Source organism: Nesoenas mayeri, assembly GCF_963082525.1.
Source record: "Nesoenas mayeri genome assembly, chromosome: 5".
NCBI lineage: Eukaryota > Metazoa > Chordata > Aves > Columbiformes > Columbidae > Nesoenas > Nesoenas mayeri.
Window position 1 is genome coordinate 48,362,299 of NC_137548.1, and position 270,885 is coordinate 48,633,183.

At 38.8% G+C, this 270,885-nt stretch overlaps 3 protein-coding genes across 17 annotated transcripts; 1 reads left to right on the top strand and 2 right to left on the bottom strand.

Moving 5' to 3' along the window:
- Window positions 1-1,717: 1,717 nt before the first annotated feature.
- On the bottom strand, window positions 1,718-80,463 carry CD44 (CD44 molecule (IN blood group)). 3 transcript variants are annotated; one of them, XM_080344971.1, is made up of 10 exons: window positions 80,398-80,463; window positions 68,506-68,593; window positions 39,371-39,536; window positions 36,232-36,368; window positions 34,765-34,836; window positions 33,839-34,078; window positions 32,257-32,352; window positions 10,344-10,466; window positions 8,515-8,593; window positions 1,718-3,503 (listed from the first exon to the last, which is right to left on the bottom strand). In XM_080344971.1, exons 2-10 carry the CDS (start codon window positions 68,534-68,536, stop codon window positions 3,287-3,289), a joined length of 1,161 nt encoding a protein of 386 aa, XP_080201097.1. In that variant the 5' UTR covers window positions 68,537-68,593; window positions 80,398-80,463; the 3' UTR covers window positions 1,718-3,286. The 3 variants fall into 3 exon arrangements, with proteins under 3 accessions (XP_080201097.1, XP_080201096.1, XP_080201098.1); XM_080344970.1 differs by lacking the exons at window positions 68,506-68,593; window positions 80,398-80,463 and adding an exon at window positions 61,006-61,145; XM_080344972.1 differs by lacking the exons at window positions 32,257-32,352; window positions 68,506-68,593; window positions 80,398-80,463 and adding an exon at window positions 61,006-61,145.
- Window positions 80,464-81,783: 1,320 nt separating this feature from the next.
- Window positions 81,784-186,054, bottom strand: PDHX (pyruvate dehydrogenase complex component X). 10 transcript variants are annotated; one of them, XR_013922137.1, is made up of 12 exons: window positions 185,773-186,054; window positions 174,412-174,495; window positions 164,409-164,509; window positions 143,747-143,952; window positions 142,036-142,134; window positions 136,982-137,165; window positions 135,322-135,469; window positions 128,235-128,293; window positions 123,712-123,870; window positions 120,762-120,825; window positions 120,082-120,146; window positions 114,185-114,248 (listed from the first exon to the last, which is right to left on the bottom strand). XR_013922137.1 is itself a non-coding variant. In XM_080344562.1 (11 exons), the coding sequence occupies exons 1-11, from the start codon at window positions 185,912-185,914 to the stop codon at window positions 81,896-81,898; spliced, it is 1,308 nt and encodes a 435-aa protein (XP_080200688.1). In that variant the 5' UTR covers window positions 185,915-186,054; the 3' UTR covers window positions 81,784-81,895. The 10 variants fall into 10 exon arrangements, 8 of the variants coding, with proteins under 8 accessions (XP_080200688.1, XP_080200690.1, XP_080200686.1 ...); XR_013922138.1 differs by having other exon boundaries at window positions 120,762-120,866; XM_080344562.1 differs by lacking the exons at window positions 114,185-114,248; window positions 120,762-120,825 and adding an exon at window positions 81,784-81,956.
- Window positions 186,055-186,168: 114 nt separating this feature from the next.
- Window positions 186,169-213,492, top strand: APIP (APAF1 interacting protein). 4 transcript variants are annotated; one of them, XM_080344569.1, is made up of 9 exons: window positions 196,696-196,716; window positions 198,285-198,377; window positions 199,437-199,537; window positions 202,419-202,467; window positions 203,727-203,844; window positions 206,179-206,314; window positions 210,081-210,248; window positions 210,799-210,921; window positions 212,143-213,492. In XM_080344569.1, the coding sequence occupies exons 1-8, from the start codon at window positions 196,711-196,713 to the stop codon at window positions 210,896-210,898; spliced, it is 771 nt and encodes a 256-aa protein (XP_080200695.1). In that variant the 5' UTR covers window positions 196,696-196,710; the 3' UTR covers window positions 210,899-210,921; window positions 212,143-213,492. The 4 variants fall into 4 exon arrangements, with proteins under 4 accessions (XP_080200694.1, XP_080200697.1, XP_080200696.1 ...); XM_080344570.1 differs by lacking the exons at window positions 196,696-196,716; window positions 198,285-198,377 and adding an exon at window positions 186,349-186,520; XM_080344568.1 differs by lacking the exons at window positions 196,696-196,716; window positions 198,285-198,377; window positions 199,437-199,537 and adding an exon at window positions 186,169-186,520.
- The last annotated feature ends 57,393 nt before the right edge of the window (window positions 213,493-270,885 follow it).

Consider the following 270,885-nt stretch of genomic DNA (forward strand, 5'->3'; position numbering starts at 1 on the left):
CCTCTATCATTCCTTCTAAGGTCTTCAAGGAAATTCATGTGAAACGATCACCTGGGACTGTTTAGTGGAAATATTACATTCTCATAAAACATACGATCCCATTCTTATATATGCTTACTACTTTAGACAGTATTTCCATGACAGAAGTGGTGTCAATGACATTTATTTAAAACTGTTCAAGACATAAGAATAACACAAGCTGATCATGGGGTCTGTTCTAGGTCCAGCCTGGTCTCCTCAGCATTTTTAGGAGAGATCCTCATTCTCCCCAAACACCAAGGGCAGACCAAGACCAACCTTGTCTGTCACCACCCTGAAGGAAGGGCTGGATTTTACTGGGCACTGCAGTCTCCAAATGCCATTGGTTCCGTTAGTCAGGAATAGTTGTCAAGATCTTACTGGGCTGATCTTAAATTGAAACATGTCTGGATTTAGGAGGGACCTGAGTTAATTGCTAAATCCCAGAGCATCCTGGGAGCCTGTGGGAGGATGGCAGAGCAGACGAAGTCACGCAGCATTGAGCTGAGCCTGGCTTGGAATTTGCATGCAGAAAAAAATGACCCCAGCTCACCAGTACTAATCACAACTATCCTGCTGAGTACTTCTCTCCCACTAATAATGCCAGTCTTGCTTTTTATCCTCAATGTGACATCAAATTTATTTTTTGAAGCCTATTTTACAGTTCGTGTTTTTAGCAATACTATTTCTAGTTAAAATTTAGAGATTTTATTTTCTTCCATTCCGATTAATCTGTTAAATAAATATGCAAATATATCAAGTGCTCTCTATAAAAAACACATGCATACGACACAGAACCCCTCAAATATGAACTATATAACACATATGAAATGGCCATCTAGTTTTGAAACTAGAATGAAAGTTAATTACACATGAATCACATGACAATCTAAGAAGAATCAGCATATATAAAATAAGGGCATTGCCTTTGTAAAGAGAACTTGAGCATTTAAAAATATATAAAGAAGACAATGAGTGTTGTCCTTGCATATATAGATACTGAACATTAGATAAATTAGGAAGGAATTTGTGATTTTCTCCATTAAACATCTGAATAGGGAGATGAATAACATGACACAGCCTTTTTTAAAGAAAAATCTAGCCTTCAAGACAATTAAATATCTCCTTTTGATTGAGACCAATATTCAATTAGGATTTAAAGAGAGGAATAATTCCTACTCTAAATCTCCACATTTACTAAAATCAGCACATAACACCAGTTTAAACATGGCCTTCAATAGATAATTTTGATTTATAATGACAAATAGAAAAACTTGCTTAAAAGCATTGCAGGAATTAAACAGAAATCAATGTAAGATTAAACAGACTTCCCATTACACAGTCTAGTATTAAAATACATGAAAGGACTGAGGAGTTTGATAGTGGACTGTGATAGTGCAAATCACCTTGACCCCATTAGCTTCAGCTTGTTTAGACACCTTTGGACCACGAGCTGTGTGACTGTTCATAGATGAAACATGTTGACCTACATAAAGTCAGAAAAAGTCCTATGTGTACTTTAAAATCACACCCTATCTTGTGACCTTTTGCCCAGGCATAAATTGCACCTGAGGATATATGCCTGCAAACATCAGCATGCTGAACAACTCAATGAAACACATGGGAAGCTGCTAGAGGTCTGTGACTGAGAAATATAATAAGAAGTCTTGTGTTTTATGTTACAATAAAGATCAGTGCTTGCTAATGTTAGTATTCAGCCAGCTGAATACTCATCCCTCAGATTGCTTCAGATGGAGAACATAAAATAACGTGCTTTAGCAGAACAGTTTCAAAGACAGGTGCTATGATCCACTTGAATAAACCTGCTGCAGGATGCTACCCATCCCACAACTGACACAGACCACTAGTTGCAATTACCTTAGATTGGTTTTACTTGCAATTTTTTAAGGCAGTCCAGTTAGCAGATGTCATTCTCCTTCCATTCCCATATGCTTTCTTAAAAATTACACAGATCACTGGTAGCAAATAATTTTCATTCTGACAGTTCACATCAATACAATGCACAGCACAATAGCTTAATAAAACACTTTACGTAACAGACACATAAGGACAAAACAAAAGCATAAAACAATGCATCTGCAGCTAGTTTACTATATTACATGGCTGGAAAAGTTTCCTTTAATTTTCTCTGATCTTTTCAGTAGAATTAGAACTTCTGGTACCAATAAGCAAGAAAAGTTTCTTTTGGTATTTTTAAAAAAGAGAGAAAAAAATGTGGATGAAATAGAATTCAGAGGAAGTGAGAGAGATCACAGAAAGGTGACTTTTAAGTATCATCAAACTGGTTTAACATAATAGTTATATGGGAAAACAGATTTACCAGGCTCAGCATCTCCTAAGTAAAATGGAGCAGAAGAAGACAGAGACCTATTCTTCTGAAATAAAAGTCATCTTCCCTCGTGACCTCCAATTTGTGCATGTGTGATAGAGCTGGGGTCATTCTGTTTTATTCATTATCCTAACTAACAGACTCATTAAAAACATGGACAAACTGTGACCAATGAAGGAGGGAGGGGGAAGAGCAATGAACACCTCAAATTCAAGAATAACTATACAGATTTTAGGATAATAAACTATATAAGTTTATTATGCATAGGCTCATATTTTCATCTCTTTATTCCCCCTCCCAGGAAGACTTGCCTATAGATATTTAAAAATAAAGGTAAATAATTTTTGCACTTCTGGGTTTCTCTCTTTGGAGACCAAGCCATAAATCATTACAAAATGTCACTTGTTTATACTGGCAGAGTTTGAGTGCACCTACTGCTCTTCCTGGCTGGAAGGCATTTTCTGGAGGATTCTGGTGTTTTAGACATTGTATAGAAGGCCTTTTTAGTTTAAATTTTATTTTTGCCCTTGACATTTGTGCCTTACTTACTTGTGTGCGATGGCAAGTTTGGTACCTTTAATGCCCGTAAGATGGAGTGGCTGGATACTTTTGTAGCTCTGGCTGGTGAAGACCCTCCCTCTGGGAACAATGACATAACCTTGTATCCCTCCTAACAATGAAGACACAGTGAGTGTCCTCTGTGTAGAAACTGAAAACATGCAACACTTGGGGCATATTTCTAAAAGCAAATGTTATTTTTTTAACTCAGACACCATTTTAAAGTTATTAAAAATGAATAAACCTTAAGTTTAATTATGTTCGAAAGACATCAGTAGCACAGTGCATTTGTGAATTGCTGTCCAAGTTCCATGAGATTTTGATTTCCCCAGTTCTAATCTACTTGGCAACTTCATACTATTACACTCCACTCTTCATGTCAAGCTCCTGATGATTTTGTGTTTCATCAGTGGTCAGGAATTCATCACATGCTCCTGTTCGGTCACTTGACTGTTCTCTATGAACCAAGTGCACCATTTCTTGTGATTTGCTGGCACCTCCGTTTAATCCACTTGTCTTCCTGTCTTCCACTGCCCCTTTGCCGTTGTTAATCACCAGCTTTTTCTTCTGCCCACATCTAGAAAAGAAAAAAAAACGAAATAAAAACTATAAATGGCAACTAAGAAGAAAAAAAATGAAAGTCAATATTTAGGAAAAGATGCTTGGAAATGAAACTTGTGTCTGCCAGTGCAGAGGAAATGAAAATCATGTTGGACAGACTTATACAATGCAAAGTGTAAAGTTTCTCCATATTGCATATTTTATTTTTGAAAGCATCCACCTTTATATGCAAAAAAATTTGGCAGGAGCTCACTAATTCAGTCTGTATCTATCACTACTACAGATAGAAATAACTTGCATTACTGAAAGCTAGAAAAGATGCATAAAGAGCTGTCTGGATGGCTGAGCTCAAAGTGTGGTGAATGGAGCCAAATCCAGTAAGTGGCAGTCACAAGTGGTGTTCCCCAGTGCTCAGTATTGGGGCCAGTTCTGTTTAATATCTTTATCAATTATCCAGATGAGGGGGTTGAGTGCATCCTTAGTAAGTTTGCAGATGACACTAAATGGGGTGGAAGTGGATCTGCTAGGGGGTAGGAACGCTATACAGAAAAATCTGCACTGACTGGATCGTTGGGCTGAAGCCAGTTGTATGAGGTTTAACATGGCCAAGTGCTAAGTCCTGCCTTTGGATCACAACAAGCCCATGGAATGCTACAGGACTGGGGAAGAGTGGCTGGAAAACTACCTAGCGGAAAAGGATCTGGGGGTATTGAACAGCCAGCTGAATATGAGTCAGCAGTGTGCCCAGGTGGCCAAAAACACCAACAGCATCCTGGCTTGTATCAGGAACATTGTGGCCAGCAGGACTAGAAAAGTCATTGTTCCACAGTACTCGGCACTGGTGAGGCCTCACCTTGAATAATGTGTCCAGTTTTGGGCCCCTCATTTTAAGAAAGACATCGAGATGCTAGAGAGAGTTCAGTAGAAGTCGACGAAGCTAGTGAGGGGCCTGGAGCACAAGTCTTATGAAGAGCAATTGAGGGAGCTGGGGCTGTTTAGCCTGGAGAAAAGGAGGCTGAGGGGAGAACTTACTGCTTTCTACAACCTGAAAGGAGGTTGTAGCACGGAGGGTGTTGGTCTCGTCTCCCAAGTAGCAAGCAATAGGATGAAAGAAAATGGCCTCAACTTGCGCCAGGGAAGACTCAGACTGGATATTAGGAAACATTTCTTTATGGAAAGGGTTGTGAAGCAGTGGTGGAACAGGCTGCCCAGGAAAGTAGTGGAGTCACCATCCCTAGATGCTAGAGTTAGGTTATTGTTGGACTTGATGAAGTTAAGGGTCTCTTCCAACTGAAATGGTTCTATGATTCTAAGATTTTCTAACACTTGGATATATCCATATTTATGAACTTTGTATATATCCCACTATAAGGATGGGAACATTATAAATACAGACATGGGAACATGCCTTTGAAAATGCTGAAATTCTTGTGACAATAGAAAATTTGGATGAAGCTCTCACCTCATTATACAAGATAATTTTTTTTCCCATTTGTATTAGCATGTCAGGGCTAGAATCACACCAACAGCAAGGAATTATGGAGAACTACTCTTGCTACTATCAACAGCATAACTCCTTATGGTATTAAGGTAGGAAATAGCTTTTAAAATTACACTCATTTCAGTGCTGCCCAGTAAAATCTATATGTAGCTCTTAATGAACACTCTTTTTCCTCTCGTCCTCTTTTGAAATTTGCCAGTCCAAAACTGATGTATGCTGGTCAATGTAGGCTAGGTATTCTTTAGGGTAGTTAAAAAGTACTAGTTACACAGCCTGTCAGATTTGCCCCAGACTGTTAAAATGGTTCTCTTCCTACACAGTGCTGAACAGCCTATTTGTCCTTGAACAACCATGTTTAAACTGAATATACAAAGGAGAGCTCTCTTAAGAGGGATAATGTCTCTGTGAAAGTGTACTTTAAAATGTTTTCTTCTTACATTAAGCATATTTTGCTTGAATGACTAATTTGGCAGCTCAGTTCTTTCTGAAATATTATTTTTCTCATGCTTACTGAAATGTATGAGTTATTTTAGATCAGAGTTATTTTACATGAGAGTTATTTTATCTGAAGTAGCTCAGTTCACTGTGCTAATGTTACACACACCTTTGGGAATGGCCAACAGAGGCCAGCGAGGAGCTGTGGAGCTCCAAAGTCTCTTGAAATAGCAGCTCATCATGTCATTCCTGACATGATGGTTAAGCTAGGCAGTATATTCTGTTGGACCCTGGAAGGAGATCTTAACACTTTTTACAACAGGTACCAGACAGAAACAATCTTCTTTGCAACAAGAGGAACTGAGACATTGAGGAGCTGGAGCAAGTTCAGAAAAGGGCAAAGCTGGTTCCTGGAGCACAAGTCTTATGAGAAGCAGCTGAGGAAACTGGGCTTGTTTATCCTGGAGAAAGGGAGGCTGAGGGTATTCCTTATTGCTCTCTACAGCTATTTGGAAGGAGGTTTTAGCATGGAGGGTGTTGGTCTCTTCTCCCAAGTACTATAGCAAGCAATAGAACATGAGGAAATGGCCTCAAGTTGTGCCAGGGGAGGTTTAGATGGGATATTAGGAATAATTTCTTCATGGAAAGAGTTGTCAGGCATTGGAACAGGAACAGGCTGCTCAGGGAAGTGGTTGCGTCACCATCCCAGAAGATGTTTAATAGACACGTACATGAGGTATTTAGGGATGCCGTTTAATGATAGTGTTAGGTCAACTGTTGGACTGTTGGACCTGATGATCTTAAAGGTCTTTTCCAACCAAAATGACTCTACGAATAACTAATTTACCAGGACCACATTGAGCCTTGGCCATTTTGCATTTTGGTTTTTGCTTAAGACAACTTACGACAATACTTTTTTTTTTCAATAATTTTTTTTTTTTTTTTTTTTCAAAAAATACTGCATCCAAGCAATTTGCTGTTTACTGAGAAGTCCCAAATACTTGTCTGAAATGTCTGAAATCTCTGCCATACTAATCTCCTAACTAGAAAGGCTAAATCTATTGATTTCTGAATCAGGAAATTAAGTACCTTGAAACTAATGCCCACATTCAATCAGGCTTTTTCAGACAATCTGAATGAGACTGATACTGGAGATGCTGCTGTTAGCATTCATTTTAAAATAGTGCAACTGACAACATTACACAAATAAAAACACAGATCATTCTCACTTCTAAAATAATTAAACGCCTAGCTACCACTGAAATGCTCAACTGTCCTTTCTCGGCTATCCAGTTTTCTCATAGCACTGCCGCAGTGTTAGTTTCAGATAAGCTGACATTCATGTGGAGCATGCTGACTGCAAGGCAACTACCTCTCTATGAATTTTCAGCCTTAGCACTTATCAGAATAGATGAAGAAAGGAGTCTTGACTTATTCGTGTTATCATTTATAATGTGCTAAAGTGAATGAAAAATTCCACTGATTTCAAGCATACCAGAGTATTCCTCTGCTTCAAAAAGTTTTCCTCACAGTGATTAACACATATTACTAGGGTTTAATCCATGCATTTGTACACATACATGCTCTCACATGCACCTTCTCTCTTTGCAACTCACTCCCAGCTGCATGGAAGCTGTAAGTGAAAAATAGGTTTTCCATTAACAGCTCTGAGATTGTTTTGTTTCATGTCAGATGCAACCTATAATTAGCCATACTGGCCCTGTTTATCTGTTCCTATGGTGACTCTGGGTTAAGAAGGAGTAAACAATGGCAGTCTCTACTTTTAAAGGCATAACACAGTAATATACAAATCAATAAGCCATGCTGTTCAGGTTGTATAACTTCATAAGTACTTCACAGAAAGAAAGTTGTAGAGTTTTCTGTCTTACCACATACTTGATAGGTTTCTTATTTCAGCAAGTTTTTAATAATACTGTCAAAGAAGCACTGGTATCATGGATACAGTCATATGGCAAACATACCGGGTGGTATCTCACTACTGACTTTAGCAAAAAATATATCAGTTTTCTCTGTCTGACAATTTGGCATTTAGTTTGCACTGGTTTGTCCCAAGCTTTCTGCACCATGGGCAGGGACTGCCGGGGTTGCTCCCTCACCATGGTGGCAGTGATTTATTCTACCATCCATGCCATGTTTTGGAGGGCCTTGACACTAGTTCACAGAAGCATTAACATGTGCTTTCCTGCAAGACCAGCAGACTAGGAATAAATTTGTTCACTGATTCCTGAACAAAAATCTCCACATATTATATGGTTACTCTTATTAAAAAAAGTTCAAATTCAACTTTCAGGCAGAAAATAGTTACTCTGTTAAAGGGTTCAACTTTAACATTTAAGTAGCAAAAAGCTGTTTAAGATCATTGAGAAGTAACCTCATAACAGCCCCCAGAGAAAATAAAATTAAGAACATTATAGCCTATCTTTCAGGCTAGATTTCTTTTTTTTTCAAATTTCCTGGCTAACTTTGCATAGATCACTGCAACTTTCTATCCCTCAGCTTCTTAATCTGTAAAGGGGAGTAAATAAAACCACTGAGTGTGCTGATAGCAGTGTTAGAATATATCCCTGTGGTTACCAGCTGTAATATTGCTTTTTGTTTAGAAGGAACAAATTAATCCTGTGACAGCAATTGTGTAATACCACCCTTTACACTATACACAGACAACACTATTAATGGTGAAGAATTATACTCAGTTTATCCTGTGGTTGCTACTATGTCCATCTCACATAGTTTTCACTTTAAGTGGACATTATAACATTCCTATTAATAAGTAATAGGCAGAGAATAATTAATTCTCTGTGATCTATATACAGTTAGTTTCCATCTACAAGTAAAGACTAAGTGGTTTATATAGCTACTGACTTCAGATCATTCCATGTAAGTGTGAAGGCCTGTAAGTGTGTGTGACCTGTGCAGGACACAGTGACCTGAGCCCTCAAACGTCAAGTCACAGACCTTTGCAGAGGAAGCTCTTTCCTGTGTTATGGTACTCTGCTCTTTCATGAAATTTTGACACCTCTTGATGAAAAAAATAGCAAGGCAGTGTGTTTTGAAAAAGGGGCTAACTTACCTTCTTCGACTGTTAACAGCAATGCACACTGCAAGAATCAATGCAAGTGCCACAAGAGCAGCAACTATGATCAGCCAATCTGTAGGGAGAGTTGAGAGAGGGGAGGAAAGCATGTTAACATATCTATGTAGTTTTGCCATTTTGCAGAACTGCAAGAACACAAATTATTTACATTCTTTAAACTGTCACACTTTTTTCCTAGTTTGCATGAATGTTTGTTTGTTTTACAAAGTGCTTCTTTGCAAATCAAATACATTTTCATCATTCAGCCATACACAGGCCAACTCAGATGAAATACCCCATCTCCGTTGGCACCTATAAGCACTGTACTTTGATGGAGTTGAATCACTGATTTACTCCAAGAGCAAAAGAAAAGGCTTAGCAATGATACACCTGCAATCCCAGGCACAAAAGCAGGATGACCTTCGGGTAGAGTGAAGTATTCATTTTTTCATTTAAAATCTTACTTTAAGGGGTATTTTTGTAGCAAACTAAAAAAAAAAAAAAAAGTAATTACAAAACTGGAAGGAACCCTAAGAGGTCACATCACCTACATTTCACTCTAGTTGAAAAGGATCCATAGGAAGATAGCTGAGGAATATTCCTTATTGCTCTCTACAACTATCTGGAAGGAGGTTCTAGCATGATATAACAAGAGGAAATGACCTCAGGTTGTACCAGGGGAGATTCAGATTGTATATTAGGAAGAAATTCCTTCACAGAAAGGGTTATTAAGCATTGGAACAGGCTGCCCAGGGAAGCAGTTGAGTCACCATCCCAGTAGGTGTTAAAAAGACGTGTAGATGAAGTTCTTCAGGACATGGTTTAGTGACAGTGTCAGGTTATTGGTTGCACTTGATGATCTTGGGGGTCTCTTCCAACTGAAATTATTCTATGATTTGCTCTTAACATTTTTAGGAAAGGTGATTTCACAACCTTCCCATTACCCTTATACTCTACTACCATTACAGACAGGTCCTCTCCTAAGAGCTAACTACTACATTTTGTTTGTTTGAAACAAGTCTCCTTGTTTAAAAAGTATCATACTTTTCATTTGAAACAAGTTACTTCTTCTAATTGGTTAATTATTATTATTCCATTGCAGAAAACTGATAAGCGTTCTTTTTGTAGTGTACTCTTCTCATATTTCTGTTTAATTTGAAAACTGTGAGTTCTTCAAAAGGTGCTTCAAAGGTTACCTTTCTAAAATTTTCCTTTTGCTCTTCTCTTTTTTTTTATTCAATGTGATTAATGTAATGCCTTGCACTGAACACAGAGCTTCAGCTCTGGAGTTGCTAGGCCTAAGTAGAGTGGGAGAATTACTTTCTCTGTTTTAAAAAATACTTTACTGCTAATATGTTCCAGCATATGTTTGCATTCTTTCACAATTGTATCATGGTGTTGGCTTCTTTCTATTCTATTCTATTCTATTCTATTCTATTCTATTCTATTCTATTCTATTCTATTCTATTCTGCAACACTCATCTATTATTTTCACTGAACATTCTCATGGATATGATACTTTGCGTATTTCTTTATTGAATATTGTCTCATTTCATATCAATTTATAAAGCTTATTTGGATCTTAATCTCATTCTCAAATGCATGATTTCTCTCATCTTGATATTGCTGGAGAATTATATGAGTTATAATATGCGCAATTTTTCAGATTTTCAGACTAGCAAAAATGCTGAATATTATCCGATTCAGAACAAAGCCTGAACAACTGTCCTTGACCTACATTTTCATCTCTTATTTAAGTCCATATTAATACAATTCTGTTAAATTATTAATACAATTTGTTAAAACAAATTACTTCAAAAACTTACCTGGTACCTGGGCTGACCTTAATTGTGGAACTATTTTTGTTGTGGTGGTCTCTCCAGGAAAAGCAGTGGATTCATAAAGTCCCTTGTGTGGTCCTTGATTACCATATATACTGGAGGTAGATCCTAAAGAACAAAATTGACCATTAGGCCAAATGGCCAAATATGCTTACTAAATATGTAAAAGCAAGGTACGAAGACTATGATCTTCACAATTTAAAAAATCATATTCTAGAAAGTTCATACTCAGGTCATTGAAAAGTATTTATACTGAAAACTATTACATAGCCTATAAACATCATACTCATCTGAACTATGGTTAGTTTTAGCATTTTGAATAACAAACCTCGTGGTTTTCCTCTCTTGTCTCTCTCATATGTTTCAGTTTTAATTACACTATACTTTCATGGAACAAAATGGAATTATAATTGCCTAAAAATTTTCTGGAGAATTCATGGAGACATGAATGTTAGCAACTTTCTGAAAGAGGTTTTTGTCATACAAGCCAAACATCTTGTCTATTCCATGGGGAAAAGAGAGGGAGGAAATAGGAAAAAAACCAAACCAAACCAAAACACAAACTTTATTTTTTACTTAAACATAAAAGGGCCCTTCAGAGGGACCTAGACAAATTGGAGAACTGTACAGTCACCAACCAGATGAAGTTTAACAAAAGCAAGTGCTGGATTTTGCACCTGGGACACGGCAACCCTGGCTGCACATACAGACTGGGGAACAAGAGGCTGGAGCAGCTCTGTGAGAGGGATCTGGGGGTTCTGGTTGACAACAAGTCAAACATGAGCCAACAGTGTATCCTGGCAGTGAAGAGGGCCAACTGTGCCCTAGGGTGCAGCCAGCACAGCATTGCCAGCCAGTCGAGGGAGGTGATTGTCCTGCTCTGCACTGGTGTGGCCTCACCTGGAGTACTGTATGCAGTTCTGAGCACTACAGTATAAAAAGGCTATAAAGGTACTGGAGAGTGTCCAGAAGAGGACTACAAAGTTGGTGAAGGGTTTGGAGGGGAAGCTGGATGAGGAGCAACTAAAGTCACTTGGTTTGTTCAGTCTGGAAAAGAGGAGACTGACGGGAGACCTCATCGTTGTCCACAGCTTCCTCACAAGGGGAGGAGGAAGGGTAGGTGCTGATCTCTTCTCTCTGGTGACCAATGACAGAATCTGAGGGAATGGCAGGAAGATACACCAGAGAGATTTAGGTTGGATGTTAGGGAAAGGATCTTCACCCAGAGGGTAGTGGAGGAGTGGAACAGGTTTCCCGGGGAGGTCGTCATAGCCCCAAGGCTGACAGTGTTCAAGAAGAGACTGGACAGATACATGGGGTGAACTACAGAGTTGTCATATGCAGAGACAGGAGTTGGACTTGATGATCCTTGTGGATGCCTTTCAACTCAGAACATTCTATGTAATTCTATGTAACATGTAAAATTACCATGGGGAAATTTTGAAACTTTTAATTTTATTCCTACACAGGGTATTACTGAATTTCTAAAACTCTAATGTATTAATAAAATAGAAAGATAGATCCCTGAATGGATTTAAATATGACAGCTATACATAGAGTGGGACTTAAAATATTTAAAATATATTTTTATAATAGAAAAAATGCTTTCTGTAAACTTACAGGTAGAACCCTTCATCCTTTTTAATAAGTCATGTAATTTGGTTCTAAGATGGTGTTAAATCTTAAATCAAAATCAATACTTCCAGTCTCAAGTATTTGCTATGCTGACCATACCTCTTGAACTTTTATGCAACTACATTTCTGGCCCATGTTGTTGCCACGTGAGTATGCCAAGTCTAAAATTATCAGCAGACCACAGACATAGTGATTTCATCTGGGACTGTTATTTCATTATGACTACAGGAAAGATATTACAAATCTCCACCTCTCTGAATTCTTCCAAAATGTAGTCGAGCAAATTAAGTACTTACTCTAACCAGATGTAAAGTTATTTTTCATTTACTTTAACACATATTGCAACTAATTTCTAGCCAGCGTTTCTGATCTCATTTCCTAAGAGCAGCTGCCAAATACAAAACTAAGAGCATATTTTTTTCCTTCTGTTAAGTTTAGCCAGCAAGTAGTTCACGAATCTTACAGATGTTTTCATTTTTTTTATTAACAAAAAACTTATTGGCTGGTGAATTGTATTGTGTGATCTCACCACAAAGGATAGAGCATTAATTCAGCAACTAAAGGCCCTGATCTAGCCTCCAAGAAAGCTGACCAAGAGGAACATACTGAGTTGTCTACACCACATGTCAGCAGATTATTTTAAGCTGCCTTATATCGTCCTTGAGAAATGACTGAGCTTTTCCAGCATACAGCCCCTTAAAAATGCACACAGACAATTATCAAAATTTGTGTGCTTGGAGGACTGCTACATTCACCGTTTCCCTCCCTTGAGCACTGAGAAGAAGCAGCAGGATTCAGTCATGTCCCCTCCAGTTTTAGCTCTGGGAGGGTGCTTGCCAGTGGCAGGGAGGGATCCTCAAAAGCTCTCAACATTTCATTTTGATTACATACTAGATTTTTTTCCTTTTGACAGTTATTTTTGGGGGTTCCTTCAGTTGCCTGGTTTGCTATTCCATGGACAACAGATCAATCATTAATGTGATGTCAGACCACAACTTAAACAGTGCTGTAGAGAAAAAACAAGTGAAAGAAAGCAGTATAATATACCATACTAAGCCATTCATTTATTCAGTGAAAGCCTTTAACTATAGTCTGCCAATGCATCAATGAATTTTTCCATTCCATTACAGCTATATAGGACAATGTTACAAGTGCACGAACCCTTCAATAAATAAATTCTTTCATGATTATGGTAGTGTAAGTCCCTTGTATAATGTTTTTAAAAAGTATCAAGAGAAGATAAATTAAGAAAGGAAGATATTTTTTAATATGGCTTTATGAACCTTTGCCAGGACACTGACAATGTAGATTCAATTGAGATATTAACCTTGAAAAAGATCTTCAAATCAGTTCTTACAGGTTTTTTGTGCTCAAAACAGGAATGCAGGAAGTATTTTTTATAGTTCGTAATGTCTGCACATAGCATTAAGGAGGCAGCTTGGAATAAATAAGTGAATAGGGTAGCAAAAGTGAAGAAATTAATTTGTCGTAATAGCAAAGCATTATTAAAAATAAATCTATCTGTCCAATAAAATTATATTAAATACATATTTTGCATTTATATTTCTATGTCTATGTCAAAATACTATAACTCAGGCAATTTTGATAGGGTTGTTTTTACTGATTTTTATTTAAAAAATTGAAAAAACAAAATAAGTAGGCCAAATTCTACCTGACAATCTATGAATCAACAATAATTAATTAATTAATAGCAGAATGATCTTTAAACTGTTTGCTGTATAATGCCATAAAAATATAGATACATAATCTTGCTTATGTACAAAGAATGTCCACAGAGCATTGACCAAATTCTACCCTAGGATGGTTTCACTAAATTCCAAGGAAGCACAAGAAAATAGTATTTGGATTAATGTGCACGAGAAGTAGCATTTGGAAAAAAACTCTACTGTTAGGCTGATTATTTGTATGGAAACTGCATTTGGGATTAAGGAAAAGTCCCTTCATTTCCTGTACTATTAATATTAGCATGTGACCACAAACACACACACACACAAAAGAAAGGCTGTATTTACTGTAATAAGTAAATCCTGTTACTGTTAACTGCACTAACTCTATCAGAAGAATTACCCTTTAAAAAAAAAAAAAAAAAGATGTTCACAAATAAAATGTCTATTACAGCTCCAGTAATATAGTTATAATTAACCACTGTTAAGATGCCAATAGCAAATACACCTAGGAAAAAAAAAAAGTTTCACAGAGAATTACCTTTTTTTGATACATATTCAACTAATGTAGAGGGAAGACAGATGGGGGGAAAGTGACAGACAGGTAAGTGTTACATAGCTATCACTTGTGCCCAGCAAAAAAGAAAGAAAATGCTCTCACATATGTATGAGCATAAGGAGAAAGTTTACACTTGTTTGCTCTAATAGCTGTGTTACCACATACAGACAACTAATATGATAAAAAGTTGTTTACAAAACATTGTTTTCAGCCTTTTAGCAAATGTCCTCTGCCCTGTACAGGAAGATATGGCCTTTAAGAACATCTCTTAGGCAGGTTATAGACAATAATAAAAACTAAAAGGGAAATAATAATATGAAAATAATTTACAGTTATGGTTAGAACACATTTTTAATCGATTGCCATTGTCCAAAAGGATAACTGCATGATGGAAAAATTAAAATGCTTGCAATTTGTAGTTCTTACTAGTAGGAAGAGGGGTCTGCAATTGGTCAAGATAATCTTCAATGTCTGGAAAAACTCCAGGTATCCAGTTGACATGGGAACCATCTGTGGTGTTTGCTTGTTCACTTTCACTTCCAGGTGGAGTGTCAGGTGCTAGTGGCTCCTTAGTTGCTTTCTCTCCATTAACATCATCCACAGACTCTGTGACTACCATGACGATGGCATAATCAGCTTTTAAAGTGAGTGCTCACAAAACCACCACCCACATTACTTCCCTTTTTCTTGTACCTCAGCAAGCCAGAAAGTACATCCATATCCCTCGTTCAAAACACAAAAGGAGAGAAGACATGAAGGCTTCCCCTTCCTCTTCCACACTGTCACTGGCTTCTGAAAGACCCTTAAGCACCACATCCATGTTCACCATGTCAGAGGAAGATATTGACTATATAGATATATAGATATATATAGAGAGAGATAGAGAGATATATAGATACCAGTGACAGATGGACAGGGAAGACCTTTAGAAGAGACCACAGCAGCAACAACCTGACCCTGTAATTCAGGAGAGAGTGGCCATACTGCAGCCAGACATGTCTCTCTTGCCTGTCAATGCACTCATGAGGAGGAGTAAGGAATTGAAGGCAGAACTTATGGTATGTGATTCTTCTGTGATTGCCCTGCCCGCACCACCAGAACAGCATACCCTGGTCATGGTGCTGCTACTGAGCCACAGGAGCAAGTCATCCGATTAACCCACCAGAGTACCTCCACCACACCAATCATGGTTCCAAAGCATATCAAGCCTGATCCTGTTGATGCACAAGAAAGGAAGATGTGGCTGGGGATTCAGAATCACCAAAGTGTATGTCTTGCAGACCAGTTAGAAGGCCACCCAGAAACATGCTTCAGCAGAGGACAGAAACTGCCAAGTTGGTACCAGCAAGGAGTCTCTTATGCCTTGTCCAGAAGGTAATTCTATCAACAGCACAGATCCCACCACAGGTTTTGGAACTGCAAGTCCACACCAGGAATGTAGAGCCCCAGAATGAGAAAGATTCAGAAAGGAGCCCATTTCAGAAGAAGTGTCTTGTTTCTCACCAGGCACAAGAAATTAGTATGATCCATTATTCTTACTAGTACCCATCAGAGGAGAGCCATCACCAGCTTTGTTCATACTAGCTGTGGTCCCATGGAGGACCTCAGCCCCAAAGGCATCTGTGGGATGAGCGATGAATTCAGTGACCTGTCCTCGTTCATTATCTAAAAGTAGAGGTGGCTGAGTTGGGTCTTTGTAGTGGGCACCATCAGGAGAGGCAACAGCTGTTACCACAACAATTTAATTAGCTGTGAATTCCATGTGTATGCTGCTGTGCCCCTCCCATTCACACCAAATTTAAGACTCCTGTTCACTTGAAACAACTGCTACCCTTTTCTTACCACAAAAGGGGAAGAGAAGGGAGACCTACTGTCCTTACATACATCATCACTGCTCTCTCAATGCATTGATCACACATTTTAATCCACTTTTTTACTTAATTCAAAAGATTCCCAAGTACAGTGGACAGAGGGAAAGGACACAGAGGTCATGGTCAGGAGAATTCCCTGACTTGCATCCCATGCTGACCACAGATCATCAGCTTCAGGGACACTGTCAGGTGCTGCTACAGTGTGTTTTACACTACTGATTTCCGTACTTACAGTAGAAACTCATTGATTCTCCTCTGCTGCTCAAGCCTCTGTGAGTGGTGACAAGTTACAGAAAATTATAATTCTTTGTTCTGTTCAAGGTAGACGTAAGACCAGATTTCCTCTCAGAATCAGCTTCAAGTTTTGGCTTTACTGAAGGATTTTATCTATTAAAATGAGTTCGTGGTGTGGTGTTTACTGAACCCACCACCCACACTGTTGTTCTCTTCCTTATATGCAGACTAGACTTTTGGTGGCGGTTTTTGTTTGGTTTGTTTTCCTAATGGGATCATAAAGAAGAAAACAAACAGCTTTCCAGCTTCATAACATAAGATGTCCTGCTTTTTCAGAATAGCTGGCTCATGTTGTGTAATGGCAGAAGCAATGAGACAGAAGAGATCTCATCAACCATAAAAGAAATGTAACTAGTTGTCACAAAATCAAAAATAGGTCTTGAGAATTGTCTGTTTAAGAAACAATTAAAGGTTAACTTCCCTCTTATTTCAGGAATAAGTCATATGCTTTTCATATTATGATTGTAGAACATTATTTTGTTGTTAGAAATGGTATGTGTTATACAAGGCTACATCATGGTTGCTGTGTGATGCCAGTTTTGTAAATTCCTTTCAACATTCTATGAACTAAAGGGAAAAACACTTTGATAAAACCTATGAAAAAAGCTCTCTTCCCCCAGATGAACATTCACAAATTAAAAACATGAACCTGTTGATAGACAAATATACATAAATATGAATTCAACTTTATGGTAAAGAGAGTTCGGTAAATTTTATAAGCTATGTAATGAACTGGATGCAACACTATAGATGTGCTTCTCTAAAGAACATAAAACACTAAAAGTGGTGTTGGTAAATAACAAATATTTTATACAGAGCTAAATTTGAGAACTTCTACTACCATCCAGACAGAGCACAGAGAAAATTAATCACTGTATAATTTATGTCATTGTCTTAAAGAGATCAGTAGGTTACTCCTTTCTACAAGTTCACGCAATATCTTTCCAAGACAGGCCATCTGAGAGACAGAGGTGATGAGATATACATAACTGACATTATTACTAGTACCTGTAGTGAAAGACACTTTCATGATTATTCTCTCTGGAAGGAATAGTAATTCTATTTATTATAGCAGGTTGTGTGGCATAATCATATCCCTTGTCCCAACCTGGATACACCAAGGGGTCTTGTGCTGAGTTGTTCTCTTTGGCCCGATGGTTGGAGGCCATAGCTATTATAATGATGGTGCAGCAATTATTAACTCAGTATATAAAGTTCTGTTTCTCATGTTATTCTCCTCTTCGATTCTTGTCTCTATGACAGGCCTTACATGTCTACTACATTTAATGGCAAAGTAAAGCAGATTTGCTTCTTATTCTGCTTTTTGTTTAGAAAAGCTGCCTACTGTCACTAATAGGACTGACTCCTTCCTCAGACTGAGCATACACTTCTCAGAATCAAGATAGCTCATTGTTTTTCAAAAGTATTTGACGCTGTTGACTTGGTATTGGTTGAATATCAAACTAAATCAACTCATGCAGAATTAAGAACAGCAAAGGCAGAAATAACTGCAAGAATATGGCCCATCAGTAAGATTTTAATCACAGAATTTCCGTGTATTGACTTTGGTGTGAAATGAAAGATGAAAGAAAACAAAAGTCCTCTGGAAACCCTTTCACATGAAATCATCACCAGGATTGGAAGAAGATTTACATGTGCTTTAAAGTATCCCAATGAACAATGACAGAAAAAAAGCTGTAGGAGAATGTCCTGGTTTTGTTAAAAAAAAGTTTCTCTTTTAGTGAATTTTCCTGTCAGCTAAAGCTTTCGTATTAGCTGCATTTTCCTGGAGAACCAGATACATGTTTTGGCAAACATAGCAATGGAATGCAAAATTATTGATAAGCATGGATGGACATCTCGCGAGAGGGACGATGAGAAACAAGTGACCAAGAAACTGACCAACCGTGTATAACATTCCACTCACGTGAATACTTCACATAAAAGTGGGAGATCACGAGGATCTTGTCCCTTTTTGCCTTTTTCGTCCCTTCTGCTTACGACCAACATTAGGAGAAGATCTTGCTAGTCGTCCCTGTGAACTGAGGCCTAGTGAGAGAGTGAATCCAGCTCTGGTTGGCTGCAGAGTCTAATCCAGGACTTTGGGTGCTGGCACTGCAGTTGCTGAGACTTTCAAGATTGGTTTTGTATATTTTGTATTATTTTCTCTATTCTTACTAGTAGCATTAGTAGTTTAATTAGTTTAATTTTTCCAACTCTCTTCTCTCTGTCCTTCTTTTCTTCCCGATTGCCTGTCCTTAGTGGGAAGGGGGGAGAAGGAGGGGCAAAAGGGGGAAGTGGGGGAGGAGAGTAGGTTAACAATACATCTGCCAGGGTTTTATTGTCACCCTGCAATCTAAACCCTCGACAGAGAAGTAGTGGAAGAACAGATAGAAACAACAGTTCACATCCCTGGTTCACATTTATTAATACTAACTTAAGTGTTGAGTCTGTATATTCAGGGTTTTTAAAAGTGAAAAAGATTATGAACTTTCTGTTTTGAGTTAATATCTCAATTACACAAGTATAAGGCTGGTTCCAAGGAAACAGTCATTTCTTCTGGGACTGGATGAATGAAATAAGTCACATTAATATATTTGAAGTTGAAAAGCATACTAAGCATACTGGTTTTGAACTCAATAATAATTAAAGTTCTCACTGATAAATGTATTGCTCACTCTTTAATTTGCTGTTGTTCACATAGCAGAAAATGCAGTCAGAAATCACCTGAAGTACCCACCACCATAAAAGATTTTCTAATGAACATTAAAAGGCTTAGAAAAAATATAGACAAAGAAAAAAAAGAGTAACTATAACACTAAGATGAGGATTAGAACTCAGTTTGAAATGTATTTGCCTTAGGTATCAGACATGTACATTAAAGGTAAAGCAAAGGTCCTTAATCAGAGCATGCAAAGAATGAGCTGCACCTGTTACATATACTATAAGTCACCAGCTAGAGAAAGCTACACTACTTCCCAAAAAGAGCAAAACTGGCAGAATATTTATCTTTACATTGAAGCAATGAAATTTCACAAAAAAGGCACTCAGGCAAATGTAGTTCATTATTTTTGTAATTAAAACCAATATATATATTTTCTTTTAAAAATAAAGAAGTTAAAATTAACTAATGTAGGAACACAACTGACCTAACAATACTTCAGAACGTAAGAAAAAAAAAAAAAAAAATCACAAAAATTATTTCTGGGTGATTATAGCACCTGTTCTGGTGCCAGTTGTATAAACTTTTACTGTTCAAAACAATCTTGGACCTAAAAAGACAGGTATCTAGCTATTGGAGGCAGATTGGATAAATCCAAAGAACTCCTACAGGTTGTAAAAACCTTTCCTACAGAGGGATAAGAAGGCTTCCCACAAGACCCAATGGCATGTATTTCTTTACAGTACAATTTAATTTCATGCAATTACCAGGCTGGCCCCTGATCCAACTATAAATAACTGTGCCTCCAGATATTCAGTTTTTCATCTGTTCTTAACAGGTTAAAGCTGTACATCACAGCCAAAACATCCTAAAAATGAAGCTCATATCCAGCTATACTAAAAACAAAACAAACCAAAAAACAAACAAACAAACAAAACCACAAAAAAAACCCCAACAAACAACAAACAAAACAACCTGGAAACTACTCAGCTACACAGCAAAATAGCTAGATAATGTAATCTGTAAGCCTTTGCTTTGAGAAGTTTTTAGGGTTGAAGAACATGAGCACACTTCCAGTATCTCAGTTGGCTACTGGCACTAACACTGGTAGCAAAAAGTTCACATTCACCTGGAGGTAGTATATTATCCTCTGTAGCATATTTTCATGTATATAAATCACTAGTTCCCTTTTTTGTCTTTTGTCTTCAGATTTCACAATTGAAATTTTAAAGTGTAAAAAAGGTGCAGCTTTTTGTCACCAAGGTGGGTCCCCAAGTGTAACAATTCACTCAGTTTTATTAGACTACTGGCAGTGCAAGTTTTAAAATCCCAGAGACATAAGGGAAAGTGGCAAGTAATGAAGATGCAAAATATAAACTTGGAATGACAGATGAATTATATAGATGCCACTTTTGAGGGCTCTAGTACAAATAATATAAAGGTATTATACTGAATTGAGGCTAATGGTACGGGAATTACAACTAGCTGGTCCATAACCGTGTTATACTTCACTGAATTATGTCACAAATCTGAATATTACCTGAAATGCTTTACCCCTGCCAGCAGAGCTAGGATACTGCTCCTCTTCATCTGCATATATGAGGTTTCAATGATCTTGTGTGGAGATTTCCAGAAGTGTTTTGTGTTGCAAGTTCATCGCTGTTAGGACAATGGAGGATTCAATGCTGACCATGCTCTACATCTACCACTATTACTCTACTGGTAGCGTACGCCATAATGGTGATAGAAAATGGAAATTCATGCATAGCTTAACTATAGTCTCTACTTTTCTTATAAAATCTTTTTACATCAAACCTTTCATTCTTCTCTTTGCATTGGACACATGCAAAGTTTCCCAAGAAAAAAAATGCAGAAAACAGGCAATAGAAGAATAATGTACAGCAGAAGTAGCGCAAAACCATTACAGCAGTTACAGACATGTAAACTCATGTTTGAAGAATAATGATGGACCTAAAAAATATGACAGATGTCTAAACATGTGTAAAGAATGCTTGCTAAATACTCAAGAGGTACTCAGATTTATGTTAGAATATCCACCAGTACACTCAAAAGCTATGGTCAACAAAAAAAAAAAAACCACAACAGCAGCTTAACAGCCACCAGGATGCCAATATTAGTCAAGAAAGTTATAATACAATTGAACAGATAAAATAAAACTTCCACAAGAGTCTATGATCAGAGATTGTATTAAATTTCACCCATGGAGTGTGCAGACACCACTGTAACATAGTAGGTAGCTGGAATGCAATATGCTATGTGGAATAAGTCACCAATGCAGTTTAAAAAATAAACAAACACTAGAAAAATCCAAAGCTTAGGGAAAAGAATAAAAAGTCCTGAAGCAAGATTACTTGCTCATTTTGTATATTCTTCTAAAAACGAAGACCACTGCTGAAAAAAACCCAAGTACTCCACTATCTTCAGAAAAAAAAAACCTTATAAACAGCAATTTATAAACACTACTGTGTAAGTACACAGACAAAAGACATGTTAAGATTTCACTTAAATTAAATTACAGAAAATAATCAGATTATTGTTGCACAAAAAAAGAGTTAGAATATAGTCATTAATGGCAACATTTATACGGAAAACAAACAAATAAACAAAGAGGTTTGAGGCCATTCCATGATCATAAGGCCAAGTAGCAGACTCTGTGTTTCAATGACACACAGCATTTGGCTGTGATACTCATATGAGATGGTTTTCTGATTTTGAGACAAAATTATTTCAGGTATGGTTGGGGTGTTTTTTAGTTAAAAAAGAGCTATCAGATTATCAATGTGGGGTTAATTAATATCAGAAAAATAAGGCCATGTATTAAAATATCTGAGTTGTGGTAATGGAGCATGCATAAACATCTGATGTCACAAAACAAATAAGACGATACAAGAAGAGTGCATGGGAAGAGTGTGGGAGGTAGCTAATATGAGATTGGTTTGCTGACACTTCCCAATGAAAAAGGCACTTGGGGTCTGGCTTCCCCAAATTGTGCCTGAACATCTTCCACTGAGAGGAAATCTACTATTGTATGGATGTAGATTATAAAAACCATGAACAGGAATATTTTTAACAGTTTTCCCAAAAAAAATAGCAAAGAAAGATAAGCTTTTTTTCTTGGAATATCAGGACGAATGTACACATTCAAATAGGCAGGACACTAAGAAGTTAATTTTAAGTAGTGGTAGAAGAGATATTCATTTCACCAATATGGACCTCATATGATTTTTCCAATTATAAAAGAGATTTTTCTGAAGGAACAGTTGATGAGAACAGCATCCAATTATCACAAAATATATATGTGGCAAAATAGGAGGAACATTGGAACAGGAAAAAGAAGAAGAAACCACCAAGTTCCTTACTAGTACTTAGATCATACTCATCCTTGGTCACACTCTTGTCCCAGCCTGGAAACACTGTTGGTTAAATCATTTCCTCTGAAGAGTCTTCATCATCTGAACCATTGCCACTTGAGGTCACATCTTCTGCGATAATGTCAAATCTGCCATGAAGCCCTCAACACAAGAAGTCTACTGCTGTCAGCAGTTATTCTTTCCTGTCTCCCCTATATGCAGCTTTACAATCACACAGGACAGTGTACAGCACCATGCTTTCCATGGTCCGTATCTACTGGTTCTTCCACCCAAAAGAGATTCATTACTCTGCCATAGCCCTGCTGAAACTGCCCCAGTGTGGCTCTCAGCCACATTTCAGTGCCCTGTGCACGCCTGCAGACCTAATATACTCTGTCCTCTTCTGGCAGAGAAAGTATAGTGTACTGGCTTGAAAACATTTTCTGCCTTTCTAACACAAGTCCTTCTCATTGGAATAGTCTACTTCTAAATTGCCTCCAAATAGGAAAAAAGAAAAACCCAGTTACATCTATGTGGGAAACTGCAGCGGGTCTGTGGAATCCTTGACAGAAAATATGAGAGTAGAGATCAGCCTTGAGATATTAAGATTTACCCTTGAGGAGGATGGGAGTAAAGGAGTATCCGGAGAGAGATGTACCCGTGAGAGAGAAGGGGATAGAAGAATAACATGGATGATAGCAAGTTTAACCAATGAGATGTTAGTGCTGTAACTTGTAACCAATAATGAAAAGACACATGAACTGGCAGAATTGTATAAAAATGCACTTGTAGCAATAAATGGCATCTATTACTTTCATCTTGAAAGAATTTGGTCCATGTCGCTTGTCCGTCTCAACCGCGACATGTGGTGACCCCGACGTGATCCTACCTGAAGAGGATCTCGCCTAACAAGGTGACAGCGAAAAGCTGTGAACAGCCGAAGAGCTGTGGAGACGGAGCCCGGTACAGCTGATAAGAACAGCCCTGGAGAGCTGCCGAAGATCCGGATCGATTGAAAAGACACCTCGCGAAGGAGGAGGTGAGCTACCGGGAACATGGGGGGAAACTTATCTAAAGAAGAGGGTTCTATATTATCTACATGGAAGCTGCTTCTGAAGAAGCAGGGTGTTAGCCTTCCGGAACTGACTTTAAGAAAAATGTTACTATGGGGCAAAGCACAAGGTTTAGAGGTTAATCCTGTGACAGCATTTAGTGTGTCACAATGGATGGACTTGGGAGATAAATTGTTTGATAGTGCTACCCAAGGGTCCAAGGAAGCAACTGAACTGTTAACGACGTGGTGCTTATTATTAGATACTCTGAAAGAGTTAAAACAGCAACAGGCAGAGGCGGCTGAGGGGGATGGTCTTCTTGGCTCTTCTGGGCCAGATTCAGAGAAAAAAGCAAGATTAAGTACTACTCTGACACCCCCTGTTACTAAAGATTCGTCAAAACCGCCCAAATCCATATTATCTGACACGGACAAGGATCCGCGGCACTTTCTTGGAAAGTTAAAAGGAATAAAGGAGGAGCGCACGTATATGTGGCCCTGAGATCAGAAAAAAACTATGAAAGAGTCGTATACATATGTGTGGCCCCGAGATCGGTTAAAAGCTATGAAAGACTCACATGAAAAAACAGCGTTATGGTCTCGGGAGAGGCCCTCAGAGCACCAGTCGGAGCACCAGTCGAAGTGGTGCGTTCGGCCGACCGCTCCACTCATCAATTACGGCTCAAACCTCTCCTTTATCATCAGCAACCGCGGTTCCGCCGTCTGCATCACTGCCATTAATCACAGTTCAACCCTCTGCCCCGCTGCTATCAGTCGCGGAAGAAGAAAATGGACATTTTTTTTTTTCCTATCCCCCCTTGCCTGGAGATTTAGGTGGGGAGGACCCCCCCGTGGTGAGCCAGACCGAGCCAAATAACGTAATTCCTACAGATTTGGGGCCCTCCAACCTGCCCCCGCCTCCCTCCCACACTGAATTCCTGAGGGTGAGGGTAGAGTTTCAGAGCGTAAACCGAACTTACCAAAAAGCTGGGATTTACCCCCAGTTTCGATTACAGTTAAACCACGGGACCCTGTGCGTTTCTGGAAGAGACACTATACAGGCACGATAACTTTCTGAAATCCTGAAGCAGTCAACAGACCTCACATATCAAGCTGTGATGGGGGTGCCTGGGATCAGCAGTGCAGCCAAATCATTTACAACTGTTAATCGGGGTCCCAGTGAGAATTACATGCAATTTATTGACCATCTTCAAGAGGCTATCAGTAAGCAGGTTGAAAACTTATGAGCTAAGGAAGCATTGGTGTTGAAATTAGCAGTAGAGAATGCTCATGTTTGCTATCTGCGAGTTTTACAGTACATATTATGCGTTTCTGTGTATTGCCTCTCTGAAAATCAAGCACCTTGTCAGGAATGTGAGTTAAGTGCGCCGCAAAACTCTCTCCCTACTTTTCCCAGTCATGCTGCAAGCAGCACCCCTCCCTCCCTCCCCCTTCTCAAGGTTTTTACTTGTAAGATGGGGTCAGGGATAATTGTTTTCAGTTGTGTTCCTAAAAATCAGTATTGGGAGGTGTTTTAAAACTTAGGAAAGCACTCAGAATTATAAGGAAGGAATATCTTGTTAAATATTGAAATCAGTGTTCGCTGCTGTTTACGTTAAATGATTGGTAAAAGTGTCTGGAGAATAGAATTTTGTTACAATTAATGTTGGTTTTAAGGTGAGAAGAGCAGGACAAAATAAATCTCTCCAAGAGATCATTAGATCATTACAGACAGTTTTACAGCTGGAAGGATTTGAACGTCAACAAGCTGAGAGAGAGTTAACTGATAACACACAGGTCACAGTAAACTTGCTAAAGTCTGCAAGATGCTTTCCTCATTAACCTGTTTTCTTTGTGGGTATTGGTTTACGCATGTTGTCATTTTGGTAGGTCTTTGTTATATGGTACGATAAGTTCACAGTCTGTTAAATCATGAGAATTCCTTTACTCAAAATGTGCGTTCTGTGATAATACAGAAGATCATGAGTAATTTAGTTCTTTACTGCGTGAATGTGATGGTAAATTTTGTGTGTAGTAGCTGTTATTTTTTTTTTCTCTAGCATGCTAGCTTTATTCCAGCATTCAGACTTGCGCAACTCTGACAGGCTGTGTCTCATCTCGGTGTGCTGGATTTGGTTTTTCCGTATGCACATCATGTAAAGAATCCTGGTTTTGGAATAACAGCTGTAGCGCACCAGATGAGACACTAAACAATAACAAAACAAAACAAAAGAAGGCCTTGCTCAGTCTGGGTCGGCGGGTGCAGATGGGTTTCAGCGCGCAACTGACCTTTTTTGTCAGGGAGACCCAGAGGTACCTCCACCTGGCTGAGCAGTGAGCGGCCCAAAGGTGCAATATAAAAAATTGAGATATTGTCTTAAATTGGTGTAACTGTGATCCATCTACATATTTGAACTTGGTATATGGTTTTCATATCTGAGCTCAGTATTTTAGTTTGCATATTCATATTTGGTACCAAAAGAATCTTGTTTGGGGAGATAATTAAAAAATGGGAACCGGTTCCACTGCTAAAATTCCACCTTGCTCCCCCTTAGGATGCATCCTTACACATTAGAGTAATTGCTTATATTGTTAGAAAAGTATTTAAATTGTTAAAATGCTATGATAGCTGTGAATTTGGAAGAGGTTGTATTTAAAAGTTGCTAGAATATTAACTGATTTAGATGTAGGAAAATAGAATAATGGATTTATGTTTATTATACTGGTTTATACTGTTTTTTGACATCTCTAAATTGTAACAGGTAAATGGAGCTAAGGAATGTAACTATTGCTGAGCTACTTGAAATTGCATATAAAGTGTATTATGGTTGGAATGAAATGGGAAAACAAAACAGCAAAATATTCCAGGCCTATGTGCAGCTCATTGTAACTGAGGAGTTTATCAGAGCCTCCCACCTCGTACCAGCTGCGTGACCTTGGCTATATCTGAACTGCAGGAAGAAGAGAACGAAAAAAAAAAATGGAGAAACCTGTTTTCCCACTGCTAAGCGGAGAAAGGGGGGCTTTACTCCCCCTGCTCTGTCCTTTTTTTTCCCTGAAGTATTGTCACCCATTTTTGTTGTGGCACTGTGTTGCTTTCCGGCTTTGAATCAGGCGTTGTTGGTGTTGTTTATTTTTGCTTCTGTCTTGTTTCCTAGGTTTTGGCACATTTGGGAAAAGAGCTCATAATTTTACCTCCTTGCTGAAGCCAGTCTTTTTCACACTGGTCAGCTTTGGGGGGTCACAGTGTTCAGTGCTTCTCTGGGTCAGACTGGCACTGGTTTGAGTGTGGAGTGGAGCCAGATTGGTTTGATGTGGAGTTCAACCTGATGTGTTTTCATATTGGGCTGTACGTCTTGCCATCTCGGATGGGGGTGAGAGGGAAGTTTTATTCCCCCTCGCACCCCTCCCCCAAGCAATGTTACTGCTAGAGAGCTGTAATACTGCATGAAGGAGTCTGAGGGTGAAATTTAAAGACATCACCAGTGGATCCATAGTTCTAATGAAACTGGAAAATTAAACCAAAAATTTTTTAATAGACTTATTCTGTGGTAATTAGTTGTAAGTGACTTCTTAGTAAATTCACCATGCTAGTTTTTGAGGTCATGAGAGAGAACAAAAGAAAGGCCATTTTTTGAGACCAATGGAATGCCAAATTTGGAACAAAGTTTAAATACATGAATTCTTATAGTTGTTAGAAACTCCTATACCTCTCTTAGGTTAAGATTTGTTAAGTAAATTGTAAGCTCAAATAACGTTTTCTGAGACTTCTGTTTAGTTGCATGGCCTACAAGAAGCTGCTGGGATGCTGCAGATCTGCTTGCTGCAAGTGAGAAATCTCCAAGGAAATTTCAAATGCTGTATTTCCACTAGTATTAACAGCCAATGTTTTGATAAAGCAAATACTACACTGATTGATCTGAAACAGGACTTCGATCTGGTAAGGGAAAACAATATCCAATAAATATGACAGCCAAAATGGAGTTGGAAACTTTAAGGAATAAATTTATGACAACGTTACAGGCTGACTGCGTTCGATTGGACTTGCAGATTTGTCTATTTATGGCTACAACATAGAAACAACCTGTGGCTATTGTGGGACAGTATGATGAGATTGCTAGCAAACTGATATACTGATTGTTATATACCAATTATCACTTTACTCAAGAAAATGCAGGGAATTAATTTAAGTTTCAATAGGCCATGATCCTTTTGTCATATATGTACCATTTGTGAAATTTAATTTTGATTTTTTTTATTTGTAATCTATGTCTCTATAAATTGCACTAGCTGGTTTTCTTAACATCACAGCTTTTGGCATGCATAAATGTAAAATGTAAATTACTGCAGAACCTGCAAGTCTTTAACATCAGGTCATAGGCCATACTTGTATTTGGTCTGATCCTACATACTTGCAAAGTTTTTGTCGATGGTTTTGGGAAGTCTCATAAAGCTGTAGTGGTTTAGTGTGAAGATAACAATTGGCATCATTCTGAAAAAATTTTTGAAGGTTCAACCCAATTAGCAGAACTTGGCACAGCTTTAAATTACTTAGAGCTTTTTAAGAAGGAACCTCTAAATTTGATTTGTGATTCTGAGTACGTAGTCAAGGTCCAACGCACGTATCTGCTTCTGAACTGTGTTTTTTTGTTTTGGTTTTGTTCTTTTTTAAAACAAAAAGGGGGGAGAAGTAGGGAAAACACCACAAAACCAATTGTCAAAAGCATTGTATGTGATTAAATACTTTGCAAGTATGACCCAAAATCATGCTAAATCAGAAAGAACCTACATTACTTATGGTCAAATCACTAGTCAATGGAAAAGGCCACATCAATTGATAACCTGGGGGAGAGGCTCTGCTTGTGTCTTTACAGATCAAGGGCCGCAATGGTTGCTGGCACGAAACGTGAAACCTGTGCTATCTTCCTGACAATGATTGCTGCAGCTGCTGTGTTTTGGATGCCCGCACAGACAAAGACTAACATGTGGAGTACTTTAGCCAATATGACTGACCAGGATTCCATATGCCTAGCTATGGCATCTCCAGAAAACCCATTCCACACATGCTTGGTTGGCATCCTCCTTGATGACTATAGCAGCATCACACAATTGTTTCAAAATAATGGTCGATGCAGAGGCATTGCAACAAACTGTAATAATACTAACATGGCACTTTGGATTAACTGTCTCCCGGAAATAGACATTGAACCACAGGAACTGGAATTGCTGGGATCTGTGCCCATGGATGCTTGTATCCAGCTGGTTTGTGAAAAGTGCCAGGACAATATGCTAAAGCATGAATGGATAAGACTGCAAAATGTTAATGCTACCATTGGTGACTATAGAAATGAAACTCGATGGTGTAATGCCTCGCAGAAGAATCCAAGGGTTGTCATTGATAATGTGGAACAGCGACCCCAAAACCTCCTGTATGGTGTATTCTTGATCTGTGGAGATAGAGCCTGACCAGGAATTCCTTCTAATGCTGTTGGAGGACTGTGTATTTTGGGACTATTAACTCTCTTAACGCCCAATATATCTATGATAATAGATCACAGAAGAGTAAGATGAGAAAAACAGCTTTTGCGTGTATAAGAGTCAAAATGTGATGATAATGTAGATTTTTGGGGATCAAGGTTAAGGGTTTTAGAATCTCTTGTATCTGGTGTTGGCACAGCTAAAAGCTTTAAATATTTTAGAAAATTAGGATGCTGGCTAGTTAAGCAAACTAACAGAACTTAAAAGGCTTTAAGTGGACTTTTGTTAGATGTAGATTCTGTAAGACACGCCACACGGCAGAGTAGGGCCACGATAGATTTTTGTTATTAGCTCAAGGACATGGGTGTGAAGATTTTGATGGGATTTGTTAAATAAATTGCTTAGTGGTTGAGAATTTTTAGGATGGTTGTTATCAGTAGTGAAAACAGGACTGATCATTTTGATGATTGTTGTGGTTGTGTTACTAATGTTGCCATGCATGATTTCTCTGCTGCAAAGGGCCCTGCAGTGGACAACGAGGGCAGCATTTTTAGCACAAATAAAAAAAGGGGGAATTGTGGGAAACTGCAGTGGGTCTGTGGAATCCTTGACAGAAAATATGAGAGTAGAGATCAGCCTTGAGATATTAAGATTTACCCTTGAGGAGGATGGGAGTAAAGGAGTATCCGGAGAGAGATGTACCCGTGAGAGAGAAGGGGATAGAAGAATAACATGGATGATAGCAAGTTTAACCAATGAGATGTTAGTGCTGTAACTTGTAACCAATAGTGAAAAGACACATGAACTGGCAGAATTGTATAAAAATGCACTTGTAGCAATAAATGGCATCTATTACTTTCATCTTGAAAGAATTTGGTCCATGTCGCTTGTCCGTCTCAACCGCGACACATCCATTATAAAATGACTTACATACTCATCCCTTTTGGACAGGCGAAATACCTTTGCAGTACATGAACAATGTGAAGAACTGTTCTATTTCTATCAAATGTACAACCAGTGAGAGATAAGGGGCATGTAACAGAGAGCATCTGCCATGGTTTATTATTGCCCTGCAGTAAATGGTGACATTATTATTTCTTGACAAGCACTTTTCCTCCAGCAAAGTCAAGTCCAGTAGTACTGGCACCCTGAGCGTGCTCATGCCACTGAAATGGATGCAAGTGCAAGGCAAATGTATGAACCTATGGTATCATTACATTCCTCCAACAGCAAAAATAACCAACACTTTTAGTGTAAGCAAAGTTTGAAACATTCTACTGAAGTATGAGATTGTGTTTCTACCTCTGAAACTCCAGTAAATTAAACAAATTTTACATAGCACTTTTAGGGGTGACAAATCAAAATTTGTACTGCATGTGAAATATATCCAAATATTTTGGCAAAAAGCTTTCAAAGCTAGTAGAAGCATGCACGCCTTTCCCTCTGCTAAGAAAGCTACTCATCAATAAACTGAGAAGCAGAGTTTGCAATAAGAGCTGCACTTCAAGTCATACAGATACTCACCAAAAGAAAGCAAAATCTGCTTCAAATGTTTTCTCTGGAAATACATTTATTTTCATTATTCTTCACAAGCAATATTTTTATCATCATTTAGACCATCTTATTTCTATATATTGAAGATGAAAAAAAGATATGTGCTCTTTTTCAATCAGAAGAAAACCTTTACATAATTAATTTAGAAAAATATATTGAAGGCTAGCATCAAAGACACTAGTTTTGATTTATTTCTGTGCAATATATGACAGCATTCTGGTGATCAAATAGGATAAACCAATGTTCTTCAGTTCATGGACTTACAATCAGAACTGCATTTTTTGAAGATGTAGCTATCTTGGTAGCAAAACCTAACAGATTTTGCCTTTCTGAAAAGTTGTACTTTACTGCATAAATATTGTCTCTTCTCATAGTCACTAACAGTTCCCTAAACTTCGCACTACTACTCTGAAACTGGTGTCAGAACATGGGAAACCTGGGCATTCAAAATCTGATCTGAGTGAGAGACCATCAAAACCTAGGTGGTTTCAGATATGGAGCGTTGGGATGTAAACAAAATGATAATGTCAAAAAATTGTTAAGAAGAAAATAACTGAATAATTGCCACCTGACTTGCTGTAACCACGGCAAAATTCTCACTTCAGCTTTCCACAACAAGCCTTAAAAGCTTATTTTCTTAAGGGATAAATAGGTATTCATTACTTACTTCCACATACAAAATACCAATGCAGATAGTTTCCTGTCAGATTAGCAGAAGTAGGGATATAAGGCTTTTTTAATTGCTTAGATTTTTTTTTCAGGGAATGCTCTAAACCAGATAGAAGGAAAATCCATCAGAGCATAAAAGTACCTATTATATAACCAGTCACAGTTAATGTTTGAGCAAGTAAGTCTGATAACTTAGGGAAGAATCTCATCCATCAGCAACAGAATTTTATGGCATCTGATCCATTGTACATCTACAGATGAATCATAACTTGTTGATAACAAGAAAACCTTGTTTCATCTAGGAGAGAAAGTCAATGGCAAAGTGCTAGCAGTGTATCAATTTGGACTATGGGCTTGATGGAGAACATCACCTTAATGTCCACAGCCAGGGCAATAATGAAAGGGAATGATCTGAAGAACAAGGAGCTGTGGCAAATGCTTACTTTGGACTCATACCAAAGATGTGTTTTGATCAAGCTGAACACCTTTTCACCAAACTTTAACTTTACAAATAGCGTGTAGTAAGGACGGAGAGACACCGATTTTGTTTTTCACTTTCACACAATATAGAATTACATAGATGTATTTTAGCCATCTATCTGAAGATATATGTTAAATAGTTTTCTTTGCTTATTTCTTAGTTTTCCAATTTCCTGTCTGTTGGATTTTTCTTTGGGAAATTAAATTGTGGCTGGGATATTCCAACGAGACTGTACTGTTGCACAATATAAGCAGCAGAGACTAGGGCAGGGCTTTATCTTCCTTTTTTGTTTTTTCTCCATGTAACTTTCTCCCACTACTGAATATTTCATTACTTCTCATTGAGATGCACAAAACAACAATCTTTCTGAACTCATGTGTAAACACTGAGGTAAACAGTTTCTCTCCTTGTCTCAGAGTGTCAAGTTTATTTCTGACTTAACCAGTCTGTAAAGTACTGTCTTTCAACGGCTTTCCAAAAATGGAGATGATGTATACTTCACCACTTAACAGAATGTCGTGCTGGAAGAAGAAAGCAGTTTTAATGCAATCTATGTTTGATGTAGTAATTATAATACACAAATCTTACTAGTACTTGCAGGATACTGTCCATTGTCTTTTTCACGGGAATCATCAGCTGTCGTCACCAAGGAGATGTCAAGTGATATAGGGGAAATTTCATCATCTGTATGGTGATGGATGAATCATTACTATTTCATTAGCTGAGCTGCATCTCAATACTGACAACTATTTGTATTATTCTATACTGCAAGTTCCATTCCTTCATTTATTGGTCCAAGAGAGAATAAAGACAGACTTGGTTCTTGATATAATTCAACCCCTAATAGCCTTACTTTACTGACACAGTAAGGATATCACCAAAACAGATTATTTCAAGAGGAGTATGTATTACAGCAATAATGAATTTTCTGGCAATGATCTGTTCATGTGATTCAAGCTCTAATTGTACCTGTATACCATCTGAGCAGAGATTCTAGAGTAATGAGTGAAGTTATTTGTATTCCCCTCTTTACCAAGATCTATTCTGAGATTCAGCCCAAAACTCTAAACTCTGCATGTAAGCAGAGTTGATAAGGATTGTCATGTCAAGTGGTTGAAATACATGTCATACACCTTGGGGAATGGCTCTGGTCATAGTTCCTTAGAAAGAGAATGTGAAGATTTACCTTTTGTGATGCTAACTACATGAACAAACAAGTACAATAGTGAAAAATCATTTTATAATCCTAATGTTCAGTATTTTTTTAATTTCCATATTTATTGAGGATAATAATGTAAACTAGTGGTATCCTTCACTGGTAAGTTATTGGTGACTTGATAAAAAGTAAACTTGACTGTACCTAGAGGAAGAAATATATTTATATCTCCTTGGTTAAATAAGAGTGAGTATTTCAGACCTCTGATAATTTCAGCCGCATGAACAACATAAAAGATGAAATAAAATATGTGCCATTTTGCAAGAAAGCAATATACAGGTCAGGTACTCTATTTCACTAATTTGCAGAATGTCCTAGAAGAGACTATGCCATTTGCATCTCGTACAGCTTCATGAAAACAGAATTTGGCTTTACAGCCTAAATGAAAAAGAAAACAGTTACATTTTAAGTTGACATTTTTATCTCTCTCTGCATTCTGTAATATGCTGTAGCAAGAAGATGTCCTAAAAAAACTCCTCGTATTTGTACAAAGACAAATCACTTCTACTGTAAACTCCTTGTTCTTATGTCAATGTCTAATGTCAATTCACCCTTTCAAAGAACAGCCAAGAATGTTATTGTATCCTTTATGTACCCATAGCCCCAGTCTAACTAACCTCTCTGTATTAAACACTAGATATGTCTTTGAGCTTTTAATGAAATCAACATTTTAATATGAACAAGATCAAATTCTTAGAACCATCTATTCTCAACATCCTGGAAAGGCTTATGTGGGAAACTATGCTGATGCATGGCCGCTTTGTGTTCCCGTGCAATCAAAAAAAATCCTCAGAAATTCAGAATGCTTCTGTTTTCTTTTAGAGACACACATTCCCCTTTTGCTTCCCCAGGATACAAATTAGAGATTGTGCTTCTTATTCCCTTATGATATCCTTTAACTAGCTATGTAATCCTTCACTCAGTTATTTTAAAGGGGCAACCTACTGTACTTACCAGAATCTTTTCGAGGAATTTCTTTTTCATCCCCTTCAGAAGAATGACCTGGCAGCTCTGAGACTGGAGTAGCACTTGCGTAATATGAGGGGCTGGATCTCCTGATAGAGGTATCCATGGGAGTTGCGTCATGTGTTGATCCACTACCTACATTTTCATCATCCGCTCCTGAGGTTGAGGACTCTCCGCTATGGCGTGTGCCATCTGCATCATAACGTGAGCCATCTGCATTGTCAATAACTGTTGGAAAGAAGAAATTAAACCACTAATAATAACAAGGAGATACATAACTGTATTTCAGTAATGTTAAACAGTTTAAGTCCTATAACAAAAAAATAAAGTGAAACACTTGTGGATAAATATCAGTTCATCCATTTTTGACATCTTATCTAATCTGTCTAGATCATACATCACTAAACTATGTCTAACGTATATATGCTAGTGTATATATTTGTCAAACTCTGCATCAAATATTTTGAAATTTTGATCAGGCAGTTTGACTTTGAGCATAAAATCTTGGCCTCTGTAAAGTCAATCAGAATTTTAGTATTAGGACAAAAAAATTATTATGAGACTTTTCTTCCACTTCCAGCCACTTTTCTAACCAGCACCTCAAATGAGATGTAGAAAGAGTGCTGTCTTATGTGAAGTCCTATATGTAAAAGAAACATCAACATCTCTGAGGTGTTAAAAAATGTCAAGTACTTATATAAAAAACATTTAGTAGCACCTTGAGACAAACGGAGCTACACAAGATTTAGGTGAAGACAAGTGACTAATTGCTTTAATTGCTGTTGAACATCTCTTGCCTTCTTTTTCTTATGTTTGGCTTGATTTTTAATATTAGCAATTGTTTATATAAAAAAAAGATAATCAGATCCTAAAAAAATGAAACAAGTGGTAAGTCTTTCTCATCAATATAGTACCTATTTCACCCTGATGATTGAGGAAAGAGGTATCTAGACTTTCAATTGGCTCACATGCTTTGTCCCTTGTTTCTGTAAAAGAAGGAAAATAGGAAATAATAATTTGAGAAAATTGATTAAAAAGTCACAAGTATACTCATATTAATTGTACATAACCACAAACCAACAGTTTCAGATGTGGGAAATAGTAAACAAATTTCCAAATCAAATGTTATTCACTATTCTACCTAAGTTCCCTTTTTGCTCCTTCCCAGGTGGGACACTTCGAGATTGTTCTGTCAGCTAATGACAAGATTCTTCATTTCCATAACCATTCCAGAAAAGGGTTGTAATCAATGTCAGCTAAAATAGCCTTATGACCCAGTTTCAATGCAGGCAGCCCCACTGTTGTGGCAGCAGTGGCAACGCTAATCCTTTCTAGCCAGAAGGACCCCATCCACTCCATGCAAGGCTCAGCACAGGCAGAGTATGCCCTGGTCTTGTGAGCGCTGCTTGCTCCAGTGGGCTGCAGGGGTATGCTCAGATCCAGAGTGTGAGTCACCTGCTCATAGTGCCAGAAGGAAAACACTCAGAAGCAGTTACAAAACTCTGGTGGGGCTGCACATCAGTGTAGTACAAGAAGAGTCTGTGGGTGACAGAGGATGGCAGCTCATTTGATACTATGACAACACAAAGATGATTTTTAGTTATATGACTACCAAGAACAAAATCAAAAACTGTCACTGTCATTCAAATGACTGAGTATTGCTTACAGCTTTCTGTAAGATCTGTCTGTTTCCACTGTGAATACAGTAATTTACTGAAATTCAAAACACTTGAAGTTAGCCCAGACTTTATCTTCAAATTCTGTGTTCAGCATCTGTCACAAGGTTATCTACATTTTCCTAATAATTTAGTAAAATATTTCCAACTATTAAAAAGTTTAAAACTTCAGAAGAAAGCAGTCTGTTTCTGACCCACATTGCTATTTAACTGCCTAATGTCTGAATGGAGACTTGTCCAAAAGCAAATACAGGAGGAACCTGCAAACAGGAGTGCAGCAGGCATACCCTTGGGCCTTGGAGCTGCTGTAGGTGTCAGCCACTCCCAGCATCCCTTAACACAAATAATTATTGTTTGCTATAGAAGCTCATGTGTGCATTAACAGAAGAACTGAGCATTATCACCTACAACAGTTATGTCTTTTAGATTCACTGCTGGGATGGTTCACTTACAAATTAACTATAAGCTACTAAGTTAGTTCCAAGGGCAGAAAATGGTTTATTTCAAAACACGCTACTGACAAAATGGCTCAAATTTATTGCTGGCATTAGAGATACACTTCTAGAGGCTGACAATGTATTTCTTCTCAGCTGAAAAACAGATGCTCTTTAGTATAGAAGCCCCCATTCCAGCACCTGAAACAGATTACATATGCTATTGTTAGTTAAGCTAGATCTAAAATATATCACAAAAGCACATACATACCTGTAGCATTGTAACAGTATGCATCGTACCGACCAGTTGTGTTTGCTGAAAGTTTATAAATGCCAGTATGATTTGCTGCACAAAGATGATAGGGATTGATTCGTGGAATAACAATATTCCCCACTACAAAACCATACCTGTGAAGAACAGAGGAAATACACAATACTACATATTATAGCAGATAACATAAATGTTCTAGGTATCTCAAACATGAAGAAGCTACAAAGAAGTAATTATTTTCATCTTATATTATTTTAAAAATAATACACTTTTTGTATATGAAGGGCTTTCCTTTCTCACATGTAGCTACATGTTCGAGTCTCCAGATACCCAACACCATTTTGCATGTAACTTCAGGAGCTAAACCCATTTTAATTAAGTGAACATCTTATTAGGTAGGATGACCAGTTCCAGAGCAAGGCTGTGAAAGCAGAGGGACTGGGATGCAAGTGCACTTTTCATTCAGGCTGAGGTTGTATTACCTGATACTAAAGACTGGCTTATTTTTTCATCAGAGTGACATATTCATTGCTTTGAGCATTACATACTACTCAGTAACATTTCACACAGGAATGTTTGGGGTTCAGTTTTGTACCTGAGCAAATTTAGAGAATGATTGTAAGACACATTACTTTCTGCAAAAGCCGATGGCTTGGTAAAATATTCAGATACAACACTCATCTATCCAGAAATTCTTACCGCATCTTTCAGTCAAACAATGTGACTATTTTGTACTCAGCTCACATATTTCAGTGAAGACTGTTGTCAACAGTGCTACATAGTGCATAATGCATTATTACCATTTTGCAACTCTGTAACACCTGATTAATTCCAATGTATTCAGCTGGGATCCATGACAGAATGGTAATGAGAACTGGGGTTTCGTTTGGGTGTTGTTTTACTTCTTGAGAGGTACAATCAGGGAGGAGTAAATTTCATAGCTTTACAGTTTTTTATCTATGAACCCCATTCCAGTTACCTGTCTAATGGGCAGATACTTGCAATTCTGAAACTCTCTTGTAGGTGGAATTATAAACTGCTTTACTCACACTTCAAACAGGGACTACAATGTTGACACTTAATAATCAATTAATCACCCTACTTGTGTTATGGTCTGTTGATTCATCTTATTCGTTCAACATTACACATGTATTTTGGTGATTGTACACAGTATAATTTTCTCTCCTATTCAAGTTTGATAAAAGCCTAGCCATACTGATAAGTTTAGAAAAGATTTTCCATTTTGCAGAATACTAATAATGGCTAGCACTAAAAATCTCCACCCCTAGGAGTTTAGTTAGGATTTTATCCTTATTCTGTATATATTGTGTAGTGCTGGACAATTTGGAATGCTAAGTATGTTCATATGTTAATGTCAGAAAAAGAACATGCCTACTGTGTTACGCAGGACTTTTCTCTCAAAGTGAAGAATTGCCTCTAGTCTTTATGCAGTACTATTTTAAAAGGTCACTCCCACTTCTCATGGAAGAATCTTCTAAGTTTTTTCTGTCCATTGTTCCCTGGCACTACTGCCCACCTCTTTCACCAGTGGGTAGGGCATAATGGTTCTGAAAATGAACGTTCCATATTCTGTCATCAATGGCAGTGCATGACATTTATATGTGTAAGAATGTTTTCAAGGCCCTGCAAGTATATCTTTCCATTATTACAAATTACTTTGTACAGATACTGCTAGGTTGAAAGGAGCTTTATTCAATTTTCATGGGCTTGCAAACCAGTGGGAAAGAACATTCATGCATTAGGTGTTAAAAAAGTAAAGCACCACTGACTAGACTGAAATTAATCACCTGACAGGAAATAATTGCAATAAGTACTGATGCTAGTATTATCCGTCTGTTAGGAAAGTCTTAAAATTTTGGACAAATATCCACTGAACTTTTCTACTTCATGTCAGAATATAAATTACATGTCTCCATATTTGCTGTTTATTTTAGATTGCAATAAGATGAAAATCTACTGAAATTTATTTCAACTCTGTAATGGTTTACCAGTATGAATCTATGTTATCTAATTAAAAAAAAAACAAAACAAAAAGCAACAAACCCAAACCAAAACAACAACAAAAACCCAACAAACAACAAAACACACACACACACATACACACATACACACACAAACCAACACAAAACACCCAAACTTCAAATTTACAGGTCCTGAGTTTGATCTCTTTTCTGCACAGGAATGCTTAGGATTACTTGCATAATAAGTGTATTATGTATTTTGTAATGCAAGATCACACGATCATTTAGTCTGATATATTTACACACCACATGATGGTCCCGACTTGATTACTGTTTGAACAGAGGGCATCCTTGAGGAAAATATTTCATCTTGATGAAAAGCTGGCGTGACAAAGAATCTACTATAACCCTTTACAAGTTGTTTCAGCCAATGATTATTATATTTTCATTTTTTGTTGTATAGTATGCAGTTTTTTAAATCCAAAATTTTCTATGAGAAATTTCCAATCTCTTGGTGTAGTTATTTTTTGTAAACTGAAGAGTCTGTATTATCTGTATTTGTTGTTCTATACTCAATAATTACAGACGGTAAATAAGTCACTTGGGAATGTGGTTTGGGGTTTTTTAATAATTTTTATGGCTGTCTTCTGAAACTTCTCTATTTATGGACTGTAAAAATGCGCTAATACTATGGTCATTTTTTCACTAAGATGTCAGGAGTTCAGCCCTCACAGTACCACTTGCTGCTTTTTATTGTTGCTTGGCAAGACAGAGTTTCCTATGCTCTATCCACCATCTTCAGACCTTACATTGGGTCGTTAAAAATAGTAAATAATTTTCACATAGTTATCTTGCCAATTAGTCAGCAATACCATATGAACTTCTTCCTAATTAGTTTATTATCCTGTAAATCTTTTGTTATCTTCATATTTTATCTGTAAGAAGCTATGATTTTTAAAAGACAGTTGGTAAAAAGTATATGCCGTCAAGGACTTATTTATTACTGGACCCAGAGCAAGCATACACATGCCAAAAATATAACTTACCTAAGGACTGATATCTAATTAACAGCTATGCGAAGTCAACTGTAATTATTACACTGTAGCATAGATTGACGGACTTGTAATGATATATTATTTTTTCAATAATTTCTTTACCTGCAAGTTTCAAATCCAAGTTCATGAGCTTTCTTCAACTGTTCTAGTGTTGACAAAGTACTATTGAGAGCTCTGCAGAGTTCAACTGCTTCAGATCGTGTGAGACTGTAGCGACCATTTTTCTCAACATGAAAAACTCCTCCATATCTGCAACTTACATTGAATTCTGTTATTGAAAGAAAAGAAAAAAAAAAGGAATTTCAAATTGTAAACTTAACACTTCACTGAATACCTGGAAATTATTTATTTTCAATTATAGTGCTTTCAATGCAAACCAACAACAAGTAGCAGCTACAGATTTGTTCAGAATGAGAGCTAGCACTTTCAGTTACCTTCTTCATACTTCCCTTCTGTGAGCTGAGACACATGCCAAATCTTCAGCCTTTCCAAAAATAGCAATAAACATGGTTTTGTAAGGTATCTAGCACTTTTAAAATACCATTAACAGTAACATGCAAAAGATGTAAATACATTGTGTAAGCCTTGGAAGCTACATTACTGCAAAACTAACTGAAGGTATTTGAAAACAAAGTATTTAATTAATGACAGATTTTTTTAAAGATAATTGTAAGGTTCCCTAATTGTTTCACTGTAATGCCTTCACAGTGAATCCTTTTAAAATGAATGTATACATCAATACCCAGTTTCAGAACTAGTTCAGGCAAAACGCTCCTATTATTAGCTAGACAAAAGCCAAAAGCTTGCACTGGTTTGATGTTGCATGATCTGTATGAGACAAAACCTAAATTATCTTCACATATATTCTGAATAAGGACAACATTGTACTGTTAAATAGTCCCTGAAAGATCGTCTTTAAGCTCTTCTTTTTCAGCCTGCTAGGGAAGAAAGAGAAGCATCAACTACACGTTATGTAAGAGTCCACATGAATTAACTTCTTGCCCTCTGTTCATTCATCTTGACAATACTTCCCTCCATTTCAAAAGGCTTCCCCTTGCTGAGCTCACTCTTAGACATAAAAGTTTTACTGCCAACGTATGTCAGAGTTTCAATTTGTACTGCAGTAAGCCTATTTAATATTAAAGGGTGTCTTAGATGGATTTTAATTTAAAAATACTGTAAAGTTTGCACATTGAAGTAACTTTCAATGGCAAGCATTAAGAGGATAAAAATAATGAATAAAATAATAAAAAGTAGATGCCACAGTTGTGTTGCCCAATTTGTTTCCTGGCCTACAGGAAGGGAGCACCTCATAAAATTCACTACAAACACTGAACAAAAGGCATAAGTGCTGGAGACTCTGAGGACATCACACCCCATTCATCTTTATGTTGGAATGATACTGCCTACGTAATGAAAAAGGTACAATGGGAAAACAGTATGATCCAAGAAAAGTCTGTAACTGAATAAACTGAGATAAAATAAACATTATTTGAACATCTTTTTTCAACAAGAACAGCTAAGAAAGATGGAAGGGGAGGACAGGGAATAATCATGTGCATAGAGAAAATGAGGAAAGATCAGGATGCTTCAAAGCAATATTAATTAACTTTTCTCCTGCCCCACCTTTTCCCTAAGAGAAAAAAGTGGTTGCAACTCCAGACTGGAATGACAACTGCAAAGCACACTTAGTTGGAGTAGCCTGTTATTACTGGTGAAGAGAGGAGCATGACTCATTTTTACCTCAATTTTAACAGGACTTCCACATGCAAGAAAGGGAAAATAGACCAGCCTTCTCCAAATAATAAAAAGGGGTGTCTGTATCATCTATTTGAAATAAAAGTTGCAATATAATTATTTTCCTAGAAGACCCAAAATGCAATTCATGTACATTTGCATTGATACTTTCTATGTGAATAACAAGCAACTTTACTAAGGTCATTTTTGCCTGACAGCCTATTTTCTCCTATAGCATACATGTGGAAGCAAATTATATCAATCAAGATGTGCACTCTTCCTTCAGTTGCTTTCATTCATTGGTAAACTGAGCTCATTCTATCTACAGTGTATCTACTCAGTGTAAATTGCAAAGAGTGTTCCTCTTCACAGGGTACAGGAAACAAGGATTAAAAATACCAGACTAGATCCAGACTGTATGGTGTGTGAGAAGACTACCATTATTTGCAGCCAAAGTAGGAATTCAAGAGTATTGATGACTGCTTGTCCAAGGGATACTTTCACACAGGCAACAGAATTAAAATTCTTCCCACAAAAAGAATGTAAAAAATATCTCTTCTCCTACCTGCCCCCACTTATTTTGGCTACACTGAATTTTTTTTCCAGCCTAAATTGATATACGTTACATAGCTCTTTAACAGTCTTGGTGATTACCGTTCTTATTATCTTTATTTTCTTATGTTATAAAAAAATACCAAGAGGACATAATTTTTTAGTTTTGCAAAATTTATGGGAGACTATCATGTTTTCTCAAACTGCCTTTATTGTGACACAGTTGTTTTCTTCCAGGGAAAACCAGTTCTATTAAAATTTCTCTGATGACAGCCACGTCATGAGAGGTTTTGAAGGCAAGAATGAGGAAACTGTGTGGAATGGAACACTAACAAACACATTTTTCTTTCCAGGAGGACTTATTCCCTCACTGGAGGGCTGAGTTTCGTAGTCAGAGGAGAAACTAGGGGATTAATATAAAATGACAGTCCCAGCAAGTTCCCACACGTGATTCTGAACTAGTCACAATGTTTCCACAAGTGTCAGACACAGACATGCCCAGGACTGGTGTTGGGGACCAGAGGGACTAGGGACATGCAGTCACACCCCATGCTGAACAGTACCACATGCTCAAAGTAATTGCCATGGGTGCCTAGAAGTCACCAACGTACTCATCAGATGTTCAGCTTGCAGATCCAAATAGTTGTTGTCTTATGACAACACAATGAATAGATACCCTGCACAGAAGGATATGGCCCAAGACTACTGCTACGGGATGGAGCTGCTCTAACAGCTGCCATGTGAGCAACTTTTACTTTGGCTTGGAATGCTTCATATTCAAAGCCTGACATTATTTTGGAAGTTGTCCAGTCTGTAACTGTATTAAACATAAATGACCTAGACAGGAAAAGGGCTTCTCTTTAGTTTTCCCTTCTTGACTCTCTTTTCCCTTTAGAAAAGGTGGGCCTAAATTTGTTAATAATGAAACATACTCTGTGAAGCCCAAGACTTAATATTAAATTTGGGGATCAGATCACAAATTTCTGTTTGATTACTTACAAGTATCAAGCTCTGTGATTTTGGAACTAGATTTGTTTGGAACATCAATATATCTTCCAGTAACTTGAGGCTAATTTCTGAAGAACCTTTCCTGCTTATTTTGGGTTGCCTTTGAATCTTGCAGCTCATCCCAGATTTACTGAAATATTAAGTGAAGTTCACTTTTGTTTAGAGTGAATTTGATTCAGCTGTCATCAAACCTCACTCCATTCATGGCTTTAAAAAACTGTATTATATGCTTCATTACCCAGAGATCCCATTGTAGTCAGTTGATTAAAGTAAATTCCTTAAACTCCAAGTGTTGAAAATAAATAGGCTTATTGGAATAGGCTTAATGGAACTAATTGTAGGCTACAGCTACACACATGTACTTTTTTCCACGGAAATGCTCAGCCTGGCTCTACAACGTAATACTGTAGACCAGCACACCTCTGGGAAGTATCAGGCTTATTGAACGTGTGCTAACCAACTGCACTGCACACAGAAGAGATAAAGTTCTCAGGAAGCCTTGCTCCTGCAGTGTGGGAGATCATGCATGTGCCCAGGAGGCCCCGAGCAAAAATTGTGGCAATTTAACTATCAAAACTGGTTTTGAGGCCATCCAATTAGTTGACACTTTGCCCTAAAGTCATGTTGAGACAGCATGCTTTGTTTTTATTTTTATGGTATCTTCTACAACTACTATTAATGTTCATAACATTGTTGTCATATAGACACTCTGTTCATGAAACAGTCAATGTGGAAAAAAAGACCACAGCACCACCTAAAACTCACATGACTTTTCACAGTCTAAGCAAATTGCATAAACCCAGCATCTCCTCTGTGAAGACAGTAACTACCACATTTTAAAAATGGCAAAATACAGATACAGAGAATTCTGCCCAGAGCTGTCAAGGAATGCAGAGTTTTTTCTTTATGGTCCCATATTTTAACATCCAGACAATGGGTACCCATAATTGAATTAATGAAAATATTTCTAGTCTTATCAACAGAAAACTTATCAAAAATAAAAGTTGGGTTAAATTAAAAACTTAAATTATTTTTTCCATGCTGAGCCTTATAGACTAATTTTGAGTGAAGGAAGAACCATGGTTACCCAATCCACATTTTCCCTTAGTACAGGAAGGTCAAATCCAATAATTTGATGTTGATGTCACTTAGCTGGCTTTAACATATTTTTTCTCTGTTGCAAGCAACAAGGCAGGGCAAAACTCATACTGTGTGCCAAACTATTACTGATCCCTTCAACCCTTTTGAAGTTTCAGAAGAGCTTATTCAGAGTGAATCACAAACAGCACTCAAATCTTCCCTTCTGTTCTCTCTGATAGCTGGCAGGCTTTATGGCCTGACAGGTCATGATCTTTTCCTGACATCCATATGATGTGCTACAGCCAAAAGACGAAGTTGTTTAATAATAGCTCTTAAAAAAGGCAAAAGTTACTAGACATGTCTGAATTGTCATCCTCATTAGTCTCATCCAGACCATGAGACTCGTGTGACTCAACCCAAAGCCATGGAATACCCCTAAGCATGCAATGAATTTTATGAGCATGGAGTACATAAACTTCCACACAGGCTCTTTCTCCCTGTCTTTCCTGGCACTTCTGCTCCTTTGTCTCAAGCAGCTGTATGCAAGCCATTCTCTGCTATTGCCATTAGTGTATCTAAACCAGGCTCAATTAATAATTTTCAGCCAAAATCACTAACTCCAGTTCCACAATTTGTCAGCTAGAGTCCACTAGTCTGATAGAATTTACTGAGACAGACTAAAGAGCACTGTCCTTTCATGAAAGTGTAAGTTACACCCAAATTATTAATACTAGGAGCTCATTAGAATTTGTCACAGGAAGAAGCCAGGTGCAATCTCCATCTCCACCCTGGTTCTGCAACCTTTACACATAATGAGTAATACTGACTCATGCAAAGTCTTCTGATTGGAGTTAATTTTCCATATTTTTGATCCACTGTATGGATGCTTCATGCACTGCTCCATGCTTTCAATTGTTTTCAAGACAATACCTAGCGGTTTCATCCTCAAAGTGGATGCTTATATTTAAAAAAAAAAAAAAAAAAAGTTATTTTAACAACTGCAGAAACTGCAGAGATACATAAAAGCAAATGAAGTGGAAGATTTGAAAAAACCCTGCCCCCCTTAAACAAAAACCTGTAGAAGAATATTTAGACACAATGTTGTTAGCAGACTTCTTGGTAAAACCGCAGTCTGCATTGCATGGCAACCAGGAAATGTTAGTGTGCTGTTCTCATGGAGATTTTCCTTTTTGGTTTGTAGTTCAAGATGACTGATAGGTCACCAGGATGTGACAATTTGGGGCTGAAAACAGGGAAAGAACTAGAGGTTTGACAATGCAGATAGCTTTCATTCTCTGTTTTAAAATAACATCGTTTTTACATTTATTGTAAGAACTTTCTTCTAAATGTATTAAACAGATTTCAAGCTCTAGGCAGATATACATGGGTAAACATTTCCTTATAATCACAGATCATTTAATCTTGTACCCACACTTCTGAACAGGAACAACCATTAGCTTAGCAGTGATATCTACATTTTGAATATTAGCACCTGCTTTAATGCATGCTAGTAATGAAGTAAAGTGGCTTATTTGAAACGGAAGAGCCTCCTAGTAAGTACGGCTCCCCTCCAGGCAAATCTAGAAATTGGGCCATATGAGTCCTAAGATCTAGGGAGGTCTCTCTCAGTTCAGACCTATCTCTAGTTGATGTTTGAGGTTTTTTAATGTTTCTCAGGAAAACTATTTCATAGCTAAATAAGAATGCATATTTGACTCTTGACTAGAGGAAGTGCCCTCTGTATACAAAATTTAATATGGTACGGTTTCATGAAACATCTCAGGATCCAAGACATTTTTTCAACAGATACACTAAGACAGCCCAGTTACCATCATTTTCACATCTGAGGAAACTTAAATGTACAAAAGTATCATTCGGTGATTACATAATACACTACAATATACGTGGGCCAGAGTGGCAATATTATTTGCTGAGTATTCCACCATTTATTTAGAGTTTATTAGTAAAACCATTCACTAAAGCAATTTGCAGCCTAGACAATTTTAATAGGATACAGAGGATTCTACCTTTATGTCAGAAGCTGGACTAAAGTCCAGGTCAGCATTGATGAGAACCACTGGATAGCTGTTTGCTAGTTATGTAAAATGATTCCTTAATTTCAGGCCAAATCACTAATAGACATGTGTCAGCATCATTAAAACACACCTACAACTGAATCCCTCAGGGCCTGATAGAGAAAGGAAAATTGTGCTGGGAAAATCAGTCTCTAAACTGGAATGACTATACAATGATCAAAATTTAGAAGTCAAATTCTGCAGGATCCATGTGAATAAAACAAGTTTGTGTCTATGAGGCTTCAGTCCTTTACCATTACAACAAAAAAGCACCAAAGATGAAGCAACATGTACAGTCATTTAGTCTGCCTGGTTTATGTTTTACTGTTTTCCCAGTTATATTCTTGCTCCACTAGCCACCATTCTCTACAGAAAGCAAAGAAGCAAACCTGGAAATAAGCCACCTACACCATAAGTGAGGCTTCTCCAAACAGTGACAGTGAAAGTAAGTCTTTACAGATTCTAGGGAGTTGTCAGATGAAATACTTGCCTTGGGGTTTTGCCAAGTTGTGAAACCTAAAAAAATGTACAGGAAGATTTAGTGGGAATAAACCTTCTTTTCTGTTTTGGAAGTATCACTTGTGTATTCTTAAAGCAAAACAAGGGTTTTCCTTTTCAGGTTGAAATGGCCTTTCATTTTGAAACTTAATTAGTTTGCACAAAATAAAATTATTTAAGAAAGTTTAAATGTATATATGGTTGCAATACAAGTAGAGTGTTTAAGGAACCAGTCCAATATTTCCCTGTAGCATTTTTAAAAGTTTCATGTTTTCATTTCAGTTTGGCATAGGAGAATGTTGTAAATCTTGACAATTTTCATGTGAGAGGAAAAAAATAGTTATACCCCTAAGAGATTCTCTGCACACCTATTTTTTCAAAGACAGTAAAGTCCAGGGAAGCACTTGTTGCAAGGAGTTCCTGCTATAGACAACATATTCTTAGAAGTTGGGTATGGTAACAAAGCAAAGATGCCTCCCCACAGATTAAAAAGAAACAAAACTAAATAAATAAATTGAAAAAAAAAAATTCTGACCTTTCCTTGAAATTGTGCTGAAACTGTTCCTACTACCAAGTTGAATTTTTCTACCTACTAATTTGGGCTGAAAGGCCAAATAGATAGCAGCTTCCTCAGTCAACTACACAAAATGTCATGACATAGCCTTGCTGACCCTGCTCCTTAGAATTAAACCTGGTGAGAGGGGTCAAGGACAACAGGAAGAGCTTTTTCAAATATGTGGCAGATAAAACTAGCAACAGAGGCAATGTAGGCCCACTGATGAATGAGGTGGCTGCCCTGGTCACAGAAGATACAGAGAAGGCAGAGTTACTGAATGCCTTCTTTGTCTCTGTCTACTCTGCCGGAGGCTGTCCTGAGGAGCACCATACCACTGAGGCCCCAGAGGAAGGCAGGACAACAGAGGAGTTTGCCTTGGTTGATGAGGACTGAGTTAGAGAGCAGTTAGGCAATCTGGACATCCATAAATCCATGGGTCCGGATGGGATGCACCCACGGCTGCTGAGGGAGCTGGCTGAGGTGATTGCTGGGCCGTTCTCCATCATTTTTGCCAAGTCTTGGGAAATAGGAGAGGTGTCTGAGGACTGGAGGAAAGCAAATGCCACTCCAGTCTTCAAAAAGGGCAAGAAGGAGGACTTGGGTAACTATAGACCGGTCAGCCTCACCTCCATCCCTGGGAAACTGATGGACCGACTTATCCTTGGTGCCATCTCAAGGCATATCAGGAATAAGAGGGTCATTAGGGGCAGTCAACATGGCTTCACCAAGGGGAAGTTGTGCTTGACCAACCTCATTGACTTTTATGAGGACATAACAAGGTGGATAGATGATGGCAGGGCAGTGGATGTGGTCTACCTTGACTTCAGTAAGGCATTTGACACAGTCTCCCACGGCATCTTTACAGCTAAACTGAGGGAGTGTGGTCTGGATGATTGGGTAGTAAGGTGGACTGCGAACTGGCTGAGGAAGCCAGAGAGTTGTGGTCAATGGGATGGAGTCTAGTTGGAGGCCTGTATCTTGTGGAGTGCCTCAAGGTTCAGTACTGGGGCCTATAGTATTCAATATATTCATCACTGATTTGGATGAGGGAATAGAGTGTACTGTCAGCAAGTTTGCTGATGACACCAAGCGGGGAGGAGTGGCTGACACACGAGAAGGCTGTGCTGCCATCCAGCAAGACCTGGACAGGCTGGAGAGTTGGGCGGGGAAAAATTCAATGAAATATAACAAGGGAAAGTGTAGAGTCTTGCATCTGAGTAGGAACAACCCCAGGTTCCAGTATAAGTTGAGGAAAGACCTATTAGGGAGCAGTGTAGGGGAAAGGGACCTGGGAGTCCTGGTGGACAGCAGGATGACCATGAGTCAGCACTGTGTCCTTGTGGCCAGGAAGGCCAATGGCATCCTGGGGTGTATTAGAAGGGGGGTGGTTAGTAGGTTGAGAGAGATTCTCCTTCCCCTCTACTCTGCCCTGGTGAGACCATACCTGGAATATTGTGTCCAGTTCTGGGCCCCTCAGTTCAAGAAGGACAGGGAACTGCTGGAGAGAGTTCAGTGCAGGGCAACAAAGATGATTTAAGGGAGTGGAGCATCGTCCTTATGAGGAAAGGCTGAGGGAGCTGGGTCTCTTTAGCTTGGAGGAGACCTTATTAATGTTTACAAATATACAGGGTGAATGTCTCAAGGATGGAGCCAGTCTCTTCTCGGGGACAACCAATGGTAGGACAAGGGGTAATGGGTTCAAACTGGAACACAAAAGGTTCCACTTAAATTTGAGAATAAACTTCTTCTCAGTAAGGGTGACGGAACACTGGAACAGGCTGCCTAGGGAGGTTGTGGAGTCTCCTACTCTGGAGACATTCAAAACCCACCTGGACACATTCCTGTGTAACCTCATCTAGGTGTTCCTGCTCCGGCAGGGGGATTGAACTAGATGATCTTTCAAGGGCCCTTACAATTCCTAACATTCTGTGATTCTGTGTGAAGTGGATCTCTGAAAAGGAGAGATGTGGCTGGGGATACAGAGAGTAGCCAGAGAGGGATACGCTGCAGTAGGAGGATTTCCTTTCTCCAACATATGTTAATGAATATTCCTTACTTTTCTCTTACTTCAGTAAGTGTACACCGGAAATGGGATGTGAGACAAAACGCGAGCTGTTGACTTCCTTCTAAAACGTCCTTTGTAACGAATCTGCCTACTGGTCACCAAGTCATTGTCTCTTTAAGGGATTGAAGACTTTTGCCCATTGGTAAACAGATAATCTGATAGCTTTCCTGGCTACTAAATTTTAAAAGTGGATGTGGGAGTGGCACATTAATGAATCAAGAATTCATAGCGTCATTCAAAATGCAAGTAACTACAAGAAATATGCTTCATTCCTCAGCAGTTGCTGCAGGAAGAAAAGCCTGTTAATGCATCTTCCAAACATACTTCATCTGCTTGGCAACTATAGCTCTGGTAAACACCCTGAGTGAGCGTATACAGTGTCATCTCTTACAATAAACTTCCTTGCTGCTGACACTAGTATTATTCTTTTTGCAATAGTTTCACCCAATAATGAATTGAAAGTTTTCAGACTCCACTAGAACATGGTACAGCTGTGCAGCACCTCAGTGGAAATATTGCAGGCAGTGAAATCATAGTCCTGGAATTAGACAGTCATCAGGTATGTCCCCCTCAAGGCGATGAAAACATAATCACTGTTGATACTAGGAAAGCTTCAGGCTGTACAATGAGTAGACTAACCCCTACCACTAAGTAACAGGGACTTTGGAGCAAATCAGTTAGGATCAGTTCCACACAATCCAGATGAAGAAACATATATGAAATAAAGCTGGTGAATAATAGTCAGAGTCTGATTTTCATTGTTTGACTGAAAGCAAATTGTTCAGGCATTTTGGGTACAAGCAGGTGAGACACAGTGTTGCTCAGCAGACAGACACCCAGTCTGGAGCTCAAAGGGCCTTATGCTTATTCCGTCCTCTGTCACATACTAGCAGATAAGCCAATTCATCTCTTTACCTCAGTTTACAACTAACCTTAATAATGAAATTTTAGATTTACAGAAATAGAATGCTGCACTGGCAAAGAACTATTACCTTGTTATTTTATTGTGTTCTTACAGTTTTTACATTCAGCCTCCGTCTGAGCTTTGACAAGTCACAGGAAGTATGATTTAAGTTCTGTGGTTATTTGGGTAAAAAATTAGTACAAAAATCAGTCCTGTGATTAATGAGTCCAATTAAATGACAGATTTTGAATTCTAATTATTTGTAGTATGCTACTTAATAATAATACCAGGTATGATTTGAAACTATTTGTCACATAATATTGATTATTTTTTGTGGTGGTGGTTTTTTTCCTAAACCATTTCTGAACTAAACCCTGTGCATTTTATATTTCCTCTGGTCTTCTGAGTTATAAGGGAAAACCTTCAATAGGTATTCTCAACATTTTTAACTCATTTGTACAATAGGTTCATTATGGGAAAGTAAGAATTGATTAAAACCGAAAAAGAGAAAAAAAGACACTGAGTAAGAAGCAGAACATCTATTGAATTTAACAAGGCCATTTCAAATGAAAACAGAAAAAGGAACCCCAAGAATATTTTTAAAAGCTATGAAAGCCAGCCAGTTAAAATAAAGATAACATTGGTCTGGCAGGCAGGCTAAAAAGAAGGCAGCTGCTCAGAATGTGCCTCACAATATAAGACATGTCAAAGGACAAATCCTAGTAACAAAAAACAGCGGAAAAGGACTGCCCAAACAGTACTTATTTCAAACTCAGCTTCCCCACAATGCAGATGAACTAACTCCCAGTTTATTTTACAAATGTATTCAATTTTTTATTTTTTTCAAATCCATGGGAAAATGAAAATGAAATCCAGCCTTTTTGTAGAAGTTGTACAAATTTATAAGGTGGTACCTTATATAACAGTACAAAGTAGGACAATAGTAAACACTTAATTCAGGGATCACAGTTGTTAATTGCATATTGATTAAATTATTGTCTGATAATCAATTGAATTTGGCCTGCTAGAAATCAAACTGGAGAACAGAAACCTCCAATGTGATGCATGATTCAATGAGTCATACTAAATTCAGATTTCTCAGATTAAGAATACAGCTATAACCCTTGTATGTAACTTCGCAGTTTTAAACACAGATAAAACACTACTTTTGAATATTTGTGATTTTCACAAAAAACCCCAAAAAAACCAAAAAAAAACCAAAAAAAACCCAAAACACAAACAAGCACACAACAACCAAAAAACAGAACAAGGTATAGTATCATCTATATTCTGAAGGTGTCCAGAATATGGAAGATTTCTGAGTCCTAAAAAATTTCTGGATGAATGATAATCAAGTCAAAACCAAAAACTGAAGAAAGTTACTAGAGTCAACTGTTAGCAAAAAGCAGTTGACTTACTTTGTAAAGTTACAATGAAAAACTGCTTTCTTTCCACAGTGGGAATTTGAATATCTTCTGCTAGCAGTGCTATCTGGTCATTATTATCCACAAAACTTTACAAATGGTGTGATTTGAAGAGATCAGAAATGCTGGATATGAAAAAGAAAGTAAAGAAACAATCTTGGAAGAATGTGTTCTCTTAAGAACAGATCATGGAAGAAGTCTGAAGAGCTTAATTCAGAGGCAACAATCAAAGGTGAAAATTGCATATCCAGGTGTACAAGCCACTGTAGTTTCAGAGATGGAGAGTGGGTTCATTTCAATATGTTCCTGTCCACAAAAACCCAAAAAGTACACCACCAAAGGTACATTTTCAGTAGAGGAATGGCAACCATTGTGCTTTTAAGAGCACTGGGAAGCAAACTACACACTACTGAAAAAAATAAAAACACACATTTCATTTTCACTTGCTGAAGACCTTGAAATTTTACTGTGGAAATATTAGGGCAGACTAATAGTGAAAAAAACACTAAACTTAAGATTTTTGTTGGCAGAAAGACTTGGCTTGGATCTGAAGTAAGTGTGATTCAAACAGAAAGCTGCCCCTGGAAATTATCACTTTGTAAAAAGCATGCTACCAATTAACACAATTCACTTAATCAAATCTCGCCTAGAATCTATAGAGATCAGTGGGAAAGGCCTTATGCTACCCTAAATCACTGCAACCTTCTGACAATGGAAGAGAACACTGTCATTTCTACTACTCCCTCTGTTTTTTCCCCAATACCAGAATGGCAGGGATCCCATAGCCTATAACCAGAATGCCTGGGTCAGCAAGCAACTTCTACTGGAATTTCTGGTGGCAAAATATTTACATTTTCTGGACTCTATATCACTCTATCCACCCACATACTACAGTTTCAAGAATCTTGAGATTCATACTGAAAATACTGATGAGCAAGAAACTTTCCCAAGATGCATGCAGGTTATTCATAACCCAAACCAAACGTTCAGCTAAATATCTTTGATAATTCTCAGTCTTAGATTTGACTCTTTTACAATTGACTTAATTAAAAAGTCTGTTAAATAACTATAGTTTACAATTAACATTGGTATGTGTACAATGCTGTTGCTATTAGAAATGAGGTGAGAATAATAACATGATTAACATATTTTTTCCTAGTAAAAAAAAAAAGTTTATTTAAACACCCAAAGGTGCTAGAATCATCATGAAGGCAGTGATTTTGCTGTGATGCTCACTGTTTCTAGTAATCTTCTATTTTAATGAGATATAGCTGGATTTTATTAAAATATACAGAGTCTTTGAATGGCAAATGGTACACTGACAGGCCTCAATTCGGGTACTGTGAGTTTCATGACATTGGAAAGCATCATGAAGTCAGATTCACTCTGAGCAAGAGTCAGTTCAAGAAGAAAATCAGGAATAAGCCATCTTAGTAAATACATAATCCTAGATAGGTAGAAGAAGTCATTAGGAAATATGAAAGAAGAAGAAAAAAAATCTCCATCTCCAGAAAGAAACATGAACTACTTGTTATACGAATTACCTGTATAAAAACATACTCTTTGCAAAGCATTAACAGAAACCAAATTTGGATTCAGTCATTTGTCTTAATAATCTCCAAGCCACAGGATATGCCTCCTCCTAGAAAACCGGAGGACTGAGCATTTCTCTAACCCCCAGAGACAGAAAATGCTGTCTAGCATTTGTGCCTAGTGATGTTATGAAAAAAAATTAATAACTGTACTCGTCTTACCCCATGATGCTCGAAGATTGCCTCTGCTTCACTCTTTAAAAGGCCAGTTAATTGTGTGCTCTTTTCAGAACGAACACAAACTATATCATTACTGGATAATGTGTGAGAGTCAGCAGGTCAAGGAGATATTGACAAAATATAGCAAAACTACTGTGATCTTTTTCCCCACTCAGTGAGCAGCCATGAAATACAGCCATTAGAAAAATAATTAAATAGGACTGATCTAATAGAAATGTCAGGAGATATGAAAACCATCATAAACACTGAGAACAGCTCTGCAATGTTTTACAGCACAACAGTGAGCAAATGGATTCATGGTTTTCTAAGGCAAGCCACAAAAGCAGGAAAGAAACTTCTCTCTAGGCAGTCATCACGGGAAGGTGTCTCACATGCTCAGAATGCCTGCCTGTTACTGATTCCAGTACAAGAATTGTGAATTGGATAGCTGCCTGTCTAAAACCTTAACTGTGCCCATTCAGTGATGGACTGGAACTACCAAATGTCTATTCTCAGTAAGCTATAAAATTATTTTGTTACATTCTAGAAAAGAGGAGTTTAGAGCTTAATTTGAGATATTAATAAATGTATTTTTCTTTTCTCTGCTAGAAGAGTTTTTGCTTGATGTTGAACACAATGCCAGCAAGTCACACTTGGCAGCACAGTAGGCCAAAATCAAAAGAAAATCAGAAAAAATAAAAATAAGAGAGTTTTCCTGCCATTAACATTTTCTCTGAGGCCTGTCTCTTGGAAGAAGAACTTAGTCTATGCATTTCATTTTTTCCTGAGAATGACTAAGCTGCTATGTGGAAGTTTTACTAGATCAAAGGATATAACCTTCTATCACAGACACAGGTTGACAAGAGTCTATCAGATTTATTGGACTGCTTCAGCCATATGTCCCAGAGAAATGAAGATGGATTAGATAATAGGTGCAAAAAACAAAAGAGTTTTTGAAAAGACGACATGGACATTAAAAAAACATACATGTGTACTACCTGGATACACATAGTTGCTATACAGTGACACTCAAACATCTCTGGACTAGTAATCTTCTGGCTGCATGGCCTTCTGGCATTGTGGCCAGGTGGCCCACATTTGGGTTAGAGACAGTGGGTCTATTCTTGGCTGCTTCTTTGGTTTGCTGGGTCATTTAATGTCTCCTGGCACTGAGTTTTCCTGGAGTATCAAGTTTTCATGTAGAAATACCTCCAAGATCTCAAAAAGCTGGTATTTATCACTAGGAAGTACTGTTCCAAACAGGAGAGAAACTTGACTAAGTTTAAGATATCATTCTTCAGTCAATTATAAGATCAATTCTAAAGTTCTTTAACCCATTAAAGTGTTACATTTGACAGTAAGACAAAAGATTTAAGTCAATTCTCATTTGCCAAACAACTTAAAAATCCCTAATTATAAAAATATATGTCTTTAATAGAACTTTAAAAGAAATGTACATTTTGCATTTGCTGTTGTGTAACAGGAACCAAGTGCTTTTGAACTGGAAATATCTGCCAGTCTTGTATATAATAGCAAACACACAAGGAAACAGGATAAAGTTGTCAGAGTGAAAAAGGAAAGTTTTATCTGATTTTTATAGCACTGCTACTGGATAAACTGATTCGAACAGAATGAATATTATTTCACTTCCACATTCTAAATGTTTACATATGTTGAATTTATGCATAAGCAATATGTAGGAGCTGAGAACAAAAATATTATAAATATGAAAACTCATTAGCAAGAGAGGCTTTTTTTTCTCTACACTTACACATCTGAGTGAATGATGGAAAAGGGAAATGGCACATAAATTTATGGAGGACACCTAATCAAGCAGGAGGAGGAAGAACAGGGAAGTGACTGAAAGCAAAACATTAAAAATAGTTCAGGCCTCACCCTGTGTAACTTCATTATTAATGAATCATGTTTCTTCATAACTGGCAAATACTACTTTTCCTTGAACCTGCGCAGTTAACTACTCCATATTCCTTGTGCAGAAGCTTAACCCAGAGCACCATGAAGGAGCTGGGAAGACCTTGCTGCCTTAGAAGTGATGTACTGTATCACTGCCTTAGCCTTCTTATTCCATGATAGGGATACTCCATCTTTTCTATAAGATGTACATTGGCCAATGGCAAAGAGTAGGTAAACGACTAATCACTAACATCACAAATCAACCCTATGGCACTGTTGAACTATGGCATTTACATGCTGTAGAAAGCAGCTTCCAGCTTGCTTAGTCTGAGTTGGAATGTGTGCTTTGCCTTCTCCCTGAAAACAGCTGCAGTCATACTGCTCTGGCAAGCATAACACCAACACCTTGCTGATAAGCCTCCCTGGTGGCAAGATATGTTCTCTCAGAGAGGTTGCCAACTTAAGGTTGGTGCTTGAATTTTAGACCCTGATTTGGATAGCAGCTTGCCTGCTGCTTGGACAGAGCTCATTCACCTCTGCCCACAGGGTCCTGGGTGGCCACACACACCATGTGCTGAGCTCCAATTAACCTTTTACTTCTGTATGGGAATGCTGCAAGAAACTATTCATTACACCTACCTACACATACAACACCCTTCTTCTCTACAGACACCCATTAACAAAAATAACAATTAAAAAGCCCCCTGAGAACCTGTTTTGCTAACCGTGAGACATATATAATTAACAAGAGCTATGTCACAGCAGATATTTGTTTTAAATTATACATTCTGTCAAGGGAAGTTTCTTATTTAAAAAAAGCAAATATTTAGTAAAACAGACATAAACTGTGTAGTTGATGATTGCTGGCTAATGCCCTTTACCTAGGCAGCTGTGAGTCTGTACCCTGGCAAACAGTTTTATAACCATCTCACATCACTTTTGGAACAGTATCATTAGCAGAAACAGAGTTGGAAGTTTTACCACAGCTGCTGCACACTTGACTTTTTTTTTTTCTTTCTGCAAAGACACAACACAGTCTCTTAGAGTTTCCACCTACTGAGCTTAAGTCAGGAATCAATAGAAAGAAAGCGAAACAACATATTTTTCAAACTGCAAATGCAAGTAAAATTCAGTTCTCTGTGATTTTTACTTTGAATCAGCATGGTTGCTTGAGCTTCCATGTTAGTAATTGCTAAAATTGTAATTATTCAACACCTTATTTTTTCTGTTTCACAGTGTGAGAGTTGAAGGTTATTGTACTGAAATAAGATTACTGTGTCATAAAATGCAGCCAGAGTTGTCATGTAGAGGAACTGGAGAGTCCCAAAACCAGTGCATAGAAAAGGGAGTTCATTTATGTTCTTGATTGTGCACACAGACTCAAAGAGTGACTGCAGGTTTTATTAGGCAGGAAACAGTTAGAGAGATTTGAACTTCAAATCACAACTAACTGAACTTTCAGTCTGACTGAAAAGATTCTCCAAGGAAAACACATCTTTCTCAGTTGCCATTTCATATTACTGTCTGCAAATTCACTCATATGACAAACTGCTCTGTTGTCCCTTGGGTGGGGTCAGCTCTGGCAGAAGCAGCAAGGGAGGAAAATCACAGCCAGCTGCTACTGATATTACTGTTGATGCCACTGTAGGGAGGCCTGTGATTTGACAGGGAAGAAACTGATCAACATTCAGGCCTGACACAATCTTCTCTGCCACCACTATTAGCAGCAGCAAAAGAGGTCACTAATAATTACAGCATCTGATGGCTTTGAAATGATTATTACCTCCCTGAGAGTGAGAGATAACTGTGTCTTAACAGCTGATGATCTTCACACCTGCAGCTGTCAATTACTCACAGAAAATGGTCCAAACCACTAGATATATAATAAAGAAAACCTGACAGGTAAAGGCAAATAAGATAGACTGTGGATGTGGGTTTTACTTGGTAGCAACCATGATGTATGTATCTGAGACGTGTTGATGACAAACTCAACCTTTCTTGCTCTTCTCACTTTGCTGGCCTTCAATTAGAAGTTCAAAGTTCTCTAGTCTAAGAATTCAATTTAGTGCTGAAAAATGAAATTTAATAAAGCACGTTCTCAGTTACCAGCTCATGCTAAAATATCACATGTTTGGAACACAGTGAAATGTTCCAGTACAGTGTTGTATTGTTTTCAAAGTAGGCAAGATTACTGTAGTGGGTCATGTTTGTTTCATGATTATCTTTTCTGTGAAGTTACGGTTCATGGTAACTATGTACATTTATCATTGATCCTGGACAAAGGGATTTTAGAGAGGGTTTGGTAGAACACCTTCTCTCATTCTTTCATACTAGGTCCTCTTTTAAAAAAAAAAAAAAAAAATTTGTAAAAAACTGAATATATGCCACTTGAAGTTGAGAATTATTATCTTCTATCTTGACTGCATTTTCAGACACCTATCCATTAGTGCAGGAACAGAAACACAAGGCAAGAAGACCAGAAAGTAAATGGAGAAGCCTTTGTACAGCATCTCTGGAATTAAAAAAAACTTTTAAGTTCTTGAGCTGACTTATCCTCTCTTTATATCAGAAGCTTTACATAATTTTTTCCTTGTTGCTCTGCAATGTATTCCACTACCAGTCAACTAAGTTCATAACTAAAATTATCCTTTTATCAAAGAAGAAACAAAGTTACCAGAGGTCTTCTACTCCATCTTCTTACTCAGCAGCACAATCACCAATACCCAAAACGTCTAGTCTGTCCTTATCTAATCTGTCCTTAAAAACAACGTGTCTTAGCAACCTGTTTTCAGACCTCATTACTGCTGCTGTCTAGCCACTCCCTCTGAATACCACCTCTTCTCTGGCAAGAACATTGCCATCTTGCATTGTTTGCCCTTTGATTTTTAATTAACCCATATCCCACAGAGCTCACCAGAACTTTTTCCTCTGCCATGTCATCAATGCAGTTTTTACTTTTTGTAACTTTTCACATATCTATAGGCTCCACTCCTATTATACATTATTTTTTATTCGTAATTTATTTTCCCCTGTTCCTCACAGTTGCTATCCAAATTGGCAGAAGTGTCTGCAGAAGTTTACACTAGGTTCTTGGATAAGTTTCAGATTCCTTCTCTAATGTAACTTCTTCAAGACTTCATGCTTTCTATATAACTAATTTTAGTTGCTTACTGCAATCTACCTTGCTCTCTGTCATACAAACATCTCTTTGAGACCTACATTTTTCCTCAGTATGATTTCCTGCTGTCTTCTATAACTTCTTTGATTTGAAATGGCAGTTCTCCTTCAATTAAAGCATTTTTTTTACCCCTTCAGGAAATTCTTGAGAACCCATCTTTTCTACAAGTATTTTAGCAGTAATGAGCTCATGATTTGCTGTGCTGTTCATACCTGTCTATCAGTATCTCAGGACATCTCATTGTGACAGCACATTTCTGCTACAGCAGAACCTCATGCATGTTTAGGTGCTAGATAAATAACTGCAATAATAATACTGTGTTCAAGTCCTAGCCTCTAAAAGTAATGGGAACTGTTCTGGAACGAAAGACACACCAGGTATGGGGGGCAACATTTCATTTACCTTTGGCTAGACCTACAAGTGGTTTTAAAAGCATTTAGTTTAAAAAGTTCTTCCTCGAGTGTATGATGCTAAGCTTTTCTCTGACTTCCTGTTGTACATGGTTCTACATTGTTATGAACACCAATAACTAAAGAATCAACAAACATTTCTCCAAAGACTGAAAGATGATCATCTGTCATGGTTTGTTGGCTCTGTGTGCAAGTATTCCAAGGGAAGATACAAAGTTTTCATTAAAGGATGATGGAACTTCAAGTGAACTTTATTGAAGTCTAGTTACTTTGGACCTAGGAGAATAGCCAAGATACACACTGTAAGCACAAAGTGAAAATAAATTAGTACAAAGAGCTTCTTCAAACTGTTTTATTTACCAATTTACATGATGGATATATAAGCCAAGTGACAGGCAGGTCCCTTCCTTTGTGACTGACTGATAGTTATAGTAGTCCTTTCTCAGACCCTTGCCTCATGCTGACTCACAACCTATCCAACGCTATCAGCTAAGCTTCTCTCTCGCAGTGGTGAACTCATTCTCCCTCTTTTCACTCCCTTTTTTTCTCCCTTTTTTACTACTACTTCTATTCCAGCTTCTTCCAGTTTGGGGGTCAAAATTCTAGGATTTGCTTAGTGTTAACTAAGAAAACTGCAATAAATATTTTTACAAATACATGATGCTCATAGGGGAAAATCTCCCCCAGAATAATCATTAACCAAGACGTCAGCATTTATATCCTCCTGGATCCAGACTCCTTATACAATGAAATTCACATCAATATAATGAATACGCCTTGCACATATGTTAATGACAGTATGGGCATAACAGCATAGAACCCAGGATGAGTAACTTTTTCAGCTGCTCTCTATATCTCATCTTTCCTTTAGTAGTCATGTTAACAGAAATCCCAGGCCCCTTCTAATTTTGCCAAATTCTGCACTAAAAGAATCAAAATTCCAACTAAGGAGCACATCTGAATTCTGTCTTCAAGCCAGGTGTTTCCCAACAGCAGTGGCCAGTACTCTGTGATAAACAGCAAAGTCAGTGGTTTAAAAAAGAAAATAAAACCCCCATTAACTGCTGTTTTGAAATCCTTACTGACTACAAAGTCATGCTGGAATGTACCACATGCCAGCTAAAATATATTGTAGATATAGTCTAATATCTTGGTAAGCCATTAAAGAAACTTCCCTGTGGGGCATATGCGAAGTTTGACATACTTTTTGTAACTCTGCTGAAGTCTACATGATAGGGTTTTCTGCTATGTTTCACTGTAAGAATGCATTACTTCCAGAGTCACTGCAGACCCTGCTTCTTTAGGATTCTCCTGGCAGTCATAGAAGAAGAAGTCAGTTGAGTAGATGATAACCAAATAATTACAATACTTAATACAGCATACAGAATTGGACCAAGCCAAGTTTTAAACATATCTCAGACATACTTATTATTCCTACAGTACCCCTGCACTTTGTTTAAGGGCTTTATCCATATACTTTCTTTTAGCGAGAGCATTTGGTACAATAGACATACAATTTTATAAAGAAAAACAATGAGGGTGCTGCAGCTATCACAGATATGCTGGGAACTGTTCACTCTGCACACCATTCACAGCCCAGCAGGGCTGCAACCATTACAGAAGTATCCACTGCTGCTCAAATGAATGAGATATATATTTACTATACACATGCACAAAGTCCTTCGGTGACAATGGTCATATATTTTGTTAGACTCATGGAACCGAAGATTAGAAAAATAATGTAGAAAAGTAATTGTTAACCCTTACCACAAAATGCCTTGAGGCAGTTGTTGTCACAGTGAGAGTCTATTAAAAGCATGGCCATTTCCCTCAAACATGCACCATGTGAAATTTCAAAAGCATTTTGTCATTTTGGACACACAATGTTTATTTATTTTCTCTGTATTGATGTTTCATTTTTAAAGACAAATATTTGAAGTGGGTAATGAAGCTACAGAAAGTTAATTGATGAACTTTGTGATCACTTCTAACCCGCTTTGTTCCAAAATCTCATCAGTCAACCACAAAGAAAGCTGAGGGAGTCAGAAACAATATGCTTGGCATAAAAGCTCTTCAAATTTCAATCACAGATCACTGCAGTTTTGCTTCTGTTCAGCAAATACAGTATGTATTAGGTGTTAGTTCAGCCCATGTAAACTCAAGAATACAGTTGTTGTACACTGGGGGATCCATCCCCATCTGCCCAGCCCTCCTCTTTACTCTCTGAAATGGAGCTGGAAGAGCAAACTATGTAACAGCAGTAACATTGTCAAACTGAGCTTTACTAGAGCTATTTTAAATTCCCTGATGTACTTCTACTCTTAGTTTAAACTTAACTTTAATGATCTACAATTCACTTTTTATAGATCTGGAATTGCCCTTTACAAGTAATATGAAGCTTTCCATGACTGTACAGACCAGCACAGCTGAGGTTACAGTTATAAAGCATCTCTGATAATTCTTACAAATAATAAAACTTTATATAATAAAGATAGATGCAAGAAAACTGTTAGCTATCTAGCTCTTGCTTTCTGAAGCATAAATTTATTAGCAACTGTACGTGTTTTCATTCATAAAAAACTTACGTGTTTCTGTTAGACAAAGCTTCAGCAAACATAATCCAAAAGTTGCCGATAAGAAGAAATTGGCCATTATTTTCTCAGAACGGGTTTGCAAAAACAGATATCCTTGCAAGTCTCAGAAGGAAGAAAAGTCTCGACGCTTGTTAAGCCTGCAGTCAATGAGTCTGAAGTTGGCTGCACTTTTTATTCTGATTCAAAGGAACAGAAGTAATGACATAACTGGGAGGGGGAGTTCCATCAAACCATCAAAAGTCACACCCATATTGCAACAAAAGTTACCCAGCAGTGGAAGGGCGGGACGGAGGGGAAGGCGGGGCGAGGGGGGGGAGAGAAGCGGGCAGAGAGCGGGGGCGGGCGGGGGAGGAGAGCTAGTACCGACTAAGCAGCCACACTCAAGTTTTAAAGAGGCACTAAACCTCCTCTTCTTACACAAGTACAGTCAAAAGTTACGCTTGCCGGAAAATTTGTGTAATCTCTCTTGAGTTAGCTCTGTTTGTTACAAGCTTCCTCTTCTGCATTTTCAAATTGCAATCCAGGTGAACATAAAGCACTAGAGTTTCTGAACCTCAGCAGAGCATCCACAACTGCCTTGACAGTTCCCAAAAAAATTTTGCTTATTTTGTCCCATCTCACAATTTTCTCTTTTTGCCACTAAATTTAGAGCAAGCAAAATGCCTACACTGCAAAGAACCTTTCTAAAATGTTTCTATTCATCCCTGGAGAATAACCTCATGCAGAAGATAAGTTGAGGCAATTCAGTCTCCCACAGCCCACTCCACCCTTGGCTTCTCTGCACAGGTTGCTCCAACAAAAGTGGTAACTAACGGCAGTGCCAGCAGTCATACTAAGGACTAAGGTGGATATGTTATTGTATATATGGCATGAGGTAGAAGAAATTATTCCTCCTTTTCCAAATTTACAAAGCAGAGAAATGAATGAGAATGTATGACGGTCTTTGGCATTCAGACAAGGTTTCATTTCCCTAGGGATATAAGTTCATTGCAGTGTGGTGTTTTGTGTGACTCTAGATGCAATATGAAATCCTCGTTGAAGACCTCAAAGCCTCTGTATATAAGCAAAAGGCATGTCTGTTGTGTGCCTTAGTGATTTCTCATGGTTTCTCCATACATTGGTTTATCTTCAGAGCTGCAGAATCGCACAGTGATCTATGTGCAGTAGAACTGAGGGGTTGGTCAGGGATCACCAAAGCCAGTACATCTCACCTTTAACAATAAATTTGTGGCAATGACTGACATTCAGTAATGCCCTGATGTCAGTTTCATTTGGCAAATTTGAAATGAATAGTTCTATATCAGATTACCATTTTGTCTATCCTCCCACTTGAAACAATTTTCTTATTTTTTTTTAATCTCTGTTAACACAAACAATGGAAAAATACAGACAAGTCTTTCCAGCCACAAGCACACATGAACATTACACAAAGAGGTTTTCATTGCCTTGTCTTCGACTTTTTACTTAGAGATGGTTGGCTATCCTTTCCTCGGTCAGCCAAACTTTTAGCAACAGGTTCCAGCAAGCTTTTCCTATGGGTCTAGAATATCTGATGGAACAATATTAAAGTGAAAATCTTTTTTTTAAAACACATGGGAGCTTTTTATTAAGAAGCTAGCAACTTTGAAGTTACAGATAAAACACATTTAATTTAGTGAATATTGCTACTTTTTATATTTAAACAAATGGCTTTAAAAGCAAGGAAAAAAATATACACCTTACTGTTTATAGCAGCAGAAAAGAAATAGTTCTGTGAACTATAGTTATGGATACTTTGGCATTGAAATATATGAATGAGGTTTAGAGGGATTTAAAATGCTGGTGCACAGGAAATACATGTTGTAAGTTTAACTAAGCAAATATTTTTCTTCAATTGCTAAATGACTTTTAAAATTCACTCTATGGATGAAACCAAATAATGGATTATTTAATTAAAATTTATGTATCTTTTTTGATGAGTGTAAAACACCACTCTGTTAATGTCCTGTATTCACAATTATATGGAATGAAAAAATGAGAATAAGTATTCTTTGGCACAGAGAAATGAAGAAAAATGTTCATTTCAGGGATGTGGACAAGTGTTACACAGGCAAAGTCTTATTTTACTAGGAGTAGAAATTCCTAGTCTGACTTTCTATATCTGAATTTTCTAATTCTAGCCCTTCTGCCATCAGATTATGAACAGGTTGTTTTCTCAATCATTTGATATGCATCTTCTTAGTACTCTTCGTGTGTTTGGCAGGGGTGGGTGGTATTCTGCTTTGGAAAGTCTCTCTCTTGCTCATTCCCCTATAAAACTGGGCTAAGATTAGACATTTACACCAGATACATGGATGTGTTAGTACCTAATGCAAAAGAAAAAGCCAGATGTATACAAGAAAAATAATTCATCACAGTACGTCATTTCATGTGATAACCACAGAAATAATTAATAAACTGTATGCATATAACATGAAAATTTGCCCATTTCACATGCCATCTCTTTGCTTACACACAAGCCTAGGGCACACACTTGCATTCCAATGTACTGAGCACTTCAAAGAGCTGGTATTAACAAATAAGTAAAAAAGCTGACAGAAAAATATTTCATTCTTTCCCACCCAAACATGGAATTCCTTCCCTGAAATATGTTGGTCTGAGATAGACAGCAGTCCAAAGGTAGCCTGGGTGCAGGGCTTGATGCTACCCAGAAAATTAGTCAAAGGACACATACAGCTCTGAGGAAATTATTTTTTTGTTTTGGGGGTTTCTTTGTGAGAAACGCATAGCTTTTCATTTAGCTTGGGAAAATCTTAGTATATAGGAACAGAAAAATCCTAAAGCAAATATTCAGCAACACAGCATCACTTTAAGTTGAACCTATCAGTTTATTATTATTTGTTTTCATGACCTTATTGTTAACAATGCAAATCCCATAGTTAAGTGTTCAAGCTTTTGGAATTTGCTTACTCCCTTGGCAACAAGCAGGTAAATTACTGGCACTAAAAAATTGTAGAATAACAAGTTGTACCAAATGAATTAATTTTTCAAAAGAAAATGAAACAATATAACTAAAAAGGATTAAAATTCACCATTTAAAAATGTGATTTTCTTTGAAGCCTTTGACACAGCAGATACTGAATCTATGATGGTGCAATATAGTAGAGGAACACCAAAAGAATGCATCTGTCATTTTATCACATACATTAACTGCAGCCATCACCAATTAATTTTGATTAAAGGTCCTACTAGTGAGTACATGTATTGGAGCCCTACAACATGGGTTACAGTAATATAAAGAGATGTTTTTGTGGGAATCCCCATAGAGAATGAAATTCTGGCCTAGCTGAAGTCAAAGGCCAAAATTCCACTGTGGGGCAGTCTCTCCCTATATTGTGTATTTATTTGGATTTTATTACATGGACAGATTAGAAAGTAGATGTAACTGAACTTGCAATGAAAAAAATTACACGATGGAGGTCAGTTTCACTATCAAATGGGAAAAATTGAAAGATGGGAAGAAAGGAATTCTGTTTATGTCAAAATAGTTGACATTTCCATTGTAAAAAAAAGAAACTTTGAAAAAGAAAGCTCCTAATGTAAATATACATGTATATATGATCAGCAGAAAAAAAAAATCACTTAAAAATCCTTTTCTGAATGTATTTTGGTGGAAATTTCAAGCTTGTTTTGGGGAGTTGAAGAACATAGTCTTGGTGAATATATAAAAACAGAACTCATCAGGTAATTCTGGTCATGGCAGTGCACATTCTGGATAGACTACAGCTGGTCTATGAGACTGGCTGTAAATCAGTTTGGGGGGAGGAGAGAGGATTTTATACCCATTTAACTGTAATCTCAACAAGATACGGTATTTTAAATAAGATTTCCTCCCATGACCCTAGACTACAATAATTTCCTGCATTCCAGACTGGATTTAATTTCCATTATCAACCCTGAAATCAGGTTTTGCAATGGAAATGGATGTAAATGCCTCAATGTAGCAAAACCTGTACTGCACACTTTCCTTTGGCTCTGAGTGCTGATGGAAAGGCACAAGAAGAGCCCATGCTTGTTTAAGCCAGAAAAGCTACTCTTTTGACTGGAGGGCAAAGTACTCCCTTGGGAAGTTGGGCACCTGGTTCTACTCCCATCAACTTTTTGTTCCTATGTAATTTACAGCCTGTGTCCTGCAGAGAGTTAGGAAGATGAACAATGGCTCCTAGCTGTTTACTTCTGAAAAAGGCAGCAATCCAGATTTGGCACCTACCCTGTGGATTCATCAGCCTGTTTTACTGGTTTGCCCCAGATACCTAAACAATTCACTAATCCAATACAAGCAAAAATCTTAACAACAAGATTCACTCAAGTAGGCCAGAAGAAACCATTTGCAACAAGCTTTCTCCTGCAGCAGACCATGTGGCCCCATCAGTTTTCTTGTTCCTAGCACCATCCCAAAGCATACAGTCCCTGGCTGACTTAACATGGCTCCCAGCAGAGCACAGGAGATGACAGTACCAGTCTCCATTCACAAGTTTGCATAATACTGTACCCAGTTACTATGTCACTGTTGGAGATCGGGCAGGAAACCTGCACACAGCAACTGCCACCAGATATCCAAGCATGCAGCACAGACATGCTGACTAACTGAGCCAAAAGCAGCTGTGTAGAGGGCTGGGGGGGGGAGGGGCGGGGGGGGGCATTACAGGAGGACCTGAAGTGACATGGAAAGAAAAATACATTTTCTCTTTATGTAGTTTCAGTCTGCTTCTGCCCTCTCTCTCCCTTGACTGCTGTCCCAGCACAGAGCATGCAACAAGAACCTGCAAAATCATGTATCAGAGCATGAACTGCCATCTCTGTGTCAAGCATTATGTATTCCCCTTCCTTGCCCTTCCCTTCCTTCGCCTCCCCTTCCTCCTTTTTTTTTTGTTTTCAACAATAACTAAATCAAGCTTTTACTGGGCCATCTCCAGGATATGCTCTTTCTCATCTCCCTCACTCTCTTCTCCATTGTCTTTCCATTCTCTTCCTTTTGATTTTGCTTCTACCTTGACTCCTCTCTCTTATCTGCACTTATTTCTCCTTTTTCTTAGCCCCCATCCTTTCTCATCCACTCTCCTTTCTGTGCAGCATGTTAGAATAATTAAATCAAATATTTAAAGGTCCAGAAGAGCAGGTGAGCTTTAGAAAATACAAACATTCACATGACTTGGGAAATACTCAATATTTGCGTAAGCAAGCTGTTAACTCTACCTACAGATAAATTCTTAGGGGTACTTATGGCTAATATGGACCTGACCAGAATTCTTCAAAGTCAAGAGAAGTTTTCTAGTGATTCTGAGGAATATGGAGCCAAGCCAGCTGTGAACAGTGTTTGTTTTAGTCCCGTATCTATACTGTGATAACTCTGTGTACCATGTTAATTTTTTTCAATGTGTATATATAATCTGAAAGGACAGAGGGATTACATTAGATTCATAGCCACTGATAAAATAAAGAAAGTAAAAACCAAATTTTTGTCGGATTCATTCATAGAACAATTTCTGTCCACACCAGGTCTGTTTATGCCAGTCCTGCCATAGCCACATATAACATAGCGACATTTAGGCTGTGCCCTAAACTTAGTGTGGGAATGAATAATTAAGCCTGTCTTTTCTAGTTATGAAAAACACTAAAACCAGACCTCATCTGTATATATACAGAAACTTACTGAATTTCAGCAGTCTACCTGTTAGTCAGCTATGACCCTGTGAAAGGTGAAAGGGAAGGAAAAATATCCTAATTTTAGACCATAATATTCATGTTTGTTTTCAGAGAGAGAGATAATAGCTGGTTCCAGTCTGGCTTTAGAAGGGAGGGTGTAGGTGTGTGCACAGCATATGATGAACGGGGTGAGGAGGCTGACAGGCATAGCAACGCTAGCTTTTGGACTGCTGAACTTGCTGTGTGAAATACACATCAAGCAGTCTGCTCCTCTTATATGGCTTTAGATTAATGCATTGCTACAGCAGTACTGTCTTCTCCAACAAACAGGCAGTCCTTTTACCTTGTTGAATGTGCAAGCATTTGCCCTTTTCATTTCCCACCCAAAAAATATTTTCAAACCATGTTAGTTCTGCCAATTAAACATAACCAGGAATCAATGAACTTGGCTCCTCCTGGAGCAACAGCAGTAGCTAGTTTATTAAGATTGGATCCTTTCTACCCAGGCATACCCAAAGCCAGGACAGCTCTCTCCCTGGTCCCAACTGGAAAACAGGGAGCCTAAGGAGGTGCCTCAGGTCCAAACAGCACTAAGTGCCTCTTCCTCCCCAGTTTAGGAAGGATCAGGAATTACTGGAGGGAGTCCAGTGGAGAGTTACAAAGATGGTTAGGGGTCAAGAGCATCTTTCTTATGAAGAGAGACTGAGAGAGCTGGGTCTGTTCAGCCTGGAGAAAGGAAGGCTGAGAAGAGATCTCATCAATGTTAAGAAATATCTCAAGGATGGGTGTCAAGAGGATGGGACCAGAATCCTTTCAGTGGTGCCCATTGATAGGACAAGGGGCAACAGGCACCACCTGAAACATAGGAGGTTCCATCTGAAAATGAGGAAAAACTTCTTTGCTTTGAGGGTGCCAGAGCACTGGAACAGGCTGCCCAGAGAGTTTGTGGAGTCTTGTTCTCTGGAGACATTCAATATGCACCTGGACACATTCCTGTACAGTCTACTCTAGGTGTACCAGGTGGGCTTTAGTAGGTGGGTTGGACTAGATGATCTCCAGAGGTCCATTCCAACCCTAACCAATCTGTGATTCAGTGATTCATGGATGGAGAATATACAAGGCAGGACACACCCCCCCCGCCTCCCACAGCTCCCAGTTTGCCCCTTGGAGCTCACTCAGATTGTGTAGAGGTGGCAGTAAGGAAAGCATTTTTTATTTCTGAGCTGTACATAATTTATGTGGGAATTGTCAATGAAAATAAACAACAACTTCTGAAGAAAATTGCTTTTTCTATATAAATAAGCAAAAGAAGGTAATTATGGGTAACTCTGCAGGAAGGAGTTTTGTGTGAGGCTGGGACAGAGACAAAGAAAATAGATTTCATAAAATTCATGAGACAGAAACTCTATTTTTGCACATTTCCATGTTCCTGCACTTCTAGTAAAGAAACAGACAAGGAAGGAGCTGAATGCTATTACAACACGGTGTGTTTATCTTAGAACTGGGAATTGTCGCACTAGACCACACATCCACTGCCTACTTAACAGCTTGGCTTAAGTAAAAATGAAAGCAAATATTTTAGAAATAAAAAGTAAACACTCATTTGGGATATTATCACATAATTGGTAAGAGTTCAATTAAGTATTTAAGTTTATTTCTTTCATTACATACCTAGAATAACACAGCTGTGTTTGAGAATCTATGTTTCTTGTTGACCAAAAGCTGGTATTACTTGTGGTTTATTTGATTTGTCTTTTGTAATAGTGAGTGACAATATCTTACTGAAGTTAAGAAAAAAAATATTACCTTGAATATGATTTTGAAAATGTGTTTGCATTCAATTGCAGTCCTTTTGGGTTGTCTTTTGAGGGATATTTGAAGTGACAGGATCTGCCTACAAGAGATATTAGACAGACAGAAATTCTATATAGGAAAAAAAAAAAAAAAAATTAGATGTTTTATGGGATTCTAAATTTAAAACAAAAAAATGCCCTGTGCTGGTGATTTATATAAATACATTAGTCATCAAATGACACAGTATCACATGATCATCATTGTTAACCAGCCCGTAACATTTTTTGATTCCTGCATACTACTTTTTCAATAATTTGTGGTTCATTTGTAACGAAAACATTTGTTCAGGAATTCTCCAGGTTCTTCTGAATAATGCTTGTCTAAAATATTTGCAATATATTCACAAAATTTTAATTTGCAGAAATGTACAACTGGCAATGAAGTATTATGAGTTATTGGTTCACCTCTAAATGCTACTTATATATCCTAAGCATTTTATTGAAGGGTTGGTAGGATTAAGAAGGTCATGTCTGAACAGCATTTTGAACAAGTCAGATCTGGAAAGCAATTATATTAAGACTTCTTAAAATGTTAAAATTTCAGCCAACTTACAATGAATGTATAAGAAATGATCTCTGAATCATCTGAGATTTCAAAGATATGATTGAGAGCACGTTCCGTGATATATAAATGCATATGAGAACTAGCAAGAGAGTCTGCAACTTATCTGCTGCCCATTGTACCTGGAAGTCTCATCAGTAAAGCTCTTCTTCCTATCTGTTGCAATATACATTAAGATAAATATGTTTATAAACATAAAGATTTAGTTGGGATTTATACTCCATCCGGTTTGTTTTCTATAACCAACCCTCTTAAATTGTTATAAGAATTTAATGAAAATTTTCTGTAGGGGAATGGGTAAGAGAGGCAGAGGTAACAGAAGGCAGGAAAAAAATGTCCTGTCAGTCTGATAGGTCTGGTACCACAACAAACTCTGCACAGCACTATCTAGCAAGCAGGAACTGCTAGCCAGTGCCATAAAAAGAGCATCACTGAACAGTTTTTTGAGAGTCTTGAGACAAAATGGAGTGTGTTGAGTGCAATCCTGCAAAGCTCCTTTCCCTTATACAGGAGGAAAGTAACTGTTTGGTATTAGCTAGTCCAGGAAGGATAGATCTACATCAACATTAACTCTTAAAAATTTATTATCCCTTAAGTGAAGAAGTATATGAGGCATATCTCAGGGGGCACAGATGTGAGATAGGCATGCTATGAATGTTCAACAGTCTAGTTCAAATAAAGATTTAAGGATAATAAAGCTTACCTCAACTATTTAAGGATTCCTTTTAACTTCTCCCTCCCATATTCAAATTCAGTTCCTCAGTCCTAGCCTAGCTAGTTTCTCCTCTCTTCTTAATGACACATTTTTCTACATACAGATATCTGAAACCCAGTCCACATGGCCCAGTCTTTGCTGAACTTAGCAATTCCAGAGTGCTTGCGTTTTTTCTAGCTTAGGTCATTACAGAACTAATTGAAGAGAAATAAAAGGTAAAATACACCATATGCTGTTAGTCACAGGCAGCCAGAAACTCTTACTGAATGTCTGAGATGGTTCAGAGTGCATCTCTTAAGAGTTTACTCATTGCCTTCCAAAATATGGGTGCATCGTGTAGAGGGCACAGCAGATCCTTTGCACAATATTGTTAAGCATGAGAATTTCAGAGAATAGAAATATAGTTTTTCTCTAACTGAAAATATAGGTTACAGTCTTGATTAAGATTGTGATTATCTGGATTAGAATGCAGCCAAGACTCTAAGACTAAATACACACATATGAGTGAGTAAGACGAGAGTATTGATTGTACTATTTTTTTGCCTGGGATGCAGCAGTCACAAATTTAAGTCCTTTATCAGCTGTTTCAACCACATGTGCTCTCCCAAAACTGTACACTAACCTAGAGGACAGTTTGGTCCCCTTGAGCTGGCTGTCTCTCAAGCATTTTTGTTAAGTTGCTCCATTTTGCTTAGGCCAGAAGGCAAAACTGAACCTATGGCTGCATGGCTTTGTTTGTGTCCTCTTATTTCCTCAAGGATCAGGCAGTTTAGCATATATACGCACATCTGCATAGCAAAGACAGCTCTAGTCTGCTGTCAGTTGAGCCTGCTTTGGAGCTGGAAACATCATAGACACAGTTGTAAGACATTGCTTGTGATCTAATTAGCCTTGTAGATTAACCTAACTAGACAGGACCAGCTGCATTCTGGTAGTGATCTACATCTTTCAGGAACTCATGCCTCTACATAGCTTGACATTACACCATGTTGAAGTACTAGTTGGGGACATCTCTTCACCCTCTTCTAGTGTATGCTGAAGTCCTGTCCTTAGTCTCTTGAGGTGAGCTTATCTAAAGAACACAGCACGTTGCAAGATTTAGCAATAAGTCACCAGTAACAGTGCATGTGACCTCCTTTCCCCACCTTATCGCCTTTTTTTTTTTTTTTTTTTTTTTCTTTTTCAAGGCTCTCCAAGATTTCAGTCTTTGCTGGTATGGATATAAGCTGAAGCAACAGCCTATTCAGTAGCAGATTTTGGCCTTGACAAGTAAGAAGTTCTTTAGCAATAAGGAAGCCTGGCCAAGTAAGACTAGGAAAAATTCCTCCTGAGATTCAACTGGAATAAGTGATAAAATTCAGACAGGAAAAAAAATAAGCTGAATACTAGGAAGGTTCTGCTACAATACTGGCTATATAGTGGAATAGCTTCTCAGAACATGCTCCTCCATGAAGTTGGTTAAAGGTTTGGAGGGAAAACCATATGAGGAGCAACTAAAGTCACTTGGTTTGTTCAACCTGGAAAAGAGGAGATGGAGGGGAGACCTCATCGTGGTCTACAGCTTCCTCACAAGGTGGGGAGGAGGGCCAGGCACTGATCTCTTGTCTCTAGTGACCAATGGTAGGACCCAAGGGAATGGCAGGAAGATGTGCCAGGGGAGATTTACATTGGACATTAGGGAAAGATTCTTCACCCAGAGGGTGGTGAAGCACTGGAATGCACTCCCCAGGGAGGTAGTCATCATGCCAAGCCTTACTATATTCAAGAAGTATTTGGACAGTGCCCTCAGACACATGGTGTGAATATGGAGCTTGTCCTATGCAGGGACAGGAGTTGGACTTGATGATCCTTGTGGGTCCCTTCCAACACAGGACATTCTGTGATTCTGTGATTCTATGATCTTTGCTGAATGACTAGGTAATTTTAACTATGAGTCTGTGATTCACTTCAGAGGATCCCACATCTCAAGTGCTATACTTGAAACATCTGAACAGTCACTGAAACCTACACTAGGAATTAATCATATCCTGGTTGGATTTGCCACTCCTCAGAGACTTTACTGCAGACAAGGGGGTGCTTTCAGTCACACTACTTGCAGGCTGAAGCTCATCCAGTAGTTTCCTCTGGTTCTTGGGACACATATTAATTACTCTATGTGAAAGAACTTTCGTATTTTAAACTGTCTCATCTCTATTCATGTTACTGATCATATCACAGACATCCTGGATTTTACATTCCTCATTAGTCCATTTTATCATTCCTGATTATCAGCAGACAGATGATTACCAGAAAAAAGATGAGGAATGGTCTGAGTATGAATGAAGCTCATTCTTTATAGTCTCTTACTTTGTGCTCAAAAAGAAACAGCAACTTACCTACACTTTCCTCCACTCAGTACTTTTGTCATGACACCATGTTCTGGGCTGTGCAATGCAATCTGAGCCTCACAGGATCAAGATCTTAGAACAATTTCTACTGCCTCACAGATTCAGTAACGGCTTTTAACATAAACAAGAGAAAAAATAAGGTTTGATGCCTAACTAAACTGAGAATTCAAGTCACAGGCATTGTAAAGAAAAAATCTATATAAAAAAGAGTTATCCCAAAGTGACATGTAGTGATCTTCCAGGTTAAGTATACTCTCATTGCCATGCTATTACACATTTTACAGTGCTTCCCATGCTGAGCTATTACTCTGAAAATAATGATCACTTTTTAGAATGGTAGCTGGTGCTAGGGAATATTGGAAATAATAACCATGCAGCTCTGACTTGTTTTGTAAATTCTTACGAGTGGAGTGGTACAGACGGAAATAAATTGTAGAGAAAAGGGACACACTATTTGAAACATGGGTATCAGGACTGGGCTAAACATGTTATTTTCTGGTTTGCATTATTTTAATGTGGTCTATGAATCATTTCTGATGTGCAACTCAGAAACATGAAATACATAATGCCCTCTTATAAATATAGTAGTAGAGTAAGAAACAAGCATATGATCTGTCAGGAGATAATTTCTTTGTCACTGAAAACAACAGCTCTAGAGAGACAGAGATGTCAACCAAAAGGTACTTATATATTGTTCTTCTGATGACACTACAATGCTCATTCTTGTACATGGTTTTAGCCATGCAACACTGATAATACAAGCAAGACTGAAGTACCATCCTTAATCTGAGAGCCACAAGACAAGTTGTCTTGTGGGGGAGAAGAGGAGAGTTCCAGGAGAGGTTCACGTGATGATGTCTCCTTTTCCGTATTGGGGCAGAAATTAGATGAACATACAGGGACACCCAGCAACACTGGCCTCAGACATTCTTTCCTACAGGCAGAGACTCAAATTCACCAGAGGTTTTGGTCCCAGCTGAGCTTTCCCCATTGCTAAGTATTCCCAGAATGAGGCTAGGCAAGGATCACAAGCTACGGTTTGACCCTCTCTATATTTAGATTTTGGCCTCTTGTCCTGAATGTAAAAACTGTAAAATTGAGTTATCCTCCTAGAGGTAGAAAAGTAATTTCTTGACCTAAGTGGAGATTCTTTTTACATATCAGTGTAAAAATACCTTTTCCCGAGAAAAACAGAATTTTTTGACAGCTAGAACTCTTTCAGCATTTCGAGATCTGAGTACTACCTATCAATCAGTCTGCAAGATTGTGTGGAAAGCAATCTGACTTCAGATGTTCAGCCTGTCTTCAGAAGAAGTATGATCAATGTACAACCCAAAAGGCACTCAGATGTGTCTCTCAATGACCTCAAATTTAACAGTATGACAAAAAGGGAATAGTGTCTTAGACATTGGGTCTGTTCCAAGTATTAAAATCAAGGAGCTTGATTTCCCCATTTCAGTTGTAAAGTTGAGCTTTGGTTAGCAAGCAAAACCTGTCCTTAAGGCTGAACACTTACAAATGTAGGACCAATATGCCTCACTAGGCCAAATACTATGTTGACTTTTCTCCCTATATATACCATAAAACCCAACAGATCAGAGGAGTAAGGAAACTGGTCCAAAGTCTCAAGAATTTCTATAAAACTCTCTGTTACATCAAAGGCACACCAGAATTTGCTTCTCTGATGATTGCTGTGAGGTGGAAAGAGGTGAAAACAGCACAGAAAAGTTGAGCCTGGGGAGAATTCAGAAACCTGCTTTAAGCCATCATCTCAAATCAGATACAAGCTTGCAGAAGGACACATAAACCGTGATGATACAGACAGAGAACTCATTTCCACTCAACAATTAAGACTGCTTTTTCTCAGTCAGTAATTATCTACATGCAGTGACCATCTACTCATACTCATTCTGGATAAACAGAAATCACTCCTTAAATTTATTTTTAATTCAGCATCAAACACATTATTTTCAAAAGCTTTTTGAAATTGGATCAGAAGCTACCTGTGGGGTTTATAAATAAACTCCAGTTTCTAAATGCACAAACACATTTTTCTCAACATCCACCGTAGTCCAATCATTTATCTCCTTTGCATGTGGCTACCTATGAGTGAAGGAAAGGCAGGAATAGCCAGGACAAGTATTTGGCAACAAAGTCTCTCTATTATAGCCAAGAAATTGCACAACAGTTGAGAAGCTCCACACAGTTACACAGTTTGTTACACGGTTGTGTTCTGGTTTTTTGGGAGGTTATTTTTGTTTATTGGTTTGTGGTTTTTTTATTATTTTTTATTTTTTTTATTTTGTTTTGTTTTGTTTGTTTGTTTGTTTGGGGGTGTTTGTTTGGGGGGTATAGTTACATTTTATTCTAAACTTGCAGAAATCCTCAACATCATCTTAATGGAAATAAAGGTCTCATCTATGCAAATAAATTATAGAAACTACCAAACTGGCATTCAAGGATTAATTGGTTTAATTATTCCTCTGTATTTCTGCAGAGTTGCTCTGCTATTTGGATTTCTATGCAAATATTAACAGTATTAGCTTTTGTGGAGACAATTTTCTTTTTTTTTTTTAAATGAGAGGAGTTGTAGCAGGAATATAATTTCTGGTTTGGCTGTAAATCACATTAGGTTCTCTTCAGAATACTTTTAAAAAGAAAGGAAAAAAAATATAGTTGTGATATCAGGCTTCTTTGCATCTATTTTCCTTTCATCATGCAAATGAAGGCTGAAAGCTCCACGATAGCATGTAGTCATCGAAAGACACTTGTGTATTTATACATATATATTTATAATATTATACATATGCGTGTGTGTGAAACAATAAACTTTCTGAATGACCCATCACATATTTAACAAACAAAACTACAAGAATACATGAAAAAGGGATTCCTCAGTAGAATTCAGCCATGATATCAACACAAATCAAAGAACCACTTCTCGGTATCTCTCTGTGATAACTTGGTTCCGACTTCTGTGATTTTCTTGAGATTCTTAATCGTGATCAGCTTTAAATAAGGTTGGTACTAAAACAGATCAGTTCTTTATAGACAAGGGGAAAATCCAATCCAAAGTCACTACTGCTACTACTGATCATATTTTAAAAGAGAAACCCAGTTTTCTCTGTGGAGAAGTAGGACTTCATTCTTTCAGATACTGCTTCATAAATACTTTTGATGCTAGATACCAACATTCAAGGAGTTGTTTAGAGGTATGATGCTGTGTGAATGGAAATATTTTCTTAGAAAACTGAGAAATCGACCTAAACCTCAGAGGAATGTGAGATTTTAGAAATAGCCCTCTTCCTCTAAACATTTCCTGCCACAGCTATAGGAAATCGCCCTTATAGATCTCATTTAGAGATATTTGACTTGGCTTGTCCACTCTATAGGGAACTCTGGGTGAGGTTCTGGGTGCTATTTGGGGAGCAATAGGGCTGACACACATAATAGGTATTCAAGTTCTCTTGGCCCCCCCTCTGCCTTCTACAGCCTTAACCCAGAGGATTCCTCCAAGCAGGATCTTGAAGAGGCTAAAGTTAGCTCTCCTGAAGTCCATGGTTGTAATCCTACTTATTGCCCTGTTTCCTTCATGCAGGATCCTGAACTCTACCATCTAATGGTCACTGCAGCTGAGGGTGCCCCTAACCTTCATATCTCCAAACAGTCCTTCTTGGTTTGTTAGGACAAGGTCCAGCAACACAATTCTCCTCATTGGCTCCTTCACTACCTGTGTCAAAAAGTTATCATCAATGATCTGCAGGAACCTCCTGGATTCTGTGTGCTGAGCTGTATTGTACTTCCAGCAGATATCAGGGTGGTTGAAGTCCCCCATGAGAACCAGTGCCTCTGATAATGAGGCTACTTTCAGCTGTCTGTAGAAAGCCTCATCAACTTCCTGATCAGCTGGTCTGTAGTAAACACCCACAATTGTGTCATCCATATTAGACTGCCTCTTAATTCTTGTCCAAGAGAGAGCTTGTGTAGCTAACTGATCACTTATACCACTGAGATATTATTATACACCATTTTCTATTTCTCTTACTTATAACTGGGCAAAATAAATTCAAACTACTGCCATTGTGTATGCTTACCACTATATACTGCTTTAAATCCACCAAGTTTGCTACTGAGGATGTGAGCCAATGGCAAAACAAGTTTTCTGAGTTTTTTCCTGAACTGTGTAAGCTAAATTCTGCCCAGGCACATCACACTGTGAAGTAATCAAATATGCAAAACTGATATGTAATATGGGAAATTATTAATTAAAACAAAATTTTTTTGATGTTTTGATACTTTTCTTGGAAAGGCAAGAATGTTTATTACAGGGAACACCAAGCAAAGCAACATCAATCCTACATATTTAAGGCATGAAAAATGGAAAGCTTTAATCATATTTAATGTGTTTTGCTTTTTATAATCCTAAATTATCCTTAGGGGACCTGAAGTATGTTTTGAAATGTAGAGTTATTTGACCAAATCATATCAGATATTCTTTGATTTCTAACATCTCATAAATTGAATATGAAATTCATGCTTTCAGCTTATTTCAGATCTGCATAGCTCAAAAGTGTAGTCAAGTAATTATAACAATAAAGTCTTTATTTCTGCCAGTGACTCAGAAAACAGTAAAATAAGTTTTCCTCTATAATGCCACTTTATTGTGTTTTCCTGAAGTCAGAAACTGAGTGCTCAGCACTGTGGAAGGCATGGAAAACACTCTGTTTTGCTTAGGAAACATCAGAGTGTGGCAACGAAGAGATTGGGAGCTGAGCTAGGAGGGAGTAAAGTAAACCAACAATTAAAGGAAACAGGAAAAAAGATTGTAAATAAGGAAAGCCAACTTAAAATGTGATTTCAGGTGAACATTTCAAAACATAGATTTACTTGCCACCCTACCAGGAGGTAAGGGAGTTGAATTTGTGAAAGGCATTCAGGCATCTCAATGTCTTGTCTCTGTCTCACTAGAATCTATAATTCCATAGTACCGATATTAACTATGACAGAAGCACATGGGTTTGGGTTTTTTTTCCTCCTTTTGTGCAAGACCTAAAACGTGCATCCTCATACAGTGTCTCCTCTTAACAACTCACTGAAGAAATTTTGACATCTCATCATTTTCATATTTTAACTTCCCCTTTTTACAGTCTCCAAAAGGCCCCGTTTTCTCCCTGCTACAGGTAATCTTGCCTCTTCCATCACAATAAGTACTCAACATTCTTACCTAAATTTAAGAAGCAGATGTTTCACATTTTTTCATTTTAAGTTTTACAAAACTGTCGTTTAACCCATTTTTCTCTGGCAGGATGTTAGGTAAAAAATTAGTCCATGTAAGTTCTCTCAGAAATATTCTTTAAAAGTTTAAATAGAATATGTGTTTGACAGTGAACTGTCCATATTCTCTCGTGTTTTCACACAGTGAACAGCCTAGCTTCAGCATGTGGTAATTCTCAGGATATCTGTAATGACTGATAGCACATTGTTGAAGGTACTGGATACAGAGACATGTTCTATCATATTCCCTCTTGAATACCAGTTTCTGTGTCACCATACAGTTATCAATGGCTTGTGATACTGGCTCATCAAATGCCTATTTCACACTCCAGGTAGCTTCAATTATTCCTAGCTGCTGCTCAGGAACTACTGATGACTGCACATTTTGTTCAAATAAAAGTGCTCAGGATGAAAAGAAATTCCCAAAGAGAAAGGAAATTGTTTACCTGCTGAAGAATCTCTGAAACACAACTCTTTACTATCTTTCATAATATCACCTAGTAGAATAAATGTTCACCTGTACTTCCAGTCATTCAACAAAGGAACAATTTATTTTTATTCTGTTTTACCCATTTGACTAATGAGAATTATGCTAAAAGAGAACAAAAAAGAGGTTGATTTAACACATTAGTTCAGAGAAACTTTCTGCCCGGACTGTTGCCCTTTTATCTTCTTGATTAAATAAAAATTATAACAAAAATGTTCTTACCTGCACTCACTTGAGGGCATGTAAGAATATATCTTTATGACTTCTGACTCCTGTAAATATTATTGCATAGTATGAGATGAGATTGGATGCCTATTTTGTCACCATGTTCAAAATAATTTGTTAGAAAGACAATTTTTTCCCCACTATACATTCTCACTGCATTTCAGAGCATACAGATTTACTATATTTGTGTAGAATATATGGGCAGAGAGTTAGTGATGCTGGTGGCATCTTTTCCCCCATGTGCCTAGCAGACTGTAAGACATGTGCTCCTGAAGCAGCAATGACTGTCAGTTTTTCCACCACCAAGAAGATCACAACTAGAAGGAAACAATTTCCTCTTCATATGATTTTTTTTTCCTTTCTTTTCATTTGATTCTTCTCTAATCCTCTGCCCTAAAATACAAAACCTGAGCGTCTATTTCCCTCAACACCTTAGGCAAAGTGGTTATCATCTCTCCCAGCTCTCAGGTTAGAACTCTGTATTTTTGAAGAACTTTGTAATTCTGTCTTAGGAATTGAGTTGATTGCATATTTATAAGAATATGCATTTACATTTATGTCCTCATTTATGTATATTATTAGATTAAGCAATAAAATGAAGAAGTGCTAATCAGTGTAGAAATATTTATGTTCAGCCTAACACTTTCTCCTTCAATGGGTCAGATTGGATATTCATTTATGCATTGCAAACAAAACAATTCCTCCAAAATAGATTTTTTCATTTGAAGAGATGAAGTTAAATGTTCATTCATTAATTCTCTCTTATTATGTTGCCCAGAGACAGTAATTTATATTTTACTGCAATTAGAACTTGGTAGGTCAGTGTTGCAAAAATCCTTCACAGTTCTCTCTTACAAGAGCAAATAAATTATTTTGTGGTAAATACTGATGTATGTGATCCCATTGGCTTGAGAAGGAGTGCATATAGTGATCAGAATTTTACAGCATGTGAGAAAAAATTTCTAACAATGAGGCTTATTTTCCTATAAAATCAGTCCCAAAGAGAAAGACAAAAAAATAATAGAACCCAGCAAAGCAGGGGGCAACACAGAATGTTGAAAATAATTGTCTTTGACAGGACCAACAGACTAATTTTTTTGTGTTTAAGCCACATTGGTTTGGATACATGAAGATGTGTACGATTAAAAAATGAGCTTAAATAGATACACTACTTTGCTGAGAGGATTTGAAGATGCACTGGAGTGTTTGTAGGAATTTTGTGTGGTCTGTGCATAATTAGCTCCATGGAAATAAAGCAAAATATTTGTACAGGGACAGAGAAGATCAGGGGTTTATAAACAGACAATACTATCTACATAAATACTAATGCAGGACCACTTCGACAAGCTTCATGCTCTTTTCCTGCCAGACTACATTAAGTAAAGCCCTAAATTATTTCAGTGACCAAGAATGCAATCATTATTTAGAAAAAAGTCTCAGGAACAAACCTGGTACTTCCAGAGTAAGAAGTACTTGGAGCTAGATAGTATTTTTTCAAAAAAAACAAGAGTTATGGCCTTGATAACCTTTCTTATATTAATTTCATGAAGAACAACTAACAACTTCACAAAAACTTGTTTAAGTCTAGAATAAGCAGGTTTCACAGGGAAATCTGACGCTTTCACCAAAATCATCACAATTTTGTGATCTCAGAAGTACTGTGGTGGCCATATAGAGCAGCTCCTTTGTAATATATACATCCATCTTGCCTTTTGAATCTCAATATCAAAGTTTCATATGGTTTTAATCACAAGATACTGAAGTCACCCATAAGGGCAGAAGCAGCAGAATTACTGCCTCAAAGTAGATCTTACAGTCTGCATGGTTATCTTTCTGTTTTTCTATTACCTTTGTTTAGCAATCTTGTATTTGGCTAAATACTACTTGTGAATGATAACGACACATTCATTAAAAAAAAAAAAAAGTTACAACTTTGATCAATTGCAGTATCATCTTTTCTTTCAGTAAGGTGAACTGAAGTAATTTTAAAGAACATATGAACAATAATAAACCAAGAGATCATGTGTAAGATTTTCTTTAGTCATTCTAGCAGCAGATCTCAGAGTATTAGGATCTTGCTATTTGAACTTAAAAATAATATGTATGGAAATAATCTCTACTTACATGTTTGGTTACAGTGTTTATTTCTTCTTCAGACTAATTTATGCTACCTTATTTATTTTCACATCACTTACTGCAAACTGGATGCATTATGTATTGCTTCTCAGTCTTGATGTATAGATGCTGATGTTCTGTCCACCATTAATTATATCTGTTGTTCTGGGAAAACATATCAGATTAGCATACAAAATTTGTTCACCTTTAATTGCCACTGAATTAAATATTGGAGCAAGGGAATATTTTTTCATAAAACCAAGACCATTAACAGCAGCTGCTTTAAATCGTCTTTTCACATGACAAGAAAACTTTTTTGCAAAAGCAGTTAAGCACCCTCTTCTCATGTTCACAAAGAAAACGTTCAACTGACTGAAAATGAAATTGGCTTAAATACAGTAAATGCAATAATGAATCCAGGATATTTTCATTCTTCACTAAGTAAAATACAAAAAGCAAATAACAGAAGCAGCTGTGAAAAGCAAAGGTATGTACATGAGCTCCAGAGTTCAATAGTCATATGACTATTGAAATGGCTTGGCTATTGCAGTAGTGTCAGGAGGCTGGGTAAAGGTTCAGGTAAGTATTTTTAGTCATTTCTATCAATCTATACTGTCATGACTGAACTCCCATCAGTCCCCAAACTATTAATAAATCACAGAATCACAGACTGGCTGAGTTTGGAAGGGACTTTTGGAGGTATCTGATCCAACTCCCCTGCTCAAGCAGAGTTATCTGAAGCCAGTTGCACAGGATCATGTCCAGACAGCTTTTAAATATCTCTGAGGGTGGAGAGCCCATAACTTCACTGGGCAACCTGTGCCAGTCATCCAGCTTGCTCATCCTCACAGTACAAACATGTTTTCTTGACATTCAGAAGGAATTTCAGTTTGTTCCCGTTGCCTCTGGTCCTGTTATTGGGCACCACTTGAAGAGCCTGGCTCTGTCATTGTTACTCCCTCCCTTTGGGTATTTAAATAAACTTTTAAGTTCCCCTCTGAGACTTCTCTTCTCCAGGCTAAACAGTCTCAGGTGTGTCAGCCTTTCCTCATAGCAGAGATGCTCTGGGCCCTTCATCATCTTAGTGGCCCTTCACTGTATTGTCTCCAGTCTGTCCGTGTCTTTCATACTGGAGAACCCAGAACTGGACACAATACTCCAGTTGTGGCCTCACCAGTGCTGAGCAGAGGAGAAGGATCACCTCCCTTGACCTGCTGGAAATACTTTGCATGATGCAACCTAGGATATTATTAGCCTTCTTCGCAGCAAGGATCCATTTACTGACTCATGTTCAGCTTTGTGTCCACCAGGCCTCCCAGGTCCTTTTCTACCAAGATGTTTCCTAGCTGGGTGGCCCCCAGCATATAAATGTTTTACATCTAATTTGGGAGCATCTACATGGCTTTTTTAGCCATTATTTTTATAATAACATAAAAACAGGCTTTTCCATCACATTGAATATTTACTGAACAAGCTTTGGAAGAAAACACCTGCTAACTTTGCAGCAATGAAGAGATGTAGACTCCTTGCACTGGAGATTCAGAATGTCTAACTCACTGTCTGATGTACTCAGCTAGATCAGTTTTCCTGCTCCGACAGGGGGATTGGACTAGATGATCTTTTGAGGCCTTTCCAATCCCTAAATAGGGAAAAAAAAAACAAAAAATCACTACCACAGTTATATTATAAACTCCAGAAACTGGTGAATGTAAGCTTGACAAATGCGATGGGAAAATATTACGTGGTATAAAGGTCAGCTTAATCCCACCTGGACTGCCAAACAGTGCATCAAGCATCTACAACAACTAGTACTGCAAGGTCTTTAAAGAGCTACCAAGGTTTTGGCGTTGCTTCTATGCCAGCCATCGGGAAAAATAATTTTAATCGTTCAGCCCTAATAATGAAAAGTTATGGACTCATTTCCAACAAAGTTCTGAATGTGCCTTGAAAGCAAATATAATACTTAATTGAGCAAGACACTGAGCAAAATGAAACAGCTGAATCAGTCTGGAACAATGTACCTGTTGGGAAAGGATGGGGGGAAAAAAAAGAAAATAATTACATTTGGAAGGAAGAGACAAGACAAATGTCATTGTGTAAATTTTTGGTTTAGAAGATCCTATTATCAAATCAACATGCTGCTTATTTCAAGCCTCCTCACAACCCTCTAGATTGTTTTCCTTCAATTTTATTTTCCTGCATTGGAGGGATTAGATAGTACCATGCATGCCTACCACTTTCTCACTTTATCTCATAGAGAATTCTCTCCCCTATTCAGCATCCTCCATAGCAAAAGTCAACTGTGGCTAATAATGCATGTCCCCTCACTGACAATGTATTGTGCTGATAAACTGAAATAATCTGCAAGTTTTTTTCTCAAGTGAAAGGTAGGGCAATAATGAACAGAAATTACTTTCTTGGAGTAATGGTGTATATCACAGAATGTTGAGGGTTGGAAGGGACCTCTGGAGATCATCTAGTCCAACCCACCTGTAAAGCAGGTTCACCTAGAGCAGATCACACAAAAATGTATCCAGACATGTTTTGAATGTCTCCGGAGAAGGAGACTCCACAACCTCTCTGGGCAGCCTGTTCCAGTGCTCTGGCACCCTCAAAGTAAAGAAGTTTATCCTCATGTTTAGATGGAACCTCCTATGTTTCAGTCTGTGCCCATTGCACCTCATCCTATGGTTGGGCACCACTGAAAAGAATCTGATCCCATCCTCTTGACATCCACCCTGGAGGTATTTATAAGCATAAATAAGATCCCCTCTCAGCCTTCTCCAGGCTGAATAGACCCAGCTCTCTCTGTCTCTCCTCATAAGAAAGATGCTCTAGGCTCCTAATCATCTTTGTAGCCCACTGTTAGACTCCCTCCAGTAATTTCTTGTCCTGGGGAGCCCAGAACTGGATGCGGTACTCCAGATGCAGCCTCACCAGGGGAGAGTAGCAGGGGAGGATAAACTCTCTTAACCTGCAGGTCACACTCTTCTTAATGCACCCCAGGATACCATTGGCCTTCTTGGCCACAAGGGCACATTGCTGGCTCATGGGCAACCTGTCGTCAACCAGGAGTCCCAGGTCCTTCTCTGAAAAGCTGCATTCCAGCAGGTGAACCCCTAAACTGTACCGGTGCATGGCGTTATTACTCCCCAGGTGTAGGACCCTACATTTGCCCTTGTTGAATTCCATCAGGTTTTTCTCTGCCCAGTCCTCCAGCCTCTCCAGGTCTTGCTGAATGGCAGCACAGTTTTCTGGTGTGTCAAGCCTTCCTCCCAGTTCTGTATCATCAGCAAGCTTACTGATGGAGCACTCAGTGTCTTCATGCAGGTCATTGATGAACAGGTTGAAAAGGACTGGACCCAATACTGACCCCTGAGGAACTCCACTAACTATAGGCCTCCAAACAGACTCTCCAACATTGATCACAACCCTCTGAGGTCTGCCATCCAGCCAGTTCACGATCCATCTCATTGTGTATTCGTCCAGCCCCCACTTCCTGGGCTTGCCTGTGAGGATGTTGTGAGAGCCAGTGTCAAAAGCCTTACTGAAGCTAAGGTAGACAACGTCCACTGCTCTTCCCTCATCTACTCAGCTAGTCATATCATCACAAAAGGCTATCAGGTTGGGTCAAACATTATTTCCCTTTGGTGAACCCATGCTGGCTACTCCTAATAACCTTCTTTTCCTCCACATGCTTGGAGATGACATCCAGAATAAGCTGTACCATCAACTTTCCAAGGATGGAGGTGAGGCTAACTGGTCTGTAGTTTCCTGGGTCATCCTTCTTGCCCTTTTTGAAGACTGGAATGATGCTGGCTTTCTATCAGTTCTCAGGCACCTCTCTTGTTCTCCAGGGACTTTCAGAGATGATGGAGAGTGGCTTAGCTGCTCTGAACCTTAGCTGAACCTTAGGTACTCTGCCAACTCTCTCAGCCCTTGTGGGTGCACCCCACTGGGGCCCATGGATTTGTGGATGTCCAGTTTGAGCAATCTCTAACCTGATGTTTCTCAACTAAGGGAAAGTCTGCCTTTTGCCAGACTTTCTCTTCTGTCTCTAGGGTCTGGGATTCCTGAGGGCTGGTTTTAGCAGTAAAGACAGAAGCAAAGGCAGCATTCAGTAACACTGTCTGCTTTGTATCATCCATCACTAGGGCACCCTCTTCATTCAGCAGCGGACCTACACTTTTCCTAGCCTTCCTTTTGCTGCTGCTGTACTTAAAGAAGCCCTTATTGTTGTCTTTGACATCTCTAGCCAGATTTGCATTCAAGTGGAGCCTGGCCTTCCTCACCACATCCCTGCATACTCTAACAGCCTCCTTATATTCCTCCCAGGTTGTCTGTCCCTTTTTCCACATTACATAAACATCCTTCTTCCACCTGAGTTTTGACTGGAGCTCCTTACTCATCCATGCCAGCCTCTTACTCCCTTTACTTGATTTCTTCCTCATAGGGTTGTACCAGTCTTGAGCTTGGAGGAATACTAGCCAGCTCTCTTGGACCCCACTACCTTCTAGAGCCCTATCCCATTGGATTCTTCCAATCAGGTCCTTGAAGAGGCCAAAGTTTGCCCTGCTGAAGTCCAAGGTTTTAGTTCTGCTTATTGTCCTGCTTTCTCCATGCAGGATCCTGAACTCCACCATCTCATGGTTGCTGCAGTTGAGGCTGCATATATATGTATATGTCCTAATATGTTATATTTCATGCATCTTTCTGTGTGCTGTTTATGCAACAAAATTCCAGGCAGACTTAGCCACTCCAGATAGGCCATTAATTCACATGTTAAGACTGGCAAACTGTTTCCAAGTGGTAATGTATAATATACTTACACTGGGCAAGATAAGTGCATCAAAGAAGTGACAGAGAATTTGGTCTGTGGAGGGAACTGTTTAGAGTAGAATTTCTGCATACTTTAGCCACTCAGAACAGCTACATTAGTGCAGAAAAGTCAGCCATTTCATTATCTGTGCAATTTATGCTTGAGTACCACATGGTGACTTCTTGTGCCACATAGTAACTTCTTGTTGTCAAGGTTTCAGGCAAGGAGGCAATAAACCATGGCAGATGCTCCCTGTTATCCCCTCACTTCCCATCACCCCTTTCCTTTAGATCAGAAAAATGATTAGAAAGATAAAGGGAAAGGAAGAGAGACTTAGACTTCAAGTTGGAAAGTTTTAAAGGGGTTTTACTAGTGCTACTAATAAATAGAGTATATATACAAAATATACAAAACCAATGCTTGATGTGGAGTTGGCGTCATTCCAGCAGTGGCAGAGCTGTGTGTGCAGAGCTGACGTGGCTTCGGCAGGTGCAGGTCAGGCCCCCGGAAGTCATGGGCGGGACTTCACAGCAAACCAGAACCTGGTTGCAGGGATGCAGGGCCTCAGGCCTGTAGATCACAGGCAGACAGACAGGGTCCTCTCTAGATGCTGGCCATGGTTGAAGAGACCTTGACCCTCGCGATCACCCTCTTATTAGGGGGTATGATGATTATGGGATGGAATACTTCCGTTGGTCAGTTCTAGTCACCTGTTCCATGCACCCCTCCTCAAACATGCCCCTCTCACAATGTAATGTGGGAAAACTTATCAGTCTTTCTTAGCTACCATAGTAATAAATCTAAATAGGAGCTTCTTCAGCATTCCGTTGGTCTCTTATCAGCACCGAGTACAGCATCCTAGAAAAAAATTTGCAGGCTAAAACTCAGAAAAGTACAGCCACCTAGAAGAATTGAAAGAAAAATCACTAAAAGAGAACTGGTCTTGTTTTTAACAAAACCAGGACACTTGTAGGAGTAAAACAATATACCACTTGGGAGATGGAAGGAGAAGGAAGCGAGCAACAGCAGAGTATGATAAAATTAAATACTTAATTAATGTCTGAGGATGGATATTTTTTGCTTGTAATTTAAATAAGGTCATCAGGATGACATTTTCATATCACATCCCGTTTCTCAAATTTCCACCTGTGCAGTTCCTCAGCAGGCCAGTGGTTCCCTGGGGAGCTGGTATTTTGGTGGTTTATACCATCTAAAATGATGACAGGCTATTTTAACCTGTTAATCTTCCCTTCCAAATAAAGTAAAATGAAAGGGTTTTTTACTTGCAGGCTCTTTCGTAAAAATGGTAGAGGTGAAAAAAAAAGAAGTTTTTTTTCTTCTTGGCTAGTACTGGAAATGACACTAAACCCACTCAACTTGTAACAGTTCACTGCTGTGTTCAGAAAGATGAACCTTGGAAAATGTGTACTAAGAAGTGTGTTTATATGGAAGATCTGAATAGTTCCTTCACTGTCGATTAAGGGAACTGAAGAGAGGAACCAGGGACTAACTTTTCACAAAGACTGAATACACATTTAGGCTGTAAGTTTGGAAAGATCTTCCAGGTTCACAGAAAGCTCAGAAAAGCACAGAAAGCCCTGCTCAGACACTGTGTGAGTCAACACAGGCAGGTTGCAAGAACAAGCATAGGCCACAAATGCAATTGCAAAGAGCAAATTTATTTTAGTTACCATGCTACCAGGGCACCTCCAAAAAAGCTCCTTGGCAGAGGTGACACAAGCAGAAAGGCAGACACTGTAGAATTCAGCCCTGGTAGAAGATCACTGGGCCTGCTGTGTTAGCCTGTATTTCAAGGCTTTAAGCAGACGCAGCCTTCCGCTGTGCTCTGATCTTTCTCATAACAAAGCGGGAATCTCAGGTATAATGATCAGGTGCCTTAGAGTTTCTCACAGGCCTATGTTATCTAACACAGAGGTTCTACTTGTCAAGTACACAGGGTCAGTAAAACAATTAGTGTGATGTATGTGTTTTTCCTACACCCCAGCTATAGGTGCTTGGGCATATTTACAATGATCCTCCTCATCATTCTTCCACTATTTCCATACAGCCACCTAGTCAAAAAAGTGAATTTTCCAATCCCCATCTTAAAAGTTCCATGAGTACTGTGGACTGTTTCTAATGGAGGGCTCCTCCAAAGCCTTCTTGCTTTCAATTTCAGACTCCATACAGTAACAGAACCTCTATTTCATCTTGTATTCTTTGGTTTAAAATGTTGTCTGTTGGTTGTGGTTATCCTCCTTGTTCATGTGCAATATCACCTATTCCACTTGCCTTTCTAAGTCAAAGAACTGAAATTTTTCATTAATGTCTCCATTGCCTTTATCATCCTACTTGCTTTTCTTTGGACCTTTTCTAGCTTCAATCACTTGTTCACAAACCTTCCACCTCTGCTAGAAATGCTTTGACTGATAGCTCTCAAGACATTTTTCTTTTCCCATGGATGAATATCTTGTTGACAACTGATAGTTGTCCATTATCTCACTCAAATTCACACCATTTCTGAGCTCCCTACTCCCATGGTAGTCACAATTCAGAATAGTTTTGTGATTAGTCGCTCCATTAGAAGTGTTTTTCCCTACTGTACTGCTGAGTTTTACCTCATTTGTATTACTCTAATCCTCAATGCACTCAAACCTTTCTGTATGATGATTCAGTTTTACCATATGATGACAACGGATCAGTCCAACCCTCTATTCCAAAGGTTCTTTTTCATCTCTCTTCTCCTTTACCATCTCCTTCTCCACTTCATGATTTTTGCATTAATTCCCTTCTTAATCAATAATTTCCAATGTGACCCTATATATGATGCATTCAATTCAAATAAATAAGATTTTCCTCCTCATCAAATAATTCCCTGATTATCTAGAGAAAGAGGTAAAAGTTTTGAGTAGCACAACCTTCTGTTTGCAAAATCATTGTTTGAATGCATCCTTGTTTCAACCTTTGAGTAATCCTGTCCTTCAAATTGGCTCTGAAGGCTTCCTTCTCTTTCAGGTTGAACCTACAGATATGTAGAAATATTCCTTCCTCCATAAGTGTTGATAAAACACTTGCTTTTCTTCAACGTTAATCTGAACATTGTATGATAAATAGATGCAACTTGGCCCCACTAATTTTTGCTTACTAGCTAAAACTTGGAAATCTGGGAAAGAAGACAACACTTATTTAGGTTTTGAATCATAATAGATAAATAGCTTTAATCTCAATGACATCCTCACTGCATTTATCCTTAGAAACTTCAGTTTATATGACTAAAGGACCTTTTGAAAACTGTTTTTATGTTCCTAACAAGGTCTGTCTGAGCTATATTTCTGTAGATTCTTACCATAGCCATATACTTCATATCCAAGACATGGGGTATTTTTGATAAGCAGACCATTTTTCCATTCATTCCCAACTTTTTACTTTTGATAATAACATTCTGGAGATACCTATTATCTATTTAGACACAGAACTCCATGAATAAGTTTACCTTTGCATGAATAGGAATTCCTGGTATTTCTTCAACATTCTAATTAAGTGTCAAAACTGTCTACATACAAGCTTTCCTGCTCAAGTAACTTGACTAACTAATCCCTGTCTTTTACACAAGAAAAATATTTTTCTCTCTTGAAACTGAATGCCTTAATCACAGCTCTGCTTCTGGTTATCATTCCCTGAATTTATAGTAAGCCAAGCCACCATCATTCAAGTCACAATTTTTTTCTGTGGCCAACTCTTCTACAGCATCTTTGTAGCATGTTTTATTGTGCACACAAACCAAGCTGAGTAACATCACACTTTTCTAATTCAGGGAACAAACCATGAAGAAATATGTTAACTATTAAGTTGGGGAATGTCTAAGGCTCGTCATTGTAAGTGGTGTTTCTTTTCTAACTCTTACAAAGAAAGCTAAAAATCTCACAGTTATGCAATTCCCAAAAGTGTTTCCTGACACCATTACAAATCTGAAAACATCTATACAGATTTCAGTATTGTACTATGATAACTTATTTTACAGTGTTTTTGTATATGGCATACCTCTCAGTATCTACAGTCCAGTCATGATTTTTATTCCACCATGTTCTTATCCACACACTGTCTAGTTTCATTTCCCCTACCATCTCAACTTCCTCCATTGTGTTACTAGGCTGCAGTACTACTACATAAATATTTGGTTTCTCACCACACCCAGTCTCCAAGATGAGGTGTAGTTCCTTCAGTACCTATGCTGTTCCCTGTTTTTGTCTAGATGATTCCATTTATTGTTTTTCTGTCAATTGAATAAGAGATGACAGTGAGCCCAAGTGGTCAAAAACACCAATAGCATCCTGGCTTGTATCAAGAAATAGTGTTGACAGCAGGATTACAGAATTGATGGTCCCCCTATACTCAGTGGTCATGAGGTTGCACCTCAAATACTGTGTTCAGTTTTATATCCCTCACTACAGGAAAAACATTGAGGTGCTGAAGCAAGTTCAAAGAAGAGCAATGAAGCTGGTGAAGGGTCTAGAGGAACGTCTGAATGAACTGCGGTTTTCCAGCCTGGAGAAAAAGAGCCTCCAGGGAGATCTTATCACTCTCTACCACTACCTGAAAGTTTGTAGTGAGGTGAGTGTTGGTCTCTTCTCCCAAGTAACAAACAACAGGACAAGAGTAAATAGCCTCACGTCACCCCACGTGAGGTTTAGATTGGATATTTAGGAAAGATTTCTTCACTGAAAGGGTTATCAATTATTGGAACAGGCTTCCCAGGGAATTGATTGAGTCACCATCCCTGAAGGTGTTTAAAACATATGTAGATGTGGTGCTTGGGGACATGGTTTAGTGGTGGACTTGGCAGTGTTAGGTTAACAGTTGGACTTGACCAATTATAGAATCACAGAACAGTCTGGGTTGGAAGGGATCTTCAAAGGTCACCTAGACCAACCCCGCCCCCCACCCTGCAGTGAGCAGGGACATCTTCAACTAGATCAGGTTGCTCAGGGCCCCATCCTATCTGACCTTGAATGTTTCCAGGGATGGTGCATCTACAGCCTCTCTGGGCAACCTGTTCCTGTGTTTTACCACCCTCATTGTAAAAAAATTTTTCCTTATGTCTAGCTTGAATCTTCCCTTGTTTATTTTAAAATTATTATCACTTGTCCTATCACAATAGGACCTGCTAAAAAGTCTGTCCCCATCTTTCTTACAAGCTCATTTTAAGTACTGAAATGCCTCAATAAGTTCTCCCTGCAGCCTTCTCCAGGCTGAACAACCCTAACTCGCTCAACCTGTCCTCACAGGAGAGGTGTTCCATCCGTCTGATCATTTTTGTGGCCCCCCTCTGGACCCTCTCCAACAGGTCCATGTCTTTACTGAGGGTTCCATAGCTGGATGCAGTTTTCCAGGTAGGGTCTTACCAGAGCAGAGGGGCAGAATCACCTCCCTCAACCTACTGGCCATGCTCTTTTTGATGCAGCCCAGGATATGATTTGCAGCTCATGTCCAATTTTTATGCACCAGTACACCCAAGCCCCTCTCAGCAGGGCTGCTCTCAATCCATTCATCCCCCAGCTGGTATTAATACCGAGGATTGCCCTGACCCAGGTGCAGGACCTGGCACTTGGCCATGTTGAACCTCATGAGGTTTGCATGGGTCCACTTCTTGAGCTTGTCCAGGTCCCTCTGGATGGCATCTTGTCCCTCAGGTGTGTCAACTGCACCACTCAGCTTGGTGTCATCAGCAAACTTACTGAGAATGCACTTGATCCCACTCTCTGTGTAAATGATGAAGATATTAAACAGAACTGATCTCAATACAGATGCCTGAGGGATATCACTTGTCACTGATGTCCATCCAGACATTGTGCCATTGACCACTACCATCTGGGTGTGTCCATCCAGCCAGTCCCTGATCCACCAAACAGTCCACCCATCAAATCCATATCTCTCCCATTTAGAGAGAAGGATATTATGAGGGACCATGTCAAAGGCTTTACAGAATTCCCGGTAGATGACATCTGTAGCCCACCCTTTGTCCACTGATGCAGTTACTTCATTGTAGAAGGCTGCTAGGTTGATCAGTATTTCATCTCCCCTGGTAGGGCTATCTAATAGCTAGATTAGGAAGTTACCATCAATGTACTCCAGGAGTCTCCTGGATTGCCTACAGCTTGCTGTGCTACTTTTCCAGCAGATGTCAGCGTGCCCCAGCAGGATGAGAGCCTGCAAGTCAATGCCTCCTGTAGCTAGAGTAAGAAAGCTTCATCAGTAGTTTCCCCCCTGACTCCAACAACAAGCTCTCCTTTGTTGCCTCAGCCTGACTGTGGTGATTCTTCAGAGACAGTTCTTCACCCTCTATCCACCTCTTGATGTGGAGGGCAACCCCTCCACCCTTCCTTTCTCTCTTGTCCCTTCTGAACAGCCTGTAGTCATTAATAACCACACTCCACTCATGGAATGTGTCCCACCAAGTTTCAGTAATGGCAACTAGGTTGTAGCTTTCTAGCAGTGTAGTGACTTCCAGCTCCTCCTGTTTGTTGCCCATGCAGTGTGCATTAATGTAGAGTCACTTCAGCTGGGCTGTTGGCTGATCACCTTCTTAGATGAACATCCCTTAATTCTTTTAAAGTATTTCACTGGTGATTTCCTGTTGGCTTCTATTACCTCAGGAACCCCTGGCTCAACTCTGTAAGATTTCAAGCCTGCTCATGTGGCCAACACATCTCAGGGCTACCAGCTGAAAATCCTTGCCATCATGCCGTCCCTCTAACCTTGGTGTCTCATCCCACAGCTTGTCATGGGCAAATCTGATATTGTCCCCCTCCCCCATCCTGTCTAGTTTAAAGCTCTGTGAATGAGCTCCACTAGCTTGTGAGGAAAGACCATCTTCTCCCTTTAAGAAAGGTGAATCCCACCCAACACCAGCAAACCTAGTGCTGTGTAGGCCATCCAGTTATCAAAAAACCCAGATTGAGGTAGTGACACCAGCCACAGAGACATGTACTAATAGACTGAGTCCATCTGTTTCTCCTAATGTTAATGCCTGCAACTGGAAGGAGAGAAGAGAAAATAATCTGTGATCCAGATTCCCTTATCAACCATTCTAAGGCCCTGAAGCCTCTTTTGATTGCCCTTGCACTACAGGTAACTGCATGATCATCACCCACATGGGAAGAGCAGTAATGGGTAACAGTCCAAGGGCTGCACAAGGCTGGGAAGTTTCCTGGTGATGTCCTTAACCCTGGCCCCAGGGAGGTAGCAGGCTTCCCTAAAAGGAGGGTCTGTTTGGTATATTGTATGCTCTGTTCCCTTCAGAAGGGAGTTGCCTACAACTATAACCTGTCTTTTCTTCCTCATGGGGGTGGTTGTAATAGATGGAGTAGACCTTTCTGACCTTGGCAATACCTCCAGTATAGATGGACCTTCATCCTCCTCATCCATTGACTGGCCTTTCACATCTAAAGCCTCATACTTGTTGTATAGAGGAACCTTGGAGGGCAAGGTGGTTGTAATAGATGGAGTAGACCTTTCTGACCTTGGCAATACCTCCAGTATAGATGGACCTTCATCCTCCTCATCCATTGACTGGCCTTTCACATCTAAAGCCTCATACTTGTTGTATAGAGGAACCTTGGAGGGCAAGGTGGGCAAGGGTAGGTTTCACCTGTCACCACCAGTGTAGACTTGCCTCCATACACTCCTTTCCCTTGAGTTACTGACTTCAGACTGAAGGGGGAGGATACAGGACCCCCTTGATCTTTGCTTTTTTGTGGTGGCCATATCTGTCCCTGTCTCAAGGAGGACAGAGCATGGTCTCACCAATTTCCTTCTCAAACATCTTTCTACTTCCTCCCTTAGCTGTGCCACCAGGCTGAGCTGATCATCCACCTGGTCACATCTCACACAGCTGTTGTTTCTACTGCCATCCAATACTAGTGAAAGGCTCTGCCACTCCATGTAGCCTGAGGTCTGGATGGCTGCATGTTTCCATGGCAGCTCCATCTGGGTTTCTATGTCCTTCCAGGCAAGTGCGTAAGACGCACCTTTGCACCTGGTGGATACCATAGCAAGACCCCTTCTGAGTGGGTGATAACCACCAATTGAGCTAATCTCTTGAGCTGGTAGAGCAACTAGGCCCTCTCTGCACATCCTGCCACGTGAACTGCTACAAGCAGTTCTGTTTACCTCCCCTGTTTACAGCGCTCCGGGTTACTAGCGCTAGCGCTCCCTGAGCTGCTTTTTATAGGCTTGAGGGGGTGGTCACCATTGCCCTGGCAATGCCCAGGTCTCATCAGCCTCTCCCACGAGAGAGCTGCTGGCTCCTGGCAGGTCTTTCCATGGCCTTGGCATTTTTCTGCCTCAGAAAAACCCTCACTGCAGCAATATCTACTGCTCCACTGCAGACCAGGTTGGCTTCAGAGCAATGTTCCTCAAAAACTGACAGCAGTCTTCTCCAAGCTGAACAGTTCTATGATTCCATTCTATGATTCTATGAAAGTTGAAGCTTAAATACGAGGTATCTGAAGGAATAGTCACCAGTGTTGTGAGAAAATTTCCTTCAGCAGTCAAACACATTTGACAAAGACCACTTGGTTTAGAAAAAGAGGGCCTATGGGTTTCCATTAACCTCCAATTGCAGTGTTGATTTACAGAGGAAACATTTCAAGTTTTTTAGTCTCAGAAACCAGACTACAGATTGCAATTAGTTTTCCTTTTCAGAGACATTGGAAGAGGGAGAGTATTAGTAAGAGTCTCTGTCCTTTTCTCATACAGCATTTGATGTTAAGAATTTCCTTGCAGTGTTATTACTGTACACACCGATCTGGAAAGGAAGATCCCAACATGTTCACCATGAAGTGTGTGGTCATTAGCTGTGAAAATACAAATATAGACCTGTTAAATTTTTTCTTCCAAATAAGACCAACTTTTCCTTCATGAACATGAAAATAGATTTAGCACATGCCTCTCTGTGAATGTGATAGAAGATAATATAAACCCTTCAAGAGCTTTACATGGAATCTTCACAGGGTGGAGAGTTAAGACTTCTTTTTTTTTCTTCTTCCTTTCTTCTTCTTCTTTTTTTTTCTTTTTTCTTCTCTCTCTTCTTTATCATTTCCTTTTTCTTCTTCATCTCTCTTTTTTCCTTCTTCCTTTTCTTTTTTTTTTTTTTTCTGTTTCTTTTCTCTTTTTAACAAGGAGGCAGTCCTTTGACTTGCAAGTAATAGCATAGAAACTTAGCAACCTAATCTATTGTTCAATGTGAGTAATAAAAATGAATTGTAGACATGAAGCAAAGAGCTGTGGAAGACAGATAAAATAGAAAAGGAGAAATGTCTGAGAAGAAGAGAAGGGAAAGAAAAATGAAGGTAGAAAGTGTAGAGTATAAAATCTTTCCAGTTAGTTCCAGTATTGGAATACGTGTGTGTACAAATAAAGTCACAACAGATACTATAGCACTAGTACTATGAGCCCTACTGTATAATTGACTTTTTTTTGGTTGTAAGATTGTGCAGATCCTCCCTAAAGCTACTTAAAGCAATACAAAGGAAACACTGGCTGCTCACAGAAATCCTAGGAAATCTGAAAAGGCTCCAATATTTTTGGTTTTGTCTTTGCCAGGCTTTTTGAAACAAAATCTATAAAAGGGGAGTAAAATCTGGCTCATTTTGTCCACTTGTATGTTCCAGAGCTCTGCAGGAATCTTTCCTTTTTCTTCCTCCATGCGAGGATCCACCTCAGTTTTTCATTACATGTTTTTAGGTCACAATTTTATGAAGAAAAATCCAAAGTGTTGTTAAAAGAGAATGGAATTTTTTTTTAAGAAAAGGTTTAGCTAATAGCTCAAATATACTCCCTACACCTCTTTCTTTTTGAAAGGATATGAGATGGGTCTCAGCTTCATTTCAATATTGTAGATCAAGAAAAACATTTTATTAAATGCAGGGAAAGGGGCAGAAAGGAGGGAGAGACTGGCTGTATAGGGAAATGCCTTCTAGTGAGGAAAGACAATCCTTAAATAAACAAGTTTTAAGACTCTGAGATTGGAAGTCCTATAATTTTATATTGCTGCTTGGGTTTCAAGTCAGTTTTATGTGAAGAGAAACATATTTCCATTTGCTAGTGGCTTAGTGGCTACTATTGGCTATTCTATCTATTAAAGCCATATAACAATATCTGTTTTTTAAAAATCATATTTAAATTTAGATTTTGCAAAATTTCAACCAGATTAGTTTGGTCTTTTGAAAACATAAAATAAAGAATACATTGTTTTATTCAGATATCTGTACTTCTCACACTTTTTTTTCCTTTCCATTCTTCTAACACCCACACATACTTTACAAGTTTACATGGGAGTGGGTATTGTGTTAGGAGCATGACGTAATCCAATCCTATGAGTCCTGCTAAAATTCTAAGAGTAATTGCATCTCGTATACACCAAGTGGCTCTTTGCAGCTATGATTATCAAATATTCCACCTCCACAGGGCATGCCCAAGAAAGAGGCTTAGGCACAACTACCTCTGAAACTGCCAAATTCCATGTATCTACACAAATCCCAGAGAGATAAAGAAGCTCTCAGGGTCCAGGAGACAACAAGAGTTGACCCGTATAGAAGCGGACTGCAAAAAGCAGCCTGTTGAAAGACCTGTCAGGGAGAGAAGTGGAACTGGGCTGACTCAGTAAGGAAACAGGACAAAAAAAGCAAGAGGGAAATTGTGTCATAGAACAGAAGCAATAGAAAAGCTCAGCTTTGTGTTAGAAAAAATAAAAATGGCAGCTATATCTAGACTCATACTATTTCTATCAAGACATATCCCTTTCTTCTGTGAGAAGCATTGTCCCTCTGGATGTAGAGTAAATTTATTCTAGAAATCCACTAGAGCCTCACTATCATCTACCACTCCCATCATTATTTCTCTAGTGATGGTCTAGTTGAAAATATCAGTTTACCACAGATAAACATCACTGTTAACTGATGCAAAGACTGCAATAACAACTCAAGACAGTTCTCTACAAGGCAGCACTTCTGGTTGTTTTGGGTTTGTTTGTTTGCTTTCATTTTGCTTTTTGCAAACAAAGCAGGTTGTATAGAACACTTTTTTTTTTTTTTTCCCAAGATTAAGGTTCCAAAATGAAGACATATCAGAATTCGTCAGTCTATAATCAGAATTCAGTCTTGTTGTATGCACAAGGAAGCCACCTTCACAATTCCACAGTCATATATTTTCCTCCTTCGCAACACCTTATTCAGCATGCATGCTACAAAACAGCCTGGGAAGGCAGAAAAGTGATTATTGTTGGTAGCACTCATAATCATCATAGAGACTGGGAGGTATATAGCCTTTAGACTAGGGGACTGCAGGAGAAAAAGATGTAGTCAGGGCTAAGGTTAAAAGCTAAACCAAATTCCTCTCTCTGCCAGGCATTTTCTGCCTGAAACTGGAGAAGTTACTTGAACTAATATTTTATTTTTTAAGAAATGAGTTCTGCTTGTTAACTTCTGAGTATCTGAACTGAAGCTTCAGGACCAGTGAAAGAAACTTCATTTCTTCACAGCTGTAAGTGAAGTTAAAGAGAGTTACACTTTGAAGGTATGAAGTTTGTTTTACTCCTACATATTCTAAAACATGATTTCCTGCATGTCTTTGTTCTGGCAGAACTGCACATGGTGTTAACATATAGAACTGTACTGTCTCAAATCAATGTAATTATTTATTTTAATCATAAAACTTACTGGATATTATAAGATTTGCTCATCTTGGGAGTCTTTTTAAAGACAAACTACTGCTTTTGGAGCATTGAGGCACTATAGAAAACCTTGAGTCATCTCAAAGCACATGGCTTCTTGGTCATCAGACACAGTCCCCAAATGTCAAACATAGAATAACGATGCATAAACAAAACACTGAAAATATGCTTATTAAGTGAACACTGTCTATGTCATGCACTAAGTGAGTCTGGAGTCCTGAGAGATTGAGGATGCATTGAAGAAAACATTGTAATCAGATATATAAAGAAGCCAAAATTCTGGAAACACAGACAAACCTGCTTCCACTATTTCATACTTTTTGAATGCTGGAGTTTGGGACTGTCATACTGTTCTCTTCAAACTGTGTGTCTGTGTAATTATCAGCTTATTCCCTTTCCTAATTAATTTCAAATGGTTTGGTCAAAATGTTTCTTATAATACTTAGTGGGGCACCTGGGGATATCTCTTGCCAGATTAAAGACAGTGGCTTTGTGGGGAAGCCAGCAAATAAGCAACAGGGAGAGAGTGAGCACTGAGTGTTAAGCTATTGGGAGGAGCATATTTTCAGATGACACACAGTAAGGAGAGAAAAAAAATGAAGCTTAATCTCAGGGATTCACAAGGGGACTAAAACAGCAGATCACTTGGGCTAAGTGAGAAAGAGACTGTAACTGTTAACAACACAACAATTTAATCTGAGTATAGATCTAGCCAATAGTTACTACACCACCAGATTTTAATCAGCATCCTCTTAAGGGAAATTACACCAAACTGGGAAAATCTTCACTTCTGAAGGAGTTTTAAATGTTTTTCCCCCTGATTAGCACCTACTAAATCATGTTACATATTGGTAACAACCCATCCAAAATATGAACTAGTAAAGACTCCTATGATTCAGACATGAGCTTTCAAATAAAATCTTGAAGGGGATATAAAAATAGGAAGTTTTCAAGGAATTAAGGAATTAGGCTAAAGGACCATCCAGTGTAATATCTTGTCCTGAGAGAGCAAGATGTGACACTGCAACAGGGAAGAGAGGAAAACCTGGCAACATGTACTCTTTCAAACACCAGAAGTCAAACTATTTATCTGGTCTACTTAAAGAACTCAAGACAACTCATCTAATGTAATTTATAAAGTACTTTTCAAGTGAGTGTGTTTTTTTTTTTTCCTGAATTAAAAAGGTCTTCATATTCCAAGCTTGCAATCCAACAGTTCAACAGAAACTTAATTGACATAGTAACCTCTAATAGTGAAGTTCAATTTTCTATTAGGTTTACTTTCCATTCCAGCAACATTTTATTTTTAATTTCCTGATTGCTATGTTCCCAGCACCTCCAGTTTTGCCTCTTTAAGAGACAGGAACTTTATTTTAGTACCCTTTCTATCTGATAGTTAATAATTCACAGTATTTTACTGTTATCTTTTGACTGGCATGAAACAAATAATCTTATGATGCTGTTTGGCTTCTGTATCAGATATAGTGCACAATTTACATCTCAGCTTTAAAACTACTAAGTAAAATATAAACCACATCAATTTCATTTTCTCCATCCACCAATTTTACACAGCAGTTATCTAGTTAAGGTTTATTATACGGGTATTTAAAATGGGCAGCAATTGCTGTTTACTTTGCAGTCCATCATCATCAATGGACTCTAACTGCAGGCTACATTTAAAGATAAATTTGTCTGTCACTGCAATTGATTGAAAGCATATTATTTTGACAATTGTTTATTTCAGATAAATATATATGAGAATGTAAGGAGGCAGAACGCAGTGACTTGGTATCTGACCAGAATTCTGGGTCCTCCTCTTAAATGCAAAGGAATGTTAATAGTCATGGTTACAGCAAGATAGTCATCAGCACTCCATATGCAGTTGATCTAATCCTGAATAAAGTCAAATGCACAGCCAAATGGGCAAAAAATACAGAGAGCTCTTCTCAGAATCATAGGCAGGATTCAGAGAATGAAACTATGTCACCTGCACCCCAAAACTTCACTATTAGTCACCAGTTCCTTATTCATGAGTGATGATTATTACATTTCTATGGCATAAACTTCCTCTTCTCAGTCACACTCTGAGCTCTTTCTCTCATCCAGGAGAATAAGCCACAAGCAGGCTGCTTTGCTGCTTTTCTGGTTCCAACTGTACCTTCTTTTTTAATGCATTTCTATGATTATTAGTTCTTTCTGGCTGTTCCTGTAATAATTTTCTGGCTAAAAAATTTTCCAAAACAATTCTAGAGTGTATTCAGGGTGGGAAAAAGTAGGCATGTAGGAAACAGGTGATAATTTCCTCAAGTGCTACAGATCCTAACAAGCCTTTTTGTGCTGCAGAATATTTTAAAATAAAGTTTGCTTTGCAGAAGTACAAAACCAGCCGACAGATACACGTATAGACGCTTTTGTACCTGCAGTCTCCATGCTATTTTTTCCAGGCTGTTTCTGTGTCCTCTTATAGGCTTGTACATAATTTTTTGGCTTGCATCAGCAGGGTTAAAGCACATGGTACCTTCCTTGGAACAAAACCCAGGGTGATGTAAGTCTTGCTTTGATTTTTCAATTTCTCTTTGTTCAAACAACAGACAAAAGTAATCAATCAGTGCCTAGAAAAAATAGAATCTTAGAGGATAACTTGCATGCAAACTTCTCTGAAGAGAGCAGGCATGATACATATTAAAACAAAGTGAATAAATCCAGAAAAAAAATTGCAGATGTGTCTTTCATACACAGCTGGATTACAGAGGAGGTAAGACTTGAGAAAGTTTGATCCAGTGAATTCATGTTTCAAAAGCTGCTCATTGCCAAAACAGTGTGCATGAGTTAATTAGGACCTCCATGTTAGTATTTTTTAATCTTGACATGCTTGTGGTGTAATGCCAGGTATATATCATATAACTGTGTGCTGTTGTGTTTTCTGTTCTAGTTTGCACGTGTTTGATTCATCTCATTTTGCCTAAAAGCAAACAGAGAACGGTGTTAATAAAAATATGAAAGTGTCCTAGAATACAGTAAGAGCTTTACAGACTGGAAGTCTGTATGTCAATGTCTCTTGAATCATTTCGTTACAGAATTTATGAGTACTTTATGATTAATATGGAGCCCAGAATATTCCTGTTGGCTGCAGCAAGAGTTGCCTTTGCAAGCAAGAAAGTAAAACTAAAGGCAACCCAGCAAGCTGAGGCTTGTTATTTCTTATGTGTTCGTTATGGTGATCTTGTAAGAGTAGAATAAATAACTGAGAAGTTATTAATTTAGCTGCCTCTGCATGCTGTGACACAGAGCACACCTCCTACTTCGTAACTCTGGACTCATGTCACAGGAATGCTTACAAGACTAGAAGCAGAGCAGACTGCACATTAAGACAACAGTGGTCTGCTAGCCTTCAAGCTTTCAAAACTCAGTTTTCCAGAGATGGGGGAAGCATTTTTTAGCAATTTAAATGAAGGAATTCAGTATTTCCAAGCTGACAAGCATGAAGCCTGGGAAATCCCTGCTGTTTGGTTTCCATCTAGCAACTCTCACAGGCTTCAAGACAATCAAGAGCCATTTCACAACTTCTTAGGCTGAGATTTACCTGAAATTGAGAGCTAGAACAAGCACTGCTTGTATTTCTCTTCAGCAATAATAACTATAATGACTATAGTATAATGACTATAGCAAACAGAGATTTTTTTTTTTTTTGGTAGAATAGTTATGTCAGTGAAACAGCAAAGCCACAATAGTATTTAAAAACTAATGCTTATGTTCTCCTTCTGGTCATTTTAAGAAAATTTGGGGTTTTTTTTTTATAAACCTATCTCTGCCTCACTGTAATTTTAATAATTTCAAGTGACAAGGATATATCACTATCCATTTACACACAAATCATATGGACAGTGTGCAGGCAGAATTATTTTCAACTTACCCAGTTGTTGGTGGTTTTTTTCTGCTGGTTTATACCAAATGACTACTGCAGACTTAATATTTCCAAGCCAATACATTCTGTCTCTTCTATCAAGGAGCACACACATAAATATGCTCTCTTATCCAGACACACCTTTCTATTATAAGCCTTTCCAGTAAATTTATACATAAATAGAAGGAGATACAATCTTGATTTCTTCTGATCACTTTAGGTAAAAATCTCTAGTTAAGAATTTCCAGAAATGCAGTGACAATACCTTGGACCATATAGTCTAAACAAAAATAATTTTGAAATAGACAATTTCATATTTTTATTATATCAACATTTAAAGTCCTCTACAATCTTAATACTTATGATTTATTAATTGTGACACAAAGTTGATTTTTCATAAAGTAGTTTGTATAACACAAATAAGTATTTGGGCTTTGTTTATGGAGTTATACTATACCAATTTAAGAATTATTTTTGCGAGACCAAACAATCTGTAAAGTCCTCATAGAAAGAGAAGTTACCTCTTCCTTAGTGTGCATTCTTCAATTTACTATCAGAAAAAGTGTTTGCTGGTTTGCTAAATTGTTGTCTTTCTTAGATAATATGTGTATGAACAATACTAGCATGACATACAAGCTATGTATTAATTTGGGGTAGTTTCTGTGTGTAGGCAGACACCACCAATATTCATTCAGCCTCACATTCTCTGAGCTTACTCAGAAGACAACCAGGAACATTTGGAAAAGAAAAAACAGTTAACTGACTCAGTGAAAATAATCAGACTTCCAAAAATGATCCCCCTGATGTAACAGAAATGTATTTAAAAGAACAAACGAGTCATGTTGCTACAGCAGGACAATGTTTGCATGCATTGTAGCTATGCAGTATAACCATGGAAAACTTTGTGACAAAGGGATAATCATGCTCGTGCAACCCATGCATACAGGCTTTGCTACTATCTCAGTCCAGCTCTACGCCGCTCACGACTTGGTTTCACTTGCTGTGAATTATCACACACAGTGTATGACAGATTCCTTCATTGGCACATATCATGCCTTTGGCCATGATTATTCCACTCAGAAAGATAGTGAAGCAACAGTCTACTGCAATTCCCTTGGTACTTTCAAATGTTAACTCCTCTGATGGTACACTTAAAAAGGGAACACCTGCAGAAGCACTTTCACCTTCTCTCACCAAAATTGTGCCTAAAAGGAAGAAAATAAGATATTTACACTCTTCATTTATAGGAGACATAACTTCCATCTGCAAATCATGCTGCAGGCAGGAGCATTATGTCTGCTTTCACTGATAGATGTTTGGCCCTTCCTTTCTCTGAGATTTGAAAAAGGAGAACACTGATTCATTGTGAGACAGCAAAACCAAGAAACGGATGCCTACAAAGAATCAGACTAAAACATAGACTCAAACATACCTCAATGACAAACCAGAAAGGACTGAGGAGGTCTCAGCTCAAGGGTGTGGTCATCAGCAGTCTTATCTCAACATTTTTATTCCATGTAGACCTATGGTTTATGTCAGTAAAATGATTTTTATTTCTGCTGCCGAATATGCTCAGAATGCCCACAGGCAAAATTCACTGAGATCACAAGCACTAAAAAGTGGAATCTGATTTCTTACAATTGATGGTAAATATTGTTTACTGTTCACCTAACACTGAACAGTAAGATAAACTTTATTTATGGGAAATAATAATGAATTAAGTATAGGTTTTACTCCTGAGAACCATGACTCCTGGACAGTTTTGCACATTAGCCTCTCTGGCTGACTCTCCTTGTTTTTGAATGTTATGCTCTTGGCTACATAGTGGTTCACTCTCATTATATAGGTAAAGAAAACCAGGTGCTAGGTTACCCTGTGTCTATCTGTGGCTTTTTTCCTGGAAGGGCGAACCCTTGTCAGAGGCAATCTATTTTATGAGCAAGTCTAAGTGTCAGACTTCCTTTCAGAGGAATTTGTGCTAAAACCACCACCCACCACTGAGCCAGCATCCTGACTGAACAGACAATTGGGCTTCTGAACTATTAGAAGGGGGTGTCTTTCATACACCTCAAATCATGACTAAAGAAGAATTCCAAGCCCAAGAAAAATGCCAGATTTAAGAAGTATTTCTCTACTGGCCTCCATGAGTCTGCCTTGAACAAGCAGGCTGGCTTTTAGCCTAATTCTCTGTGAACTGCAAGATGCTTAACTTTCACAGGTTCATTTTTTCATTTGAGACTTTTGTCATTAATTTCCAAGCTTTTCAGCAATTTAACAGCCTAAAAAACTCAGAAAACCCAGCACATGACTTATGTATATAAATGCCTGTACTGGGACAGCTGTGTGCAAAAGACGTGCAAGAGTCTCTCATAAAAACATGCACCGAAGTCTCTCAGTCTCTTCCTTCTGAAAGAAATAATGAACTAGGTTGCCCTGTTTAGAATCAGATATTCCCTCAAAATCTATAAGGCAGATTGTTGCAAGCTAACAGATGACTCATTTGCCTCTTTGTAATGTTCAGATTCCAAGAAAAAAATACTTCCAAATTCGAAGTTCACAGGGCAAGACCATTACAATCATAACCTGATGAAAACTTGTATTCTTCCACTTACTCCACAAGATTTCACTGGAATGAGAAACCTCCTTGCATGCACACAGTCTGGGAAACCTCACATCCTGTTGTCCTCACATCCTGTTCTACTCATGAGGGCTAGGTTCTTCCTCTTTAAGTCTTTGAGATGGAAAAAAAACAGTTTCTGAGCTTTGTCAGCTCCTATGCAATATTCTATTTCCCTCTTGGGTTCATATCCACATTTACCAGCAGCTTCAGGTGAGAAATGAGGTAACATTACTAGAGCATGATCTCTTGATTATGACCTGACAGATCTATTATGTCAGCAGAAAGCACAGACATGGGGACAGACATGAGAAAATACTGCATTACTGTCCACGGCTACATAGTAGGTGGACTAAGGCAGCATGTCTCATCCTGGAAATGGAAGAGTTCTGTTTGTTTAAATGCAGCTAATCCAGCATGACATTAAGCCAGTGGAAATATTAACTCATCTCTGGTTTTGTGCACATTTTAATATTGTGCTGCAGTCAGCATTTCAAGTAGTTACTTTCAAAGGAAACATGACATGCATAAAAAGGAACTACTAATGTTCTACTATCTTTGCTTATAGCAAAAGTTATCGGTTTCACTCAGCTTCCCTTCCTACCTAAATTTCATGTCATGCCAGGGTGAGGCCTTTGCTTTAAGAAAAAAAAAAATACATTAAACCTTTAGAAAAGTGTCCAGATGGTCAAATTAAACAGCAAAAAAGAAGGTTCTGAAAATTATTTTATTAGAGAGATCTGACACTGACTGATGTGTAGAGTTTGGTGTTGACAACTGATTACCTATTTATTATCCGTACAATTGAATAACTTATAGGCTAGATCCCTATACATGGATGCTACAATTTGCTGAACCATTGAAAATCAAAACCAAATTTAGATAACAATCCAAATAATTTCTGGACAAATAGAACAATCTTGTGTTCAAAAGAGTTTTCACCATTTAAACTATTGGTTGTGATAGTTCTGTCTTTTCTTATACACTGCCAGAGATTTACATAGATAAATTATGGAATGAGGTGTCACATCTGAATGGGTTTACTTGGAAAATGGTGTACTTTAAAGATACTGTGGCATAGGCTGAAGTGTGAGCTAGCAAATTGTACAAGGTATATATCGAACAGGAGAAACTCTTGTAGCAGATGCAACCTTCATACCATTACAGATTGAAAACTCAGTTGCTGAACATGGAGTATGATTCTCAGAGCCAGGTGCATATAGGGAAATATGATGTTATTCACCTTCAGAAGAAAATTTTACCAGAAACTCCCTGAAGTAGAAAGAAAGCCACACACCCCTCCAGAACTAAACAGGGGAGTTAGCTTGCAAACAAATTTCATTTGTTATCAGACTATCTTGGAAAATTAAGTCTCACAGGCCAGAGTAATCACTGGAAAATTCCCTCCTTCTCCCCTCCCCTGTGTATAACTTCTAGTAGATTCTTCATGTGTCTTATTACTTTAGCTTACCTGTCATGCAACACTACCGAAAAGAGCATGCAGAGGTGAACTCCCAGGTTAGAGTGTAAAGAAAAGACTGGACCTCTTGTCGCAGTGAAGTTGAGCTCTGTGTGCCCAAGTATTTTTGTACCTTAAGAAAATTCTGCAAACATAACTTAAATTTTATGATCAGAGGCTGGGAGTCATAGAAGAAACTAGACAATACGACTCATGGAGGTGATGGTCACCCAGTTTTTGATCAGTTTGCAGACCTGCCAGCAGACCAGCAGGCAGATCATTGCATAAGGGTTTATAACTGAGACCACAGTTGAGTTGTGACACAGCAGAAGGCTGCTAAACATTTCCTGTGGATCGGAATTAGGAAAGCAATGCTTTGAATGAGAACAGCTTTGTAGTTCTGGAAACAGATCAAGTTATCAGGAATCAAAGGCAGGTGTCAGAAAAGAACGTAGTTGAGAGAGCATAAAACAGTAACCACAGACTTGCATGACTGCTAGATAGTGAAACTGTGGAAGATGCTGCCGGATTAATGTGTCTAACTTCAAGGCAACTGCATGCACAGCAAGCTGAAAAAACTTGTTCATCTTGCACCTGCTAATGTGCTCAAGCGAAAGAGCATGTAGACCCAAGCTTTGGAACTTTTCCATTACACATTCGTATTTGAAAATACATAGTGAAAAAGAGGCCTTGAAACATTTGGTTTTATAAAAATATGCCTTAACAACAGAAAATCAATGAATGAAAAACCCTGCTCTGACTTGTAGTGTTGGATATAAATGTATTAAAAACAAACAAACAAACAAACAAAACCCCAAAACCCAAAAACCACATCCTACTCCAAACTAGCTAAATAAATAAGTTTAAAAAAACAACAACAACAAAACCTAAAAAAACCAATAAAGACTGTAAAGTCGATGCACTACTAGGAATAGTTTTTCCAAAACATTTGTGATATTAGATCACTACCAGCAGATTTCTGAAAAAAATGTCATCAGTCCTTACAAAGGAAGAAAAGAACAATATGAACAATTCTCAACTGTTCTTTAAGCAAAAAAAAAATCTTCTCTCAGCATAACACTTTTCAAAAGTGTTTTGGTTGGAACAGAAAACAAACAAAAAACAGGTTAGAAATTGTACAGCTTGATAGCTGAGAAATTCAGGGCAAAATACTATGCTGCCTTTATTTGCATCTGATTTGATGACTAATTTAATTTACTTTCTAAGTAAACGTACATGGCTAAAGTTAGTATCCTTGACATGATGGCCTTGTTTCTATGATTTCAATCAATATTACTCTACATTTCTGGCAAACCATATTGCTATAGTTGATTTATATTATAGTAACCATGTGCTTACGACTCTATACTAGCATCTATAGCACATCCTCAGGATTAAGAGACTAAGTGAGTTGTAGGAAAGTCTGTTCAGAGACTCATCATTCTTCATTAAACAGTTCATACTTAGAAGCTATACAGTGGAGTTCATAAAGGAATGTCCTGCCTGGGGAATCACAGTAATGGAAGCTGCCATTGAGTCACTGAGCAAAAGTGGTTAGAGAGAACCTCTTTTCCAATGTCTTGAACTGCAATGATTCAAAGACATAAAAAGTACATAACATGTTGCTTCCTTTCAAAAATTAATCACAAAGCCCAAAGAATATTATGAAAAGAAATAATGTAGCTAGAGACTGTATCTAGGGGTGACACACCAGACAGAGTTGTGATAACAAGCTGATGCATAAAAAATGCAAAATAGTTTAAAAGGTTTCCCTTTATATAATATTATTTTTGTATGTCATAATGAGCTAAAAGTCCTTTTTTACTTAGAGCTTTCTAGAAAACATGGTTTGGGCAAAACATCCATGAGCCTCCTAGCTGAAAAGAATGGTGCTTAAATTGGTTGCTCAACAGAGTCTTTTTACCACATATTGCTAAATATTTAATCAGAACAAAAATGCAGTCTGAGAGCTCCCAGATGAAGTCAATGGAGCTGTGCAGGCTGAGACTAGTGGAGAACCAACCCTTTGTCAGACTGTAAAAAAGAAATTAAACACAAGAGCTCAAGGAGTACCTCTTAGTGTAGACAAACTGTATTATTTACTTGAACAAGCCTAAAAAAAATAAAAATCATGACTGTAAAAAAGGAATTATAATATACTTCCTATATAATGAGATCAGAGTAGTGGCTAGATACTACGATCTGGTAGAGTAATGGATGTTTTCAAAATGCATAGTTTCTATGTTGCAGACATAGAAACTCGCTTTATTTATTTATTTTATTTATTATTACTTGCTTTACCAAGTAATCTCCAAAACTACATTTCTCATGCTAATAAATAGCACACAAGCAAATATCTGTTTGGTGGGGGGTGGGAGGAGGGGAATACATTGGTTTGGTTTTTTTTAAGTGCAGCAGCCTCCAAGATGGATCCCAGCAGCTGCTCAACAGCATGAAGTAACATGGCACAATAAGTTTGAAACAATCAAAATTTAAACTGTACAAGGAGATTTCTATGGAGGCTGGAGGCAATTAATCAACCAATAACATTTCTCAGAGTGCAGTTTGCTACACAGCCTCTCCCAGTCCTCTGCTTATTCTGCTACTCTGCTGTGACTAACTTGCTAACTTTCCAGCACAGTAGTGTTGTAGCACAGTCTTAAAAGACAATTGCTGTAGTATGTATGTATACAGGCTTGGAAATTATTCAATGTGACTATTTGCGCTGTGCACAGAGAGAAAACTTTGCCTCTCCTTTCGGATAGGATGGAGCCAAAATCTTGGTCAGATGTTCAGCTTTGAAGAGATTTAAAATTAACATTCAAGTATGAAAGACATAATAACCCATGGAAACAACTGGAGAAAAAAATACCATTATTAAAATGGCAGAAAAGCCAAGTATAACTATACCCACTGCTGACATGAGTGAAAAATAACTTGCTTCCATTCAAATTCACTCATATTTCATACAAAATAAAAATTTGAATGGAACATAGAGAGACACACAAAGCAGAATGATGGGAGAGTGAGTGTGAGTGTGCTAGAATACAAAATTGGAGAACAGAGAAAGAAAAAAAGAGAAAAAAATGAGACACAGTAAGGGGATGAGTGAAAGGAAAAACAATAATAAGAAAAGAGATGAAATGGAGGCCATGGAGAAAGGAAAGCACAAGATAAGGCATTGGGATTGAATAAGACAAAACAAATATCACCTTGAAGACCTTGGTCTTCCTAATGGGTCACGTGCAAGTGGCTTTACATGTTCTAGTAAAAGTGCAAAAACTTTTGCTAAACTTGCTACATATTTCTTTCCCAGCTTAATTAGTTAGCTGTCTGACTACCAAGGGAATCTGCCATTGTAAAACTGCTGTCACCATAAAACACATTAATATCTACAATAGTGAACCTGTGCAGTCTACCAAGTAAATCACTGTACATTGTTGACTGCAGAGTAAATGCTGTATACAGTGTATGAATACATATGGCTACATAGTGCACCCTCTCAAGAGTTATCCTCACTTCAGTACTGACTGTCATTCTAAATCTGTGCCTATTCAGTGATGGCTTTGTGAAATAAAAAGCTTTTCAAAATTAAGTTTCCAGAGGCTGCTCTAATCATGCCAAAACATACAAACACAATGAAGGTTTGTAGTATTTTATTTTGTCCCAAAGGTATTCCTTTGATGCAACCAATAAAACTTTCCAGGATATCTCACCATCCACCAGGCTAGTGAGTGCAAGGGTTACAAATTTTTGAGAGCACTTTTGTGTTTTCATTCATTATGTAGCTTCTAAAACGGTTTACAATGGCAACATTGAACACTGATACTCAGCAGTTATGGACACAACTTGAGGAAGATCTTGTTGCATCATGACTCATCCCACAGTTGTGTCCTTGTTCCTGAAAAAATAATAGCCGTCCAAGAAAATAATGAACTCCTGCTACAATGCCCTAAAAATGAATTTGGATTTATTTTCTGTTTTCCAGGTATAGTGCGCTTGGTGACTCAATATATTTCTTCTTCCTTAGGCCAGTTCTGTGTGGTCTAATATTTCCCAAATGAGCTTTTTGAACCTAAAACATAGCAAGGCAGAAAGTGTACAACATCCTGAGTTTGCTATACCTCTGGCTTTTAAAATAGAGCTCTGATGCTGAGATAAAATTAAGCTGGTTCTAGTACATTAAGTATATACAGGCAATTAGGGTAAAAATGAAAACTCATTTGGTACATTATAAGTGGAACTCCAAGATTACATTTCCCATCTATTAAAGCAGCTTATAAGAAATGAATGCAACAGTAATTTTGAAAGGCAAAAGAAGTCTCTGTAAAAGATGAGCTGGAAAGCTGACATTCTGCTAGGAAAATATATTTATGAAAATTCAAATATTATCTTTAATAGAAGTTGAGACAAACTTGAATAAAAAAAGATAAAAACTGAGATTAAGAGAAGACTGAAACTAAATGAAGCTGATCTGGAACTGAGAACACATTTTTACCTTGGTAAAGTTGCAGCAAGGGAGGTTGTACAAGGAAGCCATAGTGCATTGAGTTCTTCAGAATCTGCACTAAAAGTGACCCATTCTTGGAAGCAGCAAGGGCCAGAACAGTCCCACGGGGACTGAACATGGTGGGCAGAGTCAGATGCTGCTAATAAGGGTTTATCAACACTTTCAGGAAAGGTAAGTGATGAAGCAGGTCATAGTCTGCCCAGGGAGTCCACCAGAAACAAGGTTATAATGTGCATCCAAAGGGTCTGTTCCAGTAGACAAGCTGCCTACAGCCAAGCTCTGGTATCATCTGTACTTAACTTTTCTTAACAAATGGCTTTCTGCACTCTGAGAAACTTAATGAGAAATATGTTATATAATATGCATAATTCTGGAACTATTTCTCCAGGTAAGGACTTTGCTCCAAGTAATGTTCCCAGTAGGATTATTTCTGCATCTTCACTGCAGCTGTTCCAAGGAAATGTACACCCTGAGAAATCTCATTTAAATACTCTGAAAAGGGTGGTTTTCCTTAAGAGTTCTTTTCTGAACAGTTTTATAAGGATAATATCTTCTGATAGTGTCCACTAAGGTGGAGCCATTCTGCCTTCCGTCCCTAGTGCAGGCAAATTTAGACAGTTTTCCACACTCTTGCATTCTAGAAAACAGCCTGTCCAGGTTTTGCTGGATGGCAGCACAGCCTTCTGGCACGTCAGCCACTCCTCCCAGCTTGGTGTGATCAGCAAACTTGCTGACAGTGCACTCTATTCCCTCAACCAAATCATTGATGAATATTGTGAGGGCGAAAAATCATGGTCTCCACACAATCCAATATGAATTCAAGTGAAGCCATTTATTACAGAAACAAGCCTCCTTATATATGCAGTTATTTCCTGATCACGCGCCCACGCTCCAAGCATGCATTAACTGATTGGATATTGTCCATGTTCACGAGCTGTCCACCCACCCAAGTCTCATTGCTAATAGGTTTGTTGATTTACATCTTGTTGAGGCCATGAAGCCTGACTCCCACAGCAGGTTTTTTTTTTAGTCTTCGAGCTGGCCTTGAGATTCCTTTGGCTAGTTCAGAAATAAATATCCATCTAATAGAAACCCATCCACAAAACAACCTCAAGAAAATCGCTCAAATCTCCCACAGAATATATTGAATAATACTGGCCCCAGTACTGAACCTTGAGGCACTCCACTAGATACAGGCCTCCAACTAGACTCCGTCCCATTGACCATGACTCTCTGGCTTCTTCGGCCAGTTCACAGTCCACCTCACTACCCAATCGTCCAGATTCCACTCCCTCAGTTTAGCTGTAAAGATGCCATAGGAAACTGTAGGTCAAATGCCTTACTGACGTCAAGGTAGACCACATCCACTACCCTGCCATCATCTATCCACCTCGTTATGTCCTCATAAAAGTCAATGAGGTTGGTCAAGCACGACTTCCCCTTGGTGAAGCCATGTTGACTGCCCCTAATGACCCTCTTATTCCTGATATGCCTTGAGATGGCACCAAGGATAAGTTGTTCCATCAGTTTCCCAGGGATGGAGGTGAGGCTGACCGGTCTATAGTTACCCAGGTCCTCCTTCTTGCCCTTTTTGAAGACTGGAGTGACATTTGCTTTCCTCTAGTTCTCAGGCACCTCTTCTGTTTCCCAAGACTTTGCAAAGATGATGGAGAGTGGTCCAGTAATGACCTCAGCCAGCTCCCTCAGCAGCCGCGGGTGCATCCCATCCGGACCCATGGATTTATGGATGTCCAGATTGCCTAACTGCTCTCTAACCCAGTCCTCATCAACCGAGGCAAACTCCTCCATTGTCCTGCCTTCCTCTGGGGCCTCAGTGGTATGGTGCTCCTCAGGACAGCCTCCAGCAGAGTAGATAGAGACAAAGAAGGCATTCAGTAACTCTGCCTTCTCTTTATCTTCACCAGGGCAGCCACCTCATTCATCAGTGGGCCTACACTGCCTCTGTTGTTAGTTTTATCTGCCATGTATTTGAAAAAGGTCTTTCTGTTGTCCTTGACCCCTCACACCAGGTTTAACTCTAAGGAGGCCTTAGCTTTCCTAGTTGCCTCCATACATCCTCTTACAATGGCCTTATATTCTTCCCAAGTGGCCAGCCTCTCCTTCCGTGATTTGTAAACTCTCCTCTTCCACTTGAGTTTGCCCAGCATCTCCTGGCTCCCTTCCCTGACTTCCTATGTGTTGGGATCTTGTGCCTGGTAGAAACAGTCCCTGAACACTAACCAATTATCTTGGGCCCCTTTACCTTCAAGCAGCCTTACCCATGGGATTTCCCCTAGCAATTGCTTGAAAAGGCCAAAGTGTGCCCTGCCGAAGTCCAAAGTTGCAGTTCTGCTTGCTATCCTGTTCCTGCCACATGAGATCCTGAAGTCCACCATTTCATGGTTGCTGCAACCAAGGCAGCCCTCAGTCTTTACTGCTTCAACCAGACCCTCCTTGTTAGTAAGGATGAAGTCCAGCAGTGCACATCTCCTAGTCAGCTCCTCCACCATTTGCATCAGAAAGTTATCATCAATGCACTGGAGGAACCTCCTGGACTGTGGCTGGCTGGCTGAGTAGTCCTTCCAGCAAACATCAGGGAAGTTAAAATCCCCCACCACAAACAGGGCCTGTGACCGTGAAGCTGCTCTCAGCTGCCTGTAGAAGGCCTCATCAACTTCCTCACCCTGATCTGGTGGCCTGTAATAGACATCCACAAAGGAATCTCTCATAATGCTCTACAGTGCGACAACCGAAGGCTACAACCCTCACACAGTGACACCACTTTGTGGAGCAGAAAAGAGGTGCAGCATCAGACCTATTTTCTTTGGAAATGAAATGCTTTTGTTTTTATTAAGAATGTTTTAGTCAAGGAGGCTTAATTTTCTATTAATACAAAATGAAAAAGCACTTGGCTGGCATGCCAGGCACAAACTGTCCTCGCCAGTTACTTGAACTAGGCCAGACAAGCCGCTGAATAACTCCATCTCTATCCTGCTGATCACATATGCACTCAATAGACTCCACGTAAGAAATCTCAAAGACAAAGCATTATATACTCACAGTGGTTGGAATGAAGACAGCTGTACAAATGTTAACTTTTACTATGGATCAACACCTACGATGCAGAGAGGTATAAAAAGGAAGCTGTGGCTTTCGCCAGATTACTTAATATTTTGAGAAATGACTTTATCTATGGTCTTAGTCATTCTCAGAATTTCCTATAATTCCTTTTCCCTATTTATCTCCAGTCATCTTGCTTTCCTCAATGTACCTTTTAGTAAAGGACAAGGCAAAGAACTATCTGTTCTTTGTACATCTGTACAACTGTTCTTTTTACATCTGTAATGTAAATGAAATTACACCAAAACTTTTTTGGCTTGTCTTTGCTCTTATGTAGGAAATCACTGAAATGTCTGTCAAAATCTTATAAACATTATTTCAATCTAATTAAATGGCACAATATACCAGAAAAGTCTTATGAAAACTGAAAAACTTTGCACTGCAGCAATGTAACTTAGCTACTCTGTTATCTCAGTATTGACCAGCACTCATGTCAACACTTAACTAAATTATGGTTCTTGCTTTCCTCACTCTCCTCACTCTAAAAGCTAGATATTTAACCTTTAAAATAATGCATCCCATCACAGCACAGGAAAGACCCCAGCTGGAGTACTACATCTGCCTCTGGAGTCCTCAGCACAATAAAGACGTGGACCTGCTGGAGTGAGTCCAGAGGAGGGCCACAGAAATAATCAGAGGGATGAAACATCTCTGTTATGAGGGAAGGCTGAGAGAGTTGGGGTTGTTCAGCCTGGAGAAGACTCTGGAGGGACCTTATTGCAGCCTTCCAGTACTTACAGGTGGATTATAAAAAAAGATAGGAACAAATTTTTTGCAGGGCCTATTGTGATAGGACAAGGGATAATGGTTTTAAACTAAAGGAGGGTAGATTCTGACTAGATATAAAGCTGCCCAAGGAGGCAGCTGGACACAGCCCACCCGTCTGGACACATTCCTGTGCAAACTGCTCTAAGTGTACCTGCTTTAGCAGGTGGGTCGGACTAGATGATCTCCAGAGGTTCCTTCCAACCCTAACCATTCTGTGAAGAAATTTTTTTTATGATGAAGGTGGCAAAACACTGGAACAGGTTGCCCAAAGAGATGGCAGATGCCCCCACCCCTGGAAAGGTCAGATTGGATGGGGCTCTGAGTAATCTGATCCAGTTGAAGATGTCCCTGCTCATTGCAGGGGAGATTGGACTAGATGAGCTTTAAAGGCCCTTTCCAATCCAAATTATTCTACAATTCCCTTTGAAGTTTCTTAAAGTTTACTTGAATTTTCCATTACAGAGGAGACTGACTTTTCTAGGCAAATGTTACACACCATTAGCACTAAGCGTTTAAAGAAATGTAATATGTTAATTTTAAAGTCTTATCTTTACAGTATAAAACCTGGTCAATGCGAAAGACTAAAAGAAAGAAAATTAATACTTTTTCATATTAATTTAATAAATTACATATTTTAATTGTCCATCTGACAGTAACTATTTACTCCTCTATACAGAAAAACAATCCCAAGTACATAACAATTATCTATGTTGTCCAAACATGCAATCTTCACTGAGTTTAACACAAGGCAAGTCGTATTGGATTCTCTATGTTGGCTTTCAAGGTCTCCAGAAACTTTGAAGCCAATTCATCATCTACCACCCGACCATCACTAGAAAGAGTCACTGTCATCAGTTGATGCTGCTTAAGTTTCTCATTCCCTTCTTCATCTTCCACAATCTTGAGCTCTGTTCTTGCTCGGCCCACAGCCAGGATGCAGGCCTGTGGAGGGTTTATGACTGCCGTGAAATCGTTGATGCCAAACATGCCCAGATTTGAGATACTAAATGAAAGAGAAAAGTTATCAGTTATATCAGAAAATATATATTTCCTAGAATAAATAATCTACATTCAATGACTACTGTGGCCTAATTCTCTCTCAAGACTGAACTCAGTACCTTTAAAATAGATCTGAATTGGCTTTCACCTGGACACATTCAGACTCAGAAGGGTTTGGGATTTTTGCAATTACAACTAATGCACCTCTTAAAAAGTCCCATTTCTTTACATTAATATATCCTTGCATTGCATGTACTAAGGGCAGAAAGCAGGACACAGAAGTGATACCTTCAAATAAACTTTTCCTGTCTCTGTTCCAAGTTTAATATATTTTCGGCTGCACTTCACAACTTTAAGTTACAATGGCTGCTGACAACCACGTGATAAAATTTGGGCATCCAGGTATCACTCAGACACAGAGAAGACTCATTACACCTCTCTCCATTGAACATGTTAGTCTGTGTCAACAACTGGGAAGTGGTACATTAGGAAAGGCTTGGACTCTTTTGTGACAGATTGTCTATAGAGAAAACTGGCCCACCATCTCCTCTTTTTTTTATAGTTTCTATAAAAAGTAGAAAAAAAGATTAATCTGTACAGAATCATAGAATAATAAGGGTTAGAAGGGACCTTTAAAGCCCATCTAGTCCAACCTCCCCTGCAATGAGCAGGGACATCATCAACTAGATCAGTTTTCTCAGAGCCCTGACCCAGGTGCAGGTCTTGTTGAACCTCACGAGGTTCACATAGGCCCACTTCGCAAGCTTGTCCAGGTCCCTCTGGATGCCACCCCATCCCTCAGGTGTGTAAACTGCACCACTCAGCTTGGTGTCATTGGCAAACTTACTGAGGGTGTACTCAAGCCCACTGTCTATGTAAATTATGAAGTTATTAAAGAGTACTGGTCCCAATACCTCTGAGGGACACCGCTTGTCACTGGTGTCCATCCAGACATTGAGCTATTGATCATTACCCTCTGGGTATGATCATCTAGCCAATTCCTCATCCACCAAATAGTACATCCATTAAATCCATATCTCTCCCATTTAGAGAGAAGGACGTTGGGAGGCACCATATCAAAGGCTTTATAGAAGTCCAGACAGACACCATCCATAGGTCTTCCCTTGTCCACTGACGTAGTCACTCCATCATAGAAGGCTGCTAGGTTGGTCAGACAGGACTTGCCCTTGGTGAAGCTGTGCTGGCTCTCTCAAATCACTTCCCTTTCTTCCATGTGTCTTACCATAGCTTATAGGAGAATCTGTTCCACAGTCCCGTCAGGCAGAGAGGTGAAGTTGATAGGTCAGTAGTTCCTGGGACCCTCCTTTCTACCCCTTTTTAAAAATGGGTGAAACGTTTCCCTTTTTGCAGCCACTGGGGACTTCACCTGAGCGCCACGACTTTTCATGTATCATTGAGAGTGGCTTGGCAACTACATCAAGCCAATTCGCTCAGGATTCTTGGATATATCTTTTCAAGTCCCATAGACTTACATATGTTCAGGTTCCTCAGGTGATCGCAAACCGTATCTCTTACAGTGGGAGGGACTTTGCTCCCCCAGTCCCTGTCTTACAGTTTATCCACTCGAGAAGTGTGGTAAGAGAGGCTGCCAGTGAAGACTGAGGTGAAAAAGAGTTGTTGAGTACCTCAGCCTTCTCCTTGTCCATTGCTACCAGTTTGCCAGTCTTGCTCATCGGGAAGGTATGCTTCAACTCCCCTTTTGTGGAAGAAGCCTTTCTTGTTATTCTTGTATCCCATGCCAAGTTCAGCTCCAGCTGAGAGCAGTGTCCTTATACTCTTCCCAGTTTACCTGTCTCTGCTTCCACTGCCTGTGCAAGTCCTCTTTACCCTTTATTTTGACCAGCAGGTCTTGTCTGAGCCATGGCAATCTCTTGCCTTCCTTACCAGATTTCTCCCACCTGGGGATCAAGAGCTCTTGTGCTCTATGGAAAGTGTCCTTCAAGATCTGCCACCTCCATTCTGCTCCCTTGTCCCCAAGGGCAGTTTCCTAGGGGGTCCTATTGACTAACTCCTTAAAGACCTGGAAGTTTGCTTTCCTAAAATTTGGTATCCTGACTTTACTCAGGTCCAGTATCACAACCCCCCTGGTAGGGCTGTCTGTTGCCTGGCTTAGCAAGTTATCCTCAATGCTCTCCAGGAATCTCCTGGATTGCCTACAGCTTGTTGTGCTACTTTCTCACCAGATGTCAGGAAGGTTGAAGTGCCCCAGCAGGAGAAAAGCTTGCAAGTCAATGACCCCTGTAGCTGGAGTAGGAAGGCTTCATCAATACACTTCTTTTGATCAGGTGGCCTGCATTAGACACCAAGCGCAAAGTTCTCTTTGTTGCCTTGTGTCTAATTCTTACCCATGAGCTTTCCAACCTGCTTGTGGCTATTTTCAGAAACAGCTCTTGACATTCTTGATGTAGAGGGCAAGCCCTCCACCCTTCCTTTCTCACCTGTGCTGTCTGAGCAGCCTGTAGTCATTGATAGCCACGGTCCAGTCATGGGATTTCTCCCATCAAATTTCAGTAATGTCAACTAGGTCATAGCTTAGGTCTAGCAGCACAGTGGCTCCCTCCTGTTTGTTGCGCATGCACCATGCATCGGAGCACAGGCACTTCAGCAGGGCTGACAGTCATGTCCCAGCATGTTCCCACAGCATTCTCCTAGAGAATCCGTCAGTTCATGGCTTGGATGGTTTGCTGGGTAAAGACCTGGCTGGATGGCCAGTCCCAAAGACTTCTGGCGAACGGAGTGAAATCCAGTTGGTGGCCAGTCACAAGTGGTGTACCCCAGGGTTCAATATTGGAGCTAGTTCTGTTTAATATCTTTATCAATTATCTGGATGAGGGGGATTGAGTGCACCCTCAGTAAGTTTGCAGGTGACACCAGGCTGGGCAGGAGCGTTGATCTGCTTAAGTGTAGAAAGGCTCTACATTGGCATCTGGACAGGCTGTATCGATGGACTGAGGCCAATTGTATGAGGTTCAACGAGGCCAAGTGCTGGGTCCTGCACTTGGGCCACAACAACCTCATGCAACGTTACAGGCGTGGGGAAGAGTGGCTGAAAGCTACCTGGTGCAAAAGGATCCAGGGGTGTTGGTTGACAGCTGGCTGAATATGAGCCAGCAGTGTGTCCAGGTGGCCAAAAAGGCCAACAGCATCCTGGCTTGTGTCAGGAATAGTGTGGCCAGTACGACTAAGGAAGCAATTGTCCTCCTGTACTTGGCAACGTTGAGGCTGCACCTCAAATACCGTGTTTAGTTTTGGGTCGCTCACTACAAGAAAAACATTGAGGTACCGGAGAGAGTTCAGAGAAGGACAATGAAGGTGGTGAAGGGTCTAGAAAACAAATCTTATGAGGAGCAGCTGAGGGCACTGGGATTGTTTAGCCTGGAGAAAAGGAGACTCAGAGGAGATGATATCACTCTCTACAACTATCTGAAAGAAGGATGTAGCATGGAGGGTGCTGGTCTGTTCTCCCAAGTAGTAAGTGATAGGATGAGACAAAATGGCCTTGAGTTGTGCCAGGGCAGTTTAGACCATAAATTTCGAAAAATTTCTTCACGGAAAGGTCAAGCTGCCCACGGAAGGTTTGAGCGACCATCCCTGGAGGTGTTCAAAACATGTGTAAATGAGGTTCTTAGGGACATGGTTTAGTGCCATAGTTAGGTTAACGGTTTGAATCTATGATCTTGAGGGTCTCTTCCAACCAAAATGATTCTATGTCACCTTCTTACTGGTGTTTCCCTGTTTGCTTCTATTATCTCAGGAGATGCTGACTCATCTCTGTAAGACTTCAAGTGTGCTCCAATGTAACCAGCATGTTTGAGAGCAACAGGCTGAGAGCCCTCACAAGCATACTATCCCTCTAAGCTTGGTATGTCATGGGCAAGCCTGATACTATCCCCCTTCATGTCTAGTTTAAGCTCTGTCAATGAGCCCCACAAGCTTGTGAGCAAAGATCCTCTTTTCCCTTTGAGAAACGTGAATCTCAACCAACACCAGCAAGCCTGATACCATGTAACGCCATCCAATTATTGAAAACCCCAAAACTGAGGCAGTGATAAGAGCCACAAAATCATTTATTAATAGATCGGGTCTGTCTGTTTCTTCCAGTGTCACTGCCTGCAACTGGAAGGAGAGAGGAAAAAAATAACCCATGGTCCAGATTCCCTTACCCACCCATCCAAGGCCCTGAAGTTTATTTTGATTGCCCTTGGACTACAGGTCACTGCTTCATTGCCTCCCACATAAAAAAACAGGAATGGGTAACAGTCTGAGGGCCATACAAGGCTAGAAAGTTTCCTAATGATATCCTTAACCCTGTTCCCAGCTTATTGGACCCTCTGCTCTCCTCAAAAGGGAGTTGCCTACAACTGTAACCCATCTTTTCTTCCTCATAGAAGCAGTCAGTGATATGGGGGGTAGGCCTTTCTGACCTTGGCAACACCTCCCATGTACACGGACCTTCATTCTCCGCATCCATTGACTGGCCTTCCACATCCAGAGCCTCATACTTGTTGTACAGAGGCACCTGGGAAGGCAAGGAGGGAGTTCACTTGCCATCCTGAGCACCGACTTGCCTCCATTCACTCCTTTCCTTTAAGCTACTGTCTTCAGCCTAGTGAGGATAGAGGATCCCCCCCCCCCCCCGTTTTTTTTTTCTGATGGCAGTTTGTGTTTCTGTCTCAGAAACTGTTACAGTTCCATGATTTTGTCTGCTGAAAGGCTTAGAGATTTTTTTTTTTTGACCACTCCTCCGGCATGAGGGACACATATTCCAGAGAGTTGCAACCCACATGTTAATATACATTACAGCAATGTTTCTGCAGAAGTCTGTATTATTACTCTCATCACAAATTATCTATTCTAGAACATATGATTGAAATATGCATTCAGATTTAGCTTTTCAAAAACTGACAAAGAAGTGAGCTGAGCTAAATTTTATATAACAAAAAATGTTGCTTGATGATAACCATGTCACAAAATAGAATACATTAACAGTTTTAGAAACTTGGGAAGTACAAAAAATTGATTGAGAAATGAATTGTGCAACTGTGCCACTACATTTATGTTAGTTTTACACATGCCACTTATTTCTCATTGCTGAGTTCACTCACTCTTTTTGCAGAGTATGTTTTATAGAAAAAAATATTTACTAAATGTATGTTGCTATTTAAAATTGATCGAATCAGTTTTTAATGTTTCAGTTAAAAGTCACTGTAAGAGTTAACACCACACCTTTGCTGAAACTTTTTTTGCCCCTCTAGAGATATTCTACTCAAGAGTGAATTGAAGACAAACTGGACATCACTGTCTGCTATGATACTTCTGCCAAACAACTCCTTTTAATATATTTAAACTATTATCAGTGTCTTCTCCTAACTACAGAGTGCAATTTAAAAAACAAACAAAAAGCCAAACAAAACCCCCAAAATAAACAAAGAAACACTCCCCCCCCTGCCCCCCAACCAACGATAAGAACAACAATAAGAACAACAACAAAAACACACACACACAAAACCAACAACCCAACGACAAAATTCTTCTGCAATTGGGAAATATTAGGTGCAAAAATAAAAGTCATATCAGTCTCAGTATGAAAAAAACAGATTTCACACCAGGTTCAGATGAAATAAACCTATGTCAAGATAATTGTTTCATCCTGACACAGGACACAATGTAGGTACAGCCCTCAGATTCATCATACAGAGTTTCATTCTAAATAGAGCAAGATTTTTAAAGGCAATGTATTAACATACAGAGGAATAGTGGACAGTAAAACTGTTCCGAATGCACACTGCACATACTAAATGCTGTTAGAGTTTTACCTGAAAGATCCTCCCTGATACTCTTCCGGTAACAGTTTTCCATCTCTTGCTTTCTTTGCTAAAGCCTAAGGAAAATGAAAAAAGAAAAAGGACAGAGAAAATAAATTAAAGTGTTGTAATAGAATAGTTCTTTTCACTTCAATATGACATTATACTTACCATCTAGCCATTAAAAAGTCATCTGCTTATGGATTTAGAGAAGCACCTCAGCAACACTGTGCTTGTAGCTACAATGATTTGGCAAACATATGGAAATAAACCTTTATTTTTCCAACTATATTGACTGTTCAATAGAAGCTGTTCCCTCACCTTACAGACCTTGATCCAGTTTTCACAATGGAACCACCATTCTCCCTGATGTTTTTAGGTGACAAAAATACCTAGCATAACACTGATGAGACAAATTCACAGCATTATTCTTAAAATATTTGTTTAAAGAAACTGCCATGTATGACTTCAGAATTTTCTAGCAGATTTAGAGAATGTATTTTTTACAGCTACGTATTCAACTACCTTAGAGACAATGCTTTCTGTGACCTCCCATTTCATTCGTGAGACTTTTCTGCTTCTAAATATACACAGAAGAAACTGTCTACAAACTCTTTGTCAAAATATAGCCCAAGAAATTCATACTATGTTCTAAGATAAGATAATAGAGAAAAAGAACCTTTTATCCCCACCTAGGTTGTCTGTAGTTCAGAGGTCTCCTTAGATGGAAGCAGTGGGTATCATGATGAATATCTTCTATAGTAGTTGTCATGTAAGGAAGAAAGGACTGTGTGGACCTCAAGAGAAATGGCACTCATTGGTAGGTCAAGAGCCAGTTATTCAGCCACCAACCCATTCCTAACACCCTGTGAGTACCCAAAGGAAAAGGTGGTGACTGGAAACATGTCAGAGGACTCCTCCATTAGTAACAACCTTTTCAAAATGACAGCAGAGAATGAAGTGGGAATATATGCAGGACAGATGATTTCTCATATTCATACAGAATACATTTAGTGATTTTGGCTTGTATCATATTTTTTCTGAAGGTGGAAAAGCACATGGAAAATGTCATATTATGACAAGTGCAGCATTATGACATTTTAAGACAAAAAGGCACAGTCAGGGAAATAGATCTGCTTCTGGGAAGGCTGGTAAAATCATCACAGTCTGTTTTTCCTTCTGGTAAAAATAATAAAACTGATTATAGATTCCAATCATTTCATTATGTTAGGGAAATTATCGTGGAAGTGAATGAATAACCAAAAAATCTACATTAGCACAACATTTAAAAAGTGATATATCATATTTGTGAAACTTTATTGGAGCAGATTATTCCATGAATCCTCGTTGTTTTCTAGGAATTTTCCAATCCCATTTTAGGAATTCTGCTGCTGTTTTCTAGGATTTTTCCAGGTTCTAACAATTGACCTTTGCCCCCTCCCTCCCCCCCCCAATAATAATTATAATATTTATATATATATATATATATATATATATATATATATATATATTCTAGATCACTTTCCAGAAAATGCCTGTTCTGCTCTCCAGGGATTTTCTACATGTGTTCTATGAATATCCGGTCACTCAATTCAGTATATCATGAGGTAATTTCTATGAAATCTCACCCCTGCCTTCAAGGACCAGAGTAAATAAGTGGAAACTATGATTGAATTGACTTCTTTTTGTTTGCTTGTGTGTGGAGGTAAGTCATTGCAAGATAAACTCCAACACTGATAATGAGTTGATTAGTAGTTAGAGTTGTGACGTGGATTAATCCCTTTTCGTGTTGTAAATCTAACTTTGATGGTCATGGTGAACAACTGTCCTCCCTTCATACATTTCTAGACATTTTCAAGGCAATGGTTCTGAAATGCCACTGTAGTTTAAGAACTGCAATAACTTCATCTTAAAAATAAAAACCAAGAAGTTTAAGAGAGTCTCATTCTAATGAATCACCCACTAAATAATTCATGATTACACCAAGTTTTGCAAAACTTTGACACCCTTATTATGAATTTAAAAGTTAAAAGGATATACTAAATTTTATTTTAGGCTTTTATTCATATCTGAATAATTAGTTAACCATACACAACAGCCACGGGAACAGCATGCGTATGTGCAATTGAATGATGAAAATATGGTGCTAAGATGCTTATGACCTAGAAAGAAATTAAAATAAACATGCAGCAGAAAGGGACATATAACCTGTCTACACAAAGAACGCACCTGCCAAACTACAGGAAGAACAGTAGAGAAACAGCTGAAGTTTTAGTTTGTGCCTCCCACATGTGCATGTCAGGCACATATGTATTTCAATAATTCAATGAAGAAATTGAAAAATAAAATTATGTTGGTGTAGACACCTGCAATCTACCTGACCAAATGACTTTCATAGTGTGACCTATGTTACACACATTCAATGTGAAATGAAACAGGAATGCTTACTTATCATAGCCCTGGTAAACATAATGCAAGCATACATTCCCATCATGAGAACTGTAGAACACAGTAGTTTATGGTAAGAGAGGTTTGTAATACTGCATCACAGAATCAGATGTATAGAGATTATAATGAAAGCAGGACCTATACTTCACTTCTCATAATTCTTTTCTTCTTGTCCTTCTATTACTAATCACAGAATAATGTAACAACCTCAGCTGACCTTCCTCCTTGCCTGGCTCTTGTATCGGTGAAAGGACCTCCTCTCACAACAAATTAAACATTAAGTAAGCAATATGGACTGGAAATATCTTAAAAACACCCAATTATGAATGTTTTGTGGCATGACAATTAATGCCTTTTTCTGCTACAACTTTGTTGTTTGCTTGCCTCTTCCAACAGAGACTATAGGGTTTCTGTATTTTTTGGTAAAAGACTAAAATTTACAAAGTGCAGCTTCTGTCTGTTTTGGGGACAGTTTTATGCCCTAGCAGCTACTTCCATGCATTCCTCAGATACTCTAGGCCTTTGATTAGCACTCATTAAATTACAAAAAAAACGCTTGTGTTGGGGGATTTCATCTTTTATTGTATTTTTGCCTGCCACAAAATACTACTTCTATGGCTGGCAACAACTGCCACAGATTCAAGTCACTAACTTGCACCTGGTCTATGCAAAATAATGCTCATTAATCTGAGGAATTTAATGTTACCAGTCAGGTGACAGTCTCAACCACATTTAAAAAAACACGCAAACAGAAACAAGTGCCATAAAATAACTGTAAATAGAGTAACACAAGCAGCTACAAGCAAATTTCTGGGAAAGGAGGAAAAAACATCCCAAGCAAACAAAATCTCAAACCTAAAGACTGGAAATACTAAAGAAATTAACATTATCTACCTTTCTCATGAGGATTAAAGAAATACAATTATGTCAAATGGCAGAAGTCTGTACATGTTTATTTTTTCTAGCTAGTATTCAACTAAATAACATGATGACTAAGTTGTTGTTAATTAGAAATGAAAAAAGTAGCAAAATTAATAATAATTTTGAAGTCTAAGGAATGCTGAGACTGCTTTAGAACCATTTTGAAACTGTCTTTGTTATTACTGATGTGTATCTGGGTCATGCTATGTTTTCTGCTACACAAAAAATATACAGTTACTCTATTCTTCAGCCTACTGTACATTTAAGACCTACCTTTGCAGAGGCGGCAATTTCCTTTATTCCTTTGGCAGCAACATCTTTTATGATTGGTGTAATGAGACCTCGGTCTGTTGCCACAGCAATAGAAATGTCAATGGATTGCAGCTGCTTGCAGACTTCTCCATTGCAGATTACATTCACATCTGGCATTTGCTAGGAGACAGTAAAAAAACAGAGCTGTTAAAAGAATAATGGTGCAATCAATTATCAAGGAAAATCCTTTAAAACACATGGCTGCATACAGGCATTCACTAAATTAATTAGAGAATCACAGAGTTCTGTCTATAAAAGAAGGCAAAAGAAAAGGTCACATCTGTCATCAGAAATGCCATGAGCAAGAAAAAAAAACTCTAAGAATAGATGTACATTATTAACTTGCATTTATTTTATTTAAGTTCCTGGAAAAAAAAATTAACATAAGCCAACAAATTCCTTCAGGAGTCATTGATACCATTTTACAGATGCCCAGCATGCAAAGACACAAAGCAGTGCCACTCCTCCCCCAAAATAAAGCACAGGATACTGACTTAAGAAGCATGGAAATGGACATCCTACTACACGCATGTGTTATTTTCCATTTGTGTCAAGCCTGGCTCTCAACAAAGGAAGCTACAAATAGAGTATCCTGCAGGTACACTCATTGTTATTCAGATGAAGTTCTCCTAAAATGCATCAGTGGCTTTTTTTGTGTGTGGACTTAACTAAAATCGAGATAATGTTTACTTTTCAATGAGGCTTTTGATTTTACCATATTAAGCCCAAACACCCCACACATAAAAAAATAAACAAAAAACCCATCAAACCAACCAACCCACCCTCACCCCTCCAAAAAACTACAACATATAGATGAAGTCTCACATAACTGGTCATAGATACTGCCAAGGTACTATTTCCAATAAATCCAAGATCGGTATTTAGTGAACTTAAATGAAATTAAGAATTAGAAAATTGACTTCATATTGGAGAGTGTATTCCAGAAGAAACTATGAGAGGGAAACAATACCTCTACATAAACTAATTCCACTATCTATCTCTATCTAACTAACTACACTAACTATCTATCTCCACTCCTAGAAGAAGAGGTGTAACGATACTCTCAGTTCCTACTCTTCAATGCCAGAATGTATAGGGGGGAAAAAAAAAAGTAAAAAAAAAAAAAAGTACTATTCCTCTTTGCAAATTAAATAAACTTCAGGAAAGTCACACTGTACACACAGTTGTAATGTGCCTCCAAACGGGTATTGTGCAAGTATGACTCTATATAAGGTATCCAAAAGAGATGGTAGGGACAAGGAGTTTATCCTATCAAGCTCGACAGGATTAGAACAGTCTTAATTTTGATGCAAACCAGACAATACTATTTGATCCATTACTTCCACGATGAAAGACACTTTATTTTTAAAGGATGGCTGCTATAGCAGCTGTTGTTACTAAGCCAAATTAGTTGTGGATATCAGCCTGGAAAGCTTTAATTTCTTCCTCCAGCCTTACTCCTCCTTCCTTGTTTCAGAAAGCCACCAGAATTGTTCTAATGGGCTAGAATCTGGTGAGCCCACTGGCACATTCACAGACATCTGGCTGTTAAATTGCAAGACCAAGATGAAAACTAGAATTTATACTTGGAGTTGTGATCCTATGAAGGAGAAGTTTAGCATGTTAAAGAACTGATACAAGCACTATCTTAAGGTGTTTGCCAACCAATTACCAAGTGTCAAATTAGTCACTGTCTGTTCATTCAAGTTAGAAGAGTGTGTCTTGCATTGTTTAGGAAGAAAATATTAACGAAGTATGATTTGGAGAGTGCCCAGAAAAGAGCCAACAAAGCCACCTTGAATTTAAACTTGCAAATGTGTTCACACCACTGAATTTTGGGGTGGGGAGGAACAGGTAGAAGTATTTTCCTGAAACGCTGACAGAAAATAGTTGAGACGTGAGCTTGATCATGAACATATTGGTATACTGAGTTAAATCTTTCTTCTTTTTTAATGTATTATTTTAAAGTAAAACAAATGCTAGCATAGATTTGTAACAAAGCAATAAGACAGGACAGAATAGTTTAAAGACTACTTCCATTTAAGCACTATACTAACATCCCATTAAAAACAATCAAACAAAAACCCAGAAAACAAAGCACCTCAATTTCTTCAAACCCAGTGAACAAGAACTCCAGCTTCTCAGAATCAGACCTGCAACACCAACTCATCTATAATCAAAGATGCATTGATTTTACAAAGCTGTATGCATTACTGTTCACTCTGTTTATATCCTGAATTTCCTTTAAGCAAGCTAAAAATGACATGCTACTGATGACTTTGTTATGTTCACAACATAGATCTATCTAATCCTTAAGTTCAAGATTCAAATACTGTATTCTAAGTGTCGGCTAAAATTATGAGGAAAAAGAATACAAAAGTAATCACAGACTAAATATTATTATTTGTATATCAGAAAGATAAATCATATTTGCAGGATTCACTGGTTAAGTAATCTCGTGATGGCAGATAAGGCAGCAATTTAATAAAACCATAAATAGACACAAAAAACCTTTTACTACATAAGCAGAAGTAATAAGAAGTACACTGAAATGCTTGTATTCAAGTCATTCTTTCACATATAGACAAACTGTAAGCTAGAATTACATCCCATTATCTTTCTTGACTGATCTTTCTTTGTGTAGAAGAGAAAAACAGAAAACCTAATCTTTCATTCCTCTCTCTCTCTCTGTCTCTTGTTCCTCTCACCCACTCTCTGTTGCACAGATTTGTTATTCCATGCTCGCAGCTAGCAGTTCACAGTAATTTTAGGATGTCACCACTTCTTCATGTAAGGTTTCATTAGGCCACCAAAGGAAGTTTTTTGTTATGTTCACATGTAACAAACACATACCAATCATGTTTAGCTCCTCATTCTGTTTCTAGTATAGAATAACTTGGGAAGTTTTTCCCAATCTATTCAATGTCCAGAATTTTTTCCAGGCACTTGCTTATGAAACTGCTTAGAATCCTGTCTATTTTCTGTAAAAATCTATAGCTCTTGCAATTATACATAAATATTTAGATCATATTTGGCTAGAAATTTCTCAATAGTTCCATAACTTATATGTAACTTCCTGCTTCAGCTTTCAAATAAATTAAAATAATTAAAATCATCCTTGCAAATGAGAAAAATAGCTCTCACTCTCTTTCTGATGATTTTATATTATGAGGTAATGCCACAAGTCTGGATCTTTGTTCTGCTTTATCTTGTCAGTTTTTAGCTTTTAAAACCCACTGCTCAAGTGATGCAGTTATATCAGAAAAGTTTAGCTCTCCTAGGCATTTACCATCTAGCTAGGAGTGAATACTGTGCAACCAGGAAAGTACAGGTAACAAATCCACAGCAATACCAAACTGCTTCAAAATCTGAATTCATTCATTGTCACACATGAGTATATTTGCCCTGATGACGAGGGCAAACTCCATAGGATAGTCTGAGGATCAAGCGTCTGTCCCCCTTTATTACCTTTCTACATGAGTGAGATCTTTCCCAGGTGTTAGTGATCACTAAAAGACACTGTTTCTTCCTGAACCTTAAAAATACTGGCCTTCAGGCTGGTCAGAGCTCCCACCTATGCCTCATTTTAAAAAAAAAAGTGCAAACCAAATTTAAACCAAAAACGCTCCATATCTAAGTGAAAAACATAACAGTATTTTCACAAGTTTGGAAACAAAATTAATTTCACATTATGTTTTACAAATAACTATATTTGAGATAGTGTGAACTAATGCAAGACAGATGCAAAGTGCAGGAGTTCTCCTAAAGGAGGATTTCTGAAACCTTTCAGTTTCAAAAAATTAAGTGGCACGGGGAGTGCTTTCCAAGCAGAGAAATTGACACAAATCAGAAGACAATGTATACGGTTCTATCCAGAGAACAGGGAAATAGCTTATGGAGATGGTGAAGCCTCCGTAGTTTGGCACAGAACAAGTAGACCCTAATGAAATTTAAGATCTTAGCTTCAGGATGTATTGCAATCATTTAACTATTACATTGACAGGGGGAACAATGACAATTCTTAGCAATGAGTAAAGACTGGTTGCCTGAAGAATTTTTAATTCAAAGTAGAGGTCACTGAATAAGCCATCAAAATATACCTAAGGTAAAACACAAGACTGGTATAAGACTTAGACAAATATTTGTTTATAACTGTAAGAGAAACTAAGATGCACCAGCAAAGAAGAGAAGACTTATCTTGCCAATTGCTTTAGTCTGCTGACAAAGCATCTACCACTTTCAACAGATGGTAACTGTAGTAAGAGGATCTTTACTAAGAAGCTCTCATTTTTACAGTCTACAGCACAGACAGTATAGAAAATTTTTCCTGGAAAGCTTAAAAAACAGCTAACAATAAGTGATAAAGGATTACAAACTTTGCTATGATCACATTCATATCTCCATATAGGCTCACAAAATACTTCTCTTGTCTCCTTGGAAGTTTACTATAAAATGTATTTTTCTTAAGTCAATTATTCACTTACCTTCAGAGTAACAGCAGTTGCCTTGATAATAAAATCATTTACAGATACTTTAATGTCATCTGCAAAAAGAAAAAAGAAGACAACAATCACTGCTCATAAGATTTGTTTATCAGCACTTACATGATTATGAGATTCCAGTGATTCAGCAGATTTGCTTCTTTGAAACACTGCCAGAAAGTAACTCATCTTCAAACTACAATCATAAGAGCAAGAAAACTTTTCTCCCTCTTGGGACAAAAGGAGTATCATCAACGAAAAGCCTCCTGAGCAGAGATGTTCTTGCTAGCTGTTAATAGAAGGTTAAACTTTAGTATTCTACTCATTCTTATAAGTAGCAGCCCATATGTGTTTTATGCTTTACATATTTATTGTCTATGTAGAAATCTATTGCAAGACCTAAATATACAGAGACAATACTGGAGACTACTATTAGTTATGTAGTGTGATGAATTAACTGGAATAATTGCAGAGATCAACTTTTATTCAGCTATAAATCAGAAGTATGTTACTCTCCAGTGACCTTTGGGGCGTTATAATGTAAGAATCAGCAAGGTGAAGTCATCTGTCAATTCTTAAAATGGGTTAACAATATATTCCAAAGCAGGCTGCAAAATAATCTGGGAGTCAAATATTGTTAAAATAAAAGCAAAGTTACACACCACGAAAGACAGCATTAGCCAGAAGCACCTTGAGAGGACTGGACTTTTTTTTAATGTGAGGCTTAGAAATACTGCATAACACTTAGCATATTTGCTTCCTTTCCTCAAAAGCTTGGGAGAAAGGAGGTATAGAAACAAAGACCATGTATGCTCTGCGTTATTTTTTTCTAGGTTTTAGGAAACTGAGCTACTGGTAGCAGAAACAAAGACTATCAATACAATGCAAAATATGTCACAGTTGATAAATATTATCCTGAAGACACACATAATATTTACACAATATTAAATGCATCAATCTCACAGTAAAAAAAAAAAAAAAAAAAAAGTTACTCTGCTACCATCATCACCGCTGTCAACTGAACAGCAAAGAAGCAAAACTACTTCATTTTCAAGCCTAGTTTACAGCATGTAATACATGTAATACCTTTAGAAAAGCTTTTGTAAAGGGAAAGTTATTTATAGACAGTTACATTAAGTGAAGTATTCCTAAGTGATCAGAAATTTGGAGGAATGAGCCAAGTATCCACTTACCACATAATGGACCTGCAAGATTTGCCATGATTAGCAATCTACGTCTAAGATAGACAAAATTCTCATGTAATACAATGGGATCGGCAAGTACCATGTTGCATTGACAGAATTTCACAGACAAATTCATATCTTGATCATACAATACATTTGGCATTTTATATCTTGATTTATATCACTAATTCTTGGCAAAAATGTCACTTTCCACTAGGGGACAGGAATGCAGTGAAAATACAGGAGTATGGTTAAATGAAATAAGTCTGATAATATTTTATCCTCAATCACTGAAGTTTATAGTAGGGATAATTGCTATACATTACTCTCAAAACAAAGAATGCCACATAAAACTTCCACATTACATCTCATCATGCAGTATAAACCACCATTATTTCCATCAGAAAAAAATCTACCAGTACCGCCTCTGTAATTCAATTGTATGCTAAGACATATGCCTCTTTTCCACTCCTACATTTTAAAAAAAATATTAATTAAGAATCCATAGCAGGAAGAGAGATGTGAAAAAATTCAGGTGAGCATTCTTAAGACAATTTTTTACTTTGTGTCTTATAACCTGCTGCTATTTAAAGAAAATATCAACATCATAAATTGTCTTTGACATTAACTTGTGATAAGATACCATTTTAAAATAAAATCATGTAGAAAAACGACCTGGACACTCTTGCATTAAAAAGTAGTCATGCAAAACTCCAAGAAAAGGAGAAACAGCTCCTGTAGCATCATGTATAAAAACTGAATATGGCAGTCCAATTTAATGTAGAACCTCACAAATGGATAAACAAGTGTAGGCTAATCACCAGTACATACAGTAGCCCTCCAACATCAGCATTCTAGTTCTTACGAGTACAGCTCCGTGACACTAAGCTGAGAGAAAACTGACTCACAGGATAAAGCCTCAGTAACAGCAAGTGACAATGAAGTACTCTTAACACTCCTGGAGGGCATGTGCTATAATGCCACTTAAGGAGACATCACAGAATCAGAATGGTTGGGGTTGGGAGTGACCTCTGGAGATCATCTAGCCTAACCCACTTTCTACAGCAGGCTCACCTAAAGCAGGTAGCACAAAAACGCATCCAGGCAGGTTTTGAAGGTCTCCAGCAAAAAAGACTCTACAAACTCTCTGGGAAGCCTGTTCCAGTGCTCTGTCACTCAAAGTAAAGACCATTATCCTCATATTCAGGTGGAACCTCCTACATTTCAGTCTGTGCCCAACGCACCTCATCCTATTGTTGGGCACCACTGAAAAGAGTCTGGTCTCATCCTCTTGACAACCACCCTTCAGATATTTATCAGCATTGATAAGATCCCCTCTCAGCCTTCTCCAGGATGAATAGATCCAGCTCTCTCTGTCTATCCTCACAAGAAAGATGCTCCAGACCCCTAATCATCTTTGTAGATCTCTGCTGGACTCTCTCCAGTAGCTCGTTTTCTTTCTTGACCTGGGGAGCCCAGGACTGGATGCAGTACTCCAGATGTGGCATCACCAGGGCAGAGTAAGGGGGGAGGATAACCTTCCTTGACCTGCTGGTCACACTCTTCCTAATGCACTCCAGGATACCATTGGCCTGCTTGGCCACAAGGGCACATTGCTGGCTCATGGGCAACCTGTTGTCAGCCAGGACTCCCAGGTCCTTCTCTGAAAAGCTGCATTCCAGCAGGTGAACCCCTAAACTGTACTGGTGCCTGGGGTTATTTCCCCCCAGGTGCAGGACCCTACACTTGCCCTTGTTAAATTTCATCAGGTTTTTCTCTTCCCAGTCCTCCAGCATGTTCAGGTCTTGCTGAATGGCAGCACAGCCTTCTGGTGTGTCAGCCCTTCCACCCAGTTTGGTATCATCAGCAAACTTGCTGAGGGTGCACTCAGTCTCTTCATCCAGGTCATTAATGAACAGGTTGAACAGGACTGGACCCAATACTGACCCCTAGGCAACACCACCAGCTACAGGCCTCCAATTAGACTCTGCATCATTGATCACAACCCTCTGAGCTTTGCCATCCAGCCAGTTCTCAATCCATCTCACCATGCACTCATCCAACTCATACTTCGTAAGTTTACCTATGATGATTTTGTGAGAGAAAGTATCAAAAGCCTTACTGAAGTCAACATCCACTGCTCTCCCCTCATCTACTCATGCGAGGGTGAATTATCATGGACTCCACACAATCCAATATGAATTCAAGCAAAGCCAATTAATTACAGAAACAAGCCTCCTTATATATGCAGTTATTTCCTGATCATGTGTCCACACTGCAAGCATGCATTAACTGACTGGATATTGTCTATGTTCACGAGCTGTCCACACACTTGAGTCTCACTGCTAATAGGTCTGTTGATTTACATCGTGTTGCTGCCCTGCATCTGCCGAACTGCCCCACTCCCAGAGGAGATCCCATTTTCAGCTTGACGAGGTGGCCTTGAAATTCCTGTGGGCCTGGCTAGTTTGATAACAAATCTCCACCTAATAGAAACCTATCCACACATTAACTTCAAGAAAATCCCTCAAATTTCGCACATACCGAGACAGTAATGCCATCACAGAATGCTATCAGGTTAGTCAAATATGATTTCCCCTTGGTGAATCCATGTTGACTACTCCTGATAGCCTCCTTTTCCTCCACGTTTTGAGATGATATATACCATGAGTTGTTCCATCAGCTTTCCAGAGATGGAGATGAGGCTAACTGGCCTGTAGTTTCCTGGGTCATCCTTCTTGCCCTTTTTGAAAACTGGAGTGACGCTGGCCTTCTTCCAGTCCTCAAGCACCTCTCCTGTGCTCCATGACCTTTCAAAGACTATAGAAAGTGGCTTAGCAATAACATCTGCCAGCTCTCTCAGCACTCATGGGTGCATCCCATCCAGGCCCATGGATTTGTGAAATATATGTATTTTTCTGGATTTTGTGGAATATTGAGATACCCCCAGGAAAAACAAAACAGTCTAACTTTCTAGAAATACCTGTCTGCAAGCAGATAATTTGTTATATCAACAAAAGCAAGGGTGAAGGAGAGAATGAAGAGTAGTAACTCCTTTGTTAGACAGCCATATTACCACAGGAAAACTTATACTTTTCTAAAACCTAGCTGGTGCCTCTGTCTACAGAACCTTTCAAGGATAACTTCATCAGGTTATTCTTGAAAACCCCTTTTTTTACACATCCATACATGTAAAGAAATTTAACTTGTACCTTGAAAATGCTTTTTGATGCTGCACTGTGATAACAACAAAGTTGATTTTTAACCTTGCCTCAGAGGCATGGTTTTCAGTAAATCAAACTCCTTCTGTTGAGCACTAGCAGCTAGATGACCCAAGTGGGGGAACCCTCTTAAAGATTTAAGCTGGGAGAGATGCCACATATAAAAGCTATAATATCATTCTGGGGGGTGGGGCAACAAGAAAAAAACCACACCTATCTACAGCTATATCTGGAATCATACAGAGTGAATACTCTAATGCTAATAAGCCTGCCTCTCCTTGAAGATAGGAAAATTACTCATTTGAGGTATCATAGAATCATAGAATGGTACGAGTTGGAATGGACTTTAAAGATCATCTAGTTCCAAGCCCCCTTCCACTAGATCAGGTTGTTCAAAGCCCCAGCCAACCTTGCCTTGAATGCTTCCAAGGACATGGATGGCATCCACAGCTTTTCTGGGCAGACTGTCCCAGTGCCTCACCATGCTCACAATGAGTATTTCTTCCTTATATCTAATCTAAATCTACCCTCATTCACTTTAAAGCCATTACTCCTTGTTCTGTCACTACACACCTTTGTAAAAAGTCCCTCTCCAGCTTTCTTATAGGTCTCCTTTAGGTACTGGATGCTCCTCCAGGCTGGACAACTTCAACTCTCTCATCCTGTCTTCATAGAAAAGGCACTCTAGACCCCATATCATCTTTGTGGTCATGCTCTGGACTCACTCCAACAGGTCCATATCCCTCTTATGTTGGAGACCCAAGAGCTGAACACCAGTACTCTTGGTGGGGTCTCACAAGCATGGAGTAGAGTGGGAAAATCACCTCCCTCAACCTCAGCCTGGTGGCCAGGATACAGCTGATGCAGCCCAGGATAAAGTTGGCTTTCTGAGCTGCAGGTGCACATTGACAGGTCATGTTGAGCTTCTCATCAACCAACATCCCCAAGTTGTTCTCCTCAGGGCTGCTCTTAATCCATTTTCTGCCCAGCTGACATAACGCAGAGTTATGTTGGTCTCATGATACAAAACATTTACAGATAGGACCAAGAAAGCTTCTGGAGACCTAGGCACCCTGTCTAGGGCAACTACAATACTATTTTTTTGGAAAGCAAACAAACAACAAAACCCACTCCACAAAATCCATAAGGTCTAACTATATCTTTCAACACTTGTTCTACTGCTATTCTCCTTCATCATGCTAGAAAAACCTCACCAAACAAACAAGCAAAATAAAGACAGGTGAACAGCACAAAGAATGATTTGGTCAAATCACTTGAAAGATTTTGTCATTTGCTTGAAGAAGAACTAATTGTGGATCATCACCCAAAGCTACAGTAATAAAAATATTACTTTAAGATTACCAGATTACAATGTGTCAGAAGTACTTATGTGACTTTGGAGCCTATGTTTCATTGACTTAAAACTGACAGTTGTGTCCTAAGTGACAGAAAAACCATGCTTTCCTCTCTACCAAATAATTTATTACTAAGAAGTTATTTAATGCACATTGTGCAATGAACTACTTTGCATCTAAGAATAAACTGGCAAATGGAAGTGTACGTGTCACTGGGATACCAAGAAATGTCAACTCTTACCTCCCTGTGCATTTGTACAAGTGCCTTTTCAATGAATCTTTCCAATCCATTTTTCAAGGTTTGGTATTCAGTTCTTTTCTTTCAAGAACTGAAAAGGGATGTGACAATAGTACATCTATTCACAAAAACACAAACTGTTTTATTACTGCTTGTTGCTAGCTAGAAAAAAAAAAAAGGCCTTTCTTCTCTTATTTGACATCAGTCCAAACTGAATCTTCTACCTCTAGGATGCTCAAATACATTTCAAGTTGCAGATATGCCAAAAGACACCTGAAACACTACATGGACTCATTGCTTCTGCAAAACCATGTTTTCTTTCAGATTTGCTTTAATTAATTTCAATTACTAGTTAAGCTTGAAATGAAAAAAACAAGCTTTATTTTCACAAATTGTAACTGCAGACAATTGCAAGAACTAACTAATATAAAACAACGCTTTCCTAAAGAGTTTCCACAGTTTTTGGTTTAATACCTTCACAAACTATGGAACATGGGCCACTTTCTCTAGACAACATTAAAATCAGTATATTGACCAAATATTTCTAAATACAATAGAATGTATTTAAATTAAGAATATTATGCTGTTAAAGTCATAAAAATTGTCTTTCATTTTTTTTTACCCATTAAGTAGAATTCCTTAAAGAAGAAGAAACCAAGCAAAAACCACTTTGTGATACTTTGCATGAAAATGAAGTACCTGTCTGAAGAGTGTTCTATTGAAAAATTCTCCTGTTTTTTTAAATGTATGTGACATATACTTTGTTTGACTGAGATTTTGGAAAGAACACTCTAGTCTCCACAGTTAATTTTGAAACTATTAAAATTTCCTATTGCACAGTATACTCAGCTGATTTTTAGCAAAAACCGAAACAGTTTTAGCAAAACCAAAGCAATCTTTTATTAGGACCTTAAATCTCAAGAAATTTTTCTAAATAACTACAGCTTGAGTCCAACATACAGAATACTGAAAAAGATTATTTGTATACAGTGTTCTGCCTCTACAAAAATCTACAGCCCCTGGGTACAATTATGTAAACAAGACAAACTATGCATTAGTACCATGTTACGGTAAATCAGTTTCATCACTAACCTTTGGCCAATTGTTTTCTTAATTTCAAAATAGCATTGATGTCACAGTCAGCAGCAGCATATGCATGAGGTATAGTAGTTTTAGATTCTGTTAATCTCTTAGCAATAACTCTTCGGATGTTGCTAGCTGGGATTTCTGTGAATGTACCCTGAAAGAAATCATATGCTGCATATTAAATATCAAGAGTGCAAACATACTTCCCCTTTGATGAAACAGGACTCCAGCACTGATGTGTTATCCCTAACTCCTGCTCACTTCAAGTATCCCCTACATACCAAAACATGACATGTTCCAACTACTGAAATTAATGATTAAAACCATTGAGCGTTCCAGTCGATTCAACTTAACCTGGATCAACAGGTTTTACCGAATAGTTTCACTTTACAGTATAGAATTAATCCTACTGTCCTAACAGACTGCTTAAAAAATTCCAAATATTCAGGTACTAATTCCCAGCCAGAGTATATAAGCACTGTTCCATCTGCCAGACTTGGCATACTGCTCAGAATATGTTTTGTTCTATTTAAATTGTAATAAAATATTTCCTCAGTAAGCTACTGCTTTTTCAGTTCCCTTAGTGGTTCCTTAAGACAGGCTTTACTGCATTTCTTTTGTTACTCTCCTCTTTCCTTCCAGATATATTCAGTAAAGTTTCAATGCAGAAGTTTTCCCACCTTCTTCATAGAGGTAAGTCAACTCTCAAGCAATCACTTGAAATATCAGTGACTACAGAAAGCAAGAAAATAAGTGATTCAGTACAGTATTATTTTGTATACCTCATCTGTTACATGTATGCTACATATTGAGTAATAGTCAACACACAACAAATTGCAATATGTGTGTTCTGCTGCAATCATATAACATTTTTCCTGTAATGGAAAAATAACCAAGTTTGAGCTTTCTGTGCTTCATTTAGTTCTTTTCACAGGGTAAAGAAGAGCAGCATTTTCTGATTGTTATGAATTGTAGTTACACTGTAAACTTCAGCCTCTGAAGACTCAAATTTTGTTCTAAAGTCAGAAAGATTTTTCCCTGCATTTTTCAGAAAAGCTTTTCAATTTCTACTGATGTGCATTTCAGCATAGGTATTTCTAACATTTTTAACAGAAACTGTATTTAGGTGAGTTTGCAACATTACTCTTCAAAGCAACCACTAAGCCTCTCTTTCCTCGCTTCTTGACAACTTATCAAGGGATATTTACATATACTGCAGGAAAGTGAAGTACAGTACAATGAAGTACAGCAAAATTAAGTCAGGATACAAGTTTCTCCAAGTTTGGAAATACACAATGACATAATGATCCTGCAGGGATTGAGGTGTATTATTGATTTCTAAACTAGTGCCATCTTCATGTTTGGGGACTGAAATAAAACTGCTGCCTCTCTGACTTTCCCCTTCCGAGGCTCACATTGTAAATTGTCTCATGGCTTCAATTTGCAAGTTACACAAAGTAGTGTGCATAGTTCCAAGAGCTCTGCAGTTTGAATTACACTGCTCTAGAATCATTCAAACATACTGAAAAATGCATGTGCCTGGCCTTGGCATCTTGGTGGCCTTAGTTTCCTTCATCTCTCCAGTTCTGGAAATCTCATATAGCTACTTAAGTAGCCATGGCAATATTTAGCTGTAGCGATGTTGAGGACTTAACAGAAACATTACCAGTGCAGCAGGTTGTCCTGGTGTGGAAACTGGTGGAACTGCTGGCCTTGGATAAGCAGAAGCCATAGCTGTTGCTTGTGAAGAAAGCTTCACTGCAGTAGGCTGGGGAAGAGCTGGAGAAAACACAGGTTTCAATTCACTCGGTTTGCCCTTCTGCTTCGCTTGCAGAAGTTTGAGAGCATCCCTGGTGATTAAACACAGAAAACATTTGTGTTAGAGAAGCGTATTGTTCATCATCACTAACTGTGAGTGTACATGATAATTTCTGAATTGTGCTAACAATTCTTCTAAATAAGATACCAGAGTATACTTACTCAGGCTATAAAGTCTCAAAAACTGTTTCATCCATTATATTTGTAATCATTTAAATTTAATGTAATTAATTAGTGCTCACAAAAAAAAAAGAGTAGTAATTTATCACTCATTTCTCTGTATCTTTCTAACAGAAATGTTCACAAACAGGCATAGATGGTACGCAAGTCCATACTTCATAGGCAATTTGAAAGATAGCACCACACTAAAGAACCAAAACCAAAAACTGAGTAACATGTAACAGTCCCAGGTGTGGCTGAACCTCATCTGCTCTATAAGCATTCTCCCAGGGTCTTTACACAGGTATAGCTGCCACCACAAAAATTCCCTCTTATGGGTACAGTATGACAGACATAAGAAAACTTCTATCTTTAAGCTATAAGACCACATCTACCCTAGGTTCATTGTATTTATAAAGTAACATGCTAAAGATAGCACCTATGAGGGTAAACAGAAAAGACTATTTACACCACCACTGCCAATTGCAAGGGAAATGAGCTATAGTAAAATTTCTGGCTTGCAGGTATTACTGTTGTACTAGCAACTTATTAGAAGAGCTGTATCATTAATAGATCTCTCTTTATGCTCAAGATATGATAACAAAAATCTGTATCATATACTCTAGATAAACCTCTACCACTTCATGATGATACCACCACAGCACGTACACAAAAGTTTATGTACACAAAATTTTACTGCATAAACTGGCAGAGGAAATGAAAAATAAGTTAAAAATCAGACTACTTACAACTATATCATGTTTTCAAAACATAAGCCATAAATACTAAAAAACAAAGCTATGCAACTTCATTAGATTACTGCTTGAGTGTAAGTCTATTCTTGAGTGAGAGTCAATAGTTTGTATATCACTAAATTTCTGTAGAAAAGACAAAAATATCAAAAAATATGAGTTCTTAGTTCTTCCTAACAAAGCAGCACACCAGAACCATGAACTGAAAACCGTAAAGCTCTGTATGTTCTATACAATGTCTTTTACCGATTGATGACTTGCTTACATTTATTTTTAGCTTTAATACATACTTTAGGAAATTAATATTAACAATATATATATTTTTTTAAACTGAGCTCGGCATATAGGTTTTTCGTTATTAAAGCTGTTACTTGTTTTCCCAAATTAACATGTTAGCCAAAATTTGTTTTAAAAATAAGTGTTTAGTATTTAACATAAATATTGTATGAGGGGAAAAGTTAGATTTCACTGAACGAAAATCGTCCCCTACCATTATAATCTGAGACAAAACGAAGTAATTCCATGACATAATACAACTTCTCTAGTTAACATATTAGAAGCCACCAAAAAAAAAAAAATTACTTAAGGGTTTTAACTTGGCAGTCATAAGATAGACCATCTGCTCATTATATTACATAATACCTGAAATAAAGCTTTTATAGCTTCTTATAGATTTTAAAGCTAAAGAATGCTTTAGAATTACTTCCATATAACATGCAAATGACAAAAAAACTGATGGTCCTACCTATTGTAGCCAAGTCAAAATGCTTTTATAATTTTGGTGGCTGTTAGTGCGTTAGCTGCAAAGTATATTACCAAAATTTAGCTTATTTTTAGATTAGAAGATTCACTCAGGACTTTTTGAAACTCATGCATGAGTATGAGATATATCTATAAAATAGACATACATAAAATAATATTTCATATATATTTATATTTTGTATATTATATAAATATTTGTTATACATACATATAAAAATCATTTTCCCCCTACCAATTCCACATTATTTAAGTGAATAAAAAAAAAATAGGTACAGCAATGCTATGACTGTCATGTGTGCAAGATTGTGAGCCTGCATATACATAAATTTGGAAGAGGTACCAAAGCAAGTCAAATTAAACAGATTTCAGTACAAGTCAGGCAAACAGATATTTTATCACAACTGGGAGTTGGACACCTCCTTCTACTCTATAAACCTCTACCAATACAGGACAGTAATGGACAAAGTTGAGACAGAGGTAATAAACATAAAAGAGAGCAGTCTGCTCCATAGAAAAAATACCAGAGCTTCGTAAACATTTATTAAACAATGATGTACCCTACTGAACTGTTATTACTAGAAGTATACACATACTGGCAACTCTGTTACACTTCAGTTTACCATTACTAAAGAAGTGTGCAGTCTTTTCACTTTATGTTAGCCAAAATCCAAACAACGGTGAAAGGAAACCGAGTACTTTGTGCTCAAAATATACTTTGCTTGAAATGGACAAGTTAGAGTTTATACACACACCTAAAAAATCACTAAGGATCAGACGGTGCAAGAGGAGATGCACACATTAACACTAGCTTCCTCTAGTGGCAGTTACTGTTACTAAATTGTCCCAATGCTCTATCTCCTGAACATCCGATTATTCAATTAATAGATTTCCTGGAAGAAGGAAAAAGGTGAGCAGAGAACGTTACACATTAGAAACTTTTAGATATTTGACTTACAGCGCTATCAACATTGTAGGAGAAACTCGTTCCCTCCCTGGTGGCAGCTAAAAATTGCATGCAGCATAGATCCCACTAAAAATCTGTACTCATTAAATATGCATGACATGAGTCTCTGGAAAACCAGCAGTACATGTGTATGCTGTGCCTTATTTGCAAGCTGAAAATGCAAATGCTTGAGCAGCTCCAAGATCCCAAATCACAGTGACAGCTGGTAGTAAGGTACAGATGGGAGGAACATAGCGTCAGAAGAATATAGTTATTATTTCTAACTAGCCTCCTCACCTTTTTACGGTTTCATTTATAAATCCCTAGATCACTAGTGAAAATTATAAGAAAGGGCAGAAGCAACCTGAAAGAATCAGCAATTCTGACTCAGCTCTCCCAAACAGTGTCTGAGCTGATGACACTGGGCAACCTTTGATAGAAATTGTGAGTTACTTTGTACTAACACATCGATTTCCTAGTATATTTCTGAAGAAAGCAGAAGATATTGCTTAAAAGTAAAAAAGCTGACAATCTATAAAACAAAAACAGGCAGGAAGACAACAGTAATCCAGCCTTGCACAGATACATAAAAGAAATGAAGTACCATCCTACTAAGGGAGTAGATTATGACAGAGAAAGCTACTAAGTGAAAGTTCCTGTTACTGTTAAAAGTTTTACAGTGAATTGAATTTAAAGATAGAAATTTAGGAAGAAATAGTCTTGCTTGCTTACATAGCTCAGTATCTCCCTTTATTTCTTACAATCTGCTGAGTGTAGCCCTGTTCAACAAGGAAACTCAAGTGTTTAAAAGTGAAAAGTGAACTTGCAATACACCCTTGAAGAATCAACCACTCATTTACTTGGAAGAGAGAACATGAGTCACACAGCTATAAAGCATGGCACGCATTTTAACAGTAATCTCAAGTTAGCAAAATAAATATTTTCCTGAATATCTGTAGCAGCTCTTTACAAAAAATCTGCAAACATTTCATTTCAAACTGAACATAATAGCAGAGCCTGTAGGTATCTGAAAGATTATCACCATTTCATTAAAAAAAAGTTTGTTTCTTAAAATGACATTTCAAAGTCAAATATTTTGTATGGAAGAAAGTAGTTTTCAATAAAGAAGATTTTGTTAGATAACTCTTGTAGTTAAAGAAAACTCTCTGCTACATCTCCATGACAACTAGGGAATGTTAATTAGGCAGCTCAAAGTCCTAGAGGGTTTACACCTGCCCTAGCCCAGTAACACATCATAAATTAACACTACACTTAAGACAAAACATACCGATAGTTTGCTGTTACATAGGATATTATATCTATTCAAGACCTTTTATCTCAACTCAGCCAAAGACCATAGGAAAAAGAGTTCTAAAAAACCGGCAGACTTCCAATGTCTACTTCACTGGGTTCAATTCCAAGTCATCATCAGGGTAAGAACTGGTTGTTTTTGAATGGAACTAAAAGTACAGCAGCTAACAAGGTCTGTGTAGGCAAATTATGGCATTTTTCAAAAGGAGTAACTTGACTGAGAACAAAATTAAATATTTCTGCCAAAATCCTTATGTCCAATAATATACATGCTAATGTGAAAATAATGCACCATTTCAAGGCCAAGGACTTTGGATATACCACAACATGTTTTTATACACAAGTTCCTCATCCCAAGGCTTGAGTGACAATCATTACATCAGAACACTCAAAAAGTATAGGAAACTACTAGAAGCCTGATCACAACAAACCACAGGTTTGTAAACAAACATTCTTTAAATCAAAAATGATATCTTATGATTTACACTTCATTGCTCTCCTTAGCCTAATAAAGGGAACAAATTAAACCCGACAGATTTCAAAACTGAACTTCAGTGAAAGCAGCAAAATATCTGAACTCCCACAAGAAAAGGAGTTGAAGAAAACAGGTTATTGGTATTTTATTTTGGCTCTGAATACATCTCTGAGTAGCAAAATTCTTGAGATCAACAATGGTAGCTAACAGTGGTGCCCAGGAGTTGACAGCCACCACCTAAGCTGCAGGAAATGTGACAGCAGCTCAGATGGAATATAAAAAACAATTTTTTTTTTTTTAATTAAAGGCTTCTTACAACTTCTATTCTCCATATCTTCTCAACAGGTTTTTCAAATTCAAATAAGCCATTCCCACATAGAAAAAACTGGAACAAAAAGTTGCCTTTTAAATAAATGAACTATTTAAGTTCATGGAGATTGCTCTAGGTTCAAATAAATAATAGAATATGAGGTTGTAGCTTCACTGAAATATCTACATACTCTTTAGTGAAGATTCCTCGAGGCCCAGAAGGAGTAATATTGCTTTGATCTAGTCCATGTGTTTCCAGAATGTTGCGAGCTGCAGGACTTAAGCGAATCCTAAAGAAATCAGGAGAAAAAAAAAATATTTCAACAATAAGACTAACTTATTTATTTTAATGGATATCAAGAGAAACTACACCATATATATCCTATTTCAGAAGCAACAGCTAGGAAATAAAACTGTTCTGTACAAAGACTGCAACCCTAACACTGAAGCTGGACTGTGCCCCTTTCACCAAGCTTTAACATAACATTGAATTTAAAAAAAACCCACAAAAATTACTTTAAAGAGATCAAAATAAAGACTGTAAAACTCACGTCCAAACTTTCCTCTTACAGTAGTGTTGCAATATACTTGTGGATTCCTCTGGAAAAGGGTAATCAGTGAAGAACTAAACACATTTTTAAGACCAGCTTGTTATAGTAACATTAAAAATTAGTTTTAGGAGCTCAGACAAGAGGGTTGCTCATTTCTATTATTTGTTTGCCTAGCTGTAATTGCATCATTAATGCAGTTTAATTATAACATTAACTTTGCCCTAGCTTCAATTTTATTTTATAGGATTGATTTAATGAAATGGCTACTTTTTCAGAAAGCAAAAGCCATACAGATGTAGTTGCATAATTTGGTATCCACTTTAGAAGACTAAATATTAAGCCCTCCCACACTAAAACCTTTCAATCTGCATATAATTAAGATATATTATAATACTAATAAACCTGCCATCTTAACCTATCTGGGGTATGCTCAATAGTAACATTTCTGCCTGGAAACAGAAAGAGTTATCAACTACAAAGCACAGTACACAGCTACAGAGCATAGAGTGCCCCTTAGCATGATTTGCTTTCTGAAATGAGGAAAAACAACATGTAGAGATTTCAGAATTCTTAGATACAAAAGCAGCAAAGTTTTCAGAAAATAGTGAATACTCGGTTTCAAATCTTTCCACAAAATCTCCAATTCATTATTTTCTAAGAGAGACTATATTCCGAGTTTTAAGAACTGTCCATAAACCACTGGCAAAGAAAACCTATGTCATAAATGATCACTTGTTTTCAAAGATGTCAATACTTTTCTAATTAACAGCTGCAGTGAAACAGATGCAGTTCTGATGTTCTTTGGTACTAAAATGCAATACTTAATCCTTGAGTAAACAAACAAATGGTGAACTCCAAATCCCTTCCAAGCTCTTGCACTTTTGATAGCAGAAAAAATTTCTTCTTATTTTCATAACAGTGAAATATTAAAAACTCAAAAGTGTGGATTTACATGCTCTTGTTTTGATTTGTTAGGGTACTCTAAGCATTGCAAGCATCTTAGAGAGAGGAGTAAATTAACCTCAAAGTGTTAGTCAGGTAGCAATAATCTGTAAATCACTGGTTTGTGTTGGAGGATGTACCTTATTTGGAGGTATTGCCCCTTATTTGGAGTGAATTGTAATAACACCCATAGAAAGTGTTCTAATAAAACCATGTTGTTCAAATTTATTGAGCTTACAAGCAAAGAAATATTCTGGGTAGACAAGCTTTACTACCTCACACATACTGAAACACTCTTTTAAACTAACAGCTTAATACTAGGTAAAAAGGGACAAAAGATTCTTTTTGGTTTAGCTCTACTGATCTAACTAAACACGAGTTCCATTTCATAACAAACATAGAAACTTACTGCAATTTTCCAGGTTTCTGTTCCACTTTAAAAGGCACTGAAACAGAAGGACCTGCAGGAGTTGAGGTAAGAGCAGGTACTTGTGGAGCCAGAGAAGATGGATCACTACCTTCAGCTGGTATTTCAACTTGCTTCCAGTCCTGTCCTTCTTCTACCAGCAGACAGATTAGCGAGCCCAAGCGTACATTTTTGCTTCCTTCTTCCACCTTAATTTAAGATAATGAGAACATTAAGTTACACATTGCACTGTCTGGACTAACAGGACTAAAAATAGTAGATGCTGAATAAAATGATACATATTTTCTTGATGAAATGTCATTAATATACCTGACATTTCATCAAGAAAATATGTATCATTTTATTCCTACTATTAATAAGATGACTCATTACCAAGATTAATTACAGTTGCTATTATAAGGTGAGGAATACAAACTTATGCCTCCAAATCCTATACATCTAAAGTCAGCATTCAGAAATCAAACTAAGCAAGTTACAGACTACTGAGTACCTCCCGGAATAAACTCAAAATACATGTGGTTGTCTAATCTTTGTAAACAGAGTCTGAAAACTTTGCTGGACACATTGAGCAGATACACTTTAAGGCATCTACCCTGTATCTAGCACTGTTACATTTTAAAATACATGCTTGTAAATTTAGAAGCTGAGGAACAAAAAGACACCAAAACTCCACAACAACAGTGCCTCATTACTTCTTTTTGAAAAAGATAACACTTGCTTTCCACTAACTTCCACCTTTGTTTATTTCATCATAACTGGTACCAAATAACAAGTCTGTCCACCAAGAAAGTGATAGCACTTACGCAGTATGTAAATCCCCATTTCAAAGAACATCTGAACAGAAAATCACAGAAAGATAAATATAAGCTAATCCAATATAATCTAATTAGACTGGATAAGGCAAATCTATTCTAGATGTTCATTTTAAAACAAAACTATATCTGTATCACAGTCAACATATCACTTTGATGTTTTGGCAGATAAAGGCATGGCAGTTGTGCTAACAACTTAATGAAGGGCTCCTCCTACAGTCTCTGAAATGGTTGCAGAAGTACAATTCTTCAGGCTCTCAAAAACAACATTTCCAGGCCATCAGGCCAAATATAGAGATAGCCCTTTAGGACCACAAATACTCAAATACACTTTCAACTGTATCAGCCCAAATAGAGTTAATTTCCTAACAAAGAAAACAGACACTTCATTTCCACCATAAAGCCATAATGCACATACATTTTTCTCAAAAGGAGCTAGTATGTATCTGCAATTCTGACATTTTACCCAAGAAAATGCAAATCACTACCATATGAAAAGCCCAAAGACAGACACACAGAATAAAAATATAGAAAGTATCAAGTATCACACTGTTTCTACTGCCTTAATTTGGTTTTCTAGGCACTTAAACAGTAATAAATAAAACAGAATTCTGTAAAGACTGTACTATGCAGATGCAAATACTAGTAAGTTATAACTCAGATAAGATTGTTGTCTGCACACTGTTGACTCCACTGACAGAATGTATCAGATTTCACAGGATTACGTAGTTCTAGCTCCCTCACTAGGTACTAGACCTAAGAAGAAACAAAGGCAAATTTTTCCTCAGTATGTTCTGATAAAACATCTCACATTTACAGTTTTGTCACTTCACTTCTTTTTCCCCCCCATGAACAGTAGGTAAATTCCAGTGTAATACTACTTCTTTAAAAATATTTGTCAGATGAAAAAAAAAATTTAAGAGCTAGTTCAATGCTGCTTGTTCTGATCAAAATGCTGAAGTTATTAACTAACAACTTTACAGCATTATCATACTTAGCACTGAAAAAGGTATTTAGAAAAACAAAACTATCAGCACAATACTCAGATGTTTGAGCCATACCAATGATGATGAAAACCACATATATTCCCCAAGTTCAAAATACTCCCCCCACAGCATATAAATATGCAGCAGTTAATTGTTTTTCCCAAAATAAGAATAAAACAATTGTTTGTGTCTTCTCTTTGCTTTACAAAGGCTTGCACATACAAGAAAGAACACTTACTTTTAAAAGCAGTTTACATATCGTAACTGAATAGACCAAGAACTGCGACATGCTTGTGGTGTCAAGTCCTTACCACAGTTTTAGTGTCAGAGTGCTTTAGTAGTGCTATGATGATACATGAAGACATGCAGTTGAGCCTTCAGAAATATAACACAAAATTCGTACTAGTTAGGGTTTATAATCCAGTACTATAGAAGGATTCAAAGCCATCGATGTTCTCAACTCTCACTCTTCAGCGCAAGCCAGTGATGTTCTTTCTTATGTTCAGCACTCCAAGACAGTTATGTGAAAACTCCAGCATTCCTTATTTTTCAATACAAGTTTCCAGCCCAGATGACTGCAGAGATTACACTTTTTTAAAGTGTACACAAATATTTTCTTAAAAAACATGTTTTTAAACACGCAGCCTTTGCATCTGAAAACTAGGACAAAGAAAAATTGTTACTATTTTACTTAACTTTTCATCTTCTGGATTCTTGAGTCACTTCTACATTTTCATAATTCACAATACAAGAAAACCTCTCTGCATAAATCTCAATGAAGCCCAGAATTTCAGATGTAGAAAGAGCTGAAATAAGTAGCTTCACAATACTTCTATTACTGTGTACACACAGCCAAGATGAGTCAAAAAGATCCTAACTTTGCTGACAAACCAACAAAGCACAGATGACCCCTGACAGGGAGAAAAAAAATGGAAGAGATTAAGTGCAAAGAGGAATGAAGTTCCCTGTTGCCACTGCAGCTCAGTGCTTTAGTCACTAACATACATATACCAAAGTAGATGTTTAGTTCCTACACTGAGAAGAAAGATGGACAGAACCTATGCTGGCTCACTCTGCCTTGAAAGTTTTATATAAAGCAGTTCCAGTTCATATCAATTGTCATTTTGGTCATGAACGGCAGTGAATATTAAGTGCAGTTCTTAAACAATCATTCATCATCTGGTTTTGGTCAAAATTTAACTAATAAGTATTTTAGGCAAAAAAAAAAGTGTTAATGAGTGATCACCATACATCACCATATTGGCATCACACGAATGATACTTTCATTCAGTCATTTAATATTTTACTGCATTTTACACTGAATCAGATGTAATCATTAAAGACCTATCCAGAAAGGAATATATGCATCAGTATCTATTTTATGGTTAGCTTGCTCATTCTTAAATGATACGTACTTACATTACACACTCAGAAAAAACAAGCAGGGTTACAGAAGTTGAATTCATTTAATCTAATGAACCGTCTGCCTTTTACGGTTGAGATAAAAACCAAAGTGTTAGGTTGATAGTGTGTTTATTTGACTCAGTTTTCCACACTGAACTCAGTCAAGGTGGTGCAGAATTGTGGTTGGCACCAAAGAACATGAAATTGTTGGCTCATTTCTTTTAGGAAGTGAGTAAACTTCAGCTAAATGCTGTTAACTCAGATGCATCAAACATTCCTAATTTCCTATCAACTTCATCACATTCTGAAATTTTTGAGTGGCTTCTGGAAGAGGAGTTTTTCAATAAGAAATGATCTCTCCATCCACAAACCTAAGGCAACTTAACATTATAAACCTTATACAAATGTCTACTGAACACCCAATATAGTGCAGAAATATCCATAGGATACTGCAGAAAGACTACTAAGGATCATACTTAAGGTAGGAAAAAAAAAAAAAGAAATTTTCTAGTCTTATTGCTCCCCTATTATTTCAGTTTCCAAAACATCAGGTTTCCTCTGTAGTTATTAGGAGACTAGAATAAAAACCTATTTGTGCATCGATTTGGTACTCTAAAACTTAAGCCCCTTGTCTCTACATTCCAAAAATGGGCATTAAAAGAATCCATTGAAGACTTGGTTTCTGTAATAATCTGTTTGTGTTACTTCAATAAAGCTGACTCTTTTCCCTTAATCTGAAAGACAATATAGTTACATTCCATCTCCTGGCACCTTCTTCTCAGACTCAGCTCTCAGCATATGATTTTGATTGGATTATGTGGATATCTTGGCTAAAACTGTGTGTCACTGCTCCAGGATACTGCTATCACGTAGTTGCTAGATATTCTGGTTTTGATCTATCAAAAAACACTGCACAACAGAAATACAAATACATTTTGGAATTTGGAATGCATTTGGAATACAAGAAAGGAAACAAGAAAAACACAGCTTCTGAAATACTAATGCTACTTGCAGTCATTGTGAATTACTATTAAAGAAACTTGAAAAATCAATATTGAAGTCTGCTATTCTTTTCTTAATGTCTCTCTAGGAATCATTCTCTAATACTTTTGGCAGAGACAATCCCCATATTTCCTCTTCACATAATCTAAAAGATCAGTAGCTGTAAATGTAGAATAGGTACTTCATATTAAAAAAAAAAAAAAATTATGAAGAGTTTGCACAAGTTTTGTCAAAGCTATTAGATGCAAAATAATTTTCAGAAACATTCAAAACTGAAGAAGAGAGAATTAAAAACAGTGAAAGCATTACTCACCCAGTAATTATTAAAATAACTACACGGAGACTAAAAAAAAAAATTTAAATATACGTCTGATGTGAGATTGTGTCCTGGGATAGCAGAACAGATCCTCTGAAACTCATTGGATATGGTGCTCTACAGCTGAACACAAAAACTCAGACGTTTCAAGGTATTACAAAAAAACCCAGATCATCTTGTAATAGATATGGTCAAGGTTGTTGAACAAATCGAGTAGGGTTCAATCATATTATGCATATCGTTGTAAGAAGTAATTACGCTTGTGCAAGTTTCATTATATTTTGTAAAAAATAGTAGTTAGGCCAATGGCCGGATGCCGGGCCCCAACCAAGCCAACGGCCGGATGCCAGACCCCAACCAAGCCAATGGCCGGATGCCAGACCCCAATCAAGCCAATGGCCGGATGGTGCAACAGATAACAGAGTGCCCGAATGGTGTAACAGATAACAGAGCGCCCAGATGGTACAACAGATAACAGAACTCCAGAGGCACAAACACCAAGCGACACCCAGCAACATCTTTCACCGTCGACTAGCCAACCAGGAGCTAACTTGTCAGGGTGTCCCAGTGCGTGAACAAGTGTATAACATATATAAGCACATATGAAAAGTTGAGTTGTGTGCCGTGGCGGAACTGAGCTTCCCTCGGTCACCCAGCGCTGTTTTGCCTAATTACTGCTTGCTTTAAATTTGCTTAATCAATAAAATTAATTAATTGGCTCAAAGACTTGTCTTCATTTATAACAAATTTTGGTGCCGTGACTCGGATTAAGGATTTCTCGGAGGGACTTCTAAACTTCAGGGAGGCGCCCCGTCCCAGTTTCAGACGGCTCTGGAGTGGACGAAGGATCGCCCCGAAACCTTAACCTCCGAACCCTAAATTCAGGTAATTAGGCAAAAGAATTAAGCCCCGTAAAACTTTGTGCACGAAGAACCGGACGAAGACCCCAGGGAGGGTAAGTATAGAAAGCGATTCCGTTCGGTTGGGGTGGGTTTCCTGGAGTGTGCTTGAACGAGACGCCCTCCCGCCCCGTTTTGGGGAGGAAGCGAAGCGAGTGTGGACCCTGCCGTAAGGCAGGGCGGGACTCTCTAGTAGTGCGGTTCTCATTGTCCGCAAGGGCGTGAGCCACGAACGAGGGGTGCGTGTGTGTGAAAGAAGGCACTCCGGAAGATGGGACAGAGGAAGAGCAAGCCCTCTGATCTCATGGGGAAGGGACCCAAGGAGAGGTTACCAGATATTCCCCGAGATTCGCCATTGGGCCTTATGCTCAAGAATTGGGAAGGTGCGTCTTGCACACGAAACAAAAGTAAGGAGAAGATGGTTTATTATTGCATGCATGTCTGGGGAAACCAGCAGATTAGACCAGATCATTTATTTTGGCCAATTCTTGCGTCGTATGAGAATTGGATTTGTCAGGCCCTAAATCTTTATGTAAATGATAAGGAGCCCTTTAATCCTGAGGAGAGCGAGTATGCGCGTTGTTGGCTATCTTCTGCTACTCGTGCTGGAATTTTCGCCTTAGGTGAAAAGAAATCTGGCCGCAAAAAGAGGGCCCCTGAGGAACCTCCACCCCCTCCCCCTCCCTATGATCCCCCGCCAGTAGTAAATCCAAGACCCCCCTCTCCCCCTATGCCTTCGGCTCCTGAGGAGGATTCCGATTCTTCGGGGTCAGTTAGAGGGACCCGAAGACTCACGAGGAGTCAAGCTAGACAGCAAACAACATCAGGAACAGGACAACAAGCATCATCAGAAACAGGGCTATACCCATTACGAGAAATAGCGATGGGAGGTCCACAACCCGGGGTGGGATTTGTGTCAGTGCCTCTAAACTCGGGGGATGTAAGAGAATTTAAGAAGGAAATGGGGAGTTTGTTAGAGGATCCCTTAGGAGTTTCGGAAAGGATAGACCAGTTTCTAGGACCTAACCTATATACCTGGGATGAACTGCAAGCTATTTTAGGGAGAGGAGCGGGAGATGATTCGGAGGGCTGGGATGAGAGTCTGGGACCAACAACACGAACAAGGACCGGGTGCTGACATTAAGTGGCCCAGCAGCGCCCTAATTGGGATAATCAAAACCCGGAACACAGGGGCCATATGGGAGATCTCCACACTATAATCGTACAAGGGATTAAGGAATCGGTCCCTCGAGGGCAGAACATAAATAAAGCCTTTAATGAACAACAAAAGAAAGATGAGACTCCCACAGAATGGTTAGAAAGATTAAGAAAGAGCTTGCAGCTTTACTCCGGGATAGACTCTATGACACCGGTTGGGCAAGCTCTTTTAAAAACTCAGTTTGTGGCAAAGTCATGGCCGGATATTAGAAAGAAGTTAGAAAAATTGGAAGATTGGCAAGAGAAAGGGTTAGACGAGTTGCTAAGGGAAGCGCAGAAGGTTTATGTGAGAAGGGAAGAAGAGACCCAGAGGAGACAAGCTAAAATTTTGGTAGCGGCAGTTCGAGAAGGACAGAGGACAGCTCCACAGAAGGGAGGGCCACCGCGCATAGGTTGGAACGGGCCACCTCAGGGAAGTCAAGTCGGACCGCAGGATTTGAGAGAAATAGAATGTTTTTACTGCCAGAGGAAGGGACATATGCGTAGGAATTGTAGGAAACGTATACAGGATGAAAAGATGTATCACGCGGAGTAGGGGTGTCAGGGGCTCTATCTGCTGGGGACTTCTAAAACAACAGAGCCCTTGATAAAATTGAAGTTAGGTCCTCAGCGTCAGGAAATAGAATTCCTGGTGGATTCGGGGGCAGAAAGATCTACCATCCAAACTGTGCCCCGGGGATGTACCCCCTCCTCGGAGAAAATACAAGTAATAGGAGCAAAAGGAGAACCCTTTTTTGTACCCATAATTAAAGGAGTTGAAATAGAATCCCCATCCCGGATAGGGGTAGGGTCCTTTTTATTAGTACCTGAGGTCGAATATAACCTATTAGGAAGAGATTTAATTGTAAAATTGGGAATTAGTTTAGAAGTAAAAGATCAAGAATTGAAGGTGAAACTGTATGTTTTAACAGCCGAAGATGAAGATAAAATCAGTCCAGAAGTATGGTACACTCCTGAGTCGGTAGGGAAGTTAGAAATTCCACCGATTACAGTGACAATAATAGATCCGGGAGTACCGATACGTGTTAAACAATACCCTATATCACAGGATGGGAGACATGGGCTGCAACCTGTAATTGATCGATTATTACAACAGGGACTGCTAGAACCATGCATGTCACCCCATAATACCCCCATATTACCCGTGAAGAAATCAGATGGGTCCTATCGTTTAGTGCAAGACCTCCGTGAAGTAAATAAAAGAACGATAACTAGATTTCCGGTAGTGGCCAACCCTTATAACCTATTAAGCCAAGTGTCCCCAGAATTAACCTGGTATAGTGTAATAGACCTAAAGGATGCCTTCTGGGCTTGTCCCTTGAGGGAAGAGTGTCGTGATTATTTTGCCTTTGAGTGGGAGAACCCTGATACCCATCGGAAACAACAACTTAGATGGACGGTTCTTCCACAGGGATTTACTGAATCACCAAACCTTTTTGGACAGGCCCTGGAACAAGTCTTGGAAGACTTTGAACTGGAACCTGGGGTAGTTTTGGTACAATATGTAGATGATCTATTAATAGCTGGAAAAAGCCAAGATAGTGTGCGAAGCACCAGCATTAGGTTATTAAATTTCTTGAGCCTAAAGGGTTTAAAGGTATCAAAATCTAAACTGCAATTTACTGAGGAAGAAGTGAAATATCTAGGGCACTGGCTGAGTAAAGGGACTAAGAAGCTAGATCCAGAGCGAGTAAACGCTATTTTGTCCCTCCAGCCTCCCAAGAATAAAAGGCAAGTGCGACAACTTTTAGGTCTTTTTGGCTACTGTAGACAGTGGATTGAAAACTACAGCAACAAGGTTAAGTTCTTATATCAGAAGCTAGTGGGGGAAGGCCTGATGAAATGGAGTACAGAGGATGACGAGCAATTAGAAAACTTAAAAACTGATTCAGTAAATGCTCCAGTACTGAGTCTGGTGGATACCCGGAGGCCTTTCTATCTATTTGTTAACACAGAGGGTGGCACGGCCTTCGGGGTCCTAACGCAAGAATGGGCAAGTAAAAAGAAACCCGTAGGATATTATTCCAAATTATTAGATCCAGTTAGTCGCGGCTGGCCTACCTGTTTACAGGCCATAGTCGCTACTGCTCTCTTAGTCAAGGAAGTCGGGAAAATAACTATGGGAGGAGAATTAAAGGTATACACACCTCATAATATACGAGGGGTATTACAGCAGAAAGCTGACAAATGGATTACGGATGCTAGGTTACTGAAATATGAAGGAATTCTATTGCACTCTCCTAAGTTAGAGCTTGAAACCACTAATTTACAGAATCCAGCCCAATTTTTCTACGGGGAACCGAGTGAATCTCCTTCCCATGATTGTATCAGAGTAATAGAATATCAAACTAAGATAAGGGAGGATTTAGAGGAAGAGGAGTTGTTATGTGGAGAAAAATTGTTTGTAGATGGATCATCGCGGGTAGTGGACGGGAAAAGGAAGTCAGGATACGCTATAATAGACGGGAACAGTTGGACAATCAAAGAATCGGGTCCCCTTAACATAAGTTGGTCGGCACAAGCCTGCTAACTATTCGCAGTATTGAGGGCATTACAGTTGTTAAAAGATAAGAGAGGGACAATATTTACGGATTCTAAATATGCATTTGGGGTAGTTCACACATTCGGAAAAATTTGGGAAGGGAGGGGCCTAATGAATTCTCAAGGTAAAGGATTAACACATGAGACCTTAATAAAGCAAACTTTGGAGGCATTAAGAGGGCCCAAACAAATTGCGGTAGTTTATGTAAAGGGCCATCGAAAGGGAACCTCCACGCAAATAAGAGGGAACAATTTAGCAGACGAGGAAGCTAAGAAAGCTGCGTTACTAATAATAAAAGCAGTTGAACAGGATCCTGTACAAACTAAGTATGCTATGAGATTTACAAATCAGGAAAAGGAAAAATTGGAGCAAATGGGAGTAGTTGAACGAGAAGGAAAGTGGTGGCTACCTGATGAGAGGGAAATGCTCCCAAAAGGAGTAGCTTGGCGAGTCTTGAGAGAGTTTCATAGACAAACCCATTGGGGAGTACAGGCTCTGGTAGATCAATTCGCTAATAAATATATGGCCTTGGGAGTGTATGATCTAGCAAAAAGAATCGTTGGAGAATGTTTAACATGTCAAAAGATAAATAAACAGCGCCTTAGGGAAAGAGTCCCTGGGGGGAGGCAACTAGCCAAGAAGCCATTCGAAAGGATTCAGGTAGACTTTACGGAGTTACCGAAGGTAGGTAGATATAAGTATCTCCTAGTTTTGGTTGATCACCTAACTCACTTTGTCGAAGCCTTTCCGGTAGCTCGGGCCACTGCAAGGACGGTAGTAAAAATATTATTAGAGCATATCATACCTAGATATGGGATCATGTCGGTTATCGATTCGGACAGAGGGCCCCATTTTACTTCCAAAATAATTAGAGAAACGTTAGAAGCTCTGGGAACCAAATGGGAGTATCACACTCCTTGGCACCCCCAGAGTTCAGGGAAAGTTGAAAGAATGAACGGAGAAATTAAAAAGCACCTAACCAAATTAATGATAGAGACCAAAATGAGCTGGGTGAAGTGCCTCCTCTTAGCCCTCTTGAACATAAGGACACAACCGAGGGCTGATACAGGACTTTCCTCCTTTGAAATGTTATATGGAGTGCCCTATGATTTGGAGAAACCAATAGAACACCCTAAAGTGGAAGAAAAGATGTTACAAGAATACCTTATAGAGTTCATGAAAAGGAGGCAAGAACTGTTAAAGCGAGGCCTGGTGGTTCAAAGACCACCTTTAGATATAGCAATACATAGTATTAAACCAGGAGATCAAGTACTCATAAAAACATGAAAGGAATCATCGTTAACCCCTCGCTGGGAGGGACCTTTCCTTGTTTTACTCACCACAGATACCGCAGTTCGCACCGCGGAAAGAGGTTGGACACACGCTAGTCGAGTAAAGGGTCCTATTCTGCACACAGACTGGGAAGTGGCCGGGAAACCGGATGAGTTGAAGCTGACCTTCAAGAGGAAACAGACACATGACGCATAGCCCTGGATACCAGGCTTTTTATGGACAATTGTAAGGAATTATAGAAGTCGCACATCGCATGTCCTGTATGTAAGCAATGCAATCCGTGGGTATGTCGCGTGTGTAACGGGTGCGGGATACAGCAGTGGAAAAAGTTTCCTTATGTTGAACGATGGTGTAATGAGTGTTGGGAAAAAAAACCCTTAAATATCATTAGGATATTAATAATCACTGGACGAGAACATAGCACGGATCCTAGTTACAAATACTGTAGAAGAGATTGGTACAAAACTGTTGCACAATTAGAGGAAGAACTTATAGTTAGGGATATAGAGTGTAATAAAACTATTCAGGTACCCTCTGTTTGGACTCTAAGTCCAAACATTTGGGAAATAACCACGAGGAAGTGTAAGAAGCGTTTTGGTAAGAAAAGATACAGGAAGTGTTCAAAAACCTGTGAGGATTTGGGACAGTGGCCAAAACCTTGTATTCAAAAATAGCCCTATTGGGTTGAGTATTAGAAAGTGGGTTGTGGCAGAACAAGAAGAGAATTCAGGAGGCAGTTCCCTGAAGACTACAACTGCTGCCGAGAAGATAACTTACCCGGCTACTCTGAAGCAACAGAGTAGGCCCAGGGCAAGGCAGAGGGGTATCCTTGTGGGGATTGGCAAGTGCCTCCGAAAACTTCTAAAATAAAGCAGCTCCATTAAGCAGAACAACCCTCAACAAAATGAACCTCCACTGGCTGATTTTCAGCCAACTAAGGGCTGGGTCGCTCTCCCTAATCCTCCTTACCTTACCGGTAATAATAGCAATAAACCAAGGCAGTTCCCATCAACCTTTTAAATGGACCCTCTATCGATGGGAGGATCAAACGATAATACAACAACAAACCACATCAGGGTCACCCTCTTTTACTCCAACCTTATGCCAATTAGTTGAGGTTAGGCCATGCCTTAACGAAATGGGGTTTTATATGTGCCCTAGCACAGGGCCCTCATTTTGTAATACCCCAGGACACTATTATTGCGCTTACTGGGGGTGTGCAACAATTGCCTCAAATTGGCAGGTTCCTCAGGCCAATGTGGATAAGTTTTTAAAGGTTGAATGGGGACCTCCAGGATGCATTGCCCCTACGGGACTCGGGGGCGGGATGCAATTAGCTCGCCGTGGGAGACTAGAACCCGAGGGCAGCTGTAAATACATAGTCATGAACATAACAAATCCTGAACATAATGGATGGCTTGTTGGAAAAACCTGGGGAATGCGGTATTATCAGCCGGGAGATGACAGAGGAGGCACGTTTATCATAAAGAAGGAAGAAGTTAAACCGACCTTTCGAGCAATAGGTCCCAATCCAGTAGTAAAATCCACCCCCCTGCTAGGTAGGGAAACAAAGACAGTAGAAAAAGAGAATATAATAGTAAGAGAGGAAACTGTCACTGAAGCCTTGAAATCTCTGAATACTGAAGCCTCAGAATCTTTGAATCCTCTGTGGGAAATTATCCGGGCTACTTATCAAACCCTAAACTATACTCAACCCAACCTAACCAATGGTTGCTGGTTGTGTTATAATGTTAATCCACCTTTTTATGAAGCTATAGGGGATAATCGTCTGTATACCACAAGCAAGGAGTCTGCGTCTATTCAGTGTCTTTGGGAAAAGCAGAAAAGAGGGATAACTATGCAACATGTAACTGGGATAGGGACTTGTATAGGTAAAGTACCAAATTCCAAGAGGTCACTTTGTGGTAATATCATACCGAGACTTAAGGAAACCACAGGATATATTATTCCCCCGAATGGAACAAAATGGATATGTTCCAGGACGGGACTTACTCCATGTGTGTCTTTAAAAGTGTTTAACAGTTCACGAGAGTATTGCATGTCAGTTACCATTATTCCAAGGATATTATATCATCAAGAAGATGTGATGTATGATATTTGGGATACAGGGCTCCATCGTACCAAGCGAGAACCCATTACAGCTATTACTATAGCCACGTTGCTAGGGTTAGGGGTAGCCGGAGCAGGAACAGGGATAGCTTCACTTGTTCAACAAAATCAAGGATTCAGTTCCTTGAAGACTGTGATAGATGAGGACCTAGAGAGAATTGAAAACTCCATAACCGCCTTAGAGAGATCTCTAACCTCACTATCTGAAGTAGTGTTACAAAACAGGAGAGGGATGGATCTCCTTTTCTTACAGCAAGGGGGATTATGCGCAGCCTTGAAGGAAGAGTGTTGTTTTTATGCAGATCACACAGGGGTAGTCCGGGACTCAATGGCAAAATTAAGGGAGAGACTGGAACAGAGAAAAAGGGAAAGAGAAGCTGCAAAGCGGTGGTACGAGTCTTGGTTTACTCAGTCCCCGTGGCTAACTACATTGCTATCCACAATAGCTGGACCCTTGATAATATTATTACTTACCCTAACCTTTGGACCCTGTATCCTAAATCGACTTATTAGACTAGTTAAAAGCTGTGTAGAGCAGGTACACCTTATGCTGCTACAAAGATATGTTACTGATGAAGAAGCTGAAATGATCTTACTAGCCCAAGAAGCGGTAACTCGATTTGATCAACAAATAGATGCTCGAGAGGAAAGGGGGGAATTGTAATAGATATGGCCAAGGTTGTTGAACAAATCGAGTAGGGTTCAATCATATTATGCATATCGTTGTAAGAAGTAATTACGCTTGTGCAAGTTTCATTATATTTTGTAAAAAATAGTAGTTAGGCCAATGGCCGGATGCCGGGCCCCAACCAAGCCAATGGCCGGATTGTGCAACAGATAACAGAGTGCCCGAATGGTGTAACAGATAACAGAGCGCCCAGATGGTACAACAGATAACAGAACTCCAGAGGCACAAACACCAAGCGACACCCAGCAACATCTTTCACCGTCGACTAGCCAACCAGGAGCTAACTTGTCAGGGTGTCCCAGTGCGTGAACAAGTGTATAACATATATAAGCACATATGAAAAGTTGAGTTGTGTGCCGTGGCGGAACTGAGCTTCCCTCGGTCACCCAGCGCTGTTTTGCCTAATTACTGCTTGCTTTAAATTTGCTTAATCAATAAAATTAATTAATTGGCTCAAAGACTTGTCTTCATTTATAACAATCTGGGAAAACTTACTATTTAGCAACATAAATTAAAAGAAGGAAAATATTTACAAACCTCTTAGTTTTTATATAAACTAGTCTTTAAAATGCAAGTTATCCTGGAGAAAATAGACACTAATGATAATTTCTTGTAAGCCCTGATAGACTTCATTGCAGCTGAGTTCCATCTTACAACACCTCTCTTCTCCACCTAGTCCCCCCGACCTATTTCAATGATTTCATTTTTGCAAAGTATGTTAATTCCCTTCACATACACAAAAAGGACTAAACAGACCAAACAGACCATCACTTCTTAAATGCTGCCAGGCAGGGAACTACTTTTTTGGGTTTTTTTTTTGTTTGGGGTTTTTTTGTTTGTTTTTTTTGTGTGTGTGTGGTTTGTTTTTTTTTTTAAAGGATAACTATGCAGATTTATGCTGTTGTAAGAAAATACAACTGTAGTAGAGATAGGCAACCTAATATATCAACCCAAAGAGCTTTCATAATAGCAGCAGAAATGTGTGTCTCACTGTGTGTAAAGTAGAATATTCTCTTGCACACTGATGGCTCCAGGAACCAGTCTGTACCTATGCCCATTCTGTTGTTTCCTAAGTAGCTAGGCAGCAACTATTAGTAACACCAGTATGCCTGCATATAATTATGGAATCCACAACTCTGCTGTGGATATTCCCTACATGAGACCTCCCTCACTAAATTACATAGAATTTACTATAAAGGTTTGCCCTTAACAGCATTTTCTTTCAGAGTGAAAACTTGGTTCTTAGTGACTGTAGGACTGTTAGCAGAATAACACAGTTTTAGTTAAGTCGGAAAGGCTCCAAGATCACACAGGAAACTAGCTAACATGAGTCAATATAAACAGGCAAAAAAGCAGGGGTGAGAGAAGCATAGCCTATTTTATTTTGGAAATGTTCCATTAAAAGCTTGAGAAGCATTTCACTCTATAAAGCCCTGATGAGGCTTTAGATAGAATATTTAATTCAGTTTAGAGTACCATACTTCCAAGACAAATTGTTAAAGACAGTTTGAAGGATTATAAGAGAAAAAAAGAGAATTTTGAAAACAATCCTTTGGGGGTTGAAGAGCGCAAGCTTTTTCAAACTTGCAAAAGAGAATACCTTGGAGAGATATTTCAAGAGTCACTCAGTACATAAAGGATTGTGATAAATGGAATAGTTATGAGCTGCAATTTATGGCCACGGCATCAAGAGAATAAGACAGTTAACTTTTGTACAACTATTTACTTTTGATGATTGAGAATATTTTTTTTCTAAATACAAATATAGAACGGTGTCACAGCATGTAAAGAGTGTCTGACAGCAAATGGTCTATGCAAATTAGACCCGCTGTCAGTACAGGAGGCTGCAGTAATCAATGACTTGTCCTTTTCTAACCTACTTATTGATAGCTTCTTGCCTCTACATGATATATACTGCCAAATTTCACACCTTTGTATCCATTCTGATCACACTGATCTTCTGTATTCTCTTCCAGGTTTTTGCAGTCAACTAAGTCAATATCCACCCTTTTTAGAACTACAAATATAGCTAAGACCAAAAACTGCAATATCTTCTGGAGAAATTTTACTAGCAACACTTGTGGTCACAGCAACATTTAATAACTACAGCCTTCAGAAACAGTATAAGATTTCTGTGGAAGGCCAAGCCCCAATTTTTAGTTATTCTTCCCACTTTCTAGGTAAACTCAATTATGAAATGTTTGTATTAAACACAGTAAAACAATGGTTAGCAAACATCAAGGAAACAGACATTTAAATCTCATGCCTATTTCATTTTTCAGATGATTTTATCTTTTCACAAATCCTTTTCAGTTTTGACTGAATGCTATTAAGCTTTAAACGGTCTCATTATTACCAAGTGCCTGTATATAAAGCAACATTTGCAGGGCAGCATCTGACAGTGTTTGTTTAGTGTGGAACCACAAAAAACAGTCACGCCTTTTAGATGAAGTCCAACAGCTCCATGAAGTTGTTAAGAATTCTCAGAACCCATAAGCATTCATGCTCAGAAACGTGACTGAGATACTAGATATCATCTCCACGAAGGGATTTAGAGTACTGAGTACAGTTAGAAACGCTTCAAGCTACTTATATTTATTGATCAAAAAATATGACCACATGGAGCTAAAACGAATAAAGAACATATATATATATATATTTTTTTTATTTTTTTTTTTTTTCCCCCCACAAGAGGTATGGATTAGTTGAAATTTTATTTTAAGCTTCAGGAAATCATTGCTTTGTGCTTACACAACTTTGCATACTAAAACTAGAAATGCTTTAACCTTCATTTCACCCTAAACACAGTGGAATTCTTATTATTACTTCCTGCATTTCAGACACATCACAATCTACAAAATACTTCTAATGTGACATTTGACTTCTATGTGTTAGGAAGGTGAAAGATTATACAGCTTAAAAGGAATCTCACATTTAATTTTGGAATAATATTTTCCAATTATCAACAGGTTCTGAAAAATTGTTTTAAGAAAACACTATCAAAAATTGTATACAGATTATGAATTAATAACTATTTAAACAGATGATGCAAAACAAAAAGAACCTTTTTAAGAGCATTACCCTTAATATTACCAGTTTAAAATGGTAAAAATGTCTACCACAGAGCATAAAGGATCTCAGCGAAGAAAAGTCAATGAAGAATTGTCTCTCTAGTTCGTGTTATTGAGCATTCAGTTAATAAAAATCTACATAGTAAATTCAATTTTATTTATAGCTCTATACAAAATACAAATTACTTTTGTCAATTAATGTTTCAAACTAAAGGCTGGATCTCTTCATCAGGTCTTACTGTGCAATGCAAGAGAGGATTTTTTTGATGTTGTTTTGTGCGACTTGTTTTTATTTACTTATTTATTTATTTTTCCTTCCGCCTCTTCTTCCTATTACAAAAATGGTTTTGTTCAATACAGCTTTTCAGTGGGGTCTTAGATCTGTTCTCCTAGTGGAGAATTCTGTAACTGCATAATCTTCACTCAAAACCACCACTTCTGTTCAGCCAGGAATTTTCCCTTTCAAATTCATTTCACTTGTTACATTTCACTACTCAATCTCTACATTTTTTTCCTCTCCCTTCTCTCCTAACATACCAACTGGAAATAAAAATTTTGACAAAGGGTGTGGAATAATTACTGAGGGGGCAAATTATTGAAACTAATTAGTAAGAATAAACTTACTGAAAATAAAGCTATATCCCCATCTTCAGCATATAAGGCAGCTGAGTGGTGGGGGAAAAATCTATTCTGTCTGGTTTCAGCCCTCCTGCCCTCACCTGGCCCGCATTCTTTGATGGTAGTACCTGGGGGAGCTCAGTATAGTACCAATCAAGAAGATATGGGGGGCGGAGTGATACAAAGAAACCACGACCAGGCCCTGTATAACAGGGCAGGTACAAGAACCAGATGGTATAGCTGCTGCCAATTTTAAAGATAAGGTATAGCTGCTGTCAATTAAAAAGGATAAATGTTCAATTCCATCCAAAATGCTAGTTACTGAGCCAGAAATTTGTCCAATAGATGGACATCGTTCATTAGAATCTCATTATATCATCAAAACATACCTCCATGTCAAATGGTATACACCTCCAGCACACTTGTGAGCATGTGTAGTAAAGTTTTTACCTTAAAAATTGAAGAGATATTTTTACACCAACAAATAACAAAGTATGTATGACTAGGGTCACTCAAGCTCCACCTAAACATAAAAAAATAGCATAAAATATCCTAACAATTGAGAAAGGGTGAGAGAAGACACCATCACTGAGAAATCAAGGGAACAGCATAATAACACTTCCGGGAGCAGTTGACAGTCTGTACCTACCTTCCCTGCTGCAAAGGGACACTTCTGGGTGCAATTTGCACACTTAGTTATACCAAGTCTTTCCCTGGACACTTAGACTTCAAGCTTGTATTTGTAATCACATTAATAGCACTATATAGTCATCTTAGAGTTTATATATATATATGGTACCAATACTCATTTCTTGCAACTAACATTTGTTTTTACAACTAAAGTGTATTTTGCAACTTGTGTGTTTTTGCAGACAGTGTATTTATCAATGACATCTAAAAGAACTTGCATTTGTTGCTTTAATAACCTTCAATACTTCAGGATCAAGTAATGAGAATTTCTCGCTGAATGTGCTCAGATTTTCAGTATTATTAAACCATATGTGAATCTGTGCAAGTGTGTAAATTCAGTGGTTGCGATTGTCACAGAATCACAGAATGCTAGGGATTGGAAGGGACCTCAAGAGATCCCGCACTATCAGTGAATCCAATTGTGCAAATTAATGTGCTCAGACTTCTAGTATATATTATACTATTTGTGAATCTGTGCAAGTACGTTTGCACAATCGGACCTACAGTGCTGACTTGAGGTTATTTGATGTAATTGGATATCACTCAGGGGTTCAGCCCAGCCACATCATAAGGGGGCTTAACTTCTGCTAAATTAATCCTCAATGCAACAAAAGGGTTTCATAATCTACTACATATATGGCAAAACAATTTCTTGTTATTTTTTATTTATTTTATTCAAAGTTCTTCCAATTCACCCTATTGCTTAATTATTGTGGAGGGCATGAAGAAACAGCTGCAATACTCCAACAGAATGCAAATGAGACCGTTCTGAAAATTTCAAAGGGTTTGGGAGAGGGGGGGAAAAAAAAAAAAAAAAAAGAAAAGAAACAAAATTTTAGTCCTCCCAGAGAAACCACAAGGATGGAGTCTTGTGGGGGGAACAAAGACTATAATTCATATGTGTTGTTTTCTTTCAAATGAGGTATAGACTAGCACAGAAGTACCACGAAAATCTGGAAAACGTAGTTTGCAACAAAAAGTATAATATAGCTTTATAAAGGATTTATGCACACAGGAACAGCAAAAGACCATCACTGTATTGCCAGAAAGTCATGCAATCAGCACAATTTCTGCATATGTATCATTTAGTCTTTAATAACATGCTCACTTGTACTTCTTCCGTTTTCGAAGAAGCTATATCAAGACTGTACAAAGAGATGGAGTTTTGCCTCTAGGACATTCCTGCTTCTTAATTTTTTGAGGCCTTTCATTTTTGGTTGTTGTTTTTTGTTTGTTTTATATAAAGATATATAAACAATGAGGCAAAGAACTGAAAGGGAAGTATCACCAAAGACAACTGAATCATCATGGAGAACTGAAATTTAGTCCATTCTGTTACAGAGTTCCCACACAATACAAGGGCAAGTTATTTAAAACCAGACTTTTCACATGAGCATTAATATTCATTAATATTCATTTTAACATATCTATCACCAAAAATCTAAGAAGTTGCACAGTGATTCAAGTAGATTTCTTCCGTATCATTTCAACGTTACAAAGTGTTTCATAACTTTTCTTGGATACAGTAGATCCTAAGTAGGATGTTCAAATACGGTAAGCAGCTCTTTATGTGTCTGTATATGCATTAAACCTGAGAAATACTACCTTGTTTCCCCATTTAGCTGCCCACTTGACTGCCTAACTAGATATTGTACAATTGTAATTGAACAAGTTGCTTTATCTTAACCAAGCTGTAAATTCATTACAAAATCATAGTTAAGATTATCCATGTTTATCTACCCAATTTCTAAAAGAAAATATATCAGTGTTCTTGTTGCAAGTGCTAGAGGCTAGCTGACAGATTAAGCTTTCACAGGATAAGAGAACTCCACAGATTTGGGTACTGTTTGGGGAAATTTTGGAAAAAGGGGTAAATACTGGAAAGGAGGAAAAATATTTTCCATGTCTTTAAACAAAATTTATAACAATTTTCATTCCCCTCCCTAAAGATAAGAAACTCTAAAACACATTTCTCATTAAATATATTTAAGGAACAAGAAAAATAGTCTCCCTTAAATTTTAAGCATCAAATATGAGTTTTCAGAAAATGTAATATTTACATTTACACAGAAGCAGCAACAGAAGACCTCAGAATTAAAGCCTCACCCTTCTAAATTCTGACAAGAAATAATACTGGGTCATTTTAAAATAAGAAGCATTTTTCAAAAATCTTAGAAAAGAGAAGGAAGAGAAAGGAAAAGATTCAGAATTCGACTTGTATGTAAAGAATAGCACTGGACTTGCAAGTCAACCTTAAGCAATGCAGGATTAGAACAATGTCCTCTATCCTGATCTCTGTAGTCCAGTTGTTATTGCTTCCATCTTGGTACAGACCAGGATTTAAAGCTAAAAATAAACTAGGAACTCAAACAAACTGTGCACATATAAGAGGGAAGAATCTCATACATACAAATACTCCACAATGATGTTCAGAGAACTTCACATTCATTCCAGTTCTCATTCTTTTACATTAAGCCTAATCAATCAATTTAATTTTAAGCATACAGGAAATTAGTAATTCTAAGAATTGTCCTCAGGTAAGCCCATTTTGTATAATGTTCCATCTTCAATGGCCAGCACAAGATAATCTAGCACAGAGATCACGCATTCTGGGTACAGTACCATCCAAAATTCCATATTCTAACTAACTGATCGTAACTTTTCTATAACTCAGAGATGTCATAAATGGCAATATTTCATGGACATAATTCAGAAGGTACAAAACATACAAAGCAACATAATTCAATCAGGTTCACTGAAAATGCATTAAAAATATATAGGATCATGTACCAGTAGTCTGTTATATGTACAAAATAAATAGAGCAATTATTTCTCACTAGGAATGCAAGTCAGTGCATTACTCTGAAAGTTGAGTAGAAAAAAATTAGCTATCTAAACTAGTTTTGGGGGCAATATGCTAAACAATAGTCTGAAAAGAAGCTGTATAATCTAACTCAGAAAGACACAATCCCTACCAGTATTTTAGCCAATATGCCATCATCACTTGATTCCATGGTAATCACCGCTTTGTCTGTTTCAATTTCACACAATGCATCTCCAGCATTCACTGTTTCACCTGCAAAATAGAACAAAACATAAGAATACTTAACATACACCGTTTAACCATGAAATCTAGATCTATTTAACCATGGAAGATAGATATTTATCCCTTTAATACAGCCGCTTTACATTCTTTAATATATTCTATAGCTAGTTGTTCCCCTATCATTTATCATACTGTAGCTTTCGTTTCCAAATAAAAAAACTGAGATTCAGAGACACAAACTGCTGCAGCATAGCATTAACATATTCCAAATACTGATGTTTACAGTAGGTTTTCCAAGAGGAAGTACCCACACAATGAAATTTATTTCCACAACACCACCACTAAGTAACACTGCCCTGAATAAAATCCTGAGCCTTCCGTATTCATTGCAAGCCATAAGTCAAAGCAAGCTATTTAAAACTGTAATTTTAAGACAAATGTCACAGGTAATGACATCTTTAACCACCTATCACAGTTCTATAATTTATATCTATGCTACTAAAGATATTCAAATAAAAACCTCAGAAACTTTAACCTCTTTGGAAAGCATGTTTGCAAGCTCGTTTCCTCAGTCTGCTATATAGTTAAATATGGTCTTTTAGAAACATACTTTGTGAAATAAAAATTCCCACAAGTGTTAGAAATTGCTTTTGCTATGTTACACAAGTCTGATTAGTTCTAAAGTATACTCTTCCTCTACTTTTGAAGAATACCTATATATGCTAGCATATGATAAAGATATTACAGGTCTAGATTCTTCAAATACATCAATACTGAATAGATGACCAACACTGAAATTGAAATTACATAGAAAAAGTTTGAGGTAGTTGAATGTTTTGGCCTCCAACAAAATATGATAAGCTTTTCCTTACACAGCACTGAAAAATAGGGACATTACATACAATCCCAACACATGACTACATTTTCTATATGAAGTAATTTTTTAACATTACCCCAGCATCAGAAATGCTGCAATAGTATTATGTGTCTGAGCATTTTCATTAAATTCCTGATACCACACTCTGTTATACTTAAGCATCACAATAATACCACCTGCATTTAGGTAAGAGACAAATGCCTTAAAAAAAAAAACAAAACAAAACAAAAACAACAAAAAAAAAATCCCGTTTCAGGACTACCTGAATTAGAAGGGGAAAATGAAGTGTTTTATGACCTCTATAGTAATAAGCAATGAAAACATTCAAAACTCAGTCACTTATAAAACTATGTAAGTCATAATTGTTCCTATTATGGAACTTGGCAGGGGAGTACACAAAATAGCACCTGACCTTTTAAATTTAATTATTTAATTGTTGCACTGCACTTCGCAATAACTAAAGCGTAAACAGTTTATAACAGAGAGTCATAATTCCAGGCTCTGTATCAGTACTTTAATTCCATTGGATCATTAATTCAAGTAGCCTATATATCAGACCATTAAGTACTTCATAGATGTTAAGAAATTTAATTATTGGGCAAATTCTGTAACATAATGAACGAAGACAAGAAGAAAGGAGCTTCACTCTGTATCTTAGTTATTCTCTTCTCCCAGCCCGCAATCATCCTGTAAGTGTTCTGCACCATTAAAATTAAATCTCAGTGCTAAGCAACCTGCAGCAGTAACTCCAACAGTGCAAGCTAACCAAAGCAAATACCTTGATTCATGTGTTTTGTCATTTATGACATCTCTTAACTTGGGTATGCCAGGCAGTTCACAGAAAGGTAAAGATTCTCTTTCACAGGTAAGGCAAGAGGAAATGACTTCACAAAACCAGGCAAACCACTTTTCCACTTTTTTTTTTGTTCCTTCACTGCTGCAGCCAAGAAGTGGTCATAAGTTTGGAAGGTAGTTGATTAAATGCAATTTTAAGAAGAATATTTCACTGCAGCATTCAAAAAAACTCATCTGTATTTCAGTACCCAAGCACAAGAGAAAGGATCATAGTTATGTTCATTAAAGACTGCAAAAATCGATGCCCTCTTTCACATCAAATACAAACCAGCTTACTCAACAGACAGGATTGGAAAGAACATTTTTGCAGAGCATATCACTGGTCTTATGCCACATCTTTGCTTTAAGCCAAAATTCCCTCTAGGACATCAAACCCAACTGGCATTCAATTGCCTATGTGCTCTGTTCAGTTACTGACAACCAAGTATCCAAATCACAAGATACAAACTGCATTCATAGAATCATAGCACCATTTTGGTTGGAAGAGACCCTCAAGATCACTGAATCCAACAATAACCTAACTCTAGCACTAAACCATGTCCCTAAGAACCTCATCTATACATTTTTTAAACACCTCCAGGGATGGTGACTCAACCACTTCCCTGGGCAGCCTGTTCCACTACTTCACAACCCTTTCTGTGAATAAATTTTTCCTAATATCAAATCTGAACCTTCCCTGGCGCAACTTGAGGCTATTTCCTCTTGTCCTATCACTTGCTACTTAGGAGAAAAGACCAACACCCTCCATGCTACAGCCTCCTTTCAGATAGCTGTAGAGAGCGATAAAATCTCCCAAGCCTCCTTTTCTCCAGACTAAACAGTCCCAGATTGTTCAGCCCATCCTCATAAGACTTGTTTCCTTCACCACCTTCATTTCCCTCCTCTGAACTCTCTCCAGTACCTCCATGTCTTTTCTGTAGCGAGGGGCCCAAAACTGAACACAGTATTCAAGGTGGGAGCCTCACCAGTGCTGAGTACAGGGGGACGATCACTTACCTACTTCTGCTGGCCACGCTGTTCTTGATGCACGCCAGGATGCTGTTGGCCTTTTTGGCCAACTGGACACACTGCTGGCTCATATTCAGTCAGCTGTCAACCAACACCCCCAGATGCTTTTCCGCCAAGCAGCTTTTCAGCCACTCTTCCCCAAGCCCGTAGCATTCCATGGGGTTGTTGTGACCCAAGTGCAGGACCCAGCACTTGGCCTCTTTAAACCTCATACAACTGGCCTCAGCCCATCCAGCCTGTCCAGATGTCAATGTAGAACCTTTCTACACTTAAGCAGATCAACACTCCCGCCAAGCCTGGTGTCACCTGCAAACTTACTGAGGGTGCACTCAATCCCTTCATCCAGATCACTGATAAAGATATTAAACAGAACCGGCCCCAATACTAAGCCCTGGGGAACACCACTTGTGACCAGCCTCCAGCTGGACTTGACATCATTCAACACAACTCTTTGGGACTGGGCATCCAGTCAGGTCTTTACCCAGCAAAGAGTATGCCTGTCCAAGCCAGGAGCTACCAATTTCTCCAGGAGAATGTTGTGTGAAACTGTGTCAAGGGCTTTACTGAAATCTAAGTACACAACATCCCACAGCCTTTCCTTCAACTACTAAGCTGGTCACCTTGCTATAGATCAAGTTGGTGAAGCAGGAGCTGCCTTTCACAAACCCATGCCAACTGGGCCTAATCACTTGGTTTTCTTGTATGTGCTGCATGATGGTACTCTCAGGATGATCTGTTCCACGACCTCCCCAGGCACTGAGGTCAGACCTGTCAAGGCCCATAATTCCTCGGATCCTCCTTCTGGCCCTTCTTGTAGATGGGTGTCACATTTGTCAACTTCCAGTTGGCTAGAACCTTCCTGGTTAGCCAGGATTGCTGATAAATGATAGAAAGTGGCTTGGTGAGCACCTCCACCAGCTTCCTCAATACCCTTGGCCCCACGGACTTGTGTGTATCTAAGTGATGTAACATGTTGCTAACCATTTCTCCTTGGATTATTTGGGCTTCATTTTGCTCCCTGTCTGTGGCAGAATGCAAAACCCCCTCTCTCCCCCTCCCTCCTTCAGTATGGAAGGAGTAGGCACATCTCCCTCTCTCTCTGCTACTTGAGGCTAACAGCTTCTTTTGTTTGGCCCCACAGCACCCTGGCCAGGGCCATTAGGAGAAGCGAGTGCCGAGGCGCCAGTGAGCCGCTGGGCACCTGCGGCCAGTGTGGGGGATGTTTGGAGGCTTCAGGGGCATCCCACAGCCAGTGTGGGGGTGCAGAGAATCTTCTAGAATGCCTACAGTCAGATCTGATCAGCCGACATAAAAACGGGATTCTCGTCGAGACTCCGCCCATTGTCACGGGTCTCTGGGAGCACGAGCAAGATGCTGCCGCCAAGAGCCCCCCTCCCCGGGATGGAGACTCCGCTTGCCTTGCCGCCACACGTGTAAGTAAATTAACCCTCGCAGGATTGCGAGTGTATTATAAATTTACCCTCGTGGAATCACGAGTGTACACTTTCCGTATTCACTTCGAGTATGTGTATCTCTTTAAAAATAATCCCGCACCGTGTTCAGGCAAGTGTGTATTCATCTCGGACTCAGGGCTGGCTCCGGCATTGTTTTGAGTGAAGCCACGTGCATGCACACTGTGGACCGCCTGTTGTATTAGTTGCTGCCCCTTCATAATAATTTTCCTCAACTGATATCCGAACCTTTATTTAAGTCACTTTGGAGTGCTAAAACCCTGTTTCTCACTGGTTTAATAGAAGTTGTTTTTGGACCCTGTTGTCCCTTAAACTAACCTCGGGGTACCTCCGTGACACTGTGTCTGTCTTCCAGGTCAGGGGGCTCTGTACTTGGAGCACAACTGGTCTTACTATGAAAGACTGAGGCAAAGATGGCATTAAGTACCTTAGCCCTTCTCTCATCTCCTGTCACTATGTTTCCATCCCATTCACTAAAGAATGGAGATTCTCCTTAGCCTTCTTTTTGTGGCTTATGTATTTATAGAAACGTTTTTGTTCCCTTTACAGCAATAGCTATGCTCAGCTCTAGTTGGGCTTTGGCCCTTCTGTTTTCTCCCTGCACAACTTCACAGCACCCTTGCAGACCTCCTGAGTAGCCTGCCCTTTCTTCCAAAGGTTATAAATTCTCCTTTTATTCCAAGAACCAGCCAAAGCTTTCTATTCAGCCAGGCCAGTCTTCTTCCCCACTGGCTAATCTTTTGGCATGCAGGGCAGCCTGCTCCTACACCTCTAAGATTTCCTTCTTGAAGAGTGACCAGCCTTCCTGGACTCCTTTGCCCTTCAGGACCACCTCCCAAAGGGACTCTTCCAACCAGCCTCCTCAACAGGTCTGCCCTTCAGAAATCCAAAGTAGCAGTTCTGCTGACCACCGTCCTTACTTCCCCAACAACAGAAAATTCAATCATTTTATGATCACCATGCCCAAGGTGACCTCCAACTGACACATTACCCATGAGTCCTCCTCTGTTCACAAACAACAGGTCCAGTGGGGTGCCTTCCCCAGCTGGCTCACTGACCAAGTGTGTCAGGAAGTTGTCTTCCACACACTTTAGGAGCCTTCTAGATTGTTTCTTCTCTGCTGTGTTGTATTTCCAGCAGACATCTGGTAAGTTGAAGTCTCCCCTATGAGAACAACAGCTAGCAACTCTGAAACTTCTCCCAGCTCCCTGCAGAACATTTTATCTGTGTCTTTGTCCGGTGTAGTTTGTAACAAACTCCCACCAGGATATCTGCCTTGTTGGCCTTCCCCTTGATTCCTACCCATATACCTATCATCATCCTCATCAAGCTCAAGACAACCAAAACACTCCCTAACATACAGGGCTACCCCACCTCCTCTCCTTCCTTGCCTATTGCTTCCGAAGAGTTTATAGCCATAACAATGTAACACTCCAGTTGTAGGAGTCATCTCACCATGTTTCTGTGATAGCAAGTACATTATAGTTTTTCTACTGCACAGTGGCTTCCATCTCATCCTGGTTTTTTTCCCATGCTATGTGCATTAGTATAGATGCATTTCAACTGGGTTCTGGATCCTGACACCTTTTGTAGTGAGAAGCCCTAATTCCTTTGTGACCATTCTCAGGCACTACTGTGGTTTCTAACATATTTATAACATCTATAACCCTTTTGTGTTTTCTACCGCATGGCTCTCCATTCCCCACCTCCAATGAGAGAGCAGATCAAAGGGCCTCACTAGCCCGCATCCCTCAAATGTTGGGTTGCGGCCTTTGGGTTTGTTTCTGCTGTATCTGGTTTTCTCACCTTTCCCCTTGAAATCTAGTTTAAAGCTCTTTCAATGAGCCCTGCTAACTCCTGTTCAAGTAACCTTTTCCCCCTTTAAGACAGGTGCATCCCATTTGCTGCTAGCAGGCCAGGTGTCATGTAAACCAACCCATGATCAAAAAACGCAAAATTCTGCTGGTGACACCAATCCCACAGCCAGGTATCGATCTGCTGTGTCTTCCTGTATCTTTCCTCATCATATCCTGCAACTGGGGGGACAGACGAAGACTTGTGCTCTTGATCCCTTAACCAGTCATCCCAAGGTCCTCAAGACCCTCTTGATTTGCTTTGGATTTCCCTTTTCAGTCTCATCGCTACCTACCTGAAAAATTAGTAGAGGATAATAATCTGAGGACCTTACCAGGGCAGGAAGTTTTCTCTTCACATCTTTAACTCTGGCTCCAGGAAGACAGCAGGCTTCCCCCAGAAGTGGGTCTGGTCTGCATATTGAGCCTTCTGCTCCCTTTAGGAGTCTCCTATGACCACAACCTGCTTTTTTTTCTTTGTAGCACTTCTTTTGATGGACCATGCAGATCAACTTATCTTCTGTGGCACCTCCAACTTGGCTGAAACACCTTCCTCAATATTGTTGTTTGGTTCCACCTGCAGAGCCTCATACTCATTTTGCAAGAGAACCTGGGAAGGTGGGGCAGTCACAGCAGAGACACTCTTTCTGCACTCGGCAGGAACATGCTGCCATTGCCCCCTATCCATTGAGTCAGTATGTTCCACTATGCAGAGAGAAGGTAGAGAGTCCTCTGTACTGTGTGTGCCTGTCTACCTCTGGGCCTGTCCCAGGGAAGGCAAGGTGTGACTCCAGTGGTCTATCTCCTTCCCACACTCTCTGATACTCCAACCTGCTCACCTCCTCTCAGAGTCCTGTCACTAAGCAGAGGAGTTCTCCTACCTGGTCACACCTCCCACAGCTGTGCTCACTGCTGCCATCCAGTATTGGTGTAGAAGTAGGGCACAGCCTGCAGCCTGACACCTGGGTGGCCGCACTTTCCCACCAGAGCTCTGTCTGGGCAGCTGAATCACTTGTGATGGGTGCCAACCATACAGACACCATGGCCTTCTGGCAGGTGGACACCATACTCCCTGGTTGAGCTGGCAGAGCTTCCCCACCTCTCCTATGTGCCCTTCCGCATGAACTGCCTCATTCCACTCTTGTTTGCCTGCTCTGTTCACAGCTCTCCTGGTTGCTAGTGCTCCCTAGGCTGCTTGATGTACTCTTTGCAAATCAAATCAAAGTTGACTGAGCATAGAGACTGAAGTCCCTAGAGGTGATGTCTCAGAAGTTATACCGCATGCCGAAATTGCTAGTACTGTTGCCTCTTCTATTTCCTGCCCAGAATAAGAAGAGGAATTTGGTCTCCTGGGCTAACAATATATCATCTTTCATCAACATTAAATTCAAACATAACAAATACAAGTTTTTAGAAACACGGTTTCACTTTTATGAGACTTCATTACCCACGGGAATCAACATGAAATTGCATTAGGAATGAGAATAGTAAAGCTGTCAATTAAACTGCATTTTTCCTTCTGCAATACTGAAATTATCTGTCCACCCTGTGAAACCATAAAATGAAAACATTTGATAATTACACAAAGAGCAGAAAAAAATACTAAAAACCAATAAAAATAGTATTCTAGTGACCCCTGCTGGTTATGGAGTGGGAAAAACATTTCATACGCAACCATCAGCTTTCTTCTCTCAATTGATTTATTTATTTTCTTGGATATGAGATTATCAAACATTCGTATTCAGTAACGTGACTACATTTTGATGGCCAGCTCACTAGAAGATTACATATTGATGAACATCCCTTTCAGACAGGAGTATAAGCATTATCTCACTCTGCTTTTTCTTCAAAATTTATCATTTCTTTTTTAATGTTGTCATTATGTTCACTTTCCAGACTGTCAGAGGACAAAGATATCCATAGGCCCTAACTATGTTCACAGATGTGCCAAATAAAGCAATATGCTATATGTAGTTTTGGTCCTGTTTCTAAATAGAAAGAAGAGCAATGAAAATACTAAAATAGTTTTCTCTTGCAGTACAACCATCAATTAAGATTTTATTTTCATTGAATTAAAATAGATGTGGAGCTTTTTCTTCCTTTTGTTTTGGGGTGGCAGTGGTGTGGAAAGACAGAAAAATCATTACATAGCTGTTGCATCCCACGACTTTTTTTATGAGGAAAACAAATTAATTTGTGCTGTGGAGCAAACTGGAATCTACTTAAACTCCTATCATGCTCCCTTCTTCGCTTTCTCTTGCAATTTTGAATGCTGTATTTGTTGTAAAACAGACTATGGTTTTTAGTGTCTTAGAGCTGTTGACAACTAATGACTACAAAAAAGACTTAGGATGGCTCCCTTCTTCAGCATAATCTCAGACTTGATACTTGAATAACTGAAGTTACAAGTTTCAAGAAGATTGGCACAATTACTTTTTACACACATAAACTGCCATACTGTTCCTAGTAAATTCTGCAGAAATTCTTACTATAAGTTTTATGAGCAAACTGGAGCAAGAAGTTGCCTTCCAGCTGTTTCTCAAAACATATACAAAACATACAAAAGCAAAGTACTCCACTAACGCAATGGTGCTGGGTGTATCGAAACAAAGGACATGGCTTACCTAGGCAGAATAGTTTAGCTCACCAAATTGTGTTTGTCAAATATAAAATGCTTTAATTGATTTTCTTTTCTCCAAATGTATTCAACTCTTCAGCAAATCCAAAAATATCTGAGAACAAGATATATTCCTACAGTTACCTAAAAGTTTGCAATGCACCCTATACCAATCAACAACTGCTGCCTGGAATCCAAAACTACAGTCAAAATCCAGTTTTAATATTAAATTAAAGAGGGAAAAAGGTAGGAGAAAGGTCACTGACAAAACAAGCACTGCTGATTCTTCTGTGGATCATTTTTCATTTACCTACAGCCTATGTGAAGACAGAACATACACTCACACTATTTATCTAGCTGCTCCAATGCGAGGGCAAAAAATCATGGACTCCACACAATCCAATATGAATTCAAGTGAAGCCATTTATTACAGAAACAAGTCTCCTTATATGTACATCTTGTTGAGGCCCTGAGGCCTCACTCCCACAGCGGGTGTTGTTTTTCAGCCTTTGAGCTGGCCTTGAGATCCCTTTGGCTGGTTCAGAAATAAATCTCCATCTAATAGAAACACATCCACACAACAACCTCAAGAAAATCCCTCAAATCTCCCACACTCCAACATACTTTAGCAGAAGTACATTACTTTTCACTTTTCAGAGTACAAAGAATCTAAGATAACCAAGGTTGTTAAAGACTTTTTTTGGAGGAGTAGTTTGGTTTTTGGATTGGGTTTGGTCTTTTTTGGAAGGAAATTTCCCCATTTGGAATTTGGGTTATGAAAGTAATTTAAATTGTTCTATTGGCTTTAACTGTAAACTATAATTTAGACATTAAAAAAGCTCTGAATAACAGCTATACAAATACTATGTTATTTTGTAATGCACCAGAATAATGAAACAGAGATCCTCCCTAAAGTCAAAGGCGCTCAGACTTCCAAAGGTACTGATCAGCATGACAACACTAGGAATTAAAAACAACACACACACACTCTCATACCCTGGAATAGCCTAATGGAATTTTTTCAAATATATGTTCAATGCAACCTTTTGGAAGACAATTAAATAAAGGAAAAAAGTTTCAAGAACTAACAATATTAAACTGCGTCTTGCTCAAAAAGACAGCGTACGCATATCAAACATTTTGCCTCAAAATACTAAGGTACAACCAGAAAGAATGATCTTGTTTTTACATAACAAATTCATATAGCTAAAAAATTACAACAAACACGGTCATAGAAAATGCTATCTTACCTTCCTTTTTTAACCATTTCACAATGTTTCCTTCTTCCATTGTAGGAGAAAGTGCAGGCATGAGAACTCTAATACCAGGTGTACCTGTAAAATAAACACATGATTATCTAGATCAGTATAATTATTTTCTCAGTTAACTGCTTAACACAAAAGAAACTAGAAGTCCATGAATCGGAAAGACAGCTAAACAAAAGATTCATTATGATGCTCTTTAAGCTTACATACAAGCATGCACTCCTAAGAGCACCAAGGAATACAAGGCAAATATAGAACCTGTATGTTACACAGAGAATAAGGGTCAACTTGAGTATGAAGTCAACTTGAGTATGAAGTCATAAATAATACAAGGTATTAGCAAATTGAACTCTGTCTTAAGTAAAAATATGATGTAGAAAATTTGGATCTGATGAAGATGACTCATGCTGTGTCAGCTTGGATTCAACTATTTTTTAATGGAAGCTTGCTCCACAACCAAGTCTTAGTGCATTATTAAAAATATACAAACTAGTATTTCAAGTACCCTTCAGTTCAGCCTGACCTACTGAACAATTCTACAGCGGATGTAATTGAAACAGGATTATGTAACTTTTGTCCAACAGTAATGTAAACAGAAAAAATATCTACAACTTGCTTAAAGCTCCAACTACGCACAAGCTACCATGTGCAGAATGAAAAAGCAGCTATAAAATACAAATATGCGTTAGGAAAACAAACAAACCAACCAACCCCCAAAAAACAGCAGCTAGCATTAAGCTACCAAGCATTTTTTATTTTATTCCCCCCTCACTCTCAAAACACCACAGATTTCAAAACAGAGCCTGCTAATACCCCCTGACTCTTGTGTATCAGAGTCATATGTACTAAACCAAACCACACCACATTTCCCATTTTAGGGGTTTTCCACACATGGCGCTGCATATACTTAGTTCTGCCCCATCAATAAAACCTGCCCCTTTCAGCAAAACCTCTGTTAAAATGATATGCCACAGCCTCTGATCTGCTCCAGAACACAAGTGAATGAGATGAGTCTTAAAGACTTGTGCTTTCATTTCCTACTTGCTTGGCAGGAAAGGAAGTCTGAATATAAGATTTGTCAAACATAAGCAAGCCCAGAGGAGAGAACAACATACACACAAATGCACGCACACATATCTCACTCCTCAAGAGAGGCCAAAACCACTACAATCACAAGAAACTGGGTGAGAAGTATCAGGTGAGGGGTATTGCTCCCCACTGATAAACCCAGAAGTACTACAGAGGATAGTATTACTCCGCACATAAATTCCTCAGTGGTGTTTACCATAGTTTTCCTTCCTAGTTACACAGTGTGTGAGTAGTATGATTACAAATGTCTAACCAGAGTATCAGTCAGGCAGGCATCTTCTCTTCTGTTTCAGAGTACTTATCCATCTCCAGGCTTCTAGTCATGGGCACACAAGTGTGAGGACAGAGCAGGGTACAAATGTGTATAACATATCTAGCCAATTGTTAGACTTTCTGACTCACAATCAAAGGCTAAATCCGTCATTATGACCTTTGTCTTAGTGCTGAACTGTAATATTAAGGACATGCCAAAGCAAATAATGTAATCCCATTCTACCAAAGTTCCAATATTAAAAAAGAAATGGGGATTCAAGAGTCTTGAATTCCTAGACCAGAAGTGTCATTGCTCTTATCAAAGTCCAGCAGAAACACTACATTCTCTTTCTCCTTTCCTCCTCCTCTTTGCCACAGGCTGTGAAATTTTTTCCAGATGACAAATTAAAGTATCTCTTTTAAATTAATAGAGCCCTCTGATCCTTGTGCTTCAGACACTGATGATCCACCTGTGTCACTAATAAACTTTTCCAATGTTTATTTATCCTTTCTGCTAGGAAACTGTATCTACTTTGCAGATTGAAATTGCCTAATTTCAAGTTTCAGTGATTAGATCTCATGTATGTGTTAAAAAGCTTGAAAGATTTCTCATTACAGAGAACCTTCTCGTGGGCATCTATATAGAGACCTGGTAAATTCTTAGCCTTTTCTTTCCTTTAACAAGCCAAATAAAAAAAGCCCAATGTATTTAAGCAACACAACACCACAACCTCTCTGGCCCTGCAACACCATGTACTAGACACAGCTAGCTAGCAGATCACTCCATCTGCCAACTGACTGAGCCTGCTTAGTAAACTCATACAGAGAGAAGTGGGACTGCACAGAAGTAAGCTGAATGCCATATAAAGTGGGATTCTTCTGAGGACAGAGCTCATGATACAGCACACTCCTTGGCTTCACAGCACACTACTTCTTTTTTTCATTTGGTCCAGTATATCAAATTAGTATTCTGACATATAGCTTGTAATACAAGAGATACTATCTCTCTAAACTTTTAAAGAACAGTTCTAGGGCCAAAGACACATAAATAAATAAATATATAAATACCTTTTTAGATACTATTAGATTGGTGCAAAAGTAATTTCAGTTTCAGACGGTGAATTTTAAATCATAACTAGACTCAAACATGTCTTTATTAATCAAATGAGGAACGATTACAATCAACACATTTTTGCCAACAAGAAATAAGCTCATTTACTCCTATAGCGTAAAAATCCATGTTTTGGGATTCGACAAACTCTTGAAAAGCATTTTTTGCATCCTCTTGGTTGTAGAGGCATTTTCCCTGCAAAGAGTTGTCAAGATGCTTGAAGAAGTGGTAGTTGCTTGGTGAGAGGTCAGGTGAATATGACAGATGAGGCAAAACTTCATAGCCCCATTTATTCAACTTTTGAAGCGTTGGTTGTGTGATGTGTAGTCAGGTGCTGTCATGAGGAAGAACTGGGGCCTTTCTGTTGACCGATGCTGGCTAAAGCATTGCAGTTTTCAGTGCATCTCATTGATTTGCTGACCATACTTCTCAGGTAGGATGGTTTCGCCAGAATTCAGAAAGCTGTAGTGCACAGGTCGCAAACATAGGGCCCACGGGCCAATTCCTGCCCTCCATCTTGTTTTATCCAGCCTGGCACCTTGCTTCTACCCGTCAGCAGCGCCAAGCTCGTTGCCCATACACTCCTGCTAGCGTGCTTGCTCACATGTGTAGGGCGTGTGATGTGCATTATGCTGCAGGAGTAGGAGAACAGCTGGAGCTGTGGCTGTAGCTATAGGAGAGTGGCAAGTCTGTGTAAGAGGAGTAATAGGTAAGATTGACAGGGGACACTAGTAAGTGTCTTGGGGCATTGAAAGTCAAGAATTATGTCGGGGGGGCGGTGGCAGTGGAGGGACTTTTCTGCCACCGAGGAGCTCTTCGATGTAATTGCCATGCATGGGATGACAACAGGGAAGGACATTTTTGATGTGGTGGAGAAGTATAAGTAATCATAAACTACCCTGGGATAAGCTGGTAGGGCTAACTACCAACAGTGCACCTCCAATGTGTGGAGAAAAAATAGGCTTGGTTGGACTAATGAGGGAGAAAACACAAAAAAGTAAGTGCCACACACCTTTGATAATGTATCATTGCATTATCCATCAAGAAGCTCTGTATGAAAAGGTTCTGGAACTGGATAATATTATGACCATAGTCATGAGAAGAGTGAACGTCATTCAGGCACATAGTTTGAATCATCACCAGTTTCAAGTGTTTTTACAGGAAATGGACTTGGAGCATGAAGACGTGCCATACCATAAAGAAGTAAGGTGGCTGAGCAAAAGTGCAGTCCTGAAACGATTTTTTGAGCTTAGGGGAGAAACTGCACTTTTCATGCAAAGTAAAGGAAAACCCTTGCCTGAGCTGTCAGATCTGAACAGGCTGCGGGATTTTGCTATGCTATGTGACATAACCAAGCATCTTGCACAACTCAATCAGAAGCTGCAGGGACACAAACAAGTCATCACACAGATGTCCAACATGATCACAGCGTAATTTGCACCTATGGAAGTCCCAAGTGGACAAGGACAATCTTGCACACTTCCCTACTTGTCAGAGCATCTCAGCCTCACTTCCCAGTGCTTTTTCATGCATTCAGTTGGGTATCAATTTGAGCCAGTTAATTGCTGAATTTGACCAGTGCTTCTCAAACTTTAGAAGAGAGCACTCAAACTTTGCCATCTTTGCCAATACTTTCACCACTGATGTCGACAATGCACCCCGTAACCTTCAGATGGAATTAATTGATATTCAAAGCTATAGTGGCATCAGAGCAAAGTTTGAGCATGTTAAAATTGAGGACTTTTTACTGTCTACTACTGCCCTCTGCTTCGATGCCACAGCTCCAACTTCATGCTGTCCATATTTTGTCAACATTTGGGAGCACCTGTCTGTGCAAACACATTTTCAATAATGAATTGAAGCACAAGTCTTGGAGGACAAGTCTTGGCACACAAGTCTTATGAGAAGCAGCTGAAGGAACAGGGGCTGTTTAGCCCAGAGAAAAGGAGGCTCGGGGGAGACCTTATTGTTGCCTGCAACTACCTGAAAGGAGGTTGCAGCATGGAGGGTGTTGGTCTCTTCTCCCAAGTAGCAAATGATAGGACAAGGGGAAATGGCCTCAAGTTGTGCCAGGGGAGGTTTAGATTGGATATTAGGAAAAAAATTCTTCATGGAAGGGGTTGTCAGGCATTGGAACAGGCTGCCCAGGGAAGTGTGGAGTCACCATCTCTGAGGGTGTTTAAAAGGCATTTATACAAGATTTAGTGCTAGAGTTAGGTTATGATTGGACTCAATGATCCTGAGAGTCTCTTCCAGCCAGAATGATTCTATGATTTTTATGAATCTAAACACAACTAAGCACAGATCACACATCACTGATGACAACCTCCATGCTGTTTTATAAATTGCTATAGCACAAGACCTGAAACCAGACACAGACACACTGACCTCAGGAAAACTGTCAGACATCCTGCCAGAAAACAAAATAGGTAAGCCTAAAACGTGAATTTTAATACATTTGAATTGTTGGGCTTGTATTTTGCTTTGTGTTTGTCACTGTTTTCAGAACAGATCAACAGATGAGGACGGTAAGTGACATGCTGGTGCCTCAAGGTTATTTAACAATATGTTCAGCCTCACAGTTGCCCTCAAAGGGCTGATTCTAACAGTAATACTGTATAAATGTAACTGCTCCTAAACAGCTTACTTAACTGTTAAGGAGTAGTTACATTTATACAGTCGTAAAATTACTTTCATCCCTTTGAAGGCAACCACGAGGCTGATGTGGCCCCCAGTGAAAATTAGTTTGACACCCCTGCTGTAGTGGATCAGACTGGCAGCAGACCACCAGTGACCATGACTTTTTTTTGGTGCCAGTTTGGCTTTGGAGGTTCTTCTTGGTCCAACCACTGAGCTGGTCATCACCAGTTGTTATATAAAATCCACTTTTAATTGCATGTCACAATCCAATTGAGAAATATTTCATTGTTTTTCTGTAGAAGGCAACACTTCTAAATGACTAATTTTTGGATTTTCAGTCAGCTCATGAGGCACGCACTTATTGAGCTTTTTTACCTTTCCAGTTTGCTTCAAGTGCTGAACAACGTTGAGTGTTTTGGCAACTTCTCACGTAGCTGTAAGAGGATCAGTTCTCAATCGGTCATTGTCAACTTCCAATGGTCAGCCACTACGCTCTGCATCTTCAAGGCTCTCATCTCCTTTGCAATGTCCAGATAGAGATGGGTGATAAATGGTCCTCAGGGCCAACACTGGAACCAGTGCTTTCAATTAATCTCCATCAATGACAGACAGTGGGATCAAGTGCACTCCTGGCAAATTTGCAGACACCAAGCTGAGTGATGTGGTTGACACACCTGAGGGACAGGATGCATTCCAGGGGAATTTGGACAAGCTCAAGAAGTGGACCCAGGAGAAACTCATAAGGTTCAACAAGGTCAAGGACAAGGTCCTGCACCTGGGTCAGGGGAACCCTTGTTATCAATACAGGCTGGGGGATGAAGAGATTGAAAGCAGTCCTACACAGCACAACGGGTAGATCAAAAACTGGACACGAGCCAGCAATGTGCACTTGCAGCCCAGAAGGCAAATCTTATCCTGGATTGCATCGGAAGAAATGTGGCCAGCAGGTCAAGGGAGGTGATTCTGCCCCTCTATTCCACTCTGGTGAGTCTCCACCAAGAGTACTGCCTCCAGCTCTGGAGCCCTCAATACAAGGACCTGTTGGAGAGGGTCCACAAGAAGGCCACAAAGATGATCAGAGGGATGGAAAACCTCTCCTACAAAGAACAGCTGAGAGAGTTGGGGTTGTTTAGTCTGGAGAAAAGAAGAGTCCAAAATGGAGATGAGGGGGGTAAAACACTAAAACAGGTTGCCCAGAGAGGTGGTAGATGCCCCATCCCTGGAAACATTAAAGGCTACATTGGATGTGGCTCTGAGTAACCCAAGCTAATTGAGGTGGTCTCTGCTCATTGCAGTGGGAATGAGTTTAGATGACCTTTAAAGGTCCCTTCCAACTCAAATCATTCATAACTTTTTTAAGAATGTGAAACAGAAACACTGTAGCAAACGTTTAATAACCTCATTAGCCAGCAATGATCTTGACATTTTAGAATGCACCAAGAGCAGAAAGTGAGTTATTTATTCCCAAAAGCCCCCAGGAGAGCAGCACAAGAAGGATCATGCTCCCCAAAACACTTGAACTGAGCCTAGTGGAAATGAACCCAGTGTATGCACAGTTCATGCTCCCAGAAGACTGCATGAGGAAATACACATATTTGTCTCAGCCCTTCCATGGTACTTGAATACATGTCAGTTTAATATTACTATAATGCTTAGAAATTTATCCAATGTTCCTCATAACACTGGCAATTGCCATTTGAATTACCTCCAAGGATTTTCTTTAACAAGTTTATTCTTGCAAGCCCCCAACTTGGACCAACACACAGACAAATAAACTATGTTAAGAATGTGTATTATTCTATGAATGCCTGTGTTCATTTACCAAATCATGTTTTCTCTGTGACCACTTTTCAAATACTACAAATTAAAGCATGAGTTCACAATTTACACTATATATGTTCACTCAAAAAGTATTTACAGATAACAACAAGTAGATTACAGGATGCAAAGAAGTATTCTTTGTTTCATCTATCTAACTTGACAAATCAACTTCGGCAATCAAAACATGATTTTGAAGCCATATCCCACAAATATCTAGGGCTATCTAGAACTAGTGGACATACTTTCATGAAAAAAAAGTGAAAGCATTTCACATTTCTAATGAGGGGAAAAAAAAAATTAAACACGGTGGTTCATATGTTTCACTTCAGTAAAGAGTCACTTGAACCATTCCCCAGAATTTGTTCCATACTTTGGAATAAACATTAAATTGAGCAACAAATTTGTGCCACTGTAACATTTTCCCTTTCATATTATGAGCAACAACCACAAAACATACAGTCCCTTCTGGTCCTTTGATCAAGTTAAAAGATCAAGCAGCAAGTACACACGAAGTGTATAAATAAACAATAAAATAAACAGGATGCAAAACAGAAGGAAGAATCCAAAAGTCAAGGCACATATCAAATCTGAAAGTGAGAAACGGTAATTTTCTATACTACTGTGCCTCACTGCAAAATGGTAACTGTAACTGAGGATCAACACTCAAACTGATCTTAGAAGGCATGTGACTATGCCTTTAATAGCCAATACAGTAGGCTAACAGTCTTATGCACTTAATGACTTATTACTAACAGTCACACTGAAACAAATGGCATCTCAGAAAATAAACACACTTGTCACTAGATAAAAACTTCACAAAACCTCTACTAAGTGGGAGATCAGACAAGTACTCACAATGGTAACTAAAAAAAAAAAAAAAAAAAAATCATTTCCTTCATCCTTCTCCAGCTCTCCACCAAGTACACAGCATATTTGACTCAAAGCTCAAGCAAATAATAAGGGGGTTTTATTATTACATAGCAGAACTTTTCTGCTATCTGAAAAAGACCAATATATCATGTGGCTCAAAAGAAAATTTGTTTCTGAAAAAAAATCCCACAATGTTCAGCTACTCCTGTTCAGGAAGACATGGGGAGCTGAGGGCTCCTCAGCAGCTTCAGCAGACAAGAGAATACAAATGCTCTTAATGAGATATTATCTCCATATCACTAATGTAAATATCTAAGTGCTAGCAGAATAACGCACTCTACATCACAAAGCAAGAGTAAAGAACATTCATCTTTCCACTTCTAGTAACACGCCTTATGCTGTAAATACAGTATTATAAACTCAAATAGCCTTCCTTCCCTTCTTGACTGATGGAAACACTTCAATGTAATTCTGTTCTCGTGAATCTGCAAGTACATTTAGAAACTGTAAGAAAAATAGTTTAAAAACTAACCCTATGCTCCACTTCCTTTGAAGATGCTAAATACAAGACCTCACAAGTTGTGGGTAACCAACTTTAATACTACCTGGAAGGCTGCTAACATTTTACTTCAAAACATAATTACATATAAATATTATATTACTCTATGTGGTAATTTCATTCAGAAAAATAAACTCTGAAACAGCAAAATTTTACAGCCAGATGTAAGTTTAATCAAATTATTTTTAACTGCATTATTTTCTTTTAGCTGTATTCTTTTGTTTGAATAGCCTAGTTTAGCATTAGTAGTCAAACTCAGCATAAGCGGACAGGCTCACTGGAATTCCAGGCCACATATTGTGAACTTATCTTAACCTGGTTGCTTGGTTACAGTGGGCCTTGAAGACCAGTACCAGGAGATAAAGAGGAAATACCGGCAGAGGCTGCAAACCATCTAGATGAGAATAGAGAAAGAGCTGCCTGGGCAGAGAAAGAGAATCCAGTAAGAAAAAAAAAAAAGTCCCCAGACTCAGAATTACTGTTGAACCAAAAGATGCGTGGACAGAACATGAAGGACACATGAAGAGCAGGTGCATAGATTGTGAGAGTTTAAAAGCCCATGCCCCTTTTGTCTCAGGATCCCTCCCCTTGAAAAGCACTCAGTCTGGACTGTTTCTTTGTTGTACTTTTCATTTTCTTTTTAACTTTATTGCTCAACTAAATAACTTTTTTTAAGCACAAATGTCTGAGACTATGCTATGGGAAACCTAGGGTCAAGAACATTTATTTAATTGTCCCTGCAGACCTAAAACACACTGCAAGACAACTACTGATGTAATAGATGTTTTTCTTTAAAACATTCAATGAAAGTTCAACATACTGCTTAAATTATAAAATAATGTGCGTATGGCAACACTTTGTTTCCCAAATGGATTCAAGCAAAAGCAATTAACGAATACATCACAGGTCTTAATTTAAAAAGAAAATATTGTTTTACTTGTAGCTGCTAAAGGTTAGCATTTGAAATTCTACTGTATTTTCCCACATGGCAGTTGCATACATTTTTAATCTGTTTTATTGTTTGTGGTAATTACAGCTCAGTGTTGATTGTTAAACAGCAGCTAAGGTGTATGGCATAAAACTGACATGAATTATTTAGAAAACCATTGTAAACTTCTAGTCACCTCCAGCAAGCACGTTGTTCAGAAAAAAACACACATAAGAACTGAACCATCACAGTGCCAAGAAGATTTAATCCCTACCCTGGAAAAACGCACGCAAGGCTTCTTTTCTCTCCTCTCAACTCCTATACTCACCACCAAAGCATAATAATTATTTCTAGGCTGCTTTTGCTAGCATATCACAGAAAGAAAAATATCCATGACACTCTTGGAAAATGTTGTGGGACTTGGGAGAACAAAACACTAAACTTCTGCATAGCAATGTATGGTAGACATGCAATTTGTAAACTCAAAGTCAATTTTTAAAACAAAAATAATAAAATAATTACAGAAAATATAGCTTCCATGCCCTTCTCCAGCTACTTGAAACATTACTTGTAGAATAAAAAGATGACAGAAAAGTGGTGAAATCTCCACATATGGGGCTGGGGAAAAAAAAAAAAAAAAAAAAAACCAAAAAAAAACACAAAACAAACAAACAAAAAAAAAAACCCAAAAAAAAAAACCCACACAAACAAAACCAAACTGCGAAAAATACAGTTGTGATTCGTGCTAAGATGTTTAATGTTTACAATTATAACCAAATGAGGCACGGACTCTGAACCTGGAGAAAGGAAAACGCGGTTAAGCTCCATGAAACTTCTATATGAAGTTATATTGACAGAGGGAACTAACATTTTAAGGGTTAACTAAAACTTATAATGGGTGCCTACTAACTAACACTTTAAGGCTTAGTCACACAATAAATGTTTAGTTTAGAGCTTTATGTTAAGAAGAACAGAACCCCATCGAATGCCAAGATAAGAAGTTATACTGCAACTAGCTGTAAACTTGAGGAGACAAGATAACGAAGATGCAAAAGGGGGCGCCAGTCTGGTCTCAATCGACTTGGCAGCTTGGGTCCCAGTCAATTCAACATAATGAGCCAAAGGTAAAAAGGTCACTGTGAGGAAGCTGAAGGAGCCTTCATCCAAAGACCCCCAAAGACCTCTCCTCAAATTCACCAAGTGGCACTTCGCAGGCGCAACAGGGGAGGGTCTATGGAAATGGTTATCTGAGACTCATTTTAATCAGAAGCGGGGGGGGGAAAGGTTATGAATATGTATAGGCATTCCTGGGGTCATTATGAATATGTAATACCTTACTGTATTTAAGCACACTTCTTATTGTTTAAAGGTGTGTGTGTTGGGCGGAGCGAATCCCCCGTGCACCCAGTGCTGTTTTGCTTATGCTCTAATAAACACGTGTTTAAGGAATACAAGGAACTGGATTAAATGTTGTTTATCCATAGAAAAAGCATAAGTTATTTATTTCAAAACTAAACCATAACCTCTTTCAGTACTTAACCATACTCAACCTAGAAAACTCTCAACTATGTTAAGCACCTTTTTCCTTATCTACAACAGAATATATTTGAAGGCCTAAACTCCAATTAATCTGTTTTCCTCTCTACACTCAAATTCCTTCATTTTTTCTCAGTGATCACGTTTTTCTAGACCTTTAATAATTCTCACATCTCTCTCGAATACTCTCCCATCAAACTCATACCCTTCCTGATGTACTTCTAGTACCTCCAGACACCAAATCAAAGAGCACCCTGCTAAACTAACTCATCTGCATGGCTTCTCATCCACTTCCCAATCGGTCATTGCTACTCACTCGCTCCCAAGCAGTACACTAAAGGCCCTGCTCGACCTTGCCACCCTACACACCTACTCGGCAATACTAGACACTCACACTTCCCCACCACTTCGCACAGCCCTTACTTCTACCTCAACACCATCCACCCCCATCCCTTAGTTAACGTCGCAGCTCCAGCAGCAGGCCAACAGTGCAGGCACCCAAATAACAACGAAGGGTGCAGAATCCAGCCCATCACTCACCCAGTAGCTTTCGGGTCCCGTGCAGACGCCTCCAGCCTCCTCGGTCGAGGAAAAACGCGCCAGCACCCACAGCTGGCCGCCAGCCCAGAAGCAGCCTCACGACCCCCCTGCGGCCACAGCTCAACCACAAAGCAGCTGCCATCTTGTTTCTCTTCGCTTCCCCGCCCTCCCAGGAGCCGGGGCTGTCTCTCTCGTTGCCTGAGCATTGAAGGCGGGGGAAGCGGCACGCCCCCCACTCCGCAGCCAAGCCGCCTCAGCGCAGAGGAAAGGTTTTACCAACGCCCCCTGCTCTACTGCTGGCCACCCGCCTGCACCTGGCACAGCGGTAAGCCCTCCCGCAGCACAAGCCTCGGTCGTTCCAGCCACTCGCCTGCTTGGACCTCACTGCCTGTATCGCCTAAAGTACAAGCCTACCGCAGATGCATGCGTGCGTTTCTGAGCCCTGCCTGCCTGTCCGCACCTGGGATTCTCCCCTCCAGCTACTCCCACTACTGGACCTTCCCTGCTCTCCCGACCCGGGGGAGAGAGTAGGGGGAAGGGTGCTAGTCTTTCCATCCCGGACAGTCTGCCTCCGCGCCGGGAAGAGGACTCGCGCCGCCAGCCAAGGCATCTCTCGGATCAATAACACAGCGCCAAGGGTAGGCAGGCGCCCGCGAGGTCCCCAGAAGAAGCCCCCGAAAAAGGACCCCGCACTCGCTGACCGACCTACGCCATGGCGGCCGCCGCCAACGACAGCGACGCTGCACAGGTAACGAGGGCTACACGCAGACCCCACACGTAGTGCCTACCCCTCAGGCCGCGTGAGCTTCAAAGGGGCTCAGCAGCGGAGGCCCGCACGCCTTATCCCCTCAGCAGCCCCTTTAAGCAGCCCAGTGGCGCGCCATGTGGGGCTGGCCAGTTCTGCCTGCAGGCGCAGTTGTGCGTTCCAGGGTCCCCTCTGCCGCTGTGAGGAACTTCTGGAGACCCGAGGCGGGACAGCGAACTAACAAGGGCTCTGCTGGCGTGCTCGGGCCCTGCCATAGCCACCTCTGTCACCCCGATGCTGCGGACGATCCCGCAATCTGCCCGCGCTTTGCCTGCCGCCTGGCTAGGGGCACTTCGTGTTAGCGGGTGCTCCAAGACAGCAGTTCGCAATTGCAGCTATAGAGGCTATATTTGTAACCTTAGTAATCAGCTAGTAACTTTCATAGTTAACAATGAACAGAGAGTATAGAAATGTTATGAAATTTACTACACTTACTAAAATGTTGCCAGCTTACAGTCTGGCTGCAGTTACCCTTGGGGTTTAGATTTGGTTTGGGTTTTTTTCTGTGCTGGATTGATTGGGGTTTTTTCTAGTTCGGTGGCTGACAGTACTGTGCTTCATCAAAGAAAGCAAATGTTGTGCTACAGCATATGGGATCATCACCTGGATGAGGGTTGAAATACCTGTCCTGTTCATATGTGGAATTGGTCAAAAGACCAGCCCAAGCATCAAGAACAGTGTGGACCGACAACTGGGAGATGAGAATCATTGGCAGACTACATAATGTGGCCTGTCAGGAAAGAGGGAAAGAATTTGCTTAGTCAAAAAGACAGAAGAAAAAAACTGAGGAGCAAATGGAGTTGTTATCTTAATATGTAAAATGTTGTCACAGAGATGAAAGGGGAGAATGGCTTCTTTATGTCCATAACTGTTTGTTAAGAGATAACAAGCTTAAGTTTCAACAAGCAAGGTTTAGGTTAGGCATTAGGAAAATATTCCTAACCTGGTACAGTTAAATGGACTGCCGAAGGCACAAGTGTCAAACACCTGGCCCACGGGCCGAATGGGCCACCTTGTTTTATCTGGCCCAGCACTTTGTTTCCACATGATGGCAGTGCTGAGCTCCTCGCCTCCAGGCTCCTGCCAGCACGGTAGTCACGCGTGCAGCGTGTGTGACACGCATTGCGTTGCAGGAGCAGAACGGCAGGAGCTGCGGCCGTAGCTACAGGACAGCAGTGAGCCTATGAGTAATAAGAGTAGTGAGTAATAAGAGTAATAGGTGAGACTGATGTGGGACACTACTAACTGCCTTGGGGCATTGAAAAAGCAGAATTACCGGGCAGTGGGAGACTGTAGTGAGGGGACAATGGGGCACTTAAAGGGGTACTCTCAACTGCGCAAACATTTAATTTAATTTTTTAATAAATTAGCTAGATACAGGAACTTTAGCAATTACATGTTATTTTAAACAAAGTACCTCTAAAAAGATATTTTATAACCAGTGGCCAGGGTCCCACTCATGAATTGTACATTGTTCTCCATGGATATGGCTAGCTCTGCTGCATGGGGAAGAGGGTTTGAAGGAAAGATGAGCCTGCATGAAAGGGCCTGAGTATTATTTGACCTGGTCCTAAAGGACATCTTGGTCTTTTACTTAGATGGCGCACCATACCATCTTTAGTGGATCAATTTGAATCCCAAAATGTCTAGTAAGTTAAAGGCTGATGCAGAAGGAAGGCAATTTAATGATAGATGGGAAAGCGAATACATGTTTGTGTTTCAAGGAGAAAAAACAGTATGTCTGTTGTGTTATGAGACAGTGTTGGTGATGCACATAACTGAGTAGAAAACACAAGGCCCATGGGCTGAATTCTAAAGTTACATTTGGCCATTTGAAGGCAACTGTGAGGCTGATATGGCCCTTGGTGAAAATTAGTTTGACACCCCTGGCCTAAGGAGTTTGTGACTTGCTGTCATTTTAAGTTTAAATGTGATGTTAAGGTAGGTACTTCCAAACCTTGTCAAACTTGCCCCAGGCTTCTGTCTCCATCACTTCACCTAGCCTGTCTGCTGCCTCAGAACCACTGCTGCTGTCTTGCACCCATATGCATTTCTCCCGTGCTGCTGCCACTGCCTCTTCACACGTGGTTCTCCAAGTCCAATACAAACATTTTCCTGAGGTGTGTAGCCCCCTGCAACAAGACACAAGTGGTCTGTCCAGAGGGGCTGCAATAAACAAAGCCTGTGCTTGCTGTGATTCTAAAGGCTGGCAGTCTCACAAAATACTAGTTCCCCTTTGTTTAAATCTTATGATTTTACCTTAGACCATCAAGGATCACTCAGTCTTCAACTTTTGAAGTCACTGTGGTATTGCAGTGGTGGGAGAGAACAGTGACAGCAGCACTTTTTTCTTGATGTTTCAGCGAACGTATTGGTAATAAGTCTCTACCAGTTGTGGTATGTGCTACTTATTTTTTGCTTTTGTTCTCTTTATTCTGTGTGTGTTAACAGTATACCCCCCCCCCCCCCCCCCCCCCAATCTGGATTCCTGCTGCTAAACAAGCATTTCTCTTGAAAATGTTCTTTCATGGGCGTATGTAACTAAGCTGAGTAATAGAGCAGCTAGTCACTTGTCATTTTAAGAAAAACTATTAAAGCTTCTAATTGCTGCAATTAAAAAACTACAAACATAAAAAAGGCACACTATAAGTGATCCATTTCAGTTAGAGGTATGTGCTTGCTATAAAAATTGACAGTGTGAGGCTTTTAAGCAGAGTAGGAATCCTAACCACATTACTTTCCTACCTCTTCCTTACAATTATTTATTTTACTAACCGAAAAACCCTTCCCTTTTGTATTATAGAATCCTTGTGTGGTGCCGAAGGTGTTGTAGGAAATAAACTTTTTTGAAGGATCATGACCGTATTTTTGCTACTTTAGTTTTTATTTGATCAATTTCTATGCTAAAGACAGATTTTACACAGAAATCTACTAGCTTATTAATGGTACTTTTCTCACTTTATTAGTACAGTGTAGCACAAATCTGTTTTGCCACATCAAACTTAGATAGCTATTCAAAGAAACCTCATCATGATTTGCTACCTGTCAGTATGAAATATCAATGGTATGATTTCATCTGTGCAGTCTGTGCTTATTTCTGAGGAATGATGTCCAAGCAATATATGAAAGGGAGAGACATATTTCAGGCACTGTTTATTAACTATTTATTTACTATAGTATCTTAAAATAATGACATTTTAGGTCAGTTTTACACCTTTTGAAAATTATCTCTAAAATCTTTTACAAATGTGTTTGTTCCACAAGTAGGCTGGATCCACCTTGATTTCCATTATACTATATCTACTTTGTTTTCTGGGTTTTTTGTTTGGGAAGGTGGGTTTGTTTTGGTTTTTAATTTATATTAGGCACAGTAATTTGAATTAAATAGGGTAAAGCTAGTTTTCCTTGAACCACCACAGTCTTGCAGAATACAATAATAATTTAAAAAAAAAATTTGACTGCTGGAAATATTCTAAATTTTCAGTCACTTTCTATTTAGAAATTTACCAGCAAATTTGTTTTCAAAATAACGATTTAATGGAGTGAAAAATTAGTCATTTCTTTTAGGTCATGGAGATCTGTGGAGTTTTCCTTTATACTTAACACCACATAGAAACTTAGGCTAAAATGGTAATAACATAGCAGGAAAGAGGCTAAATTTTTCATGTTAGCTGTATCAGAAAACTAGTGGGCCATATCCTGAGTTGGAAATTTGAAGGAAGAGATAATAGATGGCATCTGTACTTAAAAATAAAATGTAAAGGTACTTGCTAATTGAGATTTGACAAAGAGTAATCCTGCTGAGTTGCCTACTGCTTTCACACATGTTCATTCTCAGGCTTATTACAGCAAGTACACTTTCTTAGTTATGGAAAGAACTGTCATTATCAGTAATTTTAAACACGAAATGCGGTAATGTTTTTGTTTAAATACTTTATGGTTGCAATCAGTATCCACTGATCCTGGAAAAATACTGTTAAACTCTGAGGATAGCTTCTGAAATTGAGCTTTTATTTAAAATTCTTTTTAATGATTTAAAGTAGTGAAAAGCATTCATGTTCTCCTATGAATATGAATTTTGCAGTAAATGTCAACATTCATCAAACAGGGAAAATATGAAACAACTGTAGGAGTGTTATAATCTAGGGGTTTTATGGCTGTGTACATTCAATAAATAACAGCAATATAAACCTGTTAAATATAAGCTTATTCCAGTAAAAGTAGAAAATAAATAATTTTTACTTGAAATTAAAAATACTAGTGTTGCACATAGGCTACAAATAGTAATGTCCTTTTCAATAAGAGTCAAAACAAGATGCTGTGGCACTCAGTTTTGTGATAGGTGAACAGATTAAAATTGTGTACAGCCATTAATTCTGTGTAAATAAGTAAGAACAACAAAATTGGGATCCATCATTTACACCTTCTGTGCACTTGTTTTGAATTTATAAATATACAACACATTCATTAATATTTTCAGATTCACGGTACATTTCAGAGTAATTAGTATTTGAGGAATGTCGGAGTATATTTGATGTATATTATTCTCAGTGGCAAAAAGCTAGAAAGGAGTAGTTTCATTTTCAGCTGTGTGAATGGGAAGATTTCAGATTTTTTTCACTGTAAATGTAGGAGTCATGCACCCTTACATTTGCTGTTCTGTTTATTTCAAGTAATGTGAACTGATGAAGGTTCATGATGCTTTGAAAATCTTAGCTTCTTACATAATATTCTAGGAGTGCTGGTTAGAGTCTTGTTTCTATCACTTGAAATGAATGAACAGATCACTTTTTACTATATTAAAAGAGACTTTAAATAACAGAAACAAAATCAGAGCAGGCAAGAATACTATCTGAACTGAATCCCAGTTTTTTAAAGATAATAGCTTCAGAAACTAGTGCAATTGAAGAATATGGTACTATACTTTTAAGTTGAACTTTAAAGTACTGATCAGGCTTGAGAGTTGGCTGCTGTAGCAGGTAACTGTATTTGGTGACCTAAGTGTCTAGACTTCCTAAAACTAATCCTTTTTTTCTGTTTAAACAAATGCAAGAAGCACATTTGTTGTGCTTAATTGCTGATTTCTGTCACACAGTCAAGTAAGAAAGAAAACCAGCTGTAGCACTGTGGTAATTAATGTAGGTGGAAATACTACCTCATCCCAGGGAGATAAATTGATGTAAATAAAATTACTACTCTGTTTCTGTACTGTTTAATTTCTTCCTTGATGGGTTTAATTGTATCAGGATCTTTGTGAAAGAACGTATGATTTTTAGTTTTTACACTGGTAAATGGGGCTTTTTGTTCTCTCAGAAGTACTCAAGGCAACACGCAAATGCATAAATTCAATCACACAGAATTAAGTTAGCATCTCCGAGTTTTCTCTGTGTATACTGGTTATATTTCTCATGTAAATGATTCCAACATTCAAAATTTTTAATTTTCCAATGTAGTACTCCCTTATCAAGGACTGCTACCTATTAGGTTGTGCAGGCTCAGCCGAGATAGGGTTAATTTCTACATTGCCAGGGCAGCTGACCGAGAACTAGGCAAAGGTGGTATCCGATACCATATAAGGTCATGCGCAGTTACAAAGGGGGCGGGTCCGCCCTCCCCCCTACTCCCTTTCCTCCTCCCCCTCCCCCTCCCTTTCCTCCTTCTCCTCCCCCCTCCTTCTCCTCCCTCCCTCGACCAGGGCGGTCTGGAACACTGAGGCAAGGTGGAGGCGGGCAACGGGGAGGTGGTTTCGGCGCGAGCTGCCGCGGCCACGTCATCGGTTTGCGATGTGTGTCCATTGCTTTATACGTTCTTGGAATAACAGCAGAGCTGACCGGGGTGTGTTAAAATATGCATTTACTTATGTTAGTTGAGTGGTCATGATGTTTATTTCTTTGTCTACATGGCTGTGTTATCTGAATTCCTACATGCCCTATGTGTTCTCTGTGGTGCTGTTTATTATATTTGGGAAAAGGATTAGGTTTATCATATTGCTGTCCTGTATGATATCAATTTATGAGATCATGATTTCTTATTTTGCACATCTCGGTTGGAATTTTTATAAGGTATTGTTATTTTCTTATCTAAGGCAACGTCCCTCAGTATATGGGGAAGGTGGAGGTGTGCAGAATTTTCCCCCATTTTTTCACCTCCCTCATCTTCTCTAGTTTAGGTACATTAGTTTTTGTGGATTTTGAATGCCCTGGGGATATTCAAGTTAGCAGGCTCTTGTTGCTATGTTTCCTGCATGTGTCTGAGGTCATATACAGGGTTACAAAAGAACATGTTAAGAATATCACTCATTTGCCCCGAGGCTGGATGGTTATGGATGGAAGGACATGTGCGAAAACATGGGCAGAAATCTAGAGAATTTCTCACCTCTGATGATTTGGCGTTTCTCTCCTGGACAGCTACAGGACCCTGATAAAGTGACAGAATATTTAAAAGGAAAATGTTCTGGCTATTCCAAAGAAGCACAAATTACTGCATTGTGGTAGGCCTTAGCCAGTATGTACCAAATGCTGCTCAATAGCATACAGCACCCCCAGGGTGAAGAGGGGGATAACAAACTGACAGGCATTGTGGCTACTCCTACCCTTGTGCCAAACACTGCAGCTGCTCAAGCCCCCGTGACAGGCACTGTGGCTACCCAAACCCAGGCAGCAGGTGCTGCAGCTGAATCAAAGAACCAACCCATGTCTGTATCAGTTGCCCCTATACAGATAGAGAAATATGCAAAAAAATCAGTTAGCTTAGTGAGGGAACGTAATGACCCAGCTCCATCATGATAACAGGACGAGGCAGAAACAGAGATAATCACCCGATCTCTATCCCTAGGTGGGTGGCAGCATGTATTTCAGCTGTTGGGATGGTGAGCACATCGTTGCTTGGTTGCTCCAGTGTTAGGATAACAGGGCAGGTAACTTGGAATTAGAGGGTAGGGAAGCCACACAGCTAGGATCCCTGTCTAAGGAAGGAGGCATTGGCAAGACAGTTGGGGAAAAGACACAAATCCTCAGCCTCTGGAGGGTGTGAAGGAAAGGTATCCCATTCAGGAAGATGTTACCTCTCACCCAGGCAAGTGCACCACCATGGAGAAAAGTATCCAGTACGTGAGGGAATTACCTGTTCTGGAGGTGATTTATAATGACACCAATAATGACAGTTTACCCACAGATCCCAATGAAGTCCAGTGCATACAACCCATGTGGTGAAAGATCCTGCAGAGTGCACAATTTTCCTTTGCCACCTCATTGGCAATAGTGTCATGGAAAGAAGGTGAGGAACAAATAGTGGATGAATTGGCTGGCCAAAACCTGCGCCAGCTTATTGGCTTATTGGCATTAGTGTCATGGAAAGAAGGTGAGGAACAAATAGTGGATGAATTGGCTGGCCAACTACAGTGATACAAAGGAAGTCTATCTTCTTCCCTGCAGGCCTGCATCTCAGCTGTGGAGAAACTGCAAGACGTGCTAGCTGAAAAAATAACCTGAGAGTTCCAGCATAATAAGACAGGTTCCATTCCACACCTGTACAGCCTATGATCTCAGCTACTCGAAAAGAGCGTCTCTCCAATCAAGAAAGAGAATATAAAGAGTATACAAAAGAGGAAACCCTGTGTTTTTTCCTGCATGGCCATGGAGAAGACATGAGGAGGTGGGATGGGAAACCCACGTCAGTCCTAGAGGCATGGGTACATGAGTTGCAGGGAAAGACAACCACAAGAGGGGATTCTGCCTGGAAAAATGCTACTCCAGTTTCAAGTGGGCAGTTCCCCAGACAGAGTAGAAGAGCTGATCTTGCTTTTGATCCTCTTGAAGGGGCTTCTGATTCATTCTTGCAAAAACGAAGCAGTGATTACTATGACCAGGACTAGAGGGCCCCTGCCTTGAACCAGTTGGAAGAGATGGATAACTGGGTTTATTGGACCATGTGGATTCGATGGCCTGGAACATCAGAGCCAAAGGAGTACAGGGCTCTTAGTGGACACCGGCATCCAATGTACTCTAATTCCATCAAACTATGAATAGGCAGAACACACCAGCATTTCTGGGGTGACTGGGGGTTCACAACAGTTGACTGTGTTAGATGCTGAGATAAGTCTGACTGGAAAGGACTGGCAAAATCACTCCATCGGGATGGGCCCAGATGCTCTGTGCATCCTTGGTATAGATTGCCTCAGAAGATGGTATTTTAAGGACTCAAAAGGGTACCAGTGGGGTTTTGACATAGCAGTCGTGGAGACGGAGGACGTTGAACAGCTGTCTACCTTGCCCGGTCTCTCGGAGTATCCTTCTGTTGTAGGACTGACAAGAGTCAAAGAACAGCAGGTGCCAGTTGCTACCACAGCAGTGCACTGGTGGCAATATTGCACTAACTGAGACTCCCTGATTACCATCCATAAGTTGATTCATCAACTGGAGAGCCAAGGAGTGATCAGTAAAACTCACTTCCCCTTTAACAGTCCCATATGGCCAGTGCAGAAGTCCAGTGGAGAGTGGACACTAACAGTAGACTACTGTGGCCTTAAGTCACATTGCTGTTAAGTGGTTGGTACTGAAGCACAGCTCCTCCTGGCACCTCGACTGCCAGTGCTGGGCTAGATGTTCAAAAGGAAGGTCTCTTCTGCTTATCATGCAACTATGTGGAGTATGTGGGTTGCATTGGTCATGCAACAGGCTCACATGGGGAAACTTGATCACCCAGATATCTTAGAAGTGATCACAGACTGGCCAGAGGGTAAGGATTTCAGAGTACCACCAGAAGATGAGGTGACACGTGCTGAAAAGACAACTCTGTATAGTAAGTTACCCAAGAATAAGAAGCGATATGCTTTGTTCACTGATGGGTCCTGTCATATAATGGGAAAGTACTGGAGGTGGGAAGCTGCTGTGTGGAGTCCCACACTGAAGGCCAAGGTGAATCAAGTCAGTTTGCAGAGGTGAAAGCCATCCAGCTGCCTTTAGATATTGTGAATGAGAAAAATGGCCAGTTTTCTATCTTTATACTGACTCATGGATGGTGGCAAATGCCCTGTAGGGGTGGTTACAGCAATGGAAGAGGAGCAACTGGCAGTGCAGAGGCAAGCCCATCTGGGCTGCTGAATTATGCAAGATACTGCTGCCCAGCTAGAGAACCTGCTTGTAAAAGTGCACCACGTAGATGCTCATGTGCCTAGAAGTTGGTCTATTGAAGAACAGCAGAACAACCAGCAAGTGGACCAAGTTGCCAAGATTAAAGTGTCTCAGGTAGATTTGGACTAGCAACACAAAAGTTAATTATTTATAGCTCAGTGGGCCAGTGATGCCTCAGATCATCAGGGAAGGCATACAACATGTAGATGGGCTCGTGATCAAGGGATGGATTTGACCATGGACACTATTACACAGGTTATTCAAAATTGTAAAACATGCACTACAATCAAGCAAGCCAAGCAGTTAAAGCATGCGTGGTATGGGGTGTGATGGCTAAAGTATAAATATGGGGAGGTCCGGCAGATTGACTATATTACATTGCCGCAAACCAGCCACAGCAGGCCCTATGTGCTTACAGTGGTGGAAGCAACCATCAGGTGACTGGAAACGTATACCATGCCCCATGCCATTGCCTGTCCTGTGGTGACATGGCACCCTGGAGAGAAGTGAGTCAGACAATGGGATTCATTTCCAGAACAACCTTGTAGACACTTGGACCAAAGGGCATGGCACTGAGTGGATGTATCACATTCCCTATCATGCACCAGCCTCCAGGAAAATCAAGTAGTGCAGTGGACTGTTAAAGACTATGCTAAGAACAATGGATGGTGGAACTTTGGGATTCAAATTTGGATTCAAATTTAGCACAGGCCACCTGGTTAGTTAACACTAGGCGATCTACCAATCGAGCTGGCCCTGCCTAGTCAAAGCTTCCATGTACTATAAAGGGGATAGAGTCCCTGTGTTGCACATGAGGAATTGCGTTAGGGAAGACAGTCTGGGTTACTCCTGCCTTGAGCAAAGGAACTGCTGGACTCCGTGGAACTGCTTTTGCTTAGGGACCTGGGTGCACTTGGTGCGTAATGCTGAAGGATGGAGGAGTCCCATGCGTGCCATGGGGGATTTGATTCTGGGTGAGAATACTCCCATGATGTGAACTGTATGATGGTAATTGCTATGTAATACTATACACCATACTGACAGTACTCAGTACGTACCTTTCAGGTTAATGAAGAATGAACTTCTACTAAACTAAACAAAGTGCAGCAATGATGGAACCAGAACTGGCTCTAACAGCTGGCATCCAGCCACCTCCTCAGGGTTGATGCCTTTATTCTGTAAACCGTGAGCATGAACTATGAGTCCTAGATGCTGCATGCAGCAGTACAATGTGAGACTCCAGCTTTCTTGCCCCAGGAGGCTGTCCTGATCGATACAGTCCAAAGTCATGTACTCAATTAACATTCCAAAGGAATAAGATTATGCCATGAACTGAGAAAAAAAACCATCTGTGTGTATGTGTATATATGTTTAAGGTGGTAATAATTAGTTGAAATGTGTTGGTAAGACCTGAGCATGCCATAAATTATATAGAATAAGGGGTGGAATGTGCTTGATCAGCCGAGACAGGGTTAATTTCTACACTGTCAGGGCAGCTGACTCAGAACCCAGAAAGGGGGTATTGGATACCATATAAGATCATGCTCAGTTACAAAGGGGGCCAGGGGTGCTGTCTCTCTCTCTTTCTCTTCCCATCTTTCTCTCTCTTGCTCTTGCTGTGCGTAGCAGCATGGTGGAGAACGCTCCCAGTTCTATATGGACCATGCGATTTGGTGCTTTGTATTTCAGGCACGAGCTGTGGTTCGTGCAAGGGGGAGGCAGTTTTGGTACAAGCCACAGTGGGAGGTTTTGGCACAGGCTGCTGCAGCAGGACCACCACATGGTTGGGTTGTGGCTATTGCTCTGTAGGTGCTTTCATTGTTGTTCCTGTTCATAGAATCATGGAGTGGTTTGATTTGGAAAGGACCTTCAAAGGTCATCTAGACCAACTCCCCTGCAGGGATATTTTCAACTAGATCGGGTTGTTCAGAGCTCCATCCAGTCCAGCTTTGAGTGTCTCCAGGAATGGGGCATCTACCACCTTTCTGGGCAACCTGTGCTAGTGTTTTACCACCCTTATTGTAAAAAAAAGTCTCCCTTATATCTAATCTAAATCTACCCTCTTTTCATTTGAAACCATTACTCCTTGTCCTATCGCAACAGGCCATGCTAAAAAGTCTGCCCCCATATTTCCTATAAGTCCCTTTTAAATACTGAAAGCCTGCAATAAGGTCTCCCTGAAGCTTTCTCTTCTCCAGGCTGAACAACCCCAACTGTCTCAGCCTGTCCTCATAGGAGAGGTGTTCCAGCCCTCTGATCATTTCTGTGTCCCTCCTTTGGATGCTCTCCAACAGGTCCATGTCTTTCCTGTACTGAGGACTCTGGAGCGGAACACAGGACACCAGGTGGGGTCTCACCAGAGTAGAATAGAGGGGGGAATGACCTGCATCAACCTGCTGGTCACAGATGAGAGGAGAAAGGCAAGAAACAGTACAGAACTGCAAGTGGCAGCGAAGTGGTGACTGGGACATATTTGTGTATTAAGGCTGAGGCAGACCTGCAACAAAATCTATGGCTGGACTTTGATAACAAGACTGCATGCATACCACTCTCCTGTCTTTGGTTTCTTCTTCTAGCTTCTACAAATCTGCAGCATCTATAGACAAGGGAGCATATCAAATACAAAACATTTTAATTACAGCCATCAGTCTTTTTACGCTGCATTAGAGGTGAGGCAGTTAGTATAAAATAAAGCTGAGACTTTTTAATGGTCATAGACTATAATAATAGAATAGTTTGTTGGTTTTTCTTTGCTGTTCCATTAAACCGTTCTTATCCCAACCCACGAATTTTGCCTTTATTTTCTGATTCTTGTCCCCATCCCATCAGGGGCATGGGAAGGGTGAGCAGGTGGTACATGGTTTTAGCTGCCGGCTGCAGGTAGGCTGGGGCTAAAATATGACATAGGTACAGCTTTCTTAGTTTTACATGTTCAGTGTGCAGTTTAGAGTTTCCAGTAGTTTTGGCTTGTACTATAAAGCCATTCTGGTTTAGATTAGCTATGAGTAAATCTCTGACACTACAGATATCTTTGGTTAATAGATTGGTATAGATCTGTTGCAGATATATTTATTAATGTGATAATGGAATATGAAAAAAATTAAGACCTTTTTTCATTCTAAAATATTAGAATAATGGAATATAAATTCTGGCTAAACTGCATATAAGGTAACATAATATTGTAAAAATGTAGAAATCAAATAATTTGTTTATGGTTTCTACTGTATTTTTGACTGCTATGTGAAAATATTATATAACAGAACTAATAAAGTTTGTTTTACTGAAATTTGTAAATCAAGCAAAATAAACCTACAGAATAGATTCAATAGGAAAAAAACATTAGCTGGGCTTTTCAAAATGGGTAATGTTAGATGCTTTTATTTTTCTTTTTTTATGGCAGTAGTCTGTGACTTAATCTCACTTGTGTAATACCTGTGGGCCACTACACTCACATAAATTTGAGATAAGACCCTTCCTGTGAGGGATAATCAGATGTACATTTTGTTTAGCAGTTTTGTTTGTTCATTTCAAGGTGCGAATGGCCCCTGCAAAGTGTAAAGGGCATTGTGCAAACATGCAGTCGTTTTGTAACTGATGTTCATAAGCATAAATTAGACTGTCATACTGCAATATGAAAGTACTACCCCTTTAAACTCAATTTCAGAATTGAAATTCTTAGATTTGATGTTTCTGATGGTTTTTAATTTATTTCCTTAACTTATTTTTAGGAGAATTTACATCCAAGAAATCTTATCCCAGAGCTTTGTAGACTGTTTTATGGTTTAGGCTGGGTAACAGGAACTGGTGGAGGAATCAGCCTGAAACATGGGTAAGTAAAGATGGAAGAGAAAGAATGTGATGGTTAGAGAGAGAGAGAGAGAGAGAGAGCATCGCTGTGATTAGTAGTTGTTGAGTGCATTTCAGTTCCATGAAAAATGTTTGGAAGAGTGAACAAGAAGTTAGAGAGGTAAACGAATAGTACACCAAATTTAACTATATAGAAGGGAGGCGGCTAGTCTGAATTAATCATTGCAGTCCCTTCAATGGAGAGAGCCAACTTCAGAGTGTCTTTTTTTTCTGTCCTTTTTCTATCTTTGTTTAAGGTAGATGCTTTTTGTTCCTTTGTTTAAGGAACAATGTATTCCCCCTTTTTCATTTAATTGACTGTGGAATTAAGAATGGGTTACACCAGGCACACAGCTTTCAAATGCCTGTGAATTTTGCAGGCAAGACATTTCATTTGAGAAATAAATTACTGTTCTACTGAGATAATTTCTAAGGACATATTCTTAACATGTAATAAACCACGACAAGTAACAGCAAAACAATTTTTGGGATGTATCCACTACTCAGGAGCACTAGTTTTTAATTTACCTGTCTCCCTCTATTCATACTTCCCAAGCTTTTAATGGAGACAGAGCTCCTCTCAGTGGCCACTGAAAAAACAGAAGTCTTCATTCTGCAAAACACTTTGTACAGTGCCTGCAATTCTGTCTGCAGTCACAGGGTGTTGTGACACTCTAGCTTGAAATTGTCTGACCTCTCATTTTTCTGTCGTACACTTGCATGCAGACACAAACAAGTATTTGTATTTAGATACATTACATATATATATATATATATATATATATATAAAAAGTAAAGGCTATAAATGCTTATATTTGTGCTGTTCTAATGCCTTTGTGCATTTCACTTCCCTGCTTGATTTTGCAAGCAAAGCAACTGCAAAATAATAAAGACAGAAATGATAAGAGGGTTAATATTTTTTTAATGTTTTTTCATTTATGGAAAAATATTTCTAGTACTAATTTCTCATCGGTAGCTAAATGTAGCCTATTCATCATTTCAGTGCAATTCGTGTTGATTGTGGCAAGACAAATCTTGTCAACTAACATAGTAGTACAGTTTTCCTCAGCAGTTCTATGGCTCAGACTACACTGAAATACATACTTGAGTTGGTACCAATATTGTACATGGTCTAGAAATAGTAATCTTTGTGGCTGTACTGTTATACACCTAAAGGTATAAACATATACCTAAGGTGCATATATTTATAGATATAAAAGGTATAAATATAGGTATATATTCCTAAAGGGACAGTAGGTATGTTTCAAAGTGAGTAGCTAGGAGGCAGAGATCAGACTTCGAATTGTTACATAGAAAATAACAAAATAAAAATTGAAATTTGATTGAAATTCTAACAACTAGTTTTACCAGCTAATCCCACTTGGCATTACTCACTGTGCAGTTCTTATCAACTACTCAAAAATGCCAGTTTGGATGTGGGATATCATATTAAAAATGAATCTAGAATTCTGTATCAGGTGTCCTATATTTCAAAGGTATTTCTTAATCAGATTTTTCCCTTCATGATTAATTTCTAAAAAGATTTTAAAAAAATGTTTTAAGAAGAAATGCATGTATTTCATTAGTAGCCAAATTACAACTTGATTTCTCAATATATTGCACTCTCAATCATCTTTCTTACGCAAAGGAATTAAATCTAAATTAATGCAATGTTGGCAGTGTTAGTCATGAATATTGAAAATTACAAATATGCTAAGGCCACATTTTGATGTGCTTCACAGTTGTTTAACCGCTATGAAGAGTACATCATCATAAGAGTTGTATTTTTGGAAGAGCTAGAATCATAGAGTCATTTAGGCTGGAAAAGACCCTTAAGAACATCGAGTCCAACCGTAAGCCTAACGCGGCGAAGTCCACAACTAAACCGTGTCCCTAAGTGCTGTACCTAAACATCTTCTTTGTATCTCCAGGCATGAGGACTCAATCAGTTCTCTTTCCTGATATCCAATATAAACCTCCCCTGGCGCAACTTGAGGCTGTTTCCTTTTGGCCTCCATCACTCACTGCTTGGGGAAAAAGGTCTCTTCTCAGTCTCCTTTTGTCCAGGCTAAACAACACCAGTTCCCTCAACTGCTCCTCATAAGACTTGTGCTCTAGATCTTTCACCAACTTTGTTGCTCTTCTAAGTGCTCTTCTCCAGAAATATAAACATCTTGTGGTCCTTACAAGATGTATCTGTAACTTGACTAATTATTCACTAGATGTCTCTGTGCTCCTGAATTTGATATGTTACTGTTGAAACTCAATAGTGATTACAATTTAAAATATTTCAGATCTCATCTTAAAATTGAATTAATTTAAATCTATTTTTCATTGTTTTTGTTTATGTAAACTTTGCAAGAAGTGATGCACTAATGTTTGAATTTCAGTGATTTAATTGCATTGAATTAGTGTTATCTTTTTATCTATATAAATAAACATATAAATGCATGAAAAACCTAAAGGACAGAAATATAACAAAAAACAAACTTATTTATGCAATTTCTCTTATTCCATTTTTATTCTGAATTCTGGGGATTCCTGTTTGGACTTATTGAAGGGGAAGGCTTTGTATGTTTATGTGTAGGAAAAATAAGGCTGCACTTCTATGTATGTTTCAAATCTCTTGGCAAGTTGAAAGCACGGTTTTGTACCCCTGCAATTTAGAGATTTCAAATGCCCTTGTATGATTCAGTTCTGTTTTGAAAACCATCTACATGTCAATCTGTAGAAGGAGTAAGAAAGTTATTAAATTATGAGGGCTACATTTGCTATTTCCTTTTCAGTGGATTGAGACCTCTAAAGCCTGTGCAGTTGAACAACCCTGTGTTTATCATTTTTTCCCTGTCTGTAACTTTTCTTAGGAATGAAATCTACATTGCTCCTTCAGGAGTCCAAAAGGAAAGAATACAGGTATGTTGAACTGTATTTTTACCTCAGAGCTCAGCTTGAGATAGATGAACATACCTTTGTTTAGGGTTTGATTTTTTCTTATGTAAAGTTAGAAACTTGTACTGCCGTATGGAAACAACTGAAGATTTTGTCCAGTACTCCACTAACATAGCAAGCCAACATGTCTTTCAGTGACCAGTGTAGATTAGTCTTAATGATCTCTTTGCTTTAAATTAACACAGTAGACTGTGAAATTCAAACATGACTCAGGTCCAGTTTTATTCTTTGTCAAGCTTGAATGGCTTTATAGTGGTCTACCTACATTTCAAGTTATTGCGGCACATGTGTAATTAAGCATTAACACTTTATTTCTATTTTAATTTGAGTGACTCTCCCGTGAAAAGGTGACCTCCTCTATCTGTCCTTTCCAGAAAAAAACCCAGAATATAAGTGGAGGGGAGAATGGTAAATGAAAACTATTTTATGACAGCAGGAACTCCCCCAGAATAGAATATGTAGAAAGGGTTTCTTGTTTTATAGATCTGAGGATAAATAAAATGAGAAGTGAAAGGAATGTCTTCACCGATGGAAACCTGAGATTTTGCAGCAGTGCTCGCTGAAGATGTTAGCAAGGCAAGCAAAAGCATAACATGGCAAGGCTGTGATGGTTGTGTTCTTCGATAGCAGTAGCAGTAGACTGAGCACAGTGAGTCAGGAAGTCTCTTGCAACTGTATTTCCTACTGATTTTTAAAATAACATTAAAAAAGAAAGTTTTATTGCTGTCCTGAACCATTTTCTGTACTATTATGAGTAGCTGATTGCTGCAAAGGTAACATGGATGTAAAGCCACTGAAAGCAAGACTTAAAAAATTAGTTCTACAAATTATACTATACTATATTATACTATATGGAGGTTTAATTTGTGTGCTTTGTTGATTTCTTAAGGGAGGAAGGAAAAGTACATCTACATTTCTTTTTTTTTAATCAATTACTACTTTTCCTTTTGATTTATTCTCTGTTATTTATATACAAGCTGTCTCCTTTCTAAGGAAATTTTAGTTTTACAAATATCTGCTTGGCAGCAGTCTGAATAAAAGGAGTACCTAATACTAACTCACATTGCATAATGTCAGTAAACAGTATTAAAAGCTAGTATAAATGTGGTGCATTACAGCACTTTTACAAAGTTGAGATCACATTCTGTATTAAATATATGCTGTATATATTTGTCTCCTGAGAAGAGTCATCACAGGTCAAAATAATTTCTTCTTTCTTACAGGCAGAAGATATGTTTGTTTGTGACATGAACGAACAGCATATCAGTGGTCCTCCACCGCACAAGAAACTAAAGAAAAGCCAGTGCACACCTCTTTTTATGAATGCCTACACTATGAGAGGTGCATAGCAGATGTTTTTAGTTCAGTAATGACTGAAACACTGTGTATACATATCCACAAAATTAAAATTCAATACCGTACCCTAGGGAAGCGATCATCCCACTGTACTCAGCGCTGGTGAGGCCCGACCTTGAATACAGTGCTCAGTTTTGGGCCCCTCACTACAAGAAAGACATTGAGGTGCTGGAGAGAGTTCAGAGGAGGGTGACAAGATGGTGAGGTGTCTGGAGCCCAAGTCTTATGAGGAGTGGCTGTGGGACCTGGGACTGTTTAGCCTGAAGAAGAGCTTATTGTTCTGTACAACTATCTCAAAGGAGGTTGTAGCATTGAGAATGCTGGTCTCCTGAGTAGCAAGTAATAGGACAAGAGGAAATGCCCTCAAGTTGCACCAGGGAAGGTTCAGGTTGGATATTAGGAAAAATTTCTTCATGGAAAGGTTTGTAAAACACTGGACAGGCTGCCCAGAAAGGTGGTGGAAGCACCATCCCTGGAGGTGTTTAAAAGATGTATAGATGAGACTCTTAGGGACATGGTTTAGTGCTAGGTTGAGGTTATGGTTGGACTTGGTGATCTTAAGGGTCTCTTCCAATCAAAATAATTCTGTGATTCTGTATTCTTACAGTGAAATAAACAGGAAACTGCAAAATGGATTGATTTGTGAAAGAATAGGTACAATGGGAGGTAATCTGTGGTAACAACCTTTGACTGTCGTTTACATTTTAGTCTTCTCATGTAGCTAGACCTATGGTCATCATTTCAGAACTAATTTTTGCTGCAGTGGATTAATAGGTTGCAGGAGGAGGTAGGGAATTTTTTTTTTTCCTGGTAGTTTTGCCTATTCAGCAACTATGTTTTAGATCCTTTTACAACCATTGGCTGCAATCAAAGATTCTTAATTATGGATAGGTTGAAAAAAATATGAAACTTTTCTCTTGTAGGTGCACAGTAATAGAGAGGTTTTGCTGTTGTGAAGGTTTCCATCTGTTACTTTAGAAAGGATTTAGGGAGTCTGCACAAGACACATGTAATGGAGAAAAACTCATTTAATATGGAAACTTTGTAAGTAAATTGTAAATATTGTCTATCTATCTGTGCTGGTTTGACTGAAAACAAGTTAATTTTCCTTCTTGATGTTAGAAACATTTCTTTTTGGTAGCTGGCATCGTAATTATTTAGATTTAGTTTGAGAACAAGAAAATAACACCCCGGGACAGAGTTAATGTTTTTAATTGCTCTGGTCTGAGAACCAAGGACAGTTCTGAGCGCTCTGCCAACAGGTGTGAGGCAGCTAGGAAGGGGGGCATAGATGGGGCAGACCTTGACTGACATCCAGGCTGATCAATAAGAGTATTCCATCCAATTAGTGTCATGCTTCATGTTTAAGGAGAGTTGGGTTCTTCCGGTTAGGCTTTGGTTGGAGCCAGGATGGAGACCTGTTTGGGGGAGTTCTGTTTGGGACTTTGGTTAGCTCGGCCTTTTGCCATCCTGCCACTTTGCGGAGATCTCTGGGCCTTTCTGCCTTCTTCTCTTTTCTCTCTGGGACTGGCTGTTCGGGACCAGGGTGCTGCTTCCTGGAACTGGCGGCATAGTGCAGACAGAGTTTGTGAGGAATTGCATTGAGTATCTTTTATTTTATATTCTATTTTATATATGTGTGTGTATGGTTATTATTAGTAGTATATTAGTGTTATTTGATTAAACTGTGTTTGTCTCAGTCCACAAGTTTCTCCCATCACCTTTGATTCTCTCCCCTGTTTGGGACAATGGGGGTGGGGCGTGAGCAAGCAGCTATCATGGTTATATTACTAGCTCAGGTTAAACCATGACACTATCTTTCCATCATGACACAATAAGATTACAATAAATATTTTTTTCAGAAAATCAGTGGATAATTGTAGAGAAGTACTAGCATGAAAAGAAAGTAAAAGTCTTTAAAATTTCATCTTACAAATAAGTTTGAGAATTCGTTAGAATCTCAGAACTCTGATAAGTAATAGTGTTTCAAGCATTGTAGTATGTAAAGAAATGTACAAGTAGTGTTTCTCCTTGAATTTTTACAAGTAGTTTCTCTCCTGGAATTTGTCACTTACTAACACTAGTGTCCTAAGACAATCCATAATTATCCTTTATAGATGACTAACTATCTCATACCTTTTTTTAGGTTGTGATATATTTTTTCCTTTAATACAGTAGATCACCATTTGCTAAGATGTCTGGCCAAAGGAAATGAATCAATTAGGTAAATAAAGTTTTCTTAATAGACATATTTCAAAATTCATTCTAAAAATATTTTCTATTTTCTTTTTTTTTTTTCTTTCTTTTATCTGTTCTTAGGGGCAGGCGCAGTGATCCATACTCATTCCAAGGCTGCTGTTATGGCTACCCTTCTTTACCCAGGGAGTGAGTTCAGTATTACCCATCAGGAGATGATAAAAGGAATCCAGAAGTGTACTTCAGGAGGCTGTTACCGGTACTTCTTTGTATTTAAGAAAAGAGGCATGCTGCTTGATCATTTGTTTTCAGCAGTATAAATAGATGACAAGTCATTTGAGTTATGTGTGTTAAAGTGTGCAATATAAAGTATTAGGAATAAGAAATAAAAAGACCTCTGAAATACCTCAGTCATTGGCTTTCCTTAAGAAGGTCTCAAGCCTATGGAAGAGATTTGAGATAAAATCTTGTAATGTCAAAGCTACTGTGCTCTGTTGAGCTACAGAAACAAACCAAATAAAAAGCTGTGTCCTGACAAATATCTAAAGATCAAAAACAGGTCCTGTTTGACTAACCTGATCTCCTCCTATGACAGGTTGACCTGGTAAGTAGATGAGGGGAAAGGCTGTGGATGTTGTCTACCTAGACTTTAGTAAAGGCTTTGACACTTTCCCACAGCATACTCGTGGAAAAACTGGCTACTCATGGCTTGGATGGGCATAGTCTTCGAAGGGTGAAGAACTGGCTAGATGGCCAGGCCCGAAGTGTTATGGTGAATGGAGTCAAATCCGGTTGGCAGCCCGTCATGAGTAGTGTTTCCCAGGGCTCAGTATTGGGGCCAGTTCTGTTTAATATCTTTATCAGTGATCTGGATGAAGGAATTGAGTGCACTCTCAGTAAGTGTGCAGACAACAGCAGGCTGGGAAGGAGTGTTGATCTGCTTGAATGTAGTAAGGCTCTACAGAGGGATCTGGACAAGCTGGATCCAATTGCATGAGGTTCAACAAGGCCAAGTGTCAGGTCCTGCACCTGAATCACAACAACCCCATGCAGTGCTACAGACTTGGGGAAGAGCAGCTGGAAAGCTGCCTGGTTGAAAAGCACCTGGGAGTGTTGGTCAGCAGCTGACTGAATATGAGCCAGCAGTGTGCCCAGATAGCCAAAAAGGCCAACAGCATTCTGGCTTGTATCAGGAATAGCATGGCCTGCAGAACTAGGCAAGTGCTTGTCCCCCTGTACTCAGCACTGATGAGGTCCCACCTTGAATACTGTGTTAGGTTTTGGGCCCCTCACTACAAGAAAGACATTGAGGTGCTGGAGTGAATTCAAAGAGCAATGAAGCTGGTGAGGGGTCTAGAGCACAAGTCTCATGAGGAGTGGCTGAGGGAACTGGGATTTTTCAGCCTGGAGAAAAGGCGGCTCCAGAGAGACCTTATGACTCTCTGTAACTACCTGAAAGAAAGTTGTAGCGAGGTGGGTGTAGGTCTTTTTTCCCAAGTAGCAAGTGATAGGATGAGAAGAAATGGCCTCAAGTTGCAACAGAGGAGGTTTATGTTAGATATTAGGAAAAAATTTCTTCACCAAAAGGATTATCAGGTTTTGGAACAGACTGCCCAGGGAAGTGGTTTAATCACCATCCCTGGAGGTGTTTAAAAGACGCATAGATTCTTAGGGACTTGTTTTAGAGGTGGATTTGGCAGTGCTGAGTTGATGATTGGGCTTGATGATTTTAAAGGTCTTTTCCAACCAAAACAATTCTATGATTCTATACAATGTTAAACTGAAACTGAAGCCAACCAACATTAGGTTGCATTGATAACACACCAACTACATTTGGGTGGACTTCATATATCACTGCCTGTGCTAGTTTAGGGCGTGTTGTAGGAGCAGAGGATTTTAGATTTTACTTGACAGACTTTGAAAGAAAATTCAGAATAAACAACTCATTAAAGATAATGTTATTACTTTTCAAGAATGACCTCTGAGTTAAGTGATGAGTTATTCCAAATTATGTGTGATGTCTTGTTTTGAGGACTCCACCCACAGAGTGTTAAATTGAGATCCACAAACAATATTTATATAATATGTCACAATTAGATGAAAAATTGGAATGCTAAATTCTTTCCACTTTTTAATGCTGATTTTTGTAACAAACTGTTGCCCTTTGGCAAGAGATCAAGCCCCCTGTCTGGCGTGTGATTTTACGCCTGGGCATATTTTATTCCATTTAGGTTGACTTGCCAGCTTTACCTTCTTGTCAGCATTAGCATTTGTATTTTTAATGTATCAAAAGACATCCCTTATATTGAATAGTCTAACAACATTGTTTTTTAAAAAAATCCACTACAGTTTTATTTTTTGGATATGCATTTCAAATTCTCAGACATTCCTAAATGTTAATCAGGAGACATTGTCTTTATTGGGTTCCATGTCTCTGTGCTGTCCCATGTCATCCTATTAATTTACCAGAAAAACTAAAGAAATCAAAGCTCCAGATTTTATGGTTCCTAAGTACATATTCATCCATACTGATTCCACTGTCTTACCTCACACAAGGCTCCCCATTGAATTCAAAATCAATTTCGTAGTACAGAATAGGATCTTTCAAAAAAGGGTTTGACAATATATTGTTTCTAATTACATAAACCTTTTCCAGAAGCTATCTAAAAAAATGCTACAGATAGGATAGTCAGAAGTATTTGTTGGCCTAAATATGATCCCAGTGATGCCAGAATAGCTTTACTTTTGACTTCAGTAGGAGGAAAATAGATCTGTAGTAAATAGCTCTGAAAGTCTCAGAAGGAGGTTTGGCTAAACATAGGCTGCTTATATTTCAGTAAAACTAAAGAGATATCAGGTATTTAACTCATTCAGAGTATTCTTGGGGTTTTATAGATTTTAGTTCTTGATAAAAAGCTTATAGTTATGATTAGGAATCAGTTATGGTATTTATACCTGCTTCCAAACTCACATCCAAGTAGAAAGCAGAACATAGCAAACCAGTCCCTTAGCTCATTTGGCCTCATTAGTAGCACACACTCCAAATCTGATTTTAATGATCAGAATATGTAAGAGTCAAAGTAAATCTACAAATATACAACTTCGTTTTCTTCATTCACTATTTTTATGGACTTCCTTGGTAAAGCAGGAGCATTGAAAATTGTAAGGGATGAGACTTTTTAATTTTCTGAATATCTGATTCGAAGTACAAGCTGTAATTTTTTACTGTTGCTTCCTTTCTGTGTTTTTATACAAGTGCTACTAGCATCTACTCATGAAATATCTGTGATCTCAATGATAAATCTGAACCTGAACTGGAGACTTATTAGAACTGTTTAAACAAGTTTCTGCCAGTGTTAATTAGGGTTCACACAATGCCAAATATCCCAATCCTCCTTCAGCAGAAACTCTTAGGCAAGATCTTCTGAGTAGCATGCATCATCTTGTCTCTTGAACTGGGGTTCTCAGGCTCTCTTAAGATCACATATAGCCCACCAGTGACTCCATCACAGACAATTTATTTTTCATGTGTTGACTCTGATTTCTCTTTATATGCCTTAGCAAGTATATCTTATTTCCAGGGGCTTTTTGGACTACCTAAATATTTTTTTTTCCTGCTTTCCAGCAATAGCTTAATTTCTTTCTTTCTTCATGATTCTTTTAAATAATTTACTCTGAGATAAAGCTTGTAAGTGATGCCAATACAGGATGAAGAGAGTATGAAGAAGTTGTAAAGGAACTCAACAACAAAGTTGATACATGAACAAACAGCTACACCTAATACATTAAAGCGTTATTTTATTTTTGTGCCTCTAGTGTTGCTCGGATATTGGCAGCGTAGCATATGTTTGGGAGTGAGAGATGTTCCTGAGAGTTCTTATGTTACAGAGTGACTCATAAGAGAGGAGCGTAAAATCATTAGGGTTGAGAATTTGTTAACATCTTTACACAGTCGAAGGAGAATCTGTTTCTTAGATCCAAACACAGTGGTTTTTTAAATATATGAACATTGATTTTTCTTTTAGATATGATGATACACTAGTGGTTCCCATTATTGAGAATACACCAGAAGAGAAGGATCTCAAGGAAAGAATGGCACGTGCAATGGAAAAATACCCGGACTCATGTGCTGTATTGGTCAGACGTCACGGAGTTTATGTGTGGGGAGAAACATGGGAAAAAGCCAAAACAATGTGAGTACAATTTAGGAATGTGGTATCTTTTGCTATTATACCTTGAAATCTTAATGGCCTTAATGTGAGGTGTATTTCCAGCCCCTGGACAATGATTCAGGACATTAAGTTCTGGCCTCAATTAAAGTATAGGGAACTTTTGAGAATGCATTAATCCATGATTGTACCGCTTGGTTCTCCTTTCATACCAATGCTAGATAATGGGGTTGACAACTTTTTCCTTTCACATGGACAAGTCCCTCCTCATATGAAATCTGCAGGCAATCTGTGCTTTTATATGACACCTGCCAATACAGTTTATGTAGTCTTCCCTAGTCCCATTTTTTTAATCTACTTCTTTATTCGCTGATGGAAATGCAGCAAATCAGGATCATGTAGCAAAAATGCCACGCACTTTCCATGCTACAGTAAAGGAAAGAAATTACAATAGAACTGTCCAATCAGACTGTCACATTGGTGATGTAAAGGTCAAGGAAGAAAAGTTTTCATAAAACATGGTAAGATTTGAGCTTTACTTTACACATCATTTTTTTTTTCCTTTTAATTTTAGGTGTGAGTGTTATGATTACTTGTTTGATATCGCAGTGCAGATGAAGCAGCACGGGCTAGATCCTTCAAAACATCCAGCAGGAGAAAACGGGATCTTGTAAATGACAACAACATTTTTATTCAGGTGTGAATTTATCTGTAGAGATGATCTGTTTGGAAGGAAAGGTTACAGATGACACCATTACTTCAGTCTGCTCTCCCACTCAGGCAACTTCAGTATTGTACATCTCCCACACTCCCACACCATTACCACTGCAATTGTTATCTATGCCTGAAGTAATGCTCCTTTACCACACAATGCAACAAAAAGATATGTTAATAGTTGTGTCCTGTGCATATTTTAGCACCTATGTACAGCACAGAGTGCAATTCCTTTTTAAAACTAAAGTGTATCAAGCATTACTAGAAAAAGCCAAAGGAGAAAAAAAAAAGTCCAGCCTAGTAAGCTAATCTAATCAGAGAATAGACTCACTTTTGTTCTTCAGCCTGCAGGATTAGGTTTGATTTCAGTCCATCTCAGTGGTATTACTTATATGGTGGGTTGTGGGGTTTTTTTCTGTCTGCAGAAATGGCTGGTTGCAATTCGATTAAGTTTCATTGATTAGTGTCACCTGTTTACCTCATACAGCAAATTACCATGACTTTCTGTTTTCTAATGTAGCAATGAGGAGTGTTTTGAAAGTTTTCATCACAAATATTTTGAAGTAAAAGCACACAGGTAATATGATCTATCAGTACTTTGCATGAAGGATCCCTGAAACAATTCTCCCACAAGCAATTCACAGCCCAGTATGGCAAAACACAGTGGTAGTGTATCATTTGGGAGTCTGGGACACTTCTTGAAGATATAAGTAAGTTTAAAGATACCAGTACTGAGATTATAAAGGAGATGCTAGGCCAAAGTGGTGGCCTAATTAAACAGGATAGGCTAACTTCTTGCCCAGATTTGGTCCATCAGATAATCCTCTCCACTCACCACGTTTGCACCGGAAGAGATGGCAAATGGCTGCTTGGGCAGCATGAGCCCAGAACAGACAGGTACTTGGATCATTAGCCTTTATGCCTACACTAGAGAAAGAAGCAGTGGGACAGGAGGCTTGCTGTAAATTGAGTCTATGCATGAACAGGTATTTGGAGTGCTGCTGGAGTGATGAAGATGTGCGGGCTACCACACCTGCATAGGGCTAACTCGTGGCCTGCAAGAACCATTCTAGAATTGTTCTTCAGCCCCTGAAATTGAATAAGTTCAGCTATTATAGTGGAGTTAATATCCCTTTGCCTATTTTTTACTATGAAAGACCTAGTTTTAGAATATTTTCACTTTTTTCTCACTTCTCCTATACAGGTTTCTTTCATGAGACGGGAGTTCCAGATTCCACCTCACAGTGTTAAAACCAGAAGGGGGTGCTGTTATAATCGACTGATTAACAGATATTGGCAGTCAGTTTTGATTGTTAAACACATTCAAAAGAAGAATTAAAAGAACAAGGAAATGCCGAACAATCATTGCTATTTATGAATCCTGTCAAATGCTACAGTAGGATGGATGACAATTCAGATGCAAAAAAAGGATTTTTAAAAAAGCTGTGGAGAGCTAATGTGATATTTTGTTTGCGTGCTTTAAAAATTTCTATTTCAACACCCTGCATTTTTTGATCCTGCTCTACTGGTACATCATATAACTTTATCTAGGTCTCCATTTCTGAAAGTTACAGTAGTATATATTAGTATAATATAGTATATATTCTTGGGGGGGAAAAAAGTGAGGATGACCCCTTCTAATTATGTATAAAGTTTAAAGCATTGTTTGAACTGTTGATTCAGTCATGCTATATTATTGGTTTTTTAATTAAGCCTTTAGTATTTGTATTTTTAAATTCTCTTAGTTGTCATTAGAATTACTAGGAAACATATAATTTTATGACATGCATTTGAAAGTTGTTACTGAGACTGCTATGGGTCTTCTCTGTTTTATCCCTCTTTTCATTCATTCACTTTCAGTAAGATTTTGTTTATTACAACCTTAAAGCAGCTTTTTATGACCTGTGGTTAGCCAGCCTAAGGTAGATTTAATCAAATTGCTTATTAAAATATTGTCTCATGTATTTATGCATTTTAGTGTCTTCTTTCAAAATCTCCTGGAATGGCCCCCCATATGTCTAAGCCTTGGTTGACTGACTTGCTAATCAAGTATTGAGACTCTAGTCCCAAGGGTGAATTGAGACAGGCTAAGTGTTCTGGTTTCCGCTGGGAGAGAGTTAATTTTCTTCCTATTAGCTGGTATAATGTTATGTTTTGAATTTAGTATGAAAAGAATGTTGATAATACACTGATGTTTTAGTTGTTGTTAAGCAGTCAAGGGCTTTTTAGTTTCTCATATTGGCCTGTCAGCAAGAAGGCGGAGAGGAGGTTGGGAGGAGATGCAAGTGGGACAATCGACCCCAACTGATCAAAGGGATACTCCATGCCATATGACATCATGCTCCATATGTTAGCTGGGGGAACAAGAAGGATGGGGGACATTCGGAGTTACAGCATTTGTCTTCCTAAGTAGCTGTTATGCCTGATGGACCTCTGCTTTCCTGGAGACAGCTGAACACCTGTCTGCCTATGAGAAATAGTGAATTAATTCCTTTTTCTGCTTTGCTTATGTGTGTGGCGTTTTCCTTTGTTAATAAACTGTATTTATCTCAATCCACAAGTTTTCTCAGTCTTACTCTTCTGATTCTCTCCCCAGTCCCACCACAGGGGAATGAGTGACTGACTGTGTGGTGCTTAGTTGCTGGCTGGGGTTAAACCAGCCTTTTTGACACCCAATGGGAGTCTCAAAGAGTTCAAGATAATTGACAGATTTGACTGGAATGTGTTAGATTAAATTATAGCTGTTATTGCTGTTTAGTTATTAATTGGCAGGCTTCTGTGCTTGCTGTGGGGCTTGCTTGCCTTACTGTAAATTAGAGTCTGATGCTCGTTGGCGGCTGCTTTTTGTTTTTCCTGCTTGCTATACTGCTTATGCTCTTACTTTGCTGTGCCTGGAGTCATACTGATAAAAGTAGTTAGTGCCTGAGCTGGCAGATGGACAGGGCATTGCTACTGTTTTTGTGCTGCTGTACTGCACAGGCTGGAACTCCAGTGTGAACTCCAGTTTAAACAACTTTGCAGACACCAAGGTTGGTGAAAAAGAAGGGAGAGGAGGTGCTCCAAGTGCTGGAGCAGAGATTCCTCTGCAGCCCATGGTGGACCATGGTGAGGCAGGCTGTCCCTCTGCAGCCTATGGAGGTTAACAGCAGAGTAGATATCCATCTGCAGCCTGTGAAGGAACCCACACTGGAGCAAGTGGATGTCCGAACGACTGCACCCCATGGAAGGGACCCACACTGGAACAGTTCGTGAAGAAACTGCAGCACTTTGGTGGACTCACATTGGAGAAGTTCAGGCAGAACTGTTTCCTGTGGGAGGGATACCACACTGGAGCAGGGGAAGAGTGTAAGAAGTTCACCCCCTGAGGAGGAAGGAGCAGCAGAAACAACATGTGATGAGCTGGGCACAATCCCTGTTCCCCATCACCCTGCACCACTCAGGGCTGGGGACGAGGTAGGGAAATTGAGAGTAAAGTTAAACCTGGGGTGTAAGTTGCACATTATGGGGATTACTATAGCAGGAAGCCCTTGTTGCTAGCCAGGCTTGGAGCAAGGCTAGGAGTTCATTGCAATTTTAAACTGACCAACCTGGCCCAAACGGACCAGGGGTGGAGATCATAATGAAAATACCTTGAAATTGTTGTAACCCATTGTTCAAGTTGCATGTTATAGGAATCACCATAACAGGATCAACCAAGAAGTCAGGAAGAAACTTCTTATATTTTTCACCTGTTAATGACCATGTATGTCAGTCTACTGGTTATAACACAACATATGCCATTGGTCTCTCTAGTTACTGGTAATTGCATTGTGCTGAACTTGCACAAAATACATCCTGCTTTAGCTTGGTGGGTATTCGTGTCCCCATGTGACAGTCTGTCACTGGGTTCTGACAAAACTCATTTGCAATAAGGCATCATGGTATAAGGCAAGCTCTTGCTGACCTGATCCAGCCTCCTGGGAACCAGCTGTTTTTAAGCAGTAACATGTAATCGCCTGTGCCATGACTTCTTGGTGTAGCCACCAGAGTTGTTGCTGCTATGCTGCCAGCTCTTCAGCAACCAGATCCCTCTTATCTCCACATTCTCATAGCAGCCAGAGCCTGTTTTTCTGTGCTGGCCAAAAGAGCATGTTCAGCATCTGTTGCCACCAGAACAGCAGCAGCCGTCAAAGAAGACATCAAGACCTCAACTGATGAAGTTACCACTCCACAGGAATGATTCATTATAGAATGATCTGCCATCAGAAACTTGCTGAGTTCTTATCTACCAAGACAACATACCCTCCATGTGGGACTATGCTGGGGCCTTGGATTCCCTGATGAAGGGCATGGGAACAGAAATTAGCCTTGAAGATATTAAGGCCTGCCCGTGAGAAAGATGGGAGTAAAGGAGTATCTGGAGATGTTAAGGATGTACCCGTGAGAGAGAAGGGAGTAGAAGAGTAACATTGATGATAGCAAAAATAGCTAATGAAATGTTAGAGCTGTAACTTGTAACCAATAGTGAAGAGACACATGAATTGGTAAAACCGTATAAAAATGCACTTATGGCAATAAATGGCATCTACTGTTTTCATTCTGGAAGGTGGTCTATATCGTTTACCTGTCTCAACCATGACACCCTCACCTCCCTGGGATGCTTCCAGTTTTCTCAACAGGAAATAGCTTACCTTTGCTCTCAAGTTTTCCTGTCCCTGTCAGATACGAACTAAAGAGTTGTTAAAGGAATTGCCATATAGTTCAGATAGGCCTCTTTTTCCCCCTGATGATTGGACTGCAGTACTCAACCAGCATTAATAACAGTGAATTTAATTGAAGAAAATCTTTGCCATTATATTCTTAGATTAAAGGAATAACTATATGGAGTTATTTTCTGGATTTCCATACACATTTTAGAGACATAAGAATAACATTGACCATTTTGTGATTTATACCATTTACTTTATTTCTGAATTCCTTTCCCAAATCGTTGTGCTACCTGATTCTTAAAACAGAAAAGGAGTAGTGGTGCTATGCTTACAGACTGGCAGATTTAATTAAGATCAGTGTCTTGTTACCGTTAGACCTGTTTATCCTTCCCCACTGCATGTAGTGCTGTACCTGCAGTGTGTAACTTTTAAATGTTAGGGGGAGGGTGACATTAATTATTGTGCAACAGTGGTTATCACTAAGTTACTGCAGGTTGTTGCCTATATGTTTATGGATACATTTTTTCATTATTAGATACCTGCCAGTGGCAAACATTTTGCAGTGGCTCCACATCTTGTGAGTTTATGTGGATTGCAGTAAGAACATTGGTGAAATGTTACTATTTAGATCAGAGAGTAACTTTGGGCAGGCTGCATACTCCTCCACTTAAGCACAAAACATATCTCTCAGAGGTACAACTGCAATGAAGGGATAGCAGATTATGTTTCCCTTAGCTTTTCTTCCCTATGAGCATGCTAACGAAAATACTTCTTGATGTGACAGTCTGCTTTAGTCTTGAAATCTAGTTGCCATCTGTTACTTGTGATTTATTTAAACTGCTAGATTTCTGCAAAAAAGTAAATCACTGTAGTATTCTGGCGATGCTATCAGAATAGAACATAATTGCTTTGTTCCCTAATACTGAAGTTTTGTAAGGATGAAGATGATTTTACACTTGATGTTGTTTTGTTCTGCATTTGTAATGACAAACTACAAAGGAACAATCACAAGGAAAGGTATTTTTTGCCAAATATATTCCTCTGGGGTCATGTGAATTACAAATATTAATTTCCTCATCCAGCTACAATTTGCCACTCTGTAACCTTTCTAAAATCTGTGTGAAATATCAAATTTCCTTAGGAGTAGTAAAGTTCTTTCTTATAGGATTCCAAGATGCTCAGAATCCCATTCAGTGGTATAGAAATGAGCTATATACACTCTTCTCCTGTCTGTGTATGAACTCTCAACAAAGAAATCTATTACTTCACAGCTTTGGTGGCTTCATAAACTGTTTCCCAAAGTCTTCAGAAAACTCTTACAGTTAAGCTCCAATTATGGAAAACAAAATACGAAATTTCCCATGTGATCTAAAGCTGCTAAACTCCCATCATTTTTAAGTCTAGATCATTTTCTGATGTGAATTGTAGGCTAATAAACCAGCTAGATATTTTTATGTTTGCAGCAAAGACTTGATCTCTATCAAAGCCGATTATCTAGGTTTATTATCACCAGGTAGACTTATGTAAAAATGACACAATTCCAATTTCAATTGGGTCATCCAAAATACTAATTAAATCCAATGTTTCTCAATTAAGTAATTTCCTAGCAAACATCCTGCTTGTTTTCCAAGAAGGAAATAAAACTGTGGACTGTAGCATCTTTGGAACATTAGGAGATAGAGCTCTAACATACAGTAAGCAGTTATGTTGCCAATATAGGTCCTCCAGTGAATGCTGTAATGCCTGAACAGCTTGTGTCCTATTTCATTTAATTTCAAAATAATAATTTAAAAATTAACATCTGAAAAAGCACAGTGAGTAGTAGAACAATACAAACAAACCCGTAGCTTTCCTCTAAATACTTTTTTACCACAGTTTTTGATAAATATATCTGTAACATTTTTCGCCATTTTACAGAAGATGGCAAATTGAGGGGTGGGGGGCAACCTGGAGCACTTTAGATGGCTTACTTCTGTATCAAGGTATAGTAGAAAATATATAGTTTGTTGTTAATGCTTCTTAATTTCAAAATAGTTAAAAAACCTCTGAGCTCATAGAAGTTAAGCTCTCCCTACTGAAGGGAGTTGTCAGTCACGCACTCTACAGATTTATAGCTATAAAAAAATTAGTAGAATGCTTTGATTTTGAAGCTACTTTAACTTTGTTGTTGCCTTTTGCTGTAAGGGGAAGGGAACCCTTGCAGGCTTTGTTTTTGTTTTCCTTCCCATAGTGTAAGGTGAAATAAAAGTCATGCCTTACAGACCCAGCTTGTGTCCAAAGACAGCCCTCTGACTTGGGGTAGACTTTTGTAACAAAGAATATGGAGATGCCTGTGACTGCACTTTGCTATGAGCTAATCAAAGCTTTCATAGAAGTTAGTGAACCTATCTGTTTACTTTGATTTTAAGTCAGCTTAGTGTTAAAAGCTTAATGTTATGCCAAAAGAACTCTACCTGATATGATTTTTAAAAGAGCAAACCTTTAAGTCCGTGAGTCTCAAAAAGAGGTCCCAGGCATTTATCATGGTACTACCCAAAGGGTTCATTACATAAATCGGATAGTCCATAAAAGTCTCACTACTTTTTGGTTGACATCATTTGCACAGGGACCTGTTCCTGCTAAATTTGAATTCTAGTGGTTCAGCATATTGATTGCATCATTGCAAAATTATTTTGGAGGTGAAATGTCTAGTGGAACCACAGCAGTTGGCTATTTCTTGTGATTTTAATCTATTGAAAACAAAATCGATTCCAAATAGCAGATTTTAAAATTGTTGTATATGTCTTCAGACTTAATCTAGCATCTGCTACATTTTGCTGGAGCAGTCAGAAAAAAATAGTGACTGGCTACTGTTTAATACCAAAAATGAACGGAGAATGTTTGGCTAGATGGGATTTAATGGGGAATCATAGAAAATTCATGTTGCTTGAATAGCATTTGCAAACACCTACTCACGTGTATTGGCTTTTTTTTTTTACTCTAAGATACTATGCTATTTCACTAGCAAGTTTCTCCCACCTATGACAGATAAAGTTAAAAGTGTAATCTCCAGAAACCAGATCAACAAGAATTGATTTAAATAGTTAAGCATGAATTCTCACTCCTTAATGAGCCTCACAGTAGCTCCAATTTCTCTAATAGTGATTTCTAGCAATTAAAACCAGAATACACTGGATAGAGAAGAAAGAATAAGTCTTACATTTAAAACAAAGAGCTGGAACTCTAGATTCAAATGTTACCTTAAGGTCATGTCTTGAACATTTCACTTTGATGGGAGTTTCAAAAGAGCTTGAATGAATCAGATACTACCCAAAATCCCATTAGAAAGTTAGGTTCTTAATTTCATTAGGCTCCCCCGTAACCCCAATTATTTAGCTGTCTGTGTTTCAATCAGGGGAGCAAAAGAGAAAAAGGGGGTGGGGGGCATCTCGCATACAAGCTGCCAACTTATCACTAGAGTATCCCAGATCAAAAAATGCTTAACTGTTTGTTTGGGTTTTTTTTTTCTTTCCTAAAAAGAAATATGACCTTATACTAGAGACCCTTAGTTTAAGAAAAAAGTTACCCAAGATAATTTCACCCAGCAGGGGTTTACAAAAACAACAAATCAACAAGTGAGCTTTCCTACTTGCTCAGAGATTAATTAATACAGTAATACTACCACAAGTAACACAACACAATTTTTGTGACCTCAATTCTGCCACTCCCAAAGGATACGAGTTGCCTCTCTTTCCAAATTGTTTCCTCTGATTCCCATTCTTAAGTTTTTCTTCTCCAGACAAAACAAGTTACCCTCATAGTCCCCATTTTGGTGCAGTTCCTGAAAACAAAATCACTGCAATAAATTTAAGTACATCTCTGTGTGTGACTGATGATGGCAGACTACCTGGGCTCAGCAGATTGCTATGCATTTAACAATAATAGTGAAATTTATTTTGTCTTTATGCTTTGTCTCATTTCCATGTTTTATTCAGTTTTAACCCTGCTTTTTTATAAGATATTTCTTCCTTCCGTTTTCCTTTTCTTTGAAACTAAATGTAAACTTGACACCATTTGCATTCTGGTTGAACTTTCAAACCCAAGAATATTTTTGTGCTAGGAAACTTATCTCTTTCCTGATTCATCTGCTGCATCCCTGACATATCTGAGCATGTCCTGTTATTTGCATGTTAGCAAAATTTTGGTACTTAAAGGGTTGATGTGCCGTTTGTACTTCAGACACATTAGAATTTTGCAAATAAATGTCTGTTGGTTGCAAGAGCATGTGAGCGAGCATGTGAGCAAGCATGAGACTAATTTCCTGTTATGGAGTTGCTGCATTAAAAGGATATTTGCATAATCACAGACGAAGATAATGTAGGGAAAACCCCAGAGATCATTCTGATGCCAGGCTTAAGCCAAGCCCAGTATGTAATTTATTTGAATGCATGAAAGCTGCTCCTTATCATTAACTTCTATCTCAAGTCCCCAAGCACTTCAGTTGGCATCAGCAGGCTCTAACTCCTCCTGGCTAATTCATTATACTCAACAACATTTAAAAGTTGTAACTGTTTTGTTTGCTTGGAATCACTTTCTTCTCTTCTGCAGATGAAAATTGTGCTTAGATCATTATATTCCAGTGAGTGGTTGTGGTACACAAAAAGTAAAAAAGCTAGTTATATAATTTATGTTTTCAATTACCTTGATAGTGAAAAAGGACAACAAAGGTATGTCTCACAAAGGTGGTCAGGAAAAAAAAAGGAAGGAAATTATGGCATGAATTAAAAGGGTCATTTTAAGTTTAACTTAACAATCCCTGCAACTCAATTAATACAATAAAAGAACTATCCCTTTTATGACTTGTGTCACAGGTTCAAAATCAAGCTACCATGTCTTCTTGGATCATCATTTTGTTTAATGCCCTTGCCTTCAGGTTATGATAACTTCTGAAATATCACATGCACCACAAAAACAAGAGTTCAGGACTATGCTTCTGAAAAACACAGCCAAAACCAATGAGACTTCATAATGCAGGTAGTTTTTCCAACTTGTATATGAATAAAGGAATGTCCAAATAGGAGTTTAGTAGAAGGGCCACAAAAGAAATACATTAGCAATTAAAAATCAAGGCACTTAAATGTTTCTGAACAGATTAATACTTAGGCATGGAGGTCCCTGACTTCCACTTTAAATGCAGTTGCATGCTTTAAATTTTTATTTGGAGAATCCCATTGCCAAAGTAAAGAATTTGCCACACTTGTCACCTGATAGTTCTTCCATGTAAACATGCTTAGAGGCTTATGGCTGAGGTGCTGTAGAGATGTCTGAAACTTTATTTATTTTTTACTCAACTTGGAAACCCAAGGCTACTGTCATGCTTACTTGCCATGGGGTTATAAAGAGACGTGTAGGGGAAGGAAGCAAGGAGCTGCACTTTCTGAATATAGAATTCAGGTATATAGAGGGAGATATTCAGAATATTTAGAGGGAGGAGAACCCATTTAGTAGCATTTCAGTGACAGCTCAGTCTACCAAGCCTAAAGGCATAGCATAAGAGGAGAATAATGTTTCAAGTGAGGAAAGGGCAAACATTATGACAACAAATTATTTACTTGTAGCAAAGGCAAAGAGAACATCATTAACATCTCAGACACCTAAATAAGCAAACCTTTAATAGCAATCGTAGGAACAGTAATAGATAAGCGCAGTTAAACTAATAGGATTATGACCACCGTCTATTGCAGTTGAAGCACTAATGAAACACTTCCAAGGAAATAATACCATGTTTTACTATACTTTAACTATTATTAAAACAGCACAGTTCTAATATCCTGAATAGTTAGACCAAATTTCTTTAATAAAAAAGTCATATACTAACCTACATTAAGGTGTATTGTCCTGTTCGAAATTCCTGGTCCTCAATAAGGAAGACTGCTATATTTGAGAAAGGTCTAGATATTTTAAGTAGTTAATACAACAGATTCCTCCTTAATTTGGAAAATCTTAAAACCAGAACTATCACATACTGAACAGGAGAAACTAATTCTAATTAGACCAGAAGAGAACAATGGCTGATCAAGTAGACAACACTCGTAACTTAGTGTAAGCCTAAACTCACATTGCACAAAATTAATTGCCAAATAAAACATAATAACAACATATTGCAGCCTGTTCCCATAGGGAGACAAAGGATGGGAGACACTCATCCCAGCCATGTTTAAGTTTCATGTCTTTCCTTAATATAGAGTCTATGTCTAACTTTAACTTGATAAAGGTTCCCAGGCTGCAAAACCAAGACCAAAGTTGTGGCATTATGCCATATAACAGCACTATGCAAGTCATGAGCTTTCCTTGGTCATATTTCTGTGTATGTGGAAATCTGTTCAGAAATCTATATGAAGAAATTTATCAGAAGGCTTAATCTCTGGAAACCAAACCAAAACAAATCAAAACAAAAAACAAAAGCAACCTGAAACATCTTTTCTTACTTCCTTTGTTATTGAGTGATAGACCATTCACAGCTTCACTTCCAGAAATCCTTCAAAACTCTGTAAATCTCTGCAACATTCTTATCTGCCTTACCTGTCTTTACATGTGTCTGATTTTTTTCCTCATACTATATGCAAAATTGATCCTAACAACACAGTGGGGATTTTTACAAAGACTTCTCCATGGAAGTGTCCACACAAGAGAACTGCTTCAAGATGAAAGAAGAATGAAGAATATTCATATGCAGTAAAAAGTGAGCACAAGGAATGAGCACAGGATTCCTGAACAGTGGAATACAGTGCAGATGAACAAGAAAGAGAAAACTAAAAACTGCAGGGAATGGGTGTTAAAATCCCAGAAATTCAAAGTAATACACCAGGGAATGCAACATAAAAATAAACTAGCACATGGGAAAAAACCAACCAAACAAACAAACAAACAAAAACCAAACAACACACGTTAGAGAAAAGCAGCCATCAAGAGCTCAGAAGTGTCATTGAGTTGATGAAGTTAAACAGTTAAGTGGCCAGTCTTAGCCTTATGCTACAGATGTCAACTACGTTGAAAGAAGATTTCCCTTTACAGGATTAAGTTTATCACACAATAAGCTGTAAGACATAGATGCAAATTTAATGTGCTCAGAAGCCAATAGAGAAATCAATAACTTAATGATCCATCCCGCAAACATCAGCTTTGTCACAGTTGTAATGATCCTTCTCTTCAAATTAACACACTAAGAATTGATCCAAGTTATTTCTCATTTGCATATTTTGTTAAAATTCTTAAGCTACTATTTTGAATTGCAGTTGATCGAAATAGATTCATATTTATTTTTCTTTATTTTTTTAATAGAATATTTTCATCTTACTTCATCCCAAGGTGTCAGTCCAGTGGAAATGACAGAGCTCAAATTCTACAAACAAGAGAAGAAACTTGTTTTCAAAGAAGTAAACAGAAGACAGACAGCTGAAGTGCAGCGGGGATCACTGAAATGCTGTTTAGCCAGGAGAGTTTTATGAGTTGTTTTTTCACACCTTGTCAGGTGTGCACTGAAATTGTACTTCTTAATATTACTAATGTCTATAGAGGAAATTCTCACTGCCTTCTATGTTCTTTACATTGGGCAGAAAGACCAAAATGTTAAAAAGTCTAAGATCAGGCCAGAGATAATTTCCCCGAGATGGAGAATAATGTATGCAAATGACGCCTTTCTTGCAGAACTCTTGCAAGCTCTCCATTAGGGGCTGAGCCTAATACAGTGATTTCAGGAGCAGAGTGTACAATACTTCCTCAGGATTTGTAGATGTCCTTGGAAATTATCTTCTATAACTCATGCAGTTTCTTGGGACTATCTAAAATATCCTAGTTGGCCATTTCATCTTCAAGTGAGCACAACAGTAGTATAAAATCACAGAATCATAGAACCATAGGATCATTTTCATTGGAAGAGACCCTCAGGATCATCAAGTCCAACCACAACCTAACTCTAGCACTAAATCATGTCCCTAGGAATCCCATCTAAATACCTTTTAAACACATTTAGGGATGGTGACTCTACCACTTCCCTGGGCAACCTGTTCCAGTGCCTGACAACCCTTGCTGTGAAGATTTTTTTTCCTAATATCCAATCTAAACCTCCCCTTGTGCAACTTAAGGCCATTACCTCTTCTGCACTCTCTCTAGTACCTCAATGTCTTTCTTATGATGAGGGGCCCAAAACTGAACTCAGTATTCAAGGTGGGGCCTCACCAGCGCTGAGTGCAGTGGGACAATCACTTTTCTCGTCCTGCTGGCCACACTATTCCTGATACAAGCCAGGATGCTGTTGGCTTTTTTGGCCACCTGGGCACACTGCTGGCTCATATTCACAACATCCTCCCCCAAACTATGACTTCCATGAGTTCTTAGAAGATAAAGGTGGGATTTCCCAGTTGGGTAAAAATCGCTTTCTATTCAGAGAAGAAATATGAGGTCCTTGATTAATCTGTGATCCACCTATGCTCTGTAAAAGTTTTGTACTTCATTGTGCATCTTTCAATCATGTATAGCTTGAAAGTGCTATTCCAAAAAATGAGGTAGGTTTCTGATACTTGCAATGGACTTCCTTGTAAAAACATTTGTATTCAAAGGTAGAAGAAGATCTAAATTTTTAAAATACAAGCTGTATATGAAGTAGAATAAGGAACCAGTATCAAATAATATGAACAACAGTAGGTCTTTAATCTTAAGCCATATCTGAGCGTTAAACTGAACACAGCACAGAGGAGCCTCCTCTTGTTTGATAAATCTCAGCATATCATCTGTTCCTAAAGATAGATGCCTAAACACTGTCTTTGAAAAAAAAAAATAAAAAAAAATCTAATGATGGATTATTAATTTATTCCTGAGGAAAAGGAAGTACCAGGTCCTTCAAATTGTACCCAGGTAGTCTCATGGTCTCAACTCATAGAATGGTCTCATTCAGAATGATGAAAGCCTGGTACCTTTTCACAATGAAGAGGTGCAACCAAGTTTCTCCCATTTTCATGAAGTGCTGTAAAACTTCAGTTATTATAAATTTGGAGGGAGTACTCTCATTCCTTCTTGCTGAAGACACTGTGAAACTCTTCAGTGGCTCAGAAAAAAACATAGCAGTGATCACCTATGGATCCTCAAACAAAAGTTTACAAGGGGAGTCTTGAATTATAATCTCTGTTTAATTTAAAGATACTTGAATCCGTGTCCCACTTTGTTGTAGCTTGAACTACAGAAAGATGGATCAGCCAAAGGAAGTCACTCATCAAAGCTTTAGTCATGGGAGATGGAGATATGAAGACCCTTCAGCAGATGAAGGGATTAAAATGTCTTGGAGGTTTCTGAATGAGTGTAATCTATATAACATGGGCTATAAAAAGCTACTTTGTGTCACTTTGTTTTGAGAAATATTTTATTCAGAGTCTGACCCTGATGTGCTCACACCCTCCAAATGTATATCAAGACCTTGGTTCCTGAAAGTGCTTAGGTTTGGGGTAGGTGGTTACTTACTCAAGGCTTTTGCTGGCTGTACACAATTCTAGGAGAAATTTAAGTGACAAGGGAAAAAAATATGGATTAGATACCTCTAATACAAATACTTCGCATGCTTGAGAATAGTCCTAGATGCATGAAATGGAGGTTTGAATGGATACTTTAGAACAAAACTAAACAAATGAGCAATTACAGCTTCAAGGCCTCTCTTTGAAAAAAAAAACTCTTTTGTTTTCCATGATTCTTATAATCTTTCTTTGGTCTTGAAATGGATGACAGATGCTTCTACCAATCATTCATCTAGGCAAATTTTTCATTTTTTGAACTGGTAACCTTTAATAAACACACCCTCTAATTTGCATTGATAATACTTTTCCCTAGAAGAGTGGGTGTTGCTGCAGTAACATGTCCAAAGTTTGCTCTCGAACCAGTTACTACTGAAAAAAGCACCATGCCAGTAGCGATTATGACTCAATAATAGATTGAAATCTCTTGTTATGTGTTAATATGGGATAACAACTCCCTTAGAATTTCGATTAATAATGAAGTACCTTAACAAAATACAGACAGAACAACAGCCGCTGTGAACTTCTAGTAGATGATATTTCTGCAAAATCTCTGTATACATTAGCACTGAAGACACCACATCCAAATCTTCCAGACACCCAGTAAAAAATGATAATAGGCCTGATTCAAATGTTGACATACATACAAATGAGTAAATGTGATTTCAAAACAATACAGTAACACAGATACATTTTGCCTTTGTGAATATGATAATGTTACTGCACTAAATACTACATTATTCTGACTAGAAAGGGGTTAAGCTCAACTGAAATAAAACCAGAAAAGTCCCTTTGGGTGTATCATATCAGAGGAAGGATGTTTGTCGTAACCATGTAACAGTGTCATTGTAACTGGTGTCTAAAGAAGTGACTTTTGTCTTGAGATAGGAGTATCCACTTTAGGACTTGAATAAATAACCATACTTAATTTTGATGTTGATCCTTATGTAGACTGACCCTGGTTCTTTCTGGCCACATGCAGCACAGATGCTGAAATCCATTGGGAAAACCTATTGACTCAAAACTGCTTTCAAGAAAATGGACCAAAAAGTTGTTCTTTATCTTTTAGAAAGTTTAAATTCAGTTTTCTCTTCTATCAACCAAATATTCATTTCCATGTTAAAAACTTAGAATGTAATTATTGCATGAATTATTTAATTTCCACTCCCATCAACAGAAGTTGATTCTATCTTGCTCTCAGAGTTAGAAGTTTAGATTCGGAAAATCAGAGGTAGTAATAACTCAAAGTGACAGGACAGTAGTCCTTTTGCTTTGTAAATGAGAAAGAGCTAAGCATATGTTTCACCATGTAACTCAAATAAGTTCCCTCACCTGTATCATTTACCACAGTGGAGAAAAACAAAACCAATAAGACAATTTGATCTTCATTTACACATGTCAATCAAGTACCTCTTTTCTTCCTCCTTCTTTCCCCATTGCTCTGCAGCAGAACAAGGGTAGAATTCAATGAAGACACTTACTCTGTTTTTCCTCATTTATTTTTGAATAAGCTATGTTAACTGTTGTCAGTAATGTTTCTGGAGTTAGTACTTCTGGAATTAGAACCTTTTCTTGCTGTGTTAGCTTGGGATTTTATGTGCAAGCATTTTTTCCAAAATGTTGTATCGTTTGCATACCAGTCAGTTATGTGATTACTGGAAAACAACTAGCACTGCAAGTGTTATCTCAAATTAAACAAGGAAGCCATTGCTGATAGAGTCACTGAATAGTTACCACCAAATAATTTTTTTTCCACAGTAACTATGCAATTAACTTGTGTGCGTAGTGTTGTTTCAAGATGGGTGTACTGTTCAACTTACTTGAGTTGTGCAATATGGGTGTTCTGTAGTTGATGAAACATCCTGTAACCTGAGATCATTGCCACTGATTTAGGTGGAAAGATATCCACTCAGCAAAGTGGCCAAGGGTTAGTAACCATAGAGAATAAACTGTTCTCTCTGGAAAAGTATGAAAGAAAAAAGAGAGAGCACACAGAGGGAAAATGTGTGTTTGAAAAAAAAAAAAAAAAAGAGAGAGAGAGAGAGATGACTGATAGCCTTGTGTCTGTGGAACTCATGAAAACTCCAGTTTTTCTGGATTGTAGTAAGGCTTTTGATACTGTCCCTCACAGCATCTTCCTGGAAAAGTTGTCCAGCTGTGAGGTTCATGAGGCACTGGTTGAATAGCTGACTGAATGGCAGAGCTCAAAGAGTAAATTGTTGTAAATGGGGCTACTGTCTGGCAACTGGTCACTAGCAGTGTTCCTCAGGGTTCAGTTCTAGGGCTAGCTCTCTTCCATATATTTATCAATTATCTAGATGCAGGAGTTGAATGCACCATTAGCAAGTTTGCTGATGATACCAAACTGGGAGGTGCTGTTTCATCTCTTGAGGGACAAGAGACATTGCAGGGGGATCTAGACAGATTGGAGTATTGATTAATAGCATGAAATTTGACAAGTCTGAATGCCAGATTCTGCAACTGGGATGGAGTAACCCCAGGCATAAGTAGAGGAGGGAGAGGGAGAGGAGTGGCTAGAGAGCAGCCCTGCAGAAAGGCATCTGGGGGTTCTGGTTGACAGCATGCTCAGTATAAGTCAGTACAATGCCCTGACAGGCACAAGGGCAAACCACATGCTGAGGTTTATCAAACACAAGACTCTGACTGGCCAGAGCCACATTTTTTGTATCTCTGAAAGGAGGATACTATTCCTTTCTGCTGTGCTTTGTAGATTTTAACCAGCATAATAGGACTTCATGCTTAACTGCAACTACTTAAGTATAGTTAATAAATAAATGTACTACTGGGGAAAAGAGGAAGGAATATGCAGGTAAGAATAAAGAAAAGGAAGGAAGTGAAAAAGTAAAAAGGAAAAAGTGAACCTATTGAAAAAGTCAAATATTGCAAAGATATCAAGGGGACATTAAGAAATACAGGAAAAAAAAAAGGAACAAGTATAGGATGAAGGACTTAGAATAAGAGTACTTAAAGGGCATAAAAATAGCAGAGCTTAGAAAAACATTTACTTTCTAAATATGATTGGTAACAGAAAAAACAGTGGCTGTGTCATGTAACAATGAGTACCCTGTGGCAGACCATCCATTTTCCCCATGCTGGAAGAATCTAAGTTTCTTTCCTCTGTAATTGTTCGCATTTCTCTGTAGTATAGCCAAAGATTCTGGACCTTTCTGAAAGAGGAGAGCTCCACAGTGCAGAGATCCCCAAAAATAAGAGTAGCTGCCTGTGAACCCAAAATACTTGCAGAGAAGTGCTACTGATGAGGTAAGTTGCCTTGAGGGCAGCTTTAAAAAGTGTAGTTCCTGTCTTCCACAGGACGGTCAGAGATTACTTTTACAGTCTGTTCTGTGTATGTGGTGCAGCTAGCATCTGATTTCTGATCCCCTATAGCAAAGGTAATTACTTTTCTTTCTTTTCCCTCTCTGTGGAAGCTCCTGAAGTTACCAGTTCAATGGAGTTTTAGGCGTTTGTTAGTGTTCTATTATTCACCTGTACTGGCCTAGATATGCAAATGAACATCAGCTAGCAATTATTGAAGTGATTTGGTTTGACTTTCATTATTAACCTTTCTGCTGATGTTGATTCATCTCATCCCTCATGCACTGTGAGCTTCATGCTATTCTAAAAAATCCAGAATAAGCACAGGGAGATGGTACCAGTTTGACACTAGTTCTTGAGCAGGGAATATCCAGGGGCTTCAAGCTCTAAAAAATCTATGAGAGCTGTAGTGAGAACAAAGAGAAGAGCCAGCTTTGGGAGAAAGGACAGCAGCTGTGAGGAACAATCTGCTAGAAGAAATCTTTCACGCCTGGCTGGGAATTTACAATTTTGACACTGAATTCCCTCAGTCTCAACAGGATCGTGTTCTTTCAGTTTGTCTGATGGCAATCCAAGGAAGTCAGGTTCAGAACCTTTCAGAGGATTGGGGTTTTTTGGTTTGTTGTTGGTTTGATTTGGTTTGGTTTCTGTCTTTTTGGTGCAGGGAGCTCATTTGGTTTTGTTGTTATTGTTGGGGGGCAATTAAATAAAAAGCTGAATCCTATTTTGCAGACAAATAAGCAAAACCCTTGAGGATTAGCTAGCATTTCCCCTCTCTCAGGATACCACACTATCTTGAAAAAATTGCACTGACATTTTCCAAAGTGACTTCTACTTCTATCTGCCTGTGTCTTATTCCACATTTACATTGTCTCTGTTGATCCACACAAATTCCTTGGTGCAACAACTACACATGCGAAGCACACGCAAAAGCTATCCATACGTTTTGTCCATAACAGATGTCTTGAAGGCAGAATGCCAGCTTCAGTCAGCTGAGTTAAAAAGCTTCAGCACTGATTACTTTGTTTCATCCCTAGGGATCTCTAATCAAGAGCCTAGAAACAAAGTGTGGGCCCTGAATTTTTAACAAGTCCTACAAGACCGGAAGAGGAAGTAATCAGGCCAGCTAATTTAGAAATACTGATGTATGGAGTGGGGAAGGATGAAAATATAGACTGAGTCCGGAGGGTTTTATTAAGTTACTGCTGCTCTGTTCAAGCACATCTATAACTTGTTCCCTTACATCAGGCTAGCAAGAAAAGTGAGTCCCCCAAGCATTAAGAAAATGACTGTCTTCAATTTGTACAAAGAACTAATAGAAACAGTCCTATTCATGTACAGAAAGCATGGATTTTTCATACAAGGCAAGTGTATAAACAAGTTATTCCTTACTTGACCTGAGGAAACACTATGCCCAGTCTGCACGCAATTACATCTTTTATGTTCTGCATGAAAGAGTATACTGCAAATGAATCTTAGTACGAAGTTTAAATAAAGATTTACCAAGTAATAATTAACCCAGCCTGTCATTTATTACAATTAGACAGTTTAATGCTTCTCAAATAACGTACTCATTTTAGAACAGGTATGACCAGTTACACATAGGTCTCAAAAGACATAGTGTTCTCCTTCTGGCTTAGTGATGCACTGTGTATTCATATTTATTGCTGGTTTTGACCCAATTATCAATATCACAGACCAGGTGACATGCTGAAAGCCAAGTCACACTGAGGTTCTGACCCAGGACTTTCACCTGTAACCTCTCCTGTAAGGTTTAATTAAGAATCTCTTCACTTCTGTCATGAAACACTTCTCATTGAAGGACAAGATATTTTATTGTGTTTCAAATATGAGGACTCCCAGGTTACGTTCCATTCCTAAGCGCCATTAATATGGGAAGCTTTTTGTGCACAAGAGGTTAGTAACAACCAATAAGTCAAACTTAACTATAGAGAAATTAATTTTCTATGTACTAAAAAAATCTTATAATGGAAATACTTTTTGTTCTAACTTCCTAGTCTGGCTGGTGTATACTTAGCTGTGTAGACTTAGGCACGCACAGTTCACTAAATCTATTAGCACTCCTCCATATTATTGAACAGGATTTGTCTGATGATGGGATTCTGTTGTGGCATCCCAGTGCCTACTCTGCTGCTTATTTCCCCTCGGTGTACAGCAAATCACCCATTACTGAAGTCTTATTTTCAGATTTTTGGGTTAGAGATAATGTTAATCTTATAAAGTTACTATTTACTGTTTATATTTTAGTTGCATGTAGAAACCCCAAATGGATTTAATTTAATCAGGTGTTTTGCAAACAATAATAAGAAAGAGTTCCTGCATCAGAGATCTAAAAACATCCTTATTGGCTGGGATAAAAAACAACAGATGGAAAAGATAAACCACAACATGGGAGTGGATTGGAAAGACTGAATAACTGTAAAGCAAACAGACTTTACTACAGCTCACTACTTGCCTAACTAATGGGAGTGGTTCATGAGCATCACAGCAGAAAAAGGTTTTAATGAGGGATTTAGAGGAGGATAAAGCATCAGCTTTATGGGTTTTGACAAGAACTGCTTTCTGCTGCTAGGTCCTGCAGCAGAGAAAAGACCTCTGCCTGTCACTGAAAGAAGCACAACTGTTTCAGAAGCTGCACGAGGTGACCACTTCTCACTTTAATAAATTAATTGCTATAACCTATGGTGAAAGGTGATTTTTCTAATTGACTCAAGCCCATTTAACATCTAAAAACTTGAGAACAATTTTAATTTTAATCTCCTGTGAGTATATATACTCATATCCTGTCTTTGTTTTTTATCCTGAAGTTGATCATGCTCCAGCAGTGTTGGAGTCCAGAAAGCATAACTGTATGTTAAAACGCAAATTACACAATAATAAAAATCACAGAGACTTAAAGAGAAAATTACGAGATTTGTTATAATCTTGTGTGGCTTTACAGGACATTTTAAACCAACAGCTTTAAAAATAAAAAATTTGACTGCATTTCACAAAAATCTCAAGACTTTTCCACTGTGCATTAAACAACGTTGTTTCTTTCCTACTCACTTTTATACTTTCAGTGAAGAAAATTGCAGTCTGTGCTAAAAACAGTTATTTGGGAGCTGATAATACCATATCAATATTATTAATGTTATCTGATCTATGTTGCACTAAAATAAACATTTACATTTAAATCAAGTTAAACTCTTAATAATATGATACTTAAACTATCCTAAAAGTTATATGTGTGCTGTTGTCAGCTCCAAATTCTTTCTCACTCTCTGTGCCCCACTCCCACTGACTCCCCAGGGTCCCTATATGCTGTTCCAAGTTTGACTGTTCATCCAATAGCCACACATCCCTGGCAGGAGCCTCCTGGTGTCAGGAACTTTCAGTCACATATTTAAATCAAGATCAGATTTGTTGCTCAGGTTCCCTTTACTGATATAGCACAGTAAGTAACAAAGCATGATGCTGGTCAATCTTTCAAGCAACTGAGTCAAAAAATTTGTATGCAAAACTCATCTTCCCACCTTTATTTACATCTAATCTGTTCATTTTCTATTTTGCCATGCGCTCCCTACTACTTAGATTCTGTCATCTATCTGCAACACGTTTTTCAATTGACTAATGACTTACACATACAATATGTACACATGCTAGCTTCAGTCATTATCTGCACCGTGTGTTCATGCTGTAAGTATTTGAAGGCTATATTCAGTCATTTCCTGAATGTCGTGTCCTTATTAAAAGACAAATACAGACCCTTTGATCAACTATAAATACCCCATTAAATCACCTCCTCCCTAGCTACCCAGTCAACTTCTCAAGCACCCCGTTACTTCATTTGCATGGTTCCAATCATTAAGTCTCCTATTTTTATTAGGCCTCAGTTGCATTGTTTTCACTGACAACTATAAAATTGTATTTCAGGAAATAAAATCAATGACAATCCTTATTTATTTACCTATCTAAACTCGTTAAAGCACCTGGCACAGTTTTAGAAACATGACTACAATATCACAGAATCTGTCAAAGCACCAGCTGCTCTTTCTCTACTTTGTCTCTTCCATGAGTTACACATCATTCACTATTTAGAGAGAAAATCCAGTAAAAACCATAATCCTAAACCATATCTATTACGCAATCATATCTTTACCTTGCTGCTATAGCTCAGCATCTCTTGTACAATCTTTGGAAAGAAGCTTAAGAAGCTATGGGGAACAAGTACACAAAAAATTTATAAAAAGAAGCATTAATGTCTTCTTCTATCATGAAGCCCAGGTTACTGCATCCATGGAATAGTTCTGCCACTTCTGTTGCTCAGACACTACATTCATGTAATTTTGAGAAAACCATTGAACAAGTCTACCCTTACCACCAAGTCAAAAACCAAATTAATCATCCAAATAAGAACTAAAATAATTCCCTCAGTATACAATTGTCTGATAGGTAGCAAAAACATTTTAAAAGTCAATAGAGATGCAGAATGTAGAATTAAATACTGATTAATCAGTGTAGAACTGGTAGTTGGTACAAGAGCAAGTTAACCACATAGTGTTGTAAATAATTACTACTTTTGTAAATTTAACATCTATGAGTACAGCGGGAGAGGCATATGTTAAAAAAAAAATGGGCCATTTTTATATACATGGACAAAAAAGGATGCAACAGTGTTCTTCTAGGCAGTCTGTCAGCAAGAGCTAGGGGTATAATTAAACAGGTAGCCTTACAGTTTCACCTAGGAGCTTTCAGGTCAGCCAAGATATTCCTGCTGATCAAATCTGGATTTGCATCAGATTATATTTTGGTTGTTATATGCTCAGAAATGCAGTAAAGCCATGACAAGATTTTAGCTGTCAGTTAAATACACAAGGTGTTTACAGGAACACATATTCTGCATGTTCACTTTAGATGCTCTTCGGAGGGTTGGAGGCTGGAAAAGAACTCCCAGGTTAATGTTAACACTAGCAGGACTGAAAATAGAAATGAAGTATTGTGTCAAAATGTATACCTGAAAAACATGAATTCACTCCAGAAACCTTAGTAAAAGGGTGCTGCACTAAACTTAGATTAATATAATAATTGTCTATGAAATTTAAAAATAAAATCTTTGTGAATTATTCGATACATCCAATTGATACAGACCCTTCTTTCTTTTATTAGTAACCATTTACTTTGCAGTGGGATTAATTATTGTACTTACTTGTAATGTAACCTGTAACTTCAATGTTTCCAAACTGGCTAATAATTCCTTGTATCAGCATAAAGCGTTGCTGTGTTTTCTCCCCATTTGGTGGTGGAAAAATACATGGAAACATTTCTCAGTAACATTAGTAAGACCATTAAGCTTGACTGGCTTAGGACTGGCGTGTGAGAAAGACTCTCCAGGCTGGCATTTGGCTCTATGCTCCAGGTCCTCCCAAGGGACTGAGAAATTTGATTGATTGGTTGGCTGGCTATTTGACTTTGCATCCAAATAAAAAGCTTAGCTACATCTCTACGAAATCCAAGATTCCCCTCCCCGTTGTTGGGTGGTGGTTTTTTTGTTTGTTTGTTTTGTTTTGTTTTAAGTCAGCTAAAGCTAATAAATATCTGTCAGCAAACAGTTAATCAAGTAGCAATGTGAAGCTTTGCTATATCAAAGGGCAAAAGATCATAGAACAGGCATTTGTCTAAAATGTAGCCAGATTTCCACAGAGTTGAAGGATATTTTTTTCAAGTGCTTGGCATCCACCTCTATAGGCAAATTTTCAGAAGTACTCAAAGCCATACATGCTAAAAGTGTCTAAGAATGCTGCTAGTTGCTTTGATTCCTAAAGAGAAGCCAAGTTTTTGAAAAGCCTGTCCCCTTTGAAATATTTCTGTTAAAAGTTATTACAGTATTTCTCAGTTATTATTTTGGGTTCTATATGTATATGTAGATCTCTACAAACTAATCTTACTGTAAACCTGATTTTTTGTTGAATTAAAAATGAATGCTTTGGAACTTAAGTCTTCCATTTAGTTATTTTTAAAGGATTTCCTAGGCAGCATTTGTATGAAGTGCTTCATCCTGGGGTTTTGGAATCATTATATCATAAGCACAACGTTGCATGTATTTATAAAGCAGACATTCTATCTTGTTCCTTTTTCACATATGTCTTCCAAAATGACTGCCTATTATCCCCACTACAAATACTGTGACTTTTACAAACAGAATTACATCTGATATTTTAATCAAATTGTATTGTTGGGTTTTGGAGAACTGCATCTACATTTTACTAAACTCTTACTTCTGAAGAAAATATGGAGAACAGCCTCAGAAAACAATTCTGACTGTTGTAGTTATCAATAAGAAAATATAAGAAACTGGAAGAAAAATAGAATATAACTTAATAACAGGATCATCTGAAAAATGCTACATTTACACAGATGTGTTCAACTGTAGAAAAACAGAATGGGGAATGACTGTCCAGAAAATAGTTTTGAATACATGGAAGCAGGGGATCTATCTGAGCACAGGCTGCACTTGTGTAAATATTATGCTGCCACAACAACAACAACAACAAAAGAGAGGCTAACTCCACCTTTGGATGTGTAAAGCAGAGCACAGCCTGATAGACACCTGAAATATCTATTTCAGGTGTTAACAAGACTCTAGCTGAAATACAGAGCCTAGGACTGAGAAGCCCACTTCAACAAATATGGCATCTGGAAATGACATAGGGAAGAGCAAGCAGGGGCAGAAATCTCAAAGCAGAATAAATGTTTACTACACTTGTTCTTGCAAAAAGTATGGGTATTATCTCTTTATCTGTGACACCTCCAGCTGAGAAGAATGCAATTCCAAGGTGATAAACAAGTCTGCCAGAACTCTGAGATATATTGATATATTTCAGAGAGAGACACCAGTAGGTGGCTGAGATTAAAAAGAGGAGACTGCACCAATGAGATGGAGCTGAGAAAGGCTTGGTGGCTGTTCAGCAGTAGGAATGCAGAATAAACAGAGGAATATAGAGCAGGAATGAAAAATGGGGTCATTGTGATAGAATTAATTTTACCATCAGAAAGACTGCACACTGTGAAAACCAATCATCATATAATGCTAAGTGTTTCATCAAACAGCAGAAACTGTTCAGAATTTTGTTAAATGGCTCTCATAATAGAAATAGAAATGGAAATAGAAATAGAAATAGAAATAGAAATAGAAATAAATAGAAATAGAAATAGAAATAGAAATAGAAATAGAAATAGAAATAGAAATAGAAATAGAAATAGAAATAGAAATAGAAATAGAAATAAATAGAAATAGAAATAGAAATAGAAATAGAAATAGAAATAGAAATAGAAATAGAAATAGAAATAGAAATAGAAATAGAAATAGAAATAGAAATAGAAATAGAAATAGAATTGACTTGTAAAATGTTTTAACACAAGCACATTTTAAGCATGCCTTCTCAAGATGATGTTTACTCCAAATACTTTTTTTTCCCCCAGGTTTATCATTTAAACAAATTAACAGTGGACAGAAACGCAAAAGCCAGAGCAAGAAGGTAACTGTTCATATGACTGGAAATGTCTGTGCTGCCTTTCAAAGTTCATGAGACACTCCTTGTGCTGTGACCTTTTGCAGCCACTGTTTCTGCTGAAAAGTCTACATCACACATAAAATGAACCCCAGACTACCAAGTATAAGGTTAGTTTCCAACTGGGAATAAAGAAAAAAAATCCATTGAGAAAGTGGAGTGTTCTAACTGGTCACCAAGAAAGGCTGGCAAACATATGTCCTTGAGAGCTTCCAAGACCCAGCTGGGCAAAACCCTGTACATACATCTGTATGTATAGTTCACCCTTCCCTGTGATGAGGGTCAGATTGGAGACCTCCTGGGGTCCCTGTCCACCTTTCTGACTCAGTAGTGATCTTATGAATTCACCTTTCCTCAAGACTACCATCCTTGGAGGTGACTTTTCTTCCAACTGGAAAAGAAAACCATTTGCAAGACAAGGTGACAAAAAGTCACCTTGGAGGTGACTTTTCTTCCAACTGGAAAAGAAAACCATTTGCAAGATAATGCTTTGTCAGTGGGTACTGTCGGGGCATTGTCTGGGGTAAACATTTCATGAGTACACATTCTCTGCACACAAGTATCTCCATGCACAGACATACCTGTGCACAGAGGGCAGTGATCAAAGGCTGTGTTCAAACCTGGAGGCTCTCCAAGGCCCAAACATCCATCATTTACTTTAGAATTCGATGAAAGAGTACAACAAATACTTGTGCATTGCTTGGCTCAGAACACCCAGGAAGGAGAGGAACTATTCTGAATTGTTTGCAAGAGTTTACAACTAGGAGCAATGAGGTAAAGTCAGGTAAAGAAAAACGGCTTGAACACCAGTAAAATTTCCTAACTGTGAGTGTTATTAGACTGGAATAATCTCCCCTAAGGGAAGCAGTAAAAATGACATAATTTGCATCTTTGTGAACTAGACCAGACAAAGCACTGGGAAATATACCGTGGGGAACAATCCTGTAAAATGATTGCACTAGTTTTTCCCCATCTATTCTTTCTTCATAGGATTGCTTCATACATGGAATGTGCCATACTCTTTTTCCTGATACTTTATTTCCTTTTTCCTGCATGCTGAGTAAAAAAAACCCTGAAGGAAATTATACCGTTCTAACTGAAAAGTAATGTATTAAGACAATTTGCATCTTCATCTAAAAGAATACATATTTTCTCTTTAAAATATAACCAGTGATAGACACAACAGCATATTCTCTAGGAAAATAACACTTCAGTACAGCAGGGAATTAGATTTGTCTTAAATTAATTATTGGTTGACATGCTGCTCATACAATTACTCTGTGTAACAGCAGGAAGTCAGTTTGACTTTAACTATTGCCTGTAAATAATCCCTGAGTTGTAACTAAGTAGCACCTTTTAAAATGTAGTTATTATAATAGCAGAGTTACAGACCTTATTGATTTATAATTACTTAATTGTTCATAGCCATTAAACCACAGCTGTGACAGGTTCATCATGCTTACATGCCTTAGCCTGGAAACTGATGAAGTATGGCCAAGAACTGGGACTAACTTTATCTCCCACAGCTAAATGGCTAAGTAATCATTCCAGTCTAGTCAAGGTCAGGAGTGGTCATCAGTTGGTTAATAGACTGTGGGAAGTGGGCTGGTCATTTCAGTATACATCCTCCAGAAAGGGAGAGGGAGATGCAAAATACAGACAAAATACAGACACTAGTGACAGAACATTGGTACAGGCTGCCCAGGAAGGTTGTAGAGTCTCCATCTCTGGAGACATTCAAAATCTGCCTGGACACCTTCCTGATTAACCTCATCTAGGTGTTCCTGCTCTAGTGGGAGGATTGGACTAGGTGATCCTTCAGGGTCCCTTCCAATCCCTAACATTCTGTGAATCTGTGATTCTGTGACACATCCAGGGTCCTGAGCTCTCACCAGCTAATTCAGACAAAAAGCTACTTCTTTGTGGGTCATAATGTATATTGCACTATGGGAATTACTGGTAACTGTGCTACTGGGAAATAAAATAGCCATGAAATTATTAAATTTTCCCCTCCTCCTAAGCACAGGTTACGTAGTTGTTTGCAGACTTGCATGCAAGTGAGATATCGTCATTTTCTCTCTCATGCCTTGCACCTTAACATGGTAAGAGCATCTCACATGGAATGTTCAAGCCTCATATATGGTTCTCATGTCTTAAATATATTCGATTATTTCTCTGCCACTGTCTGTTAATCACCATCCAGACAATTCTGTTGTATTACTTGCATTTCTAGGTTGTGAGTGGGGAAAAAAGTAAATAAAAATAATAAAGCATTAAAAAGTAGTCAACATGACACACTTTCAATTAAATTGTAAATCCCACCTGTCAGAGCAGTAAAAAAGCCAACACCTTTCTCAAATCTTGGTTGTGAGAAACTGAAATTCTGCATTTTGTTGTAAAGATGCTACTATATTTTGCTCAAAAGAATGTGATATTTAGAAATAATCTAGGTGGACTTTATAGCATTAAAAGTTTGACTTAGTTCAAATCTTTTTCTGTCTTACAGTGTAGTGAAAACCATCAGCTAACAAGTATGTGAGACCCTAGAAGGAATGGCAGATCTATGAACTGACAGCTCAAATAACCATGCTAGCCATAAGAGTATTCACAAAACAGGTTTCAGGAATAAGAAATAATGCATGTTCTCGGTATTCAAACAAATTCTTACATATTTCTTTAAAATGCAGTATATCTTGAAAGTCTGAGAAAATTTGTTTTGTGTTACACCATTAAACAAGTTTCTCTTATGAATTTCTTCAGAGTATGCCTGAGACACTGAAAGTGAGAATGAAGATATTTGTGCAAGCTGTATATAGAGTTTAGGGGTTAAAGCAATTAACCCCTTAAGGATTTGAAGACTCTGTTCTAATCTCAGGTTTTCCTAGTCTGTACAGCACAGAAGAAAAAAACATACCAGCACCGTTCATGTCAATTTCTGCACTCCTAAAAAGGGAATACCAATCATGTAGGTTCACCAGTCAGGTTACATCTACATTCCCCATGGTAAATGAGACTAAAGAAATGTAAACTATTCTAGTACTGTACAATCCAGATGGAGTGATAATGTCTTGCTTGTTATTACCAACATTCCACAGCAATTAGGGAATTGCAGTAGAATCCTAAAACTATGGAAAGAAAATCAGATTGCCTCAAAGTTTGGTCCTGTCCTATCATGTGACTCAAAGTGAAGGATTAAAGGAACCACTATCACAGGATTTCTTGTGCACTTTTTAGTCTATAATTGAAAGCATTGTGTTTTTTCAGCTGTCAGTTATGCAAATAAAACACAGGTCCTTGCCCTTCTGTGTATCCTCACCAGTCATCAAGACTTTGCAGCCAAACTCTGCTCCCAGTTCTACATGCACAGACCTGTTCCTTTCAATCTTCCTGTGATATTTCAACAATGGGCAAAGAACAACTTACTTAAGTGTAGGAGCCATCCATTCCTAAATGTTGATTCCCTTGGAAAGATGACAAGCTCCTCTTATCTATCCTGCTTTTTCAGGTACAGCATGGGGGGGAGGGGGGCAAAAAAGGGGCATAAATAATAATAAAAAATATCATTCATACAGAAAAGTTTCATTCATCTTCCTTACCTTCAATGCCTACTGAAGAAAATAATGTTTACATTGCTGGCATCTTGTGATTTTTCTTCTTCTGTGACCCTCTGGCACTTCTTACCGGAGACATAGAATATAAACTCTCTTGTACAAGCACCATCATAACATTCTGTATTCCTTCACCATTTATAGCCAGAGCAAGAACAGTATGAAATAACTTTTTTTATTTTTTTTTTTTTTTTAAACAGAAGTATTTGGAAGACTAATTGGTATGTGAAGTGTATCCTGAAAAAAAGTAGAATATTATATAAATAATATGGATGGCTGGACTTCTCTTAGCTTCCAAAATTGTATGTACTTCAGAGCAGCAATTAGCTGAAATAATCAAAGGAACTTTAACCAATAAAAGTAACTGTAGATCTGCAAGCACAAAATGCAAAAGGTTAAAACTTATATGAGAGTTACCCAGTGTAGGAAGCAGCAAAGACCCAAAAAGTAAGCAAGTCAAAATACTCACAATATAGACCACAAGGGAAATGATGCAATTGTGAAGAACTGGTAATTAAGTAGTCACTATAATGAAAAAAAAAAAAAAAAAAAGAAAAAAGAAAAAAAAAAAAAAAAAAAAAAAGAGTGACTTTCCTCACATTCAAAATACCAAAGGAAGGAAAAATAAAAAGAAAAGTTCTTTATTAAAAGAGGCTGGTATTCAGGGACTGAACTTCTGAAACCCAATGACAAGTACAAGAGAGATTATAGGTTTGTTTTGCAGCATCTGGCAAGTTTACAGCATTTTTGTTGGATATTTTAGAATAGTAATGCCTAACTGAGATCTGGGACTGGTTCTTAGCTTATCACTAGAACTACAGTGAATAGAATTTTTGGTTAAAACTAAACTGAAGCAGTGTAGGACAGCTTTTAAGAAAACCGGTTTTGATTCATCAAACTGAAACATTCATGAACCAATGAAAACTAAGGAAAAAGAGGGAATTTGAAAGCCCTGTGACTTGAGTACATGCACTGAGACACTTTAAAGACCTGATTTGCAGAGATAATCACTTGATACAAAAAAACCCAAACAATCTAAAATTCCACCATATCAACATACAAGGACTGTGAGAATTCAGAAACAGAATTTCCCAGGTCCACAGTAAACCCTTATACTGGGATAAGCTAAACAAATAACACCTCCCCCAAAAATTCCTAATAGAAATCAAATACTAACTTGTTCAATATTTTTTCCGCTGTGCAATGAAAAGGACATAGCAGTGAGGCACTCCCAACTCTGTTTTTAATCTCTGCTTCTGTATTGAGCCTATATCTCAGCGAGCCTTTCTGCTTCTGCATCACCCTGTCTGACAAGGAGAAAACCTCTTTTCTTCCTCACCCTATATGGGCATACAGGCATAGGGCCCTTAACCTGTACCTTCTGTAATAATTCTGTGTGTGTAAAAACTTGAATGTGTTGAAACAGTCCTCTATCAATGGCGAGGTACACCCTTAAGGAATGTTCTTCCATAGGAGGGAATCAGGCAGAGCAGTTGCTGAGGGGATATTCACAGGTGCAGACAGAAAGGCCAGTAAGACCATACAATGCAGTCCTAAGCTTGTGCAACATGTCCTAAAGAGACCTATTAATTGAAACTCATCAGCAGAGGCTTGCTTTCTCTTCTTCCATTAATGCATGAACTCAATTTTTCAGAATGTTATCTATATTTTAATAAATAACCTGTACACAAAAAGCTACTAATACATAAAAATGAATTATAGTAGTATGAATAAGGTAGGGCCTTAATTTTTAAAAGAATTTGAGTACATAACAAAGCAACAGGCCCTACACCAAAAGAACATATGATCAAAGCATAAGACTAATTCTTACTTAAGGACACCAAACACCAAATAGAGACATCTCCCTATGTTTCATTCCTTACTTCATCATTCCAGAAGGGAGGTTCTGCAGGCACAATGCTCTGTTTTTACGGGACCTATTAGTACAGGGTCCAGCACAGTTTTAAGGATCTTCTGACTGAGATCTGGAAGTAGTAAAATAGCGATTGGTGTTGCTTCTAATTAAATATATCTGTTTCCACCAAGATCACTTTTCTGTCAGCTTGAAGGAACACCCAAGACTGGCAATATGGACACTTTGAATTAGCACAGAAGTCATATTTGCTGACCTGCATAATATAAGCAGATTATCCCACTTTTCCACCTACTGAATTCTTGTTGCTCATCTAATTAATACCCTCTAAATATTTCAGATGGTCATTTGGCAAGTGACAGCAAAGATAAAATGCTTGGGTATCTCATGACAAGTACCTGGATTTGTCTGCCCCATTTCAAACACATTTTACTTTGTTCTGTTTCTCTCCTCCTTTATTTCCCTTCTTACTGTTCACTCCTTGCAAATGTTGTGCCTCTGCTTCCGAGCTTTTAGGAGAAGCCTTGAGATACAAAGAAATTTGAAGCCAAATGTACCTCCCTTTTCTCCCTACATTTTTCAATTTATTGCTTTTGTTGTCCTCTGTGTCCCTTCACCTTTTGCATCCCTTCTAACCTCTCCCATCTCCAATGCTACCTGCTCCTTACTTTGCCTGTAAGCTTTTCATGCAGTCCTCACGAACTCATCCACCACCCAGTGGCACAGTGTTGATCTAGCTAGGGCTGAGGGTCACGCTGGGCTGGGTATAACCCATGCATGGAACAGGAGGACAGTCTTCACCTAGAGATCTTGGAGACCAAGTATTTGAAGACACAAGGAATGAAGCAAAGAAGGTGAATACAGATTGGGTACGAGGCAAAATATTCTTATTTACTATATATTTGACCATTTTCATGCATTCTTGGAACAAGTAAGAGGCACTGAATATGTAGGGTAGTGACTACTTTGCTGAGCACAATGTGAATGTATTTTCCCCACCTCATTCTTGTATAACTTCACATCAGACTGAGGCTAAGCAAAGCCATAAAGAGCCATGGTGAAACAACTAGGGAAACTACAAGAGTTTTTGGTCTTCAGATGATCTGGAAGTTTTTATTTAGTTTCAGTAATAGAAACACACACTAAAAAAGAAAAAAAAAAAAATTAAAATTAAAAAGTCCTTCTGCCAAAGAGCTCTCTTCCCAAGAGAAGGGACACCAAACAGCAAAACTCTGATCGTAATCCAAGAGTGATACTTAAATAGTATGTGTAAGTGTGCTAGATTTCACAGAAGAGGCTCTTTAAGGGTAGTAAGTGAATGGAAGCAGTGCTTTAAAAATCATAATGTTCATTTATGGGGGAAATAAGAAAAGCTGCACAGATATGGGAGTGTAGAAGCAAACATGATCACCTCTGCAGAAGGGACAGATTCGAGAAAAAATAAGGGCATAGTAAAGGGAGGGGGTGAGTGGATCATAATTCCTTTGAATGAAAACCTAGTGATTATCAACCTTTTATATCTACCATGCCTGCACTCCTCAAAAGTTATTAATTTTCTCCAGTCAGAAGACACTGCTTACATAGCTATTCTTATAAAATGTCTGATACAAATTCCACCTAATTCAGCTGGAAAAAATAAAGAAATTGTGAAGATATCCCAAAACGCGAGTGCAGGGAATAAATCCAGTTACTACATTTATTAGTCTGCATTTCAAGTATTCCCATGGCAAGGAAACAGTTATAGTAACACTAAACAGGTTTGCATGAAAACGTAGTCCTTATATTATAAAAGGGTCTTTCCTTATTTAAATCGAGACTAGTATAGCTGTGCAAATTTTGTTTTATGCAAATCTGACTCTAGGAGAGCAGGATTCTATAACAGAAAAGCTTGAGAGATAAAACTCAAAGTGTGACAAGCTCTTGTTGAGTTGGAACAATTTAACATGCTGCTGGCAATAAATTCAATAACTGCATTCAGTCAGAAAGAAAAAATAAACACCAAGGACTTCAATTCTTTATCATCATAGGTCTTATATTAGATCAAAAACATTCCCTTGTTAGTTGCACCATCCTATTTTCTCTTTGGGAAGTCACTAGAGGGCATCATCACCTACTCAATCCTGCCTGCAGAGCAGGTTAGCGTTTTCATATTCTAGAAGCTCATCAGGGAACAGAATGGATGCAACTACTCTGCTGCCTGTAGTATTGCCCCCTGCAGAGCCATGAAAACTCAGCTCTCCCGTTGTTCCCACAGCCCTAGCAGAGGGGAACGTGCAGGGCATCATGAAAAATGTCCTATTTTGGATCACAGCAGAAAGAAGAATTCAGGAGTACTTGGCTTCAGCACTCTTCAGCATTTTGTACAAACACTGGAGAAGCCTGGAGCACTTGGCCCCTGGTTAGAGTTATCGTCTGCTTTGCAACCACCCCTGCACAGCAGATCCTGCTTACCTATCCCTTAAAAATGGCACTACTAAACAAAGATATTCATAAACTGCCTAATAGTCTCACTTCTTTGTAGATCATCTGTAAAACTGTGCACAGAGTGAATTTTCAAATTTCCCTAGCAATTTGGAAAGACAAAGTGCTGAACGGACTATAAGAAGATATTACTTTTGTTAGAGTAAGGACAGGAACCATCTCACAGAGATTAATCATGAATGTATCTTCATACAAAAAACTAGGTCACATTTTTACACTAGCGCTCTTACAGTGAGCATGCTAGTGGAAAGATCTCAGTGTTGCATGAACTACAAGCAACAGGGGAGAAGGGCCAACTGTTGAGTATTTGCACACAGCTACTTTACCCCCCTTCTTTGTTTATACCTTTTTCTCTTGCTTCTTGTTCTTCCTAAAACATCCCATGTGGGTCATCACCATGGTTTGATATTCATTACCATGAGCACAACCCCAGCTGTCCCAGGATTCCCTAATAACATCTCTAGTTGAACAGCTTTGCTGGAGGTAAAGCATGCATATACAAACTGGGAGCCAGGGGGATTCTGAGCCCTTGAATCTGATTATAGACATGGCTACACACATACAAATTCACAGCAGGGTGAAACCCAGGTACATGCTGACCCCTGCATATCACCACCATGTCCCAGTCCCACAGCCAGGAGTGGTGTGGTTGTGATAAGGACATAGGACTCATGTTCCTGTCTGTGCCCAGATATGGCACAAGGAACACCTGCTCCTCAGCTAAATGCAGGGCAGGAGAGTTTTCACTCATGCCTCACCGCCTACATTTTCCAAATTGCTTTCTTCTGTGAGTGGGAAGCTGTAATGTCTTGAGAAAGACCTTCATCCATCAGAGGAATTGGAAGGAAGCATCCCTTATTTCAGGAAATGATGGAGTTCAGAGAAATTGAGGACAAGTTTCATGATGGCTCATTGCATACAAACTACACCTATGTTTCACCAGGGTCTTCCAAGAGCAGCGTTGGACCATCTCCAAAGCCTGCAGCACTGCAAAAAGTTCCAGTGTCAGAAACACCTGTTATACAAGGAAGAGGCCCACAGGTCATAAAGAGTTTGTGTCATTTTGATTTTTACCTGGGATTTTCCCTTCAAAGGGTGGGTACCTGGAGCTCTTTCTAGTCAGCCTGACTCCCAAGAGTGTGCTTTAGTTTGGAGGGAATAAATAAGCAGTAGGTGTATAGCATCCCTGCCCTACACTATTAGAATTCATGTACCCAGAATAATGTGCAAGAGAGAAGCTTTATCAACTTGTTAGCAAAATAGATAGAAATGTTGGAAGCACAACAGGAACTGGAGGAGAGGAGCCAGAGGGGACATTGATATTTATCACGAAAAAGGTAGAGCAGTAATACTATCAAAGGCAGGTAAGGTAAGCAGGTAGGGAAGAGAAAGAAGTGGAAAAAAAATTGAACCAGATCCCAATTAAAGGGGTAATACATTTAAATTAAGGCACAAATGATCTTGTTAGCTGCATTATGTAAGGCCTGGAATAGATGACACATTTTCATTAGAAAAATCAAATAAGTGGATTCAAATGGGGTCAAAAGTCTTAATACTTTTGAATAGCAGAAACTCCAAGACTGGTTAAAAATCTCTGTGAAAATTTCATGAAACTTTCTGTGAGGAAAATTATCAACATTTTCATGGAACATAAAAAAAATTCACTTTAGAGAAAAGGCTTGCTTTTTCCTCTATATACTTAGTGACAAAAGTTTTCCTGGACTGGAAAGAGTGGCTCCTACCTTTCTGTGTACCTACAATGGGAGGATAGTTGATGATTATTATTCACTAAATCTCCCATACTAGGCAAAGTTACAGTCTGAGTCACTCTAACAGAAACCTACCCATTCCCAGGCCAACAGTACTTATTCACAAGCCAGCATTTAGATATGCAAATAACAACATATTGTTATCAGCAGCTTGTCCAATAATATTTCCTTTGTTTCATCAAAAAGGCATATCTGTTTTGTACAGTTGGCAGTGAACATGCAAAGAGGAATTTGAAAAAGCAAGACTAGCCAGAACAGCAGCTTCTACCAGTCTTATTGCAGGCATCACTGATGTCAGAAGCTTAGGGTGCTAATGACTTGATGATGTGTTTGATATATCTTTGCTATATCTTAGCAAATATTTTTATGGTACATACTTTTTTTACAGATGCTGCCATATTACTCACAAGCTGGAAGTTTCAAGGGAAAATTTTGAAAACAGGGTGAAACCTTGAGAGGACGGGGAAGAAGTGAAAGCTTGTCTGAATTCTTCACATATACTTAGTCCAAAGAACAGAAACATGAAATACCTTGTCCTTTGTCACAAACCTGTTACAGAACTAGAAACTAGGACACCTGACTTCATTTTTTCAGCTGTAGTCACTTATTTATATTCACATATACACATATATAGTCACCTGTAGTCCTTGAACATAAGTTAAAACATTAAAAAAAAAAAAGACCTCAAAATAATGTATCTCACTAAATTATCATCTGAAATAATCCAGCTTGTTTAACTTTTTGGTTTTTGTCTGTGTTTCCTTTGCAGATTTGCAAGACAATATTTAGAGCCTAGTTAACTTTTTGCATGAAGATGCACTCCTTACATTTTCGAGAATTAATCACATTTAATCTGCAGACACTAGGCATTATAGCAAACCTGTCTGTCCACTGTGACAGATAGATTATGAGAAAATAAACGGGGAGTGACATTCACTCCCTGAATGTGTTTCTGGCAGCCATCGACTGGCTTTTCTAGTTACTATCACTTTAGCCCATCATCACTTTTTCATTACAATTACCTGATTGAGTAGGTTAGATTGCCAAGTGGCTTTTCCAGGCGTTTATTATGAAAGTACTGTTTGTGTTTGAAGTTATCAAACAACTTCTGAGTGAATTGCTTTCTTAAATGTAGAGTATCATGCTGTCAGCTAGAGACTAGCTGTGTGGGACAGGTTTGGAGTCAGAGCACTTTAGGCACAAATGAGTACAAATCCAATTGCAAAATGGTAGAATAAGTCATTAACATATTTTGGGCTGCATATCTAAGGAAGTTTTTTCCAGTAGTGGAAGGGGACTTTGCATGAAACAAAACTGTGTGTACCTATATAAGAAGGCAACCTGAGCAAGAATACCGATGCAGTGAAATGTCCAAGAAAGAGCAGAGGGTGAAAGAAGGAGTTATTTCAGAATAAAAGAATTATGAAGTATTGAAGAGAGTTCTGTAAACATGCCAAAGAAAAAGAGATACATTTGTGTTTTGCACTTCAGCTAGAACTGCAATCAGTATTTGCAGAATACATGCAGAAATAGGGCTGCTTAGGAGAACATGTGTTCTAGGTGATTTATACTGGCTAAATAAAGGTAATTAAAGAAATAAAGCAGTGAAGCAGTAAACCCAGGACTGAGTTCTTTAACTAAGTGTGACAGTTTAGCATGTCTGATTATTTACGAAATACTCCTTGATAGTTAAGAAACATAAAATGTGATTCATAACATCTAGAAAGAAAATAAGCTATTTATTAAGAAAACTACCTTTATGATGCTTCTAAAACTAGCATAAATATTTGGATTCCTTTCTAAAAACTTTCTTAAAAACATGAATAAATACAGCCATTCACATAACACACACGTATATACATACATATATATCCTAACTGGAAGTTAGGAAGTAGGTACCAATATATGTAATATAAATCGATATTCTAAAACAAACTGAAACTTAGGAGGTTCCATTTAAACATGAGGAGTAACTTTTTTACTTTGAGGGTGACAGAGCACTGGAACAGGCTGCCCAGAGAGGATGTGGAGTCTCCTTCTGTGGAGATATTAAAAACCCACTTAGACACATTCCTGTGCAATCTGTTCTAGTTGTACCTGCTTTAGCAAGTGGGTTGGACTAGATAATCTCCAGAGGTCCCTTCTGACCCCAACCATTCTGTGATTCTGTGATTGCACAGCACCTAGGAAACACCTAATTACAGCTCATAATTTGGTGATGAACCAAATATATATAATTCTGTAAAAGAATCTGTTACCAAAAAAAAGGTGAAAGTAATTCTTGTTTATTCATCTAGGCATCAAAGTAGGAAGAGAGATATATGTTCATTTCCATGTCATTTAGAGGTTTTGTTATTTTTTTAAATTTCTCCTGCCCATTCTGCTGCTAAGTATTACTATTTCTTTTGGTTTCTTGGGGCTTTTTTTACATTGATGAGGTACAGTATGCAAATATATATAGTTATAAAAAGTCATGCCATTATAAGCATACTTTATTATGAGCCTGCTTTAAAGTAAACATAAAATTAACACAAAGGAATTTCTATCAGAGGTAATTACCATAGAATAATGTTGTTTGACTATTGAATGCTCTAGTTGGTTATTGCTATGGTTGCCAGTGCATTTGTTGTTGAAGTATTAACGTATTATGTGGAAGTAATTTTCCTGGAATGTCCATCTGAATCAAACACTAGATTTCATAGACTAGCACAGATATTCCATCTTTTCTTTCAGAGTAAAATCATGGCACAACTTCTGCAGGATCTGTTTGGCAATTGCCACATCATTGTTAGGTTTTCCTATGTTTCTTATATTTTATTGAAGAAGAAAAATATATTTTCAATATACATAAGCACAACAGCTCCTCCAGCCCCTTCATATGGATGTCTACAATTGTTTTCCATCTTCTTTTTCTTCAGTATTTCATGAATAATTTATAGTAATATTTCTGACATTACTAGATCTGTTCCATTTTGATTGCAACTACTAAGTTCCCTGGAAAAAATCAAAGCTTATATTAAAAAATCCTTTGTGTCATATAAATATAGGAGCCACTTTTAGAAATGCAGTGCCTTTTATATGGTTCCTGCTTCACTACAACATTTCTTGCTATGATTTGCCAGCAATTAACAGTTGCAGCTAAAGGAAAAGACAGGTTTTGCAAGGAATCTGCAATAGGATATTCAGCTTTTTCTCCTTTCACTGGCTAAAGTTTTTGTTTATCTTACTACAGCCTTGGGATAAGTAGTCATAATAAAGGTGTATATTCTCATTTTCCTCCTGGAAATACTGTAGAATTTCATGGCTAACTTCTCTGTAAAAACTTAAAAAAATCTATGAAGCTCTTCTACAGCAATATAATTATTTAAAGTTCAGTAGAATGTATTACAACAACCTACAAAAAAAATATGTATCACATGAAAAGATTTCTACCAGACTTTGCAGGATTTCCTCCCATCATCTTTTCAAGACAACTTACCCACAGTGCTTAAATACGGTTTTGAATCTATGTCCCTAAAGATATCAACAGCTGTAAAACAGTGTCAGTAAAATGAAGGCAGACCTACTTCCAAAAGAAGATCCATAATTACGCAAAACATAAATTGATATGTTCATAGGAACAGATATGGAAGATACTCATGGAGGTTGCTGCATCTTTCTTCATGAAGCCTTGAAACTACTAGAGACTAACATAACCAATAACAGAGCCAGTAAACTTGTGTGGTATCTTTTACTTGGACAACTGAACTTCCTGTGTACTGAGCACCCGCTCTGAATTATCCTCCAAACCTGCTTTGTTTCAAGAGGCCTTTGTAATAGCATAGCAATTAGCCTCAGTATTTTCATACATAAAAGAGAGGAAGATAAACAATGCAAATGATGACCCGAGGACTCAGGAAATTAATAAGCAAAAACACCACATGAAAACTGTAGTGGGTAGAGATTCCTTTAATATGTATAAGTGTTGGTTTTAGAGCAAGATGGAGTCATTTCAGTGGAACAAATTGTTGCATAAGTGTGGAACATCTCTCTTTGACCTGCTGGATTTAGATAGCCTGACTCTGTGCTAACATGTGGCGCTATGACCCCAACACTGATACCCAGAAATACTCCAGAAGAAAGCCAATAGTCTGTTTTTCAGCTGGAGTCAAGGCATTTAGGCTGTATGACATAAACATTTGCATTGTATGATAAAAGGTGTCTGTGGCATCTCATAAGCTCATCGTCTAGTTCATGTAGGTACTCACTGCTGTTATTATTGCTGTGGCTAATACTAGTAGTGCTAATATCAGAGTAGCAACTGGCAGTCTCAGTATGGACTGGGCTTTGTGGAAAAAAAAAAAAAAAAAGACAGAGTCAGTCTCAAAGAGGTTATGCTGGAAATGAAATTTCAGATTTAGCTGCAGCTGATGGGTCATGAATCACCACCTCACACTGCCACATTTAAAGGCAGAGTAGCACAAACCAAAAGCAGAAGAGCAATTTGTGTGCGTTTATCACCTAGAGAGCATCTGAAGTTGGTACTCTGCCTTGTCACCTCCCCTCTTGCAGTACAATTAACCCCTGGCAGACAGGTGTGGCAGCCATCATGCTGGTAATCTCTTAAATCAGCCCAGCATGAATGGGTAGATCTCATGAGTCCAAAGGGTGGATGTGAGAGCATTATCTTGCTGCTACCTAGAGAAATGGAGGCAGCATTTCTCCTGTAAACAGGACCATTTCATTTGTGTTGTTGTGTCCTTCTTGCCTAGGAAATATAAGGAGAAGAATAAATTCGGCACCACTAGGGCAGGAAGGAGCTTTGTACTTTGCAGGGGAAATAAACTTTATGTTCTTGTTATAAAGGCTAAAAACCCAGTGGTGCAAGCTCAGCAAGGGCTCAGCTAAAACGGCAGCCTTCAGCCTGAAGTGCCCAAGTGCCAGCCAATTTTGTCACTCGTTTCCCCAGGACTGCAAAGTCCACTCAGCAGATCCTGCCACTATGCCCACCAGGCAAACTAAACCCTGTGGTCTCTGGGGCCATCAAACTCGCTTGCCCCATGTAGGCTACTAGAAGGGAACAACTGGACCTAAAACATGCTGGGAACTCCTTGAGAAAGTGACAAAACATGTGCCAGGGTTGTTGTGAGAGTGTAATGGCATGAACAAGCAAGGAGTGCTTCTTCACTGACAAGTTTAGCAGCTCAGATATAGCCACAGAGACCATATGTATTTACTTCCTTTCAGAGCTTCCCAGAGTGATTATATCCAAGTACTAGCTCTGTCGTGGTTTAACCCAAGCTAGCCATGGTATCTGCTCACCCATGTCCCTCCTCACTGCCCAAGTAGGGGAGAGAATCAAAAGAGAAGGGAGAAACCTGGATTGAGATAAACACAGTTTAATAAAATAACAAAATACTAATACACTACTAGTAAATATATATATAAGAGAAATAGAATATAAAATAAAAGATACTCAATGTAATTCTTTGTGAACTCTGTTCACACTGAACAGCCAGTCCCAGGAAAGCAACACCTGGTCCCAACAGCCAGTCCTAGAGAGAGAAGAGAGAAAAAGGCAGGAAGACCCAGAGACCTCTGCAAGCAACAGGATGGCAAAAGGCTGAACTAACAAAAGTCCCAAACAGCACTCCCCTGAGAGCAAAGAGAAGAGCCAAAAAAAACAGGAAAGGGAGACTGAAAGATCCAAACTCTCCTTATATATGAAGCATGAAGCTAACGGCATGGAATACTTTTATTGATCAGTTTGGATGTCAGTCAAGGTTTGACCCACCTATGCGCCCCTTCCTTGATGCCTCACACCTGTGGGCAGAGCCCTCATAATGTCCTTGGCTCTCAGAACACAGCAATTAAAAACATTAACTCTGTCCTGGGGTGTTATCTTCTTGGTCTCAAACTAAGTCCAAATAATCACCATGCTATCTATGAAAAAGAAAGTTTTCTAATTGCATAAAGAAAATTAACTCATTTTCAGTCAAACCAGCACAGTGCAGAACAGTTCAAATCCACCTCTGCTATGACCCCATTCATTTCAGCAGCATTATAGGAATTTGGTCTGGTGAGAGAAACACTGCACGGTTCATACTGGCTTGAACTGTCCTAATTCTTGAGACTTAACTGAGAATACGCACTGGGGGAGAGACCAGCTACTGTAAAATTTCTTGTCATTCTCTCCTCTAGCACGGGTTCAATGTGCTTTCAGAAGGGCTTCCAGCCAAAAGTTTTTGCTTTTTTTGTCATTATTGTTTGGGTTCATCTTGAGATTAAAACTGAAAAGTTTTTTTAAAAAAGTTTGTTTCTAGGAAGATTAATGCATAATGCTTGCATGGGTAACAGAAGTGACTTTTTGCTTATAATCAAACTGCCCAAATTAATTTTGTGGTGAAATTATTCTTCCTCCAAATCTGCCTTCCCTTCTTTGATTAAACTTGTAGTGAAATAGCACTCTTAGTCCCCAAGAAGCATCAATATTTTTGCTGCAATATGTTGCACAACTTGTGGTATGGACCAATGCCATGAAGCAACGTTTGACGTAGCTAAAGAACATGAAGTACAATACCACATTTTATCAAAACCAAACAGCAGAACAATGCACACAAAGGTCTCACAAATAAACCAGACCCATAAGATTTCAATCTGATAAAGTCAATACAAAGAATAAATATATGGTACAATCTGTCTTCATTAACAAAGAAGTAGGCCCAGAAGGTTCACTCTCCCTCTGCATTATACTCTTAACAGGCTGGGGAACCAGCCTCTCGGGCTGAAATATTGGGAGTTTGGAGTTCAAAGGTCTGTGCTTTTTTCACCAGAGTGCACAGCCCTCAGAAATGCCACAGAAGGGACTTGTCCAACTTCTCCCCCCAGACAGAAGGACCGTGTAGCTTCTTGGTTTCTTGGGAGCAACTCTCCAGAGACCTTCAGCAGGGGACTGACCTCTGTCCCCAGCTCTGCCTGCAACTAAAAGAGAGCCACCCACACAGATAATCAGGCATCAGAGGCTTAACATGTGATATATGGCCTACTGCAGCTTAATACGCCCACTCTAGTGAGGAAGAAAATGTGAAAGAAGAATGCAGGGTGCATCTCAGGTAAAGGCTGTAGAGCATTTGTAGAGGGTCAGACTGACCTCTGGCCATTGGTATTGAAATGAGGTGGCTCACCAGTACCACACTCATCTCTCACCTTCCTTCTGTATGTGTCAATACCAGGAGTATCAAAGACACTGGGGATGCATTCTAAGGGCATACAGCAGGCAACACAGTGGAGACAGACCCCAGCTGCTTTCACTCAGAGCTTGCAGGTGTAGCTGTGCTTGCATAGAATACTACATGGGCTAATTACTCAGGGGTTTACCCCATTTCTGAGGCAGGTTTGGCTGTTGGCCACACATTTCTAGTTCAAATGCCACCAAAACAGGAACAGGCTATATGAAAGCTACTAGAGTCCATCTGCATGGGTAGCTGACATATTCCATTATGACATGGGTTGTCGACACTGACAAGTTAGGGGAGTAACTGTCCATGTCGCTTTCATTGTCCCATTACAAGGACCAAAGTTTGTCTGTCAGAGGACAAAGCAACACCACATAAAAGTGTGAAAGCCAGTCCAGACACCAGAAACAACATCACTCTTAGAGCAGCAATCTAAATGATGTAAGAGATGAACCCTGCCAATTAAGGAGCTACAACAACCCTGGACAGCAAGTGTAAAACTAACTGGAATGCATTTGATCCACACTGGGAGCTGTGCATGGTCAGTTCAGAAGAAGGGCTGTGCTAATTCTCTTCCAGCACCCAGAGTCGCCACTCACGATGACCCAGGGCATCCCAGCACTGCATGTTGCCCTGAGCTGCACCTGAGCTAAACTTGCTGCTCAGAGAAGCCTTTGTGCACTATGATGCTTTTCTTAAAAACACCTTTCTTACCAGCATCAGCAGGTTCCTCACTTCTTCTGCTCATTTTTGGGGGAGACGTATGGGGTGCAATTTGCAGAGGGGCCTGACTGCACTTGCATAACCCATCAGAGTCTGTGCTGAGCTGTGCTTCTCTTCAGTGGAAAACACAGGGTTTGGGTTATGTTTCCTAGAGCCGGTCTTTGTGGTTTGTGTCTCTGGTGTCAGGCCTAGAGGGAGGAGGAAAGGAAGGAAAAGCATTGACTCCAAGGCTGGAGCCTGTCGAGGGTTAAGATTGCGGGGTGACAATAAAACCCTGGCAGATGTATTGTTAACCCCCTCTCCCCACCCACTTCCCCCTTTTGCCCCTCCCTCTCCCCCCTTCCACTCAGGACAGGCGATCGGGAGGGAAAAAGAAGGATAGAGAGAAGAGAGTTGGAAAAAATTAAAGATGTTTTACTAATGCTACTAATAAGAATAGAGAAAATAATACAAAATATACAAAACCAATCTTGAAAGTCTCAGCAACTGCAGAGCCAGCACCCAAAGTCCTGGATTAGACTCCACAGCCAACCAGAGCTGGATTGAGTCTGTCACTAGGCCTCAGTTCGCAGGGACAACTAGCAAGGTCCTCTCCTAATGTCGGCCATAGGGAAAAGAGGAAAAAGGGACGAGATCCTCGTGATCTCCCATTTTATATGAAGTATTCACGTGAATGGAATGTTATACACAGTTGGTCAGTTATTTCTCGTCGCCCCCCTTGCGAGATGTCCATCCATGCTTATCAATAAGTTTGCATTCCATTGCTAGGTTTTACCAAAACATGTGTCTGGTTCTCCAGGAAAATGCAGTTAATATGAAGGCTTTAGCTGACAGGCAAAATTCACTGAAAGAGAAACTTGTTTTTAACAAAACCAGGACAGAGCCCAAATAACGTAACTCACCATTGACATGTTTAACAAAAAAGAATAAGTCCTCAACAGGTGTTTTAGGCACATGGTGACTGGAAAAGCAGAGGGTACAGTGCTAATGTGGACATAAATCAGGAAGCACATACTGCTGAAACTCATGCTATGACTTGTTAACAGTAGAGCCAAAGTTTTGCTTAATTCAGTAAATATCCTAATTTAGACACCAATCCAAACTTCCTTTAATGAGACAGAGGGAAATCTTGCAAAAAGAGCCTTCCATTGCTCCTGACTTTGGAGACTTTGTAAGTTATACTGCAGGAGTGATTTTCCCCACGTTTTCTCTTTCAGTCACAACTGAAGCCAGATGACACAAAAGGTGAGTGTCAATTTTTTTTAAAGGAAGAGTTTCTAAACATTTATTGCACTTGTCATAGACAAAGACCTAGTCTCCCTGAATCGGTTTGTTTTATGCAGTAATCAGAATGATTTATTTTTTCAAGCCTCATTTGAAAGGGCAGGTAGTGGACATTTTGGTATTTCATTGATGAAGAAATGCATTAAAACTGAAGGTTGGTGTGATTTATGGTTGAGCTGTATGGTATATATGATGGTTTGGATTTACATTAAACCATTGTGCCTTAGAGTAAATAGAGACCATAAATGGAAAATGTTGAAAAAGCTGTTACATAATTGAACAAATACGCTGAAAATGTTGTCTGCATACCTTTCCCATACGCAATAGTTGAGAATGAAGGCTTCATCTGAGATTGAATATGATCTGTTGCTGCCATACATATCGCCAGGCTACAGCAAATATTACACATTGTAGACAATTATTTTTTAAAAAAAAAACAGCAAGGGAAAACAAATAAAATCAGATAAACTGACTCATTTTGCAACTTCACCATCTTCCCATTAGGTTTGCTCTAGTATCACCGTGCATAACATAAAGAGACAAGCAAATGACAGATATAAAGAAAATTACCTTATTTTATACAGAAACTAGAGGGGACAGTTGCTAGGGAACAAAGGTTTACCTCCCAGGTGCTTGGTTTAGCACCTGCATTTCAAGATAACCATTGGGTTATGCCACCAGCCACAGAGCAGCCAAACATTTTGCACCTTACATGGATGCAAACACAGGGTCTGAACATGAGGGACTGAGAAAGCAAAGTCATCAGCTATGCCTTCTGCACAAAGCTGTGCCCCCTCACAATCAAGAGCACACATCACTACAGCCAAGAGAAACAGTCACCTCTAGAAAAAACTCCGGCTATTTTTGTCTACCTGAATCAAAAGCAACTGTAGCATTGCTGAACAAACTCTGGGGAAAGCTCTTGTCAGCTTGTGTGACCTACAAGGACTCCGCAGCAAATGCCATGGTACTGGCAAGCTCCCAGCCTCCAGCAGCTATTCACTGCTGGGATTTTGTTCAGAGACATCCAAAAGTCCACAGAGATACATGTAATTACTGCACAGCTCCCTAGTAACCTATGCTCACTTTGCCAAATATTTCCTCCTGGCATTTAGGAAATGGTGATTTGCTGACATTTTCTTGCGAAAACCTCTCAAATGCTTCATCACCCTCCTTTTTGTATAAAATCCTTCCACTTCTAGTTTGAAATACCTCATAACTTTCACCCATCTGTCAGTGTTTGTTGGTTGGTTGGTTGGTTGGTTGGTTGGTTGTGTGTTTAGACTGTTTTCTACCACACAATGGAGAGAAATGTATCAGATTACTAGAAGCAAGCCACAGAGATATCTTCACCCTGGCACTGCCTGCATGGCCTGGGACACCTCCTGTCCTCCCCTGTGCAAATGTGTGAACTTGCAGATCTGCCCTCAGTAAAATATGTTGTTCTCTGACTGGCAAGGCTCAATAGGTGATAAGTGCTGTGATGATGGCTGTGAGGTGCCAACAGCCCAAGTATAAGTCTCATTTCAGGGTGTTTGCTTCAAGTTCAAACATCAAAGCTTATCGCCTGGCATTTCTGTGCACCCCTTCTTGTCAGTTTCTGGAAAGGAGCTGAAGTTCCTCATCCAGTTATGATGACCGATTCTCCATGTGTCTCTACAACTTCATTTTACAACAGCAAGGTAAATTTGTTATCAATTCATATTCAGATCAATATTAATCTGAAACACTTCATAATAAATGCAAATAGCTCTTTGTGAAGAGCCCATCACTGACTTGTGATGCCTCTTAATTATTATTTTTCCTGATGTCTTCATTTCACTGACAATTCAACTGAAATCTGTGCTGAACACTTATATCAGACCTTAAATTTCAGGTGACTTCCATGCAAATGCAAGGGAAAACTCTAATCAGCAGAAGTTTCGAGTTTCTGTTGCACAGTGAATTTACAAAGCTCTCAAAACACAGCTGAACTATTCGCTATGACAAGAGGCAATCCTATCAGGTCATGATTAACAAATTGTCTTCTTTCCAGAGAATCAAGATCGAAATGTGTTTTTATTACAAATTGAAAACCCGAAGTGTGTTAGATAGCTGGGCAGTGAGTAATTGGAATACGGAGTCTTTCATTTACAGCAGTTAACTCCAATTCACAGCCCACATTAGGAATGACTAAAACTTCTTGCCAGATTGTGCCAGTAAAGTGTCCTCAGCCCTGCTCCACAAAGGTGGTGCCTAATAGTACTGTTGTCTCCAGCACCACCTCTCCAGCCCTCCTCCTGTCTTCTGAGGTTGAGGAGGGGTAGGCAGGAGTGGATTTTAAAAATATAATGAAATGTAGAGTAATTATAAGCAAAATTCCACCTTAACAGTTTCTAGAAATAGAACATTTAATGCCAAAATATCATGACTGTTTATGGTCTGGAACAGGGTAAGACAGAGGTATTCACAACCTATAAATATTTTCCCAGAATGTCAGATAGCAAGTAACAGAGTCTTAAAGCTGTGAGGATCATAATTATAATTAGATAATTGTGCCACCTTTCCTACATTGATGAAATCAATAGTCTACTTGTAAAGTGAGACAGCAGTGCTGTGAGAAATTATATTTGGTGATTCATCTGCTTTCTTATATATTTTAAATACTCTTCATTTACATTTCAGGATTTCTGTAACATTTTTGGCAAGAGTAAGGATATACAAACAGCTTTTCTGCTCTATTTCATTCATTAGTCACATCTAACTCTGCAGGCTTATGTATTTAAATCTTCATCCACAGCATAGCTTGTGGTCAACATGCCACCTGTTCTTCCAGATACATTTAATTTCCCTGGATGAAATGCTGATTCAAGTGGACTTAATAAAGAAGTAAATAATTTAAGCATGGAAATGAAGGTGTTGCATGAGATCTTCTCCATTCATCTCATTACCATGTAGTAATGGTGCAGTTTAATCTCTCCATCTTTTGGTTTGTCCGATTAGGCATGTCCTGATTCATATTAGGCATCATGAAGAGAGCAAGTTATCCTTAGAAGATAAGCAGTATAAGGCTCAGTCCTTGTTTCCTGACACATCCAAATCCCACAACATTTCATGTGCTTGGGGATGACAGTACCATGTGCCAAATAATTCTAGATAACCAAAATCTTTTTTTCTGGGCTCTGACAAGTTCAGTAGGATGTTTTCGTCTTGCTAACTGTTGGATAATCTCTCTTTTGATTTTGCACCAAAATTCTCCAAACACCAAGGTGGAGACAGGTTTGTCCTAAGTAGTAGGACTACCTTAGTAGTGCTAAGTAAATTAGTTGTTAGCACTTATCTATATTTGCTGCAAACTGATCTGGTCTGACACCAGAGCCAGTGTATGTTTTGCATAGATGTTTCATCATTTATTTATGCCCATTTTTCACATACTTAGCAAGTTTTCATAAGACTTTTTTTTAAACAAACAAATAAAAATTTATTTTTTAACATTTTCAGCAAAAACAAAAACCTTTCATTAGAAAAGAGAGAGCTTCTGCTAGGCAGTTTAGTGCCTCATGACAGCTAAATGAAAAGAAAAAACAATCCCAGAGCAGGGCAGCTAACTGTATCTGGCTGATGCATTTGCATTCAGGATCTCTCTATTTGTATGACTTTGAGGAAGTAGCTTCAGCTCAAGTCTACACTGGTACATAATCATCTCAAAACTACCCAATAAATCTTGACTTTATTTTCTGTGCATAAATGGCCTGTAAAAATAGGATAATTGTACTTCTGTTTCTGACAGTAATATTTTTAGGACAGGATTGAAAGATACTATACCAGGATGGAATATATAGGTGTTATATGCATACAGGAAAATGTTTGTCTTGTCTTTTTATAGATATAAGGGTAGTTATTTACAGCACATGATGCTGCCAGTGCAGAAATATAGAACAATCTAGGTTAATGCTGCCCACAATCTAATGACATCAGCAACTTCTCTTAATTCCTTTTAAAACTTGAACTTGCTTTATCACTCACCTGCAAGGAAACAGTACACAGGAAAGAATTTCCTAACAGGTTAGATAGGTGAGGCTTAGACATAACTAGTAGGTCATTGTGATCTGTTCTCCACCTTGTTCCCTTCAGCCAGTTTGAATTTTGCCCATACTCTAATTTAAATGTTATGTCCACATCCTACTGTTCTCTCCAAGAAACACCTGTAATTTCTCGTAGAATACAGAAACAAGTGGCCAAATACAACAGTGAAATCCTAGCAAAAGGCAACTTTATGAACTGTCAAAGCATGCAGCTTGGCCAAAATATTTTGAAAATAAATTTTTGAAAAAAAATATATTTCCATAGAGGCATTCTTTTTTCATCAAAGCCCGCATGACTCACAAAGACATATTGCAGAGTCATGAAAAGCCAAGCTGGAAGAGATCTAAGATTGTGCCATTCCATCCCTCACTCAAAGGAAACATCAGCTGCATTTAATGTAATTCCCCAAAATTTTCAGTCTAACTTGTTTTTATAAATGTCTATTGTTGGGATTCCTATCCATACTAAGGCAAATATCTTGTATACATCTAACCTGAATTTTGTTTGCTATAGTTTAGGCTTGTTATTTATCATTTTATCTCACTGGAAACGGGGAAAATTTTGTCTCCTTTCTGCCAATTTTTTATGTTGAAGACTGTTACTATCTTTCTATAAAACAAGCTGGACATAGTATTGTAACTAAAGCTAGTCTCAGAGCTGCTGAGTAGACTGGAAGGGCAATGTTGTTTTTATGTTCTCATTTATTTTTTCACAACAGTAGGACAATTCCAAGTCAGTTTTAACCTGTGTTCCACTGCAACATCACATTCCTTTTTTTTTCTACAAAACAACCATCCAGTAAGTCATTTACCATCACATATTTGTGCAATATATTGAGCCATTGATCTTGCTTTTGTCTGTCTGGAATGGCCTTCTACTTATTTCAGATCACTTCTGTAATGTGTCGTCATAGTTTTAAATTTTCATCCTTTCTTTCAAAGGGTTTACTGCATCTCCCAGCTAGCATGACCTATAAACTCAGTAAACTGACTCTTAGCAAAAAGCATGAGCAAAGTCATTAATGAAAATGTTGAATAGTACATGGTCCATGACAGATCACAGCAGAGCCAAAATTTTCCAACCAGTTTGAACACAGTTTAATTTAATCAAGACTACATTTCCACACCTTGTTTATGAAAATATCCTATGAAGCTGTTTTACATTGAAAACCTAGCGCATTGAACCTAGCACATTATCTCTCCTATTCCTAAAGAAATGTCAGCCTGTCATGCTATCACAGAATAAACTGGTTGGCATGGTGCTTAGAAATCCATTGTAGGTTTTGTAGGTGTTTTGCAAATACATTATTTTTAGCAATGGTTTTGGAGAAGCTGAAATCACTTTTCCTGACCTATCTTCTACTCACCACCCTCTTTTAAAGTATATTTTCTATATTTATATTTTTCTCTTTACCAGATCTCTGCCTTTCTTTTTTGAATGCCATTGTTAACAACTCAGAGTTTGACATCTTCCTAAGCAGTTTTGAATGGATTTTGAAAAGACCAGCTTATGGGAAACACCTAACTCATATCCTTTCACCTTTCCAGTCTGAACTAATTTCTTTTTTTTTTTTTTTTTCTGATCTTAATTTGTGTGGGCATGCTGGTGAGAAGTCCAAACAAGTTTCCACTGGGAAAATTTCAGAAATTAAAAATGCTCTCATGAGTCAGATGGGGATGGTGAAAAAAGGAAAAAGAAAACAAATCTATCCGAAACTGAAAATATTACTTTTTTATAGTGTAATTAAAAAACCACAAACACAAACACCACCACCCCAAAAAAACCAACCAACCAAACAAAACCCACTTTCAACAAAATTTAAGAAAAAAAAAGTTAAAACTTCAGAAGTTATAAATCGTGGCTTCTTTTACTTATTTGTAACATGCTTTCTGGGGGGAAAAAAAAATAAATAAATAAAAAGGTTGTGATTCATTTAAGAAGATTAGTATTTTTTTTTTTTTTTTCCCTGGGACATACATCAAGGAAAACTTACTAGCAGCAACTTTCCTCTTCCCTATCATGCAACATATATCAAGATTTAAAGGCTGTGTTATAAGCTTTTGGTTGTCAGTACCTGGGCTATGATTTCTACATGGTGAAAGAGAGTTAAAGGTTTATGACCAGACAACTCCAGAGATTGCTACCTGAGCTGTTTCATCTGTGGAGTGTACTGGTTCCCTTTGGTGAGCTATTGCTTTCTCCATATTAGTGCAGAAAATTAAGGTATGCAATGAAACAGAGAAGCATTTATCTGTTTTATTTTCAAGGCATTGCAGAAATAACATTTCAAGCATATCCCACTCCATAAATATGTTAGCGAGACCAAGTGTTGCAGCTAGATCTCTCACATCCCACACATATACATTTGTCATAAGATAGTTTTCTGTATGTAGTGCTTCATCTACAATCACTTGAGGCATTGAGAAAGATTTTTGTCTGGAATATGATATGGCACAGACAGGAGATTCTCCATCTGAAATGGCTGATAGCATCCACTGCAAAAATCCCTCCAAGTAATCAAAACCAATACAGCACATTTGATGTTGCTACACACATAACAAGTCCTGAATAAGTAGCCACATAGCACTCCACAGAGGTAGAAGCATACTATCCTGTTTATCAAAAGTAGGATCTACTTAGGAGGAGCACATTTACAATTACACTAAAGGAAAAAAAAAAAAAAAAAAAAAAAAGAAGCCTCCAGCTCCATTATCTTAACACAACAGCTGGAGAAAAAAAAATCAGACATTCTCAACTAGAAAATGAGAGGATACATGCCAGAGTGATTAACAAGTTTGACCTTCATAGGATAATTGGCTTTTTCTGGGAAAGCACTCATGTATGACCACATAGGTACATTTTCATATACAGGTAATGACCAAGGTCATATGTCTGATTTATACTTTATTGCATTTGGTAGATAGAAAATAACATACTCAAGAACATCTTAAAATGGTAAAACTTTTATCTCTTTTAATGCTGTCACTTTCCTCTGTAAGACACCGTCAGTGCAATTGCCTGCTTGTTCACCAGAATGTGGCAGGCATAAGAGGATGGACACTTTTAGTGGAGTATCTCGGTCTCCCTAGCTACAAAGAGGTCCACTTTCTGCTAACCAAACATTTTGACCATAGACTTCTTACTACCTTGATCTCCACCTTTAGCTCCCTATATAGGGCTAGGTTGAAAGGATACTTGCAGTAATCTTGCTTAAAAAAAACCCAACCAGCCAACCAAAACAACCAACAAAACAAACAAACAAACAAAAACACCATGAAACACCACCACCACCACCTCAAATCTACTTTGCTAGAGCTAGAGTCATATTTTCTTTCTTGACTTTTTCTGTAAGTAAGTAGCATCTTTTACTCCTCACAGAGCAATTCCTATCTCTATTTTTTCACCACCCGAGCCAAAGAAATACCTCCAGTACTCCACCTGGCCCCTGCACCTTTGCTCTTGGGAGGGCATGTGCAGAACAGATGTCTGACCTGGGCATCACACCTGAACCCAAACATGTAGCTGCTGTTCAGCATTAGGTGGGAGATGCTTTATTCTGTCTCAGTCTTTTGGATAGATGTGTAAGCCCAGAGAATAATCTAGTCCAAAGAAATTAATTGTCTGTAATCAAGTCTTTGTGTGTTGTGATGATCCACACCACTTGTGGTTTCTTTGTTTGTTTTGGTTTTTTCCAACCAAGCCCTTTGAATGGGCTGAAGAATTAAGGTGTGGGAACTGACTGAGGAACAGTCATATCAGGTGAATACATACAGCCAAATCATAAAATTTTGAGATGGAAAAAAACATAATAAGTCACACCTGTCCTATCTCATCCCTCTGCCAGTACTAGATTGTTATCTGCAGTTTATTTTCCATCCTGTTTTCTTCATGGGATAGGTGATTATTCACTACCTCTGAAAATCAGGCCCTACTGATACTCAGTGGTGGTGCCTCAACTGCTTCCCTTAGGAGGCATCCAGAGTTCAAAAGGATTAGATGCATCACACTGCAATTTCAGTCATTACAGTTATAATGGTTTCTAATTCTGATCATGCACTGCAGCATAGTGAGCACAGCACGGCTTTGCAGTTCAATACCTCCAGCTACACAATCAGAAGCAAAAGATCCATGATAAAGAAGTTATTCCCAAAACTAATCTTCGCGGTTTCTCCTTTTCTTATTTTCCACCACTTATAACCCAACCCCATTTATCAGTAGCTTTGATTCCCTTCCTTCCTTTCCTCAGTAACATAGTGTGGCAGAATGCAAACCCCCCTCTCTCCCCCTCCCTCCTTCAATATGGAAGGAGTAGGCACATCTCCCTCTCTCTCTGCTACTTGAGGCTAACAGCTTCTTTTGTTTGGCCCCATAGCACCCTGGCCAGGGCCATTAGGAGAAGGGAGTGCCAAGGCGCCAGTGAGCCGCTGGGCACCTGCGGCCAGTGTGGGGGATGTTTGGAGGCTTCAGGGGCACCCCACAGCCAGTGTGGGGATGCAGAGAATCTTCTAGAATGCCTACAGTCAGATCTGATCAGCCAATATAAAAACAGGATTCTCGTCGAGACTCCGCCCATGGTCGCGGGTCTCTTGGAGCACGAGCAAGATGCTGCCGCCGAGACCCCCCCTCCCCGGTATGGAGGCTCCGCTTGCCTTGCCGCCATGGGTGTGAGTAAAACTTCTCGCAGGATTGCGAGTATATTTATACTTTTCGTGCACATATGCACATGTAACTTTCCGTGGTCAATATAAGCATGTGTAAAATTAATCCTCGCAGAATCGTGGGTGTATTTTCCTTCCGTGCACATTTGCACATGTAACTTTCCATGCACATTTGCACGCGTACTTTCCGTGCTTAATACGAGCACGTGTATAAATTATTTCCTCGCACAATCGCAAGTGTATTTTCCTCCCATGCTTCCACATAAGCACGTATAATATTCCGTGCACATTTGCACGTGTAAGTAAATTAACCCTCGCAGGATTGGGAGCGTATTATAAATTTACCCTTGCGGAATCACGAGTGTACACTTTCCGTATTCACTACAAGTATGTGTATCGCTTTAAAAATAATCCCGCACCATGTTCAGGCAAGTGTGTATTCGTCTCGGTCTCAGGGCCAGCTCTGGCATTGTTTTGAGTGAAGCCACGTGCATGCACACTGTGGACTGCCTGTTGTATTAGTTGCTGCCCCTTAATGATTTTCCTCAACTGATATCTGAACCTTTATTTAAGTCACTTTGGAGTGCTAAAACCCTGTTTCTCACCGGTTTAATAAAAGTTGTTTTGGACCCTGTTGTCCCTTAAAACTAACCTCGGGGTACCTCCGTGACACATGGGCTGTACATAATCTCCCAGGCAGCATGGATGTCAAAGTTTCAGAGATTCCTGTGACTGATACGACCTCCTCACCATCCTGTGAGAACACTCACTGATGGGAGGTATCTTTCCAAAACTAACACCCTGTGTTACTAGCTCCTCAACAAACTTGTTCTTGCCACTTAGCAGAGGAGACTTGCAATCATCCTGGATTCTTACATTTTGAGTTAATTGGTGGGGCATAGGGGCACTTCCCTGATTTCACACCCCAGTCTCACTGGTCCCTGGAGACCTGTGCTTTGCTAGGTGTGAAAAAGTACTCTTAAAGGCCGGAGAAGTATCATGGCAAAAGTAAAACACAGAGTTATTTCATTAGAATAGAAAATGTAAAGAAAAGTGTTGCTATATTTATTAAAGCATAATACATCTTCTATGTACCCCCAGTCCTCTCCATGAAGCAGCCAATTACCCGAAGTTTCACAAATCAGCTTACATCAATGTAACTGAAAACGGCTGCTAAAGGGGTAGGAAGTCTCCTGCTGCTGTGACTGCCTTGAGTTGTGACTGATGATCCTGCAACCTCGGGGTGTGCAGATCCAACCAAAAGACTTACCCTTTCTCATTTCAGTCTAATTTTAGGATTTGTCAGGGTGAGGCGAGCTCATGCAACATTGTTGGTACCAACAGCAGACAACAACAGGCACAGAGCAACAAGACCAGGCAGTCAGAGCTGCCTTTTCAGCAAGGATCTCAGGTCAATTTAAACAAGTCATGACTAAATTAGTCTGTGATCAAGCTCAAGGTGTTTTACATGGTGGTTGAGTTGGGACATATGCTTCTAATAAGGCCACACTTTCAGCGTTGCCTTCCTCCAAGTTGAGGAAAATTTTGCTGGCGTACATCCTTTTTGGTGGGCAGGATCTGAGTCTCTACCTGGAGTACAGCATCCAGATCTGGAGTCCTCAGCACAGGAAAGACATGGACCTGTTGAAGGGGGTCAAAAGGAGGGCCACAGACATGATCAAAAGGATAGAACACCTCTCCTATGAGGACAGGCTGAGAAGTCGGGGTTGTTGAGCCTGGAGAAGAGAAGGCTTCAAGGAGACCTTGTTGAGGTCTTTCAGTACTTAAAAGGGTCCTATATGAAAGATAGGTACAGGTTTTTTAGCAGGGCCTGTTGTGATAGGACAAGATTTAATGGTTTTAAATTAAGAGAGGCTAGACATGAGGAAGAGTTTTTTTACAATAGGGGTAGTAAAATACTAGAATGTGTTGCCCAGAGAGGTGATAGATGCCCCATCCCTGGAAACATTCAAGGCCGGGCTGGACAGAGCTCTGAGCAACCTGATCTAGTTGAAGATGTCCCTGCTCATTGCAGGAGAGCAACTGATCATTGAAGGTCCCTTCCAACCCAAACTATTCTATGATCTGCTTAAAGGTTCTGTGCCCACAGGTCCCCTGTAACTCATAACTGTCATGTCCAACTAAAATATCAGCTTGTAATATTTCTTCCACAGTGTTGCTGGCTCTTACAGTATGACTTTTTCTTGAAATGTAAAGAGGTTTTAAAAATGCTGATGACCCTTGGGTATAACCTCATGGAGTCATTATCTTGTGAAACCTTTTATTAAAGGTGACAACATGGCTTATTACCTGGCTTTCTTCTTACCTTTATAATAAATAAATGAGTTATGCATGCATAGTGAATTAAATTCTTTCTACACACCAGAAAAAAGGGGTTTCAACTCCAGCACATACGTTTTCATTTTATGTGTATTGAAAAAATTACATCTGATGGAAACCAAGAGAAAGGGCATGTCTCATTACAACTATTGAGAAAGACCAAACTTCATGGCAACAGAAAATACTTGGGATGACACAGTGCTTGCTAAGATTCTGGGACACTGACAATGGGTCTTTGTATTCTGTCTCCTTAAATTTGATAACACTAGGTTGTTCCTCAACAATACAAGCACACAGCCCAGTGTGTGAATTACTTTCTTTCATTAAAGTAGCAAACTCAGGTTTTAGGGAGCCAAAGGGTGATTGTCAGCCTCAGAATTTATTGCAGTCCTCTAGTCCTTCACATTTTCAGCACTGACAACCCTGATCTCTGTTTTTATAGTACAATTAAAGAACTGGTCCATACAACATGCTGCCGGTCCTCTGCAGCCACTGACAGTGTCGGGTATGAGGAGACCTGACACAATGGGGTGGTTTGCTCCCTCACCCACATCAGCTCAAACAGAGCTCTATGGAAGTGGATCAGCTGACAGGGGCATCAGGTAGTCTCCAAGCCATGGGGACTGGTATGGCTGGGTAGGGGTCACAGAAGTGGGCAGGAGCTGAAATGTACCAGATTATAAGTCTGGGGAGATGGAAGAGCAAAGTGTGTTCCTCTTCCAGTGGCAGCAAGGTAATAGACTGGATTAGCTTTATCATCAGATAAATTTCCTTGAAAGCAAATATAACTTTTATTATCCACTCACCCCCAAACATACTAGCAAACCAAAGTATCCATAAGCCATATGTGATTGTGTGACAACTGTTGAATATGCCATGCATCTGCACACAGTGGCCTTCTCCATTAGATGCTTTCTGGCATGCCAATTATTTCAGCCTAAACATGCTGAAATGTTTCACTCATGAAGTACGAAATACTGAAAAATATTGGTTTGGCATGAATAACTGGTGAATCATGAGCATTTGTAATTGTTTGAGGGTATGGAGGTAGTCTTGGCTTATTTGTATTCTGGTTTCACATAAGAACATTGATATGAAACAGCAGTAATTGAATCTGATAAGCTGTGGTGAGCCTTCCCCCAGGAGAGGAGGTATGATTTAGAAAGAGAGAGATAAGATTACAGAGGGAACTCCAGAAGCATGCATGGATACTTACAAGTTGCCTCACCTTGCAACTGATAGATTTTACATGCTCCTGAAAGGAGTGATCATCATCTCAGGCAAAGCTAATTACCTGAGATGTTATGATTTTATCTGCCATGAGAAAGACTAAATTCAAGGCATTTCTCCCCACACTTTTTTTTTTTCTCTCTCTAAACAACTGTCTGTTTAAGCTTTCTTTGAAAATACAGGGATCTTAGCATAAAACTGCAGTCTCTGAGTCTTTGGTGATAAATGTTGTTTCTCCTCCTGTCAGTGTTCAAGCACAGGCTAGGTGGGATGGTAATGTTGAGGAGAAGTACCACAGTCCACAGGAAACAGGGCAACATCAGTCCTGTGGTGTGATCCTCCAATCTTTCTGAACTACAATGATTCAGTCACAGAGCCCCTGGTCACAGATTTGGGTTTCATTTTCAAATTTCCCTGACTTGGCAAATTCACAGCCTATAGTTGTGTGAGCTAGAGCCAAAGGGCTAGTTTGGTCTTAGTCCATGAAAACTGACTTAGAAGACCAGGGGGATGATGGACAAACTCTTTATGTTCTTATCCAGAGAAAGAGCAATTTCCATGAGTGCAAGCCATGGAAATGTTACAACTGCCACACTTGGGAAAAGGGGATGGGAGAAAAGATTGGAGGCAGGAGCTGGCAAACAGTGAGAAAAACTAGCAAGATTTGAAGGAGAAGGTGCAGTCCACTCTTTTAAAGTACTTCATGATCTCCAGAGAAAGGCTGTGTCTCAGCATCCTCATGGCAGCATCACCTCCAGGAGCTTCAACACTCCCATCAATCTTCTGACATTTCTGCAGCACACACAGTTATTTCATTTGGGGTGCTTCTCCAAGAATATTAAAAATCTTCAGCCTACATCTGCTCAGCGCATCTGAGAAACGCAGGACCTGCAGCCTGGAAGATGAGGGTGTACAATGGCACTGAACCTTTTTACACAGTGAATCCTACAGTCTCCAGCGTCTGCAACCTGAATGAACACAGTGCTTCTACTTACCCTAGGTTGCTATGGAGCCATCCTGTAGCCTTCCCTAGAGAGCTGTGAAGCACAATAATCTCCTTGCTACACAACGCAGGTCACATTATTGCCTGAAGTTTTCAAGATTCAGAAAGGAGCTTTAAAAAGCAGCTTGTAAGGTGTTGTCTTCAGCCTCTGAATACCCTCAGTTCCAAGACAGAGACTTTCAGAGAATCTTCATGCTATGATGGTCTCTTCACCACTCTCAGAGGAAACATGGGGAGGCTCCTCTGTAAAATTCATGATATGTCACTGATACCAGAATCATCATTGCTTAAAAAGGCAGTCACTCCTGACTGAACTACCCATAGCCTGAAATGAAGAAATCCCAGTGCATATTATATACTTATGTAAAAGCCTGGGATTGGTTAAGAAACATCTGTCAATGGAAATAAAGTGATTTTCACAATGAGTGATATTTGCAATAAATAGTCGACCTGCCAATCTCATTTTGTGATCTGATTGACCTAATAAATCACTTGAACTAAAACACTGGAAGAAGAATCTATCTCAACATCTAGAGAGTCATAAAACTGCAGACTCAAATACAAATGAAAAATCAACTCAAGACATACATACAATGTATAACACTGGTTAAGAAATAATTATGAAGTACTCTTACTTCCCCAGGGCCAAAAAGTATTGCATATGCAGCAATCTTGCTTGTAAAGGCATAGGGCAAAACCACATTTTGTGTTGCTCTTGAGCAGGCCTTGCAGGTCAGCTCTAGGAACAGAAACTGCACTTCTTGCACGGCCTGTCTCCCTGTTCCTCAAGATTTGAGAGGAAAAAAAAAATTGCAGTGCTTAGATTTTTACTTGTTGCATCCAGATTTTCCCGTTTTTTTCATCTAGCGTTCAAAGGAACACTTTAGATTGAAAACTCTGCAGCATGAAGATATTAGGGGTATGCATCAGGGATGGCAGTGAAATGTGAAGGAGGCCCTGTGGTAGAAAGGAAGGTAAGCAAAGTAGCAGCAGTGATCCATTGGGTTGTAAAATTACAGAATCACAGAAACACAGAATGCTAGAGATTGGAAGGAATCTTGAAAGATCATCTAGTCCAATCCCCCTGCTGGAGCAGGAACACTTAGATGAGGTTACACAGGAAGGCGTCCAGGCGGGTTTTGAATGTCTCCAGAGTAGGAGACTCCACAACCTCCTTGGGCAGCCTGTTCTAGTACTCTACTCTGTTACCCTCACTGAGAAGAAGTTTCTTCTCAAATTTAAGTGGAACCTCTTGTGTTCCAGTTTGAACCTATTACCCCTTGTCCTATCACTGGTTGTCACCGAGAAGAGCCTGGCTCCATCCTCGTGACACTCACCCTTTATATATCTGTAAACATTAGTGAGGTCACCCCTCAGTCTCCTCTTCTCCAAGCTAAAGAGACCCAGTTCCCTCAGCCTTTCCTCATAAGGAAGATGCTCCACTCCCTTAATCATATTTGTTGCCCTGCGCTGGACTCTCTCCAGCAGTTCCCTGTCCTTCTTGAACTGAGGGGCCCAGAACTGGACACAATATTCCAGATGTGGTCTCATCAGGGCAAAGTAGAGGGGAAGGAGAACCTCTCTCGATCTACTAACCACCCCCCTTCTAATACACCCCAGGACGCCATTGGCCTTCCTGGCCACAAGGGCACAGTGCTGGCTCATGGTCATCTTGTTGTCCACCAGGACCCCCAGGTCCCTTTCCCCTATGCTGCTCTCTAATAGGTCATTCCCCAACTTATAATGGAAGCTGGTGTTGTTCCTACCCAGGTGCAAGACTCTACACTTTCCCTTGTTATATTTCATTAAATTTTTCCCCGCCCAAGTCTCCAGCATGTCCAGGTCTTGCTGGATGGCAGCACAGCCTTCTGGCGTGTCAGCCACTCCTCCCAGCTTGGTGTCATCAGCAAACTTGCTGATAGTACACTCTATTCTCTTGTCCAAATTGTTGATGCATATATTGAATACTATAGGCCCCAGTACTGACCCCTGAGGCACTCCACTAGATACAGGCCTCCAACTAGACTCCGTCCCACTGACCATGACTCTCTGGCTTCTTTCCTTCAGCCAGTATGCAGTCCACCTCACTACCCGATCATCCGGACCGCACTCCCTCAGTTTAGCTGTAAGGATGCTGTGGGAGACTGTGTCAAATTCCTTACTGAAGTTAAGGTAGATTCACTGCTGGTGCAACGACTGTAATATAAAAAAGTAGAAACAAAATTATAAAAGGAGGGTAAGTATGTGACCTTTTCTCAAAAGTTAAATATAAAATGTCTAAAAAAACCCCTCTGATTTATTTTTCATTGTTTATTTTCCTGTTTTGTTGGGAATTTATTTGGCTTTCAATTACAAAATTTGCTAATGTGATCTTTTGAACGTGAAAGTACTCTTGTAAAAGGTATCTTTGTGTTAGGCTTTTCCTTGCAGAAACAATACGGGTTACTTAAATCAAAATGTAAATCCTTCAGTGTGTTTCAAATTTCCAAAGAAATAATCAGCCCTTTTAAATCAAATTTAGCTATTCAAGCTAACAGTATTTTCCCGAGAGAAATAGTACTGCAT

Bases quoted from the DNA above. Each gene is read 5' to 3' on its own strand.
- CD44 (XM_080344970.1), bottom strand. From the start codon at position 61,072: ATGGCCAATTTCTTCTTATCGGCAACTTTTGGATTATGTTTGCTGAAG. The intron at 32,353-33,838 runs GTAAGTACAGTA...ATCACCATACAG, and splicing joins AATTCCTCGAAAAGATTCTG to ATGATGAAATTTCCCCTATA. The intron at 3,504-8,514 runs GTAAGTTAGCCC...TTTCTTTTCTAG, and splicing joins GCTGTTAACAGTCGAAGAAG to ATGTGGGCAGAAGAAAAAGC.
- PDHX (XM_080344560.1), bottom strand. From the start codon at position 185,914: ATGGCAGCTGCTTTGTGGTTGAGCTGTGGCCGCAGGGGGGTCGTGAGG. The intron at 135,470-136,981 runs GTAATGTTTCTG...GATTTCTTTCAG, and splicing joins CAGGACAACCTGCTGCACTG to GGTACATTCACAGAAATCCC. The intron at 114,249-120,081 runs GTAAAACTCTAA...TCTTTCATTTAG, and splicing joins TATCAGGGAGGATCTTTCAG to TATCTCAAATCTGGGCATGT.
- APIP (XM_080344568.1), top strand. From the start codon at position 186,192: ATGCATGCGTGCGTTTCTGAGCCCTGCCTGCCTGTCCGCACCTGGGAT. The intron at 203,845-206,178 runs GTGCATAGCAGA...ATCTGTTCTTAG, and splicing joins GAATGCCTACACTATGAGAG to GGGCAGGCGCAGTGATCCAT. The intron at 210,249-210,798 runs GTGAGTACAATT...TTTTAATTTTAG, and splicing joins TGGGAAAAAGCCAAAACAAT to GTGTGAGTGTTATGATTACT.